This window comes from Columba livia, chromosome 3 (assembly GCF_036013475.1).
Source record: "Columba livia isolate bColLiv1 breed racing homer chromosome 3, bColLiv1.pat.W.v2, whole genome shotgun sequence".
In the NCBI taxonomy this organism is placed as follows: Eukaryota; Metazoa; Chordata; class Aves; order Columbiformes; family Columbidae; genus Columba; species Columba livia.
Genome location: NC_088604.1, coordinates 25,592,400 through 25,880,757, shown reverse-complemented (window position 1 = coordinate 25,880,757; position 288,358 = coordinate 25,592,400). Strand labels below are relative to the sequence as shown.

Sequence of the window (288,358 nt, the reverse complement as noted above, 5' to 3'; positions counted from 1 at the left end):
CATTCCTGGCAGAAAACAAAAGAATTGTTAAACCACTTCAACCCTTCCCTCTTCTTCCACTCTTTTTGCCTTCCTCCTGATGTCAAGACTTTCATAAACTTCAGCAATTTGGTTTCTATTGAGGTCATACACTTTTAATGCACAGTCTGTGGATCATGCCAGGTAGGAGTACAGAGTAGTTTTGTAGAACTGCTTATGTAGGTTGAAAGAGAAGACATCTACAGGTTCTAAAAACTTGATTGTCCAGTTTCCCTGCTTGCAAGGTTCTTGATATACAGAAGCCCTGTTAGCTAATTTATGCCGTCTCAGTGAAAAGAATAGTGCCATTGTGTTCAATAGCAAAATTCCCAATGAATTTGGATCATAAGTTGAGTCCTTCACACTATGACAATACAGCAGACTAGGACTAAATATTTGTCTTTCACACATAAGTTTTCTAGACATTTTTCTTTGATAAAATATTGTGCAATATAACATGATTTGATAAATGTAATGTACTAAATCTGTGCTTTTGTGCTTCTTTTTTTTTTTTTCTGCAGAGAAAAAGTAAAGGGGATACTGTTCAGAGTTTTGCAATAGAAATGTGGTTATGCTTAGATTAAGGGAATAGTTTAAATTCATGAGTTCCTATCTATGTGTTTATGCGACTGTTACTGTTGGCACAGCTGAGTGAAACCTCCAGATAACCCTAAATTATTTCATACACAGCCTGAGGCAGTCCATGGCTTCATGTGCTCCCAAAAACTATAAAGTGTTGAGGTTTTCAGTGGTGAGCAGAGTCTGACCTTCTGCCTCAGGCTTCTCCTTCAGTTGCCTTCTCTGGGAACACCTTTGTGTGGCGCTGCTCCATGACCAAGATTTCCAGACACAGCAGTGAGTTGTTATAGATGAAATAATAACAGTCACTGATATAAAATCCTATGTGTATTTTACAACAACACTATTCCAAAGAAAAGCAAAATTTGACTCCTTTCATTGCATTATTTCTGTCTTTAATATGCCCTAAAAACAAGTTGCTGCCATAGAGAGCAGAGGTTCATGTTATAGAGACCTCACTCACTGCCAACTTCCTTGGCTCTAAGGGACTGCTGAACAGCACTTGGGACCAGAAGTAGAAGACCAAGAAAATTCAAGCAGCATGGAGTTACCACATTGAATCTGTCTGGATATAAACTTTGTAACTGGATATGAATATGTCTCAGCTGAAGGGACATAAGAGTGCTTCAGAATAAGCAATGTTACTCACTTGAGCAAAGACACGTCTCCATCATGCAAATAGCTTGACCCTTGCAGTGAGAAATGGGTGCAAAGATGTAAGCCAGTTGTTCACATGGGAAATGGTTACCAAATAGTAAGCGCAGCATTAAATACCGAGGTGCAAGATCCTGCCACGTCTCCAGTTAAACACAAAGCTGAAAGGATTTACAAGTGAATCTCCCTCTATCTCTGGTAACTAGAAGTGTAGCTCCTTTTCTTCAGCCTTACTCTCAGTCTAGCAACTTTCCTTGTTCCCTGGAATTCAAGAAAAATAGTCCCTTTGTCATACCTCTCAGGGCTTGTCCAGTCCCTGCTCCAGACACAAGTCCCTTACATCTCTTGGATCTCCCTTTCTGCTGGCTTTAGGTTGCATTCCCCTGTAATATGACTTTTGTTTGAAGCCCAGAAGCCTCCCTAAGCTCAGCATGCCCAGGGGAAGTTCTCCTAGAAGGAGTTCACCCCCAGCATCAAGGACAAAGCAACGACCCTAAAAACATTTTTCTTTTTCTGCCTAGCCACAGTCTTGTAGAGGAAAAGTATAGGCTGTAAACAGAAGACAGGTGAAATCCAAGCCACATAATACATCTGCCAGATAAAGGCAGGGTAGGAACAACAGTGCTGAAACAGGGGCCTCTCAGTTCTCTGCAGATAGCATTCAGGAGGATGTCCACATGCCCTACTTCACTCATAATTTGAAGTATTTAAATGCCACACTGTCAAAACCTTTTCCTGTGCTCCAACCTCATTTTGCAGCCTGGCTGCCTTAATCTTTTTGTTCTCAAGCAATTGTGCTCATTAGGTGACAGGTTCAACTGCTTCTCTTTTCTCCATTAATTTTAACAGCAGTATGCACATACTGTGCTTTAATGCTCTGTGTGGCTCTGTAAAAGCATTTTAATCATACATGAGTCTGAAAGAGAAACATGAAATGAAAATCCCTATTATAGCACATGTGATTTTCACACTTCCTACTGATAATGAGCAAACCCCCCAAGTTGGAGAAACCTGGTCTTGCCAAGTTGTGTGGTACAGTTGCTAATGAGGTGGGAAAGGAGCTTTCTGTGCCTCTCAGCCACACCAAAATCTGACTGGAGCCAGGTGTAGAGACAGCTCCCTGGGACTCAGTGTCTGCAGTGACTCAGACCCCTCAGCAGAGCAATTCCCTTCAGGAATTCAATGCCTGATGGGCACTTGTATGCAAACAAAACTGTTCACTCATAGAATATTAACCAGGCTTGATAGTGCATTCTCTGGCATAGGAAGCCAATCTTCAAGATGTGATTTACTCTCATTTAGCAGATGGATGATGTTTCTATGACAATAGGATGGAAAAAAAGGGTGGCAATAGTGTGAAAATAGCTGGATTCCTTTATTGTCTTGTTAGTAATTTTAATTTGAAAATGAATTTCCAATTAAAGCCATCTCAAAGAACATTAACAGTGTTCATGTATTAGATACTGTCAGTAACATTTAGGATCTGATTGTGGGAAAGCTCTGAAGGATGATCAATATCATTTGCAAAAGGAGACTGTTCTGCTCAGTTAATATTGGGAAGATTTAAAGTCTCAGAGAGTTCATAGGTATTTCTGTTCAGAATTCTATATGAAATTGTTCCTAAATATATAGGAATTTATACAAAGACTTTTCCATTACTTATGAATACTGTGAGGTAGCAGGTTCCACAACATATATTCTTCTAGCTATTTCCTTACTCAGTTTTAGAAGTCTCACAGTTAGATTAACAAGTAATGAAAAGTCCACATAGCATGTTGTTAACAAGAAATATTGTAACGTGTAGTCTGAGTGGTGATTTATATTTTGCTCACCATAAAATATTGCCTTCTCGTTTTTATAGAAAAGGAAAGTTACACTGCATCACAAACACTATTACTGCAGTGCCTTCCCTTTCTGCGGTTCCCGCAGACTATTGGTAATACTAGTGATTTGAAGCTGATGAGTTCTCTATTGACTTAACCTGAGCCACATATTGTTTCTTTCTATTCACACAGGGAAAAGCTCCAGGCTAGATGACACTTTTAGTCCAAGCTAGCAGGCATGGCTGAACATTAGTGATGGAGAGGCCAAAAAAAAAAAGGAGAGAAATGAGACAGGTGGCATTCTAATGTAAAGCAAGTCTCCCCATAGTGTCACCAAATAGTGGACTAGAGGAGCCCAAAGCCCTTCTCACATTCAAAATCCGTCTCCAAATAGTCTGCGTGAGACAGAGCCACTGGTGGCTTCCAGGTCCCACTGTCCCTAGATCACCGTGAGAAGACCTGCACTGGCAGGAGGTCCTTTGCTTGCACCCTGAATGGCAGCAGAATAGCTGCCTCAGCATCAAGATAGTTTTCAAAGGGGAAATTGGCTTCCAGGTGCAGACATTTGCCTGCCTCTTAAATTCTGGATACTATGGCATTTCCACAGACAGAAGCATTATGATACTGAGGGTGCTGAGCAGATACATCACTGAGAGCACCAAAGACTAACCCTAGAAGGTGGGTAGAGCATTATCATTTTCTAAAGCATTAAATTTCTTTGACATGGTTGGATTTATTTCACTTGCATATGGTGTTTTGTTCAAGCCAAGATGACCATTTGATCAAGTAAAGATATAGGAGACTAGTTTTGAGATTTCCCATCACTGAAGATGTTTAACATGATGAGCCAGATCCTGGAAAGATCTCACAAGCAAATCAGGAGTAGAAACAGCTACTGGCACAAGTACAAACCGTCTTGAAGTTAAATGAAACAAAAAAACCCCAGAGATAACTGGGTATGTTTTTGCAGGTTCATTCACTTCAGACCTAAATTCTATTATTTTGAAATCTTGAAGTTTATGGAATCAATACATACGAAGATATTGGGAAGTAGCTGTGTAGGTGGCTCATTTTCCTCGCAAATACTGGTTTAGCTCACTCAGTTTAAAAAAGTTACTACTTCTCTCAGAGCACTTAGTCCTTCCAAAATTGCTTGTGTTACAATTTGATATAAATTTCAAGTGATAAATGTTTTTGTGTCTAAATTCAGTTTATTATATGACACTAGTGGCCACAGAATAGCTTATTTTGCAGCAGCATGACACTGATGTTTTAATAATAGCTCTTTCAGTAGTGATGCAACATAAGTTTAGTTTGACAGGCATTATTTTGGTGGCAAGGCCATCTATTGTATTCCACCAACACACAAAGTTATTGAATTAAAAGTTATTACTCCTTTCCTGATGATATGAGAAGTCAATTCCTAACTTTCAAGAAAGAATGAAGCATAATCTGCTAAAGACACTGAAGGTGTCACTGGAAATTCTTTGTCCACTGGAATTTCATGGAAGCTTTTCCCCCCATCTATTTAACATGTGAGGATTGTTTCTTTCACAGATAATTTTATGACTGATGATTCCTGTTGGAATCCTGTTTGGATTCATTGAAACTAAAAGTAATAAATAGTAGTTAATTTCTTCTTATGTCACAGAATCACAGAATCACAGAACATTAGGGATTGGAAGGGACAACAAAATATTGTCTAGTCCAATCCCCCTGTCAGAGCAGGAACACTTAGATGAGGATACATAGGAATGTGTCCAGGTGGGTTTTGAATGTCTCCAGAGTAGGAGACTCTACAACCCCCCTGGGCAGCCTGTTCCAGGGTTCTGTTACCCTTACTGAGAAGTTTCTTCTCAAATTTAAGTGGAATCTCTTGTGTTCCAGTTTGAACCCATTACCCCTTGTCCTACCATTGGTTGTCACCAAGAAGAGCCTGGCTCCATCCTCATGACACTCACTCTTTGTATATTTGTAAACATTAATAAGGTCACCCCTCAGTCTCCTCTTCTCCAAGCTAGAGAGACTCAGCTCCCTCAGCCTTTCTTCATAAGGGAGATGCTCCACTCCCTTGATTATCTTTGTTGCCCTACGCTGGACTCTCTCCAGCAGTTCCCTGTTCTTCTTGAACTGAGGGGCCCAGAACTGGACACAATATTCCAGATATGGTCTCACCAGGGCAGAGTAGAGGGGAAGGAGAACCTCTCTCAACCTACTAATCATCCCCCTTCTAATACACCCCAGGATGCCATTGGCCTTCCTGGCCACAAGGGCACAGTGCTGGCTCATGGTCATCCTGCTGTCCACCAGGACCCCCAGGTCCCTTTCCCCTGTGCTGCTCTCTAATAGGTCATTCCCCAATTTATACTGGAACCTGGGGTTGTTCCTGCCCACATGCAAGACTCTACACTTGCCCTTGTTGTATTTCATTAAATTTTTCCCTGCCAACTTTCCAGCCTGTTCAGGTCTCGCTGGATGGCAGCACAGCCTTCTGGCGTGTCAGCCACTCCTCCCAGCTTGGTGTCATCAGCAAACTTGCTGATAGTACACTCTATTCCTTCATCCAAATCATTGATGAATATATTGAATAATACCGGCCCCAGTACTGACCCTTGAGGCACTCCACTAGATACAGGCCTCCAACTGGACTCTGCCCCACTGACCACAACTCTCTGGCTTCTTTTCTTCAGCCAGTTTGCAGTCCACCTCACTACCTGATTGTCCAGACCGCACTCCCTCAGTTTAGTTGTAAGAATGCTGTGGGAGACTGTGTCAAATGCTTTGCTGAAGTCAAAGTAGACCACGTCCACTGCCCTGCCATCACCTATCCACCTTGTTATGTCCTCATAAAAGTCTATGAGGTTGGTCAAGCATGACTTCCTCTTGGTGAAGCCATGTTGACTGCCCCTAATGACCCTCTTATCCCTGATATGCCTTGAGATGGCACCAAGGATAAGTCATTCCATCAGTTTCCCAGGAATGGAGGTGAGGCTGACTGGTCTATAGTTACCCGGGTCCTCTTTCTTGCCCTTTTTGAAAAGTGGAGTGACATTTGTTTTCCTCCAGTCCTCAGGCACCTCTCCCGTTTCCCAAGACTTGGCAAAGATGATGAAGAGTGGTCTAGCAATGACCTCAGCCAGCTCCCCCAGCACTCACCCATCTGGACCCATGGATTTATGGATGTCCAGATTGCCTAATTGCTCCCTAACCAGGGAGCATAGCTTCTGATGGGAGGGGTTTCATGCCAGTAGGCTTTTTCTTCAGACAGAAGCATCTTTGGGAGCAGTAGGAGTGAAAGGAGCTCTGGACATCTCATCTGCACTAACAATCCTGCTGGCCATCACTAGGAACCATGCCTGGGCTACAGATACATCAGTGGAGGCAAACAACAAAATGTCTTTTCTGTCTTTCTCCATTGGGCAATAGAAACAGGCTTTTGGAAATGGTAGCACACACCTGTTCCCAGGTCAAACAGCAAGTAGAAGGCAAGCAGTTCAGGAATCAGTCTAGTCTAAACTTTATTGAGGAGAATTTTTTTTTTTTTTAATTAAACAAATTATTAAAATTGTACATTTTAATTGTGGTTGTGGGAATAGGAATTTACAGTTTCACTGCAAGTGATGTTTGTATTATTCTAAATGCGACTTTGTGCTATCTACTAGCAAAAAATTAATTTCCTGGAAGAGATAATGATATGTAGATACAACTTATCTAACCTAGGCTAGGAAATAATTATTCTCTAACAGGATCAGAATTCTACTTACATTTCTTTGGAATCTTTTATCCAGTATGACCATGAGCTGTCTGAGGCAATTTTGTGTGGAAGAGCATATAATATTTCTAAAGTGATTTGTGACTAGAGTATGTATTATAAAGAGATTAATGCTAATTAAGTAATTCCATTTATTTCAGGTACTGTTGAATCAACCATTAGTTACACAACAAAATAGTGGTGAGATGTAAATAACAGAGGAGGGAACTTTCTGCTCTGTGAGACACGAAGGTTTTCATTTGTCCTGGGTACAACTTGCTATTAGTACAAAGGAGTGTTTGCTCCAGCTGGGATCTGAGAGTGTTGTGGTGGCTGTGGTGTGTTCGAGTCAGGAAGTCCTAATGAGCCATGACAGAGAGAAAGGTAGCTTACAGAGAATACATTTTTATATCTCTAGAAAGACTCAATATACAACAATGAAAAGAACAGATACGTAAAGCAGCATATGGTACAAGAAAATCAGAGTAGAAGACTATGGCTGTCCCGAAGTAGCTAAAATTAGCTTCTCAATATCACACTCATTTTGTCCACGTAGAATCCTAAAATAGCCATTTTCTCCCCAAGATTTTCCCCAGGAATTTGCAGCAATCTAAAGAAAAACAAAGAGGAAAAAAATATCAAATTTCATTTTAAATTAGTATTTAAAAATGCAGCTTGTAAAATGCAAAATGAATCTTTTGTGTTAGTTTCCTTTTTAAGAAACAGAGTTTCTTAGATTTGATACACTAAGAACTACAATGCATCTTTTTCTGATTTCTAATAATTTCTTCATTTTTGTTTTGATCAAACTTTCAGTACCAAAATCAGGGTTAATAAAAATGGAATACTATTTCTACAAGGCAGTTTGATAAAAGGAAGCAGAAATCATTAGATAATTCAACTAATGGCTGGAGAAAGTAGTCATTGAAACAACAACGGTCAAAATTTCAATTACGACTAATCTGTTAAAGAGAGACACAAGATATGAAAAAGCTGACTTTTAATAAATTAGATTTCATTCAGGTAGCTATTGACATATTGAGCAATTTAGTTTCTAATGAAGTCAGTAGAAGTTTTGCCCCAGATGTCAGTGAAACTACCTACCATAAGCCCTGTCATCAGCTATATAAACTCCAAATTACCTTCTACTAACACAGGAACAATGAGATGAGCTGTTAATCATAATCAAAGTGATAAAATCTAATCAATGTTTTTGTTATTTTTTTTCTGATAGCTGGATAACATTTGCCAACACGGTTTAAAAAGATAGCTTTTCTTTTCCAAATGCTTTAATGGAGAATATTGATTACTTTTATTAAGCTTTATTTTCAGGCATCAAAAAGAACTGAGTCTTCATGGGAAATGTGAGTAACAGTTGAGAATCTGAATAAGATTTGAGACAGAAAAGACAATGTAGCGACAAAACCTGATATAGGTGGGAGATTGGACGAAACAGGCTTTGAAATTAAGGTAGATGATGCTGTAGTTCAAGGGCTAGCATTATAAAAGTTACCAGAAAGGCGACAGAATTATGGAGGAGAATTTAAGGTGAAGTCAACAAATAGACACAGAGTAAATGAAAAGAAAGAAGTTATTCTGACATAATTTGTTTAGCAGAGATTTTTCCTTCTGCCTCAAAACACAGTGCTAAAGATTCACTTACCCAGAACTTCTGTTTCTGTCCATTTTTGTCAGCTAATGCTCCCCACCTGTTGCAAGAGATGGTACTAGTGAGACATCTGATACCTATGTTCACATTTTGTAGCTTTAAACAAAGAAATAAAAAAAAAGTAAGCATGACTTAGTTGTTCTAATACCAGGGCCAGACCAAAGCCTGACTGACGGATGTCTCCATGTTTAAACAACAAACTTTGCTAATGATTAAAATGAAGATAAGTATCCTGCTAGCCATAAGCCAAATTGCCATTAGATATTACAAAACTATAACACAAGTGTCATTTTAGTTTGTCAGTGTAAAAACCTATTTTCTTTTACAGAATATCTCCTCTAGAGAGCTTGCCAGATGAACTGAACTGAACTGTGTAGGAGTATTGAAATTAATGTGAACACATTTCTTCAGCTGAGCTGAAGATCCCTAGGAACGTTTTTGTTAAAGATCTCATCCAACACCTTTACCAAAATAGCTGGTGAGTTGGAACTGAAAACGTTCCCAGCTTTTCTCAGCTCAAATTAAATTTCTGACAACCTAATCTGTTTTAGTGCAGAGTGTGGGGGATGATCTATAAACTTACCTGATGTTTCTTTGACCTCTTTGAGGACATGCTGGATGTTGTGGCAATATCTGTGAAACCACACAAGAGATTGCCCCCGCTTGCCAGGTGATAAGACTTTCATAATTGTGTAGTTGCAGCTGAACTGCACAGTGCTCTGAGTTGTTAATCTTCACTTTGAATATATAAGAGCACAAGTGGTTCAAGGCCATCATCTGGATGTAGTTCAATGAGCAAAAGCTGCACTGCACACATTACTTAGGTAGCTAGGTATATATGGTATGTCCATTGATTGCTTAAAGAGCTCTGTCTTGTTTTGCATTTATATAATGAATGCTTGTCTAGTTGCTATTCACAGATGCCTGGGTGCCAATAAAAGATCACAAATAAACAGAAAACCAAATATGTGAACTTTTACAGGTTTCTCCACAGTATAAAAAGTTAATCCTAGCATGTACAAAATGCCATTGACAGGGTGTTTATAGGTGTATCAGTGTATGTTGTTGTATGATACAACACCACATGTTTGATCTGTATTTGCAGTGCTCTGTTCGCTTTGAAAGATAAACAGCAAAAATATGAGAAAGCCCACAGTGTGAATAGGGAAATTTTGTGCTATGTCCGTAAAAAAATTTGAACAGCCATGGTGAGATCAGGTCTCTTTGGTTAACAGCAAACTCTAATGTGTGTGAAATACCTGCTTGTCCCGCCAAAGTTAAAAATGCAAGACAAAGTGGTGACTAGAGAGGTGAAGTCTGTATTTCAACTGCAAGCACAGATTATAGCTACTGCTTATTAAATGCAAGGAATCATAAAAGCAATGTTGGTCATAATGACCATTGAATGTAACTGTTGTTTTTTAAAAAGGCTTCATGATGCTTTTTCTTTGAATTACCAAGTGAAAATTCAGTGGTTATTAATAATCTTTGCCATTTCTTTGCCAAATATTTTTTTCAGATACAGTGTCTCATGATCATAATTGAAATATATATATGTATATGTATACAGTAGGCTATCTGATTTCACATCAAATTCAGATTTACTTCTTTCCTTGTTACCGTTTTAGTAAAAAAATATATCAGCTGCAGTGTGAAAGTCCAATATTTACATCAGTCTTAAAGACAGATGAAAAATGCCTTTAATTTATATTCATGTATTCCTGTATTCATTGCTACACATTCTCTCTCCCACTTGTTTAAGCAGGATAATGACCAGTTCCTGCAGACTCATATTTCTGTGATTAATACTTTTTCTAACATATGTTATTTTCATGGGGAAAAAAAAAAAAAAAAAAAAAGTCAAATTCCGGTTTCATACACCGATACAAATTGATTCTCAGAAGTGTTTCTAAATGGAAGAAAAGTTAGGAACTAGAATGGAAAAGGATCCTTTTTTATCCTTAACTGTAACATATCCAAGAATTTAATTTCCTAGGTTTTATTCCAGATACAAAAAGAGGTACTTGACATATACATTTTATCTTACAGTTTAGAAAGAAGAGCTGTTTACTCAGTAATCCACGCCCACAGGCATTCATCCAAACACTCTAAATTAAAATGCATTAAATTGAAGTATACAAAAGTGCAGCCAGCAGGTCAAGAAAAGCAACTAATCCCCTTTATTCAGGACCTGCCATTCTGCATCCAGAGCCCTGTGCCCAGTTTTGGGCTTCACCATACAGGAAAGGCATTAACAGGCTGAAACAAGACCTGCAGGAGTCCACTGCGATGTTTGGGGTCCGGAGCACACGACGTACAAGGAGAGGCTGAGCCAGATGGCCTTGTTGAGCTCTCAAGAGAGGTGGCTCCCCAGAGATCTGTTTGTTGTCTTCTGTTTTAAAATGGGGGGGTATAGAGATGATACAGAAGACTTTCCTGATACATGCACAGCTGACAGTCAGAAGATGACAGTCACGGTTTTCAGCAAGGCAAATTGCAGTTGGACATAGGGAAAAAAGGTATTGTACAACAAGAGTGGCAAGGCACTGCTCAAGTTAGAGGTTGTGGAATATGTGTCCTCAGAAATATCCAAAACACCATCTGAGAAACCCCATGAACCTTAACTATGAAGGTGGTTCTGCTTCGAGCTGGGCAATTAAATTAGATGACCTTCAGAGATTCCTTCTAATCTAAAGTATTCAATGATACAAATGACTTGATCTAAGATGGCCCTGCCAATTTAAGTCACAGAGAGTTGAACCAAACAACTTCCAGCCTCAGTTAGTCTACAGTTCTATGAATTATTACATTTTATATTCAATGTATAGATTTTGTGTAACAGCTAAATAACTCAGTATGCTAATAGATTTTGATGGTGTAAGTGATTTCCCCAATTCTTTTAATGACTGCAGTCTAAAGGGCAGACAATAAGGTTGATTTACTGTTTACTGATCAAAACCAGTCTTAGGGTTAGTGCATGAATCAGGAGCAGGACTTAGCAAAAAAGGCGGGTGGAGTGTCATCTCCCTAGATGCTGGCCTTTACTGGCAGAAACTGTGGCATGAGGTCCTTGGCCTGTTTACCAAGCCTTTCCTAAAACTTGGCACAGTTTGTTCAGGCTTATTCAGAAGACTGGCTGAGATTCATCGATTCCCATTTCTCCCAGGCTAACATACTTTTCTCAGTCTGAAAAAGTACTCAGCTGTGATGGAAACACAATGATGTAGTGTTTGTAGCCACATGCCAGTTTGATTTGACATCTTGCCTCTGGGAATGAATGCCAGCTCCATCAAGAACATTTCTGGGGATTTCTTGGCTCATTCATACTAATATGCCTTCTATAGAGGAAGCAATTATTTCAAAAAACTCCTAAGTGGAAAGTATTTCTGCAGTAATGTCTTTAGAAAAGGAGGACATACTTTCTAAGATAGATATCTCAATTTTCTAAAATAGATTTCTCAGCGTAAGTATTTCATTTGATCTTTGCCATTTCTCTTTTTTTTCCCCTTTTCCTGCCTATAAAGTTATACTTCAGTAGTTTTCATTATTTCAGCCTTCCTGATGGAATAAATTCATTCTGCAGTGTATCTTTCGGTTACACCTATGAAATGCGTTACAGCATCCAAGCAGTTTCCTCTTCAAGCTTAATTTTTTAGATTCCTCAGAAAAAAACAAATCTCTAAATATCCTTTCTGTTACTAAGCCAGGCATCTGAGGGTGAATTTTCTGAGTGATAAAGAAATATACAATATGAATAAATACTATTAAATTCAGCTTTAGTTTTAATTGTTGTTTTACTTGATGCTGTAAGTACTACTCCTTGAAATATGAACAAAGGCTGACAGGAATTTGTTAAAATGGTCAGATAACATTTAGTAATCTAAAAATAAATTCAGGGAAAATGTTAACCTTCTAAAACTCTTAGAAACCCGCTATGCTGAATGGAAACTCAATGGCATCTTATTTCAACAATTCAGAACTGTCTTGTTTCTTAAGAGTTCACGTCCTGTATGCTTTTCTGCATAGACAGGTCTCTGTACAAATATCTCTTTCTGAATCTGGGTAATCTTTGCAATTTGACTTCTTTATTTATTTCATATTTTAAAATAGTCATTAGTTGCAAAAGCTTATTCACTAATAAATTAAAAAGGAGCCCTAATGGAAGACACTATGGGAGTGAAAAGTAACCTGGTATATTATTAATAACCACAGTGGAAACTGATAGCGTTCCAGATCATTATCCCTGGAGAGTAGCAACTCAGAGAAAGTGTTGACTGGTCCCTCAACCTCTTCTAAATCAAAATTAAAATAAAATTGAGTAACTAGAAGTATAATCCTGAAGGAGCTAATTAAGCCATTGTGGTTTAAATTTGAAACCCATACCACCCACTTCTGTCACAGGAAAGTGAAAGATCTGTACAGATTATGAAAGGCACCAATAGTACAAGCATATTATTAATCAGTGCACGTTTTTGCTTTGAGTATACACTGTGGAAAAATAGAGTATGATAGAATATGTAATGGTTCCTTTACAATATTTTTAAAAACGTAGGTAATACAGTGTTTTGCTGGTCTCTTCTGAGATTTAAGCAGTACATTGACATAATTATCCTTAATGCAAATGTTAATGTCAGAACTGGAATTAGAATTTGTTTTTTTTTTTCCTGAGAGTAAAACACTGTGGGATTTAGTTCAGGATTAAGATATTTAAACGTATGTGTCACACAGTAGCACTTGCCTAAATGCAGGTGTCTGGGGCTACTTGATATGCCTTAGGGTGCCTCAGATATCCGCGTGTTTCTGGCAGATGTGACAGTGGGCCTATGAGACATCCACGTCCTTTTGCAGATGCTGGTAAGTGGTAAGTTCCTCACACTTCTGTAGAACCAAATATTTGTGTGGGGGCATCAAATGGATCCATGAGTTGCCCTCCAGCCTCCACTGACTTCGTTGACTAGATCACCATCTCTGTGATGAGAATGGGGAAATCAAGCACATCACTCGTGCCTGAATTTCAGATTGAATCCTGATATTATTATTTGCCTACTGAAACATAAGATGTGCAAAGGAGAAGACTGAAATTATTAGGAAATATACAGTGAATAAAGTGTTAGAATGGGAATCAGCAGACAATAGAATGTATTAGCTTCCAGAACTACACAACTGTAACACATGATTTCAGAATAAATTATTAGGAGAATGAAGACATTACAGGCTGAAGAACTTGGATTCTGTCCATCTTAAACCATCAGGGAGAAAATCAATGACTTTAGAAAATAGGGTAAAGTTATCATAATAAACAACATGGAAATTACAGTTCTGATATATATAATTTTTTCACAATATAGCACAAAATCATAGATTGTACAGTTTGGTTGAACAAGATTAAACCAGGAATGTACTGTGCTAAAAAGGTTGTTAAATTAATCTGAAATGTGTTTTATGTTCCCTTATGTTTTGGAGCAAGAGCTGGTTTAGGGACCAAAAGATTGGAAAGGAAAATGACACCAGTTATTTTTTCATGTAAAACAGCTGTGCCTTGGAGTCTTAATCATGGAACATAACCCATTTATGCTGGACACTTTAAGTGAAAATGATTTAGTAGGAGAGCAAATCTTGTTGCCATTATCTGCTTTCAGAAAGTAAACTTCAAAGAAATGGGAATCTATTCATGAATATGAGAGGTATAAATATTTTGATCATAAGTTAAAATCAATGGGAATTAATAAATGATGGTAACTACTTCATAAAATTACTACGACACTTTCAGAGTTGCTAGCTGACATAAATTCTTTAATACAGTCAATATTGTATCTCCCCTTACAGTTTTTTTTTTTTTATTTTCTCTGATGTTTCTTGTTCCTGATAAATTGTAGGTCACGCAGTCAATGTAGTCATTACCAATTTTTCCTAAAGTAGACCTACTCAAACTGTGTGTTCCTGACCAAAGACATATTGACCTTGTTGAAGGTAATCAGAGATTTCCAGTGTTTCCAGGGAAGGCAAGGCCTTGGAAGATAATAGACGTGATAGTTAGTGGGAAATTAGACATGGAGTCTGCTTTTAGACACGGAGTCTGCTTTAAGTATGGTAAAACATTAGAAAGAAAACCTAAAGAGATGTGATTAAAAGTAGGCAAAGCCATGCATGTTTTGATTAAAGAATTATACAGTGCATGATTGGAACACTACACTAAATCTGGTAAATTACTTCTAGGAATAAAAAAGCAACAATACCAAGTATTTGTGTGATGAATTGAGAAAAGAATATGTCGAAATGCATAAACACTATCAATGTAGATGTGTGTAGGCCTCAAACACCAGGCAGAAAGAGAAAATTAAGTGCTGTATATTTAGTCTACAGATAGAATAGGGGAAAGAGGTCCAGGAAAGAAAACATCAAGAAAAATTATCCCAGCAATGGATTTAATCCCAGTGGAATTAGTTCCCAAGTGGAAACGACAGAGACTTAAAAGTGACTTGACACATTCTTGGACAACATCCACTACAGAACAATATTACATTTTCTGGAAGATTACCAAAATAATCTAATAGCACTTTTTTGTCTCTTGCTTTTGTGATTATTCCAACCTGATATTTACTCCAAATGAATGACATTTCAAAATCAAACAGATGCTGGACCTCATTACTCACAGAGACAGGAAATCTATTAGGGTTATTTTTACAAAGCTTTAGACAATTAATGTCTCCACCTTTGGTATTTTTCAGGAAAAGTTTTCAACCTTACCCTTTCCAAAATTTCTATTTTTATTAGGAAAAAAAAAAGAATTAATTTAAAGGAATCATTAATGAAAATGTCTGCCTATCAATTAATGAAAATTACTTTTAAAAAAGGTTGGTTTTTTTTTCCATCTAATAAAAACATTTGTGAGAAATACACTGCTTAGCTTTTCCAAAAGATACCCTCATGGTCTCCAATCAAAAATAACCTTGAATAAAAAGAAGTAATTTCACTAAACTGCATTCAGTCCCCTTCAGGAGAAAAAGTAAGCAAGGTATTTCCATTTACTCAAGGTGAACCAGCTCCAAGTGACTCTGCAAGGAGAATTCTGGCGCACTTTTAGATAAAAGGATGAGTACCTGTGTGCTTCCATAAAAGAATTTTCATAATTTTTTGTCCAGTTTTATATAGTAGAGGCAATTTGCCTGTCCTTTTCAGTAATGACTTCCCCTTGATATTAATTCTGCTGAAGTAGGCCCTTGAATGCACAACATTGCCTGACAGTTAAAGAACTAGAACATGGAGACTGTTTCAGTACTCTTCCATAGAATGGAAATTGGTTTTGTTTGAACATTTCCTAGTTTCTTTTTCAAGAAACTCTATCAACTATAGTGGAGGTGGCCTTCACAAGAGAAGTATAAAGAAAATTTTCAGAAAAAAAGTAGTCATTGATAATTAAATATCAGTTAATAAACCAGTAAAAAACTAGAAATATAATCTAACACAACAAAAAAGGTTATCAGCAGTGGCTTCAAAACTTAGGTGTTTTGTAAGAGAACAGAAACTAGATTCTAGCATGCTTACATTCAGCTTTATAGGTAAAATGCTGTTAAAAACAAACATAGAAAAGATATCTGAAGATTGTGCTACATAATATTATACAATCTAACTCCTTAATGCTGGAGGTGTCAACTAAAAAGGAATAAAGTCTTAAGAGTAAAGAAGAATGATAGATCTCACATCTCAAGGTATTAATTCCTGCAGATCTGTTAATGTTAGTAAAAGTCAGTGCTCTGTGTTAACTGAGGAATTAAACTGTTTACTGAACACCAGGGCTCTAGGAATCATCATTCTGCAACATCTTTCCAATTTTTCAAATATGTTCATTTCACTTAGCTTCTGTATTCACAAGGATCTTCAAGTCAAATGAGTCAACCAACACAACCACAACATAAACTCAGAATAGAATATTTCAGCTGGAAGGGACCTACAATGCTCATCTAGTTCAACTGTGTGACCAGTTCAGGGCTGACCAAAATGTAAAGAGTGTTGTTAAGGGCATTGTCCAAATCCCCTGTCTTAAACACTGACAGGCTTGGGGCACCAACACCTCTCTGGGAAACCTGTTTCAGTGTTTGACCCCTACTTGGTAAAGAAATGCTTCCTAATGTCCAGTCTAGAGCTCCCCTGGTGCAGCTCTGAAGCATTCCCACACGTCCTGCCACAGGATACTAGGGAGAAGAGATTGGCACCGCCCTCTCCACTTCCTTTCCTCAGGAAGCTCTAGAGAACAATGAGGTTGCCCCTTGGCGTCCTCTTCTCCAGGCTGGCCCAAAGTCCTCAAACACTCCTCACAGGACATTCCTTCCAGCCCTTTTTCCAGCTTTGTTGCTTTGTGGACGCATGCAAGGACCTTCACATCCTTCTTAAGTTGTGGGACTCAGAACCGCACACAGTGCTCAAGGTGAGGCTACACCAATGCTGAATACAGTAGGATAATAAAGCAGGATAATCAGCTCTTCTGGCTGGCTGGTTATGGTGTGTTTGATGGATCCTATGATGTGGTTTGAGCTCTTGGCTGCCAGGGCACATAAACCATAGGGTTTTCATAGTTATTCATTTCATGAGAGATTTCTGACCCTTTCCATCTTTGAAAAAAAATGCTGGTGATCAAACAAGATTTGATGAAGTCCAAATTCATCCAATTCAGCTTTCAGGAACTGAGATATTTGAATTAGGAAAAAAACCACTCCCAGCTATCAAGAGAGAGGGATACCTCCTGAAGATAATTCATTCCACCTAAGTGCTGACCACAAACAGTGCTAACAAACTGGACTAATTTGTCTCTCTAATACTATGTTTTCTATGTAAGCATTGCAAATTTGCTGTCACCACACTGGCCAAACAAACTATGAAATGTCTTGGGCAAAAATACTGTCTTCCTATATACACAGCAACAGGATACAAAGATTATTCAGTACCTTTCATCTTGACCTGGTTTATTTTAATACCTAAGTTCTGCTTTCATAAAATGCTCAAAATACCTTCTTCTCCAGACAAAAAGATAGTGAGACAGAAATACATGTGGTCTAAAACTTTTCAACTCACTTTTTTCCCTGGACCTGGTTGTTTAACTGTCATAGTGCTACCAGACAAAAACTGTATAGCTATCACAGGTTATGCCCTATTCTTGGTGTTGTAACACAAAATACTAGTACTTTTTGAAGACCAGAATTTTCATCTACTCAATTAGACAAACGTTTAGTTCTTGTCTTTTCTTATCTTTTCTTAATAAGAATGTTGGAGTCACTGTCTAGTGTGAGCCAAACTTAGAAAATGGTTGCTAGAATTTGAAACTACAGTTTTGCCTGTACTTTTGTGCATGAGAGATGAGTCAGATTATCAGTGAATAAACTCTACTGTAATGAATTATGTGGGAGATGGTCTCATGATTTTAACTGCATGAATCATCACACTCTGTGTATCTTTTCCTTGTGATCTTCTGATGTATTTTTCTTTGCTGTGAAATATTTTGGGGTGTTGCTGTTTAATTTTAAAACTGTAATACCTGATGTCGATTGTCTGACAATAATGAGGTAGATTTTTCCACGTGAAAGAAAAAGGGAACTCAACCCAAGGCTTCTTTAGTCAGGAAGAAAATAATTTATGTCATGACTTTTCATGGTTTAAGATGTTACTTTGTTATTATTCTGAGTCTAAGCTTGAGTGAGGACAATTGAAGACAAAAAGGAAGAGAAAAGCGGTGTCTTCAAAGCCAAAACCTGGGATGTCAGTAACAGAAATCACCAGTGTCATTTTTTTAACCTTTGGACTTTGCACAAGTAGTCATTTAGTTGTATATTAAATCTTACAGTGCTGTTGTTCTGCCTGGCTATCCCCTCAACACTACAATAAAACACACATTTTTGCCTCACATGTCAATTTTGTCTCTATTAAAATGGCTTTTTTGCATTAAGAAACATACAATATTTTTTTTTTTCAGGGCAGAGATGTTTCAATGTTATTTAATCTACTGAACTATTGAATGTAAAGCTTCCAGTGAATCACTGATAAAAATAGAGGGGAAATGCGCTTCCAGTTAATGCACATCTCTCAATGTCATTGTGTGAAAGTCCTTTGGCATTCTGAGCACCTTCTGAACACCTGAAAAACTATCTTGTTCATTAAACAGTATCTAAGGCTTTTAATAAAATTATTCTTGTACCCCCCAAGCCTTAAAGTGACAGTACATAGATCTGATTATAGCCAAAGACATGGGCTTTTAGGGCCTTTCTGAATTTTTCAGTGTCAGGGGATCAGCAGATACAGAGTTTTGAGTGAGGGTGTGGGTCAGATATTGTAGCTGAAGTGATGCAGAGGAAAGGCTCTGAGAGAAGATTTATCGGAATAGTCTGCAAACATCAATGACGAATACTTTACTTCACTATGCCTGACTTTGAAAAGAGAGATTCTTGAGCCAGAACCATAGCTATTAAAGCCAATGTACTTTCTCTATGCTGAACAGACTTCAGCATCTTTACACCATCAAGAAATAATCCTCATGTTTTCTTTCCCTGTGGAAACTACATTTCTCATCTGTCATCTTTTCCTAGGTGGAACTAAGAAAGCCAGAGGAGTAGAAGAAAAATAAGTTTAAAAAAAGATGCATCACTTCTACAGAGAATCTGCTATAGAATAGACTTGACAGGTTTGTTCAGCAGCTGTAGCTTAAATATATAGATCTGTCAGAGAAATCTGCTACCAAATACATCTTTGATGTGAATTCAGTCTGCTTTTATTAATAAGAGAAGTTGAGATAAAGATGACAGTTTCGCATGTCAGTTTTCAGTCATTAGTCTTCTTAAAATAATAGAGTGCAGCTGAAAAAGTGAAAATTACCAAAGTTTGACCACTACTCTTCCTTAGTCCCACTTTCCATTGGCAGTTTCATTGTGCCCCTTTAGCTTGCTTTCATTCTGGTATTGTTGTGAGTTGTAATTGTAAGTGTATGTACACATAAATCCATGTGTGAGTGTACATATACACAAACATACATGTGCAAGACTTTCTAAAGATACTGTCTTACTGTAAATATTATGTACCAGCTAGACAGTCATTTTGTTGCTTAAGCTACTTTATGGTACCATTACAAGTGGGATTCATCTAGTCTAACCTAGACATTTTAATGTTAGTTATGTAAGTCTAATGTTATCCCAGTGTTATCTTTTACAGTCAGCAAAGAGAAATAAGACCCAACAAAGTGATTCAACTCACCTTGAGGTGGATGCCTAGGATAAAGCAGATGAATAGCCACAGAACATAAAGAGAAGCACGGCTACCTAGCAGAGACATAGAAATCTAACTTTTACACATCAGAACTTAGCTGTTATGAATCCTGGTCTTGGTTACTTTTCTGCTTACCTCCCTGTCTCTGGAATACAAGGCACAGAAACTGCTTGAGAGATCGTACTGTAAATGTCATGGGGGTCAGTCTGTCCTGCCTTTGGATAGCTGAAAGATCCGTTATACTGTCCATACTGTGATCAAACTATATTGTGATCAAACCCAGTCTGGTACCCACAACACCCTCTGCCTGGCAGTTCCACATTCTCCTCTCCTGCTTCCATGCTGCTCTGTCATTTCACATTCTCTTCTTAAGCCTGGGGTCACACAGTACCTCACTGGAGACAGACCTATCTGAGCTGATTTTATAAATAAGACTTCAAATGACAGAAAACAACTAGCAATTTCAAGTTGCAGAACGTTCCTTATGATCCAGTGATCAATTAGGCAGTTTATATGTGCATTTCTAGTTTTGTACAAATAGTTCTTGAAAGTTCAATCAAAATTTATTTCCATTTTAGGACTCCAGAACCTTGTATGTTGTACAATTCACAGGCAACTTAAGGCATCCTCAATAATGTTTCTAAGAGATTACAAATATCAAGTCAATATAGTCATTCATCATTATGGTTTCCTTTTACAAATATTGAATCTCTTTTACAGAAGGGGTTGTAAATAAAAAATCAGATTACAATAAACATCAATCCACATAAAGCTGCATTTTTTACTTATGTGTGAGCATGTCTCTGATGCTTTTCTCTTTCTTCTCTCTCCAGGAACAATTTTAGTTAAGCAGAATGCAAATAATCATCAATATTTTAATTTGAAATCCAACTTTATTGAGATTCTCATGAGTTTTTTTATTTAGGTCAAGGAGCTTGCATTATCTTTTGCTTAAAAAACAAACAAACAAAAAAACCAAACCAAACCAAACCAAAAACACCCAAGCTACATGTGAGTGGAAAATAGCCACATATTTTACATTTGCAAAATTAATTCAAACTAATGAATTTTATGAAAAAGTGATAGCTTAATCCTGAAGACATTAAAATCTATATGAAAGAGTGTGTTTTTTACTTCCTGGTGCAGAATCACAGTTTTATGTCTGGATTTATCACTGCTAGAAACTCAAGAACACCTAGCCCTTGGCTCAAACAGCCTTCAACTTGTCAAACTTTGATTTATTTTTTACAGTTAAACAACTCTGTAAATATTTTTGTATAGCATAACCTTGGAGGTCAGAACACATGCATTAGACATAAAAGTATGGGTAATTCTTTATACTCTTGGATCCATTGGATACTTCAGCAGTGTTCAATGAAAGTCAGTAAGCAAATGTGTTTCCCACTTCTAAACTTTGAACCAGGCTGAGGTTTCTTCAACATACATTTTTTTATTTTACCTTCACTTCTCATGTCCTTTTCCATTATATCAGACCACTCGGCTTTTCTCCTACTCAGTGTTTTGCACCGACCATTCAACACAATACTCTGCAGGGCACTCAGTTTTCTGCTCTTGAGTGGTCCCTTGCCTAAGGGCTGCTTTCTTTTCCTTGCACAGCCTATCAGTTCCCATATAAATCAGCATCTACTTCAGCATATTAATAACCCTCCTCCTCTCTCCCTCCTCAGTCACCACTTCATCCTCCTGTGCCATTCTGGCTTAATCACTCACCTCTGTACATTATTCAGCATGTATTTGAGGCAGCACATCTAGGGAACATCTGTCATGCACCAAGCATGTTTCATAGCCCTCCCATTACCTGCATTCACAGCCTTACAGCAGCTCATCTGTGAACTGGGGTATTCAAATCGCACTGCAGATTTCCCTGTCTAATTTTACTGATTTCTCATGGCCCATCAGATATATTTTAAGCACATAGGCATAAATCCATATGCACCAGCTGTCCTACACAAACATCTTTTCCTAATTCAGTCCTCCATTTTTCCATGCAACATTCCTGTTTCTCTCTTTCATTGCTTCACAACATTCACTAATGAGCATATTTCAGGAGCTTTTACTCTGCTAGTCTGAGTCAGTACTTTTGCAACAGTATAGGGTCAAGGATGATCTTGCATAAGCCTCCTGCTTCTCTTCACTGCTGTGCACTATCAGGCATACTCTTGTAATTCTTAGCCAATGGTATCCACAGCCATAGGCATTTCCATGTCCTTTACAAGGATATCTTCACTAAGATCACAAACACAAAATGCACTTTATTTCATTACTTTATCTTCTTGAACTACATGTTGAAGATACTCTCAGCAATCTTCCTAGAACAGACCTGAATCATCTATTGGTATTCTAGGCGACTCATAAAACATTTGTTTGAGACTCTCCAGTCATTTTTCTGTATAACTACTCTCTCAGTGAATTAATAAATTTATCCCTACATAGTCCCTCCATGTCAAAGAATAAAGCCCCTTGGCATGTTCTGTAATTTGAGCGTATGCATTGTAAGATACTTGTCATCTTAATATAGCGACACTGTTCTACATTTGAGGGGAAATCCATTAGTGTATTATATACATTCTTCTGCAGCAGTTTCAGTCCTGGGTGTATATTCCTTGTGCTTGCCAAAAAAATCAGCAGCATCCCAGCAGCTGATTTCTGTTTGGGGTGCAGAGAGCCCAGACTCCTATGCCCGTGAGCTGTGCTTGTTACCTAGGAGGCCACCTGTCCTGGTTTTGGCTGGCATAGTGTTAATTTTCTTTCTAGTAGCTGAGTTTTGGATTTAGTATGAGAATAATGTTGAAAATACAATGAAGTTTTGGTTGTTGCCAGGAAGTCAAGGACTTTTCAGCTTCCCATGCTCTGCCAGGCGCACAAGAAGCTCGAAGGGAGCAAAGCCAGGACAGCTGACCCAAGGCTCTTCCTTGCCACATGCCATGCTTAGTACATAAACTGCAGTTGGCCAGGGGGCAAATAAGGCTGCTTGGAAACAAACGGGTTATTGATGACGCGGATGGTGAACAATTGCATTGTGCATCACTTGTTTTGTATATTATATTATTATTTTATCTTCCTTTGCTGTCCTATTGAACTCTTTTTATCTCAACCTGTGAGTATTTGTTTTGATTTTAGGGTTTTTTGGTTTGTTTGGTTTTCCGATTCTGTCCTTCATCCCACTTGGAGCAGGAAGCGAGTGAGCAGCTGTGCAATCCTGGCTGCTGGCTGAGGTTACACCACAACATCACTGAAAATTTTCAGTGTTTCCTTTTGCATTCTGGTTGGTGGCATGTCTGGATGAAATCATGTACTCGATGTGTACATGGAATATTTGTAAATACTCAGCAAAACATTTTATTCTATAAACCAGTATATTCGAAGTTTTAGAGCAAATGTTAGAGTAGATTAAAAGACCATGGGTCTATACCTCTTTCCAGTGCTCTCAGACACAAGAAAATGAAACAACAACAATCTTATGTTGGGCGTTAACAGTGTTGCACCTCTGACAGTGAAATCTTTGTGTACCAAACCATTCATTAACATTTTATTGTGCTCATGACTGGCAGAGGAAAAGGGTAAAAGAATATGTTTCACTCACCCAAGGAGTTTGACTGAATGAGTTTTCCATTTAGATCCTGCTTTCTGTGAGTGTCTGTAGATTCCCTCTTTGTAAAGGAAAAAGTCTTCATACACTTTCATTATAGCTAAAAAACAATAGTGAAAATCAGGACGGTCAGCAAATATTGCTTCTATTTTTGTTTGCTCTTTGCGTTTTACCAGTGAGATTTTTGTTGTGTGTTGCACTGTGTGTGTGCATAAGTGTACTTTCTAATTACACTAAATTCACTAATTGCTCAGAAGTTCCCTGCTATGAGTGAACCAAGGGAAATATTCCAACAGAGTTCTCTCTGAAGTCTCTTGTCAAGTTAATTGGGTTTCCTTGTCATGGAAACTACCTGTCATGGACTTCTTTTAAAAAGTAAGAAGAAATATTGTCTCGCATAGGTTTGCATAATTTTTCTCAATTCCAGTGAAATTCAATTTGATAAAATAAATCTTAAAGTTAATGGGTAAAATCCTCAGTTTCTGTCAGGCATCTGCATTTTAAAGAAAAGTATTTAACAGACAAAATATATCCTGTGAGGTATGGTGGAGTGATGCATGTGCCTTTTTCTGAAACTCAGATAGAATTAATTAAATACACCAAAATCTCCTTACGGAAAACTAGATTTTCTGTGCATATGTTCATCCTGACTTCCAACTAAAGGTGGGGAAAAAAAACTTTGTGTCCATGAAAATGTAAGGCCAAAGGGCTGATGAACTGGAAATTTTGTGCAAGAGAATGAAGATTACATTTTTATTTTATGTCTCTTCATGATTTCCTGAGAACATCATTCACTTGTTTTTTAAATAAAATGTTTTGTGTTTCTTTTCTACATTTGTTCTGCTACCTTAGTACCATTTTCTTTGCTATATGGTGGGACACCAGATCCAGAGCAATGAAAGTATTTTCCAGATCTACATTACATTTATATTCCAATGAATCAGAAGCATTAAATACAAGCTTAACTCAAACTTATTTTTAGCTTATGATTTTAACAGTCTTACACTGCCACACAGCTTGGAACACGAGAATTAGTTTCCTAAACTCTTGCATCTTGGGAGTCTCATAAAGTAAAAGTTTCTCTGATTTTAATGTGGCTGGAGCATTTATAACATATATGCCTGGTGTAGATCTGCAGTATCCAGCAAGGTGAGCTCATGCTGCAGTCTCTTCTGTCTGGCATATTTTCAAATTTCTTTTTCCTACCTGAATGTTTTCATAAACTTGAAGGAAATTAACTATCTTTATAACCTCTTGACCTCTATCATACTTGGCTGAATAGAGAAAACATTCATAAATTTTAGGGAATTAAAGAGAACAGCTCAAAACATTACCAAATGAGCCTATTTGCCCAGGAATCATGGCTAAAAACATACTTTGCTAATGAGGTTGCTCACATAAAAAAATGTATGCAGATAGCAACACATGGGCAATAAGCAGCCATGATGTTACCCAGGTGGCAAGTCTCAGGGAAAGCTATATCAATTAAAATCATAAAAAAAGTTAAATGCTTTCAATGAATACTATTGCACCTTCTGCCAAACTGCCTGCAGAACCAGAGCTCACAAATATTGACAGCAACAGTTCAAGTGGAAAATAGCACAAACTTTGTTTTGGGTTTCCAGCTGCAAGTTCAGGACCCCATTAGAGCTCTTTGCAAAGGTCTCCCTGATCTCTGCCCCAGGTCTCCAGTGCATGGAGCCAGGAGCTCAAGTCCTGGGTATGTCCCTGTACCATTGTGTAAAATATCAGCTGTTGAGGTTTCTGAGATGCAGAGGAGGCTGTGGAGGGAGAATTTTAAAGTGGTACAAAGGAACAGAAAGGGGGAAGAAGACCACACCATCCTTAGTCCAGGTGAGAGTGTCAGAGGAGAAATGAAGGGGATGAGTCATTCAAAAAATTACTGTAGAGGTTTCCCTGGATCTTGTTTTGATGCCTTGGTCAAAGGGAGGCAAAGAAAAAGGGGCAAGTGCCAAGACTGCAAAATTATCTTCTCCCATGGAAGGTTTGATGTTGCAGGTTCTCATCTATCATTGGGCTGAGATAGGAGAAGGCAGTCTCATTCTAAATCACATTGTTCTTTGAAATCAAGGTCTCTATGTTCAGTTTCGGAAAACAATTTATTCTTTATGAACAACTCTTAATAAAACACGTTCTTGACTCTGTGAAGAAACATCATACCTAAAATATTTCCACTGAAATGAAATAGAAAATTTTGAAGGATGTTTCCCGAATAACTTTACATGAGAGAATTTTATTCATGATTGCCTATTACGTCTACATTTAGTGTGCATTTATATATATGTATGTATATATTTATATATATATATGTAAATATATATACTTATGTATATGTATATGTATATGTATATATCTATATATATACACCCTGCAATCAGGAGTAAAATAATAGTATAGTGTTTGGAGTTAAGTGGGCTGGGTACATGAAATGTAGAGTGAAAAGAGAGATGATAATTCAAAGTCAAGCACTGAGATATTTTTATTTATTCAGTGACTTTGTCCTGATACGGACCATGACTTGGACAGGATGAGATGATCACATGCCACCAGTCAACTGTGTTCCCTCCCACGTGGAAGAGACTTTGCATTTTCTAAAATGAATGGATTAATTATTAATTAATCAGAAGAGGTAGCACTTTTCTTAAGGTTGACTGTAGCTCATACATGAACTACTTCAGCCATGCTGAGCTGTCAGATCTATTCATATAAATGTAGCAGATTAGAAGATTCATTCCATCGTTCTCTCCTCTGTATAAAATTCTTATATAAGAATTTGTGGACATACAAAGATACAAAAGACTGAGAGTAGTTGCCACAAAGGAATTAACTGTAGTACTGTACACTGATGTAGCCTAGTGCTTTTTCCAGATGTTCCTTGTGTCATCAAATTAAATACTCACTTTTTCCAAGATCATGATAGCTGAAATGATAAGTTTTGTAGAGTCAAAGCTTTTTGTATTGCTGACAGTGTGTTAGCTTTTCTTCTGGTTGAGACTGACTAATGTGACAGAGACGGTTATTTTTCTACATCAGTGCTATAACTACCTGAGTACTTCCTAAAGTCCATTTAAAAAAATAAAATAAAATATGCATTTGAATGTTTTTAAAGCATTAATGAAACTTCACTATGTTTATTTGAAAATGAATTTTTTTAAAAAAAGTAATGTTTCATCATTTGCATCTGAAAGAGCTAACTGCTCAGCTTCTGTATTATATAAAAAATGATGCATGTCAGAGAGAAATAGTCATTCGAACTTCAAAGCTGTGTGACAGGAAGTTTTTCATTAAATTCTTATGCCTACCGTTTCACAATTGTTAAAAATATTTTTATTCTCTTAATTTTGAATACGTACAAAAGCCCAAATGCACAAACAGAATTACTTTCTGCATCATGATCTTGAAAGGATCTTGAATGTTTTCCAGCTATTAAACATCACTTAGTGTATTAGATGAGACAGACCATAAGCACTTTGTAAATTCTTGAGGAATGGCAAGTGAATGAATAATGAAAAAAATCTCTTTTAGGAGCTGATGATCATTTGCAGGATGTTTGGAAAAAAAAAAGTATTATATAGTTTTAAAATTAGAATTATGCCCTGATTGCATTTGTAGTACAAGAAGATAGAAGAACAAATCAGTGGCAAATTATTAAATGTGCCTCATTTAAAATCTCATTATAGCAAAAAGAAAAAATTGAAAGTATATCTATCACTCAGAAATATACTGTCTCAGTTATACACTGTTCTTCAGACCTTGATTTTCCACATACAACATCACCTTAATTTGATACAGACACTTTCTCTGAAAAAAAGCATTGGCATTTCAAAAACTTGTATGACTTTTTGAGTGATTAAAACCTAATAAATGGCTGAATATAGATTATTTTATGTGGACGATTTTGTACTGACAGATTAATCGAGCAAACTGTGTATACATGGATTACAAATGCAACTTTAGAGAGCAGCTTGAAATTTTATCTTGAGGATCCCAATTTTTTAATTTTCTTAAAACCTATGGAAAATACTGTAATCACTTCTAGATCAAATGCAGCATGGCAAATGATATTTTCCTCGAGTAAACAAACTTTGGCAGAAGAAAAAAGATTAATAGTATTGATCTTGTTAAGTCTGAGCTTCAGATTAATTGCAACTGCCTACATAAAGAGCTTTAAGAAGTAATTTCAATTCTGTGATGCACAGGAATTAATTAAATCTTATAATCAAGACCATTTCTATAATAAATTGGAGGTTATGATAATTCATTATATAATTGTGGGCAGCTGAAACGCAGAAGTACCCCTCTGCAACTAACAAGAGCCTTCGGACTATGAAAGGGGAAATTCTAGGAGTAAACCAGCACTGAATGATTTGCTGGAGGGCCCATGAGCAGCAGCGTTGCCTTGAGAGGACAGCAGGCTTGGTGGTTTGGCCTCAGCCAGTGGGAGAATCAATCCCAGCCCTAGAGAGAAGAGGTTTGCTAACAATTAACTCCTCCTGCACAGCCCCAAATTGCTATTTCATCAATGAGCAAAGAACTTGTCATTGGAAAAAAGGCAAATTTCCAGCACACAGATTTTGTGCAAATTTTCAATAAATCCAGCTCAAGGTCATTCTACTCATTCTGGACTCTTGATGCAGGAGAGCTGCTTTTAGAGGCACTGCTTGCCCATCAAAAGTCCCTAGATGAAGTGCATATGCAGACAGTGAATATGTCTGGCTTGTTCACTGTGGAATGCAATTTGTGTTTTCTAATATTTTGATAAAAGGCATTGTAAATTATGCATATTGTCATCTTCCAAATTTACCATACCTTGTACTGGTCCTTTGTCCATTATTTCCTTCATTATATTGGTTTCCTGAGGGGAGGCGAGAGCAGCAGCAGAGAGAGTAAGGGAAGATAGATAATACATTCTATTAAATAAAATTAAAACTCATACTAATTTATCATTGTATAAATATATATATATAGTATAAATGTATTATTCTACTTGTATTTCTACTAGAGAATATCTGGTTTACCAAATGGACAAAACTTTCAGAAACATGTTTAAGAAGCACGAATGCACGGTTATGACTGCATACTTTCTTTTCTATCTCTAAATTCTGCAGGACCACAAAGCAGCACCTTTAAAGAGGTGACACAAAACTGAGAAGCAATAAAGAATTCAAATTCTTCTGAAAACATAAGGACAATATAAAGGAAAATTCATACCTTTAGTCTTCAAGTGAAGTGAACATATTTCTACATGCCAGATAATTTTCAACTCTCAAAGGAGAAAAATGGGTGAGATGATGGGTGAACAGCATGAACTTACTTTTGAGGAGACCCTGTAGTGAGAGGCACACCGGTATAACCGATTCGATTTTTCTAAAGCATTGGGACATGGCCCATTTGTATAGTTTTTTCCATATTCACTTGACACATAACAGTGATTTTCACCTGCTGGCTCCAGATGTTTTTTCCAAAATGATGGATAACAAGCATAAGATACAACCCTGTTCAGATATGAAAAAAAACAAAACAAAACAAAACAAAAAATTACTTAAATATTTTTTATTTTTGCAGTTTTATTTCAAGGTTTAACTATTTTACAACTGTTGGATTTCAAGTAAACTTATAGAGTTCCTCAGTCTTCAGAAGTGTGAATATCTCATACCTTCAACTGGAAGGTGTTTGCTTCAATTCTTACGCGTGAAGTTTATGATTAAGTTTCAGTTGCAGTAGTTCTCTGGACTACTGGAAAATGTGTTTCAGCACTTGTCACCTAGTACATTCATCTCATTAACAATGCGTGAATGTTCACACTGAATGAGATCAATAAATTACCAATGTTGTCAACAGGATCTATTTATCAAAAATGGCTTGTGAAATGGAAATAATTGCATCAGAGGATTTTGAAGCTAAATGAACCATTTTCTAGTTTTATCTACATTTTCTATAGGAATGCTGGTGAAAAGCTGCAGGTCTTTTTATTTCTTTTAGCTAAAAAGTCCCTGAACTTCTATTTTCCTGAATTAATAGAGAACATTTTCTCACATTTCTGTGAAAATTTGTTGAGATTTAAAAAAATTCTATATTCATTTTGTAAAGATTTGGGTAAAAATAATTAGTCTCCTATTGGAATATAATGAAATGCAGTTGTTCTTCCCAAGACAGGCATAACCCTCAGTGATTAATACAATACCTTAATTGGTAGGGAGTATACCTCCTTAAAAAAGAACAGAACCTCTACTACTTGAAATACATGGGAGTGAAGTACAAATTCTGAAAAATGTTAAGCTCACAGCTTTTGTAAGTTAATGAACAATCCAACCATAAAGCAGTACTAGGGAAAGCATTTGGACAGGGCCTGGTGACAGAGTTTGTCCATCTGGAGTCACCAGGAAAAAAATGATTCTTATTAGTGAAGTTGGCAGGAAAGACTTTGCCCAAGTTGAAGCACTGACAAAATACATGATATCGAAAAGGTGAGGTTGGGTAAGGATCAGAGAGGTGAGACTTCTTGCAATTTTATGATTTTGCTATTTTGCAGTAATGTTCAGGCGTTTATGCTTATGAAGTCGACATGAGTATGGGTAAGTATTTGCTTTATCTGTTGTCTTCATTTTCCCATCACATTGCTCTTGACAGGGTTGAACTCAAAGTCCAAGTAGGCTGAACTCAGACAGTGTACTTCCCAATAAAAGGAAGCTGAGGCAGTTGCTGCTTATGGGCAACAATGAGCATCTCAAGGAAACAAAATGGCAGATTGTGCCATAATATCACAGGAGTACATGCCTGGTCTCTACAACACCTGAAAACACTGTGGCTATTTCTTAGAAAAGCATCTACCTCAAAACATTTTCTAAATGTTAAGAGAGCTTTTGCTTACTCATACACCAATTAAATTTTTCATACCACTCACTATAAATTTGCATTAAAGCTTTCAATTTCAAGGTTTTAGAGTTTACATTAATGAAATATGACTTATTTGAAAATTTTTAGATGAAATTCTATGTTCTATAAAGATGACAATTTAAAAATATTAAGTCCAGTAATCACTGGACAGTTTCTGTTCTAACAGATTTCAAAACCCCAAAAATCAGTTTATGAAGGAAACATGCAACAGCAAATGCGTGAATTGTGTTTATTATTTTAAATTAAACAAAGACAGATCTTTGAATAACAAAGAAAACATCATCTGTCCAACACTTTCTCAGTTGCAGGCTTCAAAGACCTGAAGTCATTTAACACTGATGTCAGTCCAGTGATTGTAGAGGAGCTGTGATAATTCTCCTGAGACTTAAACTCATGCTAATTTTGGATTTGAAAATCTCTAGAGTGCTAAATCAAAGGAGCTTTGAAGCACAGGTTGAGAGTCCTCATTGCATCCAAGTGTGGAGAAGGGCAATGAAAATAAGAAGTATTTTCCAGGAAAGGTAAGGAGTGATTTTAATTCTTTACCCTGACAAGACATCAAATGAACTGCTTCTTCATACAGTAAGTTTGTTTCTTTCAAGTAGCTTATCCTGAATTGTTCAGCCATTTTGACTGTTTAACTAACTGAACATCCTTTTTACTTCAATAAAGTGAAGCAAACAAAACATATACTTAAAAGGCACTTACTAAGAACCTGAAATACTCAAATAAAGGGACTCTGCCTCCTAGTTTTCTACATTATACTAATACATGTTTCCAAAACAATTTACATATCTCTGTGATAATGCCATTGAGGCCTGTCAGAGGGTTTCTTTTAAACAGCATTATTAAATAGTTCACTGAAGCAGAATATTTTAAAATTGGTAGTCCTATAAAGAGGATATGCACTTAAGTAACTTGCCAATTATACTGAACTTACTGAATCTAAAGAACTGAAAACTGTATTTCTACCCAATATGGAGGATAATTATGTTTGCCTGTTTATATTTAGTTGTTAGGATTTTTAAAATATGAGCACCTATATGCTTCAGCTACTTTGGATAAGACATGGTGCTTTCCCATTAGCATCTGGTGGTAGAAAAAATTGACCCTGAGCTGAACATCTTTTTGCTTAGGAAGTTCTTTCTGCCCATACTAGACCAACACACCCAAGAGCTGCAAAAAGCAGCAATTCCGCCTACATGAAAAGAGATTGTTCACCTGAAGTTGTTAGGCTGTTATTGGTTAGGTCTTCCATCTACTCACCAGCAACCCCTTTAATCCTTTCTGAATGTCTTAAGGTATTCTGGATTCCAAGATTTCCAATAGGGAATGGTAAGTATTTAGGTTAAACACATATGAGGTTTTATTAATCATTTTAAAATTTCTTATGTTTTGTTTCTATTGCTGCATAGCAGGAAATCTTTGTTTTATATCTGTCTCTATATACATAATTGTTATAGTCACCACTGATGGCCAGATTCCAAAAGGCAGGTAAGCTGAGCAAACAGAATCCTCAGAGTGTGATCTGGCATAAGCAGAGCAGGAGTGGGTGGTTGCAACCCAGTTTAAGGAGTGGTATGAGACCTCAGGTGTACTGAGAAACACTTCAGAGACAACAGAGGAGAAATTGATCCCTGCAATAGGAATTCTTCCCCCTCTTCTTTCAGTTGGATTGTCGCACTGGAGTGTCATAGGTTCTGCATGGATGGGTCTTATATGGCATAGAGATGAAGCACCCAACAATGCTGTGTGCAGTCCAGACATAAGAACTCATTCTCAGCTAACAGTCACTTTTGAGTCTTTTCACTAACCATATTTTCTGCAGTCATGATTAACATAATTTGACAGGTCTTTGCTGGAACAGAGTTTGTACATGCTGAAGCATCAGCACAAGAGTAAACATTAAACGCTTTTCAAGGAGAAGACCTTGCCAGAAGAGTCAGTGAAGAAAAACAGAGATAAATGTTAATATGTTTATGCGTATGTATACACACACATCTACATAAATCCTACTAAAAGCAAGCAGCACCCAGAGAGAAGTAGCAAAAGTCTGCAGTGTGTTCATACATTCTTGGTAGAATCCATCTGAAGTCATGTTTATATGTTCAATCTAATGAAAAATGTTGTGTTTTTACTGTATTTGTATGTTTGAATTGTGAGATGAGAACATAACCTAAAACATTATGTTATGTTATTAACAAGTTGGCCAAAACTAATAATACCCTTCTCATTATCTGCAACTACTAAGAGCCCAAGGTACGAATCAGACCAAGCCCTGATTAGAAGTATTTGCATTCGAGTGTGTAGCCTTTTTACTACTTGAAAATGAAATGTTTCTTTCTCGTTCTTAAAGACTATAAGCTTTAAATTTCCTTTAGCAGATAACATAGATGTTTTCATACTACACTGATTCCTCCCAAATTATGGCTTGTAACTGAAATGTCTAAATTTAATAATAATTAGAAATAGAATACAGATTTATTCTTTAATTAAAGGTGGAGGACAGAAAGAGACAGTCCAGCAGCAGTTCAGCTCCACTTGTAGCAGAGTTCACTGTTAATTGGGTGCTCAGCAATTCTGAAAAGTCAGGTCTCAGCACTATCTTAACCTCATTGAGCTTTATGGAAGTCTTCAATTGGCTTAACTGGGGATAGATTAAACTAGCACTCAATTTTCCTGAAAATCTATCAAAAACCTGAGACAACCACACTTCAGAAATCAGAAAACCAGAAGCTTTAAAAGGGTATTGTACACCTGCTGTGCAAATTTACAATCTCATACAGAAAATCAATGTGCTTTTTCCTTATTGCAGGGTATGGAGATAATGAGAAAAATGATTGCAATATACTGACTCACAAAAGTCACCTGAAATTGTGAGGAAACAAGCACTATTTAACATGGTTTATTCAAAAAACACTTTACGCTATAAATTTCCATTTTTTGATTGTCAAAGGTAAAGGGTTATTAGTTATGGGGTTTCAGCTATAAAAATGATTCTATTATCAGTTCCAAAATTTTGTGATGGTTCTCACAACTATCCTGCAGATTGTTTGCTCAGATAGCTGCAAGGAGCTGGTGAATACCATGAGGCGGCTCAGATGAGTGAGCAATAATGTAAGTACTTCAGACTTTGGAGGCGAAAAGACGGTTCACAGGTGTGCTCTGGTGAGCTGAGGTGCCCTGTCTGTTTGCTTCCAAGCTTCCATCAGCCAGAAAGCTTGCTCTTTCACACCACTTTCACACTCGCACTCTGTGGTCAGGCAGGGAGCAATCTTCTCACTACTACATACATATACCAGCAGGAGCTCCTGTGTGGGTACAGCTGGGCTGATAACTAAGTGCGTCATACAGCTTCAGCCTGCGTTGCTTTACTTGTAGAAATAAGCTAACTCTTGTGTATTGAAAATGTCTTTGCAGAACACTCTGTGTCACTAGCCACACTGCTTCAGGTTGAATGAATGAATGAATGAATGAATGAATGAATGAATGAATGAATGAATGAATAAATAAATAAATAAATAAATAAATACATAAAGACATAAATACATAAATAAATAAATAATGCAGCTTTCTGGTATAGGAAGAATCTTATTATAGAATCATGGTGGTTATGCCTGTACGGGAATAGCAGTCAGAGGGAACAGAAGACTAGGAGGTTGTCCTGTTGCTGTGTCCTTTAGAGCTTTTCCTCTAACAATAACTTGCTCCAACTGTTGTAGATATAATACTTATTGAAATGTATCTCTCATCTACACTGAAAGTTCTTGTGCTTCTATCCTTAACATGGTGGGCAAGAAAACAATCCAGTGAGAAAGTGTTGAACTTACTCTCTTAAGAGCATGAGCTACTGATCAAAAGGGGGCTGTTCTTCTACTTACAGAAAAGTCTTGCTTAAAATGTTAAGCTAAAACTTTCATTTCTTCATGAATGAAGCGTTTGCTTTTACCCACATGAGGTTCTGAGGTGGAATCCATTACTCTCCACTGTAATCACTGATCTAAAAAGTCTCCCACTCAAAACCTAGATCTGAACTAGATCAGTGTTTAAACCCTGAGACAGAAACACAAAAGAACACTCTATGTAAACTCCCCCATAACAACACAAAATCCTTGTCAGATCAGAAACAGTTTCGAACGCTTGAAGAAAGCAGAATGATCACTTTATATACTGTGTCCAAGTAAATGACAGCACTTTAATCTTCAGTTGGATCCCCAGGCTGATGCATCACAACTGACATACTTTTGCTCTTCCCATTATTGGTTTCTTTGTTGTTTTTTTTAACTGAAATTAAAATTTGTCACAGCATACCTGAGATCTGTCTATCAATATCAGGTATATCAAAGACAAAGTAAGGGATGAGAGTGTAGGAAAGTGAGAGAGGAAAGAGATTTTGGTATGGAATAGGAAGTAAAAAAGTATTTCTTGTAATGTAAGAAAAAGTGGAATTTAATTATTCGGTGTATAAAATCTGGTTATTGCAAATCCTCCTGGAAGCCATGAAGTTGAAGTAGTTGACCGGGAACAGGCAAGACAGATTTATCATACCAAATTATGTCTCTCTCTTATGAGATGATCTGACTGTGATGAGATGATTGGCTTCATGGAGAATAAGAAAAGTAGTGGGTATCATTTATCTTGACTTCAGCAACGTTTTCAGCATGGCCTGCTGTAGTCTTGTAGCTCAGTTGGAGAGACATTGGACTGAGTAAGTCACTTACAAGGTCAGTAACTGAACTGGCACACTGAAAGGTCAACAGATCAAAGTGACTGGTGTCTGTTTACTAGCAGCATTCCTCGGGAGTCAGTGCTGCTGCAGCAACACAGTTTTGCACCTCTATTAACAATCTAGTCAGTGGGACATGAGGCACTCAGTAAATTTGTGGAGGATGCCACATTGGTGTGGAATGGTTAGCATGCAGGGTGGCCATTCAGAGTAATGTTGGAGAAATGAGCTGACAGAAACCTCAAGAAGTTCAGCAAAGGCAGAAGCCAAATCCTGCCTCTGAGCTAGAAGTTCACATGCAGCAGTACTGGCAAGACACTGCCTGTGTAGAAAGCAGTTTCATGGAGAAGGACCAGGGGTCCCGAGGAGCAGAAAGTTGAATGTAGATCAGCAGAGGGCCATCTCAGCAAAGGTGGACAATCTATGCTGGATTGTGCTAGCAAGAACATTGCCAAGACATTGTGAAAAGTTATTATTTCCTCAAACTGTCACTTGTGAGGTTACAACTGGAGTACTGTGCTCAGTTATGTGATCACCAGTAAAGACACTGACAAACTGAGCAAGTCCCATGGAAGGCACTTAGGGGGCTAAAGTATATGATATGAAAGGAGGGACTGAGGCAGCTGGATTTGTTCAGCCCAGAGAAGTGAAGGTTAAAAGAGGTTCTGATTACTGTCTCCAACTACATAAGGAGAGGTCATAGAAGAAACAGAACAAGACTCTTCTTGGAGATACACGGTGAAAACCTGAAAGGTACCAGTCACAAATTGTACGAAGGAAAATTGCTGTTTAGATATAAGAAAAAAAAAAAGTTTGACCACAAGGATTGTCAAAGACACCTGCTGCAAGAAAGGTTGCACAGAACCTCTGTCCCTGGAGATAATCAAAACATCATCAGGGGCATGGCCTGAGCAGCCTGATCTAATTTCAGAGTTAGTTATGCTTTGAGCAGGGCATTGGACTAGGTAACCTTTAGAAGTTCATTCCAACTTAAGTCATCTGTGATTCTATTAATTATTATGTGTCATTTAAAAAACTTGTAGCTGCTCATGTTAACTTTGCTTAGTTTGGCTTGAAGGAAGAAGGATCTACAGGTGTAGTCCTTGCTAGCATATTGCATTCTGGAACAATCTTGGGATGGGATCACTAGAATTTGTTTTATAGAAAGATGTTTGACCATTTTGAATATTCAAAATGTTATCTCATGCAACTGGCTGCTTACCCACAGTTGTTAAATGTGAAGAGCCTTTATCCCAATAACCTTAGAATTTTTGAGTCTGCTCATGGTGTTTGACATAAAAAAAACCCTTTCTTGTTTGTTTTGCTGTTAGAAAGGCTAATATTTCCTCATTTGTGTTACAGATAATGCCAACATCCAGATTTAACGAAGTTTAAATGGGAGCTAGGTGGTTGCAAAGTTTTCTCACCAAGAGCTCTCATTCAAAATAGTCTTCACTTATTTCTTTGGGAAAGCTTTATAGTTTCTGGGCTTCACAAAGGTGATTTAAAGAAGGTGTAAATGAGAGATAGGGATAGTCTTGATGAAATAATACAGAGCTAAATGCCTCTTTTTGAAAAGTCAGAAATCATCATTGTAACACAAGCCACATTGTAACTTAAGCAATTTGTCCAAGTTAAAATAATCTGAACAGACAGATAAAATATTTACCCATGTGTTTTCAGGTATCTCCAAGCACTATCAATATTTCCACCATTACATCCATGTTGATTCCTGGTATCACAAGAGATCAAATTCTGAACAGAAAGGTTGTCTGTGATCTGACCCTCAGAATGAATAGCTATTCTATCTGCTGCAACACCTGTTTGGAAAGAAATTTTCTGTTATCAGAAAGAAATAATTACTCACAACTTCATGCTGGTTATTGTGACTGAAATACATCAGTATTTTCTGTCTGTGCAGATTTCTTTAGAAAAAAATACATAAATATTCTGTACACACTTTAGAGAGAGGGGATTGCAAAACTACAAAGCACCATGAGCAACTTTGCTGTAATATTTTATATCCATAGAGTTACTGGTTATCATAAAGTCCCACATATCTAATCATCAGATGAGGTGTTTACATAATTTAGTCTGATAGTCTTTACCATGTTTGTAAATACATATTTATCTCTGGTTCACTTCAGCAAGCAATGCAAATACTTTCCCAACTCTCTAGAGCTGAATCTCCAAATCTCTTTTCGCTATTTTCTACCTTTCCTTCCTTTATTTGAAGAAAAAACAAAACAAAACAAAACAAAACACACAAAAAAAACAACCAAAAAAAACAACAAACAAACAAACAAAAAACAAATAAAAACAACAACAACAACAACAAAAAATTCCTATGAAGAAGAAACACCAAACCTGAAAGTATGTTTTGATTTTGCTGGAAATAATATTCAGAATTGTTCACATTACTGTGTAAATGTGGGATTCATTGGACTTCCCTTATTGCAGGAAACTATTCTTCAGAGACAGACACCTTAGATATCTGAACTCAATCAGATAGTCGTAATTCTGAGTACTAATACATTTATACACTGATTTAAAGGGAGACTAGGTTAACTGAGTTGCCAGTGAAATTTAAACCACTTCTTTAAACCACAGTGAAACAACTAATTCTCAATCCTAGTTGTTAATCTGTGCTTAAATTAGCACTTCATTTTTGAGCCTAAAGATAATAATAAAACAAAATAAACAAAACAAAACAAACAAAACAACAAAGAAACCCCAAACAACAACAACAAACCCCCACGAACTGTCAAAATCTAAAGCCCCATCAAAATCAACACTGATTTCAGTAAAGTTTGGACAAGACTTTAGAAGAGTCAGTCTGCTACTGACAGGTGACAATGGCCATATTTTGTGCTTTTGTGAGGTGTCACATGATAATTTATTTTCATAGGTGTAAAAGTTTTTCACTTAAGAGTTTTGGGATACTTATAGGAATTACTCATGATAAGAAGAAATGATACAGCAGTGCTTGCCTATTCATTGAGCAACAATTAATCTTACAAAGAAGGACTGAAAATTCAGACTGAAACTGCTAATGCACCTAAAAAGCATGGGAAGATATCTCATAATATTTAGCATTGAAAATAATTATCTGAATGAAAATCAGAAGATTCACTTATCAAAGGGAAAATTTAGACTGAATATCTGGAAATTATGTCAGTGACCTTTGTTCATCCCTGCAGTAATCTGTCAAGAGAGCTGTTAGAAGCTGTCTTGTTTCCTCTTTTAAAATTACACTGGACAAGATATATTGGTAAGAGAGTGTGTTCAGTCTGGCTTTGGCAGGGAGCTGGGACTACCTGTCCTAATTCCTCCTCTTACTGCTGTGATTTAAAGTGGTAGTTGCAGAAACCTGAACCTGTGAGGACTCAGTGGCTGGAACAAGTCATAAAGGTTGATTGCCTAGTTTTTTCCTCTCTATATATCCCAATATGTATTGAGATTTATTGCAGTGTAAGAAAAATCAGTGTAGCAGAAAGTGATGTGAACATTTGTGTCCATTTTTCATAAAAGCAGAGGTTGTAGCATGAGTTTGAATTGCATTACTGAAATTTCTTTGCTTACAGAATTCGAAAATAGTTTCTTCCACAAATATCTGAGGAGTTTCAGGGTTTTCTTCTCATAAAATTATTTAAAAAGTTATACTTAATTTGCTTCAATAACAAGGGCTGGACAATGGCAAATGTATTATGCAAATATATAAATATATAGATAAAACCAAAGCCTTCCTGTTTTAAGTTTCAAGTCAAGCATGTACTTGTGCAACTAAGGGATGCAGACTTTTAAAAAGTTACTCTACCAGTTACGATAAAGTGCATTAGGCAATTCATTCTCTACTTCCTGTCATCAAAAACCTCTCTGTGTTACCCAAGAAAAGGAAACAAAGCTCTACAGCTCAGATTGACTTTTGAAGTTTTTGGAACAACTTGGAGGGAAAGTTACAGTAATTTCAAATGTTCTGATTTGCTGATAAAAAGTGAAGAGCAAGCTGAAATTTCTTCATTAGTAGTCACTCAAATTTTCATCAGACACCTAACATATAATGACAATTTAAAGATGATTAAAGAAAAAATTACTTGCGGTTGAAAAAGCCCAGGATGCTCCACAGTTTCGTTGATCCAAAGGATCATGAATCCACTCAGGCCACGCATAAGTGGCTGCAAAAAACACAGGAAATTTTTCTTCTGGAAGTGAGTTTCCCTAAAACAAAATGTAGGAGATCTATATATGTTCCGTTTTCTAATATTTCCTTAAATTTTACCCCAATTTTTGCAAGAAAAGCCTTCTGCTATAAATAGCAGTAAAGTTAACTACCTGTTAGGAAGTTAACTACCTGTTAACTACCAGATAGGAAATTTTAGTTACCCCAGGGTAGGCATCAGTACAATATATCATTGATTTGTCTTTTACAGAGGTTTTTCAATTTCCAGCATTTATTCTAATTCCAGAATGAAAATCAGTGATTTTTCTTCTGCTTGGCAATCTGATGTTGAGCTGATGAGAATTCATGGTCTGATCAGTAAAGCCACTGGGACAGCCTTTTTTGGCATATTCATCTCTCAGCCTTAATTTATGTCCCCCAAGCTTTGCACAAATATCCCCATATGCAAGAACCATCTGGTACAATTGCAAATAGTCTGCTTTGTGTTCAACATAGCAAAACCATTGACCTATTTTTTTTTTTCACTGTTGAACTTTATGGAATGATTGCTTATGCTACACAGGGAAACAGGAATGGCCATACAGAATTACAATATTAGTCCATACAGTCTTATCAGGTTGCCTCAAACCATTGTTGATAACATGTGTTCCAGAGGAAAATACAATATACAAAATATGATAATCTGCTCCTAAGTAAAATAGTCCGTGATGCTTCTTTCTTATAAGCAGGCTCATGCCCTGAAGGTCAATGCCTTCTATCCTGTTCAAAATCCTTTATTTTATTTCAACTTAGTTTCCTAATTCTGGCTGTCCTTGCTGCACCATTTTTCTAAATTGTTTATGTGACTTATGAGACTACATAACTTTTCCTAAGAGGATTTAAACATTTGAACCCAGTTCTTTCAGACTATTTCTGGACTCTTTGGAAAACCAAAGCTTACCACTTGGGCAGTATCCATATCACTTTGTTGCATATGCTGGGAAACAGCAGTGCCCCCATCCAGCTTGTGTGCCTGGATTTCATTCCCACAGAAAACCCAGGGTTGCTAAGAGTGGGTAAGGGGAAAAAAAAGCTTGTATCTCAGGTCTTTGTCTGATATTAGACTGGGATTCACACCCAACAGACATATTGATACAGTCTGTGCATATGCCCAGACTCAGTCACTATCAAGCGCTTCTACGTTCAGTAGTTTAGATGCAAGATGTGAGTTCTAAACACCATTAGCCATTTTTAAAGTATACTGCAAGTTGTTAAATCACTTAAGTGCTCTTGAAAATTTTACCTCCACCCATAACATGCCAGTAATCTTTTAAAACTTGATAAAATATTAATCTCAATATTTTAATTTCTTTCAAAAATCTACTTTTAAAAAGCTACACAAGATACACAGGACTTGCAACCTCAAATGATGCACAGAAAGCAACAGCTAAGGTAAAGAACATGTTGCCAAATTATCATTATGTTCATTTTCAATAAGAATGCACAAGATTTGCTTTGAAGATGAATCATACTGGCCTATACAAATAGTGTTTCTTTTACATTCTAAATTGATCAACGAGTAAATAACCAAAATTTGGCAAATATTATTTGGCATACTTGTGTGGGCAATGTCCCCTTACAATGTTACAAATGAGAAAAGGTTGGGCCAGATGATCCTTAAGGTCCCTTTCAACCTGGTATTCTATGATTCTCTACAATTATATGAAATGAGGCAGTTGAGAAAAACAAGATTTTAAATAGAGCTTTGGTCTGAGCCAATGTGTTACTTTATATATTCCTAAACTACTGCCAACATATTTAATAGCTTCATATTGTAAATCCCAGAGCAAATCCCTCATTAACCCTCAGTCTTGTCATTTAAAAATGCAGGATTGACCTGTAGCCAGAAACATTAGTTTTTTGATCGGGAAATTGCTACCCTGATATTGAGAAACATTGCTGTTCTGTGACAAATAGTAAGTCTAGGAAATTCTTTCTCCATCAGACCGCCATCAGACAGCACAATGAAATCAGAAAAAATGACTGACAAGCTATTTTTAAACCTTTCTGTGTATTATCTGCAGTGAAGTTAGTAGTCTGGCCAAAGCAGGAGGCTAAGAGGTTATGAAAGAACACTCAAACTTCAGCTATGACTTGAGTAAAGTTAGCCCATCAGAGAAAAAAGGACAAAGATTAATGAATTTGCAAATAGTTTTCCTGAGGGAAAGCAATATTTTTTTAATGTAGGAGAAAAGTTCTGGATATCACTCGCTTTGTACAGTCAAAATGGGCACGCATGCCCTTCAGTTTGCAAGGGGAGATACACAACTGCTGAGCTTTTTTACTAGGAAAAGACGTATGCCAGAGGAACCATTACACATATTAGACATGTAAACTATAAGGCAAGAGCTGGTGTACTCCGTATACCTTCACATTGTCATTACAAGTTCTTTGATACTTAATCCAAAATGGTACCACATAACTATGTATTCTATTTTCTTGTCAGATGACACCTGAGCACCTTGTTGCCAACAGATGCAGACCCAACCATTGTGATGCACCTCTTTCCAGACCACCAAACGTCTATCATAATGTGTTTTAAAGGCATGGTGGTTATTTTTGTGCTATACAGGACTTCAAAGAATTATGACACTGTTTTCTGCAGTGGGTAAACATTTCAAAATATCTTCTCAGGTAATTTTAGTTGTCGGTCTGCGTTCAGTCTAGCCATACTCCTCTGGAGTAGAGGGTCCTCAGTTCGGATTATGTTCTTGTTCCATATCATTGTCTTTTAGGTATTCTAATATACCAAACTACCTTTCCCAGACATAAACAACACCTTACTGAGCAGGTATAGACTTTTAATAATAGCAGAGCTTTAAAAGCTCTATGAACAACTTGAAGAAACTTATGTTTTCCCTGAGATGAAATGTAGCTCTGTCACACTGTATTTGAAGTAATGTTATGAATCCATGTTTGTTGTTGAATATGTCAGTCAAACAAACAACTAATAAGACTGTAGTCCACAACCAAACATTTCAACACCACTGAGATCTAAGACTCCACTGTAGATGTAAAGTGATTAACACAGAAGGGCTTTACGTTCTTGAATCTTTTTTTTTATGCAATTGAGTAAAGACTTCCTTCTACACAAAAATGGTTTTCTCAAGCATCCCAAAAGTACAGTAGAAAATAATCAGAACAGCAGGCCCTTAGGTACCAGAAACTGCCATCTGTTCCCTAAACAGTAGATTAAGTAGCATGCTGAAGAAACATTTTTTATTTAAAGTATTAAAGAAAAAAAAAAAGGTGCATGTTTGGGGTTTTTTTTACAGACTAGCAAAGCTACCAGTTTTTAATCAGGTCAGCACAAGATAGAGCCAAAGATTCATAGAGCAAAAAATTCCTGAACACTAGTTGTAGCATTTTTATCAACTAAATTTATTACTTTGGGTTAATGACTTGCAGTTTTCTCACCTGCAAAATGGGAAAGACAGCAATAATCCCAGAGAATGAATGAATATTTAATTAGTGCCAATTTATCCAGAGTATGTAACCAGTACTTTGGCCTGAAGGTGAATTATTACTCAACAAAGTCACTTAAAGTTCAAGCCATTAAGGTTTGGAGAATGTCTCTGAAAAATATTAGAAAGTCATTATTTCTGAATTTTATCAGTCATACCTTTTTACTCTCTTCTGAGCTGCCACCTAGTTACAGATGAAGCTTAATGGAAACACTGTTGTGAATTTTCACTTGTTTTTCATCACTTTGGACTTTGTAAATGTGTTAGTATGCTTCACAGGATATTGGTGACAGAACATTATTCACGTAAGCTGAAGCACAGACAAGTGTCTCTTAAAATCTGGTAAGACACTTGTCTAAAAAGTGCCTGGAAGTTAACTCCATGGCTACTGTTAGTTTGCCATTTGGAAGAATCTGTCCATGTACCCCTGGTGATCCCAATCTGTGCTATGAAATCGCTGGATTGTGCAGTGATTATAAATATGGAGCTGGCTATGAGTGAAAAAAAAAAAACTTTTTTAAAAATGTTTTTGTGAAGTGTTAAAATGTGGCAGAAGAGAAGTTCCCTGAGGCAGAACAAGGATTGTAAAGAGATGATGTTCTTCTAGAAAACTACAGAAGGTGGAAGAATCAGGGAGATTTGGAGCTTCACAGGAAACTTCAGAGAAAAACATTTTACATCAAGACTAGCCAAGACTGAAACCACTGGCTTAGGAGCAAGAAAGTTCTAATATTTCTGAAGAGAAGCCATAGGTAGGAGACAGGCTTATGTACAATTTGGAGCAATTTTCTGTGAGCTTGAAGCATTCTCCAGAAGCTGAGAAAGTCATACAGATATTATTTTATATTTTTAGCTTTTGTAAGTAGAGAGAAAGACTATTTAGACTTTAGATTTTGTAAAAAGACAGTGGATAGAGAAAGGATGACTGAGTAACGTGTCAGTGGAACAAAGGCCATAAGAAGTGCAGCAAAGCAGCTGCAGGAAACTTAATGACACCAATTCAATAGGCTGGACATAATGCAAGACCACTGAGTGACCAGCTACCCCAAACTGGCTACGAGAAAGGAAATGTCATAAAGAATTTCTTATATCCGTCCTTTTCTCATTTTCCTGGGTTGAATCTGTCTTACCTAACTAGATATCTAGTAACATAGATGTCAGTCTGTGAGCTGGGTACATAGTATCCATTTTTTGCTTATGCTATATGATCATCACACTGTATTTTCTCAAGGATAAAGCCAACAACAGCAACAGCAGCTCACTCCCAACTCTCTTGACCCTCAGTGCAGTTCACTGGCAACCTGTGGCAGATGTCCACTAGATATTAATGAAAATCTTTTATGTCGTTTTCTTACTTTGACTTTCCATCCTCACTGAGATTAACCCTTTGGCTGCACAGTAGTCTAAGTCTAGCAAATCACCCAAGGCATGACTTCAAAGCTTAATTTCTTTCAGTTTCTTACTCTGACAATACTCCATAGTGTAATTTTGAGCAAGGCGGCCAATCTGAGCCACTGTAGGTAGATAACCTTCTGTGGGACAAAAGAACAGTCTGCCTCAGGCAAAAGGGTTAGGGTTGTTAAAATTATTGAAGAGACACATCATCCTTCCTCTCTCGCCCAAATTCCCTCTCAAGTGGTAGCTCTGCACTACACTCCCCACAAGTCCTTTCATGATGTGGAAACCCTCCCAGCACACACTTAAACAACAAGCATCAATAATGGACTTTAAATAGATAATCAAATGGCATAATATGCCTGAGCTATATAAAGACAAAGATAAAAACCTGTTATATTTAATGTCATTTGCAAACCTTGGATCTATCTACTTATTCCTACAAGTTTTCTAATTTCATTATGGTGAGTTAGTTAGGTTTTCCGGTCTATGATTTCCACAATTGTAGGTCTTCTAAGAAAGAAGCTAACTGATCCATAGCATTGGAAAATCTACTCTGGATTCAATTACTGTGTGCTTCTTCTTTAATTGCTTAACCTACCTACATAACTTAAAGTATATTCACTTTGCTACAGAACTAATTTGAGCATGAATATGTGATAGGAAATTCATTAATAATTTAGCTACCATGAAAATGGTCAAGGCTGAGGTTTAGAAAGCTGATAGTTATGAATCGCCTCATTTTCCCATGCTTCCCATTATTTTTATTTCCATTTAGCCAAAATCCGAGCCTCCTAATGTGTCTTTACATTGTTTGATCCTACAGGCTTTCAGACTTTCTTTCAAGGGTTGCTGTTTAGCGACAGCCATCAGCCTTAATGAACTATGCCAAGTTTTGGTTGATTTGTTTTTTTTTCTTTATTGGTTACAGCTATGTGTGCAATGATTAGCAAGTGAAGAAGATCATAGGGAAACATCCTAAAGAAGCAAAGATTTCAAACACCAGTGATCTATAATGCAGTACTGAAATGTTAATATTGATGCACAGCTTCCCAATAGTTAGCATTTGCTTTTGCTCCTCCTTGTTTGATTTCTTTCAAATAGGACCACACTCTCTATGACTTGAAGAACTATTCTGGGAGCTTCTTACACAACACAGAAGCATTTAGTGTTAAATCATAGTCTTGTAATTGTTCATATTTATTTTTCCACATGATAAAGTTATGAAAAAAAAAAAAAAAGTTATACATGACACTTACAGGAGATTCTCTCATATTCAGCAAGGAATGAGATGGAGGGAATGTGCCCAGGCGCTTTTTGAAAGCTTCTTCCACTGTCATTCCCCAGAACTGGCTGTAGTTGTCAGCTTTCCATCTTCCTCACAGACAGGAAAAAAACCCAAACAAACAAACACCAAAACCCAGGTTAGAGATATTGCTCACATTAATACCTTGCTCCTTTATAAAAGCACCACTAATAACAACATCCAGAAATAAATCTTTCAAATTGCAATTCAAAACCTTGCATTTAATATGCATAAGAAAATATTTATTATGGACTCTTCCACTGCGAAGGAGCATAAGACAGAGCAACACAGCAGTACAAGAAAAGTGGCGATTTGAGGTCAGTGTTGTGTAGGACTGCAGGAGACACACATGTAATGCTTCAGAGAAGCACTGGAAAACAAGATGTTCACTTATAACAGTTCCTGTGGTCTGAAAGTTATGTTCACAATATGCTTCAGACCAGATGCCCACAGAGAACTAACAGCTTCGTGTAGTAGATTACATTGTCTTGAAGCTCTGGTGCACCAGCAGTGAGACACTTGAACTCAGCAGAAAGCTCAGCTGACACCTTCTGCCCGAGTTTTACACCAAGAGCCAGGGTGAGAGAAAGGGCTCCCCGTGGCTCGTTAATTAGTCTCTCCCTACTCTCAGGTAGACTAGACCCAGATTGTAGTATTAACTCTGTACACTGTATGTGCAACAGAAAAAAATACCTTGCAGCTATACACACTTGGAACACACTGAAACTCTGAGCCATGGGGGAAAATATTCTCTTTCCCCATTTCTTCCTTGTTTGTGTATGAGAAACAAGGAGGTGGGATTCATGGTCCCTGAATAATAAGAAACTCGATTGCTCTTGGTCTGCCTGCAGTCAGTGAAGAGCGCAAACATCTGCAAAAGTCATATCTCAGGTGGGTTTAACTAACCCATGGCAAACCTTACTGCTTACCACTGACATGAGGCAGGTGAAGGGCTCCAGGTACCTGACTTAATTGTCTATCATAACTCAGTTGGTTTGAATGTCTCCCATGAAGTACAAAATGTTTCAGCACTGAGTCACAGCTTGAAACCTGGGTAGGATTCATTGGTGAATTTAGCACCTCATCTCCCAGGGAGACAACCCTGTACCTCTGTCTGTAAACAGCCGGCAGGCCCCCTCTTGGTCCTCAGTTGGCCCATCCTCTTTTCCAAGGCTACCTAGAACCCTGTTATAGGGAATGATGCTCTTGAGAGAAAAATGGCTTTAAATATATATCACAAGTATTAAGTAAAGTGAAGGATAGGGGAAAATTACCTAAATAGCATTTTGTGAAAAAAAAAAAAATGTACTAAATTTGGAGAATGTTTTAAATAGATATTTACAATGTCAACTCTTACCAGCATGAGACTTTTGGTATCTTTCCATTTAAAACTCAATAATCTGCCAGAGATTAAGGAAAGCTTCTCAGATGTTGATGTAATTGGGAAAGGAAGGGAAATGGAGAACTGCATAACTTATAATTTGCGCATACATACAATACAGTGGTTTACAACAAAACCTTAAAATAAAAGTGTTCTCACCCATAGTCTCCAGAATTTATGCGCTGAAGTAAGTCTTGACGAACTAGGCATACTTCTTTTGAACACTTCCAGAGACTTTGGAAGCATTTACTGAAACAGCAAGAATATAACTGAGCAGAAAACAAATTATCAAAGGAAAAATATGCATTTTGACAGCAGAAGGAAGATGGAGAGAAAAAAAGCATAAACAACATAAACGTCACATAATATTTATGAAAACACCATGGTACTTCTCACTGCTTCACAACCTAATGAATCCTAACCAGAACAAGGTGGGAAGATTTACAGTTTGTGGTAAAGGTCATATTTGAAAAATTTTGCTTCTATCTTTCTTCCTGAGACCAAATGAGGGGAAATAGATTTAAAAAAAAAAAAAATAAAAAATAAAAAAAGGTAATGTCTGTCTTGTAAATCAGAGGCTTTGAGGAAACCTTGCTCCAAGGACAATGGGCCAAAGTCAGGTCAGTGGAGGTCCCAGCTCTGTTTGGGTGCTTCTGGAGTCCCCCAAGCTGGCCTGGGGTTGGAGCTGCAGGGCCCCCTGCCCACTCCTCCTATCCCAAGGCAAAGAAAGGGATGCTCATCGCTTTCCTACATCAATCTACATATATATATATATATTCTTCCCTTCTGAAATAATGTAAGTGCTCATCACTCATGCAAAAGAAACAGAGGAAGACATTTTAAAATAATCCCCTAAACTTTACTGACCAGGTCGAAGCTGAAACCATTTCTACTCCAGTCAGAGTGAGCAGATTGACTGAGCAGGAACAGAATTAGGCCATGAGGAAGAGACTTTAGTATTCTCATTTTCATGTCTCAATTAGAAAGCTTGTGGACCTCTTACCATTCTTTTAAGTCAGCTGGAGTCTATTTCTACATTACCTTGATGCAGCACTAGTCTTCCAGCTATTTTGATTTGATTACGTGTTTAATAAGAATTTAAGGATGCTCACTACCTTAATTCCTGTTTCATGACATATGCTAAATAAAATTAAATTTGCTGTTCTCTGAAACATTACCAGGAATTGCAGTTGTCTTTAATTATTGTTCCTTCTCCGTAATACCGGCCATCTTTATAACAACCTGCCAACATAACATAAAGATATATGAAAAGATCATATTTGAAGTGAATTAACTCAAAACTCTCTCTATTATGGAATTGTTTGTATGCAGTATGCATAAATAGTTGAAAATCAGCAACAATTATTTAAAGTCTCTTTCAAGTAATGCAGACAGTTTGACATATTTTAATTTTTTACCAGGTACATTATCATTTATAGGAAACAAAAGAGTAACATATAGAAAACAATCACTGAAAATTTATTATCTTACATGTAAATAAAAATAATTCTTCAAATATATTTATTTTCCAGCAATAAACTTAAAAGAACATGTTTCTAATAAGAATTTTCTAGTAAGCAATTAAAATAGAAATATGTTTTCCTAGTTGTAGAATTAAAAAAACTAAGAACTATTCCCAAACTTTTGTAACATATTATTTTTCTTGTTAAATAGTTTAATAGTTTCACATACTCTCCAAAGCCCAGTATAAAACTTCAACTGAGTGATGACTTTTCCAAACAAATAAAAGCCTCCTAAATTTTTTCTTTGATACCACTTCACTGAGAAAAGACATTGTGTGTGCTCTAAGACCCTCCATATACACTGACTCTTTAGTGCACTTGAAGGATCTGGACAAGCTCGAGAAGAGGGCCCACGTGAACATCACAAGGTTCAACAGGCCACGTGCAAGGTCCTGCACCTGGGTCAGGGCAATCCCAAGTATCAATACAGGCTGGAGGATGAAGGGACTGAGAGCAGCCCTGCGGAGAAGGACTGGGGGGCACTGGTGAATGAAAGATTGGACATGAGCCAACAATGTGCACTTGCAGCCCCAAAAGAAGCATGTCCAGCAGGTCAGAGGAGGTGATTCTTCCCCTCTACTCTGCTCTGGTGAGACCCCACCTGTAGTTCTGCATCCAGCTCTGGAACCCTCAGTAGAGGAAAGACATGGACCTGTTGGAGAGAGTCCAGAGGAGGTCACCAAAATGTTCAGAGGGCTAGAACACCTCTGCTATGAGGACAGACTGAGAGATTTGGAGTGGTTCAATCTGGAGAAGAGAAGGCTCCAAGGAGACCTTATTGTGGTCTTTCAGTACCTAAGAGGGGCCTATAAGAAAGATGGCAACAGACTTTTTAGCAGGTCCTGTTGTGATAGTACAAGGAGTAATGGTTTTAAACCAAAAGAGGAGGGATTCAGGCTAGACATAAAAAAGATATTTTTTACAATGAGGGTGGTGAAACACTGGCACAGGTTTCCCAGAGAGGTGGTAGGTTCCCCATCCCTGGAAACATCCAAGTCCAGGCTGGATGGTGCTCTGAGCAACCTGATGTAGTTGAAGATGTCCCTACTCATTGCAGAGGAATTGGCCCAGATAACCTTTTAAAGTCCCTTCCAACTCAAAATATTCTACAATTCTATGGTTTTTCAAAGAATACCCATCTTTGTTTGTCACAGCCTGCCACGAAGTCAGCATCAGACAGTAGCTGAAAGGAGGCATCAAGCAAGATATTTCAAATAGATTGAAGAAACTGATGCAACATCTGAGTGACACGACAGAGTATCACTGGAGCTCTGCTGTCAGGCCTCACCGCCCATGCCCAAGAAAAAATGCAAACCCGGACAAGTACAGGAGAAGATTTTTAATAATGCATGCTTAGGGAATTCAATATTAAAAATACACAGTTTCTGTAGTCTAGCAAAATCAAGACTTAGAAGTCCAAGACTGCTGCCTGTAAATGTGCTCAAGGGATCAGTGGCAGAAAGCAGAGATGTCTAAGCAAAAAGACACTGTTTGCATAAGAACACAGCTAGACTGACTGGCTGTGAAGGTATTGGGATAGAATATTAATCTATTAAGTGGGAAATGAATTAATTTGAAGATGCAGCCTGATGACTTTAAGAATGAGATCATATGATGCAAAAATCATGATCAGAAGGAAGCAGATTTGATAAATCAGGACTTCATTCCAAGTCCGGCATTCCTATATTCTTACAGCCTGTAATTCCTTTGACCACAATATTGATGTAAGTACTTTTGTCAGTGAAATGTCTCCAGTTTTACTCACTTGTAGGCCAGATCATGACTGTGTAGTATAAAAACCATTAGGAAACTCTTTGAATGTCACTTTTATACCACCACCAGGGTGACATCCAGTGTGTTGACTCTGACAGGGCTTTTTGTACCATCAGAGCAGTTGAAGCAAAACAATCAATTAAATGAGAAGTACAGTCAATAAATAAAACCCTATCAGTTCATCTCATAACAAAAATTAATAAAAACTGAAAAAAACAGAACTTCTGTTTGATACTTTACGTGCACAGTTTCTTCCGAAACTACGCAGGAAAGGTATTGAAACATACTGAATGCTGGGTTCATAAAGGCAAAGTCAAAGTAGTTCCACATAGTTAAACCAAGACCGGCCCTCAGTGTGGTGCACACCCATGGAAGAACTCACAGCATAGCTTACTGCTGCTGTGCACCAAGTCAGTGAAGAGACGGAGATCCAGAAATAAAATGCTGAGCAGTTTTATTGCTTTTCATTCCAGCCCATGTAAAGCACTTCCAATTATTGGTTTATTTAAAGCAGTATGACTCAGGAAGTGCTGAGAGCAAACCCACAGGCAGCCTGAGGACCAGAATCTTCCAGGTGAAAAGTACTTTAACCTATATGGTCTTCTAGTGCTTAGCCTTTAGCCAAAGGCAGAAGTGTAGTCTCAGTTACTAAAAGTCAGCTAGTATATAATTTCTAAAATTGCTTCCTAGTTTGCTTACTCTTCAAGTATTCAGTCCTTTTTTTTTTTTCTCCATTTTTTCCTTCCAATTTCTGTTCCTCGGACATTTCAGTTCTAAATGTTCCTTTTGAGCATTTTTGGGTTTGTGTTTTGTTGGTTTTGGTTTTGTTTGTGGTTTTTTGTTGTGTTTGTTGGGGCTTTGGGGGGTTGATAGCTTGTTTGTCTGTTTCCTGTTATATTTTGGCTGCTTTATTATTCTCCTTTTACCCTTTAAATTATTTATATAAAAATATTCAATAAACAGATTCTTGAAACCTGCAGACTTTCTATTAGGGAATCACTTTAAGGATCAGAAAAACAGGAGATTATTTTGAGATGAGATATAAAAAGAAAAAAAAAAATATATATAAGATAACCTATAGGATAATTAAAGGTGTTTGAATAGAGTAAATATAATTGCTACCTCTGGCAGGCATGTACAGTCCAGGAGTTGCAAAAAAGTGAATACAACTGCAAAATTTGGATTACAGAAGGCAGTAAAAAATATTACCACTGACATATTCCCTTATCTAAACCCTCTGTTACACTTTTACTCTTTAGAGGCAGACCTGCAGCAGTGCCCACATGGCAAACTGCTGTAGGTTTTGTAATGATTCATTTCCATGAAAGATTTTGCCGAACTAGACTGGCAGGCTGTCAGCTCTAAAGCCAAAATGCTGTTAAATGTTTATATAGCGCTTATGACAACAGCCCCCCAATCTGTTGGGAATACTATACACGACTGCAACAAATAAATATGAAACAAATGTCTTTATTTACATAAATCATAGAACATTCTTCTAGATTATTAGAAATACTTTGGAAAATCAAATTGGGTTTACAGCATTTCTGTCACTCCTACTTATCAGATTTTGGCTGCATGCCTGGCTTAAGAGCTTAACTTCTTGAAGAGCTTGTGGTCTGAGTGCTGGAATGCAATCAGCAGGGTTATTGCAAAGGAACAGTTAATTTTAAATGTTCTAATGCTATTCCTGTTGATTTTAGGCTTTTGAAACTTTAGTACAGTCTCCACATTTTCAGACAGATTTGGTCTACCAATAGTAAGAAGTTACATAGTCTTAAAACCCACAATTGTAAAGTTTTCTCACCAGCAGAGATTTGGCCTGTGCAGTAACTGAGAGAGGACTAGAGGGTTGTAGATAATTTTTTCTTTTTAAATCTCTATTTCTAAAATAAATTAGACTGAATTTAGAGTATTCCTGGAGGAACTTCCTTTATGAACCAGTGAGAAACAAAAATACACCAGAGATCCTTGTTCTAGCAACACCTGTTCATCTACTCCTGCACTTGAGCTGTTGCAGGAAAAATGGTGTCCCACAGGAAAGCTGTGCTGGAGCAAAACCATTGCAGAATACCTCAGAGAAGTACAATTCAGGAGAACCCTCAGTTTTCTTGATTTTGGTTTTGTACTGATGCATTAAAAAAAAAAAAAAAAAAAAATGTCTTGCTGTTCATCTCATGTTGACTTGCAAAACTCCATTGAAATTGATGAGATTACATCAATTTTGACCCAATGAGGTTATCTCTGCTAAGTTTCAGGTAAAACAGGGGTTCAGTCCAACATAAATATGGTCTAGCCAATTCTAAAAATATGTCCCTAGAGACAAAAAAATAAAAGCAAGTGTAATTTTCACTCCAGTTGCAAGCTCAGTATCTTTTTCCACTACGCCTTTAGTCGTATTTTTAGGATGTATACACTCTAAAGCTTAATCAGTAATTTTACTTCTAAGTATATTTTTACCATGATGCACTAATGCCAGCTGAGCACTTTCTCTATACCTACCTGATGGTGCAGCTGGCCAAGGCTTGCTTGATCTGATGGGCTCATTGGTGTTGTCGCAAGCTTCCCAGTAGTCAGGACAACAGTCCACAGGACCAGGAGAACCTGAGGCACAGAACTGGTCACAGTAACAAATAGCTGATCTGGAGACGATGTTAAAGCTGCAGTCATCATCCCTTCCTGTGCAGCAGCCTCGTAGCCTGCAGGACCTTCCCTGATACAAGCTCCTTTTTAGCCTGTTCCACTTTGCAGAACCGCCATCTTCAACAGAGTAAAGTCCTTGGGAGAAATTTCTTCTGGAGTCAAGCTGCTTTACCATCCAAACTTCACTTGCAATGCAACACAAGAGAAATATCTGACTTTTGAGACACATTATTCTGCCTCTTTCAGCCTTTTTAAGTCTTTCTATACTTCACTTTATTGGTAAATATCCATGCAATGCAGATGTAATATCTTCAGTTAGTATTCAGAAAGAAATCTGAACAGAAAGCTGTGGACTATGGTTTTCTAGGAAGACTCTGTATGTGTTAATTATTAGTCAGACATGTTGTAAACCGATTTATTTGCCTAAGATACAGAGATACTGGAAAGACCCACAACTATGTATTCATCATTATGAAACTTTGGGTGCATTATTTTGCAAGTGAGAAAGTTTATAGGAAACGTTGCAGAATATACATGGTCCGATATTTTAGTTCTGTACCTTTAACTAAACCAAAACAACATGAGGAGTGAGCACATGATCTCAAAGGAAGGTGTCTTTCTTTTGGGCTTCATTTACCTGTAACTAATGTTCTCCATACTATATAACACTGGGATTGCATTTCATCTACATTTTCTCTCCCGATGTACAAGGCTGTATCACTACAGTAAACTTATCCTGCATCCCCCATTTCAATCTTGCTTCCAGTGACCTAGCTGAGCTTTATATGCTTAATTTGCACAGTTTTATTGTGGGCATATTTAAAAAAAAAAAAAAAGAAAAAAAAAAGAAAAAAAAAAGTCAGGTGATACTCGATGTAAACTACTGCTCGAAGATTTTGTTTCAAGGTCTTTATTTCTTTAGTCAAAATGAACTTGCAATCTCTGTAAATAGCATAATACATACCCACTGATGAGTGCACATTCCTATTTTAAAAAGGAAATGGCTGTATTAATAAAACCACAAAAAAAACCCAGAGCAGATATCAAAAAGACAAGTCTATTGGCCTTTATCTGTAATCAATGATCTCCAGGTTTTTCAACAGCAGACCTAAAGAAAAATGCATGGTATCGTTGCCAAAACTTAACAGATTCAGAAAAAACAAAAAAAAAAGGCAGTAAAGAACTCTGAAATTCCCAGCAGAGGTAGCACATGATGGTAAACAAAAAATAAAAAATAAAAAAAAATCATAGTTTGAAATCTGAACTGTTAAAGATAATTTAAGTCTCCAAAGCTGAACAAGCAGAGCTAAAAACCAGTCATCTCTCTATCTCCATTTTGTAGTAAATGAGTGGAACCTGGAGAAATTATTGGCAGACCGTTTCCTAGGGAATTAAGGGAATCTTTCCCTTTGTGACTTCAGCTGGGCTGTTCAGCACTGCAGGATGTGGTAGCATGAAAAGGCATCTACTTTTGAAAGCACAGATGGCAGCACAGCTGGTTTGGATGCATTGCCATGAATGGCAGAGACATTAAGAAAGCATACGTGTGTGTGTTTATATATATGGGCTTGTAATCCAAGCGCTCAAGTTTTTAATACAATTTCTTGACTGTGGTGCTTTTATCTGACCTGCCTCGCACACTGTCCCCACCACAGCTGAAGAGTTGTGGATAATGGAAAAATGCATCAGACCACAGGATTTTTATTTTTCCCTCTTGCAAGCAGGCTTCTGTGTGGAAGTTATAGAAAGGCCAAGGTCAGCAACATACAATCACTATGCAAGACATAATAGGACATAAATCTTAGCCTTCAGGTTTGCTCTGGGCTTCTTTAATTAAGTTTTGCTAATGAGACAAAAATCTGGACAATGTTAATTCTGACACTGACTGCTATAACGCACCAAATATAACACATGAAAAATGAGAAAAGACATGTTCATGGAAACTCAAGTCAAGTGCTCATTGGAAATGATGATCCAGTTCTTTTCCTTATGTCTATATGGCTCCATCAGTTCCAAGAGAACGACTCCTGATTTGCACTGACATTAGCAAAATGTAAATCTTTATTATTGGGAATAATTTTTAAAAGTTTAAAGCAAAAAAAAAGCTACCTTATGTGATAAATATTATCAGCCAATCAGATTAAGTAAACAGGCAAATCTGTGTCTTAAATTACAGAACTCTGGTTTCATTTATTTTGTTGGCTTTTGTTTTTTTTCGGTTGTTGCTTTTGTTTGTTGATTGGTTTGTGGTTTTTTGGTTGTTGATGGGTTTTGGGGGTTTGGTTTTTTTGTTTTTAATTTTCAACTTTAAAATCTTGCTGATGACAATCCAGAGGCAAGGGATTTGCTTAGAAATGACATGAGCTAGTCTACACAGGAATGAGATTTCTTTTAAAGGGATGTGAATATGTAACTAGTGCTTATAAACAGCTTTGTTTTGTGATATAAGAAACCACTGATACTTGATAAAATCCAATTCCCATTTGTTGGCGTATGTTCAAACCTTAAAAAAACCCCACAAATCTATTCTGTTGTGGTTCAGGAAATATTTTTATTTCAGTAGTTTCCTTTGTAAGCAAAAATAGCTTTGTGTTCACTGTACAAAAGCACGTGTTGACTTACCTTTAACTACTTATTAACAGTTAGATTTGATCCTTTTCCTCTATTGAAGATTAACCTATTCCAAGCACAATAGCTCTGCTAAGATTTTCAGTTAGGGTCCAAGTCTTAGTTCTGTTCTTCACAATTAAGTACAAATATATCTGACTTGTAACTGTTTCAGCTCTACCTGGTGTCTACTCTGGAGCTTCAAAAACTCCACACATTTGGCAGGAATTCACGTATTAAGATCACTGAACACTTGGAGTAACAGATAAAAAAACAGTGAAAAATGTCCAATAATTTCTTTAAAGCTGGAGCAGGATTATTTCAAAGCCTTTCTTTCAAAGGTCTCCCTGATTCATCTGAATGAGCTTATTAGAAACCATAAAATGTCATTTCTAATCACCTTCAGAGTACAGGCAATAGCACTGGCTGGTGAGGCTCAGGGTGCTGAAGGTCGCTCCCAGGACGGATTGCAGAGCTCACCACATCAGAAGACTGTGGCACCTTTCCTTCTCCTGGCTGCTGCAAGTGGGCTGGGGTGAAGCTTTGTGCGCAGACCCAGAGCAAAAATTAAAGTACTGCTACCTTGTGCCAGGAAAACAAAGTGATTCTTGGTCAGTTTACGAAGAAACCAGGACACCAGACCTCAATTCAGTCATGTGCCAGTAGATGTAACTCAGTGCATCAGAGAGGCTCTGTAATTGCTTATCTTCAGGCTAAACTCGGCAATGATACATCCCTTGCTTTGAATTTAAATGGAAACTTAACTGATGACTCTTTGCACAAAATACACCACTGGTTTGCAATGGCTGCAATTGTTTATACTTACTGCTCTATTATTAATGTCTGCAAAGCAGTAAAAGTTTATAAAGCAAATTCACTTCATCAAAAGCATGATCCCACAATGCCTTCTCTCTTCCATGCACTAAATACAGGACAGCATTCACCTTCCCAGACTGTGAGTGACTAGCTCCTAGATGTGTTTATGCAGAGTAAAGCTATGTGTTAAAGTGATTTTCTCACTGTCACTTTGGTGTCCATATGTTTGGAGCAGGCACAGGAATGGGGTTGCTTTCACCCTGTTTAGCAACCTGGAAGCTCACTGTGGGTTGTTGGCATGGTATCAAGCAGTGCCACTTTTAATTCAAACATTTCAGGGCTGGCTGTCTTAATTCTTCTGATGTTAACCCAGGTTACATGTAATTCAGAATAGTGGTGCCTTAGGTGACAAATTTTGGCAGGTATCTAATAGAGTACTGTCACAATGTGACACGACCTCTGAGACCAATGCACTCAGTTCATCAGATATTTAAAACAACAGATTTAGGGTCACAGTCAGAGGTAGAGGAAAAGAAACTGACCCCAGTTGCCCATGCCAAAAAAACCCCTATTCCTCACACACACAGATTTGCACACACAAGTGGTCAAGTACTCAGAGTCAACAACCACCACAAGTAAAAGATGACTTTGTGGGTGTTACATGGTACTAAGAGGTTGCTACTGCCTTGTAACTTTTTCACTCTTCCCACCACAGTAACACATCATGCATGCATCCCACCCCAGCTGCATTTCTTGGTCAACCTCAAGGCAGCAGATGCCATCTCATTCTTCTTATTGTCAGCCATACTCCAGCATCGCCTTGAGGTCAGCCCACCTTGGACTCAGACAAGAAAGTACACATGAAGACTGGGAGGACCTGTGCATGACCCAGCACACGTGCATGCAGCCACACAGCTGCAAGTGCCCTCCTAAACAGTACTTCACTAGGGCTTGCAGAACAAGTAACAGCAATCATTGTGGCTTATATCTGGACACAAACCTGTCAGGAGACACAACCAGGCATGGAAATCTTGACAGTAGCCCCATCGTATCATGGGCCACATACCACCTTCATTATGGACAGGTCAGCCTGTGCATGGCCATGCATAGTTCAGAGAAGCGATGCTTGCAGTGAGATTATCAATCTCAAACCTCACCAGCCAGTTAGAGGTGAAGGAGAAGGGGAATATACTGTATTTCACTGTCAATATGAGCTCTCAGAAGGTGGTGTGTTGGTGTTGCATGGCAGATGTGTACCTACCAGTGTTCTTCTCAACAGTGTGGCACTATCTGATCCCACCAGCCAATGCTGGCACACAAAGTACAAACTCTTCTCTTGACCATGTGTAAACTGACAATGGAAGAGGCAGAAGTAGCCTCCCAAACCAATACTAGAAGCCTGAATGGGTTGTCCACATGCCTACCATTAGTCTTACCACAAGGCAAGCTCAGAAGCACTTTGGATACATATTAAGTTTGGTGTTATCACAATGTGAGTGTCACCAGACCACTTCTAGAGACGTCAGCTTGCAGCAGGTTCTTCCCTTAAATTGTAAGCTACTCTGTGCCTTTTGCTTTGGGGTGTATGACTTGGCTGGTGTAGACACAGCCTAGGATTGCCCTGTGCATGGACAGGTACTGTTCTTTGCATAAGTGAGAGCAGTTTTACACAGAAATCACCAGCTCATTTTTGTTCAGATATCTTTTATAATGTACGAAGAAATGCTGCAAGAATGATACATGCAATTTATTCATATGAAACAATTTCGCCTTGAATAATGCACATACTAGAGATCCACTATTGATATGCTCACCAACCCTGGTAAGACAGCCAGTGACCCTGTGGGGCAGGAAAGCATCGCTCAGCTTGGGGAGGACTGGGCTTCTTGATTCTCATAACTCCTCAGTGTTGCTGAGCTGCCACTTTCTGATTCTCTGCTTTTAAGAGTTTTTTTTATACCTTAGGGTACAGATTTTTTTCATTTTGTCTCTTTGAGCTGCTATTGTTACGCTTTTAATAAAATCTTTCTGTCTATGTTTTCACTGTTCTCATTTTGCATAGCTTTAGCTTGTGAACTTCTCGATATTTTTCTTATTAAAACTGAGTCAAGAACATAGCACTGTGCCACACCAAGCCAGGCTTTGGATCCCAGACAGCTGAACCCTTGGACCAAGGGCTGACCTTAGCCTGATGCAGCAACCCAGCATTCTCAGGTAATGAATTCTGATGCTCCTTCACATGGCCAGTTCTATGCCACTGCGCAGGTACAGCCCTTGTGCCGGGCAAATCTCCTTTCTGACCACCTGGGCCAACTTTAATAAGTCTTTTTTTTGCCAGCTTGCTTTGTAGCACATAGCAACAACAGAAACAACAGCAACATGCATAGAATGGGGAACACACTGTATATCAGACTTTGTGTTAGCCTGGAGGATGGGGGAAAAAGGGGACCATAAGCCCTCACAAAGCATAGGCAGTCATTGCGATCCTGATGGAAAGGTGTATTTTACCAGAAAAATAACGAATAAAAGCAGGTTAAAGGCATCAGAATTTGGCCTAACATGTTACACGACTGCATAAACAGCATCCATTAATTTTATAGTGATACTGAAAAAGCAAGCAATTTTTTTTTGTTGAGTTTAGCACTATATAATCTCTCTAAGATTTCTTTTCCTCTAAATACTTTTTTCCATTGGCTTCTCAGGACAGAGTTCCTAGACTGCAATTACCAATGTACTCTCATTTTTCATTCATAGATAGAAGCTGTGTGAACTGATAGGGAAACTGATTTTTAAAGTATGCACAGACCCAGAGATCAATTAAAAGATTCCTCTTTTTGCTCTTCCTATAATCCCAGTAGTTTTTCTCTTGGGTTCCGTCCACCTATTGGCTTCAGTCTATCACCTGGGCTAATTTAAAGCTAAAACATATCATGTGAATAATTCTTTTGGCTAGACATGCTAGACGGGATTTGGGCTTTACAAAAATGAAATTCAAGAGGAAAAGTTGAGTTTGGAACAACCTCATAGCAAAGCAAGTGCTTTGAAATAATGGGCAGGCTTTTAGAATCACACAGATCATTCTGGTCCTAAATACAAATTTTGCCTGCTTCAGTGCCTGATTGAAAACAATAAATTCTATTAGGTCCTTGGTGGGTAAACCTATTACATCTTGTACAGTGTTTGTATTTACAGTTATAAATGTGTATATGTATGAATTTACATATATATATACATATAAATTTTAGTTTAAAAATAATTTTTATTATATTTACCTTCATGTACAGATTTCTGTTCCTAGGAACTCTCTCTTAAACTCACTGAAATGCTTTTCTCAATATTTTTTTGGACATTTGGTTAATGGGTATGCTGTCCACAAGATGTACATACTTACATTCGACTATTTTTCTATTGAGAAAAGAAACTAGTACGAAACCAAAGCTTATCTATCAGTCTGTTCATGACATTTTTAAGGATGTGTGTACTCCTGTAGGAAGAATGTATATTTTACCTATATAGAAAGACTCAGTGATTGCTTTACTTCTGTTTTAACAGTTTCACAGGTCAACAGTTTAAATGCAGGCTGGATTTAAATTACAGCAGGTCCTATAGTGCAAGAGGCTGAGTAGCCTAAGGACTATTCCATTTAAATCGATTTGAATTTTAATGTTTTAACTGATGAAAAAAAATTCTAAATTAGTTCATCACATTAATTTTAATGAAAGCAGCAGCATGTCTCATTAAAATTTTAGTCTTAACCACAACTCAGAGCAATATGTCAGGACGTAAAATGTTCCTGCACACCAGGACAGGGCTGTTATGCAAAGGTTCTGGACATGCACATATCTGTGGGAAGATTTAAAGGATCAAGGGGTCAAAGAGAAGGTGGTTGACTGATGCAAGCATAGACAACAATCTTGCATAGACATTTATAACACACCTTGAAAGCAAATTTTTTAAGATCCAGGCTCAGGCAACATTCAGTCTGTGGGAGTAGCACAGGGTCAAATAATGAGCGGCATAAGCTGGAGAGGAAAGTGGTGATTCTCCTACGTGCAGCAGGAGTGCAGCTGGTCATTCTGCTGCTCTCATCAGTTGGCACAGACACTGCCTGGCCAAAAGGGCTACGAATACTGCGTGGCATGAAAGAATCACTGTGCCTGCCAATTGCTGTGGGTGCTGACACAGACATGGATAACTCCTGGAGTGCTTCACAAAATGTGTCTAGATAGAGGCAAAATGTGAGCAAGGTTAAGAGCATGGGAGCATTCATTTCCCAAAGATGATGCCATTCATTCTCAGCTATTTGAAATACATGAAACTAAATTTACAGGAGTAAAAAACAAGAATCACAGCAAACACTTCGCAACAAAAATATGGCTTTATTTATTTCCAACATTTATATTATTCCTAAAGAAAATATGCTGTGTTATTTAAGGCATCTTTTAAACCAGCAAGCACAAGAAATCATACTTCAATATGGCACCTTCACGTGTGTGTCTCTGGGGTTAATTATGCTAGTACATAAGATTGTCTCTTGAAAGAATATTTGATTATTATAACCGCTTTGCAATTAACATACTGGAAGCAATTTTATTTTGAACGGTGCTTTAAATAATACTTGTGCCGCTGATTCATTTCTTATTATCGAAACAGGCCTCAAAATACTCTACGGTTTTATCTCTTGATCCTAATCGGGGCTGGAAAAGAAGAGTTTTCACATGAATACAAGTAGTCAAAAATACAGATTAGAAAACTATAACATGCACATGGGTCACTTAGTTTTCCTACTTTATGTGACCTGGTGATCTGACTAACAAACCTAACTCATAGTTTCACAGAAAAAAAGGCTTGAAGAAATATTCAGAGACCTTGTTAGTGCTGTCACTGTGGGAGAAGATGACAGCTGGCAAACCAAACTTACCCTGTGAGATACTTGCCCATCTTTGCAGCAGCCTGAGATAAACTCAGTTCTTAAATTTCCACATAGCTGAAACCATCCAAATTCTAAATTGAATCTCTCTTTCTGAAATTTAGGTCCATTTCTTTTTCTTCCTACCCTCAGGAAGGATGGAAGAGTCACTAATATTACTTTATAACAGCCCATTTGCAGAAATACCAACTGCTGTGCCTCTGCTCTATCCTTATTTCTTTTGTTCTGTGTGAGGACGCTGAAGCCTCTACATCTTTTCTAAAGCTCCCATTTGTCTTCCACATACTGTGCAACTGATTTTTCACTAACACTGAACAGACATGAGTAACTAACTCTTTCATATTATAAACCATCCCTTCAACATCTCCTGTGAGTGGCATTTTTCTTAAGAGCATTGCTTCTAACTCAGATTGAGTTTGTGGTTCCTTATAATCTTTAAATTCTCTCCTGCAGTATTATCATCATTCCTTTTCTCTATGTGTTTTTCATATTTCCTTGTATTTGTCTTCAGTTAATTTTATCATCTTGATTTCAAGCTATCTAACATAAGTGACGTTTTTTGACTTCTAATCCTGCCTTCTGAGTTGCTTGCAAGTTCTCCCAAATGGGCATTATCTGTAAATTTGGCAAGCTTGCTGTCCATGTGATTGAACAAGTAATTAACGATAATGTTTTATACTGTTAGAGCTAGAAGGCAGCATTGTGGAAGCCTGTGTGAGATGTTTTCCCACTTCAGCAGCAAATGATTGTTCTCTGAGTCCTGCTTTCCAATCAGTTGCACATCTCCCTTATGTGAATTTAATTTAGTCTATGTCTGCTTTGCTTGCTTATGAATGAAATGTGGGATTGTGTTGACAATATGCTGTATCAGATGCATCCCCTATATCTGTTTTGCTGTCAAAGAAAGAAATGAGATCAACTTGATAGGATTTATTTCTGACATGTCTCTGTGCAAGTCATCTTATCTCCTTACTGTTCTCCAGATGCTTACAAAGAGGTGGTATAATACTTTGTTCCAGTGTCTTGGAAATGCTAGGGCTGACTTTTCTGTGATTCTTTAGATTTTTCTTTGCAGTCTCATTAGATACCTTGTGTTTGCCTTTCTCCAGTTTTCTGGGAACTTACTCATCCTACTAATCACTAGTATTTGAGAAATTACTTTGATTGGTTTAAGAGTAAGTTTCATTAGCCTGTGCCATCCTGAATACTCCAATTTACTTCAGTATTCCTTCAGTTGTTCTTTTCCTATTGTCTCCATGATTCTACTCTCAAATTCTTAATAATAACTGAAATAAACTTTTAGTAATAATTAACCTTCTTTGTGAAGACTGAAACAGACAAAAAAAAGGGCATCAAACATTTCAGGCTTTTCTCTTTCACCTATTTGCTGACCTCCCTTGTTAAGTACTACATTATATCTGCTCTCAAGCATAGCAAATTATTTGCAATACAGTGTTGTTTAGCAAACAATTATTTATAATGGCACTACATGGTTATGCACTCAAATATAAAATAGAATTAATCTTACTTCAATGACATTACTTCACAATCTAATTCCAGACTACACCTCAATTTCTTCCAACTGTTTAATTTCATCTCTCTTAAAATTAATTCAGTTGTGATTTTATTCTGTGATGTTAAGAAGTAGAATTGTTCCATATTTGTACTTATTAATAGGAAATCATTCACCAATATAGCCAGCTTATTATCCAAACACTAAATTGTATAGCTAATTCATCTTTTTAAACAAAACCATGAAAATATGTTAAAATTACACTAAAGAAGTAGTTACATATTCTAAGTGTGACTGTAATCAAGTCAGAAAAATAGTAATACTCACCACCATATCTAAACAGAACCTCTTTCATTGTCAACCTGTAGGAAAAAAAAAAAGGAAATATAAGATGAAACGAAAGTGGAGAGGACAATATAAACTGCAGTATGTTAAGCAGGCACAGTTCTACAGACTGGTGGACAACTTCATACAGCTCCTCATCTATTAAAAACATAATTTTCCTGCATTGTTGATTTATAACAAAGATACTGAACCTGGGACGATTTTTCATACATTGATGTCTTTGAGGAACTATAGTGTGCACAGCAAATTTCAACAGACAAAACATCACCTTGATCAAATGCATGTTAGAGGACATTTCAGACTCATGTTGGGTTTCCACTTCTTTTTTGGACCACATCCTCGGAGGATAGAGCATGTGACCAACCTTGCGTTCACATGGCATGGATGTTGTTTTCCTCCACTTTAGCAAGGATTTCAACACAGTCTCTTACAGTAACCTGGTACCCTAACTGAGGAAGGGGGTGGTCTAGAGAGCGCATAAATAACTGCTTGGACCACTGCTCTGAAAAGTTAGTAGTCAACAGTTCAAAGTCTCTGTTCCGGGTGGCCCTTCAGAGGATGCTAAAGTGAATGCTATTTGGCATCTCCACCAGGGACCTGACCTGTCCAGGAAGTCTGTGGATGTTACTAACTTGGAGGGGAAAGAGCGACTGATATGCTGAGGGTACAGCTCTCATTCTTGAGGACTTTTCCAGACTGGAGGAACAGTCCTGGCCAACAGGAGCTTTGTGAACAAAGGCAAATACAAAATCATGCATCTGGCAAGGGACAAGGCTGGTGAAGAAGTGAGCAACCTCACACAACAGTGCAGGCCAGTGACTGCCTGGCTGGGTAGCAGCTCTGCAGAGAAGGACCTGAGGTCTGGCTGGCGTCAAACTGAATGTCAGTCCACCCTTGTTGTGATGAAGGATAACCTCATACACGGTTGCATTAATCACACCATAGCCAGCAGGTTGAGGGAAGTTATTATTCCCTTCTGCTGGGCACTACTGATTCTGCATCTAGAACATAGTTTCCATTTTTGAGCCCTCCCAATGTGGAAGAGTTGTCAAGCAACCAGAAGAAACTCAATGGAGGACCATCAGGATGCTTGCAGGGGTTCCTTGCCTACTGGAAAAGGCATATGACGTATGAAGGGAGGCTACAGGGCTTGTTTAACATGAAGAGTAGGTTAAGGCATACCTATTCTCTCTCTCAAGCTGTTTAAGCACTGTTTATAGAGAGCTGAGATTTGTGTGCTGAAAGGAAAGGAGGCAACAAGTAGGGAAGTTTTAACTAGCCATAAGGAAAGATATATTTATCATAAGAGTTGCCAAACACTATGGCTATTTTTGTCTGATTCTTTGATTCTAATTACTTCTGCACTATTTAAATATTGAATTAAAAAAAAAAAAAAAAAAAAAGCATCCCTCTTCAGACTCCAAAACTTCAACTGTGTTCTGACTATCTATTTAGGACAAGCTCTTTTCCTCTAAAATTATTATAGAGAACGTCTGCCATTATCTAAAGACCAAATAAACCGGGTTTTTCCTAGAGCCAGATAGAATTAGATTGAAATAACCCTTTAAATGACATACAGATATTTCATACTTTCTATCGTATTTATATTACTACCCTTTCAGTCTTTTTAATGTAAATTTACCATATAAATAATACATTTACAGTAATTCTTTTCATAGCAATCACATTAGAAATAAAATCCTATAAATTCATAAAATGCTTCTTCCTTGTTAATGCATGGTGATCTAATATGCCTTTTCACATCAGTAGTCTATAACTGAAGCTTTTTTACTTAAAACAAGGAGATACAGTTGAATCTGGCAAAAAGTATTGCTCAAACACCTGTTGCAAGTATCAGTTTCCTGTTTTACATATAAAGTACAAAACCAATAAATTTTAAAGCATTGTTAAAGTATAAAGCAAATAGAAAGTGTGTCTGCTGATATTTAAAGGTTTTATTTGAGAATTTGCAAATGTGCATTTTTTGAGCCTACTTTTCTATTTATAAATATAAGAAGACAACAGTTTGTTTCCTTTTAGTGGCCCATCCATTTAGGACATTAAAAAATTTGTCACATCTGTTCCATGACATTTCCTTTAGTAAAAGCAGCAGTTATTCTTACTTTTAGTGCTCATTTGCAGGGCGAATAAATTTTCAGTTAAACAAACTGTTCTGAAGATATGGAGAGAGCCTATTGCTGCAGTCCTTGGCTCGGTCAGAATAAATTATGGGTGGTGAGACTATCACTTCAGAGAGGTATTGTTCATTTTGTTCCAAAGTATTTTGGAAGATCACAGGTGAAGACAGAAGAGTTCTCATTTTGGAATTAAGTGACCTCAAGGATTTTCTAATTTGCATCAACTGAGAGCTTCTCTTATATGTATTGCTGTTGCTCTTTGCCTTATTATTTGCTACCTTAATCACTATGCTTAAGCTCAGTCTGTGCAGTGTTTTTTATGAGTTGTCTAAGGCCACCTAGTTAATTAGATAATTCATAATCTCTGCAAATCAGCAGTGCTGCAAAGACCACTGACCCTGCATCCCAGGTTGGGGACCAGAAGAGATGCTGATGGTGTCAGAGTTTAACACACACATGCTCTGCAGCCTAGCCAGCTACAGAAATGGCAGTGATGCCCTGCCATACCAGTGTACACCAGCTCACTGCTGTCTGCAACACAGGGCTGTAATTTTATGCAAGACTGAAACTAAAAACGGTGTGTCTGTAATGTGATGGGTGGAGATCCCATGTTTGTGGCTCCAAGGAAAGCACAAGAAGCAACACAGTCTTTCGCCTCAGTATATCTGCACTCAGGGAAGGACCAGTCCCAGCACCAAAGGGAAGGTAAAGGTGCTTGAATGAAGGAGTTGACATTTGTGTAAAAGTGACTGCCAATACAGTTCCCTCTAGTTTCATCTGGTATCTACCGCACCCCTGTTCTCACTTTGACAAGGATCTTTACCTGTTGAAAAGGTAGGTGAGAGCTGATTCGTTCCAGAACACCTAACCACCACCATCAGCCTCCCACAGGCTGTCAGGATAAGCTGGAGGAGAGAACAGCCTGCACCCTGCCCTCATACCTCCTCACCAGAGCCAGGGAAGGGCACAGCCCGTGCTCATCCATCTCATCCTCATAGTGATCATGATGTCAAGCCACCTGGTGGGGGAATTTTGTTCTCTAGGGTTTTCCTTGTAAATCCAGGGTACAATGTCGGTATTGTTGCTTGGAAGAACACCACTTGGGTCCGATATTGCCATTTGAGTTGGAGATTTGGTCTAATGTAAAACCTCTTACATAAACTCTTTAGTACAAGGACTCTTTCCAAAAATGAATGCATTTTCTCCTATGTAGAATCCTTCAATGATTAATTCTAATGTTGACCTCTGAACAGGAACTCTCCTGAAGTAAATAAAGATTAAGAAAGAGCAATGTACAACAGAACTTTAGACCTCATTGACATTTTCACAGAATTTAAAATTTCAATAACTTCTTCTCTTAAAGTTGTTTAAAGTAGAGCAGGGCAGATCAATTGCTTCCCCAGGAGGAAAAAAAAAAAAGGGGGGGAGGCTTTTTTTACTAAAATTCACAAAAATTTGCACAAAAGATGGTCACTGAAATTCTGTCACCACTGAAGTCAATGGAATAATCTTTTTCTGATGAGGTCTTTTTATGACTGTTGACAGATACTATTATTATCTCAAATAATTATTGCAGATCTTTCAGGAATAACAAACAGATAAGACAGAGTAACAGCTGCAGCAAAAGATTATAAGAAACTAAAATAAATGTATAATAGACCTGGGATTTTGCAAGTCACGTATGAATAAGGGTAATGCATTTTAGCACTTTTAGCACCTACTTGCAATGTCCTCTTGGGACACATGCCCCATGTTCTCACTAAATAATCTGACTCAATACTGTTCTGAGAAGGATCATAATGTTATTCACGTACCATAACGGGGGCAAACACTAGATTTATTTTAAAGGAAGACAGTCAGTCTTAAAAATTACTGGTATTTCTTTTGCTTAGGTTTTACAAGAAGGGAGGTTTTACAAGAGAGAGAACACAAAATGTGTCATCTCTTGCCATTATTTCCTGACTAGCTTGTAGGGAGCCTGACCCAGCTCTTCCCACTGTGTGGACTAGTGCCCACCTGTCTAGTCATGGTCAGTTTTGTGACAAGCCCCAGGGAACCGGAACAAATACTCAGCTTGCTCAGCTTTACCAAACAGTGTCTGACATTGTTTTTATTTGAAGCTGACTATTTGCCTCAGCTAACATTATTGTAAGTGGAGAATGATCATCACCTAATAAGAAGTTAATCAATAGAAATACAAAGAGTACTGATAACACATAAATCCTCTTCTTTCCAAGTGATTGTCATTGTTCTTTATAAATGCAACCACAATTTCATCAGAGATCTTTATTCTACAGGTCATGGTATAAATGTTCCAACTGTTGGAGTGCATTTAAGATTTTAATGAACTAATTGATAGAAATTAGGTTCAAAAGTGTTTGTTTATATATAAAGAAACTTTTAGAAGACAGTGCTATATATTTTACCTGCCTTGGCACAGACTACTGCCAGCTGGCCTTTAATCAAAGGAATTTTGCACTTCTGTTGTCATTGTCATCAATCTGGAACATGCTTACAATCTCATGTTTTCAAGGATATCTCAGTCATTGCAGTCTGACTTTACTATGTCAGCATGAGATCTTTCACTTTCTATACTAATCTTAACAATGCATGTTAAATTATGTGCCTTGTTTCTTAAAAGAGTTTTCTTCGAAAAGATCTCTCTTTCCATTAGATCTGCAAAGCTCTCCCTCAACTAATTGCGAAGACAAAGGATGAGAGATGTGAAAGTAGCTGTTTGCTTTCTGCTAACTCATTTGCAAATACAGGAAAATCAGTTGCATTATCACATGTGCACAAATACATATACACATATATACACAAGTGTACATACATACACATTTTAGAATGCCTGATGTCATGCAAACCTGTTTCATCTCAATAACAAATTTATCCTCAGAACTATTCAGTCTGTCTCACCACCCAATAATGAAATACCTTTACTTCAATAATATTTCAGAAACTTTATGGATGAGATGGAAAAAAAAAACCAACCCATCTGAGAAGCTCAGCAAGGTGTTTGTCGTCTGACTTCATTTTGTGATGGCATCTTGGGGCTTCCTTTGGACAGATCCTCAGCAGAAACCATAACAACTGCTTTTGAGAGAACAAAGACATGGCTCCTGGGAGGTAGAGCGTCTGGGTTTTGGCTGGGATAGAGTTAATTTTCTTTGTAATAGCTGATATAGTGCTGTAACATTTGGATTTAGAATTAGAATAATGTTGATAATACACAGAAGTTTTAGTTGTTGGTAAGTAGTCAAGGACTTTTCAGCTTCTCATCCTGTGCTTAGTGCACAAGAGGTTGGGAGGGGACACAGCTGGGACAGCTGACCCTTAACTGAGACAGGAAGGCCATGATGAAGATTCAAATAAAAAGAGCTAGGAGGTATCTCTAAGTCTCTGACCCTGTGCACAGGAAGGCTGGGAATGTGCATGAGAATAAAAGGCTATGTTCATGTCTCATGTATTCCTGGTGCAGAACAGCAGTCTCTTAATCCAGCCAAAAAGTGAGATGTCTACTTTGTTTTTTAAATTATTTTCTCTTTTTTTTTTAAAACCTTTTTTTTCTGTAGAAACCAAGATAAATTGGAAGGATATGTTAACAAGCTCTGTCAACAAACTCAGAATTCAGGCAAACCCTCTGCTTCCAACATGCAAAGGCACTTACCTCAAAGCTCCCTCAATATTTTTCAAAACAACGAGACAGTTACTCCTTTGGTAGCAATTATTGGCAAACATCCATTTGATTTATTTAAATGCTCACTTTGTGGCTTTTAACAAGACTATAATATAATTTTTAAATAATAATTTTAAAATTACCTGTTTCTAGAATGTAATTATCATTTCTGTTTAAATTGTTCAACTCATAAAAAAACTAGTGAATTAATTGTGTGCATGTGTCTGATAAACAAAAGAGGTGTCAGTAGCAAAAATTAATTCTTGTGTCATAAATGTACTCATATTGCTATTATTGGTGGTGAGTTATGCCTTCTTAGGTGGATTTCTAAAATAATGTTAAAAATGTTGTTTAATTAAAGATGTTCCAAAGCCTGCAGTAAAGAATATGATAGTTCATTGAATTACATATGTTTATTTCAACATTGAGGCTGTAATTCAGCTTCATGTTCATGACCTTGTTGGACAAAAGATTTGCCTGTGTTGGCAGAACCTTTTAAGTTTGATATGTTCTTTCTCAAGAGAAAATTAGTGATGTGTAGCAGATCACATTGGCTCTCACTGAGTGAATTATCTAGGGTGATAACCACTTTGGTCTTACAGTTTAGATATGTAAAAGTAGTAGGGAATTGGCGACTGAATTTAGACTTCAAGAAGATTTATGGCCTTTGAAGTCAAATGAAACTGGAACTGTATTTTGATGCTGGGGAAATTCGCACTATGCATTGTATTATATTTTCTTGACAGTCCATTACGAAATTCTCAATAACTGATTATCCTAAATGCTTCTGGTAGTTTTTGTATCTGTTATTTAAAAAGGAAGTTATAGCAATGACAGTAAATTGTAGAATGCATGATTCAAATGGGCCTAACTGTATAATTTAACAAATCTCACTTGCTAACATCCCAACAGCACACATCAGGAACCTGAAGTGTAAATGATAGTGTTACTCGAAATTCACACAAGCAACAGAGACTGTAAAACAATCTCTTTTTTTTTGTCATTAATCATTGAGAATAATTAATGCTTATCTAGTCTGTGCACTAGACAAAAACAGGTTTGGGAGTTCAGCACATCTTTTCTCATCAATCTACACAAGCTACATAAATAAAATATAAAGCTAGCATGCAAATGCTTAAACCCATCAAATGACAACTGATTACCTGTTTCGAGCTGAGTGTTTCATTTTCTGGAATAGGCACTATGGGATGACTGGGCTAGCGAGCCAGGATGTCACAGGTTGTAGAGAGCATGAGATTAAAAACAGGAAAGAGAAATCAGTTATCAGTTCTATTTCTGTATAAAATATCATTAAAGTTCAATAATGTAAGCCAATACCCTCAAGCATGCAAAGGATAGCAAGGCAAGGAGAAACCCCATGTGTTCAACAGGCTCCCTGTTGAGCAGGCTCTCTCTTAATACTCTTTGTAAGAAAATCTATTTCAAGGTATGGTCTGTTGTCTGTTATATCATATTACCATAATTAGAAGGGTGAGGAGTGGACAAATAACTTTCCAGTTTGAAAGAGGCATCTCAAGTAAAAATCACTGCAAGGGTCCCTGCCTTATAACACACTTAGTATGAGACAATGCACATGAAGTTATTTAAAATTACAGCTGTTTTTCTGTCACTTTGAATAACTGTCTTCTTAAATCTCCTCCAAACGACCTCTCATTGATCTTAAATTTCATAGACATTCATCATACAAGCATTTAAATAAAAAATACTGTAAAACAGGAATTAGTATGTGCAGAAAGCAGTTTCAGATCTCAGGCATTTTTCAGTGTTTTAAGTATTATATAACTTGCATCTGAAGTTCGATGGATGTAACTCAAGTGAAGAACCATACCAATTTCAATAAGATTATAATTAGAATACAGGTAAATAGATGAGCTTCAGTTTATAAAGGCAGTCTTAAATCATAGGCTTGTGAGGTTTTCCTATACAGTGACATGGAGACATTCTCTTTAGAGTGAAGGCTGCTGAAAGTATTGGGGTTTGGGTATTTTAGGATTGTACAAAAACAAGGTTGGAAGAAGCCTGCTATTTTCAATGCATCGAAGGCATCACTTTGCTTTAGCATTTAGATCAAACAGTAATTTAACAAATAACCTGTTGCTTAAAAAAAAATACTGCTCTTGCCCTAAGAAAATTAATTTTGGAACGGTGCTTTTTGAGAAGCAAGACTGATCGGCTAAACTCACCATATAAAGAAAGAAGGATATCACAGAATGGTTGGGGTTGGGAGTGACCTCTGGAGATCATCTAATCCAACCCACCTGCTAAAACAGGTTCACCTGGAGTAGATCACACAGAAATGTGTCCAGGTGAGTTTTGAATATCTCCAGAGAAGGAGACTCTACAATCTTCTCTAATTACATTATGGATCTGCTATGTATTGTACTCACCCTTCACAAATTTGCCCTGATTTATTTTCAGGGAAGCAGGAATCAACTGTACCAACAACAGCAGCACCTACAGAAGCTTTAAACCACTTAATTTTTTTTCAAAAAAAAATATGAAAAGGCAAGTGAATAACTTTAGGCAATACATGTATTTATTTATTCAGTGAATTTAGACAAGGGGCTAACTTCAGGCAAAGGAAGGGTAAGGAAATGGTGAAGAGCCCAGATCTTCTCAGTGGCCACATCCCTCTCTTTGCCACACACCTGGCTCTGGATTTCAGCCAGTGCTGCTGCCAAGGCAGCCCCAGACCTGACACCACCCCGCTGCTGCAGCACAGCTCTTCACAACAGACACAGGAGGAGTCCAAAAGCCTACGTCAGAGACAGAAAATCTATTTCCAGTCCCAGCATCTTGCAGCTACTGAGGGGGAGGCAATCTTTTTTGGTACACGGGTACAAAGTTCTAGCAACACCTGTGGTATGTTGGCAAGCTTATTTCATTGAAATAAACCCTAGAGTTGAGTTACCTGTTTCCTCACCAGAATATGACTTCTTTGTATTCCAGGCAAAATAAGAAGGGTGAATCACAAAGAAAAGAGAAAAGTAATAATCATTTTCTGTTTGCTTTCTGAGGTGCAGTTAAGCTCTCTCTGGGAAGAATTGTCCACTTCTTGCGAGAAAGAAAAGCTCCCTAGTCAGTTATTGATTCAAGAATGCAACAGCTCTTTCTCTTAAATTGCACGGTGAGCCAATCAATGAAAGTTATCTCATCCTGGCCTTTCTTGCTGGTATTGCCTACCATGCTAACCTGAAATGCCTCTCTGAGTCATGATTCTGCCTCACCTTGTTCCTTGAGTATGAGGTCTCAAGTCCCTCCTTAGACCTGACAAAAGCAATGATCTATTTTTGCCCAAGAAATATATTTGCTTCCTTTATTTTTGTAACATCCTCTGTTATTTTCAAACTAAAGAGCCAACATATAAAACAATCTCCATTGTTGTCTCTTCTGCATGGTGGTCAGCCCAGAGTGTTTGGAGGACACTTAACAGGACAGATAGCCTGCCTGATTAAACTCAGACTCATACCTGAATTATATATAGTATAGCTTACAGCCCTGAGCACAGGTGAAAGACCCTCACAGGATGTGTTCATCTCTGTTGATGGTGGAAGATGACAATATTGCATTTTTAATTTCTATTCTTATTTCCTTCACCAGTTACAAAATTCTACATTACTCTTACAAAGTTAATGGATAATTCTCAATTTTTCCAGGCATCACTTAGTTTTCTGATAATGTGACATTTTCTGTATTATTTCTAAGAATACAAAAGGAGAGAACTAAACAAATCTGCATTTGTGGCTGCAAAAATTGTACTGAGAAGAGTAAAATGTCCTGATAATATAAGTGTTTGCAGCATATAAGTTCAAAGGGAAATTACATGCCTGGCCAAATAACCTCTTAGACTCTCAGTCAAGGCTTAGAAAAGAGGTGGTTATATAACATCTTGATTAGACCTTTGTTCATTTAGCTCTGTAATCAGCAAGACATATTTGCCTTTAAAAGGTCAGTTTATCTTTATTATGCTATGAATCACAGCTGCCTCATAAAGCTTTCTGAGGTGTTCTCAAGGCAATACCTTTTCATAAATCTAAGTCATTCTGTAGGGAGTCTGCAACCTTTGCAAACTGAGACACAAGTTTAAAACTCTTTGGAACCAGTGAGAGATAATGCACACAAGAAATAAGAATGTTTCGACTAGATAACCAGAGAACATTCAAGTCCACACTATTTTTTCAAACTACTCCATTAAGCCTTTAAACCACTTTGAAAATAAACTAGGTACTCCTATGAAACAGAGTCATTGCTTCAGAATAGGGAAAATTACTGATTTCTCAAAAAGTAAAATATGTTTGTTTATATATGTATAACAAGCAAACTTTTAGATTAAACAATTTTATAAATAACCACTTTTTCTGAATACCAGAACACTAAATCTAGGTTACCAATAAATGCCAAAACACTCACATCAGCAGAGCAAGGACTACATTAACTAAGGGGAGAGAAAATATATAATATAAAGGGAGAATTTACAATTACGATGTCTATAGTCTCTCTGAAATGACATAGTATAAAATCCATTTCAAAGATTCACTCAGTTAAGCACCCAATTCTTTTGTACCTTTCACCTGTCTATAAAAATAAATGTAAAGTAGAAATGGCAAGCACAACAAAGATTTATAATGTACTTTCAGCCACATATGCAACAGAACATCCTGACTTACTTGCAAATCATCATTATACACTACTGTACCTGTGCATTTTTAACTTGAAGATTTCAAAACTCTCTCCAGATACTGATAAGTACCTGCACAAGAGGAACGAGTTGTACGCAGACACGGTTCCCTGACAGGTTCTCACAGGACACAGGCCTGGAGGGCACCGGGGTGGGGTGAGACTGGAAGATTTATAACTGAATACCAGAGGCTGGAGGAGTTACAGGGTGTTGCAGCAGAAATTCCTTATCTCTAAGTGGAGCTGGAGGGAGATGCACGCAAGCCCAGCAGTGCAATTTTCCTTGGGCTGCCTTTTGCCAGGCCAAATTCACCTTCTCATGTGGGGCTAATCTACGATGGAACTGGCTGTGAATTTTCTGCCAAAATGATTTTTCAATGGAAAAATACAAGTAACTGAAAAATGAAGCTTTTTGAAAAACATTTTGATCTCTCTTGCAAACTCTGACTAGTCATTTAGAAAATCAAAATGAAGCATTTAACCATAAGAAAACCTGTCTGTAACTGGAATATTGTGTTTTCTGACCTGGATGTTTCATTTTGTACCACTTCCACCTAATATTAAAACGTATTTCACTATCAGTGCACCTTGTGGCAATCATGATAAGAGGCTCTGTTTTCTGATGTGGGCTGATCAACCTTTGTAGTTCCTTACAGGACTAATTTCACTATAGGTGATTATGGGAGCTGGTGGCCAGTGAGGGTATCAGGCCCATAACAAGGACTTAAGGCATGAGCACCACGACCTACACACACATAGAGTAAGGCACGAGAGGACACAAACATTTTGTAATCACATGGATTAGAACTATCTGCTTTGAGTTAGTTCATATTACCCAAATGATGCATATTAATTTCTGGAGTATTTAAATGTTTCCAAATTTTCATATGTATTGGAAAAAACAACAACAACAACAACAACAACAACAACAACAACAACAACAACAACAACAACTGAATTTCCAACAAGGTAAGTGTCTGTGAACTATTTGTGGACTCACAGAAACTAAGTCATTGCTTAGAAGAGACGATGCTTTCCTGCCCCAGGAAGGGACTCATTGCTCATTGACTTACAACAGCCAAAGACCTGCTTTCCAGGTGAGAGTGTGAAATGAAACACATTTAATATTAAGAGGTCACCTTCCCTTTACATATTTTATTCACAGATTAGCTGCAAAACTGAATTAGCCCTGTTTTCTGAGCAAGCTTCTCATGCAACAGAGATCTTTGAACTTAACTGATTTAAATCCAAATGACAAACTTTGACTGAATTTTTGAAAGTATACACGTATAACTGTCACCTACTATCTGAAAATTTGTATTAAGAACAGTGCCTGTCTGTCCTGTAACTACTAAAACGATAGCCACTGTTTAATTAAGAAAAAAAATAAAGCTGATACCATAATTTATGTCTTTTCATATCTGACCTCTACATCAAAGTTCAGAACACTTTGCCAAAAAGAAGAAACACACTAATGCCTTGAAATTCATAAACCTCTGTCACACAGGTAAATACTGACTACATAGCTCTGGGTGTTTGGGGATAGTTTCCATGAATTATGACTTGTTTTCCTTCAAACAATGTTTTCTCACTGTCTTCAATAAAAAGCCTACAAGCATTGTTTTTGTTTCTCACATAGGTTACATGCCCACCCAATCTTGTTTGATATATTTCACTCAATAGTATATTTCTAATTTTGCTGTTAATAAAAACCTTTACCTCTGTGTGGCTTCGATTCTTTGTAATTTTGTCTTTTGTTTTTATTGCTATCTTACAAGCAATGGCATGTCCCCAAGTTGCAGTTCCCATTCGCCATATCATTAATAGAGGTTATTTTTTAATATTCCCATTTTCTATGGTTTCAAATTCCCCTAGAAATGGAGTTGTATCCAGTCCAAATGCAGTCATAGATCAAGATCCTAGGAGCAGGAGCAGCCTCCGAGCTATGGCAAGCTTGCCCCCATCACCATGGGCCACATCACGGAATCCCCTTCACAAACCAACAAAGACATTAGAAACAGATGCTAGGAATGTTGTAGAATTTGCTGTTGTGTGTCCTTTCATTGTTCTCCTAAGATGTGTGCTCACATATTAATCTGAAGATACAAAAGGCTAAGATAAAGACATTTCAGAAATGAATTGTTAGCTAGGACCAGAATTTCTATGATATTTGATATTGTTTTATGTATTTAAAATGTCTGCCTGAAATCCACTAAGCAGAAAACTAGACACAATCATCCTAGAAAGCCAGGCATAAGATTGAACCAAAGTTTTATGTTATGTAGAGACTTCTAAGAATGAAGATGAAGCATTTTAAAGCACTTTCTGGTGCTTGGGACTGGTTTAAGCTATCCCAGCAGAGGCAGCCTGTATAAATGAGAAGGCAGAAAGCAACAGAAAGGGCTGTAAGTATGTTCCAAGCAGAAACCTGGACACTTCTCAGCACACCATTTACTAGCAACCACATTTTGTTTTCTAAGTATGGAAAGTGCCTGCTGGGGTTTGGTCCTACCATGTTCAAGAAAGCAACATTTTGTGTGTTTTTTTCCTAAATGAACAGAACTATGCCAAAAAAGTATCAGGATCCTACCAACAACAGCTTCTCCTAGCGGAAATAAAACAGCAAGGCTCTCAAAATTGCCTAAGTACCCAGGCCAAAAGGGGTGACACGGTAATCAATTCTTTTTCCCTTTGGAAGAGCTGTCTCTGCAGGAGTGGGTAGCAAAGTTATTTCCAGACACTGACAGACTTAAGATGTTTCTACGTTAAGTGCATGCTGCTGTGTCTCCTATTGAACCTAAGCTACCTTCATGTTCTGTTGTTAATTTGATGGTTTTGAAGAGAGTGATTGATTACCAAGCTATGATCCTTCTAAAGTGCTTTTGAATAAATACCGTTCTTTAAAGACAAGCTGAGCGAGAACTCTAGAGGCATTTTCTGCAGTTAAGATCAAACCAAGTCCAAAATAATAGATATGTCATCTAAATATGATATGATTAAAATAGCTCACTAAGCCCAAGCAATGCAATAAAAGAATATACAAAGGAGACGCAACAATGTTAAGCATTAATATTTCCTCAACAATGAGGTCCCATTTGTAGCACAACACTAATGAACTGGCTTGTTCGCCTTTGATTTCTTTTTCTACACTAAAGCAGTTGTTCTGGATCACAGATAACAGAAAGTTGATCAACCACAATATACCTGCACAAGTACAGTATTTAAATACTGAAGTTCAAAGGAAAAAAAGAAAACTCTCCTCTAGAAATAAAAGCAGCTGGGATGATGTCTGCAAGAAAAGTGCTTTTCCATGGCAACCTTGAAAGGCTGCCGTACTTGCAGAACGTCAATTCTTACTATGCTACTATTAATGAAACTCCAATGAGGTAAACACCACTGATTTCATTTAAAAAATAATAAAGATTCCCTTTAAATATTCTGCTTACCTATGAGCCTGCAGACCTGCAAGTGATTACAGAAGGCTGACACTTCCAATATGACAATATTTACTGATTTCAAGAAAACTTCATTTAGGTCCAGGTAGAGAAATGGTAATTTTTTAACATTTGTCATACCTCTTTCAAAAAGCCAGTGCTCTCTAATCCATTTTCAAGGCTTTGCTGCTAAATATTTAACTGAAAGGGAGATTTTCACTGGGATGTACATGAATTGTGTGCTCAGCCCTTGCTGACAGAAAGAAAAGGGAGTTGGAACATCAATAGGGATTGAGAGGTGGTCCCCAGCTGTGGGAGCTACACCCGCTCATTCACCTGGGCAGGTCATTCCTTTCTCCTTCAAAATGACAGCCGGTTTCCCAGAATGTAATGCTCCCTGCCCAGACAGATATTTAGATTGATTGTCCTTCCATATGAATCATAGAATAGCCCAGTTTGGAAGGGTCCAACTTTTCATGGGAAAGGGAGCTTAGATGAGTTTATTTAGTGCCCTGTCCCAACACATCTTTAAAACCTCCAGTGATGGGGACTTTACCACATCCCCGGGGAAGCTGTTTCAGTGATTGATTGTTCTCACTGTAAAAAAATTCTTTCATATGACAAGATGAAGTCATTCGCATTGCAAGTTGTATCCATTGTTTCTTGTCTTCTCCATGTGGCTCCCTGTGAAGAGTCTCCATTCTCTTTGTAGCCACCCTTTAAGTACAGGAATACTGTAATGAGGTCTTCCCTGAGCCTTCCCTTCTCCAGGGAGAAAAGACATAATTACTTCAGTCTTTCCTCATAGAGCAGGTTCTTCAGCCCTTTGATTATTTCCATAGCCTTTCTTTGGACCCTCTGCAGTCTGTCTGCATTTTTTTTTTAAATTCCAGAAAGCAGAACTGGACACATTATTCCAGGCACAGTGTTGTACTCTTCCATTCTACACAGTTCTCAGTTAAAGGCTGGAGGGATTCCCTGCAGAAGCACGCTTTGGAGTTAACCACAGAGCCGAATGTTACCTCAGACTCCACAGTGCTGCAATGGTTGTGCTCAAGTCCGTTTTTCTGAGCTGTTTCATTCCAAACAAAATGAAAAGGAACTTTTTTTATAATAAAAAATTTGACTCATATAATTATTCAAGACCAGGGTGTGTAAATAAGGGCAGCAGCCCCTGGTGTGTGGGGGACAGTGTGAGGAAAGAGAGAACAAGGGAGATGACAAGGCCAATAAGAACAGAATCAGCTCACTTGAGTGGGTGACATTTTTATTTCAGAAGTAGCCTTCTCTGCCCTCTTCCAGGAGGACATACACAATACCTTTGTTCCCACTGCTTCCTCCCATCAAAGCTAAAACCACCTTGTGAAATACAGATTTCATCATAATCTACAATATCTGCTAGGTCTATCTTTCAGCTTCATCTGTGCAATTCCATCAGCTAAGATGATTCAGGTGCTTGGTGGAGCTTCAATCAAAACCAACCTGGCACTGGCTCCAATCTGTCTAAACAACACCACAGTGCCCTTTCTGTAAAGCATTTCAGATAGAGACAGCTGCTAGTTTATTATACCCTAAGCCAACAAATTAAATGATACTGTTTTTAGGAGCTCATCAAATCAAACCTCCCTAATATAAGACACAAGTGATCATTCTGGTTTTTCCCATATCCCATTTCCCACTTGTGAGGGAAGTGTAGTTTAAGGTAATGTTTTAATGAAAGTGCAAGTGAAGAGTAGCAAATCCATTCACTGGCACATCCTGTCCATTCTCCATAGTGTATTCACAACATATTTCAGATGACTGTAAGAATTTATGCCAGTGAGTTTTGCCCTCTAGTGGAAGATGAAGCAAAATACAAGTTACAGTTAGAAATGTAACATGTATGTATAGTGACTGCGAGAACACTGGCCATGTGTTTACTGGATGGCTGGAGACACGGCAAGCAAGTCATGGTGCATATTACCCCTTATCCTCATGAGTGGAGAGGGGAAACTGCAGGGAATTTACGGAGATGACAGTCCAGGTTAAGTAAAGAATGGAAATAAATTCTCATGATGTCAGGATTTTGCTTACAGAACAGGTCTAATGGTATGAAATTTCAACAGCTGGTGCTGTGTCTACTGAACTGTGCTTTTTGTTCCTTTAATTATTTATGACAATGAGTTAAATAAATTCTTTTGAAAGACATGAGTAACTCACTCTATAGTTGGGTGTCACAGAAGACAGGGTTATTGCAAGAAATAATAAGCAAATATCATCAGGGTTTTTATCAACATATTTTGACTCAAACATTAAATATTGATCGTGTGAATAAGATCTAAATTAATATTCCTTTGGTTATCAAAAAATGTAAATATTATAGACCAAAACAGAAACACTAAAAAAAATTTATGAGGTGGTGAATATTTAATTCTTGTGTAAATAAAACTCTGTTTGTATCAAACTAGGGCAGTACTGACATCTGATTATTCTGTTTCCAAAAGTATTGGAACACACCTACCTAGAGAGTGACATCAGTTCAGAAGTACAACGCATTTTATAAAGGTATTTACTAGCACTACCAGTAATGCTTTAAAATCTTACCTATCTCTGACAACTGAGTTTGTCTCATTCTGTATAAGTTAACCTTATCTTAATTGGTTGAGACTTTAAAATTATTGTAAATAAGTAAATAATTAAAACTATTTTAAACACTAGGAACCAATCGATGGTAAACTGAGTTAAGCTGAAAATTCTCCAAAAAATATATTTGTCTCAAAAATCTTTATCATTCTCATCTATCTTGCTTCAGAAGATCTAATTATTGAATTTTTTATAGTAATCATGGTTGAAATCATAGATTCCCATGCGTTTTCACGATAATCTTATGGGATGGAAGAGAGAACTTGCTACATTAACTAAATTAAGGAATACATTTGGAGAAACAAAAAGCGTTACCATTGCATGTGGTCTTGACCAAAGTCAGCAGCCTGTTTCACCTACATGATGAGAGGGATGGCAGCGGGAAGTCAGTCAAAAGCCCAAATGTGTGATCATTTTTTGCTTAAATTGTCACAGTAGGTCATACCAGGGCCTCATCTAAAATGTAGCCCTCCCAATTAGCTCCCTGATGAGAAAATCATTCAAAATGCTACTGCAGAAGGATTTGAAGTAAAACCAAATGAACCTCTGAGCATTTCTTTGATATAGAATATAGCACTCTTCAGTGAATTCTGGGCTACGGATGATGCTGCTCAGCCCTGGAATGTTGTAGACTTAAATACAGAGTCGGAGTTCAATGTGATAATAAGAATATATAAAATATACATAATACATAAAAAATTTTAAAATAAAAGTTATTTACAGATATGCTTGCAGAAAAAAAAAAAAAAAAAAAAACACATGTGAAACACATTTCCTAACGGGGAACAGTAAAAAATGACCCAAGTAAGAGAGCAAATTTATGTTATACATGGAAATGGAAGAAATCAAAGAGATAGAATCATAGAAGTACAGAATAGTTTGGGTTGGAAGGGACATTTAAAGGTCATCTAGTCGAACCCTCAGTGATGATGTAGCTCTCATAATTACACTTTACAGGAAAAAAACTGTTAATGTCAGAGAGGTGTGGCTGCATTTATCAGTTTGCAAAGCTCACAAATGTTGCTTGGAATGACAAAAGTTCCTTGAGATATAGAATTGTGGATGAAGAGGCCTCATAATCAACACCGTATGAGCGGAATGCAAATACTCAGGCTGGGCTGTCCTACGGCCTCTGCATTCAGGAGAGTTTAGGGTGCACAGTGCTATGGGAAGTCAGATTGGCAGCAAAATTTCCCTATTTCAGATATTCAGCACGAATATCCCTTTTTGAGAAAACAGCTAATATGATATACCAAAAAATTATCTTCAGACAACTTTTCCCTGCCTTATTCGTTTTCTTATACAAATTTCTTAGTTTCTAGCAGTGTTTCCATTAGCAACAGCATGTACCCATTTTCAATATAAAAACCGACTTCAGTGGTCATATGAACCGTTTGTTTGTTCATGTGAATGTCCTGCAATGAACCAGGAAACCTGTCGAAAAATGCTTGAAAAAATCATTGCTGCCTAAATAAATGTGTCAGCTTGGTTTAGTAAAAACTGAAACAGAACAAAACCCTGTCTAGCAGATATGAAAAGGTACTAAAAAACAGAATGGAAGGCAGGGTTTAGTTTTAGTTAGTTAGTCCATTCTAATAAGTGAGTAAAATAGTAAATTCTATAAATCCTACAGGACAGAAAAGCCAACTTCAGACAATATTGACACTGTTGTCATTGTCTGTTAAGCTAAATTATGTTTCTAGATAGGGAGATAAAGGTGATTCCAGGCATTTCTTCAGAGTCTGACAGCTGACCAACATCTGCAGAGATGATGCTTCTCTCCTGAGCAGTCTTGGCTCCCAATGTGCCCAAAACTAGTAATGCATATTTCACCCTGGTGCTTCTCCTCATGAGGAAACCGTGACAGACCCTAAAGAAACAGCACCTGATGCCCATGTTTTAACCTCTTGCATCCCAAATCAAGCACACTGTACACCTCAGAGTGGGATTATCTCTCCTGGCATCAAGGTTTGAGCATTTGCAGCCAAATTCTCTGTTAGAAAAAGAGGATGTGGGAGGGATGCATCTAAGTGGTTCAAACAGCATCTTCTATGGACTTCCACAACTGGTGCTTTTTTAACAGCAGAAAGGGTATCTCTTGAGGTGTGCTAGATACCTTGTGCTGGCTACTCTTCAAAAACAGTAATGAAGACCTAGGGCCCCGTTTTCACCTCAACAAAGCTCATTACCAGCCCTGTCACCCCCAGACATTTGACTACAGAGATTTTGTCTAACTTCTTCACTGCCATTTCAAGAAGGACACCAATGTCAGCAAGGGTGCAACTATTCCCTTTGCTTTGGCAAGAGACAACTGCTTGCCACCATGACAAATGTCTCTGGAAAAGCCTATATTTCTTTCATGTTAACCTCCCTTTCCTCAGTTCCCAAGAAAAAAGAAATAGCCCATTACTGTAGTTTGGGTAAATGTTAGAAGTAATCTGTGAATGAGGGATAAAATAGACAATTCCTCCCTTAGAGAACAAATGGTTTGAATGAAGATGGGTGTGACCCCTGTCCTAGCTGGTCTGGAGGTAGCAAGCCCTGACATGACCTATGCCAAGGGAAGGAAAAGCAATATCTCCAGGGACGTTGGAGATATGGTCTTGTCTAAGATGCATCTCCCAGAGCATCGCTGGCACTGAATCCTAATGACTCAGCTGAATTCAGCCTAGAGTTAAAAGGATTAAAGCCTGAGAAAGCTCTTGAATCACACCACACTCGATGCTCACCTTATTGTACAAAGAGTTGTGGCTGTAAGGGCTATAAGGATTCTCGTGAAAATCACACGCGATGGAAGACAAGTGGCTGAAAAGTCCAGGGTTTAGACAGTCAGTGAGAGAGACGGACGAAGGACGCAAAGGGGACTTAGTTGGAGGGATCAGTTTAGTTGGATACAGAGGGTGTGGGAGACCAGTCTCCTATGGGGAAAAAAAAAAGAAAAAGGCAAACAGAAAGCGATTAATGCATGAGAAAAAGCAGCTTTGGACAGAAAGAAAAGTGCTTGTCTTACACCTTTTTTTACATTTCAAAGGGCTTGACAGTTAACTAGGAAAGATACCCTACCTTCATGCCAAGACAATTGCTTTACACTAAGTACTTTCATCAGCATGACAGTATGCACACAAACACCTGCTGTAGGATGCACTGGGTTCCAGTGCATCTCCCTCCTGCAGCTCAACTCATGCTCTCATGACAGAAAAGCCCAGAAGGATCTTGTGCTAGGATGAAATGGCCACATTTTATAGTGTCTGAGAGGTACAAAAGAAAGTGTGCCTATGCACTAGTAGGACCACTTCAGGCTTTTTAACAAGACTCTAACAAGCCTTTAAGAGTTAAACCAGTGAAGGTGAACACACAATATATTTCACTACTGCAAACCATCAGCAGCTAATAGTGTTTCTTGTTAACCACAAACAAACAAACAAACAAACAAACAAAAATCCAACAACAACAAAAATCGCTTATGTGCTTTTTGCACCTAAAGGAAAAAATCTTAAATAAAAATAAAATAAAATAAAATAAAATAAAATAAAATAAAATAAAATAAAATAAAATAAAATAAAATAAAATAAAATAAAATACTTGGGCTAGAGTCAAGGAGGCACACCCAGCTTTTGACACAAACCTTGTGCTTGAGTTTTGCCAAGGCTGTTAACACCATAAACCCCGAATTCTCACCCTCTTGGCGGCTGAGTCTAGACCAGAAACTTCCCTGCATGCTGTGTCTTTGAGCTCAAGACTGATAAAATTTGTGACAAGAGCTGCGATTAGTTCCAGCAGAAATTAATGTCCTGCTCACCAAAAGGGTGAGCATGAGCAAAGGAGCAGATCAGAGAGCAGTGGTGAGAGCAGCTGGAAAGGGACCAGGCAACAGCTGCTTCACCCTGACCTCGCCTCCTTCTGCTCCTCCTCCAAGGCACCATCCCTACCTCTATTCCTGATAGACCTGGGCAGAGTGGACTCACAGCTTCATGCCAAGTATAACTAATATCTCTATAGTTTATCCTTATCTTGTTCTTCCATTGTCCAAAGTGGTTTATTTTTTTTTCATGACAAAGGAGTCTATGTACATACTTGTTAATAACTATTTGTAAACACGTGAATTCTCCAACTTCATTATGAGTTGTTTTCTTATTACTGTGTAAAAAATGCCCCACTTTTTCCCTAAAAAAGTTCCATTTCCCCACTTTTAATTGAAAATTTTCATGAAGCCATCACATCATCACTGCTCATGAGTTACGTACGTTATACCTCCAGTATATTTTTGTGGTGCTCTTTTGAACAAACAGAAGCACAGTTGCAAAATTCCTGAAACTTTACTGAACTGTACTAGGAAAGGGAAAAACAATTGTTCTTATGATGGGGAAATTTCCTTCTCCAGTAAGGCTATCTAAAAATGTGGGAAGCTTAATTCTGTCAGACTGGAACCTCAGAAATACTACAGACTGTCTGTAACAAGTGTTTGATGGGGAGTTATCCACTGAATAGCTGAAAAAAGGGCAGCTTAAACTAATCTAAGAAAATGCCAAAATAATAAAACAGGATTTTTCCCTGTTTTGTAAATTTTATTGACAAAACAATGTCAATCTTTATACAGCATACTCAAAACACAGATAAAAAAGACCTAGCCGTGAGCTGAGCTACATAATTTTCAGATGATCTTTACTAATTTAGGAATCTCTTTTTGTCTCTTGGCCTAGGAAATAATGACATATCATTTCAAGATTGCCAACTTGAAAGTTCATTCAAAGTAAAACAATATATTATTATTTTCTCACTTCCAACACTATAATTCAACACACGCAGTGCAATAAGATATATAAATTAATAATTAAAAATATTTCTTTGAACTATGTGCATGACAACGGCTGCCTGTTAGAACAGCCTTTTCCACAAGGGGACATTACTTTAATGAAGCAAAAAACAAACTACTCTCTGTTGTGAAAAAAAAATAAATAAATATGTGTGCTCAACACAAGGACATGAGCTTGAAGGTCAGCAGTTATGGCTGGCTGCATCATTATGTCTCAAACTGAATGTCACCCACATAGTCACGAGTGCCCAGTGTCACAGTGGGCGGTTTGGCAGGGAGGGGAGGTACTGCAGAAGTCTAAGAAAAATCAAAAGAGAGACATTAATAAAGCTGATGCCACCTTGAACCTCATTTACTCTGTACCAGGCTTGAAGATGCAGTCTGAAAAGGTCTGTCCTTTCAAGATGGGCTGAGTAAAGGAGGAGCAGCAACATTACCCAGGGAGGATGTTGTTGGCAATGGTATTAGAAAGAAAGGAAAATGCAGAAGGAGGGAGAGAAACGTAAGAGCTGAACCTCCCAGCAGGACTTGGAAAATCTCCAAAGAAAACCAGGGAAAATCAGCAACACTATAAGCAGTTCTGCACTTCAGCCACAGTAGAAGCCTACTAAGTTCTTATTTGAGGACAAGTGGACTAGCACCAGCTCTTCTGCAGAAAGCCTAGCTGCTAGTCTCTTAGTTTTAATTCACAGCTCTCATATCCCATGAAAGCAGCCAGTTTACCTGATTTAGGGGTAATATTTGTGGGAACACCTCCTGCTCTTTGGAAGCCAACTGCTGTGCAGCCAAAAATGCTAACTACTGAGAGAGGGTGAAGAGGGAGGATGAGTGTCCTTATAGATTAACAACCCTGTGGCAGGGACAACCACTGTAATTTTCAAGCTGTTTTCTCAGCAGCAAGCTCGATTCCACAGGCAGCACCGCAGCTCATTTACAGGCACTAAAAACCCTCAGGAGAGTTTCACAGATGCTGTAAGATTGCGAACATCCTCATGTGGTCACTCAAGTCTCCTCCACTCACAAGGGACTTCATCAGTCCCATAACCTACTTTGAGAGGCAAGAGCTGAAATCATAAGCATACGCTGGCATGTTCAGCAGTTTGCTGTTTTCCATAGATATGGCTATTATCATGCTATCAATTGTTGTATTAGACCACCACTGGAATCATATAGCCATTCCTCACACAAACAAAACCGATTTATTTAAGTCAGTGAATCCATCCAACTACAAGTCAAAGTACTCCCTTTTTCAGAACAAAGATGTCCTAATAGAGATCTCCCAAAATAATGAGTATTTTACAGCAGCCTCTGGTATTTCTTAGGTTATGATAAAATACCTATTTATTAGTACTTTAAAGAATATGATGTTGATCTTTAAATAAATGAAGCAAAACTGAGCACACTCATTGTGAAATTAATTTTTCCGTCTATCAAATTCAGTTTACTATTTGTTTAGTTTAATACATAGCTTTTATATTAAATAATTTTGGCTTCAATTATGACAACCACATTTATTCATGGACTTATTATGTCCTCAGTCCTTCAGTAATATGCACCATAAGTAATATATAAGGTAGGAACATAAGTAATATATAATGTGTAAGTTGACGGGTTTTTACAATTATCTTGAAATGTCAGAAAGCTTCAAAGTATGGCAATAACCCCACGTTTGTATTTGCCAAAAAAAATACAAAGTTTGACGACTGCATCATTCCTTCATTAGCAAAACTACAGCCAGCAGAATCAGTGCCCAGATCTGTTGAAAGGGAGGTATGAGCTGCCCCTGCCTTTGCAGAGAGGCCCCGCTGAGGTGGCCTTGACCAGAAATTCTGTAACAGCAGCTCAAAGTCAGTTCTCCTCGTCTTTCATCCCAGGCAAATGGCAGCACAGTGCCTTGGCATCAGAAGGCTGTCAGGAAGTTACAGCATGAAAAACTCATTATGAACTCACTTGTGGTCTCTGAAGTAAAATATTCAGAGTCAACCTCAAAAGTTCAGACAAAATGTAAATTATCACTTTTATTCCTTTTTTTCTTATGTTTTACAGAAACTGTACATTCTGTAGAAACCTAGAGAATGAGAAAACTTCTGATGCCACCCATATGTGTTGCTGGAATCCACTAATACTACAAATAAATCTTCCTCTGTTTGTAATTCTGTAGTACTCTTAAGAAACACTGGCTTTGCCCTACAGCAAGTTAGAGATATGGGGAAGAACGGAAAGAACTAAAATGAAATCTTAAAAAAAAAACAGTTAAAAAAAGGAAAAGAGGGGACTGCCATTGCTAAAGTCTCTCTCTAATTTGAGAGGGGCACAGAAGTAAAAGAAATCCAATTAGTAAGGTATTTTATTCACATCACGTCTGACATGAGGACTATTAGCTTCATTTTACTACCCTCCAGCTGGAAGATTCCAAGCATACTGGGTAAGTTAATAATAAGCTCCTACAGGGGTACTCAGATTACGTATTCCAGTTAAGGTTTAATTCACAATAGTGCACGCAAGCACAGTCTGGCAGAACCATTTATCTGGGGTTTGAGATAATGCCCCACACAAGTCTGCAAAGCTCAAGTTGTATTTTTTCAAAGTGATCCTGTGGCTTTATGCAGAGTTCTTTGGGAGAAGACAGCACTTTGGGTGCCCCATGGGCTGCCCATTAATGCCCCTCCCATGTGGCAGAAGAGCTGTCCCCTCAGGCTGTGGAGGCACCTGAATACAGACCTGGGGGAGCTACACACTGGGGAGTGACAGGGAAAATCACTGTAGTCCTCTGCAGTCTCCCTTGGGGAGGGAAGAGTGAACTTTGCCCAGTCCTTGCAGTCCTGATTTCTTTTCAGAGAGGATCAAGGCCTGGACCCCAAATGGAGGAAGCACTTTCTAGTAGATCTGAGGCAGACACATGCTTCACAGGAGCGCACAGGATTTCTACATACATCATTAAAAGGTCCTCTCCTCAACTTACAGATTTTTAGATCACCAAAAAACATGCCCCTGTAGAAAACCCAGCTGCCCATCTAGCTGAGGCTAAAAAATCCTTTAGAGTGAGAGTTACTCACCTGCTCAGTATCTTGATCACTGATTTCTTCAAGGTACTTTTTAAAAGGATTGGGTTGGTAGGGCTCCTCCTTTTGCTGTGCACTCTTCGCTTTCACCAGCACAGGACGAATGACACCAGGTTTTGTCTTAACCCATAGCACACCCAGGAGAAAGAGATGAAAGAGAAATAAAATACTTTATAATTTACAGAATATTTATTAGACAAGTCAATTCCAGTGGGGCTACACTGACTAGATTTTTTTTTTAATTATTAATAACGCTTCACCACCAAAATTGTTCATGCTGCCTGGCCTACTTTTAATAAAGATTGTGGACAAAAATGGTAAGAGCTGTTTTTAAGCACAGAACCTCATCACTGACATTTATTTGTTACTAAAACAAAAATAGATGCTGGGGTGTCAGACTATGGTTTGTGGGATTTGCTGGCTGCCTTTGCTAGCTGTTCAGCTGCATCTTGATAAGAACATGAAGTCTGCTTTCACACTGCAAAATCCTTCCTGGGATCCTCAAAACACTGTGAAACAAGGAAAGGCAACATGTGATGCTGTTAACTTGGACCCAGGCAACAACACATTAGAGGAAAGTACTTCCGGGGAAAAATGCCAGTGATTACATGTTGGATTTTGACAGTGTCTTTAAGGGTTCACTTGGCAAAGTACGGTTTTGGATAATTTAATCATAATGGATGTGTGATACCTCCCATTTCAGACAAATTGGATTATTTAATCAAGAAAAAATGTCTTGGTTAGCTACCAGCCAACCAAATAATTGACTATTAATTTGTCGGTTTAGCAGATCTGTGATTTTCAGAATTCTTATAGTAAAGTCTGACATCATGGATTGTGGGATGAACTCTAAACGGAGACTAGAAGATAATTTTAAAATAGACAACTTATTCAGTAAGCAAAGGAAGAAGAAAAGTGTACATCCTCATTGGAATTGGGTAAGCACTGAAGTCCTGGAGGGGTCTGCGATTGGATTCAAACTTTGAAATAAGTCAATTATATTCTTTCCTGTTACAGCTACCCCACAGCAAATGGGCAGTCGTTGTCACAACTGGTACAGACAACAACAGCACTGCTGCTGAGCTGCTCCTGCCGGTGCAGCCCAGAGGGGCAGCTTGTCCGGCCGGGACTGAGAAATAGCTGCTGTCACAGCTCACCGGCCTCAGTACCCAGCAGGGTATAAAAATGCAGAGAATAAACTTGATTCACCACTAGATTTATTTATAAGATGTAGACTGTGTGCATTTAATAACACCGTGCTGCCTATTTACAAGAGCAGTACACTTAAGCAGTCTTTCTGGAAAAGACAGAGCAACTTACTGTGAAAGTAAGCTTGAAATGATGCAGCTGAGATTGCTGTTTACATTTTCACGTCAACTAAAAATAAAATCAGCAAGCATCCAGCAAGGACAGGGCAAAAGGGGTGGCCATCAGAGGGGAGGGTGCAGGAGGCAAGAGATATTCCCATGTCTTGTGCTTCTGCCTCTGGCCCAGGAAAGGACAGAGCAGTGCCCAGGGGCTGAGGTGGAGGTGGCAGAGGCAGGGAAGGAACACAAGGCACCTGGGAAGAGCAAGGCCAAGGCAGCAAAACATCTTCCCTTAGCTTTGTGTTTTATCCCCTCCCTCCTTTCCATAGCTCAGGGCCTGTTCATCTGCCTCATCAAATAAGAAAAAATATATTCAACTGAAAGCAAAAAATCAGCCATGAGGTGATATTAGTTTTTTTTTAGAGAGTAATAACTGCTAAGTTGCAGTAAAAACTTTTTCATTACAAAGGTCAACTTAGTGAAAGATGCAGTGTTCATTTAGTAAATTTATAGTCCATAGTTCATGATTATTTCATTTAGGATCCACCATAAAATACTTACCTTCCTCTATGAGATTTCTGAAAATAGTTTGTAAAAGTGAAAGACTCCTGGCTTTCAACAGTAAGGTAAATACAAAAATAAAACCGCAGTTGTTATCAAGTCATCATTATGCAAATAAAGGACCTGTGGCCTTCTAATACTCCTCCATACCATGTAACCATGCTATTAAAAGACCATTGAGGTACCTGAAATCATCAAGGATATATGCTATTCACATTATGTAAGAAGACTCTTTCAAAAGCACACTGTGGAAATGCTTTTAAGGAAGATTTTTCTAAACATCATGCACTCAAGTACTGAGTCATATGTGTATGTCTGACTCTGCTAACCGAATGGCAGATATCAGCCAGCAACCAGAATTTGAAATACTTTATTAGCTCCCTGACAAGCAATATAAAATCTCTGATCCAAAACTAAAAACTTGAACTCTTCCTTTGATAGTAGGTGGCACAACTGACACTGCTGAGAAATGAGCTAAGACTTAGTTTTCCCAAGGAAAGTGTTCATTTTGCCACAACAGCACTGAAAAATGTTATGGTAGCCATGGGTTATCATCATATAGCTACGGCCCTATTAGCAAATTATACGGGGTCAAGACACAAACTCCAGAGTTGACTCACAATCAATTGTATGGATTCAGTGTCAGGATGCTCCCTGGCATGGTTTTGGCCCAAGTCAGCAAGCACACAATCACAAATAGGAGAATAGGCTGGGCCAGGGTGCCTCTCAATAGATGGTATGGACATGGCCACTCTTCTTCAGTGGCAGAAGGTGTTTTGGCTTTATGGAAATGAGGCTTGCATGATATTTGCCTCAAAAGTCAGAAGACTGAACTGTTATTATGATACTGGTTGTCCCTGAGATCTTGCTGAAACTGCTGAGCTAGGTCCCAGTTGCAATCCTGTTCCTCTCAACAGAGGCCTAAAATCCTCTGAGTCCATTTTTTTTCCTATCCAAGTCACTGTCACTTCCTCTTATCCAGAGTATTCAGAGATCCCCAAACTATGTATGGCCAGACCTTTATTTGATACCTAGCAATGATGGCAACCACTCTTTGCAGTGCTCTGTATCACTACACAGACATTAAGTCATTCTGGATACCTGAACAGCTGTCCTGTAAGCCAGAAAGTTGCCTCTGAATGTTTAACAAAGACATGGCTTTTTCAATATGCTATTGATGCCATGCTGTTTCTAAGCAGCCTGCCTCTGAGATAATCAGACAAATGACTAACAAAAATATAACATGATTAGATAAAAATATGCAACAAACAGGAGAGCTAGCCTTGGGATAGAGGCTTTAACTGCCTTCTTTCTTTCCTTTCTGCTCTGAGTCCATCAGACCTCACTTGACGAAGAGCAAGCACTGAGTTTTTTGCCTGCATAGCCTTTATATCCAACTTTTCAGTACAAACAGTCTCCTGCGGTCTTTTAAGACTTCTGCTTCAAATGGGGTAACTAAAGAATTCCCTCATAGAGAGGAACCATTCCTGGTCCTTTCCAATGAGCTCATCAGTTTTGGGGAAAGGGATCCTGAGGCAGATGGGGCAAATTTGCAACACAGCCCAGCCCAACCAATGCAGTCACCTTCTGTCAGCACTGAGAAGCCAGAATCACCTAAAGAGTCTCTAAATGGTAGAAAGCACCTGCTTTCAGATAGTGAGGAACTGGCTCCCTTGTCATGAAGAAGCAGTGCAGCTTCCACTGTCAGCAAAAAGATGCTGTTGCCCTAATAATACAAGTATAGAGCATTTGTCTAGTTGAACTGTGAATCACCCTAAAATATTCCCCTTCTATTTATTTTCTGCCACAAATTAGTCTTCACAAAGGGAAATGTGCTACTGAATATATTAGTTTATTTTCCCTTATAGAGGCCTTACAGATGGAAAAACACAATAAAGCATTCCAGGCAGTGTATCAGTCTACAATGAAGTTCTTCTTTCGTACAATTGAAGGTGTGAAGGCATATAACTGTGGTTAAAAGGATTCCCTCTTCCTCCAGCTAAATAGTAAATCACTGAACTCACTGAAAAGCCTAGAAAGGAAAGATGATTATTTTCTCCATCTCCGTGCTGAAGCAGCAGCAGGTCTTTCACCAGAGCACAGAGAACAATAACGGTCACCTGTTTGAAATTCAAATTGTCTTTTGTTCATACTGAAATATTCGCATTTCAGGAAAGATCTGAATTCTCAATCACATGTCTGATACTATGCTGTATATTATGTTTTCCACTGGCTCTGTGCTAAACTAAGCCAAGACTAAAATGAATGTATTTAGTCCTTTTCAACTCACGGTACACGGATTTGTCTTTTTCACAACAGCTGCATAAAAGGGACAGACCCACAGTGAGAGCAGTGTGGAGGAGGCACTGACCTCTGATGCTGCTCTGGGCCAGCAGAAGAGCAAGGTTGCAAGTCTGGGAGCAGAAAAGGGAGTAGGTTTGCCCAGGCACTGCTTGCTGCCCAGGCTTGTGGCAGGGAGGGGAGTAAGACCAAGCCCTTAGCACTGGTACTGCTTTCTGCTTCCCTCTCTCCATCCTTCTGTTTCTTTAGGCAACTCTTTCAGCACATTTAAGTTTCCTTCACTCACATTTTCCTCAGCAGCACTGCAATTTGGTGCTTGAGAAATTATGGGCATAGAGCCATGGCAAGGACTGCCTTCCAGAAGCCATTCATTAGTACTCAAAGACCATGAAATCATTTTAGGTGGACAGATGTACCCATAACCCCTGATTTTGTGTTTGACCTGACAGCTGCTATATTTTATTCCATTCTGACCTGAAATGGGTCTTAAAAGATGCTGAATTTACTACTATTTGATTTTAAATCAATCATGCCATAATTCTTGAGGTGTCATATTCTCAAACATGGTTTAATTTATTTCATAGAGCCTTGGGCTCAACAGCATTAAACCTGGGAAATACAGGAACCTCAGTAATATGTTTGCTTCAAAATTAATGAATCAGAGAAAAAAAAATACTTCAAGCTGCCAAGTCACAACAAAAATATTCTAGAACAAAAAAGCCGCAAAAATATGTCTAGATACTAATTAGAATACTCCAGTTTCAACTCCTGGCCCAGACCATGAGGATTGTTATCTATTTTTCCCTAATGCTTTTCTTTCTTCAAATGCTTGAACTCATCTTCTGTCTAGCCTTGAGTCCCTACAACTCCTATCCACAATCTTTTCACACAACAAACTGCACTGTGTTGTTTCTGTTACTATCATTTAAACTTGCTCACAAAATACAGAATCATCATTATGTATTTGTTCTAATCTATGAGTCCCTTCCCACTCTTTTCTTATTACCTTTTGATAAATCCTTCCACCTGAAAACCATGAATTACTGTTGCAACATCAAAATGTGTGAACCAAATGAACTTAGGAAAATGCTACCAAGTTAAGCAAGACCAGTCCCATGCGAATTTTGCCTTATTTGCTTATCGTTAATGATAATGGCAACATTGTGTGTGGTATTGGTGTGCTGGGTATGGCTTTGCACTTTGTTATCATGAGTCTTTCGTAGTCATCTTTTGAAAGAGTAGAAAACCTGTTGATGAGAGTCACAGTGGCATGCCCAATGCTTCACCTGTCCATTGGATAAAAGTCACATAGTTGAGAGCTATAGAGACAGAGACAACATATCTGGTCACCATAAATAATTAGTCTTGTGTCAGAGATGCCACAAGAGAAAAAGTAATTAGCTGAATCATAAATCCTGCAAAATTGCTAAGTCAAAATGTTACTACTGAAGAATTATTCATGAATAGAGATCACAGTGTGTTCAGAGACAGTCTTGCTGTAGGAAAAAAAAACATGCAAAAGAGTTCCACTGTTGTGAATGCAACTTGAAACAAGTGAAATAAAATAGATAGTTAAATAATTAAAGTAGCTATAAAAAAAGAGGAAAAAAATCAAAGGAGCTACCAGAAGGATGAAATGGTTATAAGTGACCCGGATACTTCTTAAGACAGTAACATTTCAGAAAAGCTGTACATCAGCTTATAAAAAGGATTTAAGAGATCGATAAATTCTGTGATGTTCAAAGAACAGTGCAAAGAAATGGAAAAAAAAAAAAAACAAAACAACAAACAACTGAATAAGGAAGAGAAGTGTCCAAAGACACAAATTTCTATTCAAATATCATATAGTGGAAAAAAAATCTAGCCCACAATATAAAAATGTCATATATTAGGCCAAGGAAAACTTTGAGAAAAATAAACTTGCTAAATCCCCTTACAACTAGAAGTCTATGAAACTGGTGGATATATCGAAGACATGAAAAAGATGCATGAAGAGAACAGGGCTGAAAATTTCCTCACTTCAGCTTTACTTACAGGAAGACTGAGGGCAGTTCTAAGTTCAGCAAAGGAACAATCTGGAGGAACTTTCTCGAGTTCAGAGTTAACAAGACAGGTTTGAGAACAAAACAATAAAATGAGCAGATGAAGTGCAAGGGGTAAATAAAAGTATAAAGCAATTCCAGCATGAAACTGCCACACTATGAAATGTGGTATTTAATTTACTCCTTCAGACGTGATCAGCACCAGAAGAATGAGAAGTGACCAACTATGGGGCAGGTTTTACTACAGGATCCTAAAGGGCACCAGGAATCACAAATCACCATGTGTCACATTTCAAACTGTGCAAAGTAGTAGGAAAAGATATACTAAAGAACATAATTAGTATATATACAGACAAATAATAGGGAATGGCTTTTGAAAGGGCCTGATAAATCTTGTACAGTTATTTAAGAGTCAAGGATGCAAGAAAGCTGACTGAAACAGCAGATGAAGGTTATGTTTAAACTAGCAATATGAGAATCTTTTGGCACCTAGGAGCACTCATTAGATGAAACCAAGTAGGAATAAACAGACCATCTTACGTGAGGCTCAGTGTTTGGTTTTTTTCTTCCCACCAGCTCCCTAAATGCACAACCAGGGATAACAAAATGAGGATGCATCACAGATTATAAAGTTCAGTGGACATGCAGCCCTGCTGCACATGGATTTCCAAAGACCTTTGGTGAAGGTCTTTCAGCAGGGTCTACTAAGGAAATGAAACTGCTACAGAGTAAAAGCGAATATTTCTTACAGACCAGTTAAAAGATAGGAAGGAAAAGGTTGGAATGAATGTTCAAATTTCACAGTGGAGGATGTCACAGAGTTCCTCAGAGGTGTGCTCTTGAATCTGGGCTTCAAATTATGGATTTTCATCAACTAGAAAAAAGTGGCTAGTAAAGTGATGAAGTTGGCTAATAATACTGAGTCATTCAGGGTAGTAAAAACAAAATATCAGTGCAAAGAGTTGCAGATAGACCTTACGACACTGAGTGAATGAATTATAAAAAGGCAGTTGAGACTTAAATTAATTCAACATTGATACATTTCACAGAGAAAAACTAAACTGCATCCTAGATTTATTCATTCACTGTTGAACAAGTTAGCTCAGACACTAGCTCTCACTATTCAGGAAATGTATGTTGGATTTATTGCACACCATTATTTACAAACTTTGGCTTACTGCTCAAGACAAGAACTAAATAAACTACTAGGAATTGCTAAGAAAGAAACAGAAATATCAATAAAGAACCTTATCACATCACCATGTAAATAGGAAGTCCTGTGTTCAGAGCTAGACAAGAGCAGTTTGTGGTTTTAGTCTCCTAATCTCAAAACCAAAAACTTAAAAAAGACATAGTAAAGGGCAACAAGGTTACGTAAAGATATGGGACGATATCCATAATTCTCAAAGACTGATTAAGCAATTTTGACTTTTCTGTATGAAAAAGAGTGGACTGATAGGGTATTACAGTTAATATCCAGGAAATCCTTAGTATTATTTAGAAAGTGAAGAAAGAAAAATGATTTACTGTTTCAGTACAAGAACTGAGGTCAAGCATTAGGTTTAAAACAAGGAAATAAAGTACTATTTCACACAATGTATTATTTTAAAATAAACTCTGTTGCTACAGAATGTTTTAGAGACCAAAGTATAACAAGATTCAATAAGCAACTGGAAAAAATAATGAAAAAGGAAGTGGCAAAAGATTACTAAACATTAGAAATTGATTCAAGAAGTCCCTAAAGTTCCATTAGCTGAAATACAGTGGAGGAGAACTCTCATCCACACCTCATTTTTTCCTTAAGTATTCACCAGTGGTCACTGACACCTGGACAGGCTCCATTACTTCTCTCCTGACTCTTCTTCAGAAAGTTTGACTTCAACAGCATTTAATTGTGGTCAGAGATAAAATGAACATCTAGCGCATAATCTCCCTTTCTTTATTTGCTTTTTATTACCCTTGTTTTTTGCTTGTTAAGCCATCTTTGATTTAAACCAGTGTGTAAGAAGAAAATAGATGCCAGAACATTTTTTGATATAAATAAAATTGTAGAAATTGAAAGGGTCCAAGAACCAGCAATAGACTCTCTAGTTGTCATACATCTCAAGATTCAGCAAGACTCTAGTTTGTCATTTGGTCCATGCGTTTACAAGTAGTGTCACAATTTACAGTTACTTAAACCAGGTGTGTATTCAGTAGAGCAGGAAGCAATGTAGCTCTGTAGAAGCAATACAGCTTCGTAGGAGGATGTTGACTGAAACTTCCTTCAGAGTCTAATAAAGTAAATAATGATTACTTTAGATTTTGTGCTTATGCAAATTTTGAAAAGCAGCATAGCACAGCTGTTCATTACCTACCAGCTGACTCTCTGTCATCATAGGTGCTGATTTGTAAAGGCTGGCCTGCAAAAAACATAAATATGTACAGTATTACATAAAACATCATAGTTATTATAGTCATGACAGAAGAAAAATCCAGAAGGATAAGGTTTTTTACTGATGATGTTTCACTGTTTCACTGTTAATAGTTCCTGAATGACAAAATAATGCATTCGCATTTGACATTTCACTTGTATTTTTCTGAGGCCTGTTTTAGGAGAAGGAAAAAATATATGGACAGTAGTATGCTTGACTACAGAAGCTTTTACCACTGATGTAGTGATGTCCAATTGGTAAGTTAAAAGATTGTCTTTTCCATTTTGTCTATAGGTATAATTAAATACGAATGCTTGTTGTTAAAAGTTTAGGGATACTTTTTTCTAAGTGCAACAACATTTCAATTTTCATCTTGATTTGATATTGAAACCCTGACATTTCTAAATCTGCTTGTGTCAGTTAATTTGCAGCATCAGTGTTATTAACACTAACAATTCTAAGGAGAGATTAGTCCAACCTTCTCATCCTTCTGACTCCACATTATGAAAACCAGAACAACCCTACTCAAGTATTACATTTTTTCTGAGTATACACTAAACAGCAGAAGCCTTGTTTTCAAAATCAAGGGTAAATGTGCTAAATGTAAAGTATTTGTGTTTCTATGTGAAATAATCACATGCCACATGTTTTTTTGCCCACACTGTGGCAAAGTCCAGGATTTCTGGTTATCAGCTACTTCAAACTCTGTAAGACTTCCTCTGGATAACACATTGATTCTGTACAAATAACATAACCTTCCTTGATGTATAATAGACGTGATTTGCAGGCCTTTAGACTCTAAAATGTGAATATTCTTCTGTATGGTGGTAAAAAGGGTACTAGATACAATGGATAGATGCTATAGCTATAGTATAAGACTGCCGTTACAGCCTGCATCCTCTGTAGAAAGACCACTACACTTGGATTTTCATTGATTCGACTATTTCTTCTTACAGTTTCAAGCAAAAAAACAATTTTCAGCACATTTGGAGATGGAAGACCATACTCTTCCCTTGTCCTTCCATGGCAAAGACCTTGCAGAGGTTTGATCACAGGACTCCAGGTGTGGTTTCCCAAGTGTTAAACAGAGATGTTTAATGACTTTCTGGACCTGTTGGTTCTACTCCTCTGTCAGTGGTGAGAACATCAACATGAGTCATGGTGGAGGACTGTGCTCCTCACTGAGAGCACTCACATCTCTGAACACAGCCTCTGGTGGAGGAAACCTTCCCACCCACACAGCGACAGCTGTAATTTAGCACTAAATATACAAGAAGTACATTGTGTGCCACTGGCAGAGTAAGCTAGAGGTTTTACTAGTGGTTACTTTTATACTAGAAGCTCTCTTTTATGCTTCGAAGCAAGTGTGATGACCAGCCTCATGTCGAGCTTAGAGACACCAAGGCACTTCAGAATGATCTACAGGTACAAACTGCTGGAATTAAATTTTCTCACTTCAGTGATGCAATTGAAGAGTAAATCTCATTTCAAAGAGGTTACCTGAAATGTGTATAATGAGACTGGTAAGGAAGGATTTAGAAGGATGATTTTCTATGCCAGTAAAGAAAACCTGTATCCATATGTGTATAAGTTGCATTTCTGAATTTATGGTATTTGACAGTCATAATTCTAGGAGCTAGAGATCTGCACTGGAGTGATATTAGATATACTCTATTCTCACAGACTGCCTCTGAAACACACTCTTCTGCTTCATTAAAAAGCTCTCTTCCAAAATCCTTTCTAATTAGTATGAGCCAGCACAATCTGTCAAGTAAAAATTACTGTATGCAATAAAATCTGCATGTCTCCACATTCAAAAGCAAAATTGAATTGATCATTCAAGCATTCTGTTGGCATGAAACTGGAAGTCCTCTATTGCTTTGCTAGCACTGCTTTGACTTGAGGTTCAATAGAAATGCTGAATGAAGAATAGTAAGCAGAGATTTCTCACCACATGACTAGATGAGTTGTAAGTTAAATATGGAACCTGCAGTAACTGTGTGTGCTAGTAAGAATTCTAATGTTCATTTGGTTTAATGTTTCAATAATTGAACAGATTATTCAACATAGAGATTTTCTTTTTATGTTGGCACATGCATATATGCGACAAAACAGTTTCTATTCATCTAAGGGTTTTCAGCCAGCTCTACACCTTGGAAAGAAAAGTTTGGGTCAACCCCAAATTCTGATGGATAGGTAAGAACTGAAGGACTTCTAGCAAAGCAAATCCCCTGCAGTGCAGACTGAATACAACCAAATGGACCCTTCAGCACTTCTAACAATCTGTTTGCTCCTGCCCCATGTTCAAAGCAAACAACAACAAAGAAATATGTGAATTAATTAATTTTAACATCACATTCACACAGGCAAAACTATCAGTAGACACTGCACTGAAGAGATTCTGGCCATGGTGGATTTACAGCAGGGGAAAGACATCCCAGGTCTCAATTAGCAGTTCTTTAACATACTCGTTTCTCTGTACTAGTCAACTTCTTAAGTCATGAGTAGGTGCCTGTGCAGACTCACCCAGTATTCTAGCAAGAGCAGACCAATTAGACATTTCTTCATGCAAAATGTAGATTAGTTATAAAAGTACTTACATATCTGGTTTCACGTCCAGCTGCTCTCTGCAGTGTTGTTGACACCTTGTACAAAATAAATAGATATGTTAAGAGCAAATAGTTACTCTATGGAATAACTCAGAGAGATTTGAATCATTGTGACAAGTTGTCAACTGCTCAAATTCAGTAAAACTTCAGATTTCCAGAAAGATTTGTGTGATACACGAGAATAAGGTATATTAAAGTTTTATTCATTGTGGAAAATATTATTTCATTTTTTACTGCTCAAAATCATTGTTCCCACTTCTATTGAGGATGGCATTTAAATTATCTCTCAGAACTCTCATAACGAAATGCTTATTATTAGATAGCCATAGGTGTGGTTGCCTCATGAAATTTAAGTTTCATTTGCTCACAAAATAACCTGAAATGGTACTTTTCTGTGCTCACATTTGCAAGAAATTGTCTTGATCTGACTATGATTCTCTTTTACCCTATTTTAACCACTTTTCTCTCTCATTCTGAGGTGCTTACAGCCTTTAGCTGCTCAGGAATACTGGTTCTGTGCCCTATTTTTGCATGGTAGACTGGATATTGTGCAGGATATTTTTAATGTATTGACTTTTTGATGTGTTCCTTCGCCAAATATCCTTTTCCTCCCATTTTCAGTTGGATTTCTGCCATTTTGACTTTCCTATAGCTACTACAAGCAACTTAAATTACCTGTAGCAAACTGAGTACAGGACTCTCTTTCCTTGGCTAGTCCACCTTGTGAACAAATCGAGAAGGCACCTCATTATAACTTAGGGAAAACAGAAGTTTAACTCCAGTATATAAAGTTATCAATGCCTCTTACTATCTGTTCCTGAGTCATCCAGGGCAAATGGATGTGGCAGACATCCCCCTCCTGTGAGGGCCTAGGGTTAGAAGGAAATCAGCACTAAACTAGACTAAATAAGTCTACTTATTTATTCAATTATCCTGTTATTTGAAAACCAATAATGAACAAGAAAAAAAAAAAAATCTGAAATATGTTTCCAATCATTGAAGCTAGAAATATTGCCTCCACTGTAGTAAGGACACATAGATGGGTCAAAAACTGGGAGATGGCCAGAGACTGTGCAATATGGAAGGCAAGATATGTCAGATTTCTTCCTTGTGGATCCTAGCCTCTGAAGCCTTTTCTTTTGTAATATAACTCCAGAACTACAGTTCTGTCCTTCCATGTCTTTTAAACTGCCAGGCATTTCTACTGACACTGCATCTCTCAGTTGCAGCTTTCTGTTGCCATAGCCTCTACTGTGATTTTGCTTGATTTAATGCCTACCTGGAAAGAACCCTTGGTGTGTGAGTGGGCTTTTCCACCTACCTTGCCAACATCTGACTCCGTGCTCATCTGCAGAAAACTTGGCGAAGATTCGCATCGGCGCTGGAAAATTATTTTGAACAGAGAACAGACTTATTAACGACTAGAGACAAAAAGAAAGGAAGATAAAAAGTCAATCCACATACTGATGGGTTACCATAGTCAATGGGTCCTGCAGCACTTGATCAATGACAGCACACAGCTCTTCTGTTTGTTGTCTGAGCTGGGCAGGGGAGCACATCTGAAAAACAAGGAGATATCATTCCATTAGCCTTTGCTTTTTGATTTCAAATAGAGATTTGAAAGAGATATAACAGTATTACCTCTGAATGGGTGTCCAAAGCAGTGCCTTCAGTCACACTAGCAGTCTTTGTTGGCTCTTCTAAGGCCTGCAATTCAAAAAATTTCAGTGTGATACTGAGTTGAAAATTTTAAAAATGAAGCAAACATACACTTTTTGCAATCTTATGTTTCCAAATGTGTCACTTTTCATTTCACCATGTCAGAATAGAAAAAGAAGGAATTACAAGCCTAGTAAGGTTCTTCAGGTTACCATCTTCTGATTCTGAATTGGAGGGAAAGGGGTTGCAGAGAGGCAGCTAGGTGAACTGTCTCTACTTTTAGAGATCAGAAACTGCCAGTTTAAATTGTCTTCTCCTTCGGCAATGTCCCCGACTTAGCAGTGGATATGGCTGTGTGCCATGGAGGCATCAGGGGCTGCCAGCCAGGTACCATCAGGGCAAAAACACTAACTGTGAGCCAGCAGACAAGGAGGGGGTCCAAGCACGTTGGAGGCACTTCTTTTTCCTCCAGTAGTTGTTTTCTTTAAAAGTGCCTCTTGTTTAAAGAGGACGGTGATTCCACATTGCAACAAAAATGGTGCTCACCATTTTTGGACCTTAGCCCTAAGTCAGAATTGGATAATGTGAAATATGCACTAAACATATGTGAAACCACATGAAAACACAGCTCATCTAAACAGGCATGCAATCTCTCCAAAACAAGCTTCTTGTGTTTGGCTATACCTCCTACTTTCCTACGCTCGTACTTGGAGCAGGTTTAAGAATAGTGGTAATAAGTTGGCCGATCCCTCTGCTTTATGAAGAAACTCACAAAACACTCTCAAAAGTCAAACTCCAGCGCTCAATTCCCTTTTCATCTTTGTCCAGTCTGTGAGGCACACTCTCACTGCCATCACCCCTTTTGCTTTGAGGCAATTTTCAAACAGACTCAGTGCTGAGACCAAAAATTGCTCTGGAAGCCTGCTGATGTGTGAAGCTGGACTACGCAGGAGGCAACCACAGGGTTTGTGGATTTTTTATGTGACACATTATGTTTTTTCTGATGTTTCCTTTTGCTAGTTATTCCAAAAAATAAATTATAATAAGAGGAGAAAAAAAAAAAAAAAACCACACAAAACCAAAAACAAACAAACAAACAAAATAGAGTATGACAGTAAAGCACTTTTTCATGCATGCAGGGTTCTGTGGGAATGGACTTATCCCAGTGAGACAGAGATCAGTAATAAAAGGTGTATGTGGAGCTGGGACAAATAATGGCAGAATCTTTAAAACAAAGAAAATAAGCACATCCTTAAGTAATTATTTATTAGTTTAATTTGCTGAGTACAGTTTTTTTTTCTCTTGTTGCCCAGCTAGTGGCAGCATATATCTCTGTAGACATAACTGAAAAGTTCATGACAATTAATTTTTAATATTATTTTAATACCATCCACAAATGATCCTGCACAGAAGCATGTTTATGGAACACCACGTGTTCTGTCAGGTAGCACAGTAAGCAAAAATTAAGAGCAGCTTCTTTCCAAACACATTTCTTCCCTCCCCTCCAGTGTCAGACAAACCTGTTGACCTTGAAGTAGTTGTAGTTCAAAAGGAAAAAATAAAGGAATTATTATTTCTGGTATACAGATATTAATGCAATCTTATCCCAAGACAAAAGATGGAAGATATATAGGCTTTCTCATTTCTCCTATTTCATCAGTGTTACCCAGCTAAATTCTGAGATCAACAGACCATCCTGTAGAAGGGGAGGGCTCAGCAAAAGAGGGCTCAGCACCACACTGGAGTACTGTGGCTCTGGTTCAACTTCAAGATTACATCCTCCCAGTAAACATGAAATGAAGTGATAAAATGAAGTAGAAGAGTCATTCCAGTATCTGTGGGGGCCAGGAATGCCAAAGCAGCCTGGTATACAGAGATAATGAGTCTTAATTCAAGCTAGGAAAAACAATAGGTTTTAATCAGTCACGGGTTCAGAACAGAGAGATTGCTAAGTTTCTCAAAACCCCCAAGAAATCAGTAGGGTAATGAACATAATAAAGTTGTTGTTAAGAAAAAACACGTTTCTATTTCATATTCACTTCACCAGAGCAGTGGGAGAGGGTGAATGCAATCAAGAAACAACTACCCAAAAGCTACCAAGGAATCTTTCTAGAAGAACTACAACCACATCTGCAAGTGTCTGTTCAGAACCAAGACTCTGGATAATTTAAGTATTAAACATCTATCAGTTTCAGTAGAAATTGGGAACTCAACTATCTTTGCATTTTGTAGCCTTCATTGACTAAAGAATTCAAGTAAGCACAGCATTAAGACCTATGTGCTCTGTAGTCCCTCTGGGATACTGACATTGTGCAGGAACCATACTAGAGAAAGCTGCAGCATTCTTTTCCCTTTTTGAACCTTTGGAGAAGGAAAATTTTAATCTTCAGAGTGATCCATGTAATTTCTTTTAATAATTTTATTTTAACAGTCCAAGTCCTCCAAAGAAAGAGAAAAACAAAGAGAACTACATTTAGGCATCCCTGTCACCTCTATGAATAGATTCTGTTAAGTGTGTGGTTAACTTTTGAAAATATAACTCAATCTTTTTTCCAGCAAAGCCTATTTTTTAACACAGAGAAAAATGTGAGATTAAAAAGTATGACTAGCTTTTTGAACTCATTACTGAAGTTACCATGCAATAGTGTTATGATTAATTTAAAGCATTAGTGTTATCTACAGTGTTGCTGATTAGCGCTATCAACAGCATTCAAGCTTCACTTCCTATGCTGACAGTTTACATCAAAAGTGGAACATTCGTATTAAGGCATTCAAAAATTTTTAATAGATATGAAAAACAATGGGGACCTTTTATTTAAAAGAAGAGTGCAATTTAGAGAGTGAAAATGTATTTGTGATGGAATTTAAATGTTCAGATGAAATAACCAGTTGCTAAACCACTAATTTTTTCCTTACAAAATGCACCTTTGAGGGTGTGATGCATATATGCCATTAATGTCAGTGACGACTGTGATCCTTCCCTCCTTTTTCCCTCAGGCTATCTGATTGCTAAAGCTGTATCAGAGCTGAAAGGATACTAATAAATGGTCCAAACAGTACCTCCAATATTTTGTTAGAAGAATCAAAGGTCTTGGCAACATACAGGAAATATAGAACATTGTTTCGCCCACCAATGAAGCACATCAATAGAGGGAGAAAACATGAATATTGCAGCCTGAATCTGACACAGCTTCCTTCTTACTGTGTCCTGAAGACCCTGTGCTGAGTAAAAGCCAAGAAGCTTCTTCTTGTTTGTCTTGTATATTTTCCCCATCAATATATTTTCTAAGTCATCAGCATATGCAAAAAAAAAAAAAAAAAAATCCCTCTGTATAACAGAACTTCATAACTTCATATACTATGAGTTTCTTTAATATATTCCTTGAAGATCCTGGGAGATGATACTGAAATGACCTGATTACCTTTCCTCTTTATTAATATTAAAAACTGCAAGGCCTTTGAAAGAAGGAGGGAGCTTGTATCCTGCTCCTACATTGGCACGCTTGGTTATTATTGCAGATGAACTAGGTCCTTTATCACTCTATGATTGCACAGATGATTTCCTTTCTTTCTTACCACAAGGTATCGATCTCTAGACTTGAGAAGTATTTTGACACAAACATGTAGTCTCAGTGCAAGAAATTCACTCAGTAGGTGCACATCAGAAGAACTTGGGGAAAAATACGTGTTTTTAAACGAAAATATTCACTACAAAGTGTTGTCAGAAATGCTCCTAATATGCTTGATAATAGCCAATCGTCCAACAGTTAGGTCTGCCATCTAAGACTGGGGAAAATCATCTTTCAGGTTCCTTCTGTGTGATTTCAGTGAGGGACTTCAAATTGTGTTTGCCATGATCAATACCAAAAGATTTTAATAACACAATAGATAAGAGTTCCCTCAAGGCAAGAAATTAAAACTGGGTCTCCAATGTAGTAGATCACTTTCATATTTACTCAGCTGCATCTCTTTCTCTTCATGAAAAGAAAAAAAAAAAGAGTCAAAACACTCTCATTTTCCTTTTGTATGTGGAGAATGCTACACTGCTGGAAGTCCACTGAGTAGGTGATGATGAGATGCGATTACTGGGTCTTTGAACTTTTTCTAGAAGTGCAACATCATCTGGAAAGACTGTTTTAGACTCTCTTGAAGTTAGTCAAACAGCACTTTGACAAGAGAAAACATGAAAAACAGTCATATAGAGACAAAATCCATAACCTAAAATATTTATTCTTTAAGACAGGAGATTTTTTCCAACATTTATTTAAAATTGAAATTATAGTTTTGTGTTTGTAATTAGTTGACAAATACAAGCTAGATAAGTCAATAGTGCTTTCATTCACACCATAACCTAGTGCTTTCTGAAGACTTGGTGTGGGATAAGCCTCAACTCTGAATCAGGTGTACTTCGTGGCACACCCCATCATCCTGGTTTCACCACAGTCCAAATTGGGGGAAGTCTGAGCAGAATATTTGCAGCACCACCTTCTCCCTTCTCCTCACCCCAAGTCTCTCTGCCCAGGTTTCTTTTCCATCAAAATGATGCCCAGATAAGGGACGGTCATGCCAGTCAGCATGCAGAGGGGATGTGTATCTGGACAAATACAGCAAACCTAAGTTCCTCTGCATAGTCCTCGCTGTAGACCAAGGTTCACTGATTTGTTCAGATAATACAATTTTGGTTTGCAATTCCAAGATGTTACATCTCAAATTTGATATAATTCTGAAGATGAAGTAGGATCTTGTTTAAGAGACTGCCTACTTAAAGAGAAGAATTTTTCTGTAGCCCCCTGAAATAAACTCTTCATCACTATCTGTTTTGAGTGAAATAGATTTTTACAGATATTTGCTAAATAAAATCTTTAAATAATAGATGCATTACTTTTTAAATACTACCTGATTAGGAATGGAATTTTGAAATACACTGTAATCACTTATATGTAACTGGAGAAGCAATAAAAGAGCGAATGTCAGTAGTGGGATGACTCACTGATTCAACATTAATAAGGCCAGAAGGAACCACAGTGAGCACCTAGCGTGACCTTTTCTTTAAACCACAGAACTGCCTGGAATTACTTTATGAAGTGCCAGGAAAGAGTCCTGTCTCAATTTTTCAATTTCTATGATAAAGAGCCCATTTTAGTCTCTGAAAATTTATTCTAATGGTTAATTAATCCTTTCTGTTAAACTTTTGCCTTATGCCTACATTAAACTTGTCCAGCTTCCTCTTCTAGCCGGTGGATCCTATCATCTGCTGAGCAGAGCTCATTATCACAGTCTGTGGACCTACCTCATCGCTATGAATCTGTGTGGCTGTGATGAGACTGCTGACTGACCATGGTTACCATCATCTCATTATCACCATCTCTGCTCTCCTTACTTAGCAACTGTGGAGTTGTACCCTTGCTGGTGAGGACATTGTCTGCCAGCCTTGCTGTCACCCCAGCTTTTGGTTCACCATCCCTGGGAGCAGCCCACTCTTGCCGCTCCCTGACAGAGCCTGATCATGCTGAGAACAAGTCCCTTAAAAACAAGATTTTGCTTTTCTGGTTGTGAAGGAATTTACAGCCCAGTCATCTGAGAGATATCTTGTCTTGGATTTTTCTGAATAGAGCACAGGCAATGTGAGCAACATCAGGTTCACACAAACTCAAACAGATGGAAAGCATGACAGTTATGAGATTGATGAGATTAAGCCACTTCTGGGGTTGTCAAAGTATACATACATATACTCAGTAAGCCTTTTATTCTCTCCTAATGAGCACAGATTAGAACAACTCACTTTGGGAAAGCGTGTTGGAGGATAAGAACATGTTCTAGAAAAAACATTAAGATGATGATAGCTTAGTGGTTTCATAAGGAGAAGCTGAAAAGTAGCACCTGATATTAAAGCATCTACACTCATATAAAAGAAAAAAATTACTTGAGAAAGTTATACGCAAGGAGACAATTAAGAGGCAAACAAAACACTCTACGTTATATGACACATCCAAGCCAGTTTTCTCTCATGGGATCTAATTAATACTGCATGTGAATTGTCACTAGGATCGCCCACATCACAGTTCTGACTAATCTTATTTCTCATGACCACTCAAATTAAGTAATATAATTACTCACACAGTGGAAAAAGCTGACTTCTGAGAATGTACTTTTCCAGTTCAACCACATAGCAAAACACTTTTTAGTACTTTAGGCAGACAATGCTTTCCTAATCATGCATACAGCCCAGTAATATCTGTGCCTTGCAGATATTACCTGCCTTCCTTCCTTGTTAAAAAAAGATGCTTGAAAACTTCTTCTCCACATAATCATTATCTCAATCTCAATAAAATATCATGCATGTACTTAAATCTTATTGTCCTTAATGTCTTTTTAATCCATTGCATAAGATGCATTCCATAAAACAGGAGCAACACAATTACTGTCATTAAGGTACAATGTGTCATGAGTTCCTTCCCGGTTCCCTCCCCCATATTTTTAGGGGAATACCTGGATATTAGGGATTGGTACAATGGGACCTGAGTTTACCATGTGACTCCTTCATGCTTCTTTAAGATACAAACTCCAAATGCACATCACCTAACAAAACAAGACTTGCTTATGAGCACTATATCTAGCTGCTGTTATGGATCAACATGGATCAATTCATTGTCCATAAATCCCAAGCTGAGAGAAAGCGTGTAGTCAGGCCATACTGAAACATAGAGTTTTCAAAGTAAATTAGTCAAAAGCCTCTCCTGAAGGCAGATCCTGTAACCTAAAATCGGTTTCTTATTAGTTTTGCATGGCTGCTTGCACTACTGAAGAATACACCAAGGCCAGCATTTTCAATAAAATTCCCTATCTTTTGAGATGCTTTCTCTACAAATACTGACATTAGATTACACGGTTCAGTTTTATGTATTGGAGACAAGTAGCACATGGCTTGCGAGTTAATGTCCCAGAGGACAGCAGTGAGACCATCAAAAGGACTCCCTTTTATTCTGAAAACGTGTGGTCAGATGGCTGACATTAACCCAGTAGTTCACATCAGGAGTGAACTTTCAAAATTAACACCCTGCTCAAAGTCACCTTCCTAGCTTGGTTTGCAGAGTAGCGCAGTCTTAGAGAGCACAAACTGGATGATTTTTAGATTGTTAGACCTGAAGCAGCACTTCAGGAGTTCACCAAACGTTTCCAGCCACTAATAGACACTCTGACCAAACAAAACTCTATCAGAATACATTCCATGGGGGTGTAGTATCCCCTGCATCCACTGTTTTCTTCTACAGAGTCATTTCTGTTGAATCACACTGCATGCTATTGCACACTTAGCCTTTGTCAGTGCATTCAAAATTTAAGGAAGAGGAGGATTAGGTTTTACATCACTAATTTAAAAATTATCCAAGTTTAAAAGAACATTGGGAAAGAAAATAATGTCCCTTTTTTGGAAAAAAAAAAATCTTATTTATAACAGTTAACTGGCAACTACTGGATCACAATCAGTAATATTTTGAGGGGAAAATTATCTTCAAAATTCTTATACCCTCTCCACCGTCTTCAGGCTCTTCAAACTCCTAATGAAATCAACTGAGCTGTGTATGTGAATACATATTTAAATGAGCAGTTAGAAATGCTTAATCTTGCAGAAATTAATCTGAGGCTAAGTTCCTGAACTGGGTCCACAGAAAGATTTTTCTGATAAAGCTATAAAATGGATGTCAGAGTGATTAAGCATGCCTTTAAACACGTAAGACACTTAGCTCATTACTCATAGTAGGAAAGTTTTGTTAAACTTAGTTGGCTATTCTTTTGTCTAAAACCAATTTGGGAAAAAAAAAATTAAAAATGGACAGCGGTGGGTATTTTGAACCCTTTATGCAAAATCCAAATTTTCAATTGACTTTCAAAGATGCATTACCTAAATATATCTGAATTTGTTGGCTGTCTTTGGTAGTAAATAAAGTCAACAAAGACCATTCATAGAATCAGAGGATGGTTTGGTTTGGAAGGAATCTTGAAGATGACCTAGTTCCAACCCCGCTGCCATGGTGAGGGACACCTTCCACTTATCCAGGTTGCTCAAAGCCCCATCCAACCTGACCGTGAAGACTTCCAGGGATGGGGCATCCACAGCTTCTCTGGGTAGCCTCAACACCCTCATGGGGAAGAATTTCTTCCTTGTGTCTAATCTAAATGTACCCTCTTTCCGTTTAAAGCCATTACCACTTTTCCTATAATTACATGCCCTTGTAAACAGTCCCTCTCCAGAATTCTTTTAGGCCCAGTTAGGTACTGAAAGGCTGCTATGAGGAGTCACTGAAACCTTCTCTTCTCCAGGCTGAACAGCCCCAACTCTCTCAGCCTGTTCTTTGGATCTGTCATCATGACCTACAGAAAAGGATTGTTAGTCCAAACTACCTACTGGGAACAGACCCTTGGCCCATGTTGATTGATTGTTGAAGTGCTTAGGGAAGTTGTTTGGGAGAATGGTAGTTAACAGAGGCCAGTGCAATGTCCAGAACCATTCCCACAGTTTAACAATATAACTGGTCAAATTGGCCTATCTTGGGATGTTAAATTTACTAGTATAAGCATAACCCTTGAATAATCACTAACTGACCAAGACCTACTGATTGGTAGGTCCCAGAATAGCAGTGCTCCAAAAACTTTCCAATAACAAAACAGACTTTGAGATGTTGCCATAAATGGCAACTCCTTTAGGACTTTTAAGGACTCATTTTCTCTTTTTTTTTTACAGTTTGTTTTGGTGGTTTTTTTGGTGTGTGTGTGTAGAAATTCAGATTAGCAAAAGTTTTGATCTTCAGTGGAAAGTAGTTGACCCTGAAAAATGGTTGTAATTATAACCCTGAGCAGTTAGTTCCCAGAGTTTGCATTCTGCCATATGCCCCACAGAAATGTTAGAATATGTACGTAAAGTTGAATGGTCTCAAATACATAATGCAATTCCCACATCTTTGAGCAAACACTAACCTTCTGTTCCATAAGTAATGTGTTTGTAGGGATTGCTGCAAATGCCTTGTAGCTTGTCTTGATCTTGTATTGCTAAAAGGGTAAACCAGAAAGCAGGAAAAGTAAACAGGGTAGAAGAGGAAGAAGGAGAGAGGGGGAAGAGAGGGGAAAGGTATGACAGAATGAAAGATGATTCCAATTGTCTTGTAGACATGTTGCAACAATACAATGCTTACATACTGGCTAGGAAAGCTATTTCTTAATCTTTTCCTGTTAAGATTTTAAAGGACTGCAATCTATATCTTTTGCTTTTAGGAATGAAGTAGGATGAAGCGAATTACCTATACCAACTTACAACTTCTGAAGTGTTTTTGACCACTTTCTGATGACTACTATCCTTAAATGAATGTCAGGAGAAGTTGCGAGTTTTTTTCCAAGTTAGGTTGTGATTTGATATGATAATGCACTGCTACTGCTGCCAGTACATGCACCTCAACAATTTCTGCTGTGTGGTGTGACCCTGGACCACAAAGTCAGAAGGATTTCTGTGACTGGCTTTAATGAGACTGGTTAGAATCCTTAAATGCTGAATTACTTGTGGAAGTGTAAGATCATTTAAGTCATGCCACAATTTTTCATCTCAAGAATAGGTAACTCTACCACTCAAACAAATATTTCAAAACAAGTGTAGGAGTTTTCACATTCTAACCAAGCATACAGAACTGACAATCTAAACCATTAAAAACCACAAAAATTCTAAGATTAGTCTTTAAAATTATTATTTTTAAACTATTTATATCTTAAACTGTATTAGCTTGCCCAGCTATTTTTAAGACTTTAGAAACCATACTTTCTACATTTTCTTTGCAATTATGGAAGTTGAATTCAGTAATTTTTGAATTACTGATGAGATTCCTCTGTGCTTACGTGAGTTCAGGAGCTAGGATTCTTAATCACATGACTTCTGGAATATTTTCCTTTTTGACAATTAAATGAGGGTTTACTACATAGATCCCTTATCAGCAACATTCTAATTAAAAATCATAAATTCATACAATACTAGGGTTTTAAGGTTTTTATTGAATATTTTTGTGATAGTCACTCAGAAATAGTTATGTGTTAATCACTTCAGGTTTTTTAATGTACTGTTGTCTGTAACAGTGAATACTGGTGACTGAGATAAGAGGCTGAGCAGCATGCTGTACTTTGGGTTGTTCTTTTCTTTAAATCTAATAAAAGCCTCAATGGCAGCAGAGGGGACAAAATTTAAATTCAGATAAGAGAAGTTTATAGTATTCTTGCACCTCTCTTGAAATATTGTAGGACACCAACTTTTATTCCTTTCTATACGTATTACATTTGCTTTTGACTTTAGTCATATTTAATTTTTAGAATTTAGAGACTGACAGACATTCAGGAAGACAAAAATCACAACAATCATATTGAATGAACAATCTGACAAAGAAAGCAGGTGAATGCAAATGCTAGAACTACCCCCGTTATTTTTTTGGGGGGGGGTGTTAGTAATTTGTATGAGATGGGTGATTCTAACTTGGATGTCTCCATTTAGGTGCTTCAAAACTAATGCCATTTATACTTATTGGCATTTCTACAGGATAATTCATCTCATCCCCAAATCGGCATCTAGAACAATAAAATAAAATCATCTCCATTAACTGTAATAGAATGACTGAAGTTATGCTTGGATATCTAACTTTCAAATTTCAAAAGTCATGTGAGTTGAATCCTGCACTTTGAACACTTAAGACAGCAACACTCCACTATAAATCTGTGTGTCATATATATATTTCTGTATATACAAAATCTATATGTGGATAAGACATAAAATACTATGTACTGAAGTAAAATGGAAGACCAATATTTCACATATTAACATTGGGATATCCACAAAATTTATCCTTGTTTTGTTTTTTATAATTGATATTTAATCAATAAAATTATATTATTGAACATGTACATGAAATGCAAAGTCTTCACTAGCCCACAGGCTTTTACATATGATGAGATGTGCATCATATATGATAAAAACACTTTGACTACTTTAAAGTTATAATGTTATATGAACTAAATAGACTGTTAAAAATGTAAAGGTTTCTATACTGCTTTAATGTGGTTTATTATTTCTAGTTACTGTAGGACCTGTGAGCAATGTTCTATTGTCACGGTGTCTGAGGCAGATGGAAAGTCTTTAGTTTGTTTTCTCATCTGTATGAATATGTTTCTTGACATGTCAGTTCCCATTAGTTAAATGCATTCGTTAATGCCTAAATACATTTAATAATCTGGTTTATAGGAATCTAGCAATATTTTTAAACAGCCATGGACAGTCAGGTCTGCTGGCCTACACCATGGTCCAGCCAGAAACAAACTAACTCTAGTATCAAAGCTTGGGCAAATATCAACCTGGGGAGTTTTAGGGAAAATTTCCTACTTTTCTTGCTCAAATAATCACTTAGGGGACACACAGAGCCTTGCAAAGTGTGCTAGACACATACCTATAAAGGCTTCAAGTCAGCAACTAACCATGGTAGTGCAGAACTCCTGGTGAGTAATCTTTCCTGCTTTGTGTTAGGTTTTGCAGCTGTGCACAGCTCCATGTTCTTACAGTTAGTTTGTTCCCCAGCTGTTTTGGGTAGATCTACATGTATTTAAATAGGAAAAATCAAAGAATATGTAGAAACAACACCCCATGAAACCACTGCAAAGAGTTTTCAAACAACCGGAAGTTTATATTCTAATCTGTTCCTGCAGAATCAGCAATTTTATCTGTCTCCATCCTCCTGTTCATTTTGCTATATCAGGTCTAATAGGACATTATTAAAGTGGATAAAAGAGGATTTTTTATTTCCTGAAGTCATCCACAGTTCACAATTCACACTGATCTGTGGATTTATGTTTATATTCACTTTGCAAAACAGTCATATTTTTAAATCTTTGGCAACATAAGGGTAAATGTATAAAGCATGGGAAAGCATATGCAATTATATATGTAATACAAATGCAAACAGTTAGATAAGTTCATAAGTTGTTCTTTAATTTGCATGAATTGGTGCATGCATAGACATAGATATCTAAAAGCTGCCTATTAAAGAAGCCTTGTTGCATAATTGCTTTGGTATCATGCTGATGAAACAGTTGTGAATATTGAGAAGTACATCTAATGTCAAAAGTCTGGTTTAATAGGTTTAATCCGTGCCTTAACATTGCTTCAAGCAACATTAAGGTTGCAAAATTATACGTGCCAAAGTCAGGCACTTTTTCCTTGATATTCATGTAGCAAATTCATACATGCAAAAATTTTATCATGCATCTACAGCCATCAGATGGAACAACATGCTTTTTGTCCAGTTCTGAAGTTGAGTGGATTGGTATTAAAGAGACCTAAATACTGCTTAGGATGCTGATGTCTCTCCTCAATGTTTTCCTTTTTTCTCTGGAAATATCTTGAGATTTGAGGCTGAAGTGCTATCAGAGAGCATCATTAACAGATCAGCGATGTTTGTTGAGCTATGCTATAAACTAGGCACGGAAATAAATCAGAGCAGGAGGAAAGGGGAATATTAAAAGCACACTATTGTAACTGTAAATGAAGCCTCAGCTTCACATTTTAAAACTACAAGAGACCTTTCCTGCACTGAACACCCAGCTGCCTGTGATTTAGAGATTTCAGGTCTTCCATATCCCCAGCGGAGCCAGCTTTGTCTGTATGATTAAAAGTTGCACCAGACTAACATTCCAAGTCTCTTAAACTAGTGGACACTCTCCCAGTTTCAATGAGGTGATGGGGCAGTTTCAAAAGTGACACCTTATCACATGATAAATCAGAATTAGCAGATAAAGTGACAGTAGGGAAGACAGAAAGAGTGCAATAACCTCTGCAAATATAAACCCAGGCAATAGCTTTGTGTCACAAGCAGAGAATTTCCTTACTGTCAGAGACTCTCAGAGTGCTCATTGCACTGACTATCAGAAACTGCAACTGCTTTGCAATCTGCAGGCTCAGTCATGCCTTCCAGGTCTGTCTTGGAGGTTTTTTCTTGGAATTTCTACAATTTCATTTAGCTTTTTGTTTCATTAAGTAATACTGACAGGGTGTAACAACACTGTGTAGCTGTGCTTGGCACAATGATTCCTCTTGGGCTGTTTGATTTTTAAAAGAACCATTCATGACAATTGTTACTTTGCGCTGATTTAAACCTCTCATTTTCAATTAACATTTTCCAAGCAGTTCAAGTCACCATTGCCCTGGCCAAGCTATTAGGAACGCATCTGACACAACTTGATCCGGCAGACCAGGCTGTAATTTTGTGCTGTGAACAAATAAATCAATAAACTACGATAGCTTTTCTGTGATGAGCAGAGCTCAGATACCAGCAAGAGAAGGCAGATACGAAGCAAAGAGTGCAGCTATAAGACAAAACTCCTGGAAATTGCTCTGCAGCTCTGATGTCTTCTGCCACTACCTCTTCCTTTTTAAACAGCATTTCCTTTTGTTTTCACCTGCTTGCTGCATGTTTTTTGATCAGGTTTCCTTTCCTTCTTTTACCTATTCTTGAGATTGAGGTATAAAGTGTGACTGGTTCCCAAGCCCTCCTGCAGCAATCACTGCCATTTCTTATTCTCACATTACTGGAACTCCCCTGCCTTTGGGCAGATGACAAACAGCAGGAGTGTGGCTGATGTATCGAGAGTGACTTTCCTATTTGCAGTAGCTCATGCTGTGGGAAGCTTGCTTGGTTTTTTTGTTTTGGTTATTGTTGTTGTTGTTGTTTTGTTTCTTTGTTTTGTTTTGGTTTTTTACCCTTGCCCTCTGCCTAGTACAAGAAGATGGGAGAATTACCAAAGAAATGGAAGAAGCAGAAGACTGTCCTTGGCCCCAAAGCCCCTGCTCAGGCTGAGCCTCTGGGCTGGTCCTGGAGCAGGGCAGAGCAGCTAGGGTGGGTACAGCCTCCTAGGGAGCAGGGGGGGCAGGTGAAATGGGGTGCTTGGGAATCAGTTGTCACTGGAACAACCAGTTCACATCAATCAGATTAAGCTGTTTCTTGCTCAGTCCCACACCTAAGATCACCATACTTCTGTTACTTTCAGTAGGAATATATATGAATTTACATTAGCATGGGGTGTATAGAACATGTTTTATGGTTTATTTTTGACACCGCAGTGTTTTAGGTGAGCTTCAAAAATAAGTGCACCAAATGTATATCAGAGCCTATGTTCACAAACACACACTTAGTAGTATCTCCTCCAACTCATGAATACAGTATTTTATTTTTATGCTAAAGGTTTCCTACAGCATCTTCTCCACAATATGGAAGTCATTACTAGCAATTTTATATGGTAGGATTTAGTCTTTGCTATCTTCACTATCAATACAAAACCAGTTCCTTTTTAAACAATTTTTCCACAGCTCATTTATTTTACTAGCATTGTGCAACACAGATGTGGTTTTTCCTACATGGACAAAGAACTATTAGAAAATAAGCATGCACCAGGAGTACCTTGGGTTTGATGTTTTCACGGTCAGAAGGCAGGGAAAAAGACTGTGGTGAAGTCAGCTCTCTGGGTCTTGATGGCAGTGTGCCTGGTGAGTTGTCTGAGACAGGAGATCTGCACTTTAACACCAGTGAGGTGGCAGATTGCTCAGGTCTTGGAGAGGAGGAATTAGGCCTATAATTTGTATGCACCAATGCAGAATTAAGCTGCAGTGACTGGGAATTAATATTACCAGTTTGTGGAACTGGTGGAGTAGAATGAGGCCGTGAGAGAGACCACTGCTTTAAAACACTTGAAGGGGTAGGAGAAGGGGTACTCATGTCCTGAACAGATGTTTCTGATGAATCTGATTTAGATCTAGAAGCTGAATGCAAAAGACTTGGGGAAGGAGGTGGACATTTTTCTAGGGTGGGTGAGACTATGCCACTAAGACTGGTAGAAGAAAGCAAAGGGTATGACCGGCAGGTAAAGATGGGTGAGTAAGTGTGTACTCTCTGAGACTTCTGAGGTGCCCGGGACCTGGAGGCAGCATCCCGCAGCCCTCCTGGAGATGGAGAGGTAGGGTGTGCAAGGGAGGAGGGTGCTGGGGCACAAGGAGGAGGCAGAGTAGGCTGCAAACCTGGAGAAGCAACTGATTTTCTATGGGAGGAGATGGGGGATGTCAGAGGACTTCGGTATTCTGGAGAAAGTGTCCCAACTGGAAGGTGCTTTTTAGGAGAAAGGGACCTTGCCCTAGGAGTGAGCTGAGGCTTGGTGGGTAAAGGCAGCTGCTGAGCCCAGCCTGAAAGCCAATACTCCTCTCTGTTGGGAGAATCTGGCCTTATACGGGGGCTTGAAACAGATTTCTTGGGGGTTGGGGGAGTTGTTTTGGACTTTTGATCTATTGCAAGTGTAGAGGAATCAAGCGAGCTAGGAGAAAACGTAGGACAAGAAGCAGGGGAAAGCGGTCTCCGCTGAGAAGAGCCTGATCTCAAAATAGCAGTTAAGAGGGTCAGTCTGGTTGGCAGAGGGGATCTGACATCTGACTTTGCTAAATTTCCTCTAGATGACATCTTTGTGCAAGGCTCATTTATACTACATATGGTTGAAGAGGAGCCGTAAAGAGAGGGTGGAGACAAAGGTTTAGGGCTAGGAGATAATGAATGTGTTACGATATGTACAGGGACAGGAGATAAAGCATTCAATCTTTTGGAGGAACTGGAAGATAAAGGCTGAGCTGAAGATCCTTGTGTTTCAGCTGAATGTGGAGGATCAGGGGAAAGACTTGGGCTCTTTGCTGGAACAGAGGATGTGAAGTCTCCCGTTTTGCAAACACAGCCAGGGGCATAGGGACTTGGTGTTCGTAGCTTATCATACAGTTGGGGAGCGGAGTAACAACTGCTTGATGCAGAAGAGGATATTTTAGTCACGGAGGAAGGTGAACTACAGGAAGCAGACTGAAAGCAGAGAGATGATTCTTGCTTAGAAAACCCAGTTGCTGACTGCCAGTTGTTACAGGAGTCTTCCAGCGAAGAGGCTTGATTCAGGTTAACCACGGCACCACACGCTATTTTCTGATTAGTTGGAGAAATTAAGTGTACAGCAGGTGGTTTAGAGGAAAGATGATCAGAGATGGAAAGAGTAGAAATTAACTGGAGAAAAAAGAAAAACAGAAATGTTAATACAGGTGGAACATGTGGAACTGTTAAGCACCCCACATTTCAGTCCTGTGGTCATGCACATAGTGTTTCCATTAGTACTGCTCTGTGAGTTGAAAGCACAGGACTGTCTTAAATTCAGGGATACAGCCTGATGGATGATGTTCTCAGGGGAGGTGACTGTGTGCAGACAAGTTATATGTTACTTTATTTTTATAAAGACCTCAGTTTTGTTGACATAAACAAGATTCAAGGCTACTGTGTTTTTCATTTTATTGAAAACCCAAGACAGTTGTGCCATCGGTGTCCAGAATCATGTGATGCCATTTGCATTGTATAACCACAACAGAAAGTGAGAAAATGGCAATATTGTCCCATCTCACTTTACCAGTTCAGTGGAAAGTAGCCTTTCTGTAAATGAGATTCAAGTCAAGTACTCTTTTTCTCATTCAGTAAACAACACCTTCTGCACCACTATGATATCAGAACAAGAAATTTGCTCAGAACTGCTTAAATCAGACATCCAGTTTGTTTTGAACTTTTCTTGTCATTCACAGAGCAGTGCGTTTGACAGTTTGCAGGCATATAAGAGTCCCTATCCCTTTCTCCACAGTCTTACAATACACTAATAATACGGTAATGAGCTCTTTCAAGAGTGCCTTTTTTCTTTGGTCTATTCTAATTAGGATTTGTCAAAACTAATTAGAGCATACAAGTATATTATCAACCTCTTATACAGTTTTATGCTTCTAAAGAAAGAAATTCTCTCAATATCTTCCAAGATATTGTAATGCTGAAATTAAAAACTGGGATATATGCAATATGAATAAAACATATCAGTATGAAATAGTGAGCTAAGTCAACTGTAAAATCAAAAGGCTACAAATTATCACCTAACTTTTGACTGAGCAATTTGAAAGCAGGGAAATTGACTCTAATCCCTACAAACTTCATACAAATATAAGAACACCTATTGATCTATTGTCTGATACCCTCAAAAGATTATGCAATTCTATAAAAGAAAATTATAACGTCCAGTTTCTACAGACGTGACTTGCACATGGATTTGGTTCAGCTCACGAATTCTTCTTAATACAAATATCTTCCCCATAAAATGAGAGGAATTATTATTATGTCATACAGTATTGATTCATCACAAAACAAAAATTAGTACAAAACACATAATTTTCAAGTGAGTGCACGTACTGGAAGAAGCTGTGAGAGGAGAGCCAGACTTCCAGGCTTTGAAAGGTGAAACTATACCTAAAATGCTAAACATGGGCAAAATACGCACAGCAGAACCCTATTATCCTGTGTAAACTAAAACAAGTGAGCTCTTCCAGCTAAATGATTCCAAATAAGTAGCAGGCCTGGTAAACTGAAGATACTTACTGTATAAGATACCTTCAGAAAAGCCACGGCAATACCTTGATTTATAGAAATAAACACCAACCATCAGAATATCTTTACAACCACAATAACTTCCCCTTAATTTATGTGTCTGTTAAGGTGTCTCATTTTGGAGTGGAAAGCCAGTGGACATATACAATGCAGTTATTAGAATATAAAAATGAATGTCCATGATCGCATTGTTACATATATTCTAATGGATTAAAAATTTATTACTCTCATTGAAAAAGCTGCTAATTAAGAATACGAAAAGTAATCGAAATTGAGAATAATTTACCAATATTTAAGCATTATGAAAAACTATTATTAAATATGTAACCAAATGGAAAATTATTTAATAAGTTAAAAAACAGCATGGTAACACATCTGATAATTTGGAGCAGTTTCATGAACTTCATAATGAGTTATGGAAGCTGATCAACTACCAACAAAAATAAATGGGAAATAAAACTTTATATTTCAAAATAGAATAGATAAATTTCCCTTATAAAGCCAACAGATTAAAAGAAAACTAGGAACTAATATGAAAGTCTGTAATGAAAGAGCAGAATGCGTAATGACTTTTAATTAGTTAAAACTTAATAAGAAATAGTTATAAGCAGCTAGGAAAATGTTTATGGTAGCGGATGATAAATATGGTTCTGCAAATATGATAAAGACATTTTTTTGTAGTCTTCTTCCAGTTTGAACACCACTGAACTTTTACGTGTTGAGCTAATTGAGCCATTATTCAAGTCTTCTGTTACTTCTGTTACTACATCTATAGGTTATTACTCTCTTATGTAGAGAATCAGGTAATAATATAAAAGTTACTTGGAAGTGACTTCTCGAGGTCATCTAGACCAGCCTCTTACACAAAGTAGGGCCCTCACCAGTGGGTCAGGTCAGCTGCAGCCGTGTCTCACCAAGTCTCTGAAGTCCCTCATAGAGGCAACCCCTCCGCCCCCCGGCAGCCTGTGTCAGTGCTACACCACCTCCCAGTGAGGAAGCTTCTCCAGATGTCCAGCTAGGACCACCCACACTTCAGTTTGCATCTCACCTGCCACTGCAGAGAGGAGTTTGGGTCTATCATCTTTGCAACTGCCATTCAAGTAGTTGTGGGCAGTTCCCAGATACCTCCTTGATTGCCCTTGGTGGGAGTCAACAAAGCCAGAGAGATAGATAGGAAAAAAAAAAAAAAATCCCTACCACAGCCTGCAACCTAAAAGCCCAAAAGCCAGAAAGAAGCACTGGAGACTGTTGAAAATCTGACAAAATCTCTGGAGACAGCACAGTAAATCAGCCTGCAAGCTGAGACCAAATTGATATAGATGTCATTCAGAACAGTCTGGTTTCTCCCAACAATGAAGGCGAATTCTTCCTGGCAACAGCAGGAGTTTGTAAGGACTCTTGACTGACTTGTTGGGAAAAGCCAAACCAGATGGCATGCACTGGACAGGGGAATGCCAAGTGACTCTGACTAGCTAAAAAAGCCTTCTGGCTATTGATTCACCACAGTGAGTCAAGAAGTTTCTCCAAGCTGAGTTAATGTCCTGGCATTCAAGAGAGCAGACACATCCCGCCTCACCCCAGGGATGGACTCCTGACAGCAGGAAACAGTCTGCCATTCTCTTTCATAAGTAGACTTTATTTCACTCTAATAAAAAGAAAAAAACAAAACAAAACAAAACAAAACCAAAAACCAAAACCAAAAACCAGCAGCACAATATGTAAACAGTAAACTATCATCAAAAAGTTCCAAATATAACCAGAATGACTGTTGGGATTTTTTAAATTGATTTTTTTTACTGACTTTGAATATGGCATAGCATTTTCCAACATTACTCAGGATCTTCATGCCTCAAAGAACACTAGAATCTTCCATTTTATCAATGCTTTTCTTGTTTCTTCTTTCATATAAAGTCAGAAATGAGTGAAACTGTAGGAGCCCTCTGGTTGAGTTAGAGTGACCCTCTGTACAACATAACACTCCCCAGTGCTGGCTCTTGTTTTTCTCATCTCTGGCAGGAAACCCATAGTCTAATTATGTTTTTAAATTAACATAATGTAATATGTAATAACTCTTAAGTGGGACATGATACTGCTGTTATAATCCTAGAATTTTCAAGGTAGCTCCTATATAGAATGCTTTGTACACAGGAAATCTACCAACAGATAACTAATGCATCTATCTAATAATTTTGTAATATTCCTTTATTTCTGAACAGATGATACTTCATTGGATAGTAAGACAGAAAGAGTGATTCCCAAGAAAAGACAAGAATCAAAGCAACAGTGAAAAGCAACTCAGTAAAAGCTAAAGACAGCTAGAGATATTTAGATATTTCAGTATTGAAAAACTGAATAATGGTGAGATATGCATTACCCATAATACATACTATCTTCAGATTCATGTGAATAGCTAGTAAATTTATGCTTGAATTTCTTGCTCTGTCCAATCTGTATTTTCTATAACTTTACCAGGCAAATCTGTTTACTCGTCAAGTCATCAAAAGCTTAGGAAAGCTACATCATATGAATTTTTCTGCATAGTGCTACGAAAAATCCACCCAATTTTTGTATTAGCTTTTAAATAAAGCATCCAAATAAGCCTGGCAGAAACCGCATACTGGACATTGCTGAAGTAAGTTTGTATTTCCCTAGGATGATTATTCTTTTACAAGCTGCTTTCCCTATGCCTTTATACCTTCCTCAGGTAATATTCCCTCCAAATTCACTGTGAGTTTCTTGGAAGGAATGAGTATTTCATAATGCTGTGAACCCCAAACCAGATTGGATTTCTCATTCACAATTTCCTCAAACAAAAATTGACACTGAATTTGATGAAAAACTGAGTAGCACAAGTATTTCAACACAAGATAGGAAGTCCTATTCATTTCAAGAGATGAAGTAGTCATGATCACCTTTTTTAAAACTGTCAATGAAGAAAGGCATTTTCAACTGATGGAAACCTTGATGAGGTCAAAGGAAATGTCTGAATTTACTCCTTGTGAGAAGGATGTTATTGTTTTACTAAAGGCAGAGTTTTCCAATGCATATACATCCTTGAAAACTATGAGTGCTCTTTCCAAAATGAGAGATATTAACACGTTGTGCAGTAAATTGGATAAATGCCTTTTGAAAATGAAACATTTCAAATACCTTTTTTTGAACTCTCCCATTGGCAGTTTAAAATTTCAATAAATCAATAAATGTGCCCTGTAAAGATCAATGTAAAATGGACCTTTCAACTTCATTAGTTCTTTACATCTGTACAAAGTCAGTGCTAATTAACCATCACAATAATAAGATTTTTACAGCTTTTTCTCTAGCACAAAGGGCTGCAGTAGGTATTGAGAAAAATAAAGGCCTGGGAAGCCTAATGTTAGTAATTCAAATGATCCATAGGCTCCATTGATTTAAATGACCTTAGCCAATTTAGACTCGCTAGGAATCTAACACCTTCTGATTAACTTGCTGTCATGATGACCTGCTCTTAAAAGTAGGGCAATTGACCTGCATTACCTGCCTCATTTATACACCAGAGCCGCAGGGAGACGCATCAAGTCAGAAGGGTTGAGACAATTCCTTGGAGTCTAAACATTACAGGAATCTCCAACAGAAAATGCTAATTAGAGAATAAATTGGCCAAAATTCTTTATAAACTGACTCAGTGTCCATGTACTGAAAACCTGAGAAAGCAGAGGTTAGCTCTAGAGCTTAAAGAGCAGGTTACCTGATGTTTCTGTTGATCAGCAGTGCTGAGAGAAGATGCAGCACCTGAAACGTGCCCATCGCCAGGAGGTTTCCCTGCCCCAGTGCCTGGCGACACATGGGACGTGGCCAGCAGCTGAGCGCTGATGCGACCGTAGCCATTGGAAGGCCGATGGATGTTGTTCGAGACAGCAGCTACTTCATCTTCGTCACCGGAGTCCGTAATCAGGATAAACTCAGCTTTGAAAAGGTCATTCTCCTGCATTTCTCCTTTACTCACGTTACACCCTGGGGACTGGAAAATCGTTCGGGTACTGTCTGTATGAACGGCGGACACACAGTCTTGTCTGGCCCCGCTGTTTACAGCCAGCTCATGGGAGACTGCACTAGACTGCAAAAGATACAAGGGAAAATATCTCAATTAGATGCATTTTATTTGTGTTCCCCAAAATGCGAAGTACTTTTGGTTTGCAGCAGTGGCTGCAAACCAAAAGCACAGAGGGTGAATGAAGAATTTGGGCACGGGCATGAGCACCCAGCAGAAACCAGCTCTGAGGGAGACCCTCACTTCCAGCCCCCCAGCTGACACTGTGGGGGCTGCTGTCCCCAGCGACTCACAGAACAACAGGGGACTCTCAGCACAACGATGGCCAGAGCCCGAGGCTGGCACGGGAACTGAAAATAAGGGTGCAGTCAAGCCGAATGAGCTGTCAGACCAGACTATGCCAGACGCGATGGGAAGACATCCCGACCACAGGATCCATGGGAGCAGACAATGCTCCTCAAAGGAGTCTGACAGACAAATCTGGGACAAAACCTATACATATTAATGAAGAAACAAAGGCCTTTAAGCCAGACCATTCTCTGAAGACAGCAGACAAAGAATCTGAGGTCAGAAAACTTTACTGTATATTCAAGCTTCTCAGCACAGACCACAATTGTTCTTCGTATTTTCTGCAATTTCCACTTCCAGTATGTAGCTTCTCAAACACACTTCAGATGAGAGCACGAGTATTGCAAGCTGAGCATACAACATGAGTATCACCAAATCATTCAGTATTGAAATTGCAAAGGTAAATCACACTTCTCTTGAAACTGGAATCAGGTAAAAGAATAGAATATTGTCTACTGCAAGAGAAAGCCTGTAGATTGGGCTAATTTTTTAATACCACTTCAGGAATGTAATAATGGCAAATTTCCATTGGCAGCTCTATGAGTCCCTGGAGTTCAGTTCTTTAAAAAATATTGAACCATAAAGGGGGATACCACCAGAATGATTTTGGAGACGTTAATTTCATTATCTGATGTTGCTGGGTTTTTTTAAATATTGTTCAGGTTCTAGACACTTTAGAAAAGGGGTAATCAGTGCTGTGAAGGCCTCAGTACTGTATCACCTGCCAGGAAAGTTTTCTCTGCCTGTATTGAAAAACAGGGAGACAGAGGTCAGGAATGCCTGATTCTGCCTTACTCAGGTCACTAGTTACAGCAAAACTAATGCTGAGTGGCTGGAAATGTAACTCATAAGTTAAACACCCTGAGGATAATAGTCAAACACGTCTGTTCTCTGTCAAACATGTCTGTTCTCGACCAGCCCCTTTTTTTAGGCCACCGCAAATGCTGAAACATGTTCAGGCCAGAGGAGTCTGAACTCCTCAGAAAAGTTTATTAGCACCAAGAACTGCAGCCCCACCAATGTCCCAGGGAAGGAGCTGTTATACAACAGTAGATTCATGACAAGTATTAATATTAACCTGAGGGCTCCAGTTTCCCCTCAAGCAGCATGGAATAGTATAAGAGGCTGTTTGGCATTGTGAGGCAGGAAAGGAATGACAAGCTCTGTGGGCTGGCTAAAGGCAGGAGAACCAGGAATGTTGTGCTGCTGATGTTGGAACAAGATTTCAAAAACAAAAAGCAAGCTTTCACTTTGATGCATTACTACACAGCTATGAAAGGGGTTGGCACCTTTGCTGGAAGCCACAGCACTGGCATTTGCTGAAACCAGGACCCAGTGACCAGCTCTTGGTTGATACCCATAGGATAACACTCCTCATACACCACCCTTGCTCCCATGAAGATCAGGAAGGAATCTTCCCTGGTCTGCCAAGAACATAGCCCTTGCATGACTGACAGAGGACCACATTGAGATGGGCAAAGGTTTTCTTCCAATATAAACTCTGCCAAAGGTAAAATAGGCTGCTGAGCAGATATCAGCCTTCTCTTGCACGGCAATTCTGCATCTCCCATAGGCTTGGTAATTAAAATGAAGTACAAGCCAAGAAACAGTTCAAGGGAAAGAGCTTCAGTTCAGCGATGCTCAGGACAAAGTTTACTGTGTCTTTTGGAAGAGAGGAAAATTAGCGCCAGAAAAAAAAAAAAAATCTACCTTATTTGGAATTCCTTGATTGCTCAGATCCTTTGGCTCCTCTGGAACTGTCACAAGGAACTTGGAGATATCTAGAACCTCAAAATGAGTTGGAAGTCTTCCAATGGATGGTACAAATGTGAAGGTCAATGGTTTTGTTCCAGATTCTTGAGAAGTGACCTGCAAAACACACAATTAATTCAACTTTTTTCGTCCAAATAAACACTATTTTTGTCAGAGTTTAAATAACTTTAATTACTTCATCTGCATAACTTACAAGTCAATTATTAACTATACTGGTCATAGTTTTTTTTTTAACAGGCCATTGTATATTAAGGTTTTCTTTAAGATTCAAAATATTGCCTTGATTATACCTGTCATCATCCTATATATTCTAATGGCATGGCATGGCAGACAGGGTAAAATTTGTTGTTTTTTCCATTTTCCATACCAGAAACAGAAAACCATATTCAATTCATGACAAGGCTGGTTTTATCTTTAACGCCGCTTTAGTAGAACAACAATGCAATTGTAGTGCTGTATTTGGACATAATATATCCCCTAGAGCAGAGGTGTCAAACTCACTTTCACTGAGGCCACATCAGCCTCGCAGTTGCCTTCAAAGGGCCGAATGTAATTTCAGGACTGTATAAATGTATAAAAGTAGGAGTAGAATGTAATTTTGGGACTGTATAAATGTAACTACTCCTACGTCACCATGAGGCTGATGTGGCCCCTGGTGAAAGTGAGTTTGACACCCCTGCCCTAGAGTATTTGCTAAACAACTTAGATTTGAATAACCTCTGCCCTGCAAAAAGAAAGAAAAACATGTTTACATTGTCTAATGCAAATGCAGATGATTCTGAAAAACATCTGGGAGAAATTCTGATTCTTTGAACCATTCAGCCACGTATACCAACTAATTCTGTGTCTGTCTTCTCATTTCTCCCTCCCCACATTGTATTCTTGCTAGGACTGTGTATCTAGGGCCTGAAAGCACGGGAGACAATAAGAGAAAGCAATCTCACCTAGATGTTCAATTTTATGACAGTGGTCTCCTGTCACTTCCATCCCCTTCACAGGATATAGTGGACAGAAAAAAGAAGTCCACACCATGGTGAAACTCTCAGATGCTTTGCCAACTATCAGGGCAACAAACTCCAAAGGCCTTGGCAAGATAAACAGGGGGAACCACATCCCAAACAACTCAACACAATATCCTGACTTTCCTGCTACTCATTGTAGAAAATCCATCTTTCTGATTCAAAACTATGGAATGTATAGATTTCCCCTTGTTTTATCATCTGTTTTAAAGCTTATGGCAGTTAACTGTGTTTTCAATGAACTCTAATACGCAGAACCTTTAAATGTATTGAATCACAGAGGAAAACAGGAACATTGCTTTGACTCTTCTTTGGCTTACTTGTTTAAAGTGAAACAAATTGGAGATCTATGAGTCTCGTTATGCTTCTCTGTAATTTGCATCCATAAGTAAACAGCAATTATGGAATAGAGTGGGATTATGGAATACATTCATGTGACTTGGTCTTCTCGTGGCTAGAACACTAAAAATTATAGACGCAGATTTCCAGTTTTTTAAAAAAAGTAAGCAAATATTAGTTACTCCCACTGACAGCTGTTTCCTGAAGGGCTTGAGCAAAACAGAGGCAGGTTATTTATACAAATACCGCCAACTGCTCTTTTCTCTACAGTTTAGGAGAACACTGCTTTCTCAGACACACCCAGAACACATTTTCATGTGCCCACCTCTAATTCTGCAAGAAGGATGTGGTTTGATGTTTGAAAGTGAAAAATCTGAATAAATGGCAGCCATCTCAGTTCTGAAATCGGGCCCTTATATTCACAAACTCACATGAGTAGGTTATGAGACACTTCAGGCCTGCTACCCAGTTAGAGGTGTGTACTGCAAAGATGCAGGGACAAGGTGGTCTTCCACTTTCACCCCTTCCTCTTCACACAAGTGGCCAAGCACCTGAGCACGCAATGTCTGAATCAGTAGCAAAAGGCTGGCTGCAAACTGCCCCACTATGCTGAGAGCCCGGGATGTTATTCTGTGTGTGGGAGAAAGAACACAGCTCTGCCGTTCTCTCAGCAGCTGAGGTACCTGAGTCTGCTCACCACTTTTTATAAAGCAGCAACACAATTTTAAAATATCAACAGCTGGCATTTAAGCACATAGTCCTTGCTTCTGGTACAGGTCAGCAGAGTAACATCAGTACTCAAGGACATAGTCATTAGCAAGCAGCCGCCAGTCCCTACAACACAGCCAGGGCTGCAGCCTCCACCTGAGCACCCGCTGTGCCCAAAGGTGCTCTTCAAGACACAGGATCACCTGCACACAGGCAAGACCACCCATCTTATTGGCATTAGTGATTTCTGTACAGCTGACACTGTCTGTTAGAGTCTCACACCGCACCTGGGTCTCCACTGGAACCAGTTGCTTTCCTGCAGGTCTGCAGCTGTGCTTTCACCATCTCTCTCTCATTAGGAAACGCAATTTGTGAGTCTGGATACCTCAGTCGTCTTTAATAACATTTTCCCCCTCTACCTCACCGCCTGTCATGCTTGTTTGACACTTGACATCAGTTGTTTTGTACCAGTGAACATTTTTGTGTCACAGCACAAAATATTCCTTACAAAAAAAAAAGGAAGAGAAAGAAGAAGAGTGCAAATAACAAGCCCCCCCCAACAGGTTAACAGAAAATTCCAGTCAAATGTGCTGCTATTGCTAAACTTCCAGTATTTTATCTGCATATTTGTAACGAGGTAATGTAAACAACAAAAAAAAAACATGTTATGAGGTTCCAGACAGTTGCATAGCATCTTGCCAGCACCTGATTCTGTACCATGTCTCATCCTGCACTTCCAATTTTACTCATTTGGTGGAAAAATTAAAGGATACATGAAGAAAAACTTGCTACATTTAGCCTAAAAACATTGTGGAAATAGCCATCAAAAATGCTTGCAAGCTGAAACTAGGACTGGAAAACACATATAAAGGTATGCAAGCTAGAATATTTTTTGAAGTGGAAGATACCATTAAAGCACGGCATTTTTTACATTGCCCTAGTATATTTTATTTTCCCTGGAGTTTAGAAAGTATAAACCAGCAAATTAAATTGATGGATTTCAGAAAGTTGTAAGTTTTCAGATACTGCATGGGACAGTGTGGAGAAATATGCCCCACCTAGATTCACTCATAGCAAGTGTTAAATGGGAACTTCTAGCAGATAAATCTGGTCATATAATCCAGGCTGCACCACAAGAACCTAGACAATGAGCACATTTCACAAGAATGATCAGAAAATCTAAATGTTTCCACTGGGGAAAACAAAAGATAAAAAACCTCTTGTTTCAAAATACCTTTTAAGTGGTTGTTTTCATTTTACAGATTACAAAATCTTGGTTAAAAGATTTCGACATTTTAAAATTTAAATTTGAATTGGACAATGTGAAACAGAAGGAATCGTTACATACTTTTTTTTTTAAGGTAGGGAAAGCATTTTTGCACCTTTTTTCATGTACTCATTTATTACATCCTCTGACTGATGTTTCTATCATTGAAGAACTGAAAGAAATGAACAGGGTGGACTTCCAGCATTAAATTACATCTATTAATGTATGACATATAGAGGTAAGTAACAGAGAAATAACCTTAAAATTCAAATATATAAATATATATATATGAAAATTTCTTGCAGATTACCATCTTTTCTTGACACCCAATGGTAACAGCAGAAGGAATTCAATGTCATACATTCCCTGCTGCTGTAATTCATTTGAATCAATAGAGTTACAGTGGCAGAAAAGTACCATATGTGACATCTATTCCAGTTAATACTAATGAATTCTGATTTGTATTATGTAATCAGCTTTATGCACAATGAAATAATTGATTGTTTTTAATTGCATCCTTTCATGTTACTTAGTTATTTGAAGAATACAAATTATAGAGTTTAATATAAATAACCTTTGAATATCCATTGGGGGCTATAGGCTTTTGCACAATGCATTGCCGAATAGCTTCAAGAGGAGAAATTTATGCTGGATGACTTCCACAACTTCCTATGTCATCAATTTACAAACAGGTTTGTTGCATAATACCATCAATTTACAACTGCCCTGGGGACAGTAACTTAAATTATATTAATTATTGTTTTCATTACCACAGCTTCTACAGTCCTTACTTGTAGAGCACGTTTTTACTCCCTCAGTTACCTTATGAAGACAAATGAACACTTCTATTTAATCTCTCACATGCTCTATATGCATTCAGCATACTGCCTATTTTGTAATTTAAATTGAGGTCCCATTGTTGGTGATTGCTTCCCAGGATTTCCTTCTGGAATACAGATTGCTAAAGTGAAATTGAATATGCTGGTTCACGTTACCACTTCTTCCCCTGATTTGCTAATGTAAGTAATTTCGTTAATAAAACGACACCCTGAGAAAACCACACTCCTGAAGTATCAAATACTTTATTTTGAGACTGTTTATTTATTTAGATAAAGGACAGAAAGTGAAATATATGAATGAATAAATAATAGCAAAATAACAAGTGTGTATATCACGAGATAGAAACATGTTGACTGACATGTTTAGGTCAGAACACAGGTTCACATGCCCACAATTCCTGCATGATAAATATAGCTCTGGCACACAGAGCACAGCTAAAACCACTAACTCAGGCAGAGGGGCTATCCAAAAACATGGCCTGGGTTGTGTAACTTCTCCCTAAACTTCTTCTCCATTCAGCGCAAACTGAACCCACAGAAGAGGCATTTTCTCCTCCTCAAGACAGAGAAAAAGGCTACTCTACTATGGACAAAATAATCAGTGAATAAGATGTAGGAATCACCAGGATATATTAATATCCTGCCTTCTCATAGCAAGCGCAGTAATCTAATATGGATTAGCTGATGATTGTGTAACATGAGCACTGTCTTATCTAAAACCTTTTACAAACACCAGCAGATGATCATACGAATACCAATTTTTTATCTGTGAAACTTCAGGGGAAAAACCTAAAGCTACTTGAAAAGTCTAGCATGAAATTACAGAGTAGCTGAAGTTCATGCCAAAATTCCCACTGACAGCAGTGGTCCAGAAACCCCCCCAAGCCATTTCCCTGGCTCTGTGATGTGTCCATTGCATCACCTTCAGAAAATCGCTTTTGCTTCTTTCAGTACAGCAGCACACACAAAAATGCACATGCAGACAAATATCTTTTGAAAATTAACCTGTGTAAAACACTTGAAAGAGCAAATGAATAATTGTATAAAATTGTAGTCTATTACTCAAAACGAAAGAGCTCGTTCAGTTGAAGTGTTTCTTTTCAACAATAATTTTAATTAGCTCTTCAGCCCAGGCTTTATACAACTGTAACAACCCTTTCATACTGGTCTACACATATGCAGCTAAGCATGGTGAAAAGTAAGTAAAGATGATTTAATTTCATCCTCCATAAAGAAGGAGTAAAATACCTTGCCAGTTACATTTAATTGATCTAATTATATATAGTTTTACTCAATAGCCATAAATAGCCATAACACCCTAAAATAACCTGGGTCTCTAAATAATATTTTAGGATCACTGACATCCTTAAAGCCCTTATTTGCTCCAGTCTCCTAAACCTCCTAGGAAGCAACATCTTCTAAGCTAAAAACATCCCAAGCTGCTCTAGCCCATCAGCCATGCACAAACCTCCAGGTAGGCAGTCCCACAGCTATGCTGCCTCCAGACAATCACCACTTCTGTCTGTCAGGTTTTCATTATACTGCTTGGATCAATCAGAAATGCCTCAGAAACATTGCCTCTGATTTTGCACAGGTTTTTTGTAGTATGGCCAGGCTTGTCACCTGGTCTTGCACAGAAGGCAGTCAAGGACTGGAGAAAGTAGACTGAAAAAGTTTGAAAGCTGACTGGAAAAGAAAATTTTTTAAAAAACTGTTGCTGGCTAGCATACACACAGACAGCTTATCAAATACATTAGCAATCAGAAGACTCCCTGGGAAATGGGAGACTACAGACCAAGTCCAGTGTCTTTAGATACATAAAAATACCTTCACCTAAGCTTAGGTCCTTACATGGTCATAGGACTTATGAGTTCATATGTAAAGTATCCATACTAGTGTATATACAGAGACATTCACACATAATATATGCTTATACAATGCCATGATACTTCCACCAAACAAAAAGGCTGCAGCTTGCTTAGTCACATTAGTATAACAACAGAAAGACACAACAGACCCAAACTTTCCAGTCCTTATTTTAATAACTCCATCTCAGTTATTCAGTAAGAAATTGAAAGTTAACCTAAATGAAATTATTATTTTTTCTTGTAAAAATTTCTTGTAATGTTAGCCCTGCAACAGAGTCCCAGAATGCTGCTGTCGTCCTTACAGCAGTCTTGGAGCACAGTCTCATTAAGGTGTATGACATAATTCCCCTTATTTTCTTTTCCCAAAAGCTGCACCTATCAGTAGGCAGATGTAATTTTCAAATCAGACACTGGGAACAGAAATAAATCCCTGCTTACATGTCAGAGCTGAGAGACTGGTCTTGGGGAGGAAGCTAACAAGAAGCTTCAATTTTATAGCAGCACACATCTGCCACTTGTCCTTTGGTTTCTTGGGATGTCTGAGAGGTTGAGGGCCAGAGGGATTTTGACCAGACCAGCTCCCTCTCCACGGAGCTGAGGCTTACCTGTGGTGAGATACCCCCATCACAACGCTGGGCACTGCCCGTCCTCCCCTCACCACCACAGGGGCATCAAGCCCAGGCGGTGCTGCCACCACAGATCAGCAGTTTTCCTTTCAAAGGAGTTCTCCTTTCAAAGATGCACTGCAAAGCAAGTTTGGTAACATACCAGTGATAGTGTTGCAAGCAATACAGTTTGGTAGCAGATGGTGCCCATCATCACATCTGTGTCTGTACGTACCCCTGCATGCATCTTCTAATGGACCCTTGCTTTTGTACAGTGAACTAACTATTGAGTGAGTCCAGAAAAATGATATATATGTGCTAATAAAACATATGTCATGTTATCAGGAAACCATAACTTGAAGGCTGTTGAATAAAACTAGGGAATCTTAATAAATGTCTCCAAAAGTACAAGTACAAGGTAACAGCAGAAGCCTTGAAATTGGAAGTATAGGATAGGGGGCCTAAAGCTACAAGGACAAACAATTAAGAATCAGTTGTTACTACAGGAATGCAATTTTGGTGCTGGTATTAAGGATAACAGAAGAAGCATAGCATCAGTATCCAGCACATGTAAAACATATCAAACACCATAGAATTTGGATATAACATAGCATTTGCTGGCCCATTAAAAAAGAACAAATGAACTTTTAGCAAATGTAGCAAAAGAACTTTAAGTGGGCTAAAAGTGAAGGGGAAGTAAGCCCCACCATTAACATCATACACCTCCCTCCAAACAACTGAAGATGCTGGCGTTTTTTGTTACAATGCATAGAAAAAAATAAACGGTATAATTATTGAGAATGAGCTGTAATAATTGGACCATTTGGACTTTAAGTGTGAGTATCACTGTAGCTGGACTAGTAATCATCATATAAGCCCCATGTACATGTGAATTAGTGTGCATTTATGTGAACAGTACAATGGAAGAGGTGCTAAAAAAAACAGGAGGTTGAAGACAGGGTAAGTATGAGAGGTAGTGCATGAAAGTCCTGTCTAAACTGATAAACTCAGGAGATTAGCAGTCCAGTTGAATACACAAGAAATTATTCAGAATACCAAAAGTCAGCCCAATCTGCCCAAGGCCACCAGGACACACTGGGATCAGCAGTGAACAATCTGAACCCCATCCAAGAAGGCTGTAGCTGCTATACATGGGAAAAGACTGAGGGATTATACATCCAAAGAAACATGAGGTCACTAACATAACTTTCTGATCACTCGCCTAGAAGTCAAAGGCACGACAGTAGAACTTTCTGCTTCTGCACAAAGGTTTGTCCTCCCAAATGTGGCTCCAGCTGGGTACCTGTGAGTTAGTTCATGAGTGTACTAAAGACCTGCATGAGTAATCAGATGCACCGTGTGAATAGTTTTCCACTGTTAATAAGAACAGCCTTATTTTATTAATGACGATAGCTTGGCTAATAAAAAGTGTTCTCATAAATATTGTTTGTGATGAGTGCCTCTTCTGACTTGGCCCTCTTTCAGGGAAAAGGGAAATAACAACATTATAACTCTGTGATTAGACTGCTAATACTTCAATTAGATTAACTGCAAATTTTTGTGTGTCTCTGTGTGTTTTTCTCTAGCCCACACAAGTTGCACAAGGCATCTGGTCTTTCACCACACTCTGGAGGCTTGGTAGTGATTTGGACATAGCAGATGAGATTGAGTATTTCCCACTTGTGCAATCTTTCTGCTCATTTTTGAAGAACCTCCTTCCTGTATTTTCACACAACTGAAGGAGGACTGGTACAGCCTCACTTTAGCAGCTGAGTTATGTTTTAAAACGGCTCCAGGGTAATAGTTGTGTGTGGAATCCCTCGTGGACTCTGAGGAGGATGTGCTGAATGTCAGGGCTCTCAGTGTTTCACTGCGAACCTGCTGTTAGCAAGAGTGCTTCAGCAGTATTTTGGTGTACACAACAGCACTGGTGGTGTCTCTGTGTTTGCCCAGGTATAACTCTATACCAAACACTTCAATACAGAGTGTGAACAACCCTATCACCCAAATATGACAGCAAGAAATTAACAGCCATGACCCTTTATATCACAGTCACCTGGTATTGTAGCGCTTGCTCTAAAAAAAACTCTTCAAACCGCAAGGACCACAGGTTCAGCCCCAAATTCTTTCTCATTTTCAGCAAAGTAAAGCACCACTTTCCAGGAGAAGATACAACACTGTTTCAAACACCAGGAGGTCTCTCCCTACCCAGAGAATTCACCTGTCTCTGGGTGACTTGAATGTGCCCGTTCTCGCTGTCCCGGGTTAACAGCTTCCGTCATTACCTGCTGCCCCAAGATACAAACATCTGTTTTCATCTGCTTTCACCGAAACACCAAAAAACAGAGATGTTCTTATTCACGCACATCCTGTAGGTACCATATGCATATACTCTCCACTGGCAGCTGTCTCCTCATTCATTTTGACCTTTTCTGGTTCCCTAAAAGTTTCGTTTTCCTCTCATTTCCATCTTTTATTACTTCTGTCTGTTGTCAGCTAAACAATATTAAATGTATGCTTATTTTTTTTTATAACTTTATCAAGTTAGTTTTAAAACAAAAATATTTTGAAAACTCTAAAATGTGAATGTTTAAAAATTTTGGCCATTTGGATTAATTGAGAAGCAACTTTTCATTTTAAAATAATTGATCTGACAGGGGGAAGAAAAGGTTGATGTGATTTGCTTTTGGCAGCACAGATTCTACCAAGTTGTCTCATGTGTTCAGACTCTTCCATTATTATTATAAATCTTTTGGTTTTATTTCTTTTAAATGTCTGAGCATAACATTTTCAATAGACACCTCTTTTCCCAAAATGTTACTTCTTCTATCTGGGCATATGTCTTGCTAAGGAGCTATATTTTTGAAGCAGGGATCCAAAGGATATGAGCAAACACACAGAGCTGTACAGCTTAAATTTTCAAACACTGTGCACCTGGCACCCACATATCAATGACAGATAATTGCACATCTTTCACATTTTAGAGGTATCCCACAAATTGATGATTACATACACTCAAACACGATTTTCAAGATCCAAAAAGCCATCTGACATCTGGATTTGTCAGTTCTTTGAAGAATCAGAAAAAGGTATTAAAAAAAAAAAATATATATATATATAAATATATATATATATGCTTTAATGGGTTTCACGAAGTGCAAATTAGAACTTTAGTCTTTATCCACTCTTTTATGACCAGACTGAGGACTTCCAGTTTATCTGCTATCATTTTTTTCTGCTGTCATTCCAGCAGACAGCACTGAAAGTCTTATAAGACCAGCTACCCCAATCCCTCAGCTCCTTCTCGTAAGGAAAATAACAGAATTCTCTTGCCAGTACCTTAGGGACACAAAGAGTATTTTGGAAATATCAGGCACTAAATTTTCAGCTTTTTATCCAAACATAGGAGGAAGCAATTGGTATTTAATCATTGAGAAATGGATTATTTCATCCTGTACAACAAAGAATAGGTTTCCCATCAGGAGCTGCACCACCCTTTACAGTCATCTGCACAAGGGATTTAACAAATAATCAATACGATCCCGTCTACAAGCATTCTTACCTGTCCTCTGCTAATAAAACTCAGTGGGTTGATAATTGGGATGTCTCTTTCCCCAGGCTGCTGTCCGTAGCATGTAGAGCACAGTTGGGAGATAAACAAAAAACAGTGAAGAAATGTGCACAATAAAACAGAAGAAGAGGTCATATTTTCCCCATCTCAGCAAGGATTTTCAGAGGTCCTTTTAACAAGCTATTTTCTGAGTAGGTCTGTGTGGGCTCAAAAGAATGCTGGCTACAAAGAGTAATTATTCTGGCACTCAGATACTAACAAACAAAAAGGTAAAGCTGAAGGGCTGTTGGCTTCTTCTGCATGTTCACAGGAGGGCAGGATGATAAAGTTAGGATCTTGTTTTCTTCTCTGTGCTAACCATTAAAAAGCAGCTGTCTTTAAACATTCAGCTTGAGCTTTCCCAGATGTCAAGAATACCATATTGTTAACAGCACCAGGGTCATTTTCATGCAATTTTATCTATTTGGAGAATAGCTACATTTGTTCCAATTATGTCATTTTATTTTTTCCAACAAAAGCGTTTGTGTGAAGAATTGTCATTTTACAAACTTGACTTTTTCTCATTAAAAAAAAAAAACAAAACACAAAACATTTTGAGTTTTGTACTCTGGCATAATCATTCAGCTAAATACAGTTATGTACCATTCCTCAGATATTTTAGAGTGTAGGAGAAAGAATAGGAGCAGATTTTCCACCACAGCAGACTGTACATTTTGTACCAAGAACAAGCATAATTTCTTTAACCAACAAATCTGGGCTGCCTGCAAATTGCAATCTATACTTTGCCTTAGGCTTTCTGTGCAGCCCTGAGTAAGTGCCTATAACCTTGTCTATACTAAAATGTTCTGACAGTCCATGGGTGACTGCAACTTCATTGCCATATATTCCCAGATATTCTACATCCACGTGACGTTATTTGATGAGTTTTGGTGAAGGTAACAGACATAATTATAATAATATGTGCCAGCCTTATCTTAGAGCAACTGTCAGCTTTCTGGTTTCTGTACCTAAGGATGACATGTGGCATTTATCAAAGCTACCATTTAAGCCAGCCAAGCAGCTCTTCAGAACTATGACAATCCCATTCAAATGGCCATATTTACCTAAGTCAAGTTCTGGTTTTGCCATGCAGATCATAGTCCTGCCACTACAGAGATATAAATTTTGTTGGTTACTTTCAAAATCAGGTTTTCCTTGCTTCTAGTCCTATGCTCCTGGTCTGCTATTTCAGTGTCAATTAACATATCTACTGACAAGTGATTCTTTCCTTCCTCTTTTTATGTTGTCCTTACTAATCTTTTATCATCCGGGTTTCTCTCAGTCATTCTCCTCTCCATTTCCAGTTTGAAATCTACCTTTAAGTTAGGGCAAACAGAGTTTACAACATCTGAAGCAGACTTCTAGAAAAGTAAATAAACACAGTAAATTTAGGTTTGGCTTCTAGACCAAGTACGCCGTGAATGTCAGGCCTCTGAAGAAGACCCTTCCAAATCCGAGTGGAACCCTGTCAATGTTGTAAAGAATACTTCAGACTTTCAGCTGAAAATGTGCAAATAACACTACTATAGATACTTTGAACAAAAATCTGTACATCTTCATCTACTTCCCACCAAGATTTTCTTCAGAAGTTTCCAATATAAGAATACAGGTGATAATGCAATGGAAAACACTTTTGCATGTAGCAGCAATGAATGTAGATTCAGTACTTGATTCCTACATGTTTGTACTTTTATGTTGCGTCTTCATTCTAAGCAACTGGAGTAAGTCACAGATTAAAGAAGCAGTTTATTTAGTTTATTGACAGAACTAAAATTGCAGAGATTTTATAAACATTTTTATTACCTTAAAATATTTAAAGGTCCATATTTCCTACATACCCCAAAATAAATTTTACATAATCAAAGCTGACACTTACAGTAATTCCAATATATTCCATATAGATCCTTGAACTGCCTTCATCACCAGGGAGAACTGATTACTAACTAACATACACAACATCAGAGGTATTTTTTCTCTCCTACTGTCCAGCAGTTTAGCATTTTGATTACGTTAAGAGTCTTTTTAAGTCAAGGTTTTTTAATTAGCTAAAGATGCACACTTTCAAATTGTAAGTTTTATCCTCCAAAATTTTGTAGCCTTTCAAAGGGACCTTTGCTCCTTTTGCCTCAGTGGCAGATGACTCTGCAGCCCCCTAAGAGCAGAGCTGCCAGATTCAGGGAGAATGTTTCTTGCTTACTGAAATGTTTTAAAATGTCTGGATTGAGGAGAGTCCTGCAAAGCTTCAGAAGAAATGCTGATTTTTTTTAATCACTTCAGACCATTCTTTAGACCATTACTTGCAATAAGTCAAATTTTGAAAACTGATTGAAAATGGATGTGACTTCTGAACTTGGCCTTAGCTTTGAAAAGGAAGAAATACATTTGGATGCTAATTAAATATTATTTCTGTCATTACTAGTAACAAAGCAGTACCATTTATTGGCATGCTCCCAATTGTCACAATGTATATTATTTAAAAAAGACACTCAACTTTGAGTTAGAGTTAACTTCAAAACTCCAGAAAATAATATTATATATCCACAATTTGCTACCAGATACCAGAGATTGCTTTCTATTTTTCATCCATGTCCTGAAAAACATATTTCAGGTGGAAATGAAGATGGCAATTCAAATTATATAAATTAGGACACTAACACAAAAGTTTAAAAACTTGAAGGATTTTGGTTATCAGTTTTGTTGTTTTGAGACATTAGTCAAAGTTTAATTTCCACTAGCAGAGATCATTCAAACAGACATCAAATATATATCTTTAATTTAAATTCAATAGGAAAGACCCTGTAACTCACGTATTACTTCTTCATCCAAAGTTTTCATGAGTTAGGAGTACAAATAACAAACAGATTTGAACTTTATAAAACTCCTTTTTATGTTTCAGCAAATAACTCCTGCTAGGATTGTTTATTCCAGAGATTATGTAAGTCCTGTGAACAATATTATGAAATCACAAGCATCTTTAATAAACCTCTAACATCTAACCTAGTCTTGAACTAAAAAACAAAAATTTAAAACCCTAATACTGTAAGTCATGTATTAAGAACACCTTAACAGCAATGTATTGGCAATCGAATGTCATTGCATTTATGCACATTTCCTACTAAAATTTTGGGTTATTTTAAAATTGTCTTAATTTAGTTTTCAAGAAAAGGGCATTGCTGTACTATTTCTGTCAAGTTCTGTCTTTTTTAATGGTGTTAGATTTTCTGTTCCTACTGACAATGACTGTTTCCTCAGGAAAATAAGTGATTAGGAGCTAGGTCTTGCCAACATTATCCAGCTGAGGTTTTGATTACAGCAGAGACTACAGGCCAGTGGTAGAGGGCAGGCACTCAAGAGAGGCGCAAGAGGGATGTGCCTGCAGGATCAGCTCTCTTCTCGGAAATTCTCATTCTCTAACTTTTAAAGGAAAGGTCATAAATGACATGCATTTTACCAAAAAAGCAGTTGCCTCATGTAGTACATGTCTTACAGCTCCGGCCTCTGATTTTGCATCTGCCATGCCTGTTAGGTCTTGTTTGTTAACTAGCCAGAAATTAGCACAGAGAAAAAAGTTTGCAAGTTGAGGAAATGAAAAAAAAGTTATTTTTGGAAGTGACTCAAAAGCCTACTTGTACCAAGCAAATACTTTTTCTCCACTTCCCAGAAAATATCCTTGTAGGAAATTACCAAATATACTAGTAGCTGGTAAAATTTCATTCATTTAAAAGGTTGCCTTTAATTTTAGTAGAATTGGTCAAATGCTGTGATTGTTGCATGTAGCATTGCCTTGGTTGACTCTATATTGCCATTATACATAGGAAATCTCATCTCCTTTGCTGTTCTGAAGTGGACTAGGAATTTTTCATTTAAGTATTTTCTCCAACACAAAAAAAAGTCAGTTTGCTTGAAAAAATCTGTTCAATAGAACATATTTGCCTTTACTCATTTTTCATCTGGAAGGTTCCTTGAATCCTGGATGGACTGACTGGTGGAAACACCAGCACGGAGAGGCAGAACGGCTTTTGAATCTGCCTCTCTTTGAACGACAAGATGGAAACTCATTCCAGGTTTCCCAGAGTGTAGATGAATGCCTCAGCTACCACGCTGTTTTCAGATATCTCTTTCTCAGATGTGTTTTATATCATAAGTTTTGAAAGATGTCTTTCTCCATTAGCATCAGAAAACAAACTGCCGAAGTTTGAAATTTCCCTTCAGATAATGTTTTCTCCTAGCCAGAAATGTCAAACTCAGTCATTGAGTGAAATCTCAGAATGAATGGTAACACGACCTCCCAAGGTCAGGGAAGAAATCAGCACAAAAATCCTGAAGTTAAGGCCTTGGGTGAAGGATTTGAGGAGTGAGTAGGGAGCTCTAGGCAACTTTGAGAGGACATCTTTTGTTCTACAGCACTCCCAGCACCTGCCTTTCGCCAGGGAGGAGCTGAGCTCCACGGCAGGACCTGAAGTTCACCAACAAGCCAGAAGGATGTGGATGGAGGGTCTGGACTGAGGGGTTGTCATCAGCTTTTATTCTTCTTCCAAAACAATGCATTTGAGGAATGCACGTGGTCATAGATAGATATGAAGTAACTGCCAGGTATTTTTGTTTGGCTTCTTACTAATGACAAATAAACAGAAGATTTGAGGCCGCACGGGCCCATAGTTGTTCCGTCAGAATTCAACAGCAAAAACCCTTATGCAGAGGATTTCCACAACAAAAACAAAACCGCATCCGCTTCAGAGCTCCTTGTCTGCTATACGAGGCACAAATTATTTCTTATTTGTTATACTTTCCCTGTGGTTTACTAGAACATCAGACATTCAGTGGAGCATTCAGGATTAAGAAGTTTTTGGCATGTTTTCTGTAGAAAGTGTAAGAGAGAGAGAGCATGAGTGTGTGTAAAAAGAAAGACAGGAGAATGCTATGTGGGTGGAGGTGAAGTGTCAAGAATTTGGGATTTGTTTTTGCAAATAGCTATGCCAGCAGATAATGTACAATTAGTCCTTGCTCACATGAAGCTCTACAGTTTTTAATGGTTACCTGGGGAAAATTTAGATTTGAAGCCACTTTTTCTGAAGTTTTTGAGATCATGTAAAAACAAAAATAAAATGTGCTGTGATACATTTGCACCTGCCTACTTAAAAATATACTTCATTCCATGAAAACTAATTAAGGGCACGGTCCCACAAGAGTTTTGCTGTTTCTCTTCAAAAGATCAAATTCTAAATGATCAGCTCATTTCAGCCCTCATAATTACTTAAGTGGCATACTTCAGAAGTTGCTTTTCTCATCCAAACTCAGCTTATCTCTTGTGGAGCACATGCACATGATTGTGAGTCTATTTTAAAAGGTTATTATCTGTCAGCTGAGGTACAGATAGTGAACCAGACATCTATGGGCTGTTGGACATCTGTAGCTGCCAAATAAGAAATGACTGAAGAAAATGGGTTTATTTAAGTAGCCTACCATTACTTCTTCCCTGAGCAGCAAGAGAAGGTGTCTCTGCTAAAGGATAACTTGTTTGAATGTGTTGATAAAACACTTGCAATCATGTGACATCTCATATCTGGTAAAACAAGCCTGAAACATGACAAAGAACTCTTTTGCAAGATTTCTTAGACAGCATCATTGAATTCTGTTTCACTTTTAATATATTTAGGTTTGGGTTTTTGTAATTTTTTTTTTTTTTTTCTGTTTGTCATCACTTTAAAACACTAGTATAGAAATACATGCCTAGAAAGTATAATCTGGGTAAGAAGTTTTGTACACTGTGTTTCTCATAGCAATTGATCGGTAAGATAAGCCCCCTGGTGAGGCTTCATGTTTCTTCTCTATTCAAATGGAGTTCACACTTTTGCAGCATCCACACAATGTCTGCTAACCAAGTTGTCAAACGCACACTTTCTGGGAGCCTAATGAGTGCTGATTCAACACACAGACGTCCATTTTTTTCATTATAAAATAACAATAAGATTATTGAAAAATGAAATCTAAAATAAAATAAAGGCACACTTCTGAGAAGTATGCAGTTTACTCGTGGCAGCATACGAGGGTGCACAAAAAAGCCACCAAATGTTAGTTTGCTGTTTTTTCTTGCCATCAAATGTAAAATATTTTCAAGCAGTCAACTAAATCTTGTTCAGAGTGAAAAATATTTTAAGAGCCGTTGAAAGGTTCTTAAAATTTTCTGAGGAAAAATGAATCATTTAAGGAAAAAAAGCTCATAATGAGAACATTTAGAAAAAAAGAATGTCAAAATACTAATAAAAACAAATTTAGTATGCAGTAGCACAGGTCGTTTCTTTCAAAAATACAAAGAAATTCCACAAAAATATCCAGGTAAATAATTAATATTAGGGCAATGCAGAAGCAGCTAAGGACCAGCTGATCATCAGGACATGGGAGTGAAAAAGACAACTTAGGTCCCTCACTCTGACCCAGTGAGTATTCATCTATTTAAAGAACATGAGAGACTTTCATTAGGAGGAATTCACTGACATACTCTGTGCCTAATGATAAGGTATTGTAATTCTGCAGCAAATTCAGAGATCTGACTTCACTTCACAATGCTTGCCCCCTTGTTGCTTTTCTCTAGCTGTCAGCTATCAGCCATGGCCCGAGACAGGACACTGGAGAAGACAGGATTCTGGTTCATGGTTTATATAGTCCCGTTCTCGTAAGAAACTGATATCTAGTTTAGAGGCCTAAATTTGGAAAGTGTCACAGCTGAGAATGTTGAACAAAGCAACCTGCTTCCCCATGGCCCAGCATTAGGTGCTTACAGGGCCACAGTTTAGGCTCTTCTCTACAGCTGGCTTTTCCTGATGGCTCCACAAGGCAGCTAGCTTCCTATCATGATACTGGAGTGATAATATTCTTGGGTGACTACTGCCAACAGACCCAAATGACCCTTGCTTAGGGTCTTGAGCTCAGGAGACCTGGACCAGTCTGGGTCAGCAGCCACACAAAGCTCAAGCTATTTGCACAATTTCACTTGATTTTATAAGCACAGCACAGCTCTGTGCTGACCAAATGACTCATTCTCCCCACCAAAGTGACTCCCATCTAGCTGGTGCAAAGCATGATGGGAGGTGCTTGCATCCTTTCCTTTAAACAGGGTCCCAAAAGGCATAGAGGGATCATGCAAGAGACCCCAAAGCACCTAGGGGTGAAAATGTTGCACTAAGAGCCATTGCAGTTCCACTCTGAATGACTCGCAAGTCCCAGCAAGCACCTCTCACTTCTCACAGAACTTTCCTGTTCAAATTTCTTGTGCTCCCAGGTAATTTATGCTCTAGAGAAAACCCCACACTTACTTTAACCTTCCATAGTAGCCACATGGTGAAAATAAGATAAAAATCTATAGCCAAATGAATTCCAGTGAGATCTAGAGTTGTAAGTCATCACGGCCTTGTGCAAACCAAACACAGCTCAGGTTCCCACCATCCATTCAGAGTCTGTGCCAGTTACGTTCTCCACAAACTCCTGTCTTTTGGAGAGTCATGCAGTTTGCAGTGTGTTTTTTTCCAGAATGTCCCTGTTAAATCAGCCTACTATTTTAACACTGGACATTCATGTTCAGAAGTTACCATCCTCTAATTATTTTTAAATTGCAATCAATTAGCAGATTTTAAAGATAAATCAGTCATTACATAAACAATACTGTAATTCCATTTTCAATAGAAAACATATAATTCGAAGACATTTAATTTTGATGGAAACATCCAAAATGGGTTTGTAGTCTTTGAAAGAGAAAATATCCTTGAATGGCATTGAATCTGTTCACAACATCTTGAATTGCTGGCAATGAAATTAATTGTGTGACAACATTTCATAAAAAAATGTTATGTACAAGGCATTTTATAGCCAAACCAATATATACTACCTCTATCATTAAAAAAAAAAAAAAAAGAAAACAGTTTATTTTCTTCTGAAGGAGATGTTAAAGGCGGTTAAAGGCAAGCGAACTGAAGAAATATCCAATAATCATCCTCCTGTCAAAGAATATGTAATGCAGAAGTCAATGTGATATGTATGTTAATACATGCCAAATACATTATAATATCAAATCAGAGTCCTAGGTCAATGTTTTGAGTAGATAATGATTAAAGTGACACTGGTAATAGCAGTATCACTTATCAAGATGTGTTAATGTCAGCTTGCTTCTGACACTGTCAACAGCTAAAACATATAGTGATAATGCAGTACATATGCTACCTACCTCTCCCTGCCAACATCAACATAACTTATGTCAAATCTTTCTAGAAAACACTAATCAACGTGCTCTGCTGTAGAAAGTTGAGATACTGAGGCTACACAAGACCTTGAAATCATTTTACAGATTCACTCCCAGTGAAGTTTTTATAAGAGTTAAAGAACTCCAGCAAGAGACACAAGCATGCAAGAGACACATTGCATTTTTCACTGTCAATAAAGGAGACAAAAAAACCCTTTGGTACCATCATTCTAGCCTAACTACTGCTTTCCAGCTGTGGCAGCCTTCATAATATGAATAACAGTAATACTCTTTTCTATGTTCAAGTACCGGAAAGACTAGCCTCTGAATCTCTAACAACAACTTGGAAGTACTCCTTGGTATCTCATCTCTACTTAAACAAGCTCTGGTGAACATTGCCTACAGCGGTGGTAGTGGATGCTCATGTCACTATTGAGCATGTTTGTATGTCACCCAGGTGGAAGGGTGCCACATAGTGATGTATCTGCTTAAATCAGTGCATGAGCCCGGAGCCAGGGAAAGGTGGAATAGAAATGCTAGGATTAGAGGTGCCTCTGGGATTTTCATTATGCATTTCAATGAAGAAAGAACATGTCCTCAAATATTATCCAAAATACTTTAACAAAAATGTTTATGAAAGGTCAATCAGAGATCTGTTGTTCTTGTTTTTTTTAATGAGAAAAGAAAGTGTACGGTGGACTTGGATTGTGTTCTGTCATATGATTTGTCTCTCTTTACATACTAATATTCCTTTAGCTACGAAATTACTGCAGCAGGATCTTCTAATGGAAACCTAGTCAAATCCTGGGCAAGATCCTCCCAAATCATCACACAAAAGACTACACTGTAAATAAGGCTAGAGATTACAGACATTATTACTGTGCAACACTCAGAACTAGATGTACAATATACACTATAGTTTACCCTTTACATGAGACTCCAGAACAACCACCTTTTTTTTTTTGGCATGAATATCCATTTCCTTAAGTAAAACATGTGATAGAGGATAAAAAATTTGAAGAATCACTGATAAAGGTATTAACGATATTATTACCTCAAGAAGTTAATGTTTTGAAGAGTTTAAATGCAGTCAACTTGCATGGCATTTTCCCTATGCCGTCCAAAATCAGGTACAGCATGTCTTGCGGTGGCTGGAAGTGCACCATAAGTATTATGAATGGCTAGAAGTAATGTGCTAATTTGTCAGATTCTAAAATGGCTGCTTAACCACTAAAAAAATAACTACATTTGTATGAATAAATTACATCAGTAGTCTTTGTACTAAGTGCCATCTAAGACCAGGTTTTATTTTTACAGTTATTAGCACAAGAGTTAACCCCCATCAGTCAACTGCAACTGTAATAAAATATGCTAAGAGTCCTGGAGCTTACTGTATGCAATACTGCAAAAGCAATTACATTTCTCTGCCTCTCATGGAAGTGAAGTTTCTTGATGACAGCAAGCCAAGTTCATTCCTAGTGATATACTAAGGATATAAATGCAACAGCCTCAGGGATCTGTCTATCCGTTATCTCCAAACAGAATCAATTTCATGTTTCTACATATGTAAATACGTATAAATATTACTGAACCTTGTTGAACCTTAAGTCTCTAAAAACATTTCCAGAAAACACACTTGATCCATGTAATAAGTACCATAATGCAATAAAACTTGAAATTAAACCAAATAACCTCAAAACTGACAAATGACATTACACTGAGAAAGGAAATGCTAGTGATACTGTGCCTTTGATCCAGTCCCCATGATTTGTAGGCAAATTCGGAACTATACATCAAACACGATACTGAAAGAAAGTAGCAAATTACTTTCAAACCACAAAATCACCATATTAACTCCTTTGGGATGAATAATTGCAAAAGAAAAACAGGTCCGTGTTAAACTAGTGATCACCTTTAAGCTAAGCTAGTGATCAGCTAGTAGGCAACTTCAGCCTTTTTGTCTTCAATGCTATGTGTTGATATATACTCTCATATAAAACACTATATACAATATTGCACCATTCCTGTAGAATTTTCTGCAGCAGCAATTTAGAATCTTATAAAATATCACAAGTCCCTTTTTTTTTTCTTTAAAGCTGTCTAGAAATCTTGACAGTAGTAAGAAAAAAATAAACCAGACACAACTTTTCTGAGGAGAAAACAGTAGAATAATGATGGAACAAAGTTTATAAAGAGCTAAAAATGTGCAGCTGGACAGAGTGATTCCTATGACTTCAGGAAGGCATAAAAATCTGAAGTGTCTGAGAAGGAATTAGTAAAAGAGGTAAAACTCATCTGAGGGCATATGAAGGGACTGTGGGCTGGCTGCTTCTTCAGCCAATGTGAACTGGCACTATTCCCTGTATCTCGCTGTGGCTTCACTGGTCCACACCACATGGGCAGTGGGGAAAAAAAACAGAGCAGGAAAATATTTCAGCTGAGTATTGGGAAACATTTCCCAGTGGCATTTATCACTCTATGAAATAATCCTCCAGGACAGTAATGCAAGTTCAGTGCTAAATTGATTCAGGCCCAAACTTGAGAGATCAAGTTTTTAGTAACACAAGAAAGTAGGTAAGGTTCAGAAAGGTATTTCCTATCTCAAATGTTCATGACTCTGTTGTAAGTACTATTATTTCTTTTTTACAATATTTTCCTTTACCTTATGCTGCATTTCTAAATACCTTCTTAAATCTCATTCAGCATCTAATTAATATCCTTCGTAAGTTATTTATAACTTGTTTGATTCAATGAATATTTGCAATGCTCAAATATTCTTTCTGTTCCACAGGGGACAAGGATGGCAATATAGAGATGGTCACAGTACTAAACATTAAGGCAGGGGTGTAATAAAGGCAATTGTTTTTCCTTTTAAAACAAGCTTTCTGAATAAAGTCCACCTGAAGAAATATAAACCCACATATTCCCCAACCACTAGGCTAGGGGCCATTCAAGCAACAGGTCATGCTCCTTCCCTTTTCTACTGCAGCTGCTTTCCATTCAGAAAATATTCAGCACTTACGATTCCTTTTCGTCTGCCGATGGTTAGGACACATCCTTAATTAAGGGTGAAATTTGAGATTTGGGGTGCATCTTAAGGTTGATTTAAACAACTTATTCGATGACTGGGTTTCCAGGATGCTGGAGGCCCCCCACCCACCAAACCCACCCCAGTAGGATGTCTTCTAAAAGGAACAAATTACTTTTCCTTTCCCTTTGTACTAAACAGAAATGGCCAGCTGTGAATCTCTGTTCTGTGAGGTTTGATCAAAACCTGTAAGATCTGATCAAACATATCAGATAACTTGTCAAAATAACTCCTACTTTCCATATTTGTGATGGGGCTACAGCTTGACACAGGCAGCAAAATACTCAGAGCATCCTGTAAAACAAAGTCATTGAAGCTGAAATTGATGTGCTTGGGAGATTTTAGTATGAAAACACCCTGAATGCTTTATGCTGACAAGCTGCCCAGGACTTGAAGGATACTGAAAATGGACTCTTTCAGAATTTTGACTGAGACATTAATACTCTGTCTGAATATTATTCTGGATGTAAAAGGCTTTTCAGCTCAGGTCCCAGGGTAGGAGAGCACCCCCTGCACTGCAGTAAGTCAGCTTGCAAGTATGGCTGGTAAAAACCATTTACTTTTCTGACTTTTGCCATCTCTAAATAAAAAAATTATGGTATAAATCTGGAAAATTAATAGGAAGAGACCACATTTGGTTTAAACTAAACAGACTAAAACCAATCTACATGCCATAGTATTACCAGGACTGCTTTAATACATTGTTGATACATTATCCTAAAGTTTATGGGATCTTCAGAACAGAGTTTCAGAGTTGTGGAGAAGAGCAGCCCAACCCTGACAGCAGGGCAGTCAATGAACATCAGGTGCTCTGAAATGACAGTACCAAGCACTCCTGTCCACTGCTATGCGATGGGCTCTAGAGATGCTCAGTGCCCCTTGTCAGATAGAAAACTTGAGATAAGCGCCTGTATGTGCCTACCGAAACGCAGCTATTTGCTGTGGATTGTGCTGTGGACAGAGCTGTCATAGCAAGGAGCAGAAAGGCTGCTCAGCCCGCGCAGGCTGTTCAACAGCACTCAGCGTCATTTTAAGCTTATCTGTCTCTGAAAGCACTGCCAGGAGATTTTGCATGCCTACGAATCTCCTGTCAAAAGACAATGGCCAAGTTTGTTAGTATATGTGCCTGTCTAAAGAAGTAGTTCTCAAACACAGCCATCAAGGACTGAATGGGCAGCTGCCATGGGACTGTTATTCACTTGCAGCTTGGCTTTAATGTCAAAACTGATATAGCTGTGGATTCACTGCTGTGCATTGTGTCCTCTCCTTTCTTTTTTTTTTTTTTTTTGTTTTTCTTTCTCCTTACATGGCTATTGTCTCCACTCTTGTAATGTTAAATGAATTAGTCACCAAAGACAAAGATTTGATTGCGCAGGCTCTGCTTGGGAAAGACCATGCTGGAAAGCCCTTCAGCACTCTGGGAAGTCACGTACCCCATTAACACCTCCACCAGCCCTGCAGGGCACATAGCTGCTTTCCACTGACACTAGGAAAGCTTTGGAACTTTAGTCCCATCTGTCCCTACTGTTTGCCAGCAGCATGCATCATGCTAAGCCATTGTGTTCAGAAGAATCATATTGGGAAGGCAGACAAAAATGAAGATGTCTTTCCAAGACTTCCCTTTGGGTCTGTGAATTAGATGAATACGAATTTGTTTTTACAAAAGCAGGGTGGGGGGTGCGTGGAGAGGAGAAGGCAGACAGATTTATCATCTCATGCACATTTTTTGGGGTCAAGTGGACGTACAGAATTTTCTAGAGAGCCTGGAAAAACTCCCCATGAGCTTTCAGTAAAACTGATTGATTTTTTTTTAATAAGTTCTGGCCAAGGCAAACCAAGGCTAATAGTTTTATATATCCATATATATTTCCACTTATATATACTACTTAATTCCAGGCAATCGCTCAGTTGAGCGAGCTTGATTTGCAGAGCCTGCAATCCAGCAAGCAAAGTGGCTGGGAGAAGCAGCAGATGCCCTCCCGACCCCCTGGTGCTTGCAGGCACAGCTCCCCCCAGCCCAACTCCTCGGATGCAGGTGATGTGCTTTTCTCCCTAGTGCAACTGTCCAGCTTTTTGCCTTTCCTCAAGTAATATAGACTTTTTTCTCTGAAGAATTAAGTTCCTTCTGTGTGAAACAGTCTACCAAAAAAAAAAAAAAAGTACTGCCAATGACACCTGCTTTTATCCCAATAAGTAGAAATCACTAAGGAAATCAAATTAATCCTAGGCCAGGTGCAATAAGGCAGGGAGTCTGGTTAAGTTATGTGGCTACTAAATGCATTCCCCTGCTAGAGGTACCATGGTTGATAACTTTGACAAATCTCATGGATTTCTTTCCTGTCTCTGTCACTATGTGGCCTTAGGCAAGTCACATCTCAGCATATAATATGCTTGATTTTTTCTTGCAGGGGAGGCTTCAGGTTTGTAGAGTACATCACTTGGTGATGCAGCGCAGCGTGGCTATGTGCATTAATAAGGTCTATCAGGTGAAGTGTAATCCAGTTTCTCTCCCTTCCTACAAAGGAATGCCCTTCTTCGTTTATATAGACAGCGTCCTTCGTGAAGTTATTCTTGTTTAAAGGAGAAAAGCTACTCTTTCCATAACGATTCTATGTTGCAAGGCACTTTTTTCTCGAACTGATTTTTTCTGCATTTTGATTTTCTAACAGAAATTGAAAACTGCGTTAGAACAATCAACTGGCTATTCTGTTGCTGTAATTCCATTAAATTGTTACAATAAATTATACAGAGGTCCTGCATGATTTTACTCCTTCAATTCATAACCATTGGAGTATACACACTATAGAGTTAAGCAAAATTCAAGCAATGAGAATGGGACATTTCCAAATATTTCTGTCCCTCACTTTCATGAAAAAAGAGTAGAAAAGTTCTCTGCAGCCCAAGTAAAGCTGTCATTGATTCTCTGAAGGAAGATGGACTGACTGGTCTGATCTGTGTGTACATACTATTTAAGTACTTTGAATCTCCTTCTAACAAATTACTACCAGAAGAAACATATATGTAATTCACCCCATTAGTATAAAGACCTTTTCTCCATATTTCTATGTTCTATTTTCCCAAAACAGAATAGTTTCCAAGGAAATAACAGATAGTTCCTTTTATCATGCATCCATTTTCTGTTCTGAAGGTGTGATTGCCCTCTCTCAAGACATGTCATATCCCTTCACTTTTTTTCTTTCCTAACTTTTAATTACTAAATCATAGAGACCTACTTGAATTCACAAATGTAGCAAAGAGAGTAACCTTCCAGGACTGCTCTCTTTAATAAGAAAATAAAGGAGTATATAACACAAACTGTGTGGGTCAATCCCACTGCAGTAGTGTTGTCCAGATGGTGATGTTCCTTACCAGGAAGGGGTTATGGTTATTACAGCCCAGAAACTGCAGTACTTAAAATCACATAATTACCACTACAAATTGAATGCTTTCCTAACCATTTTATCCTTTATTGTGCAAGTGAGAAACACAAGCAGAGCCTTGTTAGCTTGCCAAATATACCGGAAAGAATATTCAGAATGTAGTTGAATATTTAACCAGGTTGTGTGAAAGAATGACTTTGGAAAACAAGAAAGAAAAGCACGTAAGAAAATATATGCCACTGACATATTAACATGCTGAAAGTCCTATTTCAGACTGAACTTCCCTGTGCTATCAGTCAAAAAGGGTGGCTCTTAAAATAGTCTAACACTTTTCACAGGAGTAGGAATGTCACCAGCTATTTCTTGGGACTTTGCCCAGATTTCAGTCTACATTTTCTCTGCATTTTCACTTGTCTATATCTTGAACTTCCCATCTAAAACTTTGGTGTGTCAGCTGATACCTTTATTCTACACCAAAGTTAACTCTGAGTGATGCATAAAAAAATTTGAAAGGCAATAAAATGGCATTGCTATAATCTGAAAAGCCAAAAGTTCTCCAGACTTAAATTGCAGTTTCCTGTACAGATAGTTAAGGAAATGAAAGTACTTACCACATATACATTTGAGCTTTTTCAAGGTACCATTATGGTAAAAGAAGAGAGAATAGGTACTTCGTAGTGAACTATTCATTTCTGAACTACATCAGAAAAAGATGCCCAAGAAGTCCTTATTTCCATCCACTGACCATAACAGGAGTCTAGACAACCTGTTCAGATGTAAATGCAGCTGTCTAAACTCAGAAGAGATGAACCACAACCTGTCAATTGGCCATGTTAGGTAAAATAACAATTTCTAAATTTCTGATTTTAGGGAATGAAGACTGGGTAATTAAAGTAAGATGAGACTCTAAATTAGTAGGAGAAAAAGGATTGTAACTTAGGGCCTACCCACTCTCATCTCTTTGACTATTCCTAAAGGCTGGCAAGTAGAATATTGAAATCTCCTGTGGGTCTCAAACACTTAGAGCTTGTTTTCTGCATCCGAAGTTCACAGAGCAGGTCTTAAATAAACTTAAAATAACACTCTGATAGTTTCTTCACAATTTCTGCATTGAAATCTCACGCTGGCAACCTGAAATTTCTGTGGGAAGGAATGCTTAAATGGCAGAACAACCAAGAAATGAGCATGAATGTCTTTTTTGTTTGTTTTGAAGCAAGCATAGCACAGGAATGCCAGAAAGCACTACTAGAAACTAAATGTCATTTGCTGTTAGTTACACAAATTGCAAAACCAGGGGAAGTCAAATGCCAGAGGTTCTTGAATGCTTACTTATTGGCTCAATCTAGGATGGTTTATGTCCTTGGATCAATTTCCTTCTCCTATCTGTTCACTGGAAAACAATTAAAATCAAAATATAATTTTTCCAATTACCTAGTGGAATCAAACACTATGGATTTGGCATCAGGATCAGGAAAGATTTGACATCAAAAGGGCAACATCAATCGCAAGGCAGTATGTTTGTGCCAATGTGCAGTACACATCGACAGATTCTGCAGCCATCAGGGAGATCAGATTTTTGGAATGGATTTGGGATGGCAAGCTCTCAGCTAAAGGCACAACACCACGGTGTTTGCAAGCTGAGCCTCACTATCTCCCACATCCAGAGACCAACATTCCTCTCCGTCTCACCCTGCTGGGATCATCCCTTATTCTCCAACCCACTGCACATCATCATGTGCATGTGAAGATAACATTTACCTGACACCTTGCTTTAGTTAGAGGAGCAAAGTGTGTTTTTCACCTTGCCTTGCTTTTTTCTTGTTCTATTTTCCTCCCTTTTGCTAGTTGCCAGACATAAACAAGATAGCATTAATCAAAAAGTTCTGGGTGACCTTCTAAGAGACACTGTGCTGTGAACCCTCTTTACAGTCCTAAAGAAACACATCATCCCATGAAAAAAAAAACTAGACCACGATGTCAGGTATTAAAAAAAAAAAAAAAACAAACTAGTTTTAAGAGTATTTAATTGGATGAAATTTCCTTGCCATTTTTTTCGCTGCTGCAGAAGCATTTTAGCTAGTACGCAAGGCATCTAGTTGCCACCTGCCCAAAGGGTGTCCGAGGGACAAGAGCAAGTAAAATGTCTAATACGAATAAGATTAATCATGTACTACAATTCCTGTGTTAGGGTTTCCTAAATTGACTGTAAAAGAAACTTAGATGAGTTTCTCACTCAGATATATAATATAGGTATCTAAAAGAGGGAATATGAATTCTGTCTAAGCAATTTTGATTGAACCATTCATGCACAAGATTCCCTGTAAACATGAGCCAGTGGTACCAAGAATGAGGCTATGCCTACTGCAAAACTGTGTAAAAAATCAGATACATATAAAGGTCAGTTTTCACTACAATGCCTTGGATTCTTGGTATAAGACAGAAATGGCCATGGTATGCCACATGAATTTATTCTACAGTCAAAACTGGGAGGGTTTAGTATAATGTATTTACACTATTAAACTCCCTGCCTCAGGAACTTCCAGATGCCAAAAATAAAATCAATTGAAAAACAAACAAAAAAATATATCCATGGTGAACAGATCCATCCATTTAAACTAAGGCCAGAAGGAATAGGAAAGCACAGAAATATCTATCCTTTTCCCCATGCTTTTTTTCCTTAAGTATAAACAACAGTCATGGACAGGATACTGGCCTAGGTGGATGTCCAATCAAGTTAATATGTCCATTCTTATTTTCTGACCTAATATTGCCAACACTTCTCTTGTGGCAGTGAGCCAAGCAAGGAATATTATAACCCTGTCTTTTTCATAGGATTGCCGAATGCAGGTGAAGCCTCAGTTTTACACCCAGAAACACACTCAAAGCACAAACACAAAATACAAACCCTCATCCCACCTCTTTCTACAAGCCTACTTTGAAATGTTTGTGCTTGGTCCAATTCTCTATTCCTGATACATTATTTCAGTACAGATATTTACTGATGAGGACAGTTAGTGTAGGAGCCAAACACCTACTTGACATTATCCATTCTGTTTGTCATCAGTATGACTCATCAGCAGTAGTCTCATCTTCCATCCTTTTGGGCAAGGTTGAAAAACGGCTAAGAATAGCAGCAGACCTTGACTGGGAAGTGTTTTTCTGGGGAACTCAAATCTTAGACTCAGACTAATGCTGTTAATTGAATTTTTACCTCCATCTTGTTAGAGCAGAACACAAACAGTAAGAGATAAGGCTGCTTTTTATAATGCTTCTTTCTACAGCGCTGTCACCGTCTCTTCATTTCAAGGCAGTGAAATACCGAACCATTACATAAAACCTTCTCCTAAAACCCCTGCAATTATTTTTCTGAAGAATCAGACACATGGGGATTTCCCAATAATAATCTGGAGCTCAGCGGTGAGCTGTCATTGCAACACAAAACAGCACATAAGCTCTGACCTGTTTGTGATAAGAAATATCTCATGTATGGCATATTCTTTTCTGCTCTTTTTTTTTTCTTCATGTCCCATGCCCCTAATGTCCTTTTCTTTTAAATTAGCCATCAGCTTAACTACTGTATTTCTGCAATGACTGTTGCTATGCCTAACCAAATCTGAACTCTGAAAATGAAATGGACACATATTGTTCAAATAAAATACTCCTCTAGATGACTGAGAAAGGTATGTTAAGGAAGAAAAATTGCCATATTAAGCTAAGACAATCTCTTTTGAGCCCTTTTAAATAAACTCTACAGGAAAAAAAAAAACAAAACACACAACAACAAGTAAGCACAAGAATCTTATTTTGCACTGAGTAACTACCATTCCAGTCAACCCACACAAATCCGGAGAGAAATTAATTACTCTTATCTTCCAGTACTATCACTGTAAATTAATTATTTCAAAACTAGGTACTCCCCCAAACAGGAATGTTCAAATGCTGCTAAAACCAGGAAGGAGTCACAACAATTTAGAAGAAAATCCATTAAAAAAAAAGTTTCCTTTTTCATTTTTTTCCCCAATTTTTGCCTGTGTTCACTGCAGGCAAGCCTGTATAGCAAGCCCAGAACAACAGAGAGCACCAGAGGCAGAGCCTTTTAGCATGCAAGCCAGATGTTTGGGGTAAACCTGTGTGTAGTGTTGGTAACCTTTACAAAAACATTTGAAGTTTCAGTGTCTTGGGTTTTGTTGTTGTTTTTCTTTAATAAAAACACGATCGTATATAACCAAAACTGGCTGCATGTATAGAAAAGGAGCCACATGGAGCTGAGCACTAGCAAATAACAGTGTGAGTGCTTTTTCTAATAGCAAATACAGTAAGGGCTTACATTCATCTCTGTATCAGCAGCCAGTCACACAGTGCGTACAACAATCATTGCCATGGAGTTATTAAATTTTTCAAACGCAAATTCTGATCCCTGTGGAGCTTAAATCACAGAAGCAATCCAAACAAAATCAGTGGAGTGCTTCTAATGAAGTGCATACATAGATCTGCACAAAGTCTTAGCCCCGAGTATTTATCAGACAGGAATTGGGGCTGATAACCAGATGCCAAAAAAATAAATAATATGTCAGAAATGAAAGACTAATTCCAGTCAGTTTGTTGTTGCTGTGAGTGACAGAAAACAACCGAAAGGAAAATAAAGAAACCAAAGCATAACCCCAGAAACAACCAGGACAACCACACAATCTCATTTATGTTTTCTGATAGTACTCCAGGCTTCTTAATGCTGGAAAAAGTGAGGTTATCTCTAGACTCAACAAAGACCCAACCATGGGACTGAAAAGCACTGCCAAGCTGTGAAAGGACAATTGTTATTATGCCCAAAGCTCCCGTCAGGCTGGGGCACAGTGGCTCCTCACGCCTGGCGTGCAGTGAGCCAGAGTGACACAAATCCTGTAAACGCTTCAGAAGGCACAGGAGAACAAGAGGTCACAGAAAAACATGACATACTGCCTAGTGCTGATGAGTGAGAGGGCAAGCTCAGCACTGAAAGAACAGCAGCAAAGGAGGATTGTCTGTGGATGATGCAGAGATCTTAACCATGGAAATAATAATAGCAAAATAAATCAAGCAAAGAGCTGGAGCATTCTCACTTGAAGATATGATGGGAAGTATCACTCCCGGTGTCCTGAGTAACAATATATCTCCTAGCTATACAGCCATCCTGGGATAGAAGTCTTCTTTATACCTACCTACATCTATTCATATAGATCAACATCATTTGGTTAAGACTGAGTTACAAGAGCAGTCAAGTGTTTTATAGAGAAATGCCAGAGGGAAAGGAAGGAAATCTTGTTTACAGTTCAGTTAGGCTCAGGTATGGGAGTCAATGGCAAAACTTGTTTGCACAGATAGAAAAAGTTGTCCCTAGTATCAGTATCAGCCCATATGGAAAGCTGAGCTAATGAAGCCAGCAAACAAATCCAACAGCAGGAAAGTCTGGTCTCTTCATCGAAATTCCTTATCCTGCAGTATGTGAAAAAGCACAATTAAACTTTTTCTTGGAAGAGGCTTGTAAGTGCCTAGTGGGGAATTAACAGGTGTTGGGAGAATCACTTCATCAGTGTGAAAGGTTGTTATAAGCACATTGACAGGAGGAGTTTCTCCTTTTAAGTCACACTTACAAACTACTTACAGGTGTTCTGGCAATTAATCTGTGAATCATATTAAATTATTCACCAAAAGTGTGAAGAAACTTAATATTAGGTGCAAATGATGAAGTATTAGATTAATCAATAAAATGCAGCTATTACTTCACACATGCCAACTACCACAAAGAATAAGCCTGGAGAATATTCAGCCTATCACATCCCCTATTTTTTGTTCTTTTCCTCTATTCCTATGTTTCTTGAACTTTTTTTCTTCACGGTTCTTTGTTTCTCACTCCTACCATCTTTTTTCTCTTTTAGTGCTTTTACTTCATTTTCCAGTATTAATTCTCTTTTTTTCTTCTCTTTCATTTTTGTTTCCTATCACTCTTTTCTCCACCTTCTCACAGTGGTCTTTAGGACTCCCTGCCTCTCCTTTCTTACCACCAGCTTTCTTGTGAAGCCTTGTCTAATGTGTGCATTACAGCTCTGTTTGTAACCTGCAGTGCAGTACTAAAACCTTTGCGGTGTATACACCCCACAGCGTGGAACTTCAACCAGAATAATTCAGCCACTAACACTCTGATTTTCACATTTTGCGCAGCACTGCTGACTGCAAAGACCCCCCACCCCGAGACTCACCCCACTTTTTACTTCACCAGTACTTTTCCTTGCAACACTGATTTCACGGGCCCACGCAAGGAAGGAATAAAACGATTTAGCTAAGTCCCGTTACTTCAGGAAACAACTAAGTTCTGTAGTTCCTATCAAAACCAATTTAGCAATTCAAAACAGCACTTACACCTCAAAAGTGCTCCTAGGTTCAACTTTTCAACTACTATTCCTCCTTTCATTGTTCAGCCCTGTTCAGCACCTGCAAACCCACACGCGCCTAAATTTGGGGACTAAAATGCCCTTAGGAACCTATGCAACAACTGCTGCTTGTCCAAAGGTGCTGCTGCCTTGACTCAGTTCCACATTGAGGTGCTCATCTCATGCCCAAAGCCAGCCTATGATTTATTCTTTGGGTATCACAGACCCACATCTCCTGCCAGGCAGCATGAAACTCCATGGAGAAGCAGGGACACGTCATTATGAAACCCGGCCCTGCGGAGCACACCCAGGCAGCAGAGGCGTTTCGGGCAACGCAGCATCGCTGCTCAGCTGGAGGAGGGCGGAGCAGGATGAGACATCAGGTTAATGGACAAAAACATAAACTAAATGGGTGAGAATATAATGAAACAAATTTGAAAAGTAACAGGCTGTTGCAAATAACGTTCACTGAGAAATAAATGGTTGTTCTGTGTCTATTTTTAAATGTTAAAACGTAGCTTTCCATTTCTTTCTGGGTGAATAGCTCCAAATACCCTGGGTACTTGCTGTGCCATGTAACACCAAGCTAGTCATTTTCTAAACAACTGATCTCAACACACAGCTTACAGGCATAAATGCACTTTCTGATTATTTTTCTCTAAGTCAAATATGTTAATTCCTTTGAAATAAAAGCAAATTTTAAAAAAAAGTTAAACTTATGACATAATTACACCCTTAAAAATTAATCAAAATTACTTTTAAATGTACCTAATTTTCCAGCACAAAACCAGACATAAATTGTAATTTATGGCAATAACTTTCTGTTTATAAAATCTACACATCTAAAATTACGCACATTTAATTACAGAACTACTTATTGAATTCAAGAATATAGTAAATATTGGGAAGTTTGATCATGAATTAGAGGGGGGAAAAAAATGAGCTGTTTACAGTCTTTTGAAGATCGTTTCAAGATCACATGAAATAGTGCTTTTCCATGTACTCAATAGTAGCTTAAAATAAATATCTGAACTTGACTTGAAAGACATTTACAAAGAATCCACATAAATAATTTGGTATACAATAAGCACGTGCAGAGTGTTCTGGAGACAAGAATATGCATGAGTAAAACTGCAACATAGATAATGTAAAATTACAATATTAGTAATGCTAATGATGACACAAAGATTGTCAATATTTATGCTAAAATATAGAGTCTCCATTGGTTTCCAAAACAACCATTTTGTATCCTAAGTAGTATCTGACTCACCATTCAATAGTTTCAACTATTGGAACAAGTTGTTATTGTTTAAGAAGTCTGAAAGAAGACAACTGAAATATTTAAACCTTCTCCTGTATCACTAATGAGGGTTCATCTAAATTTTTAAGATTTTGTATGAGAAACAGTAATAAAAACATAAGTCAGGAACATTAATTGTAACATTATAATATACCATTTCATAGACAAACAATGTTTTAGAAATTATCTACAATATACAACAAAAATAAGACTATATAAGTAATACTGTCTTTAAAAGTATTTCTTATCAAGAAAGTTATGCATAAAATCAGAAAATATATGTTTTCAGAACACAAAGGTCAACATTTCAAATTAGATTAAATTCTGAATTTTGAGAAGTATGTAACATTAATTGTTACAGCATGGTATATTCTGAAAATCAACATCAGCATGTGTCAAAGAACATCCTGATATTCTAATGCCTGGCCTCACACTCCTCACAAACCTTACACTGCAGAGAGTGTAATGAAATTTATTTCCAGACTTTTTCATCTGTACTGCTCAAGCGCTTCACAGTTACACAGTGTTCCCAGGAAGTCCAGTGGTCTGATCATTTCTACTCCTAAAAAACAACCAATATCCACAAGTTTTGAATTTGCTGGTTTTAAGAAACAGCTTGAATTTGTCCCTAGTAGTCTTGAGAATGCTGCCCACACCCCTTCCTGCCAGTGGGTAATTTCTGAGAGCACTTTGCAGTGTGAAGAACCATTTTCTGAACTTGTCCCTCCAACTGCCATTGTGTGGGAGGGTGAAAATGTCAAGTTTCTTTTTCTTTGGACATCTCAACCATTTGACTTATATTTTCTGCATATGTCAGGAAGCACATTCTGAAAAATGCAAAAATACTCAATTGGAAACAGAAGGATGAAATATTAGGTTCTATTTCACTGTGTTTTACTTATAAGATCACTGGGGGCAACTGCTCTCTTGTTCTGATCACATCACATCTCAACATAGTTGGTGGTAGTGATTCCTAAGCATGATCACTATTTGAGAAGGAAGAAGTAGCCCATAAACCTGGTATTGACATTTATGTGATAACAAGAATAAAACAAAGGGAAAATTAAATTTGCTCAGATAATCCTAATTTGTGAAATTTAAAGTGCATTTCTTCAGATGCAGATTCTTAGAAGCCATAAATACTGGAGCTCCTGAAAACCTCAGGCAATCCATCACATGATGCAGCCTTGTGTCACCACAAGTCATTGACAAGGTCAGCAACCTTGAAGCCCCTCAGCCTATATTTAGTAGGATACCTTCGTACTAAAACAAAAATGACAACAAAAAACAAACACAACCTTCTTGTTAGGTTTAGCTACTCCTCTCCTGACAAATAAACCACTGACAGTTTCTTGGGATTTCTTTTTTTATATATATACAAATATCAGTGTCAGTTCACTAACAGAGTGTAAATAAAATAATTAAAGCTGCTGTATTTTCAACTGAGATCAGTTTCGTGACATGAGTGAAAATATTATCTGCTAAAGAAAACAGAGAGAGAGAAAAATCATGTCCTTTTCTCTGCTGGGATTTCAAATATGAATACTTTGCATTCTGCTATTGTCTCAGATCGAAAAAGAGAGCACGGTTTTGGATCAGAAACTTTGCTAAGAATTACCATCTCTTTGTTTGATTATCACTTAGTTCAGCTGATGTCTGGCTTTTGATCTGGATGTATTTCAAGGTGCGTTTACTGATGAGGAATATTGAGACAGTTCTTGCTTGAGGCTGAAAACCTAATGATTTTTCTAGCATGTTTGTTATATAAAATAATCACCAATAGCTACATTTGTAAGAAATAGTAAAATGGTGATAAATGTGCTGTCAAAAACTTTTTATGAGATGTATAGAACCACCGTGAAAACAATTTTAAATCTATTCAACAGGGAAAACAGTTTTGATGGCTGTTTCCACATTCTTCAATTTTAAGTAGTTCAGGTGAATCCAATTGATTTATTTCACATAATTTAAAACATAGCAGTTAAAAATCCCTATAATTTTTCCATGCTTGATTTCTAAACTTTCTTCATGATCAAGATAAGAATAATGAAAGAGCAAAGACAGGATGCTAAGGATTCCATCTCATAGAGACAAATGTGAAATTGTGGGGTTTATTTGTTTGTTTCTGTAAATACGTCAGCTCTACAGTATGAATACATTCATTTGTGTACAATTCAGGAGATGCAAATCTTCAGCCTGCTGTTTTCCACTTTTCAGAACCCTGAACAAACTAAAACCTGTTGAGCAAAATTATTTTTTCACCTAAATTCAGCAAATCTGCTTTTGTCCTTTTTTCATAAGAATGAATCTTCATTAGTTCAATCTATATTAAATTAATCCTTTTAAGCTGACCAGGTAGGGATGAATATAGTAAAAATGCCATCAGAAAGTATTTTACAGTATGTACTACATGTCATCATCAGTCCTTTGGAAAAAGCCACCAGTTAACTTTCAACAAAGAAGTATTTAATGCAGAAAGGTTTTCTGTATGACCATCACATTCAATCTTGTCTTAAAACAACATAATCAGATAGAGCTGATGAACAGGATGACCGCTGCCAAAACGTAAGATGGTGCTGGACTAGACATGTGATGATAGTTCAGGTCTCTATTTCATGATAAACATTAAAAAATCAGATGGGAACAAATATTTATTGTGAAAATACAGAACCATTGTGGAAAGCCAAATTCCTCTGAACAGACATTGGCCTGCAGATCCACTTGTGCAATACTGCATGTGCTGTGATGGCATTTGAAGGCTGCACTTCGGTAACTCCCCTGACTTGGCACACCAGAATATGCTCCCTGGTCTCTCTCCACTTGGACTGGACTGGCATGGCATGTGACCCTTCAAAAGCCAGGGAAGGCTGCAGAGTGGTTACTACAGCATTTAGTATGCAATCCAGCAAGTTGAGAAGCTAGCACACTTCTCTCTGCCTGCCCTAGACAGTCTTCTGTCTCAAAGGCCTTTGTGCCAATGTAAACCAAGATGAAAAATGGGTGTCTTTCAAATATGCACAGAGAAAATACTGATCTTCTGAAAACCAGTATTATTTCAATGAAGCAGAGAACCAGATGCTCTTATATTTCAATCATTTTACTTTGGAAGACTTTGTTCTTCCTGGGTAAGTTAGTGTTTAAGGTGTTTAGACTCAGTGTCTAAAACACATTTAGGAAAATTATTTTGAGAAGCAATCACTAATTACCAGTCTTTAAAGAGATTATATTGGTGTATCCAAGGGAGGGCAACATGGGCAAAACATACTGAAATGTTATGCATTTCATAGTTGACACAAAGCAAACATGGAAGCATGTAATTACTTGTCTACCTGTTGCCCTGAAAGTCTAGCTCAGTTAAGGTCCACATTCTTTCTGCATTTCGTTAATCACTCATTTCCTTTTATTCTGTTCATTGTCAAGTAGCTCTGTTCCCAAGAGTTCATATCAAAGTAACAGATTTAATGTCACTGCTGCATTATTGAGTGTTTTCAGAATTCAAAGGACAGTGAATTGAAAGCAGTGGGTTTAAAATGCATGAACGAGGAGGTTTTAACAATGAGCACAGTCTCATTGTATATCCATGTTAAATGTGCTAAAGGTCTCTTGCAGATGGAAGAAGTTGTTGGCACGTTTCCTGACAAATGTAGTCATGCAGCTTCAAAATCAAAGCATGAAAGAAATGTTGTTTGGAAGAGACCCCCAGAGGTCAACCACTCCAGCATCCAGCTCAAATAAAGACTACTGCCAAAGCGAAGTCAAGTCAGCCATGGCTCTGCACAGTTGAGTCTTCAAAACTTTCTGGGGTAGATACTCCACAAATACCCTGGTTGTACCACTGCCCACCGCTCTTCTAATGAAGGAACTTTTCCTCATGTCCATCCTGAATTTCAGTGTTAGCAGAAGCAATGGAGAGTGAACATCTGCCCAAGTATCATCCATAACTCATTCCCACATTCCTGATGGATACCTTTTGAAAAAGTCATGATTTTTTTAAATAATGGTCTCTATATCCAGACTTATTTGTGGAAATTATCTTTGGCCCATTCTAACTCTCAAGCTACATGTGGATACCATTCAGGCAAATACTAAACTAATACCATACCATAAACAAATCTTTTGATTTAACTGAATTCAAGAGAGTTCCAATGTCTACAAACATTCCCCAAAACTGTTTTAATTCATCAGCAGGGGCTGTCTCTCCATGCTAATACTCCTATCTTTGCTGCCTATTGCCCCCAGAATGCAATAATTTGAATTGTCCTGCATGACTTCATTGCAGCAGTTGATCCAGCTCTTACAGAGACTCTTAACTTTCCGCACTCCAAAAAGTTAAAACATGCAATTGTTACTTTTTCCTAAAAAGCCTCTCTTATCAACACAAAAAAAGTCCTTGCAGGAATCTGCTGCCCTCCCCTTCTGAATCCGTGCATGAGATTGCATGGTAATGTCTCATATAACCCCCCAGCCAAAAATGTGCTGATGACATCTCTCCAAGATAACTCTTTTTCCACTGATGCAAACAAAGCCTACCTCAAGTGTTCCAGCAGTGCCTCTGTGGGACTGGCATGAGGTAAAAGAAAAGGTAGCAGAAACACAAGTAAGGCCAAGGCTAAGTGACAGAATTAGAAAGTAGGGCAGACCAGGATTCAGTGCTTCCCACTTGCTTTGGTCCTGTTGAATGTCACATCAACAGTGGTAAATATATGCTGCTACTTGCAGCCTCCAAGTTTACTCCTTCCTCCTCGGTGATCACTTGCTGGAGTAATCCATGCCTCCACAGAGCTCGACAGGAATACCTCATCTCTCAGTATGCAAGAGGAAATACTGATCCTCTAGCTGGGATGCTGTCTTGGCCATCTGACACCTGCACAGTGAGACGTGATTGCCTCCATGCTAGGGTCTTATCATCCTCTTCCTGAAGCCACTGTGAAGCCTCAGTCCTGATCTTCAAAGCTCAGGGATATTTGAAAGTGTGTCCCATGACCAACCCTTTTAGTTGAGGTTGCTGTAATTTGGGACAGGGTAGCACAAAATACCTTAAGTGTGACAACTCACCCAGCTGAGTTCAGCTCAGTGACAGAAGCTCTCAGAGGTCACAAACAACCTCTAAAGCAAGAAATAAAGCACTCTTCTTAGATGAACAGGAATCATTTAAATGCATATACACACAAAACCTTCTCTGGCTATATAGTAACGTGTGTTTATTTAGTTTCATATGTTATGCTGGAGATGAGTATGATGCTCATATTTCAGTACTGAATTATCAAAGTGAGGAATGGACTCAGGCAAGCAATATATTTTTAGGAGTTTATTTTCTGGGTAGGTGAATTTTTAAAGGAGACAGAAGTAGAAAAGTTACTGTGAAGTGAACTGGCCGAGAAAGAGGATTTAAACAAAATTTCTCATTTTTCCTCTCACCTTTACCCTCTTGTCTAAACCACATGAATCAACAGCCACCAGCCTGTCCTCTTTTAGGGGAGAGAACAGACAAAAGAGGAGGAGGGTTTTGTATCTGGCAGTCCTCTCTACACTTGCCACTGGCTTCCTCACAGAGCATAACCTGCTGAAGCACCTGTATGTTCTGTGCCCCGGGCTGTATTGCTGTATTTCACATCTGAATCTCTGTCTTCCTCACCCACAGTAATTATCACTTTCTCTCTCCAGAGAAAGAGAAGATGCTTGGCTGACCTCAGCGGTGCAGTTCTGTGATCTTACACTGCTGTCCTGGCTAGATGCATACATGCAGACCCTGAATCGTACATGAACATGAGATACCAGATGCACAAGGAATCTACAGATCTGCCCCTCTCACAGACACCAAAACAAGTTGCCTCACTTGACCAGCAAGCACATCCTTCCCATCTCAACCTTTCCAGGCTCACTTCCCCCACCCACCTATGAATCTGGAAGGGCCTTTGCTTGTGGACACCAGAAGAGGCTCACAGGTTGGTGTGTCATACAGGTGTAAGCACAGCTCCCCTCTGATGCTGTAGGCAGGAGCAGCTATTCTGAAGTTAGTCAACTGTAGAGATTTCTGCTGTTGCCAGAGATGATCCTGCTGTCCAGGCATTTAACTCCCTGCATCTGCACAAAGAAACACTTGCTCTTTCCTCTGCTGCTCCTCTTCTTTCCCTGCTGCTTGATGCTAAGAGCTTTTACCGTGCCTCTCCAGCCGGTACTGCAGCCACCCCTGCTTGCTCAGCTGGCCGCTCCGAGCACTGCAGCCATGTTGGGCAGCTGGCAGCACCTGCTCTGAGAGCCTGGTACCTATCTGGAGGTAGCACGAGAGAGAGCACCGGCCATGGATGGGGTTCTGTTCCCAGCAAAGAGGGGGCAGCCTGAACCCGGGGGCAATGCTGCTGTCTCTGCCCCTGACCCTTACCAGCACAAGAGTGAAGATGACCTGGTAGAAGAGATCCCCATGTGTGGGTGACTGCACACTGCTCCTGCTGTCATGCCCACTCTCACTCCACCGGTCTCTCCTCCCCTTCTGCTCTTCAAACAACCCTTCCTGTCCCATACTCGGTTCTTGCCAAGTTTAACACGCAGTTAAATCAACAACTAAACCTGCAAGCAGGTTCCTCTCATGACCATATTTACTACCACCTTCCATCTTGTTTGGGCTCCTTTAGGTGGCAAACTTCAGGAAATGGGCTGTCTTCTCCTAGGAGACTTCCCACGCTTCCTGCAGAGAGGATGTGATCTTGACAGGACTCTTTCTGTTGCTACCAGTGTACAAAGATTAATCGTTGTTTCACTTGGATAGGTTTGATCCAAACTGTTGCGCTCTGCATGAGCTCTATCAACATATTGTTTGGGAAAAGTAAATGCTGATTCTCTGAATGAAGTCCTGCGGCCATTTCTTACAGAGTACATCCTCTCATCTGAAAATTAATGCCATTTCAAGCAGTGCATGGCATTCTTTCTGATCCATATATTCATTTGGTTTAATTTATTTTCTCTGTATGACTGTTCTTTTCTCTATCACTACTTAATGTAACAAGAAAGTGAAAAAAAACACCCTTATAATGCAAACTAAAGGATGAAGATTGAATGTTCCCTGTTAAACACAACAACATAAACATTATTTTAAATGCACTACTTCATGTGCTAGATTTTCATGGGGAGAGAAGAAATCAAATAAGAAACAGAAAAGTATGAAATATAATTAAAATAATTTCAAATAACCGAGGCAATCCACATTAATGGAGGAGGATTTCAGAATGTAAACAGACTATTTTGAGCTGAGCCGTCGTTTCAAAAGGGAAACTCTAGAATTACTCTGTCATTCTGAGCTATGATAAAAATCAAAACTATGAAAAGGAAAATCGAGTCCATCTGCTTAGTCCAATCTATTTTATAGTGAGTCATTCTATTTTCCCATCACAAAGAGGGCCCTCCATTATCTTCCATTTCCACAACCACCTCCACACAAAGACTCTCTTCAGGATGAGGCTGCCGAGGAGTCTTCCTCCAGGAAGTGAGGACAAGGATACTTTCACAAATATTAAGTGAAATAGCCTGAAGCGGTAGAGATTTTTCTGTTATTTATCTTATCCACAGTAAGCAGCAAATTTAAAGGTACAACACCACTTAATAAAACTGTCTGTGAGGTTGTCATCTGCAGAGGTCATACTTTGAGCATGAACTGGTCTCTATTTAATTGACACACTGTGATCAGAATATTTTCAGGATGATATAAACTTTGTTCTTTTGAAAATATGTAGAAATATTTGTAACAAATTATACAAGACCAGGATTTGTCTTAAACACATAAATATATATATGTCATAGAACTATGACATTGTAGAAATAACTGAGATGTGATGAGATGATAGCTCACGTGGCTATAGTGCTGCAATGGATGGACACAGGCTCTTCAGAAAGACAGGGAAGATAAGGAAGAGAGGATTTCTGTGTGAAGCGGCAACTTGGATGTAGGGAGTTCTTCTACAGGTTGAACGATACGGCTGGATGAGCACTTGTGGGTCAGGATGAGAGGAGAGGTCAGGGAGGGTGACATCATGGTGGGACTGGGCTGCAGACAGCATAACTGGGGTGAAGAAGTGGGCAACCCCCCTCACGACAACTTTAAACAACCCAAGAAAGTATCTGGATCAGGAACCCTGTTTTCTACAGATGACTTTAGCTTCCCTGACACCTGCTGGAGAATAAAATGGCAGGACAAGCAATTCAGAGAATACAGGCATGGGACAGCCCAACTGGTGTCATGCACAGCTGGATCTGTTATTAAGAATCAAGGAAGAAGTTGGCTGGGAACGTGGTACTCAGTGGCAGGCTTGGCTGTAGCAACTGTGAAACAGTGAAGCTGAAGATCTTGTTGGGGACTGAGGAAGGCAAGTACCAGAGCACAGACCTAGGGCTTTAGGAGAGCTGACCTCGGCTTATCCAGAACCCGTTAAGTAGGAAGTCAACTTGGAAACAGAAGGAGTGTGGGAAACCCATCGTGTTTGTAAAAACAACCTCTTACACATGCAAGACTGTCCATGCTGATACTCAGGAAGGCAAGCCAACTTATGAGGACACCAGCATGTCCAAGCAGGGACTTTGTGACTGAGCTGTGGTGCAAAAAGGCAGCACAGAAGGTGGAAGCAGGTATGGATAAGACTGGGGTGACTCACTGATATATTTGCGTCAGCCTTCATCAACACAGTCTCCCAGAGCTCTGCACTTAGCAGTAGGGGTCAGGGAGAAGGAAAGCAATCAGCAGTGAATGAGGATCAAGGCAGGGATGGCAAGAGTTAACCCATACCTGCCTGTGGGAAGAAGGTGGTTGGGAACAGCACTTGGATTTACCAAGGGGAAATCATACCTGACCAAGCTGATTGCCTTCTATGATAAAGTGGCTGGATTTGTGAATGAGTGGATGTCATTTACCCTGACTTGCCTCCAACGTTGTCTCCCACAATATTTTCATATCCATGCTAGGATGTGACAGCCTGGATGGTGGACAAGTAGATAGCTAAAAAGCAGGTTGGACAATTGGACTCAGACATTCATGGTTAATGCTTTGTATTCTTCGTGGAGGACAGTAACAAGTGGAGAGCTGCAGGTCTGTGTCCTGAGACCTGTCCTGTAGAACAGCTTCATCAGTGACGGATAGGAGGTGATGCAGGGCACTCACCAGGTTTGCAGATCATGAACTGCAGGGAAGAGTCCTGCCCGAGGGCAGGGCTGCCATTCAGAGGGGTGATAGCAGGCTGAAGGAATGTGCCAACAGGAGCACTATGGGCCTGGGAAGGGAGGGCTCCTGTCAGCGATCCAGGCCTGACTGCCTGGGGGCAGGTCTGCTGAGGAGATGCTGGGGGTCCTGGTGTGCAGCAGGGTGAGCCTGAGCCAGTAGAGAGCCTTGGCAGCAGGGATGGCCAACTGCATCCTGGGCTGTGCTAACAGGAGCACAAACAGTGGGGTAAATGAAGGAATTATCCTCCTCTGCTCAGCACTCACTAGATTACATCTAGAATAAGGGATCCAGTTTTGGGCCATCTGATAGAAGATTTTGAAAGACTGAAGCAAGTTCAGTGAAAAACACTAAGATGGTCAGGTCTGGAGCACTTGCTCTATGACCAGAGACTGAGGGAGCTGGGCTTGTTCAGCCTGGAGAAGAGATGGCTCGTGGGGGACCTAATAGCAGCCCTTGTCCCTGTGGGAGGTTATTGAGGAGCTGGAGCCAAGGCTTTTTACAGCAATGCATGGCAGAGGAAAAAGAAACAGACAAAACTGAAACATGAGAGATTTTGACTTAATCAGAGGAGAAAGTTTTTCCCCTTGAGGACAGCCCAGCAGTGGAGGAGGTTGCCCAGAGATTGTGCAGTTTCTGTCCTTGGGGGTTTTCAATACACGACTGGATAAAGCCCCAAGAAGCCTGGTCTGACTCCATAGTTGTTTTCAGCAGGAGGTTGGGATAGAGACCTCTTCAGCTGCCTTTGCACCTGAGTTACCCTACGCCCCTATGAAATATACATTAAAAAAATAAAGTTTCGTCCAGTTATATAAATTATCATCCATTTTATAGGCTATAATTTTGAAAATGGATGCCTCATGGTGCCTATAATATTAAATAGTTTGTGTATTTGCTATACTGAAGTTAAATATGTGAACAGGCATCCACAATAACATGCAGAAAAAAGTATCTATACCACGGATTGACACTGCCCCCATGCAGTGTTTGAATATTGACCTGACCTGCATGCAACAAAGAGAAAAGGGCAGAGTCAATAAAATCCCAGGAGATACAAAACCAGGGAAAAAATGTGGAGGCAAAGGGAAATCCATCTAGCAATGGGAAAGAAACGCATTGAGACTAAACAGGCAAAGAAAGGGAGTGGTGGATAGAGAGGAGGCTCAGGCTCGGCTGGAGGGGCCGGGGCCAGGCACAGGGGCTGGAGGGCAGGTGGGGGCCAGGGCATTCCTCCTGTCAGCACAGCTCCCTGAAACTGTCCCGGCCCCTTTGCTGGGCACCCGCAGGGATGTGACCTGCTGCTGCTGAGGGGGCTCTCACAGCTCAACACATTCAGAGGGTTTGGTTTTGAATCCACCAAACAGTGGGTGACCTGGTGTGGGCGTTAATGTGGCTGCCATCGTGGGGTCCCTGTTTGCACCAGTTTGCTATTCTTAAAATTAATAAATGGCACACACAGAGAAAGACATCAGAAAATCATTAGGGTTCAACATGAAGCTGTCTGCATTTTGGAAAAAGCTCACTTGAGGGTGTCTGTTCAATTCTTTGTGCATCAAGATGCAGTCTGCAATTAGATAATCATACTGTCTGATTACATATTTTCTCCACACATGAGCTAGAACAAAATTTCAAAGGTTTCCTTTGAAAGCTTTCCTAAAGCATTTGTTGATTTTATAATTGCTTTTGATTTTGAAGAGTTTTCTGTTTATTTTATTTCTCAACCACAAATTCAAAATTAGGTAACTGTCTAAAGTATTAATTCACTAATAAGAAAATAAACAAGTAAAACATTATATAATATTGATATTATAACTTCACGATGAAGGCTTAGCAATGCTCTTTTGCCTATTACTCTTTAGACAAATACTTCTTTTCATTAAAAAAAAAAAAAAAAAAGAAAAAAAGAAAAAGGTACTTTAAAACCAGGTCACTACTTTGTTTCAGCACTTCCCATGTTTCCCAGCCAATGCACCCTGCCTCAGTGAAGTTGTGTTTAAATCTAATAAGCAACATTCAAGCTTGTTAAGTCTCACTTCACTGAGGCTACCAGGAGCAAACATAATGAAATAAGAGTAAATGCTGGCCCGCCATGAAACCAAACCAATGGAACACCACCACTATTTAAGATAAGTGATAAAACATTCAGTGCTAGTTTGTTTAACAAAAGTGATGACCACCTTTCTTCACAGATTTGCAAAGCCAAAAATAAACTTCCTTTTTTGTGATTTCGAGAAAATAACCTTGTTAATGCAAGGCAAATTACAAACTGCATTTCAAGCCTGCGTTAATTAGGAATAAGCTGTGTTTTGACTGTTTTCAATTTCTGTTAATAATTTGTTTTGGTCACACCTCTCTTCAGTAAGCTCCAGACACAGGAAAACAATTTCTTCTTCCATTTACTGATCTAAAGTTATGGAAAATAGTGTACAAAGATGTGAAATACTCCTTCAGGAAAAACCCAAGAAAACCACCAACTAATAGCTATCAGTCTGGGTTATGATAACAAATCAATGTTGAACTAGATTTCAGTTTTTGCAATTCACATGCACACAAAATGCTTTCACAAATTTCCGTGATTTCAACAGAAATGTACCATCATAATTAATTTAACATACATGAATGAAGTTTTAATCTTCAAGGTCAGTGTTTAAAGGAATACAGGAAACACTCCTCTGAAGTACAACAGATTATTTGACTTTTCTTCTTATCACTAAATCAAAAAAAAAGAATATGAACATTTCTCAACATATCTTACCGTTTGCTTTTCCTCTAAAGCTTCTTTTCCTGTGACTTGTCTTTCATGTTTTCCTAACTCCATTTCTCAGAGGAAAAAAACACCCTAATATCCTGAGCAAAAGTGATTTAACCTGGCTACATGTTCAATACTCCCGTACTTTTCGAGTCAGGATAGAGAAGTATCAGGCAGCACTGTGGTGATTTCTGGTCAGCGCATGTTTCCATTTATAGCTGTTGAAAATCCACAAATAGAAGCGTGGAGAGAGGGCAAGCAGCTGCCTCCGATAACAATAAATTTTGGTTTGGCATCACAGCAAATTGTTTATGAGGGATTTTGGTTACCAGCCCCATTCACTCCCACCTTGCCCCCTCTGCACCAAAAGCTCATAGTGAAAAAGTCCACGAAAATTAATAGTTATGTCTCAGTAGCACTAATGTGCATTCACAGAGATAATTAAGCAAGTGAAATGACAAATGTGACTAGCTGGCGCCATATGTTGCTATGTAGAGACAAAAGGCGTACAGAACAGTATTTTAAAATGCTGCTTTAGCATGACTATTCACCTTTCCCCATAGAGTGTTTGGAACAGAGCTTTCCTAAAATACACTCATGCAGAGTGTACTCTCCTTTTTTAATATCAGGACATGATATCTTGGATTTTCAAAATGCAGAAAGAACTGCAAAATGTTCAGCAGGCACTATGAGCACCCCTAGATACAAGAAATTACCAGTGAGCAGCTAAAATGGAGCTAATACCCATACAGACAGTGTTTGTGAAGTCTGTTTGAGTTGACTGTAGAAGAATAACTTGGCTCTGATTCACAGTGATAAAGTCAGGAGGCCAATATTAGAAACTGCAGTGCGGGGGGAACCTCTTGGCGGCTCTGCTGTGGATGCCAAGGTTTACAACACACCCTCCGGTTGCCACGCCAAATGGGCTCATGCTGTCTCGGGCGATTCACACACAAGTCTGGTTCTGCATATATATCAGCAAGGGAAGGGGAAGCACAACGACACAGAATGACACATGAAATGTTTGCTACGAGAATACACTCTCTGGTCAACCTGTGGTTCATTAAGAAAAGCGTAGCCCTTTGTAAAGGTGGCAGCTTAAGCGTCTCACTAAATCCCTAGTAAAGAAAACAAAAACATCCTTTCCTTCTCTTCCTCTCAATACACTGGTGAAAGAAGACTCGTTTAAAATAAATAAATAGATAGATAAATAAATAACTATAAAAGCCTTCTTCATCTATCATTTTTCAATTCTCTTTGTGGAAACGACAGCTAAAACTAGGCATACTCCTTTCTACTCTGCTTGTTTCTTGACAGATGCTATACCTACATGACATTTAGAGCCCCAGGTAGGAAGAAAAGTCAGTCGAAGAAGTCACATAACAGTCTATACAGTCTAGATATGAACAGCTGATGAAAAAAAGCTTTAGAGTGTTCCTGTTCTGAAACATTCTTCAGAAAAGAAAAAGTGACTCCTGTGACAATTATTTTTCTTTAGTCTCTCTTTTACCGTCCTTTTCAGAAGTGTAAGGCAGCCAGTAAACAAGTGAGTGTGGCAAGGCAAACACTAAGAACCAGTCAAATCTACAAGGGCTGCCGTAGTACAGGGAATAAATATGAGCTTGATGTCATAAGAGTAAAAATACACCTCGCTGCATCTCCTGGAAACGCTGGGATGAAAGCAACAAGAGTAAGCAACATATTAATAATACCCAGAGGAAAGCTGTAGTTCTCCGCTGTTCAGCAGGAATGGAAACAGTATTAAAGAGTTCACATCTCCAAAATCTTTTTTGTGAGGCTGAAACTTATTCCCATGGCAAGGGACTTGCATAATGCCTTTGTATCATTTAATGTCCTCAAAAGACAACTTCAATGGGATTCAAACAGCAGCTTACATTACGCTGCTGCTTACATTACCAACCATTTCTGTGGCAGCAAATTTGCTGATGACACCAAGCTGGGAGGGAGTGTCGACCTGCTGGAAGGCAGGAGGGCTCTGCAGAGGGATCTGGATAGACTGGAAAAATGGGCTGATTCCAATGGGATGAAGTTCAATAAGGCCAAATGCTGGGTGCTGCACTTTGGTCACAACAACCCCCTGCAGCGCTACAGGCTGGGCGCAGAGTGGCTGGAGAGCAGTCAGACAGAAAGGGACCTGGGGGTACTAATTGACAGGAAGCTCAACATGAGCCAACAGTGTGCCCAGGTGGCCAAGAAGGCCAACGGTATCCTGTCCTGTATCAAAAACACCGTGGTCAGCAGGACAAGGGAAGTGATCCTTCCCCTGTACTCTGCATTGGTGAGGCCACACCTGGAGTATTGTGTTCAGTTCTGGGCCCCTCAGTTCAGGAAAGACATTGAAGTGCTGGAGCGGGTCCAGAGAAGAGCAACACGACTGGTGAAGGGACTTGAACATAAGACCTATGGGGAGAGGCTGAGGGAGCTGGGGTTGTTTAGTCTAGAGAAGAGGAGGCTTAGAGGTGACCTCATCACTCTCTATAACTACCTGAAGGGAAGTTATAGCCAGGTGGGGATTGGTCTCTTCTCCCAGGCAGTTAGCAATAGGACAAGGGCACATGGGCTTAAACTCTACCAGGGGAAATTTAGGCTGGATATTAGAAAGAAATTCTTTACAGAGAGAGTGATCAGGCATTGGAATGGCCTGCCCAGGGAGGTAGTGGACTCGCTGTCCCTAGAGGTTTTTAAACTGAGATTGGACATGGCACTTAGTGCCATGATCTAGTAAACGGACTAGAGTTGGACCAAGGGTTGGACTCGATGATCTCTGAGGTCTTTTCCAACCCAGTCGATTCTGTGATTCTGTAACCTGAAATGCCTCTGCACCCATTAACCTGTCCATTTGCAATGGTTTTAAATCACTAACAAGGACCAGAGCATCTCAGGTGGGCATGTTCAGATGCATGTGCTGGGTGCACTCCCCAGCCCTGTCCCATCAGTGACAGGGACACCCCAGCTCCCAGGAGGGTCCCAAATGGCAGCTCCCAGGGGAGTTGCTCCCTCCTCAAGCTGGAGAATGGGCACCTGTGGCAGAAACAAAGTAGCTGTCACTGGCGAAATGAACCAGCAACATAGCACCCACAACACATGTAAGTCCATACAGACTACAGCAGCATTGGTAGACTGGAGTTTATGCTATGTGTAACTTAGCACTCTTACTAACTACCCTAAAACTTAAACCTTCAATCATGTTCATACTCTCTACTTCCAGATACTGTTCTCAAGCATTAGCTCACCTATGTGAATGTCAAAGGTGATCACCACAAAAAGACACAAAGAAGTGACTATGAATTGACTTTAATTATAATAATTCCAATATAAGATCCTGTTTACAAGCAGGTTTTCCACCATTATTCTTGTAAAGGTGTCTAATAGCACTCACAAGAAAAAATGTTAACACCTTTTCCATTCACTGTGTAGCTGCTAAAGACTGAACACCGGATTCCATAAGAAGAAAAAAAAAAAAAAAAAAAGGTGAAAATTAAAATACTAGCATAGGGGAAGGCCTAATTGCTACATTTCTTGTGAACTGAAACTCATATTCTGGATGTATCATACTGCTGACTGTCCAAGTACTGCGGAGTTGGAACAGACTGCATTGAATACGGGAATGGCAGCAAAAAGGTAAGAATGAAACTTAATATGACACCAAACTTCATGCCATTGTGTTGAAAACAGGGAGCACAAGAAACATCAGATGCAGGGCTCTTCCGTAGCCTGAATGCTAACAAAGACAGACTGTGGAGATAGTGTAGAAAGGCTGACATCACCTTGTTGTATACCACACCTCGCTTACATGATATTTTAACACTAGACCTGACAAATGACCATGATCCTAACCACATAAGAGTTTGGTTTTATATAATTATGGGAGTACATTTCTGACTCTGACATAGAAATAATGGTTATTTTACTGTGAGGACTTTCTAAAACACTGCTAATAACTGTGTATTTCCTGGTCTACTTTGCAAGGGAAGACATAGTAGACAGGTGCTAAGTAACAAGCATGTTATAGACACTGCCTAAATTACTGTGCTATTTTCAATTACTTCTTTGTATTACAGTCACTGGTCTCTTGACACCTGTTTTTCTTCTCAGAGCAGAAGGTAACAAGATGCCAAGAAATGAAGATGTTGAGGGGGTTGTATATTTTATTTTTTTTTGTAAGAAGCAAGTGTTGAATATCCAAAATAGTGATATTGTATAAACAAACTATTCAAGCAGATGTATTTTCTGTGCTCACTTGATCCGCTGTTCTTGGAGAAGAAAGGAAGTGAGTATCATAAATTTCGTCTGTCACACTCAGCTGTGTTTTCACTCATATGGCTACTGCAATTCTTTAACTTTGCACATTTTCATTTTCAGCCTGACACAGCTGTAGCCAAGGGCTGCCTATATCACACATAACAGATCCACACCACTACTTTATTAAGCCAGTAGCTTTTATTTGCGCAGCATCAAATCATAATACTTCCAACTGTTGAGTGCTTAATTCTGACCCTGATGTACTCAATCATACTATACTCAGCTAAAAGCCACCTATTGAAGTCACATATACCGGTGAAAATAACTAAGGCTAATACAGAAATCACATCTGATTTTGAGAGCCAGTTTCTGTCACACACTTAAGTCAAAAAGTTAAAAGAAAACAAAACACAAAACTCAGTGGGCTCCCTCACTAGTTGTAGCCACAAGTTAAGCTCTCTGGGTTATTTCTGGAGCCCATCCTTCTCTCAGCCCCGGCAGCCACGCCAGCAAGTGTCCCTGCACTACTCCAGTGTGTCCACCCAAGGTCACATGCACATGCCTGCTCACGTCAGGACCTCGGCAGCATTTCTAGCTGGTATTTCATGGCATGTTCCTTGCAGAAACTAAAAGCACGCCAGAGCCACTGGGGCTGCACACGTACCAGGCTTACCTTCCACACCGAGGGAGCCGCGGGCGGGAAGCTGATCCTTAGGAGAGGTGGGTCCACATTCCTGCGGTGGCAGCAGCTGCTGCTGTCGTTTCCCCGGTCCACCCCACCGGCTCTGCAAACACTCCGGAGCAGGAGGCGAGGGCGTGGAAAAAGAAGAAAACATCACAGGCACCACAACTCTCTGCTTTGCATGCGAGGAAGCAGAGCCCTACATGCCATGTACAGGGGGCAGGAGGCTCCTTGACCATTTTTCTCCAAAGTTCAAATACATTTGAGGATAAAAACTATGAAGATTATTTCAACATTACAATAAATTCATTCTACAAGTTCTTTCTTCTCTTCATGGGTCTTTTAGGCCAGTTGTGTTAAAGGGGACTATCGTTGTGCTGGCAAGGTCCTACATGTGCTGTCCTCCGGGAATAGGGACCACAGTGGAACAATTGAGTTCTCTTTTGTTGGATATTCATTTTTTCAGCTACATACACATGATCTCCCTGAATATTACTGCTGTGTCCCAGCAAACCAAATTATCCCAGGCTGTAAAAGGTATTTCAACAGATGCATCACAAAAAAATAATCTTCCCTCCTACATTCAGAGGTACTTTTTGCCTTGCCCTCATCCACGATGGACGTGGCAACAATGGGTCGTGGCTAACAAAATACATTAGGATAGTGTAAATACTTCCTAAGCTATCTTTTAACTGATGTGGCAGCTGGGAACCAGGAGGAGCCAGTTCCCCATGGAAAACAAGCGACAACTTCACAGTGAGCTCCTTACAGGCACCTCCCAGGCCAGCAGGATATGAGCTGTCAGCAATACACCAACACCCATTGTGCCGCCTCCACCTTCTGCCTCTGCCCACTCTTATCAAACACCAAACCTCAGAAGAGACATTACTCAGTGATGATAAGGACTCCAGCATCAGACCTCCACCTCTGACCCTATTTTGCAGAGCAAAAATTGAAAAATCATTGCCTGCCCCAGCATTTTTTTGCTGAAGTGAATCCTGAATAAATGTGTAGCGGAAGCTTTTATTCATGTATTTTGTAAAGTTACATGTCCATCTATAAAACTAATTGGGTTCATGTGTGTTCAGTTGTTTCCATAGAGACTGTTACCACCATAAGTTTTAACCCACCGCAAAATTCTCTACATTGCAATTGCCTTGAAAACAAATTCACTTGAAAAGGACAGAAAAAGATCCAAGTGTTTAAAATTTATCTGAATGCTGACAGCATTTGGTTAAGACCATGTAATTTTGATAGCAAACATTTTGACTTCCAAGATCTAATGAAAAATCAAAAACACACTCCTGTGCATGAGAAGGAAAAAGAATTAAATACAGAGTTCTCAGCAGAATCACAGAATGTAAAGGATTGGAAGGGACCTCGAAAGATCATCTAGTCCAATCCCCCTGCCGGAGCAGGAACACCTAGATGAGTTTACACAGGAGGGCATCAAGGGCAGGTCTTGAACGCCTCCAGAGAAGGAGACTCCACAACCCCCCTGGGCAGCCTGTTCCAGTGTTCTGTCACCCTCACTGAGAAGAAGTTCCTTCTCAAATTTAAGTGGAACTTTTTGTGTTCCAGTTTGTACCCATTACCCCTTGTCCTATCCTACTTTATTTCATTAACTCTCAACTACTACTTGTTCTGCATCCCAGGGCTGGTTTAGAACAGCAGAATGAGTTTATTTTCTCTGCAGTCTAGTAAGACATAGCAAAGCAATAACAAACCATACATTACTAGTTGGATTTACAAAGAGTTTATGGGTTCTGGGCTTGATGATATTTTTGCAATATGCATTGATCAAACATTAAGTCATGGTGGAAGAACCCTGTTTATTTTGGAGGAAGGGATGGGAAGCAAATACGTTTAAACATAACTTCATTTATTGACATCATTTAAGCTAATTCAAATTGGAATGTTTATGCACATAATACAGTCTTTATTACTAAAGCCATAGCAGATTCTAAAGTAATGTTCATTTTGCAAATGAATGAAAATGAATTAAATATTCCTATTGCTGATAAATTACCTTCAATTAAAATGCTGATGTACAAGATAATGAAAAAGCCACAGTGGATGCAGTTGAGAGTCAAGAGAAATCTCAATACCATAGTGTTCTTGCAAACCTATTTTTTCAAAATAAAATATCCCTTTTAATGGTAGGAGATATTGTTCTAATTCTGTGACAGCCAGACTCTCCTGGGAACTTCCTACTTCCTGAAAAGCCAGTTACTGACATTCATTCAAGTCATACACGAACGATCACCTGAGAAATCTTTCAGAATGTGAATGAAAGACAAGGGTTTACCTGGTCACTGAGTTGTGTTATATTACATTTGCAGGAAAATAAACAGTATACACATAATAATTAAAAAAAAAAAAAAAAAAAAAAAGAATCAATACCTGCTTTATGCACATGAAAAAAAAAAAAAGAAGTCATGACATCCCAGTCTAGCAGGGCCAGACCCCACCTCCCATTTAAGAGAACACTGTGAAACCCCAAATAAAGACCAATCCCAAAAGCTTCTTTCTTCTTAAGCATCTCAAAATGCATTAGAAACCTGTAGAGCAGTGAAGAGAATTAAAGGATTGAACACTGTTGTACAAGAACATTTACTCCTAAATGCTTACCTCATATATATAGAAATATAGACACGGATATATATACACACTAAACACTGGCATATTGCAGTAAGGCAAATTTAAGGCATTTTGATTATATGCAAACTAGGAGAAGAAATAAAAGATTCTCAGACAGTTCCTCAAGTGTAAGAAATTGCTTTTCAGTTCACTTTCAGGTGCATAGTCACATAAGACGCCTCCTACATTTAGATCTAATAAAATGTAAATTACAGGTCCTTTTCAAATTTGATATATGTTTGCATTACCGATATACCTGGAGAAACAATTCTTTATTATGCTAGAATGATTTACAGAATTCCAATGGAAATAAGGTTTCTTTGCAGGGGAAAAAAAAACAGCACTGTTTAAAAGACAGAAAAGGATTTTTTTATTCTCATAGAAAACAACATTAAGAGGGACAGTTCAAAGGAACCTGGGGGTAGACAAAAGGGTGAGCTATACAGACAAAACACAGACACAAGATTTAAAAACAAACAAACAAACAAACACCAAACTATACAATTGTTTTCAGTGTGTTTCCAAATGGGTGAAGTACCTTCTGAAAAAAAATTACCTGCTCTTTTCACCATTGCATTTAAGTGCTGTAGGACACCCTTACAAATGGCTATTGAAACACATGGTGACATTCACGTAACCTCACCCAGCGCATTTTGTTTCAAGTGCACAAGTTGTGGCCAAAGGAAAGTTCAAGGCAAAGAAATACAAACACGGGTTCTGCTCTCCCAGCTCAAATCCATCCTCTGTGTCACGGTTTTCCCTACAATGAAGGCATAGTGGTTCCAGTACTGCATTAAACGTAACCGAACAAGGGGAAAGAAAACCACAGTGAACTCTTTCCTGAAAAGTACTTTATTAAGGAGGATAAAAAGCACTGTTCAAACAGTCCGAATAGCCATGACCTTCTGCGCTGTTGGGCTCCTCGGGCTCAAAGTCATCTGGGTCTGGGGGCAACTGGTCGGTATCTTCATCAGAAGTGGATGGGCGTGTGAGGATTATCCGAGGTATCTTCAGCAAGGTGCAAAAGATTGCAGAGAAAAGAGTCAGATCAGGAGCAGGGACGAGTCTAAAGGGGATTCTTTAAAGGTATGGGGGAAGCAGGTGATAAAAAAAACATGGGAGAGATGTAACACTGCTGGGCTTCCTGACAGGTGAACTGTTCTATGCTGAAAATTGCATTGATAATTAAAGTAAAGTTGAGATAAATTGCTTAATTGTCTCATTAGCTAATAATAATAATAAAAAAAATCCATAGGAAAAAAAAAAGATATAAAGATATTTTAAAAGTAATGACAAATAAATATGAAAAATATACACCTACTTTTTAACTTCATTATTTATTAAATTCATGCACCCGAGAGCAATGATTAATTAAGGACCATAAAGCATATAAATTATTGATCTTTGAAAGATTGCGTATTTGGGCTTTTTTACTGACAAAATGTATTTAAGGGAAACATTAAGACAAAATATTAATGTGCAAATTCATTAGTTAATAAATATGCATATATGGAGTTGATTCAGAACCATTTTTTGGCCCAAAACTTTGTGTTCTTTTAGAACTATGTTGTAATGTTTTAAAATGAATTTAAATGCTGTAACCAAGAAAAGAGAAGAATGTCATGTTCTTTATGTCTAGGCAAATAGTAAATCAGTAATGGTTTGTTTCAATGAGTGAATTGTTACAAATTTAACTCTCATGCACAAAGTCATCCTGCTTTTTACTAATTTTCAATAAAGATTAACAATTAATGAAAACAGATATAAGTCAGTATATCTAACAAGCAGCTAATATAATAACGTGTAACGAATAAAAAGTCCATCCTACCAGCAGTCTGAATATTTTCAAGAAAGGTAGTATTTCTTATTTATCAGCTACTTTAATGCATTTCTTCACACTTTATAAGAGTGTTTAATGTTGACACCACACAATTCAATCATGTATATATTATTTCCTTGCTGTACATGATTTGATTTAGGAAATTACACAAACACATAGATGCTTCGTGGCTGTTCAGCTAGACAGCCAACAGGTTCCTGCAGTGAATTAAAATTAGTTATTCCCCAGATTTCACAAACTGCAGTAGCTCTGACTCCTCTGACTATTGGGGGGCCTGACACCCCCCTGGCTCACGAGCAGGCACAGTACCCGCAGATACCAAACTGCAGGTGTCAGTCTAGAGACGAATCTCACCCATTATAAGCTCTTGCTTAGACTAAGAAGGACTCATTTCTGGAAGCCTTAAACAATCTATATAGATCCTAATCTCTGGCCAGGCTCACAGCTCCTGGGAAAATTTGCTTCTGCCATGCACACCTGTCAGCATTTATAAATTTTCACGCACTGGATGTTTCTCTTGGCTCTGTGCTTTGTTAAAAGGGGTTTCTTTCTTAACAACAACCAGCAGCCAGATGCTTTGTACTACAGCAAATGCACACCCTATAAATCCAGGTAGTGCACTGGGTCATATATTGAAATTCTGCCACCTCAAAGACTAGTGTGGAGGTCTGTGCCCTCTCTGAAGTTACCTGCAGAAATATCCAGGACCAGGCTTTGTGTTACACTGAGCTGTTTGTTCAAAGCTCAGGGAAGACCTTTCCTTGCATTCTGTGTCACTCAAAACCAGACATGTACACGTTTCCCCAAGACCAGGCATCCATTGCACTAGCGAGTATGCAGAAAGAGTCACCGGTGGGTTTTTTTTTTCCTTTTGAAGAATAGCCCTTAGCAATTTTAAATGTCACTTACTGAAATACTCTTTATCATCATGGTTTCTACTCCCCAGTGATCCCACTTGGAAAGAGTCAAATTCAATTATCTAAAAAAGCTTTTCTTCAAACATTTCATTACTTCTGGAGACGGATTTTTGCATACTATCTTTCTTGCATACTGTCTTTCAAATATAATGATGGGACTAAGTCTTACAATCACAAATTGAATTTAAGTGATGAAATGGAAAATAGAAAAAAAAATAAATAATCAAGCTGTTGGTGAGGCATAACCCTACAAATTGAAACTAATAAATGCACAAAGGTCCTTTGGAAACATTTTTTTTTAGGCACCTTGAAATACTTGTTTTAGAGACCATTATTCATTTTAATTATCTTCAAAAAAAATGTCCTCCTTTTTTTTTTCTTTTTTTAATTAATTCTCTACATCTTAAAGAAATATACATCTGAGATTGTAACAATATTGCTAGAGGAATGAATCCCACAGGACGTTCAGTTCTGATACAAATATTCTTTCATATTTCTCTCTATGTGCAATACACTGCAAGCTGTAATTAGGCTTTCACAACTTTTCCAAAATTTCATCTCATATCCTTGATGACACACTCTTTCCTACGCCCATGCTCTGACAGCTTGCACACCTCCGGCACCTGAGCCGTGGCAGAGTCTCCAGAGGACACCCCGTCCCTGCCGGTAGCACGATGCTCCTACCAACACCCCTGCTGAGGCTCCCTGTTGGACGACTGTCTGCCCACTGGTTCTTGTTTGTCCAACATTTCTACAGTAATTTTATCAACCACTTCCATTAAATAAATAGTGCTGGGGGAAGTCTTTCATCTAGTCTTTCATGCTACTGCAGGTAAAAAGGAACCAGCACCAAATGACCAACCAACTTTCTACAGCGAAGGCTGAGCAGTGTCTCACCGCTGTTAAGGCTGGAAACCTAGGAGGAGGCCGGGCTCACAGAATGTCAGGGATTGGAAGGGACCTCAAAAGTTCATCTAGTCCAATCCCCCTGTCGGAGCAGGAACACCTAGATGAGGTTACAAAGGAAGGCGTCCAGGCGGGTTTTGAATGTCTCCAGAGTAGGAGACTCCACAACCCCCCTGGGCAGTCTGTTCCGGTGCTCCATCAACCACAATGTGAAGAAGTTTCTTCTAAAATTTAAATGGAACCTCCTGTGTTCCAACTTATACCCATTGCCCCTTGTCTTATCATTGGTTGGCACTGAGAAGGGCCTGGTTCTATCCTCATGACACTCACCCTTTATATATTTATAAACATTAATGAGATCACCCCTCAGTCTCCTCTTTTCCAAGCTAAAGAGACCCAGCTCCTTCAGCCTTTCCTCATAAAAGAGGTGCTCCACTTCCTTAGTCAGGGAGTGGAGCATCAGCTCTGATCTGCAGCTCTGGTCCCTCTGCATTCTCTCCAGGAGGGTGAAAGCTTGCACATACAGCCACTCAGGCTGTTTTGGAGACCCGCAGCTGAGTTTCTCTAACAAAAAAATATTCTAGTCCAAGCACAGCCATGTCCACTGTCCCTCTGCTTTCAGCCCATCTTGCTGCCTGCTCTACCTCTGAAACCCCATGTGAACTCCCACTGCTGCTGCCCCCAAACCCACTGCTGCTCCTTCCTCTGTGGCCTATTGTCCTGCCCCGCGCCTGCCACCCCAACGGGATGTGGAGGAACCGTAATTTCTTCACAGCTCAATCATAGCTAACAATGACAAAATGAGTCTTGGTTGTGAATTATGCCACCTACACAACTGTAGATTGAGAGCAAACCAAATTAAGTAGTAGAATACGCATTTGTACAAGATCTAACTCAGTGAAAAGAGAGTCAGGCTTCTGCTTTCTCTCTCCTAGCACCAACAGTTAACAATTAATCTCCTAAAAAAGAAAAAAAATAAAGTATGTAATAAAAACACATCATAGTTCTAACCGCAGTGGCCTTTCCATTCTCACTGAACTATCCCCTAGAAACCCAGCACTCTCCATCACTGCCTTCACATTCACTCTGCTCCCAGGAAAATCACAAACTAAGCTTTATCAGCTTCCTTTCCTCTTCCAGGTTGTTTTTTTTAAAAAACAAACAAACAAACAAACAAACAAAACAATAACAACAAAGGTAATAAAACTCAACAACTCTAAACTTGCATTATCTTGTGTTCAACCCGTTACTCAAACCCCATGCTTCTCTTCCCAGAATCTCAGGGGTTTCTACTCTTGCTTTCAGATTTCCATGCTTATATTCATTGACTGCAGCTTCACTCTGTTAAAAAGGGAAGCTTTGCTCTTGGAGCTTTTCTTTAATGTTCATATTTGAATGTACATTTCTTGGTACGTGACAACCAAAGGACGACAGGAGAACGGATTTCAGGTTCAAAAAAAAAGTCACAGAAAATAGGAAGCAAATTATTTCCACTTGCCATTATGGACAGGGCAAGAGAGAGCCATTTAGGATGGAAACAAAAGAAACCTTTCCAGTACAGGCAGCTGAGCTCAAGAGTCACTTGCCTAAAGCATGTGGGAAGGTGTGGAATCTCCATCTTCTGCTAGTAATTCAAAAGAAGAAGTTGATACTGGTGTAGGAGGACAGACTATCCAGGATTCTGCCCTGTTCCATTGTTTTACTCCACTACTTTTTAATGAATAGTGTCTGAACTTGTTTAAAATATTTCTGTTGAAATCACAAAGTCCTCCTACTCACTTTCCATCATCATGCACTCATTATTAAAATAATACCTGAAGTACCAGTCAATCCCAAACCATCAAAATATGTAGAATATTTTTTCTGAAAAATGTATGATTAATCCTTTGAAACATGTTACTATTTTCCTTTTGTTTTCCCTGAAATTATATTTTCAGTGCCTAAAAAGCAAACAAAGCAAAACAAAGGATATGTTCAGTATCAAAACCAGTGCATTCACTATGGGAATTTCTTTCACTACTCTGTTTGTGTCTTCCTTATACTTTTTCAACATAAACACCTAACGCTGCAGACACTAAAAAGACTCACTAAAAAATTTCATTTTCCTTTAAATCATCTGAAAATCAAATTATTTCAGACACTATCATTTAATGGCATTACCACCCTTCATTGAAAGTTGGAGTCCTTCAGCTGAAGCACAGACATAAGACTCCCTAGTTCACTGCAAGAAGTAGTAGAACAAACCAGCCTGAATAACCTGGGGAAATTCAGCTGTGGTGTTGGCTGCAAAATTCTTTCATATTGCAACAGGATAGGAACAAACCCACAACCAGCTATGATGCTCCAGTTGAAAGCATCTTCTGAAAGCATGATAAATGAGATGTCCTGCCAACAGGTTAACATCCAATAATTTTTAACTTCCAGTTGTACATGTGTGCTTTCGTTTTCTTCTTCTAATAAAAATGCTTGTTCAAAAGGTTACAGAACAGTACACAAAGAACAGTTCATTATGTCTTTTTATAACCTTTTCAAAACCAAAACCAAACAAAAAAAAAAACATCATCTTTTTTTCTTCCTTCCCCCCCTCCCCACAGGTCTGTACTCCAATCTCAGCAGAAGGAGGAAGCTCCCAAGGTGAGAGTCAAGCCTACAGCATGAGCTTCACATGAAAGGTGTAACCAGCAGTGACAGCACGGCTGAGAGCAAGGCCAGGAGCTGGGGCAAGAGGCTACACATCAGACAACAATAAGACACATGAAAGGCCCAAGTTTGAAAGAACAGGGGCAGAGGAAAAGGATTTGGATGGGCTTTTGAAAGAAAACCAGACATACTTTTAACCCTAGTTCAAACAGATCACCTTCTAAAGAAAACATTCCCCAGCTAGAAAATACCTGTAATAGGAAAGTGTGGCTATTTCAACTCCATATCCAGAAATAGTACATATTTTTGAAATTTTACTTTAAAGCTGATCTTCACTGATACCAGTACTAAGGCTGGTACCTTACAGCTGGTGGAAAGAGGGGAAAAAAACCTACCTATCTGAGAGCATTTGTAGGGGTTTGTGTAAACCTCATGAATAATTTTCTGATTTTATACTTTATTTTACCTTTTTTGTCATCACTAGTGATGGCGATATTATTTTAGACTTAATGGGAAATTCAGGCTTCTTACTAAACAATGAAAACATGCTTTTGCTACATGCAAAAGGCTGCATTTGATAATGACTCTGTTCATAAAAGAAACTGTCTAAATTTGTCTAACCTGATCTAGTTGAAGATGTCTCTGCTCATTGCAGGTGATTGGACTAGATGACCCTTAAAGGTGCTTTCCAACCCAAGCTGTTCTATGACTCTATGATTCTATACATCAAATTTGGAGTGAAGAAGGGCATTTAGTCATGTCTAAAAAAAGGTTACACAGCTGGATTTTTAAATAGTAGTTTTAAAAAGAAATGCCAAAATGTATCTAAGAAGAACAGCAGAGAATGGGCTGATCAGACAAAGCTGGCATCTGTTGGCTTTTTTAATTGAAGTGATGTGATGCTTTGTTCTTGAAGACCGACAACAGACAACCTTCTCTTCAAAATAAAACATACAGGAAATACAAGTTAAAATGGGAGAAAGAGATCTAATTAATTTCTTATGAATTTACTACCCACAAGAAATCTCACCACCAAGCAGAAGTGGACAAGGCAGCCAGGGGAGGGGAAGGTGGCTGGGGCAGGGGGCAATCACCTAACACACAGCCACATGTACACAGCTGGAAAAATTTGCCGACTCTATTTGAGCATTCAACACAGCTTCCCTATATATCGGGTGTTATCAGGAAGATTTTCACTTGCATGTGTTTTATGGAGAACCCACCCTGTAAATCCCTGGCTGCATCACTTTCCCCCATGTGTTACAGTGCTATTTCACTATCTTCAAGACCTGCAGCCAGACTCCAGAGTTTGTGAGGTCAGGTGGAGAGAGAGGTATAGACCTCTCCTGCATGCTTGGGAAGATAAATCTACGGTCAGGCATGGATGCAGCACCTCGTTACGCTGGGCAGCAGAAGACCTCTGCACAAGGAAAGTGGGGTGGCCCTGGCTGCTGCGCTCCAGGAGCAGCCAGCTTTTGCCAGCCCCTGTTGCTGCTCAGGGCTGAGAGAGAGGAGCATGTAATTCAGTTCATCCTTAAGCTTGGAGCAGCCACACTGCTCTCCAGCACTGCCAAAGATACACCTAAGCTTTGGCATTGTGTTTGTGAATGTGCTACATCAGTTTTGTGTGCAGCAGCCTGGTGACCACAAGGGTGGTGGGAGCTACCCTACTAGCCTGTCCCTCTTCCCCAAGCTCATTGTTCTTCCCACATTGTGCCTGGTGATCTGCTCCAAAATCTAATTCAGCTCAGCATGATTTACTGGAGGTTCTACGCACCAGACAAGTGCCACTCCAGGTGCCTTCCCCTAAAATTTCCTCTGTGGGAATTCTCTTGATATCAATATCTTTTAGAGGCCATGTTTAAAGCTGGCTATTTTCTCCACTTGTTATTGGGATAGCAAAAGAACACCTTGAATATTTTGTCTGTCTCCCAGTGTGTAGTATATATCACATTTGGGCTTGTCACATTTAGAGAGAAGCTCCTTTCTGTTCTTATCTGGCAGTTCAGTGCCTCCCAAGGGTAATGCACAAGCCAAGGAAGGTGGAGTTCAGTCAAACCACATTTCATAGCAGACAAAAATGAAAGGTCAGTGTCCATCGTGTCATATCTTCAGTGCCCTCAGACACAAGAGGCTTTTATATGATTCAAAATGCTTATGAAAATTCTCCTTGATCCATTCTTTCATCTTCTACTGTATCACTGGATAGTGACTTCCCTGACACTGGAACCTGATACACAGATTTTCATTTAAGCGCTTTCAGTGTAATCATTTATGGCCTGATGCTACAAAAACATTGAAGAAAATGCATTGCTTTGATCACATCAGGAGACTTCAAAGGTACTGCCTCCATAAGCAGTGCTACCACAGCCCAAGTTACCAATCTTTTGATTTTGGAGAAAGCTCATCACGCCCTTGAAAGGCAGCAGTCGTACCAAAACGCCTGTAGGAATTCAGTACAGCCTCCTCCCCTGCTGAGTTCTTGCAGCGTCTGTGAGGACGCCGTTCACAAGGGCAGATGTTGCCAATCATTTGTATGGTTGTTCAAATATTTATCCTCTTTTATTCCCAAATAGTATTCTATGTCTTACAGCATGGTTCCAGGTGCCTTGCTTGAGTCTGTCTCTTGTATGTATTTTTTGCTTATATTGTCTGCAGTGCTTGTATTGTCTACCATATGATGGATTGTCCTGTTTTTGGCTTGGCTAGAGTTAATTTGCTTCCTAGTAGATGGTGGGGTGCTGTATTTTGTTGATAATACACTGATGTTTTGGTTGTTGCTAATCAATATTTATACCAAGTCAAGGTCTTTTCAATGAGGAGGCTGGAGATGCATAAGAAACTGGGAGGGGGCACAGTCAGGTCAGCTAACCCAAAATGGCCAGGGGGATATTCCATACCATATGATGTCATTTTCAGTATATAAACTTGGGGAGCTGGCTGGGGTGGGAGGTAACCACTGCTTGGAAAGGGGGGTGGCAATCAGTCAGCAGGCGTATCACTTGTTCTGTATATTTTATCATTGCCTCTTTTGCAGTCCTATTAAACTGTTTTTATCTCAAGTCATGAGTTTTACTTTTTTCCAATTCTCTCCCCCATCCCACTGTGGGGGAGAGAGGGCGTGAGAAAACAGCTGTGTAGTGTTTATCTGCCTGCTGGGTTAAACTACAATATGGGTTTACTTTGTAGATTTTTTTTTTCTTTAACTTTGAGGTATTTGACTATGGTATCTTGAAAAGATCAATTAATGACTTTTCTTTTTTAAAAGGTTTTTCCCATTTAGCATTACTATAAGTTCTACAGAATCCAAGAATGTAAAGTTTGAAGTGAGTCAATTCTGACTGAGTCCTCTGTGTAAACTACTTAAAAGGAAGAGAAGAAAAAAGATATACTGTGCAAACAGAAGCATTTGTTTGGAGCAGGAACTTACTCCCAAATTCACAAAATAAGCTGCCTAACAACTATACCTTTTATCTTTCATCCAGACTCAGAAATAACAAGTTACTTAGATAAAAGTGGAATCAAACCAGCAGATGAAATAAAGATAGAGATCACGTGGCAGATGGGTTCTTACACTCCACTGAAGCTCAGACGATCAGTGCAGGGTTAGCTAAGCCAGCAAAGCTGTGTGTGGCTTTCTTTGCAAGCGTGTGTAAACCTGCACAAGATGCAAGGCCATGAGGAGTCAGACTCCTGACTACTAAAACTAACTTACTTTTTCAGAATAAAAAAGTTACATAAAAATAACAATACCCTTACCTGACAAGACTAAGAGCCATGAAATGTTTTGGAGAAGACATAAAGCAGTTCTTCATAAAAAGCCTGAAGACTGAAATAATAGATCATATGGTATCATAGGCACAGGTCAATCAAACACTGTCTGTGAGCCAGGTTGTTGTTGTTTGAAATGAGTTTCAGAAGAAATCTCTCTTTGATGTTGATGATAGGGACGTTCTGAATCCCGGTTTAGTTGTCGTCCTTTATAGTGCTTCTCTGACCTGAGTATTCTACTGGTTTTGCTTTTAAAATTGAGAAACTATGATAATGACTAAAGAAACAAGAAAGATGTATTATTATGTTTAAGTTGTATTATTACAATTTTCTGACATGGCTAGAACTGACCTGCCCAGATGAATAGAGAAAGAGTTTGATACTTAGATTTCTGAAGATTTGTAACTGGTGTAAGTGCATCAAGACTTCCCTGAAAAGCCTACATCAGCTGGAAATTAAGAAGATGGATCTATGGTTCTCATCTACATAAAGTTTCTCATCACTTACATCTAAACAACATGGGAGAAAGGCAGAAAATCAGCAACCTACACATTCTAGGAGCACAGTATATGCTCACTTACTTTCTGCAGGCACAAAAGCAATTCACTTTGCCATACATTACAAGTTCTAGTACACCGAAGTTGTCTGTTTTCTCACTATATTTAGGAACACTTGGCATCTCTGCATTTTTAACAGAGCAACCAAAACATTTTTAGCTTGAAGTTCTTCCAATTTTTTCAGTACTCTAAGTTTATTTTACACAATCACTTTTAATTGGTAATTCTTTCTTTAGACTTCCTTGATATTCCTCGATACAAGTGACACTTGTATACCTGGTGAATTATATTTTAAAAAATTTAATTGAGGAAATTCCCAGGCCAAAAGCATGCAATTAAAGAAAAGGATATGATAAGATTTGAAGTGAAATAATATATTAAAATATTTAAGGGATTCAAAATTAATTACAAGGTATACAATATCCTCAAGAGGCTGATAGGCCCTAAAAATGGATCAAAGAGGATGACATGATGATGCACGTCATGAACTAATGCTTAAACCTGTCAACATTCTACATTCAGTTAGACAAAATCCATTGGCAATTTAAGTCAGTACTTAAATGAAAATATTTTTGATGGAGAAAGATTGTGCAGAGCTGGTTCTGTGTTTGAGGGGATGAGTAGGAAATAAGGAAGGAGGGCAGAAGACAGAAAAACAAACAACTGGAAATAAAGACTCCAGAATTTAAGTTCCTTCTGTTAAAGTCAGAATATGGCACTATTGACAATGTTTGTATCATTGATTTTTTTTTTTCCCCTGTAGTTAGACATACAATATTTTACACACAGTCTGCATGTAGATAGCCATATCAGTTGTGGTCCTAATCCATTATATTTTGATAAACATCTTTACATAGATACTATTATTTTAAGATTAGTGTTTCAAAATCCAAATACTTGGTTTAAGTTCAATTAAAATATTTTCACTTTGATATAGACATATTAAACAACGTAAAATAAACAGATTCCATATTTTTGAGGTGTGATTAGCATAACTGAGATAAGTCTATAAAATACAGTATGTAAAAAAAGGATCTAATTGTAATTAAAGTACTGGGGCCTCTACATTTCAAAAAATACTCAATCATAATTAAAACCATGGGCAATTCTCGTTTTTCCTTTGCAAATAAATGACTCAGAGTGAAAGACCTTTTCATTGTTTGTCCAATTAATTACTGATCATTCACACTGTCAGGAAATCTTAAAGATGGCACAAAGGCTTTGCAATTGAGTTTGGCTGGATGAGTTAACAATTCAAATGAGCCTTTTCTAATAAGTTAGAGCCACCATGAGAACAGAGAGGAAATCTGAATCTGGCAGCAGCATCACCCTTTGTAACGTCAGAGCATGATACTTGGAGATGGGATGGGCAATGGCAAGAGATGGCTAGAGGGCTGTGGCTAGCAAGTAATATACAAATAGTATCACACGTGGCATCTGCAAAGAGCATGTTTATTGAAATTAAATAAAAATAAATAGATGAAGACAGAGCACTTGCTGGAGGCCAGGAAGCAGGGATGACATGGAAGAGAGGGAGGCGGAAGGTGGGCACCACCCAGCACATAATTCATCTTTTGCAGGAAGAATCAAAGGAGCCTTTGGCTCCTTTGCCACCACACTTCTCTTTTTCCCCTCCCTTGATGTAGATGCACACATGTCCTCTTGAAATCTAGTCAGAAATATGAAGGAAACAAACATTCCTAGATTCCTAGCAAAGAAGAAGATTCCGCACGAAGGTCCTACTGCCATCTGCTTATCTTAACTTGCAAAGTGCGTCCTCCATAAGAAGCCAGGCTGAAAACATTTTTCAGGTATTACTGAGGAATAAGAGGATTACTCAGAATTACTGAGGAATAAGAGGAACTTCACCAGAGTAAAGTCAGAGTGAGAGCAGATACAACACTGACCAGTTCCTGAGTCAGCAGGATATTCCTCAAAAGCCCATGATCCCTAAGACTGATGAATGTTGCTCTAGGTTAATTTGCTACAGAAAAAAATATTTTTATTGAAAACAAACAAAACAAAAACAAACAAACACAACAAAAACACACACAGAAATACAAACATTTCTTAATGAAAGAACTTGCACATTAGCTACTCTTGACACTGGGAACATCATCAGCCCATCAAATCCTTCTGTGCACCAAGCTCTAAGCTGAGTAGCTTGGTCTAATCAGCCTCCTCCTCTCCTCACAGCTGAAGAACTTTAGAGGGAGGCATTATTTTCTGAGAGGTGTAGAACATAAAAGAATGATTATTGCCTCTTGATTATTGCAGATACTACTGCAACAGATCCAGGCCTCTAGCAATGTGTGAATCAAGCCTTTCAACAGTGATTCCTCTAACAGGAAGCCTTGTGCTTCTTGAAATGAGGGTTGAGACTGTGAGAAAAAACTATAAATTAGAGCTGGAAAAAAAACTAAACAAAACAAAACAAACCACGAGCTATGAAAGTGCTTTCAACTGGAAAATGTGAGGCCTCAAAATAAGTTTCTTTAAGCAACTGCACAGGAGAGAAAACCTTTATTAGTCCATCTCATAGACAGAAGCTGCAGCTTAAGCTCAACCCATCTTAAACAGTAATCCACAGAGGAAATCAGAGGAAACCACATTTGCATGGTCTGTTTGCTTATTTTTCAGTCAACTAACAAATCACAATATTAAAAAAAATGTAAATTGTTAATAAAAATTGAATGTAGCCTTTGATTATAGTCTTTTATGTAATAAACTTTCATTTTTTGCCATTTGCTGGGTTATGAGTTATATTTGTGGAAAAGGATAAAAAAGGCTGGAAGGAGAGGAATCAAACAAAGCATTCCTCTGCATTTGCTGTAGGAGAAACATTTGTTGCTTCCTGGTACTTCAGGTATAATACAAGTAGAACACATTTTGACCTTAATGAGTCAGATACCTTGATCTTATTGTATCTTCCTAGCAAAGCCACAATTTCAGGTGTGCAGGCAGATGACTATGACTGGGCTAGGTCTCCAGAGAGCTGAATTCTTTTACAGAAGTTCACAAAAGTGAATCAGATTTCTAAAAGCCACATTGTGGGCTTAGCCACTTTCTTCCATGACATGTGTGGTAAGGCTTAATCTCATCTGATACCAGTCACCTTAAAATACAGGCATGCAGTCTTAGTCTGTCATGCAAGTTTCCCCCCAGTCAAAAGATAAAAATGGTTTCCTCCAGGTAGCAGCTCAAGCTCTTCCTCCTAAAAGAGGCACCATGGAGATGCTGCTCTTTCCTTTAACTAGAGAGGAATTCCAGACAACAGAATAAACACTTTAAGTTGGAGGGAATGGAGACTGTCCTTAAAGCCCCCAAACCAGAGTGCTTCAAAAGCTCTGGTCTGCTACCCAGGTGCTTATTCAGAAGATGAGCTCCTCCTCCAGAAGACACATCCTGGCTGCAGTGACATTCAATTAAACACATGGTGGGGTCACTCATCTTTGACACATGTTCTCCTTTTACTCAGCTGCTCACAAGTTTTCTACCAGTCTTTAGTATCTTTACTAACATTAATGACAGACAACATAAAGTACTTAGTTAGGCATGACTTGTTACTCACTGAGGCCATCTAACTTACTGTTATGATGTGGTTTACTGTCGGGAAGGGGCTGCCCTTGGATGAAGCTTCAGTAGGACAAGCATCAAGGGCTTCAGGTTCTGAAACGAGGGATGCCTTAAGAAAGAAAAAAAAAATAAATAAAATAAAATAAAAAAACACAACAAAACAGAAACACTTATTTTCATTCTGAATGCTGTTTAAGAAGAGCAATTCCCTCCCTCTCAGGTTAGTATACAAATGCCTGGCCCTATTGTTACATATGGTTGCACAACAAGAGCAAATAGAATTGCAATGCTTGCCATTCCTCATTTTTGATGGGCACATTGTACATCTGAACTGTTGAAATGGTCAGTTGAAGAATAGGAATTTGTAACATCATATCAAGAGAAAAGGCTGCTTATTTGCACACAGATTAGTCCTGTGGTCAAAACATCGGGATTCCTATAGCACACCTGAATGCATTAATTCCTTTTCGTTTCCCACACATACAAAAAGCAGAGATGTTTTTTCCTACTTTCTTTAAATAGATGAATGATTCTGCCATCTTGTGGTAGACAAGAAAAGTATAACTACCTGTAAGATAACAGCAGGATGGAACAGCATGGAACAGAAATTTCTTCTCTTTATTTGTTTCACTATTCATTAAATGATCAAACATTAGTAGGTAGTATATTTCAAATAGCCCCCAAAATAACAATGAATTGTAGCTTCATGGAGGAACCCGAGAAAACTGGTTGATTTTTAAGATACTGACTTTACTAGGAATTCTGGTCAAAAGTCAAAGGTACAGCAACTAAAAATCCTGATTTTTTTCCCCCGATGATCTGATTATGTGAAATATCTAAAGAATTATTTAAATTCTCTCACATCCATTAAAATACAAAGATTAAGGATGATCCTTTCATAAAAGATAAAAAATAAAATGTAAAAGGTAAATTGTAAAAAGTAAAATTTCATCTGTAATTAACTTTTTAAAAATGTTAAACCAATTTCTAGATGTGGATTGTGGATTGTCTATAGCGTAGGTTTACAAAATTAGTAGAGTAATTTATCATTAATTGGTCTTTGGCTAATATAGGTTATATCCTCATTCCTGGCAATTTAATAGACATAAAATATTGCTTGCTCTATCCTACCTTAATTCAGAAGGAGCATGCTGAAGTAAAAATGATTAATTTAAGCAAGTATAAACAACAACTTCAGAGAACAGGAAATGAAAAAAATTATGAACCGGAAAGACAAGGCTTGGGATGGCGCATCCCAATAGGCACATTTGTCACTTGCTACTGGAAGCCTCCATCAGGGCAATTACTTAGAGCTGTTCTCTGCCAACCAAAAAATACCTTGGAGAAACAAGTTCATCTAGTTTGTATTTCTTTGCAACTGCAATAAACTCATCTAGTAAATCTAACACAATGACATAACAAAGCTTCTTGGACCAAGTACAACTCCATTTGTGCTTACAAAATTGCTGAGTAATACCATTATTTTCATTTACAAATCAGCCATTTAAGTGAATAATATTTTGTTAAGTACTTTGAACATAAAGATCTGAAAACTAGAATAAAATAAAAAGGAATACAGCAATTTAATATCATTATAATTACTCTATAACATAGTTTGGGAAGTATCTAAAAAGCTAAGGCAAGCCTAGATCTAGATCTCAAAGTCCCCAACTCTGAGTGATTTGATTTAAAGATAACAACAAGAAAACACCTTCTACATCAACAAACAACTCATCTACCTCTGTCACTCTGTCTCCTGCTTGTACCCCAGCCAAGTCTGCTGGACCATCCTTCGGCAGCCGCGTAATCGTGATTCCCTGGTAACACAAAAGACAAGTTTCACACCTGACACAGTTTCTTCCATTGTTCTTAGATGTAAAAAGTAAAAGGGAAGTAATTGATTTTCAAGACTTTTTGTTCTACTGCCTCTATTAAAATAAGAACTAAGTGTCTTAGCACGTTAGCAAGAAAAAAAGAAAGCCTCCATGGCTGACACATACAAGGAACAAAAGTCATTCATTGTTTACACTGTGCCACGGGAGACAGACTGGGAAACGAAGATTTATTTAAATTATAATTAAGTGAGAAGGTGTGAGAAATACTTTTCTTAAAACAAGTTAGCTCCTGGGAATGAGTAAATGGTATGGGAGGGGCATGTGGATTGCCAGGGGAGTGACCCCAAATCAAAGCAGAAAGTAGAAACTAGACAATGGTGTTTCAGCCATGAGCCTGTCTTCGGAAAATCATTGGTTTACTTTGAGTTTACATCTGTCCAAAATCACCCCTCCAGGAGCTTCCCCATCAAAATCTACTGCTGGCTTTTACTTTGGGAAATAAGTTACCCATGTTTCCCCTTGTTAGATGTACTACTAAGACAGTGAGGTAACATTGAGGACAAACTCAGAAAGAAAACAACAAAACACAATAGCTTCAAAGATCTGTTAATTAGTGTCTCTCTAACAATTATTAGATAAATTTTGAGTAATGAAATGCACCTCATCATTGTCTTTACATGGAGATGAGCCCTTTCCACCAGCAATGCTAATACCAAGACTGCCCATTTGACTGCACACAGTAATGGTTATCTGGAAAAGAATTATAATGGATAAGTGGCCTGATTAATCAAAAACAGTGCCTATTAATTACATGAGCAATGAAAATCTACTTCCCACTCTGAACACCAGCAGATATGCCCCTATAGAGCTCAGCCCAGACTAAAGTGGTGCTATGCTTCAACACAGCTGCATGCAAGACTAGTCTATCCTCTTGAAAAACACCAAGAATGCATTATTTCACCAGTACATAGAAGCAGTGAAAAGTAAAACTTTTTTAATGAGCTTATGAAAAACCTTTGCTTTGGAGCTTCATCATTTGATTTGCTTACTCTCAACTCTTCTGAGAATGGTCAACTGAATTGAGCAATATTACAGTAATTTTCTTTTCTTTAAACAGGCTTTCTGTCTGTATGTGTTGCTTCATCAAAAGATTTGACAGTACTCTAACCACTGGCTTAAAAGCTAAAGTATCAGGAAGCTTCATAAAAGTAGCAAAAATCGTAACCTATCTAGCTTATTCCCCTCCTGCTACTATTGGAAATAATTTAGTACAACTGCTCAGAATCTTAAATAATTTTTTGAATCTACATAATTCTCAAAGGCCAAATAAAAAAAAATTTCAAGCTCCAAAGACAGCTTACATTTAAGAATTATTCCCCACAGTTCATGTTTTGGTTTTTGTTTTGTTTTTTCTTTAGTATATAATATGCTTGGTAGTAAATAACAATTTTCTAACTGCTAAAAAAACAAGCCCATTAAATTTAAGGAACACCTTGCCACAGTGTAGTTGAATCTGAATGCAAATTGCATTTCATCTTATCACAATAGCAAAATGCTCTTATTTACATTGATTTGCTTCAAGGCTCTAAGACAATTCAAGCTTGAATAACTCGTTATATCTTATAATTCAGAATATTTCAACACAGCTGCGTTACGAAATATAACAAAATTATTCAGCTACTCTTGCTCATTTAACATTCTCATCTGAGATTCCAAAGCAGGCGAGGATGGGATACATTCTGAGTTCAGAATATAGCTTTCTCTATAAAACTCAGCCCAAATCTTGCAGTTCTCACTGACAAATTTCCATCTGAACATTCCCATCCCTGTTCATAGGACAGTGGGTTTCTCACACCATGAGGGTAAGGCTACGCCAGTGCTCCTTAACCACAGACTAAGGGAAGGCTTAGCTGAGAGCCCACCTGCACACACCCTTGGCTTAATCTTAAAATAGTCCAAAGCCGGATATACAAAATGAGACAGTATCAAATGGCTACAAAGATTATTTTTTTCTAATGGAAAATTCTTCTTCCATATAAGCCAGTGGGAGTAAGGACAAACCTCAGTTTATACTCTGTGAAAAGTAGGTCTCACAATATCTACCATGCAATATTCCCCCTTCTTTGCATCTTTCATAAATTGCCTTGCACAAGAAGCAGACTTCCCCATGGATACATAGACTTCCCCACAGACACACAGACCCCCCCATCAGTGAGTCCAGCCCCCCAGCAGTTTGGTACCTTCAGCGGGGGCTGCGGCACATCTGCTGCTCGCGATTCCTCCGAGAACCGGCTGCTTTCACCAGGGAGGCCGCCTGCTGCTGAGACAGGGGGCTGTGCCTTGGTGTTAGTCCCTGGAAGAGCCTTCCCTTTCGTTGCTGACTTGTGCTTTTCTTGAAGAGATGTTCTGGTATTTCTTTGATCTCTTATGCTATCATTGGTATCAAAAAGGCTGCCAGAAAACTTGGAAATTGGTTCCTAGGGGTTAAAGAGAAAAAGGTAAACACGATGACAGCAAGGGGAATACCTATCCGATACCCAGACACTACTCATGGTAAATTGGGTTTGTTCCTCTCTGTCACATTGCTGTACATTAGGATTTGTCTCATTGAAGACAAAACTGCAACTTTGAAGGGAATGTACAGAAGTATCTTTTTTTCACCATTATTTCTCTGGGCTGGTTTTCCTTAAACATAGAGGTGGAAATTATGGGAAAAGTGAGAGGACAGGCCAGACTCCTTTCAGGGGACCCAAAGGATAAGATGAGGGGTAACGGGCACAGACTGAAGCATAGAAGGTTCCATCTGAATATGAGGAAAAACATCTTTACTTTGAGGGTGACAGAGCACTGGAACAGGCTGCCCAGAGAGGTTGTGGAGTTTCCTTCTCTGGAGACATTCAAGACCCACATGGACACATTCCTGGGCGATCTGCTCTGGGTGAACCTGCTTTAGCAGGTGGGTCGGACTAGATGATCTCCAGAAGTCCCTTCCAACCCCAACCACTCTGTGATTCTGTGATTCATACAACCTTTCTCTAGATCCCTTGGCCCACCCAAACACATATAACTCATATATACCCAACTAAATCCTGCAATGCCTATGAAAAGGATGAGGCATGGGAATGGGACATTTTGGGCAGCCTCCTGCTCACCTTCTATATTTGGGAGCACAGGTGTGAGAGGGAACGCAAGCCCCCACATTGCATGTATGGCTCTAAGAGAAGATTTTGTTTAAATGTCTTACTGAAAAAAATAATTGAATTGACTTTACTTAGTTGCAAACATCAGCGAGTGGGGACTTGCAAACTTGCTAACAACCCAGTGACTTAGGGGTCCACTGGAAGTGGAGACTCAGAAGTGAGGCACTCCAAGGAACGCCTTGACACATGACGCTAGACTGTACCTATCCTGAGATGTAGCAAGGAACTGATAATGTCACCCTATGCTTAGCTAAACCACAACAGCTTGAAAAGAGAAATACACAATTAAAACACATCCACCAAACAATTAAAGCTTCAGACAAGTTTGACGGCAAAACACAATTAAATTTTCCAGTTACCAGTTTTGCTTAGCAAGGTGGTTAAATGGAATTCAGCGAAGATCTCCAAATTCTGTTCAGATTTTATGGATGCTTTACTCATATTTAGCTGAAATTTCCTCCTTAATTTGATGGTTAAGGTTTATTCAGATGTTCATATTACCATAATCCTTGTGTCTTCTGTTGGCACTAAAATGATGCAGCAAACAATGGCCAACATCTTTGAAAATAAGTCCCAAAAATGTCTTCCTAAGCTTGCAAGTTTAATACCAAAAATAAAAGACAGTGGCATTACCGTGAGCAGCTGTGCAGAAACCTCACTCAACACTATTTTTCAATCTATATTGGAGCTTTCCCAAAATCTCTTCATGGTTGGGATAGAAGGAAGCATTGTCAATACCAGGGAGAACAAGCAAGACATGATTGCCTCCTGTTTTCACTTAAAAGGGAATTTGTTTAGCTTTAACTCACATAAAACTTCCATTATCTTTTTTTTTTCTCATATGGGAGATTCCTCTTTGACAGCCCTGTGTTGAGTAACCTGGACCCCTCAGCGGTGCTGGGGTGCCATAGGTGCCAGGGAGAAAGGCCAGGAGCAAGGGTTGAAGGATGGGGCACATCAGCAGCAGTCAAGGGAGAAGGAGGAAGAGGAGGTCCTGGCAGAGGAGCAGGAACCCCAGTTCCTCCCTCAACTCTCAGCAAACATCTGGAGGAAAGACTAGTAAGCAATGCCCTGAAAGGGACAGGCTGTGAGATGCAATCACAACCTCCTGTTTCCAGGCTATGACTGAGAAAACAGTCAAGCTGTCTCACAGGTAACAGACAGCTGGTAGGTTCAGGCTAGAAAAACCACAGTGTGCAGGGTTTCCTGGATGTCAGTACCTGGAACAGCACAACCCAAAACTAAACATACAGTCGAGCAGCACTGCAACCTCACTTTTCTACCAGCCAGTACCTGGGAGACACTGAGCTTCAATCGCTGCTAACAATCTGCCTCCCTGAAAGGGATGAAGAGATGTTGGTAACTAAGGATATAAGTAGGAGTAAAATAAAAAACATATGTATCTCTTCATTGGGCAGGTCACTCAACCTGCAAGTTGCACTGTACTCTTGGGGCAGTTCAATTGCAAGCAAAGTACTCTTGGATGGACTGTTTAATTGCAAACAAAGTAAAGGAATAAAATATTGAACACGGTTCTGTACCCTCTGCACAAGTGAGGACGTGAAAGCACAGGTAGTGCAGCCTCCCACTAACCCGAAGTGCTCGGCAGGATAACAGCACTGTGAGCAGATGGTTGTTTCTTGACAGACACACAACATTGTCTCTCCTCACTTCAAGGAGACTACCTACATCCTCATCAGGATCCTCCAGCTCCTCCGCTTCTTGCTCAGGACTGATTCTTCCTTCTCTCCATTTTCCATTAGCAGAGCTGAATTTGTACAGGTTACCACCACGGAAACTTTCCTTTCCTTTCAGTGAGGCCCAGCGAGAGCCCTGGGAGCTCCAGTTATGGCCACTGTACAGTTTAGGAGACTTGGGAAGCCACTTAATAGAGTCCTGAGAGGAAAACGACAAAAAAAAAAAAAAAAAAAAAAAAAAAAAAAAAAAAAAATAGGCAATGAATGCATTTTAAGCAAGTAATAGATGTATGTACTTGTGGAAATTGTCTGGCAAGTTCTACAAGTTATTTTAGTACCTTGTAAATATTGCATTTCCCCTTTAAAGCTACCTCTCAAGGTAATAACCTAGAGAGGCACTTGGCCAGTTAATGGGCAATACTCATGGCACAAAGAGCAAGTAAAAGCTGCTGCAACAGTGGAAGCCTTCAGGGACTTACATGATCATGGAAACAATCCCACTTCCAGCATCAGAAAGAATTAAATTATCAACATCAGTCTTCAATAATTTTAGATCCTGTACTATTAAGAAAACAAACAAGAGTACTTAAATCTCTAGTGACTGTTTCATCTGGCATCCTGCGTTACAAAATCTATCAAGTCCCCTTCCCTTTTTCACTATTCTTTAAATAAAATGTTCTGTTTGTTCAATGGTCCCATAGAAAGTACAACATTAAACTGATGTTTTAAGGTTTGCTGATTTTCAAAGTGATTATAGTCCAGTTTTTCCAAGATGTCCATTAGTCATTTACATCCAAAACCCACCACCTCTCTTCTTCAGACACATCAGTTCATAAAATGACAAGTGGTGGCAAGGTTGCCCACATACCTTAATTTCACTGAACTTCAGAATTAATTTTTCAAAGTAACCTTCATCTTTCCTTTAAGCTTTAATATTGCCTTTAAATTTCATTATGGTGACACAAATCTAATGACAGAAAGCAGCCTGACACCATATCAATAGATATGTTAATGCATGTGCTCCAACAAGGCAAATAGATGGAGAACACAAATTTATGAAAAAAATTATCAACAATATTACGGCGAAGCAATCAGCAGCACACGGTGACTTTCACAATGCTTAAAACGGTATTTGACTCAGATTTGACAATTATTTTAACTCCCATTTTTCCTTTTTAATGAAGAATGGCTGATGTTCACATGAACACAGATTTCTTGCAGTTATCAGTAGCCCTGTTGTCACCATCTCTTTTAGATCTAAGGTTGAGAAAGAAAAGGAGAAAGGACAAGGCTGTCAATGCTGGACATACTGATTAATCTTCATCTGCTGAAGGAGCTTCTCTTGGGATTCTTCATTTGCTTTTGGTTTTAGGATGACTGAAGAGACTACAAAATGGGTAAGGACAATATCTCAGCATCTCATTAGAAAAGCTTATAGATATTTCTGTGAGTCTTGAAAATATCATAGCCCCAAACAAGGATTATTTGCATTGTACATAAAAGGCATGACTGGCCTCTATAAGAAATTTGCTGTTAAAACCACATTTTGAACTGCACTGACACTCAGCAATACCACTGTTCACTGATAAATGGCTCATATTTCTGGTTATTCTAAAGCACATTGCTCAGGACACTCAAGCTGACTGTTCATCAGTGAATTGAATATGAGAGCAGCACAACCAACCATGACATGGTAGTGGCTCCGTTCCTCCTGACAATTCAAAACATAAGGCAGGATATTTCCTGGCATTTCTTTACATTTACCTTCAATAAGGACACATAGGGTACCCTTAAACAGAAGCTTTCTTTCCTATGAATATTAACTAGGCGGATAGCGATTCTAATCAGATAGGTAAATAGCACACTGGCTGATTTTTTTTGCTACTGTTTTGTCTGTTTTATTTCAGAAAAGCTAATGGGACATGTCTCAGTGTTCAGGGTATTTCCAGAGACAGTTAAATCCTTGTCAATTGTTAAGCTCATTAGGAAGTCATAAAGCAATTTCACTCTAAAAATAAACACACAGGTACAGTGCAGCATTTAACTTCTTCCAAGGGAATCTCTCATCCTTGTTTGACCTCTGTTGCTTATTCTAAACAACAGCTTGTCAAACTCAGCCTGCCAAATTCTGTAAGATCAGTAAAAGGCTATTCTCTCAAGAAAATAGATATCGACTTTGAATTAAGGGTATGCTGACAAACATTTCATTATCCTAGGCACACATTCAACTGCTGTGGGAGCCTGTTGTTGACGCAAGGAGAGAGCTGATGTCCATCAGTAGATTGTGCATCCTCCTGCCCACTCCTGCTCTCCGCCTGTCTTCCCCTACAGCAGGATGCTTTTCCTCATGTCAAAATACGGTTTGGTTGTATCGGTGGCAAAAGATTGAATAGACCAGCCAGAAGTGCCCTTTAGCCTACATTTGCACAGACCTGTTGCAAACAAAACACCCTGTGGATTATGCTTCTCTGAAACAAAATGGAGAAACAAAGCCAGTGAATGGTGCTGCTGTGAGTACAGGCTAACACCACTTTGGAAACAAATCTTAATTCTCATTTTTTTACAACTCAGTCCTTTTTCATGAAGGAAAAGGTGGGGGGGGGAAGGTGGAAATAAGAAAACAGTGGACTTTTAATCCAGAGCTCAGTAGCAACGTAAGGTGAGGAAAACAGAATGCCAGGGATGCTGTTGCTGGACCCACCGACTACCAGGCTGTTGCCATGCCGGGCTATTGGCATCTTTTTGGACAGTCAGGAGTAGTCAAGGTGCCATACAACGCTGTGAGTTTTCGGTGAGGCCAGTCACATGCACAGTTTGCTACAAGGAAGAGATGCAAAGTACAGCTCTGTTTGCTATGCTTTAATGCAAAGCAACTACTCAATCTGTTGTTTGGGGTTTTTTTCCTGGACTTTGTTTTCCCTCCCCAAAATGAAACCTGTTCCTTACTCTGAGGTATTAATGAAAATTGCATTAAATAGGCAATAAGCTTCCATCACCCCTTAAGGTGGAAATCACTACAGTTCAGCTAACAGATTTGTACTCCAAAAATAAAGCTGTCTTTATTTACAGGATCATGCTTTGAAACAAAAGAAGCTACTGGCAAATATACTAATATTAAGAGAGAAAAAAAACAATTCTCCTTACAGAATCTGACAGGAAACAATTGGTCTTCTTACTACCCAAGTATGGTAGGAAGTTTCTTCTTATGTTTTATACATGTGGAAGCTAAGACCCAAAAAGATTTAAAAGGTCAAAGTCATTAGTAGCAAATACAGAGTAAGGCACACAGATTTACACTCTCTTAAAAACATTTGGAATCAAACAAAGGTAGAAGGCAAATTCAGCTAAGATTTTAGGCTTCGTGGGTACTTGGACTATGTAACACTGATGTTTTGTAAAAGCAGATGAAGTGTTTGGAGGGAAAACCTATTTATCAGCCTCAGCGGTTGTTATATTCAATGGAAATACATGCTTCAACTCCCTTCATTAGTAATGATCTTATCTGATTTCTAACAGATCATTTTCCTCCAATATTTCACCAGCAAGTCAGGTGGGCTTCATTTTTACTTCCTTTCAACCTGTTTTTCATGTCTTCAAAGGCAGTCTCTTCAAAACATAAATACTTCTCTGTATCATACCCCTATATGTTAAGAGGACAAATTGTTCTCCTGAAGTACAAAGTGTCTATTCTGATAAGATCTCACTAATAAATCCTCTAGAGAATGAATTTCCTCTAGGCAACAAAGGTACACAGATGCTATGTATCACCCTAAATCATTCTCGCAAATGGAAAAGAATCCAAAATACCCTAACATTAAAAACCTAGACACGAAAACCACCCACATTTCTGAAGCATCATACTGAAACTACACAATGATAACACAACACCCTGCTTATAGCAACAACCTGGTCACCATCAGCACCTAGAAGCCACTGCTTGCAGTCACCTGGAATATTTCCATGGTAATACACCTGCAACTACAATTCAACTCGTAACCCCAAAACACACATTCTCACCTTTTTTTCTATTTAAAAGAAAAATTTGCTTAAATAGCTTAATTAGTAAATATGGGGGGGAAAAAAAGGGTGTTTAAAGATGTATTTCCTGAACACTCTTTTCAAGTACAACTATACATAACATATTCTACTAATTGAAAACTATTTCATAATCATTCCTGTTTTAAAGTACAACAGGCTGTCTCTAAAAGAGCTTTGTGTGATTCTCATGAAATAAGAATGAAAGCTAAACGAAACGCTGCCGAAACAAAGGCATCCTTGAATATGCTTTCACTGTAGAAGAGGCAACATAAAAGCTGCCTGAACAGATCATTGAAGCAAACCTTCCACAGAGACTTTGCTAGCAGTAAATACATAACTTAATTTTAGACTTAGATGTTGAAGTATTAACTAGCCAGATAAGGTTTTGTTAATTTCCTGAAGACACCATTAAGAAAAAAAAATAAAAAAATAAAAGAAAAAAAAGCTATAGGTTATCCTAAAAATATCTACTATGTAAATGCTCTTCAGACTTGGAGTTTTCACCTGGTTTGCATGGGGGGGGGGAAAAAAATAAATCATCAGCAATATTCAAACAATCACTTTTTGTTATATAGTTTAGGTTTTGGTTTGGTTTTAAGTTGCTTAGTGGAAGCCCATGATGTCATCGAACAACTACGGAGAAATTCACTCAGTGTTTATAATCACGTAGTGCCCTGTTTAATCTTCCAGTAATACAGGACAGCCATATCTCTTATGAGCTACTTCAAAATGGTTTAATGAAGCCCATTTATTTTGGGTTTGGGTAAAGCTATCAAGTTCTTGGGAGAGATCAGAAAATCACACTGCTTACATCAGTAGCATAGTCCCATAATTTGCTCAAGTTTGCTTCAGGACACAAAACTAACTTTAAAGAGTTAAGTCCTGCCTTTGTATCACTCTGGGGATGCTTACAAACTGAAATTCTAGCTGCTCTGGTGGTATCTGCAAGCTGTGCGAGCATCCATGGATTCTGAGGAACGTCACCATAGTCAGTACTTGTCTACTGCAGTAAGCATTGCGAACGTGCTGGGTATGACTGTCACTGTGCCTGCAGCTGCACATCCAGAGATTTCAGTCAAGACAACATTTGCCAGCAACAGATGAGCATGAAGAGAAATAGTGTCAAAGGTTACTGGACATCAGGTGTCCACTTCCCTGTATTAACACCAAGGGAGATTTGCTAAATTCCTTCTCCAAAACACCACTGAGGAGCCACAGAGTTCTCATGGATGATACCAATGCTGTATTTTTCAGGAGGTGACTTCTCCTGTATAAAAATAAGCTACTTCTTCAGTTCTCAGTGTTAATAGACTAACAACAGCATTAAGAGATGTACCCTGAACAAGTTACAAATTCAAAACCAGACTGCCATGAGCTCTTGCTCCTGAAGTTAGTACAAGGCATAGTCCAGCAACAAGCACCGAGCTCCTCAAATTCCTCTGCTCTGGCAGAACCCACAACTGGCCGTCCTGCTGCCATGAGAAGCACATGAGAGGTGACAGAACACATAACGTCTCCAACATCTACCAGCAGAGAAGATGACTCCTCCAAAGCAGCTCACAAAGCTGTCCTCAAACCAGGTACCCACTTTTCCACTCACGTTTTTCATTAAGCTGGTTGAATACCCTTTATATTCCTGACTTCAGAATGAAAGAGGAAGACCCTGTCCCTCTGAAAATTTCACAACTGGTTCTGGAGGAAGGGAAGACCCAAAACATTTATTGACAGCCAAGACCGGTCCGCTTTTGTCATTGTCATCTTCCTCGATATCACACCTGAGCATGGAAACACATTTGTGTGTTTGATGGAAAATGAAGGTGGGAAACACTCCTATCAAATTGAAAAACTAAAGTAATTTTATTTTCCAGAGTCAAGGCAAAGAACAGCAGTGAATTCTCCATTAACAAAAGGTTCAGACATTTCTGATAAATAGTATGCTTCAGTCTCAGTGGGAGATAGACATTTACAGTGAACCAGGACAGGATCAACTGGCATCCTAAAGAATGAATTTCAAAAAATTAAATTCCTAGTGTCATTATCTCCTTTCAGAAGCTGAATTCATGAGCAGCAGGTAGTGAAACCTGTTAAGTAGCTAATCAGCTAAAAAATGGTTCACCCAGCACTAGTAAAGCACTAGTATCAGACAAGAAGCGGGCTGATCAGCTTGTCCTGGGTGCAAACAAGCCATTCACTGGAAAGGACAGTGGCATGCAAGTTTCCAGTGCTTTCCCACATTATGCTGATTATCAAAAATATGGAACGCAAGCCAGAAGAATAATCTCAACACATAAATTACATGGTAGCTGTGGAAAAAGCCTGGAGTAACACAGAGGTGATGGAAAAAATGGTTGCTACTCTAAAAATGGTAGCAAGAGAGTGCTCTTTCTTGTTTTCCCTGTTCTTGTAAAACTGTGGAATTGTGACTTCCAGTAACGAGAACTCACATGCAGTAACTGACAGGTTAATATTAAATCCACTGCACTACTATGGTCAATTGGTTTTCCCCGATTACCTGTTTAGCTAATAGAGCAGCATGCAAGTATGACAATGTTTTCAATTTGCTTTACACTCAACTCCCAAAAGACTGACAAAGTAACTGAAAAAAGTGGAAGACAAAAAAAGAAAAGTCATGCTTACAAAATTATAGTCACCATTCAGGCTCCTCAAAGCATCAGCAAGAAAAAAGAGCCTAAGAAAGACTGGGAAGGGAGGGCTCATGCTTTTGAGAACATGCACTGCTTCAGCATAACAAACGTCAGCTTTCCCTAGCTCTAAAATAGTTAAAATTGCCTGAACCCCTAAAGACATTGTTGGGAAGACAAGTGTACATAAACCACTCTGTAAAACACCACACATACAGACCATTAGAGAGGTCAGAGGGACTACTGGCGTCTAGGCTGCTGGAGGTTTGACCGGCTGGAATGACACACAAGTCAGTCTTTCACAACAAAGGTGCTGTGAACTGGACGTTTAGGATTTGGGGGGTGGGCGGGAGAGAGAAGGGGTAGCCACTTCTCACTTTTTTCACAGGGGTATCCAAGCATCTTTTCAGCCCGGAAAACAAGTGACACCCCAACTGCTATTATTCCACGCTACCAGCAGCTATTGTCATACCTCAAGTTTTTACAAACCTGGAAAAATGTACTTACTGCCAGATTCAAATATCCCACACTAAATGGTATATTCCACTGAACCACTGGCAGCAGAGCAGAATCTCAAATTGCCTCATCCAAAGAGCATAAACAAAGACATTAATCAATACTGTGCTATGTGGTGTTAAAGTAGAAGACTGAAAAATACACCTCCTCTTTCAGAGCTCCCCAGATACCTGCTGAAAAAACATAGCAAAAATCCAGACTTTCATCACACAGATTCACCAAATGAAGATAGATGGCAGTGAAAGGTGAGGAACACCAATACTCATTTGGGGATGGTAGTTGGATGGTCTGATGATGGACTTCAGCTCCTTCAAGATCTCTTCAAGCAACTGATGGATTCTATTCTGAGCTCAGTTTATTTTCTTTTACAAATGAATGGAGGCAAACACCTTCAATAAGCAATTCATACCACCTGTCTTTGGTTGAGATGACCACAAGGAGATGATACCAACCACCGTAGGGTGTAGGAATGTCAAACTGTCCCAAATGAAGGCAACAAACCTCAAGCACCCATTCTTTCTAGCCAAACATACCAAAACAAATATTTCTTCCACTGTTGAAATAAAAAAACCTAAATCGATTGCTGACTAGTTCATTCAGGTTAAAGCCGATGCAGCAAGTAGTACCTGTCTTTGGCTGGTTTTTGGGCTGCAGCACCATCTCCACAAGCCTGCTAGAGTACAAAAAGCAACTACCCTGTGACAAAGCACCTATAGCAGAGCTGTAACAATATTCACGTTGCATTTTGACTTCAGCAGAAGGCAGCAGGTGAACATGGGCAGCTAATTATTTTAATCTGGTCACACATTAGGCAAAGCCCAAATCCAGGCTTTACATGTTCATTTCATCTTGCTGCTGGAGATCTCCTTAACAGATGCTAAGAACAAAACAAACCGCAGCCTCCAGAAGAAAAACTGTCATCACAGAGCACAAAGTCTTGCTGCCTCTGGCTTTGGTCTGTCTTTTTTAGGAACTCATTTTCATGTCAAATGGGCTTGCTGAGGTTTACTTTGACTCTGGGTACAGAGTTGCCTACATTTTTAAACTTTTGTTGTGTCAGTTTCAGTTAACTACTTGGGAAAGAAATTTCTACCCAAGGTCGGAGCCAGCTGTACCAAAACCTCATATTCTTTACTGCCTTATTTTAACAGTAGCTTACCAAGAACAACGTAGAGAACTCCGCCTTGGGAAGAAGGCAACTGCACTACCCCTGAACTAACACAACACCTATCAACCTTGAAGCATCTTCTGCAAAGACGTCATGCCTTGAAGCTTAAAAGAAGAATCTTTGGGACGAAAAGAAATCATAAGAATTAATGCATTTTGCCAGGTTTGATCTGAATATTTGCAGATGGCTTGCAAGACCTACTTTTTCAACACCAAAAAGCAAGCAGTGCCTTTTGTAAAAGCTCCAGATCAAAATTTAAAATATTAACTTACAAAAATTATCAGTTATCACAGTTACTGATTTTAACACAGAAGTTGTTATGACTTCCCTGATCTCCTTTCCATTCTTCTCGCAGATACCCTCATACAACCAACACTTACTGGAAGAAATGTTCAACAGAGGAAGGGACGTGGTCAGCCACACACAAAGCGTCAGGTCTTTAATTTTGTTGAAATTTGGGTTCATTGCATTAGTTCACACTAAATATGTTGTCAAATCTTTCCTCTCAACTCAGACTGCCCAAGCCCCTGCACTGAACAAGTTAGTGGTCTTTGTTAGCTCATGGCACGGACAGAACACAGAGACACTAAAATCAATCTTTATCAGCCTTTTGCAAAATTGCTATTTACTGAATTCAACTCAATTAATACTTACCTTTAGAAAGAAACCAGAACCCACAGATTTAATAAGACCTTGAAATCAGCATTGGACCACTGGAAGTGCAACACAGTAACAATGATAGGAAATTCCAGTATTAATTCATGCATATTTTAATTGCTATTTTAATGATACAAGAAATCCTCTGAAGCTTTCAACTTTTTTTTTTTTTTATTATGGTTTTATATATTTATATAAAACCACCAAAGCACTTTAAGGAATCATGCTTTCTTGTGTAATACATAAAACTAGTTTCATACTGTGCTTCTGAAATTTATCATGCTGTTTTTCAAGTTATTTTACAGATGGCACATTTAAAAAAGAAACAATGGAAGCATGAATTTCTAGTGACTGCAATGCAACACGGCATCCAAAACAAGATGTTTCATTACAACTAAGTTAAAGTGTGAGTGCATTATGTAATAAACAATAGCAGTTTGGCCATTTTAATCTTAATTCTGTTTACAATAAAACTAACATTTGTGCTTCGCGACCTAAAATCCCATGATATAAACATAAGTTCTCTGCTGTAAAAATCCCAACAAATTACTGTCCAAAAAGAAAAACATATCTAAAACAGGAGACCAAGTTTAAAGCTACTCGCTTTCCTCAAGAATTGTTATATTTAAGACTACTATGACATAAAAGACACAATAAGGCACAACGGGTGGTACAAACAAATGAATACAGTTGTCCATGAATCTTGTTCTCTTCCACAAATACTAAAATATGTACCGCTCAAGATAAATTTTCTCTTAAAAATGAAATACATCATCTTGTTATGCAAGTCCTATACAAAGATTTAAAATGTACACCATATGAGCTGCCAAAAAAATAAAAAAGTGTATCAATTTTCCACAAAACTATATTTCTCACCAGCACATCCAGCCACTGGGAAAAAGATATCCCAGCACTCTGGAAAAGAAAAGCATCATTTCCCCTGTGTTTAAGACAAAAATATTGTATTCTGCATACAGTAGTGTATTTTACTTAAAAAAGCCTAGCACTATTAAAATTACAATATTGGTTTGGAAATTATTGGTTCACTGCCTGGATGAAATAAGGCACTTTCTTCCAGTGGGCAGCACTTTTCACATGTATGGAGACGATGAATCAGGTTCTGGTTGAAAACAAAAAGGGGCTCAGTGAGGTCCCAGAAGACGACAGGAACATTTCAACAGCAGGGGAAGACACAGGAGGTAAAACCTGGAGATGAAACTCTACACAGAAGTGGTCACTCTGTCAATGGCATTATTGACCTCGTTTTTGTTTGAATCCAGTCCTTTAGCAGCATTCATATCATTCCGTAAATTCTCCACTGTCTTTTTCATGTTCTTTAATTCTCCAGGGTGTGGAGTGGCTCGCCTTAGAAGTGTTCTCTAAAAATAAACAGCGCAATAAGTGGTTTTGCCTTTGGCTCTTTGAAAAACAACATACACTTTCAAGGCTTTAGCATTCACATACCAAATATTAGGTATCGATTTTTTTTTTCCCCCCCCTTTCCTTTTCAGACTATGATACTCTATATTGAATGTTATTTTCATAGCTACTTGTTTATGAAGACAGTGAAAGAGGTTCTAAGAACTGTCTAGAAGCAGATTTTTTCCTCTCTTGACCTACTAATCTGAAAGCCACTCAAGTGAAGTACAATTACAAGTTAAGAAGATTCTTTCATATATATATATATATAGTTGGGATTTTTTTTCCCCAAAAAAAACGTCCAAGTGATTAAGATCACATTTCAAACAAAAAAAAACCATTGAGCTGGCTTTGAAAGAATCCCACTAGATCTCTTTACAGCGTCAAATGCACTTTTGTGTGAGGTTCTGTATGCCTTCCAGCCCCACCACACAGTTTGGTTCTCTTGTCAATTGAGGACAAATGTCTAGAAAGGAAAAAGAGGGAGCATTTCTCTCTCCATCTTAGATGCAAGAATGTCTAACATCATCGTGCTGAAACCTTTACAATGAAAACAAAATTTATGAAAACTCCAGTTAGCATCCAAATTAGAGACAAACACAACACCAAGAATAATTGCACAAATACGTATCAGTATAATACATATATACATGCAATTACTTTTCAGTGGTGTTTGTGTAAACTGTGCAGAAAACAGCAGAACTGATGGCCCACAAATTGGTGCACTGGTCAAGACTGCTTTCAAAATCCACCCTTCCTCCTCATCAGTAGGATCATAAACTTATTTTTCTCCTAAGAAGGTACTTCCCTCAAGCCACGCTGTAATACCATGACTGAAAGCAGTTCTCATTAACACCTCATTAACACCCTCGTTATTGTATGGAATTTCTCAGGTTGGCACCATTGTAAAGAAGCATCACTCTGAACTCCCTTATCAGTCAGTGTACAAACCCTGCTGGTCAGGGACATTTAGTTTCTGCTGCTTTGGATTAAGCAGCCACCTCAACTGAAAATGTAAATGTTCTTTTCCCTACTAACTCAGAATTTTATAGTCACTTTTTAAAGTAAGACCACGCTTCTAGCATGGCACAATCCAGACAGTGCCCTGAGGAATCTCAAGCTGAGCTTTAATGAGGACCACCAGCAAGTTTTTAGACCATCAGAGAAGCATGCTGAGAATCTGACGGAAGTAGTCTTAACCTTTACGGAGAATTTTAATTATTAACGAAAGTTAGTAAAGCAAAAGATCCCATTGCACTTTTATCTTCAGGGCATGCAGAGCCCAACTTAATGGAGAGGTCTTATAAGTACAGTGACAGATGTTCCCACATCCTTTGTTTAGGTGGGAAACTAATGAGCAACATTCTTGCTGTTCATGGCCACTATAGTAGTTTCAATGCAAATGGCAGAAGAAGAAAAAAAAAAATAAAGAAATAAAAGGGAAATAAAAAGGGAAAGAAAGAGATTGGAAATAGAAATTAGAGAGACAAACAATGGCAAGCTTAATGAAGACACAAGCCAGAGTGCTGGAATTCTAAATTAGACCCACTATACTTTCAGGCAGTAAAGCTTCACAGATGCAGAGAAAGATCCTATCTTGTTTCTGGAAAGAAAACATCCTGAGCAGATGCAGGAGAACAAAGCAAAACAAAGACTGTCCTGAATCAGAACATAAAAGTTATATTCAAAGCAGAAAAAAAAAAATATAAAGGCATTTTAAGTCAACAAGAAAAGTTTCATCAGTCAACATGAACAGTTTGTGCTACAAATGTATGCAAAAAGCATGCAGTCACAGCTGAAATATTTACAGCAAGGGAACTCAGATACTTTGTACACTTTTGCACTAAAGTCACAGCGTCTGCGGGTATCCAAAGGCTTGGAAAACATACCATTTCGTTATCCTCTTCATCTTTTTCATCTTCTAAGAAACGAATTGCACTGACTCTATTCACTGCCCGCTCATTCCATGTTTCATCTGACATCTCATTTACCAAACTCTCCAGTGCACCACATCGTGGTAGGTTATCTGTTAGAACAGTGAAAACATAACTAAAGATCCACAGCAAATCTAAAATATCAGTATGCTGTATTGTTAACAACCAATCAGTCATCCAAGATTAAAAATTGGGTATTTCTATATATATTTTTTTTTAATAGAAAACAGAACTTGCACTAATTTTCTGTTATCAAGTACACACAATAAATAGTTTCCGTATAAATGAGAAATTTCTCTATTTGGACTGTTTCAGGTTTCTGGCATACTGACTATGTAATTTAACATACTTGCCTCTATACAAGCTTTTCTTCTGGATCATGGCTGCCCTCTGACATTAGCCAGTTCCCTAAATGGCATTCCGTAACACAGGATCACGGCTTTTACTGACCTCATCCTTTTAGTATGGCTGGGCATACACATTCAACAATCTCAATTCCAAGCTTTCTGCCCTTGAAGCCACGAGTTCACTTGGAGAGGAGGAAATCTAATTTCTAGTAGCGAGGCCTTAGAGAAAGTCAGCCTGCCTCAGTTACTCTTCTTGAGCTACCTTAATCTTCTATAAATACAAAGGGGTTCACTCGTTTGCTTATTTTAAATCTTAATGCAATTTGTATTCTTAAAATGCAGAAGCTGACACAAAACAGAGCCATTTCTACACTTCTATTGCTTTACTGGTTTCTATTTGCTCCAGCTGCATAGTACTCAAAGAGTGTAATTAATCTAGGTAAGTCTGAGTACCTACAATACAGATAACTACAGCTGAGCTTTTCTCCTCAGGCCCCCTTTGTACTCAGCAGAGAAGAATCCACATGATTTCTTTAAGATGTCTGTTCTTGGATGGGATAAATTACTCTCCAGTGGCTTACAGCAAAAGTTTAAATATTAGCTCACATGAATCCCCTTGTATGTTTACACATTGCTGTAAAAGCTTGAGGACAAAAGACATCCAGGAGTTATTGGAGCAGCACCCCAGCCAACAGTGAAAAAGAGTTTCTAGCTCCACCTGACCCAGAGGCAAGTTTCAGCAGAAGAGGTAAAAGCAACTTACACTCCAATTCTATACTTGTTGAAGAATAGAATAGCTACTGTACAGCATTTTTTCTTGAAAGAAAATTCGTTTGCTAAACAGTAAAACGTTTACTGCTTATTAATAGCTATGCAATTATTTTTATGGTAAAGACACTTCAGTTGGAAAGCCACCAATTTTCACTAAATATATATGTATTTAGGATGTATAATCAAGGTACACAAATATAGACACCACTACTTGGCCCACTAGCAAGTCTCTGAATAATGATATAAGTATTCTTCCAGGTCTGTATTTTATTTATTGTAGTTGGTGCAATTGTATTTTCAATAACAGATATTTTTTTTCAAGTCTTCTGAAAACTAGTATAATTACAAAAAAAAAAAAAGTTTATAACTGAAAATTCAACCAGAACTTTGCTAATTTGCTCACTGGAGCTTACGCACACTTTACAAGCCTTTATGGAACATATAAGAGAGTAAAAAAAGAAGTAGTACTTTTGTACATAATGAAAACCTGACTCTAGGCACTTACCTTGGCAACCAGGCTCAGAAGGCATCTGAGGAAGCAATACACATGTTAAAATCTTTTCTCCTGTTTCAGGGTCTGAGTCAGTCTGAAACGTCAGCAAAGGCTGGGACTGGTTATCAGACAACCACAAAGCCTTCAGCTTTAAAGTAGTCAGGGAGAGGGGAAGATACATCAGCCTAGTTCAAAAAAAAAGAAAAGTGAAAAAGTCAGGACAATCTCTAGGAGATTTAATAGATGGTCATGAAGTTGACTCTTAAGTATATATCCCTGAGCTGGAAGAAACAAGATTGAAATTAATGCCTCTAATAGAAAGCATTGCAGTAGCCATCAACTCCAACCACTCCATTCTTTTAAAAAGAATCTGCAGCTTAGCTTTATACCATAATTCACTGTAGCTGTGAATAACAGATAAAACAATGCTGAGTTTTTTCTACTGCAGTAAAATGCCCTGGAAGGCAGACAAGCTGCTTCTGCTCTGGAGCCTTATATAGACACAATTGCCAGAACAGAAATACGTAAGAGCCTATGAGACAATTATATTGCATAGATGAGATGCCATTTGCTTTTCTGGGTTTTTTTTTTTTTTTTCCATTTAACTTTCTACTAAGCAACTGAAGTAATATCCTGGTTTGCTCTTCCATACACTCCTTTTCACACTTCGATGACTGAAGTATAGCAACTAAGATTCACGAGAAGCTGCAAGGTCAAAGTGGCATGATTTGTTACTTGCACTGTATCTTTAAGATAAGACAGTGTTACTTGACATTAAGGTTGGTGGTAGCTTCAGCTAAAGCTCTACTGAATTGCCTAGGTTCTCATTTTTAATTCAGAAATATACAAATCCAGAGGGTTTTTTAAAATCCTATCTTTCCCTCAGGATCAAAGCAACCCAGAAAACACACTCATGACAACATACAGTTTATGCTACTTTGGGCCAAGGGGGAAGCCTCCTTTGACAATTTCAAAAGTAACACTGACACAAAAGTCATAATTGGTTTTTGTTGCTTCATTCTTAGACTTAACATCTTTTGTTGTTAAAATGAATTAAGTAAATCCAGCAAAAAAAGTGACAGACATCTCTTACCTGTTTCCAGCAACATCCAGGACATGAAGCTCGGCGGCTTGTGAAATTTCAGAGGGAATTCGAGATAATCTGTTGTCACGTACAGAAAAGACATTAAGACTGCAGCACCCCCCGATCTATAGAGAAAAGAAAAGGAAAAAAAAAGCCTGGTTTTGTTGCAGTACGATACTATAAACAAAAGCATGCGGTACAGGTCACGTAATATGTCAGAGCACATTCCGGTCACACCGCCTGCCAGACACCTCACCCAGAGGTACAGGCTGCAAACAAGTGTTGGCTTAAAAGCCTGACCTGAAGCGAGGCCACTGCAGCTGTTTCTTGAAGAGCTTTACCTGTGACTAATGTATAACTTTACAAATACCTCGGCTTCCACCCACCTTTTAGAGCAGGGGTGTCAAACTCATTTTCACCAGGGGCCACATCAGCCTCGCAGTTGCCTTCAAAGGGCCAAATGTAATTTTAGGACTGTATAAATGTAGGTGAAAATGAGTTTGACACCCCTGTTTTAGAGCCTTCCAAGCCAGGAATAGATCAGTAACCACACGGATGTCCCTTTGTAGACAACCCTCACAAAAAATATTAGCTGTAACTTTCCAGCTTTTCTAGCTCTGTGTTTTACATATTAATTCTCTCTTTCCTCGTAACTTCAGATACAACCAAGAGCAATGAGGCTTTAGGCAAGGCAAAACACTAAATAAACCAAACAACTCCCAGCAATTACTGAATCCATGAAAACTAATCAAGAGTTCACAAAAAGCAGAAGACTTCATGAGTAACATCTTTGATGCTCTGGTTTATTAGAAGAATCTAATTTCAAGATAACTCCCATATGCACTGGGTGATTTAATCTTGTATCCTTTGTCTCTAGCAACTTATCCAAACATACGCAATCTGCATTCCCACGCTAATTTTGGGGTGCAAAAGATAGGAGTTTTCAGTTTAACTCTTAAAATATCAATACTTGGCAAAGATACATGTTTTCAGAAAATGAAACCCCCTACATTTGATTAAGATAAAGCCAAACCCACTCCCCACCTTTCTCTTCCAGATGGCAATTACTGCTCCTATAAACAGTGAGTTTATTAGCTTTAGCAACTTGAAAGCTGCTTCAAGTAACTTTTTGTTCCTATTCACAAAGGATACGTACCTTTGTTCACTTATCATACTGAGCTTCAAAAGGTACTGCTGTTTGTTTGCCTGCTCCAAAACTCACAGCGAGAAGGGTAAAAAAAAAAAAACCATATGTTGCTTCTCTTACTCTACGTATTAGAGGCAGAATATCCTAAAGCCTTTTGAAGCTTTCAAGTTAAGTGGACTTAGAACCAAACTACAGGCAGGAAACCTACTGAAAGATCTTAGTTCAAAAATTAGAGGACTTCTATAGCCATACACATGTAAGAAGGTTTCTCTGTCCACAATATAGCCAATATACCACTACGCCTTAGTAAAGAGTCCCCAAATCTGAGCTGAAACTATTTATGTGATCTAGTTAACTATCAGTTCTGCCTTTCAAAACCCACAATTCAGTCCAAACCCAAGTTTGAGCTTATAAATACCACAAAAACTTTCCCACTAGTCAACATCACATTGATTTAACCTACATTATTGACCAAGGAATATGCTATTTTTCAAAAGGATGCAACTGTGAATTCGAAAATAAACAAGCAGAGCATTAATAGCCCACTTACCTTCCTTTGTATCATAAATATATTTTAAGAGAAAAAAGCAGCAATCAGCTGCTCAAGGCTTCTGATTCACAAGCTATTTACAGTGCAGATGTACAGCACATTTTCTTGATAAAACAAAATCTGGGATGGTTTCCTTTAAATCACTGCACTATAAGATGCAGCTATTTTTGAGTACCAGCTTTCCCAGCCCCGTGTATATGCTGGGAGCAGCAACCTTAGCCATTTTAGCTCATGAATCAAAGCCTTCAGAAACCAAAGCTCAAATCATGAACAAACACTTCTTAGTGCATTAATTCTGCTATTCACTTTAAAGCATGTGTAGATTCTTAGATAATGTGCCTTGACACACTCGCAGAATACAGCGCCATGTAGAAAAATATTTTTTTAATATACATACACACATACTAAGTGTCTAATTGGTGTAACTAACATGAGGAGCTGTGAAAAGCAAGAGTTACAAGTAGTGAACGTTGATGAGCCGGCAAGTGATGCCCTAACCATACACAAAGTGTTCGCGTTTCCATGAATGAAGTTTGCGTTATTCAGTCTTGGAGCACAGAGATCCAAACAGTTTTGCCAAATAAACAATAAAAGCCATGCAGCCCTGATGAGACCAAAACTTCTATACTTATGACAATGGAAAAATGCAGCAGTGGAACGGGCCAGCCTGAGTCATCATGCATTTAAAGCAGTTTAATGAAAGGTAACAGTAGAACCGTGGACTGAATAATACTTACAGGGTTATCAATTTACCTGACCCATAATTTTCCAAGCGGCTAACAATTAAGAAAATACAAGAGATGTTCAATTTATTTTTCTTTATCCATACTGGAGAAGAGCATGCCAACAAATGGAGACAGAACATACATACTTCTATTGCCAAAGAGGGTTAGAACTCCTAAGTTACTTTAACTTTGCTCTATCAGACAATAGGAAATTGTTCAAAGGTTCAGTTTCATTCAGAGGTAGCAAAGATCTTTTTTTTTTTTAATTATTATTTTTTAATAGGGTAGTGGGGGGAGAGAGCAAACAGATACTGAATTTTTTTCATAAAACTGTTTTTAGAAAATGCAAGGAGCATCTAACAAGCAGCATCAGGTAAGATATCACAGAGAGAAAAGACAAGCTGACACTTAAAAAAGAAAAAATCTTTGGCATTTCAAAAAAAGATAGCACCCATCCCACAGTACAGAAAGACACCAGGTCCGACATTTGAAAACCTACACACAAAGTGGTACCACTGAGGCAAAGTGCAGACACGAAACGCCATGCTGAAAGGAAACCATCGTTGTGACCACTATGAAGTAAGAGGGTATCAGAATGTCGCTGGTTTGGCTGAGGGTCACTAGTTGACAGAGAGCCATGCTTTCCCAGGGTCTCATCACATGCTTACCACAGACTTTGCCAAACCACCGCAGAGGCACCAAGTACACAGCTGAGACCACAAGCCCATTGAACAGTGAAGCACACAGCTCATTTCCAGCACAGACTACAATCAATGAGGACAAGCATGTGCTCAGTTCTAGGCACATGAGTAACTATTCCAAAGACTGGATGCTCAAAGAAGTCCTCACATTCTTCTGTAGTGAGCTAGACATCAGGAAAAGGTCTCAAATGAGTTGGACATGTCTAAGTCATACTCCTGAGAATTACTTCATCCTAGCAATTTTAATTTAAGGGTTATTCACTTGTCTCAGCCTACCATCCCCAAAGAACAGTCACCCCAGATTAAAACAAAAAAAAGCCACACACACAAATAAAATCCCACCACACACACACATCAGTCAGACAGAAAATTATCATTACTACAAAGTGCTGATTTTGATATCACTGATTTTACAGTACTGTAAAAAAAAAATCTGAATAAAACTGCTTATTTGCATTCAGGTGGACTTGCTTCAGACAATGAGTGTCACTAGGATCCCTCTGGGTTCCACACAAAACTCTACCCTTATGGAGGATTTTTTTTGCCTTTTTTTTTTCCCTGTCTCAGTCTGAGGCTCATTTTTCTAACAGCTTTCTTGTCAATGAGAAGCAGCAAGACTTGGGCACACATGCAGACGATGTCAGCTTGGCTGCTAAACCTCCCCTCTGTGTTTTGATCATGACCAGTGCCCATCACTTCAGCCTCCTGCTTTTTTGATATTCAAAATCTGCTGCTGGTCCATCTCAAACAGTCCTCCAGAACTGCAAGTCTTACCACATCACTTCTCTGCTGATGTTTCTGATGACTCCTCTGCTGCAGACAGAGTGTTGTTCTGACCCCCACATCACCCAGCTTTTATCGCTCTTATCTGTTACAATAACCTGATGGCTGCCATTTGATTTTTGTTGCTGATTACATCTTTGTAGCTATCTGAAGGTACAGGTTCATCCCTCTCTTCCTATTCAGTTCTCTCCCAAAAAATCCCATTTGCTCCCTTTCTTGAGCCCAGCTGTCAGTTGCAGTCATTCATCAAAGACCAAATTTCAGCAATTAAAGTGGCATATCGTCGCATTGTTAGTGCTCTAAAGCCAAAACACAAGTTAAAGGTGCAGAACTCAGAAGACCTTCTAGTTACACCAGCTGAATAACATCTTTTCATCTCAGCATCTGTTAACTGCTCAAAAGCTACAAAACAATTCTGCTGTCCTCTACCAGTTAGCACCTTTCACATAGGTATAAGCAATGCAAAAAAAAAATAACAACAAGCAACCCTGACATTATGACAAATACTGCCATGATAATTCTTTAGCATGTGACTAGAAGCCCAGAGACACATTTCATTTATTCAACTCTTAATACAGCTGTCAGCATCAAGAACTTTTACAAGGTTTATATAACTTTGATAAATATATTGAGAATTTAAACATACTTCCTATTTTGTTGTAAAATCTTTTCCAGTGTGTCATAACCAAAATTTTGCTTGGATTCAAAGTAAATAAAGTCAGAATTTTCCTTGGCCTCAGATAGAACAGATTAATTCTTTAATTGCAAGCACAGAATACATTCAGAGGTGGAAGGAACTGCCCAATTCACTAATATTAGCTATTATTCAGTTATTATTAACTTTAAATTGGCTAGGAAAATCTGCAAACCCACTTTAATACTTCCTGCACTAGTGAATAGTATGGGAGGAGCACAGCAACATTGCTTCTCTGCCCTGTGACTCAAGACAAGTTGTCCTGCATTTTTCCCTAGTACCTTTTTTTTTCCCCCTTTGAGACACATAAATGAGGGAACCGACAGGACATTAGAAGTTAAAACCAGAAACAAAGTGGCCCCAACTTGCTAAAAAAAAAAAAAAAAAAAAAAGGAAAAAGCCAACCCTGCAGTTTTACCGACTGTAGTAACAATTCTCAGCCACAATATACCTGAGAGCCAGGAAGGACACAGTACCAGGGCTCTGCAGGTTGTAGAGACTCATTAACAAAAGCACACGTACTGGAAAACATTCCAAGGAGGTTATTTATGCAAGTGCCAAAATCAACACACCGGTTTCACCAGCGTTCCAGCTCCAGGGTGGGATTTCAATACCGAAGAGTCACCAGGCAGGTCTTTCAAGTTTAAGGGGAAAAACATTTGTAACTATGAACAGGTTTAGACATTCTCCATTCTTGCCCAAATCCGTTTCGCCACTCAGTTCAGTGAGAGAGGGATCGAGCTGCACGATGCGATACTGAAGATGAAATCTGTCAGTGACTCAAGTCTTGGTCAGACATTCAGCTGTTCCACGTTTTCCCTTATGTATCAGCACCAGATACAGAAGCACCTTTGAACCAGGAAATTTTGAAGCATTATTTGCATATGAACTCCTCTATAATCCCAGGTTAAGAAGTCTTACACCAAAAGGTAGAGACTGGTTTTACAAATGTGCATTGAAACAATCTGGTAATGTAATGGATTGACAGGCTGACCCAAAATCCAATCCTAGTAAACTGTTAACAAAAAAAAACGAAAGCAAAAAAATGAAAAACAAACAAACAACAACACCAAACCAAAATAAAAACCCAAAAAAACAACAAAAACAACAAGAAAAACATCAAACAAAAAAACCCACCACCAACACAAACCAAACACAACAACCAACCACCCCAAACAAACCTCAAAACCACAAAACAAAACCCCGCACCATCACAAAGAAAAGCTAGAACTCATAATTTCACCAGGTTATATTAGAGCAGGCACGTAATTTCTGCCATCACATCCACAAAAGCTCTCTTTGCTACAGGAATAATTCTGGAGGGAAGGACGGAGACACCAGCAAGTAGATATATTTGTTACATGTACTCCTCTCCCTAGTAGAGCCCCCATCTTTTCTGTATGCATTTGTTCCTCTCCAACAGAAACCAGCAAAGACCTCTCCCACACCTATTTCTTATAAGGATGAAGACCACAAATATACAGCTCTTCTAGCCATTCTATAAAGCACAGAAATAACAAGAGGAAGCAGGAAGGAAAAGTGGGCAAGGAAGGAAGGAAGCAAGGAAGCAAGCAAGGAAGATACAGAGTAAGAATCCCTGCAGTGCACACTCCCACATCTGACTGCTTCTGTGAGGAGTAACTAGTACCAGTACTAACACTGACTGATGTGCAAATGTCTGAGACCCTAGTCTTCCCATATTGTCTCAGGAGACATCTTAAGCAACACACAGCAGGCTGTGGTGTCAATAAAATGACTGCTGTCAGAAGTCGGTGCCTGGTTTTAAATATTAGTTAGTCATTCTGAGATGAAAATAAATGCAAAAGATGGTATGCTTTCTCACTGTCAAGCAGAACCTTCCAACAGACAGAAGACATGTTCCAGTTTTTCTTAAGTGGTCTACCAAAGCATTCTGTACCCTTTTTTTTTAAGTCAGAAGGAAAATGAAAACTGAATATTTCACCAAGACACCAAATTGTTTCTCCTCTCCATCCAAACGGACACCCAGCATCAGATCTTGGCCATTATCTGCATCCCTGAAGCTGCTCCTGTGGATGCTTCGCACAACAGCACACAGTGCTCATTACACCTGTGCACTCTGTTTACGCAGAACATTTTTTTTTCAGAGCTATGAAACCTGACTCTTCACCAAATTCCTCTGCATTTCAACCAGAAAACTTGTACTACAGAAAAGCTCACATTTGATTTAAAGCAAAAGGCTACTGGTTAAGAGACAAAACAGGAGCAGAGAAGAGATTTCTTTCTGTTTTCACAGCTAGCATTTCAGCATTGTTAGAAGGCAATCTAAAGACTTTGACAGAAAAGTGGTTTACTGAACAACCTAAGCATAAGGAATTGAAACTGAAACGTGAAAAACTGAAACTGAAATGTCTAGTTAGCTAGATGGTAGGTTCTGCAATACACACATACTAAACAGTACTTTTGGGGCAAACCATTGCATCAGTTGTTTTGGCTTTCTATTTGTTACCATTGCCAGCTTGGAATTCAAACCCACTGATCTAGAGGGTGGATATGACCCTCCAGTTGGAGGAAGACAGACTTCCTTTAAAAATATTAAAAAAAAAATAAAAATCCACAGAGCACAACGTGCTTTAATGAAACATTCTGGAGATCTTATGTTAAATGTAATTTCCAAGTTTCAAAGAAGTGGACGCCAAGGAGATTTGTTTCTTCTGTTTCTCTGCCAAGCTCCCTGGGGACCACCCTCTCTCATCCTTATTTCCTGGACTTTCTCCAACTCCCCCGCTCACCTCATTCCAGATACCACCTTCCATTTCCTCATCACTCACCTTCTCCAAACAGAGACTCATCCCTGACTTTATCTCACCCCTTGTGCAGATGTCCCCTCCCCTCTCATGTGCGCTGATGTTCTTAACACACATTCTTGTTCTTCACCCTTCGATACCTCCACATCCTTCACCAACTGGGCAACACTTTACACCTCTGAAACCCATTTCTGGTTCAAAATCTCCACTTTCTTGTTCAGCATCAGTCCTTTTATCATTCTGCACCAAGCCCTTGACTCTGTTGTTCCCCCCAAACAGACACACACCATAGTCACCCTGCTTTGCCTGTTTCTGATGATGAGCCTCCTCCTCTTACCTGCTCTTCTTCCTGCAATACTGCTCACCTCATGCACTGTCTCCAATACCATGAACTCAAGTAAACTAAGAAAAGTGCTCGTACACTACCTAAGCTACTAATGGCCAATCTGGCAGGAAAGTGTATCATAAAACCTTGCATGTTATAACAAACTCAAAGCAATTCTGCTTAAAAGTGCACTAAACACAAAACTGTACGAGTCCCAAGCACGGATAGTCTATGACACCCGTGTAATGTATTAAGTTCTCTGCAGAGACATGGAAAGTTTTCTGCTGAATAAGTACAAGATCAAAATTTCTATTACATACCCAGAAACATGGTTTTCCCAAGGTCCTGCCTCTTATTACCTTTTCTGCAACCTGTCTGGGTGCACCCTCTGCAATTTTATGTGCAGAACAGCAGCACCTCTGCAGAGGAGATGCCATCCTGCTAAAGGTGCTGCAGTACTCTCCTCTTCCCTCCCTCACCTTACACCCTGTCAAACATACACTTTCAAGACAATCTGTAAAGGAGCAAAAAGGTTATTGTGGAGCCTCAACTAGGCAACTGACCTGTGGCAGCTCAGACCTGGGCCACTGGAATTGTTGCTGACAGTGCTACAGCAGCATCCTCTGCCCCTGCTCAACCCCTCCTCTTCAGACCATCGACTCTTCCCCAGATCCTGGTTCCCAGCCACTTTGTTCCCTCCTCACACCTCCTCTTCAAGCAGTCCAAGCTCTGTAAGTAAGCGGGCCTGAGCAGAAGTGTGGTCTCACGAGGCAGAGCTGATACTCCTCTCAATTCCCATCCACCAGCTGCCACCTGAGTACAAACCCCTCCTGCTCCTGAAGTGACTGAGAGTGGTGAACAAAAGCTATGACCTCAGAGCTACATGTTAGAAACAGGCAAATTAAGGGGGAGAACTACTTGGACAGAAACAGGAGTGCAAGCAGAGCCAACTCTCAATCCTATGCTCTAATCACAAGATGCTGCTTCCCCCAGCCTTTCTCCAGAATTTAGTGCTGAACTAAACTTGTAATGCCTTCATTACATTTAGTTTCACAACAGAAATTCTAGTCTCATTTCATTCCATTATACTGTTATGATAGACAAGAAGCCCTAGTGAACATCATTGTAAGATTTCAGGTATCAGTGATCTTGATCACACCAGGTCCACATATTTAAAGGCAAAATTAGTCCTGAGATCCCCAAAACAAAAAGATTGTCAAAACAGTCTCTGAATCATTTTTCAGAATATGAAACCTTCCCTTTGCTATTGCTCACAAGAGTGAGGCGAGGAATACTCTGGCAATACTTTCACACTACATACAGAAGAGGCATATTGACGTTTAAATGCATTCACTCTAACAGAACTCCCAGTCTTCAAGTAGTGACCTGACACACTGGGAATTACTAGTTACAAACTAATTAGACCCAAACCCTCTTGTTCAACTGCAAAGACATTTTGCACTTCCAAGCCACCAAACCACCACAGCTGCTCCTCAGATCTAATGGACAAGCTTCTGGTTATGATCAGTTTGCGAAAAACAGCCAGTGGAGCAAAGATTCCTGATACTTCTTGTAGGCACTTGAAATCAAGAGTTTTTTGTTTTGTATAATCACATCTGTGAGACTTACTTGCACAAAACTTACCTCTTTGGGCAATGATGTTAATTTGTTTCTATCGGCATTCAAGTTGTTCAGCTTCTTTAGTCTTCCAATGCTCTTCGGCAACGACTGTTCCAACAAATAGAAAACAATATGCAAACAGAATTTGTAAATTCATGGAGTTGGAACAAAACTTCCCACTTTAAAATAAATTAACATTAATAGACTTAATGGACTTATTTATAGATTTAATAGATTATTTATTTAATTTAATAGAATTTATTTAGCTTAATAGAATCAATAGACTGATCCACTTTCAAAATCAGAGTGTAGTTAACCCTCATCACTACCAGGCCTTCCAAAGGACATCCAAGGTTTTATCTCGCAGAAGTAATGTCCAGGAACACCAGTTTCTGATATAAATTCACTCACGGATTCTGCACTAAGATGACAGATGCACAACAGCCATGTACCAAAGCATGTATGCAGAATGTACGTATTATATAACTTTAGGGTTCCTAAACAAATAATAGACAGCCAAGTTTCTAACTTACGTTCTATGAACTGACCTCTGGAGAGGCGTCTTTCCAATAGCCTGAAGCTCCTAACTCAACCAAGCACCAGCCTAACTTAAGAAATGCTCAAATCTAGACTTTTATCAACACTTCTGCTCTCCAAGTGTCAGCATCATGTGAAGACAGTTTCAAAATAATGGAAGGAAACATCTAATGCAAGGAAGTCTGAGATTTATTTTAATTGACCACGTATTGTATTTAACACCTAGCTGGAGCAGAGCAGCAGAGCAAGGAATGGTACAACTGCAGCTCTGCAGTGCTCAGGGCTCTTATTCAGTTCCAGCACATCAAAAATTGGCAACAACGCAATGTGCCACAAACTCCACATTAAAAACACAAAGTAAGTGATACCTGCAGCCCAGGTGCTCCAGTTCCCTCACTGATCATGAAAGATTCAAGAGTGAATATGTAATTGTGTAAGCCTTTGGAAAGGAGGATTATTGCTACACACAACTTGATTGTCAGCATTCACTTAACAGGTTAGAAATAAAATGCATTTAAAAGAAATTTGCTATTTAACAGTAGCAATGGTGAGTAACCTGATGAGTTAAGTGACTCAGCACTTAGCAGCAGGTCTTATTACCACCGGCCATTTGAGCAGCCCTGGCCATGCCTACCTGCAGTTGGTTTTCTGTTAGAACTAGTTCAGTAAGGCTTTCGCAGTCTCCAATTGAATCCGTTAGTTGAATAAGTTTGTTCTGATCAACCTTCAAAATGGAGAGCCTCCTCAGTTTTCCTGTACAGAAAGAACAACATGTTTGTTTAGCTTAGTATCCTCCAAAACCTGCTTTAATTACAGAAAATTTTACTGCTGCAAAACTTTTAGAAAGTCTCTAACACAGTGAAAATTTATTTTCAGGTAAACAAAATGCGAACAAAAAACAACCAAAAAAAAACAAGCACTGCTTCTCTTGGTGCTCGCACTATTTTTGCAAGTTTATAACATCACTAAATTCATATTCAATATAAATATTCATATCCAATATTTACGCACATTAAATTGTATTAAAGTTGCGATCTGAATGGCACCCTTACAAGGACATGTCTACGCAAAGGCCTATAAACAGGGCAAAATGATCTATTTTTTCCTCAATTATACAATGTTTATTAAAAAAGAAGTGTCCAGAAGATCACCTACGCCTATTCAGCCAGAGTAAGTAAGGCTTGCACTGAAGTGACAGCCCAAAACTAAACAGGATCAAGGTCTCTTTATCCTAATATAGAACGCAGTTAGTCAGATATGAAACCCAACAGATTACAGATCAAACTTCTTTGAAGGTCTTCTCCCCAGAAAGGACAAAATACCATTTCCGAGCAGAAAGTTCACTTTGTTCTGCTCCTTTTTACCAGAATGGTCTTTGGTGCCAAGAGGAGCTGATCCAGGCAGAACCCAAGACAGAGAATTCAGAAGACACCACTGACTGCTGACATGTCCCAGCCCATGCTCACGTGGTCCAAAAGAGCTGTCATAGGCTGGCACACCAAATTTGCTGATGATGCTACACCATGAAGAGAGAGCTGATACACAGAAAGATAGCAACCTACAGAGAAACCTGAGGTTCAGCAAGGAAAAGTGCAAAGCTCTGCACCTGCGCAGAATGAACCCATGCGCCAGCACAGGCTGGGAAGTGACGGGCTGTACAGGAGCCCTGCTGGAAATGACCTGGGGGCTATGGTGAGCAGCAAGCTGAACATGAACTAGCAGTGAGCTCTCACCAGAAATAAACACTGGCTGGACTATGTTAGAACTACAGCCAGCAGATCAATGGAAGTTACTATATCCTATCTACTTGGCACCAGTGAGGCCACACCTGTGAAATCACACTCAGTTTCATGTCCTCTCCGGTCTTCCCCCACAACTCCACAATTCAAGTGAGATGGTGATGGCGGTCCAGCACAAAGCTACCAATGTGACCAGAGCACATGTGAGCTGAGGCTGGGAGAGCTGACTTTGTTGACTCCAGCAAAGCAGCAGCCAAGGACGCATCTGGGAACAGCCCACAACTACTTGAAGGCAGTTACAGAGATGACAGAGCCAAACTCCTCTCTGCAGTGGCAGGTGAGACAGCAATGGCCACAAACTGAAGCATGGGCTGGACACTTGGAGAAGCTTCCTCAGTGGAAGGTGGTACAGCTCTGACACAGGCTGCCCACGGATGCTGGAGCCATCTCCGTGAGGGGCTTCAGAGACTTGGTGAGACACAGCCACAGTTGACCTGATCCACTAGTGTTGGTGACAGCCATGCTTCGAGGGCTCTACAGATCCACCAGTCCAACCAGCATTTCAGTGATCAGCTAAACCCCTCCCAGTAGCTTCCACAGAGACCAGCGAGTTTCACTTCAACCACAACACCACAATTCCCCAGTTTAACGCAGTAAGTTCCAGTATTATACAAAATATATACTGTTGCCCTACCCAATTTTCCAAACACAAGTAAGCTATTATATTCACAAAAGTGGCTTTTTTTTTTTTTTGCCTTTGTAACAAAATTAGATCCAGAAGATGTTACAAAATGCACAGGCAAACTAGACCTGGCCTGAAATGGCCTGGCCCTTTGCAATGACCTTCCCCAGCAAAGCAACTCCATTTCACAGGGCTGTCGAGAAGCAGCAGCTCCTCTTGCTCAGCAGCTGGTGTTAAAGCCGAGCTTCCCTGGCGCAGGCTGCGTGGCTGTCACCTTGCAGAAGGTACAGCTCCATTTCTCATGTGCAACACCTGTACTGGCCAGCTCAGGTCACCAGAGAGGGCTGCTGCGAGCCTCTGCCAAACACATGCTAGCCAGCTGTAGGACACACAGTAGTCACCCTGCTCTCCCAAGCTTAATTTCTAGAAAAACACTGCTCTTTTCTCAGGCTCACATACCATAGAGAGGGAGGGGGAAGGTCTGCCCATTGTTTCCCACATTCCTCCTTCTCCTACACCTTTATTTAAAAAAAAAAAAAAAAAAAAAAATCCTGGCAAGGAGAAGGCATGGTCTTGCAACATGAGACTGTCAGGAAAAACAGCTGATGAGTAGCAGAGAAACAATGCCTCACTGACTACTTTTCACAACTGCTGCAGGTGTAAACACATTTACCTTTAAAAAGGCACTGGTACTGCTTCAAAAAACATTCCTCAGTTATTAAAGCTGTTTTAAAGGGTCAGACACAGAAAGGCTGTAGTTTGGATACTCGAGTGTGAGGAATAATGTGCTGAAGCCAGAACAGCCTTCCACTGGGCTCAGTATAGGATTAATCAGAATGTCCAATTGAAGATAATTACATATCCCTACTAAAAAGGATGTCTTTTTTGTAGTGATACTGTCAGCCAGCATTATCAAGTGACCTACAGCATGTTACAAGCTAGACTTTTAAAACGTAAAGAGTTATAACAGTGACATGGACACAGTATGAACTGCGATGATATATTAACTTTTGGTTGGGCAGGTATTAAGTGAAGGCCAAAAAAGGAGTCCGAGATAGTCATTATGTACACAATTAAAATGAGAAAATAGAGCTATGCATTTCATACTATGAAAAATAATCGCTGAGACAAGCTCATCTCTTGCACAAAAAGACTTCAGAAGACTTGAAAACAAACAACTTTCAACTTACGGTGGACTAAATGGTTCTGTCTGACAGCATTCACCTTGTACTTACCAATGCCATCAGGTAAGACCTGAAGTAAATTCTGAGAAACAAGCAAGTCTGTTAAAGAAGTCAGACCACTAATTTCTTCAGGAAGGCATTCCAATTTATTTTCAGAAACATCCAGACAAAGCAGGTTTTTCAGGTTTCCTACTTCCTGCGATACAAGACGAAAAAAAAAAATTTAAGTCATGCCCAAACACGTAACAAAGCAATTCGAAAAATGTACCATTGCAATGAAATTCCAGAAGGAAAAACAATTCCCTTTATGACTTCTAAATTGGTCATTCTTTCTCTGACCTCTAAATGCAGAAAAAAGTAAACAATCATATTTTCCATATGATAAAACCAACCAAGCGATTCAGACACAGTTCCTTATTCTAACTATTAAGACTGGTTTCAGTAGTCAGACAAGGTATGCTGAGCACACCCAGGCAAGCATCAGCCAAAACTGGAGTTATCCCCAAGTAAAGACTGCAAAGTTGTTGTTTGAGAACTAGAGATTATCAACCTCCACGTAATTAAAGTCTGCCCCTCCCAATTAACCCTAGGCAAATTAGGATTAGTTTCTTTTGGCTGATACAGCAACATGCCATGACATCTAGGGATTTCATATCTTCACATCTCCCAACTGCAACAAATGTAGAAATAGGAACTGGGAGTGTTGCTCTAGCAAGCATATTTTAACTGCCAAGTTCTACTGCCATCATCTACAATTATTAATGATTACTTAATTTTTTACAGTGGTAATCTGCCAATTAGCTTAAAAGTCTGACAGAGAAATGCCTTTGTTCCTGTTAGCCATCACAGCACCCTCCCATTCCGTATATACAGACAACCCTATACACGCTCTAGAATAGTTCCTATTTCAGTCATCCAAAGCACCTTCCAGAGAACAGAATGTCTAGGGCAGAAATGTCCTTTTCTTTTACATATATGAAATCATCGCACAATGACAGCCTTGATCCTAACTCACAAGATCAGTCCTTTAATTTTAGAAATGTTTGCCCCTCAAGAGGGCCTTTCATTAAACACATATACACACACCCTTTATCCTATCTTTTGGACATTATACCAAATATACAATAACGGCCAGCTTAAATAAAAACAGCTGCTGAAGTCACACTTGACCTTTTATGAATGATAATCAGTGTTTAACTACATCTACTTAAAGAATTAGTAGTCCAAGCAAACAACAAAGTCAACAAAACCCACTAAACTGTAACTAATTTCCAAATTACACTGTTGACCATGAGATCAATACAGCAACTAACAGCAAACTGAACAAGGAAGAGGGGAAAACAGGTTTTGACTTTGCTCTAAAGGAAAAAGGGGGAAAGAAACAATCGCACATGTTATGACAGTTCTTAAGAAAGGGAATTTGGAGTGCTGTAAGCTTTAAATGCTAAGGCACTTCATCCCATGACTGATGTCAGATGGGGGATTTGCCTGCATAAATCAAAATTTCTATTTATGGCAAGAGTTCTATGATTGTATTTCTCCCAAACACTGTATTTGAATAGAAGAAGATGACTGCAAAAAAACCTAATGATTCCTCTTCAAAGCTGTGAAAACTGCAATTTAAAAATAGATACAAAAGGTGAGAGTTAGCTCAGCCAACTAGTGGCTCCTTGATCACTGAGCCAGGACTATAAACAAAGGATGTGTCATCCTATAAATTGAACAATGTGCCTATTAGGAAACATTCCTTTGTCAAAATTTTTTGAAGAAAATGTCTGACAACATCTAATGTCATGTCAACATGATCTGGCAATGTGCCCTCGCAGCCTAGAATACCAATGGGATCCTGAGCTGCATCAAAAGGAGTGTGGTCAGCAGGTCACTCCACTCTGGTGAGACCCCACCTACAGCAGTGAGTCTAGCTCTAGAGGCCCAACATAAGAAGGACACAGACTTGTTGGAGAAAGTCCAGAGGAGGGACACGAAGGTGATCAGAGGTCTGGAGCACCTCTACTAGGGAGACAGGCTGAGAGAGCTGGGTTTGTTCAGCTTGGAGAAAAGAAGGCTCTGGGGACACCTTACAGCAGCATTCCAGTACCTAAAAGGGGCTACAAGAAATCCAGAGAGGGACTTTTTACAAGGGCATGTAGTGATAGGACAAGGGGTAATGGCCTTAAACTGAGAGTATATTTATATTAGATACAAGGAAGAAACTGTTTCCCATGAGGGTGGTGAGGCACTGGAACAAGTTGCCCAGAGAAGCTGTGGATGCTCCATCCCTGGAAGTGTTCAAGGCCAGGTTGGATGGAGCATTGAGCAACCTGGTCTAGCGGAAGGTGTCCATGGCCATGGCATGGGAGTTGAAATCAGATGACCTTTAAGGTCCCTTCCAACCCCAACCATTGTATGATTCTATGTACAATGCCTTACTGAGGAACTTATTAAGAGAAAGCCCTTACACATCCAAAACCAAACCCAGGAAAACGAACTGAGAAAAACTATTCATTTTGGATCACCACCCTTTAGGTATGGATAAAAAGGTTTTCTTTAAAAAGCATCATCAAAACAGTATCAGTAGAGCTCATCTTTACCTGAGGTATTTCGGTTAATTGGTTTCCATCCAACCAGAGGTCTTTAAGATTGAAAAGTGCACCAATTGTTTCTGGCTATAATATAAAAAGTAAAAATGTTAAGTAGCATAGCAGCTTCAAGTAAAAAACAAATGGCCACCCCATAATTACAGTCTGAGCAAACCAATCCTTACTCCAAGCATTATTTAGAAGTACCATGGTTAAATGCAGCAAGGGTGAATGTGAGCATTTGGGAACTCCATCATACAAATTAATTTCTACGGCTTAACAAGCTACCATACTTTACCTGGCAGGCACTAACAAACTGCATCGCACACTCTTAATCTACTGCAAATCCAACATTTAATCAAGTTAGCTTAAGGGAGATGACTGATACCTTTTGGTGCATCTACCTGCCACGATGTCAGACACCGCAGCGTTTGCCTCGGCCCCCTCCCAAAGATTCCTGTTCCCGCCCTGGAAACCGCTGAGCTTCCATCTGTGCTTAGCCCACCCAGCTCCCTGCAGCAGCCCATGTGTTCACGGCAATCGGAAGTGCAGACAAGAGTTTGTGCCCTTCCACTCCTTTTTCTTTCTGCAGAAAAAGTCTGTGCAGTGCTCTCATTTTCTAGAGATCAGCTGTGGTTTCTTGGGTAAAGAAATATTGTACTGAATGAGACTATCCAGATATGAGAAGCACCGACTCACTGCCAAAATTCATCTGTACATACAGAAAGACTCTCCCTCCATATATTTTTCTTTCTTCAATTTTGGACATCCTACAACCTATTTAACCTAAATGATGCGTAAAACAAGGCCAACGTGCACTATCAGTGGCATGTTCTCTTACCAAGTGATAAAGTTCATTGTTTCCTAAATCAAGTTCTTCTAGTCGCTGCAGCTGGGCAAGTGATCTATCAGATAAGTCAAAACAAAACCACATCAGACTAAACCAACAGAAACCCCATGTATTTGAATGAGCTCATTTTACTGAAACTCGTATTTCAAATTACAGTGTATTGTAGACAGACAGTTATTTTACTGGGCATAGACTATTTGCAGTAATATCTTACTGAAAAAATAACTTGGTTTGTCAGTGTAACTGTATGCTCTTGAAACATAAAATTTAGTATAGGCAATCAAATCATTATTCTTTTACTTTAACCATCAGTCCCTCAGGGTCAACAGTGCCACATAGTTTAGTATAGTTGGTTGGGTTTATTTTTAGGGCGAATTTAGTTATGCACCTGGATAAAAATTCCCCACAGTGATCACATGTAACAGTGTGATTCAAGACTCAACAAATCCATCATGTATCTTCTCAACCTGATCTATCACTTTCTGAAGTATTTTGGGTTGGATTTGAAGATGCAAACAGAGGGAAGCCCAGAAAGATGTAGAAGTTCTTGGAATATGAACAGACACAGAGGTCCATCCTTCTACTTCAAAAGCAGCCTGCTGTAGAGCTCTTGCTTACCTTGTCCAAAGCTGCAGTACTACGAAAGCCAGCCAGACTCATCAGCCAGACATTACTGACAGTCAGAATTTTCCAGGAGCAATAAAATTGTCAGCATTTGTGACAGCTTAATTCTGACACCACATGGCAAGACCTAGCTAGCAATTCTTATCTTCTGACCACTGACATCTAAAGTGCCTTGTGGCTCACAGCTACAAACAGCTGCAATTGAGGTGCTGGGTAGACTGACAGGAAAAAAGGATCCCAAAGCGACTGGGGAAGAGATTCTGATTAAAATAGGTTAAATTTATTACAGTATCTATTAGATTATCTAAGCAAGCAGAATAGGAGTCACCAAAACTCTTTGAAGAAGCAGCAGGTTAGTGAAGAAAGAAAGAGGCTTCTTCAAGGCAGCCAAAAAGGATCCCCAAACTATAAGATAACTGATTAATCTTACAGAAGACCACCAATGCCTCTTCCACAATACAGACAACACAGAAATGTCTAGGTATCTTTTTCTTGCCAAAATCACAGTGAGTCGAGTCAGATTTTAGACATCAGTAGGCCTAGTTTGTCACCAAGGCTTTGATTTCCAGGTTTTAGAAGCTTTTGGTTACTTAGCCATAAACCCAAATGCTTATTTAAATGCTCTGAAGGTCTGGAGTTGAAATGTCTGAGATCCTATTAGCCTACTTTCGCAGTTATGAAATTTCAGCATGAGAACAACCCAAACCAATACCCTCACTTCCTGCTGTGTTTGGGAAGAAATGCTCGGTGATGCTGTGTTTTATATAAAATATTTATTTAGATCAGAACCAATTGACACAGACTGCAGGTTCTTGCTACTAACAAAGTGGAACCAGAGGTAATGGATGTAACCAGGTGTTGCTAAAACAAAGCTGTATCTCTTAAATGATGTTGTCAGTCAGCACTGAATATTTTTTCTAACTGTCATTCAGTTTCAAATCTTAGCAAATTTTAAGAAGCAGATTTTATGTTAACACAATCAAACACACAAAACGTCACTTACTCAGGTAAATATGTCAGCAAGTTTTCTCTAAGTTCCAGTGAAGCCAGGTTATATAGACTGGAAAAAAAACATAAAAGGAGCAAACCACATTTTAATGCAATCTTATTCCTCATATTCCACACTTTCAGAGAAGGAAAGTGTCTGTTTACATAGAATTGCTGTGAGTTGATTTTTCTGTTGTTTTAATTCAATCAGCCCATCATGTGAAAGGCAGCATACAAAGACTGGATGTTTCTGCATGGTTCTCCGTGATACTTCAACACATTAAAGCCAGAAAGTAAACAGACAAAGCACAAATTTCCATTTGTTAAAAGGTCAGTAGCTGTAAGTTACTGAAGACAGCATATTCAAATGAACTGCATTTATTTGCTCGCTTTCAGAATCTGGTGGGGGCTAGCAAAGTTACAGAGCATCAGGTACACCCATCACTACTCTAACAACAGCGTGCTCATTACTGTAAGTGACATTATGCTTCTAAGCGGCTCATTTACTCCATATCCCAGGCTTTTACTATCATCACCATAGCAACATTCAGATTTTTCAGGGGTTTATTTATGACTAAATGGAACACAAGGAGTCAGACATTATCCCAGCACTATAATCTGCTCTAATCCTCCAGCATCCCAGGGGAAAATAAAAATCAGATATGGTGACTGCAAATAAATAGTTCCCTACAAGAGAATATGTTTCATCATGGTGTGCAGGGGAGAGGGACAGGGTGCTAGGCCTTAAATAAAATCTAGATTAAAACAGGAATTCCACTAAATTTGAAACACCCGATAAATTTAAACCCAAAATGTTTTTGTTTGTACACCTTTGAAGGGGGGTGGGAGGATGGACCACAGAGTGAGAACACATAAAACTGAAATACTTGTTTACACTTCAAACAATACAAGCATATTGAATCACATGATCATTAGCTAGCCCCAGTAAAAATGCAGATGGTAACCTGAATAATACTAAAGAAAAGCCTTCATATTGCAACTCCAATACAGTTATTTAAGCAGGAAAAGCAACATAACTGATGTAATGAGTTATTAAAAGGGAAAGAAGATTTTTCACAGATTGGCTTTGGATGACGTCTGAAAAATAGATCCTTACTTCAAGCACCGATCTCATACTGTATTTAAAGAACAGTGAATGGAATCTCACAGGAGCTTTGATTACAGCCTCAACAGTCTTCCCTACCTTTTAAAATAAACAAACTTTACCCAATGGGTTCTGTATTCCTCCAGAAGAAAGACAGTTACAACATACCTTATAGGTGAAGACCTTTTAGTAGAAGCCTAATACAATTAACACATAAGTGAGAATAACTCAGCTACTGCCACTCAAAATCATCTGACAGAAACCAGGTTGCAGGAAGCCATCATTTCAATGACACAAGAAAGAGCTCTCATATAAAAATTTTAACACTACAAACCACAAGTCAAGGTGGCACACGGTATCTGACATTCTCACATGAACCAAATCAGTGGAAGGGGAGAGGTGATGGAGAACAGTTTCTCTCCAAGAGGAACATAGGTCTGCTCTTACTCACATTGCCACCCACGCACTGCCTTTACATTTTGGTTACAGGTTTTCCAGAAACCTATTCCAATCTTCCTTCGAATTTCACACTTTCTCTTCAGGCTTGTATTACATGCGGGCCATGATTCACTTTTAACAAAAGAATACAAAAAGGATGCACACACTGCCAAGCTGCCTTGTAATCTTGTGTTTACAGATCACCTCGCATTTACTTATCTCCCTCCCCATTATACTGAAGTGTCGATTAGTAAAATAGTGCAATCTCTTAATTGCTCTTCTTAGATCAGACACCACTTTGAATGTGGTTTTGCTGACAAAGATTTCTGTTTAGCCACAGCCAACAGCAAGAACTTGGGAACCACCATCTTAACCATCCTCATCGTATCATTACACTGGGGCAGGCCAGCGTATTGACTCAAGAAATTGATCCTGCTTAAAAATAACCCTGCAAAAAAAGAATAATGCAGATCCCTAACCCAACATAGAATAAACCCCCTTAAACACATGGGTCAATACAACTGCCAGAAAGGTGCACGGAAGGCGCAGGGACCGCCCCAGCCAGCAGTGCCATGGGGACCCACTGGGTACTGGTGACCTTGTGGACACCCACCAAGAGCTGCCTTTGCATCCCACCGCCTACCACACGCTTCAGAGACCAACTGTGGCTGATCACGGTCCTGGAGGAGGTTCTCTTCTTATGGGGGGCATTTATGTTTTCATCTCTAACAACTCTGGTTTCTGGAGGAGAAAAATAATAAAGACACGGCCCTCCACCACTTGAATCAATCCTTTCTACTTTTTCCAAGGTCTCCAGTCCAAATGCAATGCAAGGGGACCCCAACAGGCAAAATAACATTTCTCACTATGTAATGTAAAATAGAGAATAAGTCTATGAAATTTACACCAGCAAAGCTGCCCATTAGATTGAAGTATAAAGGTGGATCAATCTGAAGTAGAGGTCAGGAAATAAGAAGAAACTTCTAACTCATTACTCTAAAATTTCAACTAGTTACAGAAGAGGCTCCCTCTAAACCCCTGTGCTGCAATTTCAAATGGCAAAACATGACAGTTACAGTACAGAATACAGATAAAAATGGAAAAGGCACACTGATGTACTGAAGCACTGATCTCTGATACACTACAGAGCAGAGATATAGCTCTTCCTTAAATTTACCAACAGGTTCTTAACACATCCTATGCTCACTAACATTTTTCTGCTTTTAAGGTATGTTAAGAGACAGGATATTCAGTCATTTGCAAGCAAAATTCTAGATTTCTTGCTATTTTTCAGACATGTTTTCTGATATACTAACACATTCTCTTCATAAAGTATAATTTTTCTTCTCTCAACTGCAAATAAAGATTTTTCACAATATACTAGTCAAAACATTTCCCTCGGCCCTTTATTTTGTGGATGCACTGTTAGTTAAGTCTTTCTGAAGTTTCTGAAAGGCACTAAAAGAAGTCATACTTCATCAATTTCCAAGTCTTTCTCTAATTCTAATTTTCATTTAGAAGAGAAAACCAGTCATGGGGGAGTTAGTTGTTTGTTTCAATCCATAAAACACAAAGTCAACATCAATCTAGCCTCCTCAGACAGGAGTCATGGTTCTGCCAGAGGCTATTCACCAACTGCATTTAGAAATACAAAAATGTAAACAAAATCTCATCTCTATTCTAAAGAGGAAAGAAAAAAAACCCAAATACTTTTCCAAGACTACCATAATAAGAAGCTATTTCACAGAAACTTGTAAAAAGGATTAATAGTGTAATAATTCTCTCCACAAATGCTACCACACACCCCCGAACACTGAGCATGTGTGTGAAAAAACAAACAAACAAAAAACCCCAACAACGAACACAAAACCAAAACAACAAAACACAACAACAGACAGACAAGGAGAGACATTCCCTAGTTACCTTGGATGAAATTACCTTTTCAGTTTACTATATAAATTAAATATACTCTGCCTTGTAAAGTTATAAAATACAAATCTGAAAATCGTTTTCCTAGTGCTTTAATTTTATCAAGGACAGCTGTATGATTCCCCTTTTCAAGGAGATGGAAAGTCAGCCTTAAGAGTGACAACAGACAACCTTATCTGGCCCATTTCATCTCCATCCAGCCCACAACAGGACTGGGAGCACCCAAGCCCTTGGGGTACAACAGCAAATGCTTCTGAAGAAAGCACTGGGAAGCACAGTGAGACAAATGCTATTTTCTTGTAAAAATGAAGTGAAAAATACAAAGGTTGAAAAAGGAAATGTGGAAAAAGCTGGGAGAAAACGAAGATAGATGACAAAAGGACTATTATGAAAGGTAAAGACCCTTAGTCAACTAAAAACTGGACAACAGTCTCGTCTTACTTAAGTAACTAAAATCTCACACATTTTGACCTAATGTCAATAGCACAGCACAGCTGAGCCTGCAACAGGTCAGGCTTTGGAAAACAACAAAACAGAGTTGGAAGAGAGGAAGATCTAAAACACCTGCAGAAACACATGGCCCTATTTGCACCCTTTCCAGCAAGTTTCAGCTGCTTAAGGGAATGCAAAAATCCCAAATTTAGTTTTGGGATCACCAACCTATAAAGAGTGATCTTTTCCTCATGTTTGTAAGACTGTAAAGAGAAGGGAAAGACAGAACAGGCATGGTTCCCACATTTACATACAACGAGGGAAGGTCCTGCACAATATGGTTGGCTAAAGAGAAAATCAGTACAGATTCTGAATTTGGTCTGGTATTACTTTTTTGCAGCAGCAGCAGTAGCCATAGTTACAGAACATAGTCCAAGGATGCTGCATACAGAAATGCAATTATCAAGTCCACAATCTGTTTATTTCTACCAGTTCCAAAGTACTTCAGCTCACTGAACCAGCATCTAAACATTACTGTTAACTGATGATGTCCTGCCCCTGTATCCTACAGAGCACATACACTTTCAAACACTCAATGCAATATAAACTGAGAAGGGAGTTCAAACTAGGCAAGTCATCTTTTTTGTGTAGAAAAGGAAAGCACCAGTCTTCCTGTCTATCAAGGATCTTTCAAGAGATGAGAGGGTAACTATGTACTCTTATAATAGCATACAAAATGCATTAAACTAGTCGTATTTAAATATATTACAGCTCATCCCCACTGACCAAAATAACATGCATGAACCTGCCCCAGGACACACCAGTTAGGTGACTAGTCACTCATTTGACAGGATCCTATCAAGCTACTCCCATCCCACAATTCACTGAGAACTCGACATTTAGCAGCCTTTTTTCCTCAAGTAAATGACAGGGTTAATCAGTCAACAGACAGCTGTCAAAATGCCACTTAATTCAGACCATAAGTATTTGAAGGTACAGCACATACCTTTGGGATGGGGTCCTCTTCCAACTCACTCCCTAAAAAAGCCTCTTTCTTTCACCCTCTCTTCACTGACTGTATCATAGACTGCAGAAATAGCCTGAGATCAGTCTCCAAACTCCAGCTCCTACTTCCAACCATATCCTGGACTGCATCAAAATAAGCATGACCAGCAGGTTGCAGGAGGTGATTCTGCCCCTCTACTCTGCTCTGCTGAGACCCATACCTTCTGTGTCCAGCTCTGGGGCCCTCAACATAAGAAGGACATGGACCTGTTGGGAGCAAGTCCAGAGGAGGCCACGAAAATGCTCAGAGGGCTGGAACAGCCCTCCTATGAGGACCGGCTGAGAGAGTTGGGGTTGTTCAGCCTGGAGAAAATAAGGTTCTGGGGAGACATTATTGCAGCCTTTCAATATATAAATAGGGCTTACGAGAAAGATGAAGAGATACTTTTTACCAGGGCCTGCAGTGACAAGACAAGAGACAGTGGTTTTAACCTGAAAGAGGGTAGATGTAGAGTAGATACAATGAAGATTTGTTTTTGTTGTGATGGGAGTGGTGAAACACTGGAATGGGTTGCTCAGAGAAGCTGTGGATACCCCCCACCTGGAATTGCTCAAGGCCAGCTTGGCTGGGGCTTTGAGCAACACAATCTAGTGAAAGATGTCCCTGCCCATGGCAGTGAAGTTGGACAAGAAGGTCTTTGAAAGTCCTCTCCCACCCAAACCCTGCTGTGATTCTATGAAATTAGTTGCTTAAATTTGGATGGTTTCAAGACCTTCCATAGAATACAGCCCTTACCAGAATTAACTACCACTTCACTTCTTCCCTGAGTCTGACTTATTTCACCCACACGCTCTTAACAGTTACTATACCTGCCAGCATCGTATCTTTCCTCAGCACCTGAAGAATCAGCTCCACGTGGGTTTTTGGAGTAATGACACTTCCAACACAACAAAAGCAGTATTAGCCTTACAGGGATGGATTACACATTTCCTAAGGTTCTCTTAACATAAAACCATGCAATTTGTGGTCTATATGCATTTTACCTCCCTTTTTTAAAAGGTTCAACACTATGTTCATCTTGCTTTCAACTACTGCTTAATGCTGGCATATAAATATACAAAGTTAGCATGAAAGACCCTTAAAATTCATATTCATTATGTGGTAACCTACAAATAGTATAGAATTGCAGCTATTTTCCTTTTCTCAAGAAGCTTATTTCTCCAAGAAGTCCAGCTTCAGTTTAAAGCTTTTTTTTTTCTTCAAACGTCAGCTTTAAACACCATCCTGCCTCTCTCTTTGGTTACCCTTCAGTTGTGGAAACCTGTTCTATAGTGTGAATAATAGAGTAGTAATGAATTTTTGTAAAATTAATGCAACAGAATTAAAAGACAGAGACCCTAAGCCCACACCATGAAATAGGGGAGAGCAATTTTCGTACATTCGTCGCTACCAAATCTTAGAAATTCTTATGTGAGCCAGAAATTACAGGATATATTAATTTCCTAAATGAGGGCAAATTTATCCATTCAAAGCTACCTTCATACATGTGAAGTCCTGTAGGCCCACCTTTGAATGTAAGTGATGCTGTAAAAACAACTGCAAAGCAACTAGATTTAGTATTGACGAAATCTTACATCTCCTCAGTATGCTTAAAAACAATTCTTCCAAAAGGCACTTTTAAGAGCATTCCCTCTCCTCCTCTTTGGAGGCAAAGCAACTTGAAGTAAGTTGCTTCCAAGTTAAACACTATTCTTTCCTCTCAATTGTATAACATGCAAGGGAAAAGGCACATGAGGCTTTCCTTCGCAATCCATTTCTGGAGTTTGAGAAGCAAGGCAGTATTCTAGTGAGAAAATCTGAAAGTAACGATTATGTTCCTAATACTTGCTATTCTCAACAGAGCTGGGAAAAGTGGACACAAACTGTGAGGCCAAAATATTCCTTCATTGGAAGATTTCAAATAGGCACAGAAGAATGTAAAGTCGATAATTTTGTCATCTTAAACAGCAAAGCCATTGAAAGTATTTGCATAGTCAGTTACTTGAACTGAATAATCAATTCTATTGATTGGCTTGTAAAAAGCTACAGATATTCCATAAGTGAAAACAGGGTAAGTATCTTATCAGCCACTAACTGGAGGAAAGACTAAACAGATGGCCAGTGGCACAAGTCACATCCAAATTTTATAAACGGAGGAAAGTTCTATAGTTTGACCAAGGAATTCCCTAAATCTATAACATAGGTAGGCTAAGCTCCTAATTGAGACTAGTTTTCTACATAAACTTGGTTATCAGGTTGGTGAAATCAGTTCTACACTATTTCCCTCACACACAGCAACAAACATGGTCAAAAAAAAGAGACAGAAACACTGAATTCCTATGACCTTCAAAATGCAGGAGGAGAGATGTGTAATTACAGCTCAGGGTGTCCACTTTTGAATGCTTTAGCTGAACATTCTCCAATTTGCTAATCAAGATTACTGAAACAGGTTGGGTATGCTAAGCTATTACAATAAGATTTCATTTTCAAAATACCTTCCATTCCTTCAATGACTTGACTAGAAAATGGGATTACTTTATTTTTTTCTTAAAAAAAGGAGCTAAATATACGTTAAATACTTCTTACTTGTGTAACATGCGGGATGCAACATCTCTTATTTATAGGCCAGATGGCACTGCATTCACTACTACATGGTTAAATAGTGTTCCTGAAATAAGCTTTAGAGTTCCTTAACACTCAGTTTTGCCATTCAGCAAACAGCTGTGATTAACACTGAATGCTCTACCTACTCAAACTCTGTAAATATTACTTGTCATGGTAAATACAGATAAGCTAGAGTGAGAGTTTTTAATACTATTTATATCAGCCTAGCCAGACCACCTACAAACAGTCTTCCTTCTATGTATGTGCAAGATAAGCCTCTCTATCACTTTTGCTGTATCACATAAGGCTGTATTTTAATCAGACAATATTATGGTAAACCTTAAAACAGAATTACATTGTCTTGCTACACACATTTTTAAGAGCATTTTCCATTCTGTGCAATGCTACCAGATGCGTTATCTACACTTGAGGCATTGTAGCATACAGTAAGAAAAACACAGTCAAGGACTGTCCATCATCAAAACAGCACCATTCTGATCTGCTTCTGGATCATATGCACTGAGTGCAACATCCCTGCCTTTGAAGACCTTTTATTCTCCAGCTAGTCCTATTCAGGTCAACATGAAAGATCCCAAGTTCAGAAGTTACTGAAAACTCAAAACCTCTGGAGTATTGAAGAAAAATCCTGGAAACAAGAGAAAATTCCTAAATGCTGCCCCTCGTGAGAGGAGCAGGATATGCTTGCTGGCTGGGCAGCTCTGCAGACACACATGAACCTGCAGCATAGGCAGGGAAATTAGACTTGCTCTCATTAGACTGAGAAATGTTGTTAAAGACACTCCTACTCACAGCTTAAATTGTGTAACTTGTTTCTCCAAATAGTTCAACTAGCCAACAGGACAACTCCTACTCCAAGCTGCACCCACCTAATTATTAGCTAAAATGTTTCACACGCATTAGCATTCACTGTTTTACTCCAGATAGCAACCACACTATGAGTTAAGAGAATACAAACCACAGAGAAACACAAAAAGTAGCACTGGCAATCTTAACACATCTAGGCTGTTATTAAGTCCTAAAGCAGTGTGTCACACATCTCTCTAGTATGCCCTGGAACAATAAGCGAGCTTAAAAGAGGAATGTTTCCCCTAACAAGGGAAAACTTTCCGTGCATATACCAGCACTGGATAAGCAGCTGGAAGTGGTCCCAGGGAAGAAAAGTTGACAGAAACTGAGCATGGCTATGCACAAGCAAGAGAAAAGACAGAAGGTTCAAGAGAGGCATTGCCTATGTTCTTCAAACATCCACTTGGGTCTCTTAAATATACTCTTTTTGGCAATAGAAAGGAAAAAAAAAATATAAAAGGTCTATGCAGAAAAATCCTTAATGATACAAAAAAATATAAACAGCAACTCTATATATCAAAAGCTTGAATAAGTTCAAACACTGGCCTGGGACATGGTCATCTCATACACCAGTCCATGAGAAAAACAGACAGAATATCTGAACTCATGAGGAAGACACCCTTCCATTACTGGTTCACCTCAAGGGAATCCAAGTCTATTATCTGCCTTTAGGAAGAACTTCCTAACTAACCTTCCAAGTATTGCTGTTTGGAAAATATTTGCCATTACTTTTGTTACTTTCCCTATTCAAGACAGTAGGGTAAATTGGCAGTGCCACAAGACTTTAGAGACACTAAGTACATACTGATCACTACTACATGAAGATGAATTAGAGATTTCACTGGCTGCACTGGGTAGTGTCCCAGACAAGAGTATAAGACTGTAAGAATTTAGGATGCATTTCCCTAAGTTTCGACTTAATGTATTGGTCAGAAGACCAGCAGCAAGCACAGGAACTTCAAGAAAAGAAAGCCCAACTGTAGTAGAATAAATCACCAGTATATACTTGTTTGCTCACTATTTGACAGATCTCATACAGAGCTCATAGGTCCAGACTATTCCATCAAATAACACCACAGATTATTATCCAAAGCACATAGAAACTCTGGTAAGGCATTTGCAAACATATCCAAACACCTCTAAGGGGTTTACTTGGTCTCTTTAGCCAGAAAGACACAATTAGCATTACTTTCCAATTCCTAGCAATTTTTGGGTCCCAGCAAACACAGAGGGAGGAACAGAGAAGGGAATGAAGGGCACGAGAAAGCAACTTTTGGAGAAACCACAGAGCACTTCACTGCTTTTACCAAACAGAAGGCAGTCAGCTGCACCACCAAATTCACTTGCAATAAATGATGAAAGTTTTGTGAACTAAAAAAGGAAAGCTGCACTTGTTGGTAGACAGACTAAATATGTGATAAAATTCATTTTCAGAGGTAAGTGACCCATAAGGACTTGAGGCTGCAGTTCTAATTTGGTACAAACAAGACCTCCCAATAATTTTCAACTGGAACCACACAAGATCCTTTTCTCTCTGTCACCAAGACATTCCCCAAATGACTTCAGGAACAGTTAAATTTTGAGTGGACACACCATGAGTTTCCCTCATGCTACATTAATATTCTTCTGAGTTCGAAAACATGCATCTTTTACCCAAGCTTACCATTGACTTCCCAACTGCCATATTGCCATCTATCATGAACACCTAATGAGTCAAAGACAGCAGCCCCACACACTTGTTTCAGCTTCTTCAAGCATAAATCTGATATCAGAAATGTCTATTAATGAGGGTAAAAGTGTTTTTGCAAAAATACAATATTCATATGCTAGATAGCTAACCTGGGACCACTTCCCAGATCAAAGTAGGTCTGTCAGACTTGAGTAAAATTCTCACCCACCAGGAGAACTCTCCAAGACCACCAGGACAAGCATATGGCTCTTCCCAAAGCAAGTGAGGAGCCGTGGTTTTCAGCCTGAATATCAGAAATCGGATACGGACTTTAAGGGACAATTGGGTTACATTGTTCCATTCTGCAACAGCTCATGCAGAGCTGAAACAGCTGAAACAGTACCACGGCATTTCTCTGGACTGCTTGGGATCAAGAGCAGGCAAATTTTTACCCTTATTCTTGCACAGCTCCACATATTGACTTCTCTACAAATGCCTGGTATCCCCACATTAACCAAAGTTGCTTCTACTCATTTGCCCCCAAACAGAGGCTATAATCGCTCACACTGCCAAATGACAGGCAGGACAAGCAAGAAGCCAGAGCCACCACAGACAGTGATCTCTCAAGGAAGCCAAGCAACTTCCTCCAGCTACTGTCTGCAAAGCAGTCATCCACCTCATATTTTGGGAATTGTTTCAGCTTGTCACGTTTCTCATACTCATTTTCAGAACAAGGCAGGATCCCAGATTTTTGGCCTTGTTTTTCAGTAACTGCAAAGTCTGAACAAGCCTGTCCTTAGCTGCCAGTGCTGTGAAAAGCTGCGTGAAAAGTTTTGTGAACTTCTACAGAAAAGGAAGATCATCGCAAAAGCCCTGGCTCATACAAGTTTTAGGTAAGACTTCACCATAGTCACTGGGCACACGTTAGCTGTATCTGTTAGTGCTTGCAGAAGGTTTCAAGAGGCATTTTCCACTTCTGTTGCTTCTGGAGTCGTGCCAGCTGACAGCATTCATACCCATGGGAAGTGGCGAAAGCAATGCCAGTCTGAACTTGACTACTTTGCAGGAGCTCTTAATAATAAGATCCCTTTCTGGAGGACTGCTCTGTTTAGAAACAGTGGGGTTTTACTGTCATGGGCTATGCTGACTCCCCAAAGAATCCATGTAAGAAATATTTCACTTTAAGAAAGGAAGTCCAAGATTAATAGGCCTCTACTTATATTCATGATTCAAAACCTGAGTTACTGTAGCTTTCTGAAGAAAAATGGAAGTGGTTCAGTGCATGGCAACTTAAAACAGCAATACAGGCAAGGTAACCATAAAGACAGGTGCAGATTAAAAAGAGGGGGGGGTGAGGGAAAAGACAGCAAACAATCAGGTGATGCAAGAAATGTCAAATGCTCTGAAATGGTATGTTTCTCAGCAAAAGAAACAAATACTAGCTTTTCTGAGCTAAAGGACAGATATTTAAGTTCTGTGAAGACTATTCCTGAAGTCAGAATAGCAACTCTTCAGCCTGGAAAAAAAGGACCTGGGGATACAGTAGAAAACTATAAAGGCATTGATGGCAGATCAAGAGCACAGTTGCTTACTGCCTCTTCCAATACTAGGGATTATAGGCAAGGTAAGTAGAATCAGGCTCAAAACAAACAAACACACACAAACAAACCCAAACAAACAAAAACCAACCAAACAAAAAACCCCACAACCAACCAACCAACAATACAAACAAACAAACAAAAAAAAACACACACACAAAACAAAATCAGTGCAATGGGTAATAGACCTGTGCAGCTATTTGCCAGGGAAGGATACTAAAGATGTCTACATAAGCTCAAAGAGAAACTGGACAAGTATGTGGAAAAGAGATTCATTATGGGATACCAATTAGAAAAACCAAAATCCAGAGCTCAGGAAATCCTCTGAACCAGAAACAGTCAGGGGATGGAAAGAGGAGTAATGAAACACATGGTTTTCTTCTGAAAACTCACTAGGCATCTACTTACTGCAACTGTAGAAGGAAGTTGGGCTAGATGAGCCTTTGATCTGAACCAGCACAGATATTCTCACATATTCAAGTGAGGAGACACAGAATTACCTCTTCTCCTTCAAACTGGAAGAGAAACCTGTCTTTCCACTAAGAGGAGAGAGATTTCCCTTCTGCAAGTGTGGATGTTCATTTCAGTCAAAATGACATAGATAAATAATGTTCAGTTTACTTTCCAAATGTCTCCACTTCGGAATTCTGTCCTTGCAACCCTGCTCTAACTTCCAGAACTACCAAACACACCTTAAAAGCTCATCAAATATCATCTTAAGAGCTGTTCCATGTGTTTTCATCTCTGCAGCTCCCGCTGGAGTGTTTTTCAGAATCAGACTGCTCCTGTAGTTAGGAATCTTCTAATTCCCATCCTCACCACACCCGGCTTTTACCCAGCTGCTCTTGTGCCAACAATTGCCTGGTTTTGAGCTAAGCTGCAAGCCATCTGACATGTTCACAAGAATGGATCAATGGTCCACTACAATGAAGGAAAGCAAAAGGTCAGATCTGCATCACAAAACATCTATTTAACTTTGTACCTAAAATTCCAAGTTACTACAAATGCCAGAGAACAGAGCTGAAACATGCACACCCATGCTTCAGGTTCTGCATTAGCCAGATAATGTCAAATGAAAATGCAAAGGGATTTTTCTTAAATAGATCACTCACACTGGAAAGAATACAAAGATAAGCACAGATCTGTAAATAACTTCAGCAGTATATTACATAGAATAATGCAAGTCATTTATATAATGGGTATCACAATAAAGAAAAATAAATCCAGATAGTAATAAAGTATAAAGAAAAAAACTTACTTCCCAATGTTTTCAGGTAGTGCTTGCAGGGAGATGTCATTTACCGAAAGACACGTTAGATTCTGTAATTCAGGAAAGCTTTCGGGCAACCTATGGAGATATTAATTCAAATCAAGGACTTCCAGCAGAAGCATTCACATTCATGCAATATATACTGGAAAAGAGAACATGTAGTAGAAAACAAGAGTCTATTTAGCAAACAGACACAGAGGGAGGCAGGCCCAGACTGCAGCATGACTCTCACAAAATTCCAAGGATCATAGTAAGAAAAAACAAAACAAACAAACAAAACAACAACAACAAAAACACAAAAACAAGACAAAACGCAAAAAAAACCCAAAACAAACAAACTAACAAAAAAAAAAAAAAAAACACCACACCAAACACCCCAAACACATGACTTAAAAGCTTTAAAGTTTCTTCTGTGTCAAAGCACAGGTGATGTCCCTGTTTCCTAGCCCCTTTCCTCCCTGCCCCCAGTTTGCAACTTTAAAAAGCTACAGGACGTTTTAAACATTTTAACAAATTTTAGAAATCAAACATTTTACCATTATTTTCCTCTATCACCTAGATGGTAAAATAATTCAATGAATTCTTTTTATGCAGGCTTCAGTTACACACATGCTTGCAGCATGGCCGTTTTGTATTAGCTACTGGGCTGCTCTTCAATTGCTGCTTTTTGAAGAAACAGTCTGTTCACTGCAAAGACAATGTGCTGCTGTTACAGCATTTCACATTTACTGGTTCACAACTCAACAGCATGTAATCCCTCCCTTCTTACACTATAAAATGCAGCCATATGCAAAACAGTCCCAAAGTTTTCAAAGCCTTTAGGCTCGCTAGCAGCTGGGTTGCACAAAGCAGCTCAGTTTGCAGTTACACGGGAGACAGAGTGGGGTAAAACAGGCAAAGACTTAGAAGAGAAGCTCCCAGCCCAGTCAACTTCTGCTCAAGTCCCAGAGCATGCTAAGCTCAAACTGTATCATTTGGTTTGGTTCCTACTCTCCCCATCACTCCGCTCAAGGCACACGGTATGATCTGCAGACAACCAGCCAAAAGGAGACGCACCCCTCCAGACAAATACAACTCTGCTCGATGGGGAAAGGGAAAAAGGCAAATTACAAGCGGGGGGGCAGGCAGGGAGGGTTTTTCATGTGTTCAACTCCATCCTCCACTGTGTGGCATTTTATGGACCTTATTAACAGACATGGTCAGTATCTCTTAAATGTGAGCTTCACTGTAACTATTCATTACCATTTAGGCTCTAACAGGTTTAAGACCAGAGTTAAATGATCTGTTTATCTTTTAGTCAACCTTGAAGTAGACATGGACTAGATGATTGTTGTAGGTCCCTTACAACTGGAGTCATAGAACTATTCTATTCTATCCTATCCTCTCTATAGTATATAGTGGACTTCCCATCTAATGTACAATAAACATATCTACTTTTATTAATATAAACCTAAAATCATGTGAAAACAGCTGGCAAAATGGTCTGCCAGCTACTTTTAATGCTGCAGGTTCATCAATGATGAAGTTTGACAGTGAGGCAGCATACTGTATTAGTGGTAGGACATTGATTGGGAAGATCTCCAACTGGCTTTTATGCTTAGAGGAAATAAGGACAAGAATCAATGGCTAAAAAAGTTCCAGGATATCACACTGAAAACAAAATCACTACTAGACTTTCCCCACTCTGCCTGGGAAAATTAGTGTCAAAATCTACATGCTGTTATATAGATAAAACCGAAATTCTGGATTTCATCACAGAAAATACCTGGCAACCATGTGTAAACAGCTTCTGGTATCTGTGTTTTCCAACTTAATAAACTGCTTGGGGTGATGTTTTCCAGGACACACATACCCTTTAGAGCCACTTTATCAAGAATTTTTTAAATTCCCTTAAACTGTCGGCAAAGAGTTATGAGATCTATTTCAACCCCATTAAAAAGCCTTTCATCTCTCCTGTTAATTCCACTCAGCTGTAGTTGTACATTGCAACTACTGTTTAAGGAAATACATTACTTGGGCCCCAGGCCTTATTCGACACACAAAACAGAGAAGGATAGCTACCGCAATACTACAATTTTTATTTCAATACTACAAGGTGCAGCTCTGAGTTTCATGTACTGCACAGTGATGCCTGGGAAAAAGCTGTTCAGTGACCCTCACCACTTGTGTATCTGAACACCAGCTCAGCCTCAGTTTGCTTTACCAGATTTTTGTGGTATTATTATCCTCACTACATAAATGGGCTACAAAGGCACAGGGATTAAGATCACAAGCGTCCCTTTAATGCTCAGAGATGTGACTTTCCAGAGGACTTAGGACGCGCTATGGGTGATGTTCAAAGCGCGCTTCTGAAGAATCTCGGCTGCACATGTGGGAGAAGCTGTCTTGCAAAACCAGGAGCAGCTTAAGATGTTACAGACACTCTGCTGTTTGTTAGCTCTCCTGCAGCCCAGCCAGCTCATCCTGCAAGTATTCCTGGCTCATCTCAGCACAAAGCAAAGGAGGTCGGTGAGTACCCACTGTGAACACTCTGGCTTATGTGACTTGCTCAGCACCACAAAGGAGCTCTACGGCACAGGCTGCTTTAGAAAACGGTTCTCCAAATAGTATTCAAAGGCCTTAATGAGCAGATCGCCTCTTCGCTATCTCCAGCCTCATTTCAAATTCTTCAGCAAATGGAACAAAGAAACGTAAACAAAACTCCTATACTAGAAATTGGACACAATCCCCAAGCCTCAGCTCATCAAAACGCAGACCGGCAGCAACTGCAGACACACGCAGCACGTTTCTGCCACATGTTACTGCATGTCACTGTGTCCCAATTGATGGAAGGGTGATGAAATGCTAGCCCAAGCTTTAATCATTAGTAAAAGCCATTATCTGCAGTAGCTGATCTAAAGTCTATTCCAAACCATCAGGCACCTGGGTTTGTGCCAGTGCATTCGTGCTAACCATTGCCTTATCTCTCCCAACTGTGAGCACGGTTTTCCTACGCATTTAAGAAGAGAAATGAAAATTATTTAAGAGACAATCAGATTTACATTTTTCCTGCTTGGCTAACAAATTTCACCCCCTCCCAGGAGATGCACATCGCTTTTTAAATCTGAACTTCTGCTGCAGTCCCTGCCAGAGACAGACACTGCTGGCAACATTTCATAGAGATCCTAGATCACAATTTTTAAGGGCTTATTTAAAATTGTAATTGTTACAGCAAGATTGTAATTCTGGTATTACAAGTACTAAGAAGAAGGTGGAAGTTACCTAGTCAGTGGATTCCCACTGAAATCTGCTACCTGTAGTGCTCTGCAGAATGAGATGCTTTCTGGTATTTCAGGAATATCTGCAGAAGAAATAAAAAAAAAAAAAAAAAAAAGGAAAATTGTCAACAACTGAACTTGCAACTACACTGGAATTATTGCCTCATTACATTCAGTAACTTGCTACTGCAAGGATTTATCTTAGCATCTTTAAAGACATTTCAACACGCAAGACTGCTTCATGTCCAAGTACACGGCTATCACAGCAGAGATATTTTGTTGCTTTTTCACATCCCATTTCCCCTCCCTGCTCATCTTCCTGATCCTAGACAACTCACCTGTCCTTGGACTGATCTTTACCAGCCTCTGCCCATCATAAAAACAGACTCTATGTGCTACAACTGTCCTAAAGAATCAATTAAAATCTGAACCCCTTGCAATGTCATCAATACATGCCCAGTCTGTGGTGGCAGAAAGTACGTGGGAAGGGAAAACAAGGGAAGGAAGAAGAGAATGTGCAAGTCTCTCCACCTGTAATATACACACATGGGAGCAAAACCAGCCTCCATCACACTAAAGCCAGGTAATTTGAAAATATTATTTAAATTGATGGGTCCCAAATACGTGCTAATACACTATTTCAGAATGCCAGAAAGTAATCACAGATATTTCTATGTGAAAACAGATTTATTTTTTCAAGTATCTTCAACATAATACATTTACCCACTGAAGTGAGGCATGCTATGTTAAAAACAAAATTATCTTGTGAACCTCTTATATCAAGCTCTATTTCTATGAATAGGCTGTGGGTCTTCTGTGTAAGTCCTTGTTTAGGGTCATCAGGATTCAGGAAAAATGAAACAAACATTTTTGGTTTCCTTGTTTAGCAACTTAGATTTTTATGATTAATTTTGAAAATAATTCAAAAAAGGGCAAATCTTAAAGTAAAAATCAGAGTTCTGTTTCCAAGTTCTGCTTCTACAGAGCATTGCATCTACTCCACCTCTTCTTCCTGCTGTTCTCATCATAAAGAATATTTTGGGAGATGTCTTAATAGATTTCCCTCATGCAACTGACACCACCGGCTTCAGCAGCCATCAGTGATCTGAACATGTTGAAAAATAATTGGAAATTAGATCTATTCCTACCTAGCTGAGTAACTCAGAATTGAGTACCTATGCATTTCAGTCAGCTCTCCTCCCCAAAAGTGCTGCAATGGCAGGAGGAGGGAAGGAAAGTAGAGGAGGGAGAGGTTCATCAGGTTCATCTCTTGCCAGGTAATCTGAGCAAATGCATCTAATTTGAATGATTCCCAGCTCAGAACTGAACCCAGAGCCAGCAAGAACCTCTGCCAAACCCACAGGTCACCAGTTGTGAATGGTCAATAAAAGTAGAGGAGCATCTCCTCAGAACTGTCTTCTGTTTCCTACATGAGTGGGAAGAGCTGGATGGAAGAAGGGAGATGGGCATCCTCAAATGGGTTTCACTCCATCCCGATAGTTGCTTCCTCTTGGAAATGAAGCAAATTCTTCTTGCCTATCAAACCCCAGTGCTCCCAGTACACCCACCGGACACAGCTTTGAAAACAGCCAGAGCAGATGGTTCATAATGATTATGAGTAGCTCTGGAGTGATCTAATCACTAACTCCAGAAATATACTGTATATTCAGAAACATATTAACTGTTACTAAATATCGAAATAATGAATGAGAGCCGTGAAAATCCACATTGTGAGGCATCAAACCACCAAGTTGTGCTTCCACAACACCAAACAAAGCCACAAAGGGCAAGGTTTGCATGGAGTGGTGCACACAGCACAAACAGTTCTCTCAGTACACTTCGTGAAGGACAATAAACTACTTTTGAACATGCACAAGCCCTATTGGCCGTCAACAGCAGAGGTTATCTAAAAAATGGAATAGGTGACTTCGGAGACGGAGTTCCATCAGAGATGTTTTTCTATGTTCTTACCGACCCACTCCTTCTTAACAGCTTTGGTATTTGAGGGGAAACAGTTATCTTTCCCAGAAATCTAACATCAACAAGATAAATTCAGAGTGAGAGATGAGGTGAGGCCCTTGAGGTTAGAAGGGACAGGTCACCCCAAGTCCCCAAATCAGGATTAGTACAGCTGGCTCCCCTGCAGCAGCTTACCTCACAGAAAGACCAAACCACACAGCTGGACATCAGCCTGGCACAAGGACCAGAGAGGTACGTGGGTCACAATTCAGGACCCTGTGCAGGGACGTAAGGCCCAGGAGAGCCAAGCCATACGTGATCGGATTCCCCAAACCCCTTCACAGTCTTCATTCCGTTCACAAGCTCAAATCCTGAACAACATGCACCAGTGATCCAGTCGACAAGTAAATCCTCCATGAAGAACCTTGGAAGTAGCCATGAAGCTACTGCAGGAGTCACAGGGCTCCCAAATTTAAATTGGGGATGCTTGAATAACCAGCCTGTTTCAAAGAGCCACATTCACAAGCATCTCTGCTAACCTCACTTCACTACTCAAAACCTCACACTTTATTCCTCTCATACAGAACGGACAAACAGGTCTGAAGAGTGGCATTTGAGTGACTCAAACAAATTTTAAAAGTATCATTAAGATTGTGTGATTAAATGATGACCTTAAAGTGATAAATTCTCAACCTTAAAGTGATAAATTCCTATAACACTTTAAGTACATAAAAGCATTTGCCTGTCACCAACACTTCAGAAAGTAAAAGCACTGATATCATTGCAGGGATATCATTGCATTTGCCTTGCAAAACAGATGACATATAAACTACTACTTTTTTTTCTTTTTTTTTTTTTTTTTAAATTAAACATTCATGTAGAAGGATTCACTTTTGAAAGGGTGTTCTAAGAAACACAAACAGTACACAGAAATGGAAACCTTCCTTTTCCTTATGTAGAAATATACATAAAATCAAAACAAAATCAAAATTGCATTTACAAACAGCAAAGCTGATGGTTTTACCCATTCCAGTTCCCAATGTCTGAGTGATGCCTGCAGAAGACTGAACTTGTACTATAGGATTATTGAAAACAGAGGTCCTGTATGCACTCAAGAGACATTGTTACTTCTGCCTCACAGTACAGCAATGACAAACACCAATAGTGAGCTCTGCAAACCAGCAGCAAGTCAAGAAGTGTGTCATCTACCATCTAGTCTTCACACTGTCCTTCCCTGGATAACCAGCTGGAAAAGTCTTGAAAGGGACATCAATATTTCAAAGCTCCTGAGGGCTCAGGATAACTCATTTCTCTGCAATCATTGTCCCTAACTTTTATAGAACATATATGTACACACCCCTCTCTTTCACATTCAAAAAAGATACATAGTTTCTGTGCATGTGAATCATTCTCTTATGGGGGGTGGGGGGGAAGCATCCCTAAAGATCAAAGCTCAAATACAAGTAACTGTCCTAATTTTTTTTGGGGGGGGAAATAAATATATAAATAAATCTATACACATAAAAATGTAACACATATAGAAGAAGATAAACTTAAATCCTCAGTAACAAAGTTTCTGAAACTGATCATGCTACTGATTTCCTCCACCAATGTATAGTTTCCTTGCCATACTGCAAATAATTTAACTTATACTTCTGTATGATGGGCTACAAAAAATAGAAAATGTCTTTTTAGAAAAACTATTTGAAATAACTCATTTCAATTGCAAGGCATCTTAACAAGATTTCTCAGGCAAAACACAACCAAGTTATGAGCAGATACTTTGTCACTACATGTGAAGACTCCTGTAACATTGCATTGAACAAATGAATTCAGAAGAGAAAACCAAAAAGCTTTTTAGCATATGAAAAAAAATCTGGAGTGATTATTATAGCAGAGAAGATGATGGTCCATAATAGAAGCATTGACATAATAAACTGAAATGCAGTGTAGAATATTAAAATATATAAAGAAGTCCTTCTGTCCCTCGATGGATTAAGCAAGCTTTCACCATTACTCCTGACTACTAGATTTCATTACAGACATTAACACGTCCATCTCTGCCAATTTCAGCAGCACTAAGGTTGAATGCTTTTCTTGCCACTGCTGGATAACCAGCTCAAATCCTACTTAAATATCTAGGATTCTTCTAATGCTACACACTGACGAATGTTCTACGTTTACACGATGCCCCAGATGTTCTGGCATACAGACTGTACAGCATTGCTAATAATAAGGCTATAAACCAAGCATAAGCCCTGTGACATGTGACAATACAAATACACTGGCAGAAAAAAGAAGTCATGCCAGCAGAAGCAGATGAAAATCAAGCTCGGCAGTCACGTACATAAGGCAGCATTTTTCCCCCCCATTCAAAATACCTCTTCAGATGTTTATCATTCTAGTTTGTACAAGAATTTTCTAACAAGTGCCTTAAGAGGGAAGTTTGACACTAAGGAAATTCTGTACTGTCTGAATGATAATATTATTTCTAAAAATCCTTTTATATGGCACTAAAGCATATTTTGTTGAAGATTTTTACAACAGCAGTGCTCCTCAATAGCCATTTCCCCACTTTTGTTCTTCTGATGGCTGGGAGAGTCAGGGAGAAGACTACCTTCACTTGAACTGATAAAACCCTTTTAATGGAACATTTTTCTACAGCATTTATAAGAAATTTCAAGAACTGACAGTATTTTTTTGCCTACCGAACGCTACATAGCCAGCATCCTTTACTCATTCTGCAATAGTGAACCTAACTTCCAATACCTAATCAATACTGACACAGCAATGGCCAGGAAGGTCCTAGGCTGCCACAGGGCTACCAGACCAGAATTACTCAGACAGTGGACTCTAGCTCAAAAGTGAGAAATATTTTTGCAAGAACTTGGCTGAAGTCTCAGCCATGAGACATGTGCTATGTTCCTGAGAGAGGGTTTACAATCTTTGATAGTCTTTGATAGTCTTTCTCCTGAGTGCTGTTAAATTTTCCAGCTATGAAGGCAACACAGAGCACTGTGCTTGACAAGTGCTGGAGCTGACACACCACATACACCCCAGAAAGAGTCAACTGAATAGTCCCAATCTAGACAGTCATAGCAGAAGGAACACCAACACGTACATACAACACAATCACTCAGTGATTAGTAATTCACTAATGTCCTAAACGGTTTATTAGTTTATGCAAAAATTATACCCAGGAAGCCCATTCTAGACTCAAAGACTGGTCCAAGAGCATCCTTCTTATGAGGAGAAACAGAGAGCTGGGTCTGTTCAGCCTAGAGAAGGCTGAGAGGGGATCTCATCAATGTTTATAAGTATCTCAATGGTGGATGTCAAGAGAATGGGACCACACTCTTTTCAGTGGTGCCCAATGATAGGATGAGGGTCAACAGGCACAGACTGAAGCACAGGAGGCTCCATCTAATCATGAAGAGAAACTTCTTTATTTTGAGGTTGCCAGAGCACTGGAACAGGCTGCTCAGAGAGGTTGTGGAATCTCCTTCTCTGGAAACATTCAAGACCCACTTTGACACATTCCTGTGTGATCTACTGTAGGTGTACCTGCTTTAGCAGGTGGGTGGGACTAGATGATCTCCAGAGTTCTCTTCCAACCCCAACCATTCTGTGACTCTGTGAATCCACGCAACATTATCCCGTCAGGAGAGAGATAGCCAGCAGGGAACCAGATCTCATCCATCCAATTCAATACACAGAAGAATCTTCCCCCACCTCTTCTCACACAGGTACTATAGTAGATATTGTATCACACACACACAAGGTCTATTAAAGCATTAAGCACTACAGTGCTTGAATGATTTATGAGCCCAGAGGTTCTCTTCTCACTTCCATAGAGGTTCCTTGGTGCCACCCAGCGCAGAGGTCTCTCAGAGAAGCCTGCCCTTGGGAAGGCTCTGCCACCCCACTTCCCACCTCCTCCACCTTCCAAACACATGAGGAGGAAACTGCCCAGTTAGTCAAACACCTTGCAAGAAGGAATTTGTGCTGCAAATTTGTTTGTCTTTGTGAATGGCTCTTCAGCTGCGAAGCCCGGCTGAATGGGCTGTTGTCTCACAGTCACCACCACATCTCTCTACTCTCCACAAAGCAGCCAAGTACATTACCCAGAGCTGCTGTCTCTGCAAGGAGAAGGGATGGAGGAACGTCACTCATCCTCTCCCTTCATTTCCACATTAAAATAATGACATAGACAATGATCTGACAGGCTTATTTTTTTCTAGAAACTGTGAGGTTTTGCTGTTAGTCTGAAGGCTGCAGCAATCAACCTCCTTAGGTAAATGTTACAATTTCTGGGGCACAATGTGATAGGAGTCACATAGTTCTTGCAAAGTCTATTGAGATTAAGTGGCTTTTATACAGGTTGTAGCACTTTCCTCTTGAAGTTCTGAGGCTAAAGATATACAAAATACAAGGGATATGGCTCTTTCAAGACCCGTCTTTACAACTTCAAGGAAAATTCACAAACAGGTTTAGGCTGGGTTTTCTCAGCTAAGTCCCTTACTGTATAATTAACAAGAAACTGAAGCAAGGTATGTATCTCCTTCCTCCTCGTCACTGCTTCTGGATATATCCCTCACAAAACTGCATTTCATGGATACACAGGTATTAGACAGTTTACTTAAAAGAAAACTGCATGAGGATATAAAAACAAGCTGGTCTTTGAACAGGCAGATGTAGTAAATCAACAGATTGCCCTTCTCTGCTGCAGAAAGAAGCGGCAGAAGACCAGGAGCTGTAAATTTGAAACAGGACAAAAAGGTGGGGGCAGAACTCAAAGATCAGATCACAAAGAAAAAACAGTTCCAGGTGAACCAACTGGTCTTCTACCTTTTTAGTGATATATGCAAATGAAGAGTTAAACAAGGCTAGGAGACACTTTTATAAGGATTTCCATCTTGGGCCTCGAGGCTAGCAGGAATTGAATAATTTTAGCCTGACAAGAAAGAAGGAAAAGGTAAAAACTAGTATTCTAACCTATGAAGCTGTGGATGACAAAGAGTGGTAGGTGTTTTAACAGCAAAGTTACAGATACATTGGATTAATTCTTCAGTAACTTCATAGTCATGGCATCTAACCTTCTCAACAAACAACAACAACCAAACAAAAAGCACCACAAAAAAAAACCAAACCCAAGCAACTCCGTGGACTCAACAATTAACAAAGCCTGTTTGCAGATCTCTATTTTATGATCTCTAATCTAGACTATCCAGAAAATTAAGTATTTATGTCGCTCCCATATAGATTGTCTGATGTTGAACGCTTTAGCTCATACTTCATCATGCCAAAGGTTTCTGTCTCCAACTTGTCCTGCTGATTTAAAATTTAAAAAAATAAAGCAAACGCTCAACAACTACCTAACCTCACTAAAAAAACCAACCAAACAAAAAATAAACCACACAACCAAACACAACACACCTCCAAACTTTCCCCCCCAAAAAACTTCAAAATTCATAGGCTTCTCCTGAATTTGGATGAAGCCAGGCACCGTTGCTAGATAAGCATGCAAGTACGTCAGCCGAAGTCATCCTTAGAATAAACAGTTAAATCTGGCAGAATATACCATGATGGAAAAATCCACTTTTCTGTAATCCATTTTAAAATAACACCTTCTAAACTTCTCTAATTAGATTATTCCATCATGAGATTTCACTTATCTTCTCTTTCCGAATCAGTCAGCAGTTACAGCTTCTTCCTTCCCCTCCTCGAAGGGCCTTGCTTGGTGATGAGGTTGGGTCTTTTCTCTCTCACCTTACTTCTCCTGCTGCATACAAAGCTCACTTCCTCCTCCAATTTACCAATAAATTCATTTCAGTAACACAGATTCACAAACATCAACTCTTCCATCACTTCTTCAAAGTGTGTAAGAATTTTACACATCTGTGGGATTCTGCAGCGCTCCAGAATCTAAAAGCAATTAGTAGTCTGCTACTGTCTGCTTCATACATCAACCCCTAAACTTCATGTGTAAGCTATGAAGACGATAATGTTTTTAAAACACAGGTTTTAAACCAACACCAATGGCGGGATGAGAGATACTACAAATAAAATATGTCACTAGAAATTAGATGTGTCAAAAAAAAAGAAAAAAGCACCTAACACAACTGCTAGTAAGCAACCATCTAAAACAGTGAAAAATTCTGTGATCTTCAAGTCTGCAACAAGGCAGCTTTGTTTTGTTTAGCACAAAAAAACTGACACACACAAAAAAAAAGCCACCATCCTGACCCAGGCAAAAGCTGAAGATCATCTGTAGTAGCTTTCTCCCACCATACAAACCACGATAGTCTCTGGTGGGATGTCCCACAGCTTTAATGTGTTCACTACCAGCGTTGCAGTGAGTGCATTCACAGGATGCTTTCTTGTCCCAGGCAAGACAGGTCTACTTCTACTGAGCACTAGGAGAGTAATTCTTGCTTGTCCCTAAGTGCTCACCTGGCCACAAATCAGTTCAGAATGCAAACAAACATCCAGCAGTTGCACATGTTAACAAAAAAAAAGATGCATTTACCAACTATACTGCCTCATAACACAGCTTGCTGGCTTTTTTTTTCATGTCCACTGAGCAAGAAAGTGTCAATTCACATTAATTTCTCAGCATTCTGAGTTTTGCTGTTTACCACCAGACTTGTACCAGCACGTTCTTGTCAGGGCAGCTGGTATCAGGCAGAGCAGAGGAGGATTTCACAGCAGAGGTCTCTGCTTGGAGACCGTGGAAGCGCAGAGCGGGCAGCCAGACCCCAGGCGAGAGCGCGGGGCAGGAGGCAGCAGCTGAAGGAGGAGAGAGCGGGGCCCATGTGGGGCTGCACAACAGGATCAGAAGATTTAGAGTGCTTCTGCCTGATTAGCTTATGTCCTCAATGTAAAATAGCTGGGTCACCAGCCCAGAGTGAACTGAAACAAGAGCTCAAGCCTTTCCTCTGTCAGTATTTCTAGTTTGAAAACACTGATTATCCTGCTTTTGGTGCGGGAGAGGAAAAGCGGTATGCCCACCTGCTTTGTGGGCTGCAGGGAGGTAATCCTACCTATGCCAGGTGTATCTGTGAGAGCACATAGGTGAATGAAAAAGGGCAAGCATTAGCATGCATGCACTGATAGAAACAAGTGAGTTGAAGCCCCAGAAAGCAAAGCAAAGATTCCACACCGCTCTCCAGTGGCATGGACTGATGCTCCACATGTCAGCTTCCACCTGCTCACCCGCCCTTCTGAGGAAGCTTTAAATGACTTGTTGAATAAAATGTACCTATCATGCAATACGCAATGAGTGTGGTGTCCTGAGGATGACTAAGAACCCTAAAGAGACTTTTAATTAGGTTGTAAAGCATATGAACAGAATAAACACTTCAAATAAAAAGCAGTAATATCAAACCACCTGCAACTGAAAGTAGAACAGTTAAATACCGTTGTGGTTGATTTCTCAAAGTACCCTGATAACTGAAGACAAAACAGAAGCTTCTAAATCTGCAACTATAACCCATTTTGGAAGCACGGAAAAGGTAAAAGTGAGGCTCACAGAGCATTTGGGACACCGGCCTGCAGCTGCCAAAGAGTGACCTCCAAAATCCCAGACACTGCTCAGACTGCCAGCCATGCATAGCACCAGCTCTCTCCTTACACTGCAGCGTTGTGACTGTTGAGGAGGAACCACCTCTACTGTTAGGAGTATCCTAAAGTGGCACATTTATCTTCTGTGATATCTGTTATCATTTTCACATAAATGATAGCATATTTGCCATAACATAACTGTGTTGAGAAAGGATTTTGGAATGAGAACATCTTGATGTCATAAGACTTGTGTCCAGAACAACTGTGCTATCAACACAGTCTTAAGATCAGTTTCACCACAAACTACAGAAAGGGGTAGCAACTAATAGATCATGTAGTTGGAATCTATCTCTACAGTAGGTATGAAACTGTACTCATTAAACAAACAGTATTATTCTTATTGGATATCGAAGAAAAGAACCACATTGAGATTTTGGTATTAAGCATCATGCAGACGCAAATATTGCTTAACGAGATCTGCCCACACACAGATTTCCTCAGTAGATGCTTCAGTGAGCCCATTGCTCCACAGTGCACAAAGTTAACAGATCTCAGCTCTGCTGGCAGCGGAGTAAGCAGCAGAATTCATCTATGAAGACTATAAAAAAAACATTTAATTCTCCCATTGCACACACACTTGCATCTTTTCCACTGTTTTGAGGCTCAGGGCTTGGACACAAGACCAAACCACAAGGTAACAGAGCACTTCCACAGAGGAACAGCCAACTCGAGTCCCCTCACCTGCGGCCAGCTAGAGAGCTGCTGCACTGAGTGCACATCTGCCAGTACACAGCAACCGCACTGTGTGACCAAGTCCTTGGTAGGCACGTTCAGTGGAAGCAAGAAGAGCAGCAGTAGAGAAGCCTGCCAGAGTCTTATCACAGAGAGGCAGCAATGTGCAGGCAGACACAGAAGTGCAAGAGGCTCATCTTCATAAGCAAGGGGGTTAGTCTTCATCCAAGAAGGGGATGGGCAGCGGGATGTTCAAATGGCACTCCTGCAGCTAGGAAGGGCAAGAAAGCCACCCCAGCACCTAACACCCAGCAGCCACTGTCCAGTGCAAAAGATCACAGTGATTTTCTTCTTATCCTAAAAGAGCTGAATGAAACAAGATGCTGACAATCTGTGAAAGGCCTTCCACACCACATAGGTTAAAAGAAAGTGGGGGGGAGGTGGGTGGGGGTGGCAATTTCTTTCAAATAAAAATACTACTATTAAATTAATACTCTCAGAGCACTTTAAGGAGCATGCAATATCATAACAAAAATCGGAATGAGCAGGATCTAATTCTTGTCAAAGGCAAATAGAAAACCCTCTTCTTGGAGAAGAGGGATACTAAAAAGCAATGTATTACCACGTCTGCAAGAACACAGTATACATACATAGCATATGTAATCCCAAATACCAGTATGCATTAAATTAACTACAGAAACTTTATGCATCGCCCCTCCTGTCTGGAAGAAGCTACAGAACAAGAAAACCTATTAACATTTTAATGAAGCTGGGATGGCAGGGCCCTAAGCTCTAAGAATTCAGCCTCCAGGGGTTGGGCAGAAGAAAAGGGGAGAGGGATTCACTGGAGGAAACCTCTGTGGCATGAGCAGCATGGGCAGCAGCCTGCCACAATTCCCAGGGATCTCCAACAAGTGACATACACCTTGGGAGAGAGGGAAGCTTAAAGTGCCAGCTGAGACACAAGGAAAAAACTGCAGAAATTTGAGCACATATTTCTTCCTTTGGAGACTGCACTTCTTTTATGAATCACAGGGTCTTTTCAGACTTGTCCTGGAGAGTACCCAAGTGCTGTGGGGAAAAAAAAAAAAAAAACAAAAACAAAACAACAGCACAAAAGTGCCTAGAGCAGAATCTCTCCTCTACCACATGGAGCAAACACTTGTGCTGAGACTCAATGCAAAGCACAGGAGCCCTACCCAAACTTCAAGGACGTCAAGCAAGGAGGCTCCAGTGACCCAGTGTCCTTGCAGAATTCACCAGCAATGTGAGAATCCAGGAAAAGCTTTACCAAGGCTTGGGGAGCCTGAGGGAACCAGCACTAGCGTCAGACACACAGTAGTTGAGCATCCATCTGGGAAAGGAATACTCCAAGCCTCAGACACACTTTGCCAGCAATTCAAAAGTTCAGGCATCCACTGCTGAAATCTTATGAGTCTGTTTTCTTTAGTCTCGGAATTAGTACAGTAGCTTTTTGAACAACCTAAGACCAAGAGGCAGAGATAAACAGCATTGCCAAATAAGCTTTACAGTTTTTGCCATCAGTATGCTGTTTTCTTAGCACAGCTTCCCTGCCCTCTCATACTCCCATCCTTGATTCAGCCATTCAATTTTGCTCAAATAACAGCTTCTGCCAGACTAGAAAAGCACAGTGGGGATGCTTCCTAGGAAATCTGCATGAACACATGGCCTTCCAGAGCCATCAGGAATAGCATCAACATGCAAATAATCCAGGAAAAGTATAAGATTATATGGTTCCTAGCCTTACCCAAATCCTTCTCTTTCTGCACCACTAAGGCTGTCACCTTACCCTCCCCAGACTTTTCTCACATACACCCAGGAGCATGAAGTTTACATCCACTGCAGAGTTTTACTTAGAAGGATTTTTGTAGTTCTCTATTCACTTATTAACCAAAAACTGCTTAAAGGATTAATTATGTAGAACATTTTTAACATATCCTAGCGTGACTCGAGCATTTTAAAACACTTGGAAATTTAAGAAAGCCACACCTTAGAGACTCCCTGTTCACCTTTCCTGAGTGCCTACGAACTAGGGCAACTTACACAGCGCATAACACCGCATTGCGCATTGCACGGGCACCCAAAGCAACCTCCAAAGAGTCAGGAGGGATCCTGCCTCAGGCACTGATCCCACCTCCAGATGTAACGCCTCACCTCACCGCTGCATGAGGGGCAGCTGCCCATGGCAGCTGGGAAATGCACCCACATCCATAGGATGAGAAGAAATGGCCTCAAGTTGCACCAGGGCAGGTTAAGATGGGATATTAGGAAAAACTTCTTCACTGAAAGGGTTGTCAGGCACAGGCCCATGGGAGTACTTGAATCACCATCTCTGGAGGTGTTTAAAAGATGTATAGTTGAAGTTCTCAGGGACATGGTTTAATGGTGGACTTGGCAGTGTTAGGTTAACAGTTAGACTCAATGAACTTAAAAGTCTTTTCCAACCAAAATGATTCTATGATATACCCATCACCTCACAGAGCTTCAAGGATCATACACTGACCAAGGAATTAGAAAGTATGAGAGAGGAAGACATGTTACCATTTTATCACGAGATAAATGAAATGAAAGTACTCTGTTTATTCAAAACCCTTTCCTGCTCCTCCTCCTGTGATGAGAGGTTAAAATATAAAGGCTGTCAAGGTTTAAGGCAAGGCAGCAATAAACCGTGTCAGACACTCCCTGTTACTCCCTTCACCTCCCGCCACCCCTTCCTTTAGATCCGAAAGATGATTGGAAAGATAAGGAGGAAGGAAGAGAGACTTAGACTTCAAGTTGGAAGGTTTTAAAGGCTTTTACTAATGCTACTAATAAATAGAGAATATACATACAAAATATACAAACCCAATCTCCAGTGCTCGATGTGGAGCTGCGTCACTCCCGCAGCAGAGCTGGGTGTGCGGAGCTGGCGGCTCCAGCAGCTGCAGCTCAGGCCCCGGAAGTCACGGGCGGGACTGCACAGCAAACCCGAACCTGGTTGCGGGATGCAGGGCCTGAGGCCTGTAGGTCACAGGCAGACAGACAGACAGACAGACAGGGTCCTCTCCAGATGCCGGCCATGGTCGAAGAGAGCGTGACCCTCGTGATCACCATCTTATATAGGGGGTATGACAATCATGGGATGGAATACTCAGTTGATCCTCAGTTGGTCAGTTCTAGGCACCTGTTCCATCCACCCCTCCTCAAACACGCCCCTCTCACAATGGAACTGGGGAAAACTTATCAGTCTTTCTTAGCTACCATAGTAACAAATCTAAACACGAGCTTCTTCAGCATTCCGTTGGTCTCTTATCAGCACCGAGTACAGCATCCTAGGAAAAATATGCACGCTAAAACTCAGAAAAGTACAGCCACCTAGAAGAACCTAGCTGAGAGAAAAAAAAAATCACTAAAAGAGAATTGGTCTTTTTTTTAACAAAACCAGGACAAAGGCCTACTCCTGCACAGAGAACATTAAATAAATTTATGTTTGCATTTTTAATCTCTTGAATAAACAGAATGGCCAGAACTGAAAGCAATTAGTGCACCAAACCAGACAGCTAAAATAACAAAAAACACAGAACAATGATCTCTTATTTCTCAAGTTCAGATGTCACCATCACACTTTCCTATTCATGCAGCATACTGCGTTTTGAAAAGCTGTGCTGTTTTTCTCTGCCTGAAAGGAATACAAAGAGTTTCTTTTTTTATTATTTTTTTTAAGTACTTTGGTAGTTAGAAAAACAAACACTGTTGGAGTGCAAACCACCGAGCAGAAGAAACCTTTGGCAGTTTAAGAACCTGACATATTGAAAGGTGGGTTTAAAATACAAAGCTAAGAAATGAAAATATTGTCAATCTCCAAAAGCTTATGTGAGAATTCCCCCTGCAGCATCCCAGATGGTGCGTGTTTTGCCTTTTAATTTGAAGAGCCGCGAGACAACCATAACATGATCAAACAGCGGAAAGTACTATCAGTCATCTTCCGCCACAGCCCCCTGCACCACCTTGCGCGGTGCATTTTTCATTTGAAGAGTCAAGTCATGCAATAACTGTGACGTGATTAAGCAGAGGGAAGAAGCATCAGTCACCTTCTGTAATGAACTGTGGAGAAGAGAAAGTAGTGCAATAAAATGGGCAATTAACACTGAACCTTGGATATAGGAAAGCAACTGCCATCTGCACTAGTCCAGCCTGTCACTTGAGAAAACACTTCCTTGTGCAGTAACTTCTAATGGCACACACACACCTACCCAGCCATAAATGTTCACACCATCTGTTCTCGTTACAGTCGAGTTCTCAAGCCAACTTCCAAGTCAGGCCGAGGAGAGTTCACATGGCTCTGATCCACCAGCTCTTTTGCAGCTAGTTATTCATTTGCAAAGAGAATTACTAAGCCAGAGTGCTTCCTTTTGTATAAGGTCTGTCACAGACAGCACTCAACTCAGCCAAACTCGGTAGCCAAAATACCAATTAATGCTCACGTATTTCTAAAATGTTTTAACCAATGCATTTCTTCTCTCAGATTTTTTCCCAGTTTTCTTCTTTTACAAGGTTTTGTAAATGTGCATTAAATTATATGGTTCACATAAATTTTTCAGCAACTGCCTGGAGATTCATTACGCTTCATTAATTATACTATCAGATAAAGATGGCATTAAAAACACCAAACAAAGGAAAGATCCAAATTTCAGCTAGTTATAGGAAGGTGAAGTGGTCACTGAATATTCCTCAGTGGCAAAGGGTCCATACAAAGTTAAACCATAAAGGAAAAGAAGGCTCCCCATTATGCTATTTCTTCTATTAAATATTGTTACCTCCCTCCCTTATTTACAAGGTTACCCAACCTTGCTCTCTGCCACTCCATCCATCACACCTCAGAGAGCATTTTGTGCATATCCACTGCATATAAGGAAGCAAAAATAGCTGACATTTGCTCTAATTTGGTAACATGCTGTTTCTAGATCACTGGGTCATAAGGCTGGGCAAAGGTGACCCACCAGCCCCTGAACTTCTTGCAGAACTGGTTCACCAGGCCACACACACACACACACAAAGTTTTAAAAAAAGTTTTCACTCCATTACAGCTCAGAAAAATATAAGCAGCAAACATTACAACCGAATGACAAACCCATGTGTTTTCCAACAGCATATTGTAAAAGTTTCTCCCAGCATCTTTTTCTGAATTTATCTCTGCAGGCAGCAAACAGACTGAATCTTCTTCCAGAAGTACAACTAGAAATACCAGCATTCTGCCTCTTGCTTAGCACAGGTTAAGGGCAGAACAGAGATAAGGAACTGGCCTTCTAACCCATAGGCAGCCTTTTTTTGGTCAGAAAGGAGCTGTTTGGTTGTTTTTGTTTTTTCTTAAATGCTAGGCATTTCAGAGAACTTGGGGAAAAAAATAGACCAACATCTTGACAGATACATAAAAACAGGATGTAAAGCATTCTTTAAACTGAAAAATAGAGCAGGCTCTCAGAAACGTAGAACTACAGGCAAGCATTATTTTATCACTATGTTTCCATCATCAGCTCTCCTCTGCTCTTTCCCTCCTCCTTGTCTAGAACTACAGGCAAATCCATGAATTACATGGAAAAGCATTCTTCAGGACACAGACAGCAACTTCAGAGACAGAAAAACCTCAATAACCCAGTTTTATGAACCACGTTATAGGGCAGTATAGAATCAAATAAATTAACATTGGAGCTTACCATTTCGAGACAAATCAAGTTCCACCAGCTGCATGAAATTCGCTATTTCTGGAGGAAGCCGCTGGATTTCATTATCACTAAGTCCAAGTTTCCGTAACTTCACAAGCTGGAAGAAAGGCTAAGAGAAAGAAAAAAATTCCACATCAGAAAAACGACTCACGTATAAGCATGATAAATGATAAGAAATAACTTGACGCTGCTTTCAAAATTTGAGCTAACTGAAGTTATTGCTTAAAATCAGTTATGCAGACCTCTTTCAGAGCTTCATCAGAATGAACACTTCGTTTTACATGTAAACAGAGTATAATCTGTTTTACCTAAAATGAAAACTTATTTTTACAAAAAGCCATCTGTAAAGCTTGTTATTAAAGATCACAGTACACAGGCACTAGTGAAATCCAGAGTGCCTGCTTCAAAATCATTGATGGGTGAGGTTACCCAGCAGGGTAATTAAAAGCATCCTAATTACACACCGGGGCTCATTAAGAAGTTAATACAGAGAGACACTTCTAAAGGATGATCCATAAAACCCACAGAGAAGGGCTGCCAAGGTCTTCTACGCTAGCAACCAACTAGGTTACCGAGCCAGCCTCCCTTGGGAAGACTTTCCAGCCTCACACATCCTCTGCTCCATCACCCAATTTCAGAAGGACTAACGAAAGTTGAGTGGGATACACATTATTCCAGGTCTCCACAGCTTGCACAGGAACCCAGCCCAGCTGTGTCCCTACAGCAAGGACGTGGACATGCAACACAGACAGGCTGCTAATCGTCCCTGCCCTCAGCTATGGGCTCAGAGGGTCTGGCACCCCCCCAAAACAAAACCATCAAAGGACACGGGCCCAACTGCAAGCCAGGTCAATGCCAGGCACTGGGAGCAGCCAGTGACTGGAAGATGAAACGGTCATTAAAAACCTCTTAGGATGCAGGCACCCCTAGGAAAATTGGAGAGCCCTTAGCTCATCAGAGCTTTCCTCTTTTCCAGGCAGGCCTTTGAATGAGAGTGACTGCAAGTAGTGAGGGTTTGTGCAGAATTAAACGACTTAATGCACAAGTCGCCTTGACCATAATTGACCAAACTCCTCAAGTTCTGGGCCCCAGAACTGCTCACACATTTTTGCCCAGCAGTCACAACCTGATGTGTGTGTGCCTGCAGCCTCATGGGTTCTGCCCCTCAGGGAAATAGGAAGGTGCTAGCAAGTTTTGGATATCTACTTACGTTGAATCACTTACAATCCTTTCTTGGAAATTAGCATATTTTATTATTTTTTTTTAGTTTTGTGTTGTTTTTTTTTTTTTTTTTTTTTTTAGGTGCTGGAGTGTGCGCTCTGAATGTCACTCGTTTCTACCTTGGACTGACACAAGAACCGGCAGCAAGACACACATGGTACTAGCAGACAAGGTGAAAACATGGTCTTGTGAATCTGCATTGTGACACAGGTTTTCAATCTTAGTTTGAGCATCTTATGCCCAAGATCATAAATCAGGTTTTAAGTGCAAGGTTTTCCAACCTCAGCACCAGTCTTTTCAATAGACGTCGTTGTTTCTTGATGCAGAAACATAACTGAAATTAATGTTCTTTCCCTCAAAAACATGGGTTCCTTTTCGGGAATAAAAATGACAGATCTTTAAAAAGTTTGTAAACACTTGACAGTCAAAAGATGCACCAGACCTGAATGCAAAAATTCAGAGTAATTTTTTAGTTAGAATGGCACTTCTTCCCTTTGCCCCCAAGTATTAGAGGCCATTGGTAACAGGGTTGAAATTGTAACTATTTCACATTTCTAGCTCCCTAAAAACATACATCACAATTAAAATAGCCACAAATTTTTTCTTTAATCCTTCCTTGACCTCACAAGATCCATAACTGCATTTTCATTAACTTTTTTTTTATCTTTTAAAACAAATGCATCCCTTTTGCCAAATATTTATTAATATGACTAAACCAAGAATCCATCACAAACTTAGAAAAGCACTTAAAGATCCTTTTGTGAAAACACAGCAGGAGTACACACCAAAGAAGAAATCTCAATTTCTCCTAATACTGTCCAAAGTAAATACTTTCCAAAAAGTGTTCATCAGCCAGTGTGTAGCTGCTAGACTATATGACAGTTATAAATATTGATGTTCCACTACGAATCTTCTCATAAGCAACAGCTGTCCTTGCTAGAGATGCTCTACAGCGGCAAATAAGAAAAGACAGGCAGACCATAGCTAAAAGACAAGAGGAGCACGGTTAAAAGACAAAATGGTCATCAAAAAGCTACCAGGAGCTGGGCATCCCTAGGAAGGTTCGAAGGCCCTCAGGCCCTCAGCGCACCACACGTCAGTGTTGTACAGATTTATTAAACGTGCAGAGCATGTGTGCAACAGACAAAATTACACAACAGTTAAAGACAGTCCTGTTTCTTTGACTGACTGCTTAAAAGAAAAATGAATTGGGAGCCTTATTTCTAGTTTGCATAACAATTTTTAATGAATGACACCATTTCCTAGATAAAATCAGAAAATGCTGTTACGTGAATGGCATTTCTTTGAACTTCATGTTTGTTTCTTCCTTTAAAGTACAGAACTCAATTTCTCTTGCATGTTTAGTACATGCTACTCCCATTGCAGTAACTATTCCTTTATCTGTGGCACATCATTAGTGCTCTAAAGCACTACTGGAGGGGCAAGCACATCCTTTGTGCCATATTTGTTTTACCCATCAAAAAGACCACAGGAAAGAAAATAATTAAGAGCTTACTGAATAGAGTTCAAGAAATGTAAAACATATATATATATACATATATATATATTTTAAAATCTGTAATTTCTTAAATATATGCTGACCAGAAACATGTTCCTGATTCAATATATCAGACACAATTCAGCCTCTATTTTAAAATCTCCAACATGAACGAAGGTGCGATGGGGTTGCTGGCCAGGGCAGCACATCCACCCAGCACACTGTCATAGCGGGTTTTGATTGCTGACCCAACGTCTCTGCAAGGATTTTGGCAACACTTTTAATGCTGCTCAGTTTAGCCAGCCTAACTAATAGCGCTTCGATGAGGCAAATAATTCCACGAGCATCAGCACTAAAGAAGCATACAACTTTCTATGTGGTGGCAATTCTGAACTTTGAATTGAAGCTTTTCCTGCTATCACAGAATTTACAGAGGTTTCTCTTACATGGGTTTTCTAAGAGTATACATCTTGAATGGTGCCCTTCTCTCACTGGAAAACTAACCAAGTCTCTCTCTTCCACCTAGCCACATACTATATTTTTTTTAAAAGTTCATTCTGACAAAATTGGGTCGATGTCAGCCAGCGAAAGGAAAAAAAAAAAAAGAGATGAGTGCATGACTCACTGAAAAGTATAAACAGACAGTGTGATTCCACAGCCCTCATTTTTTATACTTTGTTTTTTTAAAGAATATCACTACAACTGGCACTCTATTCTAGAAATAAAAGCTAACAGAATTAAGTCAAACTAGTAGGATTGATAGAACTCAGTATTTTCTCTCATGAAAGTGGCCAAAACAACATGTCACTGCTTTTCTTTCAATAGTCCACTCCTGCAACAAAACCAGAAATGCATGAGAATCTTTGCCTGAGTGTTTCAGCACCTTTCCTAATGCTGGGGGAAGAAACAACCACAAAAACCCCACACCAACCTGGAAATAGATGAAAACAATAGGCAGTTGAAATAAGAACCACAGGAGGGCACGAAGACCTACTTGCAGTTAATGTTCAAGGGGAGGAGCAACACCCCCTGCTAGAGACATATCAAACTCCAAACCCACTTGGCATAGGTAGAGTAACTAACTGATTACTGTGTTAAGCAAAATGTTTCCATAAAAAGGCCACTACAAGCAGAAAAGAAAATGAAAATTAGAGACTTTAATGAAATCTGCTGCCTAAGTTTCAAGGTTGGCCAGCATGAGCAGCAGAAATAAGAACATGAAGGAGAGAAGGAAGAAATCTGCAAATTAACTCTAGTTTCTGGACTGTATTTGAACAGGGCAGATAGATAGATACATTTGGGTTGTGCAGACACTTGAGTTGTTGCTGACAAGCTTAAAAATTGTTGAGTACTTGCTCTTATGTCAAGTTTCCCTTAGACACCAAAATGGATTTTCAACATACGCATGCTGCCTCAACTGCTAAGGCTTCTTCAGGAAACTACAGCTTGATATTCAAACAGGAATTAAGTAAACTACCAAGACACAGTACATTACTATGTCCTGTTTCTTAAACGCCATCTCTTAATATATTTATTTCACCCATTTTGCAAATCTATAACTGATATCTGTGCTTTAGAATTAAAAAGTGACACATAGCAAACATAACTCCTAATTGCACTCCTGCCTCAAATCTTACTTCAGGCTTCATTTTCTTCTCCTACGTTGTAAACACAAATCAATGGGGAAAGCGTTCATGTCATTTGTTCATTTTCATTCACCAGCTACGTGTCCTCCTTCAGTCGACAGATAAGGGAAACTGCAATCAGTCCTTCCCCACCCTTTTTATACTGCCTCAAAGACCTCAGAAAGAAAAAGGTCTTTCTTCAGGCAAACACAAGCAGAAGCTGCAATTCATTCTTGGTAAGCAAAGCAGTGAAAGAGATAAGGCACCAAATCCGTGAAATAACCCTGCAGCACGGCTGACACAACACTCTCCAGCTCCCCAACGAGGTTCCCAGTCACTAGATGATAGAATCACCTGCTTCTGGCCCCTAGAAGTTGGGGGCTTTTGTCTGCACTGTTGCATGGCTTCAGCAAGAGAGCAGGGGAAGCCCAACCTTTTTTCAGGTGAACATGCTGCTTGGTGGTCAGGACGGTACAAGGAGAATAAGGATTAAATAACGTAAGGCAGAAGCATCACTGAATTCAAGCGTTCTGCTTCCTGTGATGTGTTTGATAACTGGGCTCTCCTACAGGTGTACATACAAACATATTCTGCCCACTTGTCAGAAGGGCAAAGGTGAAGAGGGAAGGGTGAGCTTTTCCTTATTCCCTCCCCACCTCCTCTTGTAGAAGTCATAAACTCTCTGAAAGACCATCCATAGAGTACACTCAGTGTTAAGGATTTCACAAGGAGAGGGCACTTGCACACCCTCCGCTAACCAGTGGGATTTCAGACATTGGTTACAGTCCGTGGTCAACCACACCAGCCTGGAGCTGATGGGAACCACGGCCACACTGACACCCCCAGTGAGCTGCAATGCACCCTGCCCTGCGGCCAAGTCGCAAGGCGCTCCCAGCCAAAAGCCACAGCTAACTTGTAAACAAAAAACTCTTTCTAGGATGCAACCCTGTACATCATGGTCTTAAAATCTACCCCAGAGACACCCACCAGTAGCAGGAGCACTGAGGAAAACCAGAAAGAGCACTCAAAGGGACACCTTCCCCTAGAAGCACATCCTAACTAGTTGCACAACCAAATGCCGATGAAGCTGGATCCTATTTGGGATTCATGAAGTGCGTAATGAGCTCCCAGCCCACTCCGGTGAAGTCTAGTATGGGAGCTATCAGCTTGGCATCTCCCACAAAGCCTGCTATCAACATCAAGATGCCTCAAGTCACAGCACCTGCTTTCACCTGCGAGCAGGGACAGCTGGTGAGGGCAACAAACAGGGTTTCACAGAGGACCAGTCAGGCAGAAGGGTTGTGGGGAAAGGGTCTACAGGAGACAGAACAGAAATGACAGTAGAGGCAACAAAGGTTAAAGAGCACTTGATTCCATAGTCCTTAGAGTACAGTAGTGGGAGGGAATATCTCTGCCTTTAAGACTGGCCAAAAAACACATTCTACAATGAAACATAGATTCATTGCAGTTAAATGCATTTGCTATTTGGAGGAAAAAAAAAAAAGAAACACACACACATGCCACACATTTTTGAATATCACTAATGAATTTGCAGCATGCATTTTTCCAGTACACAAGGTTGTTGAAAAGAGGTGGTATCTTCTTTTAGAACAATTGATATAATCATAAAAATTATTTTAGAACTACGGATGTATAATCTCTGCCTACAAACCCTGTCTTATCTGTGCATATCACGTGGAGAAGGGGATGCTATCAATTTACTACAACAATACACCTCTTACAGAAAGAAAAAAGTTAAAATTACTTTCTTCCAACTGAAGCCAAAAATCAGCAGAACTCAGCTGTTACTAGGTGGGATGTTGGGACTACAAAAAAAACTAGCACTAGAATATATTTCAAACCATATGGACTTCAAAATCTTCTGAACAATCTCATGGACATTAACATGAACGTCAGAGTTCATATGGGACACCAGACTAAGTTCTCCGTCTGCTCCCAGATGGTGATCTTTCAAATGTGCTGTCAAAAGGTATAGTATTTTCTTTAAGTCTCAAGCAATACAACAGAATCTGAAAGCAAGCAGAAAAACTAAAGATATTTATCTGGTAACAAACTTATGTGGAGCCTTCAACACAGTGTTCTATGTTTAGAGGAATGTTAATACAAGGACCCAATGTTGCTTCTCCACAAACCATTACTTATTTTAATAATTCAAGCATCTGTTGCACACTAGCACTAATTAACTATGCTCACAAAAGGTTTTTACAAAAGGCAAGTATTCTCAATGCACTGCTGTTGTAAAGTTGCCGGTCTTCTTAGAAAGAATTTTAGATAGCACTTTTCATACTTAAAAAAAACCTCTTAAACTTTCAGTAAAACTACTTTTACTGTGTCTTTATATATAGTCTACTTCAATTCCACACAGTGGCATAATTCTCTCTCTGATATTAACTGGAGGTACATGCTGCTCAAATCATCTAGTGCATATTCTTCAAGGATTTACAGCAAGGTGCATAAAAACACCATGACACTATCAATGTTAAAAGTAGAACACAATTCAATATTTGGGCGTAAATGAAGAGTGAAAAACATGAAAATTCTAGTCACATAACTAAAAACAAAGCTAAAGCAGGCAAAATCCTTGATATGCTCTCTACAGAATACTAGTATAGCTGAGGTTGGAAGGAAACAATGGAGATGATCTGATCTAAAACCCCTGTTCAAAGCACAGGTCACCTAGGACCATGTCTAGTTAGGTTTTGAGCACCTCCAAAGATTGGAGACTCCACAAACTCTCTGAGAAACCTGTGTCAGTGTCTGACCAAAGATGTTTTCTTATTTCAGGTGAAATTTCCTGTGTTTCAGTCTGCTCCCATTGCCTTTTATAATGTCATGGGGCACCACTGAGAAGAGTTTTGCTCTGTCTTCTTTACAGCCTCTCATCATGTATCTATAACCATAAGCCCCCTGCACCTTTTTCTTATCGAGGCTAAACTATCCCAGCTCTTTCAGCCTCTTCTTATATGACAGGTGTTCTAAGCACTTGTGGCCCTTTGCAGGACTCAGTCCGCTATGTCCAGGACCCTCTTCTGGGAAGCCCAGCACTGGACATATTACCCAGGTGTGTTTTCCCCCAGTGCTGGCCAGAAGAGAAGGATCACCTATCAATGTTCTTCCTAACACAGCCCAGGATACCATTGCCCTTCTTGGCCATGAGGCTTACAGTCACCTTGTCCATCAGATCTCCCAGAACCTTTTTCTGAAACTGCCTTCCAGGTGGTTTACCCCCAGCCTCCCCAAGTGTATGCAGGGCTTTGTATTTTTCTTTATCAAGCTTCATAATACGCCTCTCTGCTCATTTCTCCAGCCTGTCAATGTTCCTCTGAATGGCAGCATAAACATCTTTCTTACCAGCCACCCCCAAGCAGATGCCTGAACGTGCCAAAGTCTGTTTCCTGAAGCCCAGGGTTATAATGGTGCTTTTCGCCCTGTTCCCTCCTCTCAGGATCCTGAACTCCACCATCTCGCAGTCACTACAGCCACTGCAACCCTGACGTTCACATCTCACCCTATCTTTTCTTGTTTATGAGGTCCAACAGAGCACCTCTGTCCACTGACTCCTTGATTATCTGTATTAGGAAGTCATCAATACACTCCAGAAAACTCCTGGATTGCTTATGTCCCACCGCATTGACCTTCCAGCCGGTGTCATGGTAGTTCAAAACCCACATGAGGACCTGGGCCTGCGAACATAAGGCTTCTTCCAGTTATCTGAAGAAGGCATCACCTACTACTTCTTCCCAATCAGCCAGTCTACAGCAGACACCCAAAACAATGCTACCCACTAATCCAAACCTGCTCTCAGCTGGCCCATCATGCATCCCAAAGCAAAGCTTCACATATCCCTGCACATCCATGTGATGGGCAACCCCTCCTGGCCTGCCATTCTTAGAGAGCCTCTATTCATCCACCATAGCACTTCAGTCATGTCACATATCCCACCACATCTCTGATCCCAATGAGATCCATACATTTGAAAAAAAAAGGAAATAAAAATTCTACATGTTTACATCTTAAGAAGGGATGGTTACAACCCATAAGGAGAAATGCATGATATCATCTCTTTCCACAGCAGACTACTGGCCATTGACCAAGGAAGCATCGTCCAGGTTTATGGTTTCATAATGGGTGAAACTATAGTAGAATAGTGAGATTCGGTCACACTTTTGGTTTTTGTGTGTGAGAAAGAGGTGTGGTATGGGAAGAACAGAGAGACTCTTTCTGAAGGAGCTTTCACAAGATTTTGGTATGATAACAGCAGCCTGGATTTCACCACCACATGCAATAAAGAGATCCAGGCACTGCCCAAGACAAATGCCAAGCAGCAGCACACCATCAGCTTCTCCAAACCAAAAACTGGGACACAGGAGGAGGCCAGGGTTTAACCAGGTCTCTCAGGGAAGTGGTCTCACATCAGTCAAATAACTCTACAGAGAAGCATTAGCATATCACACAAAGAAGAAAAATTACAGATGACAGATACAATCTGTAAGCTCAAAAAGAGAAGCAAAATGCTTCAGAGTTGCATAGGCCAGGGTTTAACCAGGTCTCTCAGGGAAGGGGTCTCACATCAGTCAAATAACTCTACAGAGAAGCATTAGCATATCACACAAAGAAGAAAAATTACAGATGACAGATACAATCTGTAAGCTCAAACAGAGAAGCAAAATGCTTCAGAGTTGCATCAGATTAGGTTTAAGAACGCTACATAAAAATAATCCCCAAAAGAAGAAAGTTCAGCAGACGCTTAAACTTAACTAAGTGCATAAACAAAACTTGGAAATTTTGTTTTTTGCCATTTGAGTTTTCACATAAACAACATCTGCAAAAAGTCCCATGGGAAAGTGGTCTTTATCCTTTGAGAACAACTGAGCAGCCACAAGACACAACAGCAGCAAAACAAGAGTTATAAGCTATTTCCACCACCCACCAATGCAAAGAATGCTAGTGATTGAACGTAAAAGCCAAAATATAATAATGCATTCAAAGGTTCATAAAAAAATCATATTTTTTTTTACAAAATAGTGAAAAAATATGCAAAGATCTAGTTTTGTACTGCACAGAGCAATTAAGTTGACAGGATGCATTGGCCCTTAAATTCTAACGTATAGGAGTAGGAAACAACATTTAATCAACTACAGGCTGATCTATAGAATTGAAAGCATTTTATTTTTATCTGACACTTTTCATTAGAGAACCTATTGAAAAGTATCATGCAGAATGTGTTATTTTCTTCTATCAAAGCAATTTGCCAGAAAGCCTGCTCTTTGGTGAAGTATAGTTTTTGACATGTAGCAAATTATATATTACACATTACAGCTTGAGTTGAAAAAGCCTTCAAGTTTCCACTTCTAAGGAAAATAAAAATGGTTCAGGTTTAGGAAAAAACCCATGTAAGCTACATTTTTTAAGTCATTCTATGCACACTGGTGAGCACACACAGTTTTTTTCCAATCAAATCAGGTACACCAAATATTCAAGGGAAGACACTTGGGATCCAGTACAGGAGAAGGAATTATTTAAGCAAGTTAAGAGCCACACTCTACCACTGGTCCTATACAAAGTCCTTCCTCTTGAGACCAAAGGGTGCAGCTCCTTAATTTGTCTTGTAAAGCAGAAGTGGTGAGAAGCATGCTGTCTGCTAGGAATTGCTGTTCTGTGGGAAAGCAGCCACATCTGCCAAGAAAGGCTTGAGAGACCTCAATATTGTAGAAAACCACCAGCAGCTGAAGAGTTCACAGCCTGCTCCTCCAGCACATCCATCCCACCATGCCGGCTCATCCTGCAGGAAGGGCAAGGGCAGAAGAGGGAACCTGGGAGTCAGCAGAAAGGAAAGGGAAAGAGCAGAGTGGGAAAAACAGAGAAAAAAAAGTTTGCAAGGGTAGTCAAGAATCCAGCACAGAAGGGACAGGAGAGGAAGCGGAGAGTCAGAAACACACGGCAGACAGAGCTGTTTGGGTGGGAGGAAGTAAGCAAGATCCTGGGACATCAAGGCTGGGGGAGGATGGGAAAGTATGAACAGGCAGGGGAAAGAGTCTGAGACACCAGCTGTAACAGCAGAGAAAGGTCCCTGTCAACACAAGCACAAGTTCTCCATCACGCAGCTGAGGAAGGGATCCAGGGATCCATCAGAGCTGTTAAGGAGACCTGGGGAAAGAATTTATGTCCTGAAATAGGAAACCACCTAAAAAAATTTGTATGTACCTGTACAAATATAAATTATTAACTTGCAATCCTGAGAGGCTTACAGGTATAGCTTAGGGAAAAAAATATATATTTGTAGGGAAAAGGGGGTCAGAGAAACCGAGCTAGAACATTCTTTTCCTGGTCAATGTATCCATTAATGCACAAGGAAGTAAACAAGGGGAGGAGTGGAAACAATGGGGGCCAAAAGCATCTCCTTCTGCTTCTTGGACATTTCAGAAGTTTTTCAGATGAACCCTTCTCCCCTTAGAAAGAGGTAAAGAATTCTACCATACATGTTGGTCAGCTAACACAACAAAAACAAAACCAATAAATTAATTATTTCAAAGTAATTCAAGTGTATTCAGGATATTTCAGATTACTCCCATAATGCACAACAGAGCAATATTGCTGAGTCTTCCCAATAGTCCTTTCCCATCAAGATGCTATAACAATTCTTTAAGTTGTCTTCTGTCTTTTGAGGAGACTTCTGTGTGTGTCTCTTTTTGTGGCAGCACCCTAACATACGCCATGCTTTACTCTCCTCTGGAATAAATAGAGGTTTTCAGTATTCTAGCAAAGACTGCAGATTAAAAAAAGCCTAAGACTATTTCCGTAGCTCAAAACAAGAGGTTTTAGAGTGTACCAGAGTGTATTATTTTACTGGCGTAAGGAGCATACTAACCAAAGAACACCTTTCATTGCTATTTAAAAGAAATGAGGGCAGGGAGAAACAGGAAAGAAGGGGAGAAGCATGTGCATCCAACACAAATTGCCCCATTAACTTCGGAAAAGTGTAAGTCCATGTATTTCAACATGCCACTTGCTGGTATTTATCTGCCTCGGAAAGCTTTACATTTGAAGGGATGAAAAAAAATGTGCAAGTGGAAGGAAAGCAGCTGCCTAGAGATGAAACCATCATGTGTGTCCCAGACCTGCCACATGGCAAACTGGGGAAAGAACTTGCCAATATCTGCTTGGTTTCAGAAGTGTTACAAGACCTCCTGCCTGCTGAAACAGCCATTTCAGGCCACGCTTGCCCACGATGGGAAGATGACGTCTGAACTACCAGTGCTTAGAACGAAGATCAGGGCAGCAGAGTTGGGGTCTTCATCCTCCATCCAACTACCGCAAGTTCTGCTGGCAAGTCACAGAACCCACAAGGTGATTCCTCTTCACTATTTCAAGGTGAGCCTTTACAGCAGCAGTTTCCTAAGGAGGATTACAGCCATCTCAGTGACACAAACACCTTATCGGTGTTACGGGATATATTACGGCATCAGCGCAGCCCACAGATGATTCACCAGGAACTGGTACAGATCACTGTGAACTTCAGGACTTGATGAAGTACAGGAAAACATCAAACTAACCAGCCACTGAGAGTTACACACATCTGACTTGCTTAGGCCTGAACTGCGCCCAAAACCAGTTTGATCTAGCGTTACCGCCTTTATGCACATAGAGAATAAACTTAATGGAGGTAAGACTAATAAAATGCATTACACTAGATTAAACAAACTCTAAGATCTATGCTGACCTAACAGTTTGTTAATTATATGCCCTAATGATTTTCCTCATGTTTTCTCCACAAGAGGTACGGTGTACCCCAGCTTTTTGTACTTATTTCCAATTCTGTATCCATATTTTGCACTGACACTACCCTTTTAATGAGAATGAGCAGTGTACCCTATAGCTACCCTCCACAGCAAGAACTTCCACTATTCTCCTGAGCCAGATTCCTACAGTAGAACTTTTAAGACCATTTCCTGGTAGAAATGTTAAACAGGGCTCTCCCCCTCTGTTTCCAGCTTCAATAGATTAGTTTTACATCCAGGATTGCAGCTATATTTTTGTACCCAAAACTCCTACAGAGTCAACACTTATCTGAGATGATGGCACTATATTCCATTTATCAGAAAACATTAATAAGGAACTGACAAGAAAAGTTCATAGGTCTGTGCAGGAAGCCCTCATAAAAATGCCTTCCTGCATCGCTGACAAGGCAGAAAGTACTCAGGACAGATACTATGTTTCTGTGGTTGTATTTCATCAGATTCCTTCAAGTCCAGCTAAACACCCACAAACGTATTCCTACAGTATATTTAGGCACTCCTGTAATCTGATCCATGCACATACAAAAATCTTCTTTCTAACTTCAACTTTTGCTTGATTCCACTGCAATGCCAAGGAACCCAGGGTATTTTTGTTTGTTTTTTATTGTTTGGGGTTTTTTTTTTACCCCATCAGCTATTTTTTACATGTATAGGACTCCATATATACACAAATATAAGCAATGGGAAGAAGCAGTCTTTTTAGCTATCACAGGACAAAAAAAGGCTGTTTCACATATTACAATTAAAGGAAAAAGAGAAAGAATGAATAGTTGCAGTCTACTTGCAGAAATAAATGGAGTATATTAGGAAACTTCTTTAATATAGTACCATGAACAACAGACATTTACACCCATGGTTTACATTTGTACACAGAAACCTGTTTGAAGGGGATTTATTATTATTTTTTTAAAACAGAGAGTCACAGGTCTCAATGGGATTTTGGTTACAAGCACATTTGATATCTCTGGAATAAGGGTACAAGCCTGAAAGCCAACACTAAGAAGAAAAGTCCAGTACAAAAAGAGACTCCCAAGTCTGGTCTGTGCACAAAGCTGGCAGAAACTGCTGGAAGTAAAAACAGCACCCACACAGAGGCTAAGTAAACCAGTTTTGCTCTACTTCAGGAGGATAAAGAGCTCAGTCACAACAAGATGCAAACCTGGATTTTCAAATGAAAAAGTCAAATTTAATCCATCAGTTCAACTGAAAATCTTTTGCTACTGTCTGCAGGAAAATTTCTCCACCATGATTACTCTTACCACCTAGACTGAAAAAAACAGTTTATGCAAGAGAACTGAGTTTAAAAAAAGAAAAGTAAGACTGTTTAAGTTTTGGTATGAACAGACCAACTTTAATTCAGATGGAAACAAAGGTGCTTTTGAAAATTCCTCTGGCTAGTAAGTTCAGTTTCTTGGATTCCAAGAACTAGTATTAGTTCACACACTTTTAAGGTGCAACTTCCAGATAACACCTCCCCTTCCAGCGTCAAACTCTACCAACCACAACTCAAAAAGCTTTCTGAGGCATCCAAAGTTTAAAGAGGAAACACTGAAAAATGCCCTTGGTTCATCAAGTCAAAAGCTGATGACACCTCCCACTCGCTGTGTATATGTGGAGTGTAGAACAGTGCCTCGCTGGAACTGCTCTGATGTAGCTTCTCTAGCAAAAGGAGCAAGTGCCAGCCAGCAAGTCATGCTGGCAGGTACCACCCCGATGTCTCAAAACCATGTTGAATTAAAAGTAAATTCTCCTGTAACAACACTATCAAAAAGTATCATGTACAAAAATTTGGCTATGTGTTTCATGCAAGAAGGAAAACAAAACTATGTGAGACTTAACACGGAGGAAAACAAAGAGCTTATTCGCCTCTTGTGTTTGCATGATGAAGTTTCCAGGAGTGGAAAGCAGAAACGGGAACACTGTTATCTACTACAGGGGTTTTGTTTTTTCCCCATGTACAGAGCAGATAGTATCTATCGAAAGGGGAAAAAAGGGGAGGGTTTAATACCCTCCAAAGTCTCGTAATTCCAATGACGTGGATGTTAATCACAACATATTTTCACATCTTGTGACTCCAGCCCTCGGCCCTCCAAACAGCACTTTTTCTCCCAAAAGACGCGCAATGCCAGGTTTTGCTCGTGAAAGCTCACTTACCATCAAACTACCACGAAATGCTAAACCCTAACTCGAGACTCGGGCTCTTCCTGTAACTCCTGGGGTTACTACCCCAGGCTGACCGCCCCGGCCGCCCCACGCCGAGATGCCGCCGCAGTCGCAGGCCGTCCCGGAGCCCCCCACCGCAGTCTCAGGGCGGGTGCGGCGGCGCCTCACCCCGCCGGGCCGGCTCACCTGCGGCCCCCGCCCCGGGCCGCGGCGGCGCTGGGACGGGACTGGCCCCAGGGCCGGGCGGCCGCCCCCGTTCCCGCTCCCCGCTCACCTTGGGCAGCTCGCGGAGCTGGTTGGCGTCCAGCAGGAGCTCCTCCAGGCTGCGGCTGTAGCGGTAGATCTCCTCGGGCACGGCGGCCAGCGAGCAGTGCCGCTTGTCGATGGACTCCACATGGCGGTTGCACCGCCACAGGGGGATGCAGTGGAACATCGCCCCGCCGCGGGGCGGGGGGGGCCGGGCCGCGGGGCGGGCGGTGCCGCCGCTCCCCGCCGCCCCCTCCTCCCCGCCGGCCGCAGGAGCCGCTGCTCCCTCCGCCGCCGCGCAACGCGGGTCCCGGCGAGCCGGCGGCGGCAACCCGCATCCAGCGCGCCGCCGCCGGCGGCGGGAAGCGGCCCCGGCCGAGCGCGGCGGCCCTGGGAGAACAATGGGCGGGAGCCGGAGCGGGGCGGGGGGCGTCCCCCTACTGCTCCTCGGCGGCCAGCTGCCCTCTCCGCAGGGGCATCGCGGGGCGCCGGGCGCAGCGCTGCTGCTGGCGGCCGCGCATTCCCGCGCCTGACCCGGAACACGGGCGGCCTCTCCCCCTCCCTCCCATCCCCTCCCCTCCTCCCCCGTCCCGGCTGACATCAGCGGGGCCGGGCCCTGCCGCCCCGCCCCGGGCCCGCCGGCCTGCCCGGGGAGGTGGCCAGCCGCCCGCACCCCCCCGCGGCGCCGCCGCCTCGCCGTGGGGCAGCCGGGGGCGGGCGCCCGCACAACTTTCTGCCAAGCGCAAAGCCGCGCCGACAGGGAGTTCCCTCGGGTGGGAAGTGTGAAGCCCTGCCCAGGGGCAGGTGGGGGTACTGCGGCCGGGAATTCGGGGATCCCGGGCGCCGCATCCGCCGTCCTCAGCGCTGAGCTCCCCGCAGCCGCCTCAGGTGGGTTTGCCAGCACTGCGGGCGGTGGTGCGGGCACTCACGGGTCTGCTTGCGGTCAAACCGTGTCACACCGTTCGAAGTGATTTGGAATGCTGAGAACCGGTTTGGGCCACTCGTTTTACCAACTTTCAGACATGTTCCCTACCTGAGCTGCTCACAGACGTCACCGAGCGAGAATGCGCACAGACCACACTAACGTTTTCTTTTCAATTGCTGGAACACGACACTATCTGGAAAGTAAAGTAATAAAATATATGGGATACTGTCTAGGTACCATGGCCGTGGATGATGTTTTTCCTCTCAAACTACATTGCTGTGGCATAAAAATAAAATTAAAAACAAAAAATCAATATACCAACCTCAAGGCTTTCTGACCTAAGGTTTTTAAAATCCACTTTCAAGAGAGCTGATTGTAAGGTCAGAAGGGTTAGCAAAGGTAAACACAGCGGCGGCCCTCTGCCTGTGCCTGCTGGCTCCAGCACCCCACTCCTCATGCCTCCGTGAGTGGGGCCATGTGCTGAGCTCCGGTGACAAAATAGTCTCAGAGGCTCTTGTCTCTCTTGTTGCATAATAGCAATTTTGTAATCTACACAGTGACATACAATACTTTTCAAAACAGGCACTTAACATCAGAGCTCCTCTTGAAATATTATTCATTTCTTGCATAATTTTAACAGGGTGCAGATACAGAAATAGGGGAGAGAGATAAGTTTATTGTAGCCGTCCCTCTTCTTCAATCCCTGCACAGTACTGACTTATAAAATTACAATGCATTTATTGTTGTTTTTTTTCTTAAATCAGCTGATAAATCTTGTAAGTTACACTTGTTTAATTTCTGTGGGAATTGCAGTGATCTACGTGGTTTTGGTTTTACAAAGGACATTTTAGGGCCTTGTGTACCGTCACTCTTCACTCACTTATAAAATGAGAAACTTTTGAAACTGTTTAAACGTTACATTTTCTTGGAGTACCTATCAGAACCTACAATTCCTTTCTTCGATCAAAATATCCAGGAATTGCAAAAAAATACATTGTACCTCCCAACACGACTAAATAAGGATGTAAAGAAACCTGCTAGCCCACCGGAAAAGAACTGTAAATATTGCTGACCTGGTAACAACCGTGGCTTTTTTAGAAAGCCATGGGAAACAATCTGACTTCCGACCATACCACAATTAAAAAATGTGTGTTGGAGACAAAGTGTCAGCATTTCACCTCAGAGGACCATAACTGAATTTCAAACGTAATTGTCATCCACTGTAAGTGTACAAACCACTTATATCACACACAAACAGAATGTAGCAATTGATCTTTTTCATCCTGCACTTCAGAGGAAGATCATTACCTAATGATTACCCTTCTGATCAGGGCTTGGAGGTTTGTGTTCTTGATATATCTACAATATCTACAATATTTTGGGGCAAAGACTTCCTCATCTCCTGCAGGACCCATGGAGGAAGCATTCATAAATGCGTTTGGGTGTGCTTGGGAACAGGGTGGGCACCAGCACTCCCAGGCCTTCCCAGAGCCAGGGCAGGATCTGGGTGACTACAAGACAGGAGAAATCAAAAAACATGTTGCACATGGGCACAGAGCTTGGCAAAGGCAGGGGCGCAGGGGGCTGGCCAGCAGATCTCAGCGCTGGAAATGAGGAGGACCATCACCATCATGCTGGGTGTGTCACAGCTGGTGGCCAGCTGGACACTGCCACCAGGCTTCTTCCAGCTGCTGGTGAGGCTGGTCCTCCCTGAGGGCAAGCAGATGGGCCAGGTTCAGAAAGTCAAGTTTCTCATGGCAGCTCCAACCCAAGCCCCATCACAGGAGGTCTCATGCCAGACAGAGGCAATGTGGTGCTCTTAGCAGAGACCAACCAAGATCAGCTACCAAACTTGCCTTGCCTAAATTCAGCAGCCATTAGAGCTCCTTGGTGCCTTTCTTCCTAGAGAACCCTCTGCAGAAGCGGGACTGGAGGGGAGTTGTGCAGCAGGGCAGGTGAACCAGGGAGGGCTGCAGCTGGCTGCACTTAGTATACGTAGGACATGCAGTCCTATATGGCACTATATAGGGGTGGGCTGGCATGAGTAAGCACTCGTTTTCAGTACTTAAAAGGAGCCTAGAGGAGGATAAGAATGGGCTTTTTAGGAGGGTGTGTTATGACAGGACAGGGGGCAATGGTTTTAAACTAGAAGAGGGGAGATTCAGGTTAGACAGGAAGAATAGGTTTTTTACAGTGAGGATGGTAAAATAGTAGAACAGGTTACCCAGAGAGGTGGTAAATGCCTCATCCCTGGCAGCATTCAAGGCCAGGCTGAACCAGGCTCTGAGCAATTTGACCTGGTTGAAGATGTCCCTGCTCATTGCAGGGAGTTGGACTGGATGACCTGTGAAGATCCCTTCCGACGCAAGCTATTTGATGATTCTATGATTTTATTATAGCATTTGAAATTGAAGAACAATATGACTTGCTTAATTGCCAAACAGGAGGGTGGACAGGTTGACTCCTGAGCTCCAGCTCTTAAGAACAGGGTTATGAGTGTCATTTCAGGACCTGAAGATGTCCTGTGCACCTTCCACTCATCTGGAAGCATCCACATTGTCCCACAGTTGAGCCTGATACCAGACAAGAGGTCCAGTGGTGGCCCCTGTGGGAGGGATTTGATGCCAGCTTGTGGTATGCTCTCTGTCCTACCGTCATCTGTGTCATTTGGCAGACAGCGGGGGCTTCAGATCCCAGCACGCTGCTCTGTGTTGGAGGCTGTAAACAGTTTGAGCATTCCTTGCATGACATGGACATGAAGTTGAGCATAAGGTGTCACTTTCTGCAGATGCTGTCATGTCTCTCATGCCTAGGTCTCACTGTGACAAGTCCAGACAGTAAGAGGAGGGTGACAGTGACTATCGGGTGAGTCTGTGTACTTTAATGAAGGATGAGGCAAACTATTTGACTGCTTCTGATGAGTGTCAGGAAGTCCAGGGGACAGAGTGATGGCAAGAGGGCTTAATACTTATTTATGAGAGCTGATTTCACCAGCTAACACTCAATATAAGGGTAAGGAACCTCTTCTTCCCCTTCTCTGAGGTGGACAGCTACTGTCACAGGGTCTTTGATAAAATCCTTGTGAGTTTAGGACATCAAATTAGCGCTAGTGGACCTGATCCACTGCACATCTGAAGATGTAGCCTGAGGCTGTGGTATGGAAATGGGCATCAAGGAGGCCAACAAGCAAAGCAGTGCCTCTGTTAGGAAATAGTATTCTCATAGCTAAAAGCCTCATCCTGAGCAAATAAACCTGTTCAGCTCCAGACAGTGTAAAGAGTTACTCGTCTCTATTGTTCAACTGCACTAAGAAATAGCAGCAATAAAAGACCCTTCCCTAAACCAAGAAGAAACCAATTCTATACGCTGTGTAGCCAGAGGAGTGACCTCATGTTGCGTCAAGTTTTGGTGGGAGAGATCTTTGGAAAAGGGTGGGAAAAGAGAATTGTGGTACGATAGATTAACTAGAAGTTATAACTAGGCATGCAGGAGAAGGTGCGAGCAATTAGAGATGGACAGCAAATTGCCAGGGTTCAAACTAACAAGTGCCTGATTAACTTCTTTCTTGGGGCATTTGTGTTCCCCAGGGGTAGGACAAGTGTTGCCTTCTCTGATAGCAGTTCTGCTGCATTACACATTTCCATGTCAAGCTGAGGTGTGGCTTGTGTGCAGAAGGAAATAATGTCTGTTGCTCTCCCAGTTCTGCAGGGGATTACCTGGCTCCAAATTGCTATTTGATAACCTTTTGGTCTGCTTTACCTGTCTTTTTTTTTTGAGCTTTGTTATTTAAATCTTTCCATTTCTACTTTTTCTTCTCCGCCCTGGTTGGCTGAATTTTAGTCACTTGGGACACTTAGTTTTGTTTTTTAGACTCTCCAAACAATGCCAGGAGCCTTCAAGTTGAAGTATGAAATCTGTAAGAGAGGTAATGCTATTACCTCTTTTGGTAGAACAATGAATGCAGATTGGGACCAGCTTCATGCTTCTTTCCTGGCAGGCTGCTTTCTTAGCCTTGGGTGGACAAGGTCAAACTTCTACCAACTCTGCGTTGGAGGGGAACAGATGAAACCTGCTCTCACCGGGCCACCACAGTTCACATTTCTCTCTGCAGTTCACACTGTGTTGGGGCAGCCCACATCAAGCTTTGTGGCAGACACTGTTACCCCGTTAAACAGTGTTAAGGTGCATATAAAGAAGGGAGAATTTGTTACCAAACCTCTTCTTAGGAAGATTTACTGGTGACAGCAAGTTGCACCCCCAGTTACAGGCAGCACAGACACGGCAGGGTAAGAGCAGGCTCTCCCGTGCAGGATTGTCAGTGGGATGTGCTGCATGCCAGGGATCGCCCTGCTGAACAGGTCAGCGCTCCCAGGGCTCTCTGTTGGGAATGACAGCAGGGGCACCAGTTACACACACAGTCACATCAGAGTTGTAATTTGGGAGACAGGTCATGACCGAAAAATTCGTGCCTGTGAGGTTATTGAGCTGCCATCCTTCAGGCACTGCCAGCTTGGTCTGGTACGTAGCCAAGAACTTCAGTGCTGAAAATCTCTGTTTCTCTTTCTGGATACCATCATCCTGTGTGCTTCTGAACAAAAAAATTAGTTTTACGTGACTTTTGAGGATTTCTGATAATGCAATGTAAAACACAGGTAAGGCTGGGCTGATCTCAGGGGCACTCCTGGAACTTATTGTGTGAAAGATGTGAGAGCAAGGTCACACTCGAGCACCTCGGCAGGGCTCAGGCAGAATTGCTTTCTGGCCTGTTCAAAAGCAATTCAAGGAAACACTACCAAGTTTTAAGTTGAGATTCTTATAAAAAACCCTAAAGCAAGGATATCTATTAGATTGGTTGAGTATAGAGGAGGTTAGTGCTGCTACAAAGATAGGAGTAATGTTCAGAATCAGATCTTGACAGTCATGTACATTGTGGGACAGAGAGGAAAAGAAGAATGGATGGAAATAGTTTTTAGCATCAGCACAGTTTAGGTAGTTTATAAAGCTCATAGTTCAAAACCCACTTAAATTAACACTAGGAAAATACAATAAATAAAAATACAGCAGGCCAAGTTCCTGCAGCCTTTTCTGCCTTTGGGACATTTTCCCTCCTCCAGACAGATTTTCCAGGTCTCATTAGAGAGAAAGAGTTGCAATTACAGAGCACAGAGAAGGTGGGACAAAACAAGAAGAGTGTGAAGAAGGGAGAAACACCCAAGTACTACAGGCAATAGGACCACTTTGGGGGATAATAATCTAACCAGCAGTCAATTGCCACTGGCAGAGTAGTTACTTTCTCCCTCCAAACGAATTAAATGGGAACACTAGTGAACCTGCAGTAACCGTACTGCAGCCCGCAGAGCTGCTGAGAGCCAGGCCTGGCAGGGGGCTGGAGTTAATTAGCACTGACATACTCCTCTTTCCTCAGTTTTTGCTGGCTGAGGACTCTGGTCACATTTACTCGACAGCTTTTATTTGAGTTGTTTAGAAGGGGGTTGTAAAAGCAGCAGGTAGGTGTGACAATAAAGTGTTCCCATATTGACTACACAGTTACAAATTACGGTTACATCATCACAAGTGCCATATCCACAAAGTTTTTGTACATCTGAATTAACTGATATGGAACAATGTTAATGTCTTACTAGTATAAAGATACATCAAAGAGTTGCAATGAATTATTACAGCCATAATACCAAGCTTAAGCGGCACGTGCTCATGGCTGTGCATTTAACGCATTCACTGTGGTTTTACAGTGTTATAAATAGCAACCACTGTGCGCAAAAGCTGTAGCATCTCTTCTTCTCTCCACCCCCACCCTCAAACAAATTGCTCACGATAACGTCAGCTTTTATTTGAACACAATGAGCTGTAATCACATGAGGTATTACTCTGATTTAATCCTATTTGCTTCAGTTTGGTTTGCAAGGATTGGCCAGTAATATGAAGTTGCATTGTGTCCTCCGTTTTCTTATTTCACACCAACTTTCAAGGGCCGACACCCATCACCTTCTTTGGCCAGAAGAACAAAGTGATGTGTTCTGGCAAGTAAGAGGAGTAATTTCAATGTCTGGAATGGGTTTTTCCCTTCTTCTTTTGCTTTTTCCCTCACAATTGCTGGACTGATTGTCACAGTTGATGGAGAAATTCTGAGCCCCAAACATTTTTTCAAGTTTTCACTATTTTCTGCTGGTCCAATACAACCACATACAACCACTCACAGCAAATTTTTCTTCTCCAATCACCATGAAGAGAACAAGTAGAGACATCAATTCAGGTCTGTGTCTGTTTTTTCAAATCAACATCATGATGCAGCTAAATAACACTTGACTGCATGTAGTTTGGTGTTCTGTTTCCCATGGCCAACAGAAACAACCACGCTGCTGGATGTGGCATGAAGTGAAAAGGCAGACACCAGCACGAGGCAGGTCACCTTGCCTATCAGCCCAGCCTGGGGATCTTGGTAGGCATTAGGCCGCACCTTCATTTCATGTCATTTCATTATCATTATCCTTGGAAGGGAAGGATGAGAGACCCCCAGCTTCCAGTGGACTCTGAACCAGGTTGCATTCAGCAACAGGAGGGTCAGGGGAAGACACCACCTTTGTTGGGGGAACAAGGCTACTGCAGGGTTGTGCAAGGGCAGCGATGAAGAGCATCACTCCGTGTGTCAAGAACTATTAATATCAGGAACATCCTTATGGCCCATCATTTCAGGTACTGATTGATGGACCTGGAGAATGTTTTACTGATGGGAAGTAGAGGCAAGTAGCTCAAGGCCTAATATAAATCTGACAACAATGAAAAATATTTTGACTGGCTCGTAATTTTTTCAAATTTTATTTTTGGCATGTGGTTCCTGATTTCCTTCTTCCTCTCATCTTAAGCTGGAAGGGAAGTTTAATCAAATGGGGTCTTATCTACAATTACACACACATGCAATACCACATTTGGTATTCATAAATGCAACTTTAATGTTGAGTCTACTCTTCACTAATTTCCTATAATACTTATTGAGCTCATATAATGAATGTTAATTAGACAGTTGTACTTCAATAACTCTTACTATAGAAGATTTTTTTTCTTTAAATTATAAAATACCATGTTAGAAAAGTGTCTTTAGAAAAAAAGAATGAAGAAATTTCTGATGTTTCTCCTTAAAGCAAAAGGAACAGATTGGCTGTGAAAGTTGCTCATTTAAGGAATCAGAGCCAAGTTAAAGGAAATAAAACTGGAATTTATTCGGAAAGCTGAATTGAAAAATTGTAGTAAGCAGCTGTGCTAAAATATTATTTCTGCCTTTAATTGTGTCACAGTAACAACTGGGGTTAAAAGCAGATATCTGAAGCCGGTGAGCTACCGGGTATGATGTAACTGTTCAGTGAGAAGCACACTTGTCTTCAAAATTAAATACCTTTCTGAAGACACATTGTGTTGAGTACTGAAAAGTAAGCTAGCAATTCAGGGCATATATGCAACAGCTCATTCTTCTAGTGGGAGAAAAATACAGTTTAAGAAAACAGCTAACATTAAAAAATAAATAAAATATAAAAATAACTGCCTATACTGTTGATAACAAAATGGCAGAGCTTGTGGGTCCAGGTCACAGCGTTTAATAACTAGGTACCCAGTTCTGTAAAGCCTGTGCTACAGTTGTCATGGTTTTCAAAACAATTTAGGTCAAGTAAACACTTGGTAAACAGCCATACTGTGGTGAACTGGAAGCTCATGCAGGCACCTCAGAAGCTCTGCAAACCGACAGATGGAGTGCATGGAAAGCAAAATGGGCTGGAGCATGACCCTGGCGTGCCTTTAGAGAACTCCCAACTGCAAGGAACTTCTACCAGCCCTCCTATCCTATCCTATCCTATCCTATCCTATCCTATCCTATCCTATCCTATCCTATCCTATCCTATCCTGTCTCATCCCACCTTTGGTCTTCTCATGAGAGAAGAGGTTTTGCTGGGTACCAATCAATGTGCTCAGTTAAGCCTCTTTTGTATTTGAAGAAAGTATTTGAATTAATTTGATTATGTGAACATCTGAGATGACTGCAAACACTTGAAAATGCGGGGACCAAAAAAGAATCAGGTGATCCTGTTGGACGCAAATCTGAAAAATAGGCTTCTTGCAGCTGATACCAGCGGTGCAATACACCCCTGGTTTCGGTGGGAGTCCACACATGGAAACACCATCACCCACAGTGGATAATGCTTAGCTTTCATTATGAAAGGCCTGCTGTTTCATCAGCCAGCATGAAAGCACAGATCTTGAGCCTGGACATTTTATTCAAGTATTTCATTCCGTATTTCTATTTCCAGTTTTTAGTGCTGCGCCCTAACACCCCGCAGAGGCGCACGCTGATGAGGTTGGAGGCCAGAGGAGGGTGAAAGGCAAACCTGCTCTGCTTCAGTGCACTCGCCACAGCCACACAGATGGCAAGAAGCAGCTTGTACTTTTGCAGCCTACATGTCCATATGGCCTTGCCGCGGACTGCGCCGTGCTTTTCTGGCTCGTGTCAAGGTTTGGCTCTGATCCGCCTGAAATCCATTTCCTTGTCTTGGGCTTGCTGGGTTTAGGCCATCCAGATACATCAGTGCCTTCAGGTTTAGGAGCCATACCAATGAGGTTGTCCATCGGTGGAAATGCTGCTGGGATGTGGGGCTCCCCCCCAGAAACAGAGTCAACTCAGGAGCCGGTTTCCTATATATTGCTTTTCCCTCAAATTCCCCAACACAGCCACACTCATCCTGTGGAAAACAGTCTCTTCGCAGCAGGAAGGACAAGCTGCCCTGGAGAGAAATCTCAGCAGAAATCTGATCCTAGGATACAGATGTTGGGCCTAATGCAGATCTGGCTGGATGATGCAGTTTTTCCTCAATTGTTTTGTCTCCCTCTCCCTCCCTGTCCATCTCCTGCAGGACTCACATCACAGCATTTATTTTCTGGAAGGTGAGAAGCTCTGTGTTATAATCTGAATTAATCTCAGGGTGGCAAACTGAAAAGACAGAAAGGTGAGAGGACACAACAGCTATAAATGAAGCCAAAAAATAAAAGTATCTTGGCCTTTCTAGCTCCTGGAGACACACTGTAAACACTGAAGTGGCAGCTTCTTGTCTCACAATACCCAACTGCTCCATGTTTCCTGTCTTTGCTTTCCTGCTAACCTTCCTCTGCCCAAATCCCCCCCAGCTGAAAACAAAGCCTTTTTCTTTATGTTTGGAAGCTTCCCTAGAAAGCAGAAGGGCACCTTTGCTCCTCTGTCATCAGAAGCAATGGGAAGAGCTAATAATCTCCATCGTTAGCTGAACCAGTACTTTTGTAAGATCTAGTTTCTACTTGCTTGCAACTTCCCCAGACTCCAAATGTCAGGATGTTTTCTACCTTGCAGTTCTGACTCAGATTAAGGTATTTTAAAGAAGTTTTCAGCTAAAACGATTATCTGTTTCTGAGAAGACACCAGTAAACACATTATGCCATACCTTGAAAAGATGCACAATAATTTTGCTATCGAGATCATTTAGCCTGGAAAAAAGGAAAAAAAAGAGTCCCTTTAGAAGTCACTTAACAGAGAGATCAGTCTTCTGTCACTGGTGTGCCTCTTGCAGCTGCATCCATGAAACTTGTCTGAGATTCCTCTGAAAAAAGAAGAAAAATCAATTCACATAGGCTCAACCAATATGTGCACCTAACAAGCCTAATACTTAGCAGCTAAAAATCCCCAAAACCTCTGTGGACTCAGTCAGGTCTGCGCCACACTGCCTGGGCTGCCCACATACCCCCTAGAATGGTGGGAGGGCTGGGGAGCCAGGGGATCTGCCTGTCCACCCAGGGACAGAGGGAGAAGGTGGCTGCTGCCACTGAGGACAGGGCACAATGCGGGGGATACAAGGGACAGGGGCTGTGGGGGGCAGCAGCAGGGGAGGAAGAAAGGGATGGGGGCAAGGTAAGGGGGATGGCAGTCTCCAGAGGCACAGACCCCAAGTGCCCTTAAGAGCTAGACCCTGAGGGGGTCACCAGCAACTCCTTCTGAGGGAAGGGGACAGCCTTCAGCTGCCAT

General features: G+C 39.3%; 4 protein-coding genes across 15 annotated transcripts; all 4 read right to left on the bottom strand.

Moving 5' to 3' along the window:
• Nucleotides 1-7,171: 7,171 nt before the first annotated feature.
• Nucleotides 7,172-53,055, bottom strand: TINAG (tubulointerstitial nephritis antigen). The gene is made up of 11 exons (XM_005506771.3): nucleotides 52,559-53,055; nucleotides 47,939-48,002; nucleotides 46,920-47,009; nucleotides 45,333-45,447; nucleotides 39,090-39,213; nucleotides 36,665-36,815; nucleotides 28,687-28,867; nucleotides 28,182-28,227; nucleotides 23,346-23,451; nucleotides 8,489-8,534; nucleotides 7,172-7,435 (listed from the first exon to the last, which is right to left on the bottom strand). Exons 1-11 carry the CDS (start codon nucleotides 52,926-52,928, stop codon nucleotides 7,319-7,321), a joined length of 1,410 nt encoding a protein of 469 aa, XP_005506828.2. The 5' UTR covers nucleotides 52,929-53,055; the 3' UTR covers nucleotides 7,172-7,318.
• Nucleotides 53,056-60,481: 7,426 nt separating this feature from the next.
• Nucleotides 60,482-168,706, bottom strand: MLIP (muscular LMNA interacting protein). 12 transcript variants are annotated; one of them, XM_005506772.3, is made up of 16 exons: nucleotides 168,519-168,706; nucleotides 134,109-134,168; nucleotides 123,839-123,997; nucleotides 121,478-121,846; nucleotides 114,721-116,346; nucleotides 109,223-109,294; nucleotides 100,232-100,297; nucleotides 100,066-100,149; nucleotides 99,912-99,971; nucleotides 98,582-98,626; nucleotides 95,925-95,969; nucleotides 87,351-87,476; nucleotides 82,211-82,399; nucleotides 69,891-69,944; nucleotides 62,893-62,927; nucleotides 60,601-60,819 (listed from the first exon to the last, which is right to left on the bottom strand). In XM_005506772.3, the coding sequence occupies exons 1-15, from the start codon at nucleotides 168,579-168,581 to the stop codon at nucleotides 62,901-62,903; spliced, it is 3,045 nt and encodes a 1,014-aa protein (XP_005506829.1). In that variant the 5' UTR covers nucleotides 168,582-168,706; the 3' UTR covers nucleotides 60,601-60,819; nucleotides 62,893-62,900. The 12 variants fall into 12 exon arrangements, with proteins under 12 accessions (XP_064912178.1, XP_064912181.1, XP_064912182.1 ...); XM_005506774.3 differs by having other exon boundaries at nucleotides 134,109-134,165; XM_065056106.1 differs by lacking the exon at nucleotides 82,211-82,399 and having other exon boundaries at nucleotides 60,482-60,819; nucleotides 134,109-134,165.
• Nucleotides 168,707-176,933: 8,227 nt separating this feature from the next.
• LOC110362029 (protein scribble homolog) lies at nucleotides 176,934-197,816 on the bottom strand. The gene is made up of 7 exons (XM_065055307.1): nucleotides 197,745-197,816; nucleotides 197,029-197,235; nucleotides 194,380-194,616; nucleotides 192,800-192,889; nucleotides 192,044-192,121; nucleotides 190,318-190,413; nucleotides 176,934-177,105 (listed from the first exon to the last, which is right to left on the bottom strand). Exons 1-7 carry the CDS (start codon nucleotides 197,814-197,816, stop codon nucleotides 176,953-176,955), a joined length of 933 nt encoding a protein of 310 aa, XP_064911379.1. The 3' UTR covers nucleotides 176,934-176,952.
• An 8,387-nt stretch (nucleotides 197,817-206,203) lies between these two features.
• On the bottom strand, nucleotides 206,204-277,932 carry LRRC1 (leucine rich repeat containing 1). The gene is made up of 14 exons (XM_065056112.1): nucleotides 277,408-277,932; nucleotides 262,801-262,918; nucleotides 246,837-246,915; nucleotides 243,564-243,653; nucleotides 230,635-230,691; nucleotides 228,999-229,062; nucleotides 228,170-228,244; nucleotides 225,630-225,774; nucleotides 222,608-222,726; nucleotides 221,461-221,544; nucleotides 212,115-212,230; nucleotides 211,034-211,206; nucleotides 209,366-209,502; nucleotides 206,204-207,436 (listed from the first exon to the last, which is right to left on the bottom strand). Exons 1-14 carry the CDS (start codon nucleotides 277,564-277,566, stop codon nucleotides 207,278-207,280), a joined length of 1,575 nt encoding a protein of 524 aa, XP_064912184.1. The 5' UTR covers nucleotides 277,567-277,932; the 3' UTR covers nucleotides 206,204-207,277.
• Between the last annotated feature and the right edge of the window lie 10,426 nt (nucleotides 277,933-288,358).

Excerpts from the sequence above, each read along its gene's own strand:
- TINAG (XM_005506771.3), bottom strand. The coding sequence starts at position 52,928 with ATGTGTCTCAAAAGTCAGATATTTCTCTTGTGTTGCATTGCAAGTGAA. Across the intron at positions 45,448-46,919 it reads ATAAATTCTGGAGACTATGG|ATGGAAAGCTGACAACTACA; the intron begins GTGAGAACACTT and ends TCTGTGAGGAAG. Across the intron at positions 28,868-36,664 it reads AGATACCTGAAAACACATGG|GGTTGTATCTTATGCTTGTT; the intron begins GTAAATATTTTA and ends ATATCTGAACAG.
- MLIP (XM_065056101.1), bottom strand. The coding sequence starts at position 134,252 with ATGACCTCTTCTTCTGTTTTATTGTGCACATTTCTTCACTGTTTTTTG. Across the intron at positions 116,347-121,477 it reads CTGATCAACAGAAACATCAG|TTAATTTCTACTCTTTCCAT; the intron begins GTAACCTGCTCT and ends TTTTTTCTCCAG. Across the intron at positions 109,295-114,720 it reads GTGAAAACATCAAACCCAAG|CAATACAAGATCAAGACAAG; the intron begins GTACTCCTGGTG and ends TTACCCTTTTAG.
- LOC110362029 (XM_065055307.1), bottom strand. The coding sequence starts at position 197,816 with ATGGACATCTTGGAAAAACTGGACTATAATCACTTTGAAAATCAGCAA. Across the intron at positions 197,236-197,744 it reads TAAAACATCAGTTTAATGTT|GACTCTATTAAGTGGCTTCC; the intron begins GTACTTTCTATG and ends TTTTCCTCTCAG. Across the intron at positions 194,617-197,028 it reads TGGAGGATCCTGATGAGGAT|GAACCAATTTCCAAGTTTTC; the intron begins GTAGGTAGTCTC and ends TTTAACCCCTAG.
- LRRC1 (XM_065056112.1), bottom strand. The coding sequence starts at position 277,566 with ATGTTCCACTGCATCCCCCTGTGGCGGTGCAACCGCCATGTGGAGTCC. Across the intron at positions 246,916-262,800 it reads ACTTGATTTGTCTCGAAATG|ATATTCCTGAAATACCAGAA; the intron begins GTAAGCTCCAAT and ends TTTCTTCTGCAG. Across the intron at positions 243,654-246,836 it reads AGTGGGAATCCACTGACTAG|GTTGCCCGAAAGCTTTCCTG; the intron begins GTAACTTCCACC and ends ATATCTCCATAG.